Source organism: Strigops habroptila, chromosome 1, assembly GCF_004027225.2.
Source record: "Strigops habroptila isolate Jane chromosome 1, bStrHab1.2.pri, whole genome shotgun sequence".
Lineage (NCBI taxonomy): Eukaryota > Metazoa > Chordata > Aves > Psittaciformes > Psittacidae > Strigops > Strigops habroptila.
In genome coordinates, this window is record NC_044277.2 from 124,499,449 (window position 1) to 124,787,806 (window position 288,358).

The 288,358-nt window shown below is 38.1% G+C and overlaps 1 protein-coding gene across 6 annotated transcripts; it reads left to right on the forward strand.

The window, feature by feature from the left end:
• The first annotated feature begins 38,938 nt into the window (after window positions 1-38,938).
• Window positions 38,939-180,491, forward strand: NXPH1 (neurexophilin 1). Of its 6 annotated transcripts, none has more exons than XM_030505367.1 (3): window positions 38,939-39,626; window positions 40,320-40,481; window positions 176,623-180,491. In XM_030505367.1, exons 2-3 carry the CDS (start codon window positions 40,428-40,430, stop codon window positions 177,382-177,384), a joined length of 816 nt encoding a protein of 271 aa, XP_030361227.1. In that variant the 5' UTR covers window positions 38,939-39,626; window positions 40,320-40,427; the 3' UTR covers window positions 177,385-180,491. The 6 variants fall into 6 exon arrangements, with proteins under 6 accessions (XP_030361227.1, XP_030361233.1, XP_030361242.1 ...); XM_030505373.1 differs by having other exon boundaries at window positions 38,939-39,371; XM_030505382.1 differs by lacking the exon at window positions 38,939-39,626 and adding an exon at window positions 39,765-39,781.
• Window positions 180,492-288,358: the final 107,867 nt, after the last annotated feature.

The window sequence follows — 288,358 nt, forward strand, 5'->3', positions numbered from 1 at the left end:
CTCTGCCCCGGAGCTAATACCCAATGCTAAATCTTCATTAAATAATTAAGAAGAGCTACTGGCTTTTTAAAATTCACAGGTTAAAGTGCTGTGTCTGTAAGATTCAGGTTACTTTTAATAGCTTTCTGGGGAAGATCAAAATTACTTTCCCAGAAAGTGATTGTGACATCCAGGATGCTGTTGGGGAGGATACAGACAAGAAAAACTGCTGAGACGTTTGGTAATGAAGCTCTCTATACCCAAATAATCTCAAATCATCTCGGCAAAACCAAGGACTTTATATTCTGGTCAAGAATGTTGAAAATGTATCTTTTCTTTGTCTTGTTAATCGCACCACTGAAAATATCATAGTGATTTCTTTTTATTTCCCCCAAATTTATTTGTTGTCATTTTTTCTGAACAAAAGAAACATCAAATAATGAACAGCTTTTTTAAAAGCTTATCTGGTACTGCAGGATGCTTAAAAAAATGAGACTACAAACTAGAGATAAAGCCTTTTTGGTGTCAGAACAGTTATGTGAAGTTTAATGGGCATTTGCCAGAGAATATTTTGCTGGCTGTTAGCTAGTTGCCAAGGGGATTCACAGGATGCATGATCTAGAATAAAATGCTCTGTGAATAAACTGGGGTCCGTTAAGGTAACTTGCTGCTTTTGACTGGGGCACTGGGGTCCAGGCTTGCTGTGCATTCAGAGATAAGGACACTGACGTGTGTCCTCTCCTTCCTCACCCTGCATATGAGATACTTCTAGTTTCAGGTCTGCTCTAGACATCTCCCTGGGAAAGCCCAAATCCACTCATTACTTACCCCATGCAACACAGAATTTGTCCTTCTTTGTGCAAGAAACAGAAACACGGTGTCTTATTGATCCAAGCTGGATCACCAAAAAAGTAAAGGGGGCTTTTCACAGTGAGAATCCCTTCCTCCTATCCTCTCAAGTGAGAATAGATAGAAGTAGAAGGATTCTGCTAACTCACATGTTTTCTCATACTTCTTATACTGAAAAGGAGATATTGTCAGCCTTTCTCTAGGGAGGATGTAGCAGGGACATAGATAGTCTGTGAGTCAGTGGGGATCTCCCAACTAAGTTGCTCCTCTTTGACTGAGTGGGGTAGGACAAGTGAGTCCTGTCCTTGGCCTTGCAGTTGTTTGTATTCAAGAGGTCATCTTTTTTCTAGTCCCGTATGGGTCCTTTGGAGTTGAGCTGTAATTTGAAAATAGTATCATAAGAGTAAATACAGGAAAGATTAAAAAGTAACAAAAATCTACTATCAGTATTTAATCTGATTTTTATTAGCAGCATTATTTTCTGTATATTAGATAGAAGAAATGTGATAAATAACTCAAGGTCATTGTGTCTAGATATGGTATACATAAAGGCCAAAAATCTTTGACTTATGGGGCACATTTAAGGTTCCTAACCGCTGGTGAGTAGTGTCATTGAAGATACTGTAGAGTATGTGTACCTGGTAGGTCTGATACAGGGACCACAGTGGATCTACCCCCTCTAGAGTTTTAACTAGTTGATTCACTCTGAATTGTCTTTGACATCTCAGTCTCCTTATACAGAGAAAATATCTGTATATATACTCAGATGAAATCGTATTCCTCAACATCTAAATACTAGCAGAGAGCTGCTTAAGAAAATCTACCATAGCACATTAGCGCAAATGTATGCCACATGCAAACTCTGCTGAACAGAGTAACATGAGGGCTTAATTTGGCCTGCTAATTAGACTTGAGAAGGAGATTGTGGCCAGACAACAGCTGTGGGAGGAAAGAATGAACAAACTCAGACTTTTTGTTCATCTGGTCATGCTTTTCATCCTTGTTTAACTGTCTGGCAATTATTGTGCATATACTTGTGTTGTTCTTTAAAGTTTATCCTGCAAGTAAATGCAGATAGTGAGGAACTGCTGTTTCTCTCCTCCCCCATGGTTTCACCCCCCTGTGAAGGCCAGGCTTAAGGTGATAGGGTACCTGGCCTTGCATTAGTGCCAGATGTTTTCCTTGGGCTTTCTTTGAAGGAGTAATCACATCAATTTATTCGTGGAATGTCACAGCGCTCAGTTCTGAGGAGGAGCATGCACTTGCCTTTTTACCATGCTTCTGTTTTGTGTATTTTTGTGGAATCCATGGGTCTATTATCTGATAGTTAATCCCACTGATAATGTGATTTAATAAGAGGAAAGAATGATATGGCTGCATCCTGCCCATTATGCCCTTAGGAAGAGATTTTTATTTGCTGTCAGATGTCACTGATGGAGCATTTGGCTTCCTTTCATGAAGTGACAATTGCAGTTTTAAGAGTACAGTATAGAGTGCCACTTTAAAGCCAAACATCTCAATTCACAAGTGAGGGAAGGATAAAGTTGTGCAGCTGGAGGATGCTATTTCTTCTCGGCAGCTGTCATTGAAAAGGCATGTGAATGCTCTAGATGTCAGGTGTCATAAATGCTCCATCCAGAGTTTGTCACGTGCCTGGTAATGTCATGTGAAGTGTTGGAAAGAAGTTTCTGTACACATTAAAATTCTTCTCTAGGCAAGCTTGCCCTGGAATTTGCTATACTGAAATTTTAGGAAATAAGGAATTAATGTGAGATCTGCAGCAAGCGCTCCATGTTTTACCAGGGTCACAGAGCCTTTTTATGTCACTCAGATCAAAATGTTTGACTTCAGCAGGAACAATGTTCATGACAAGTCCTCTGCCTTTGCCCCGACTCCCCAAATCCATAGATGTACCTGCAAGGTGACACCTTCACCTTCTAAAGACAGAAGCATGTATGCAGCAGTGGCCATGAATTCAAATGGGGATAATAGAGTATTCTAATATAAGACAAGACTTTATAGTTTAAGACTATAAACTATAAGTTTTCCTTATATGCCTCTTCACCTCTTCTCTCCCTTCTTTACTGGGAGCAGACTTCATCAATGGGATAGAAAAAAAAAGAAGAGCTGAAGCCATGAGGCGCATCCACGTCTTTTCACTTGATTCACACTCCTGTCTTCTTCTAGCAGGTCCTTGCTTGGAGGAGTGCAGTGGTTGAGAGAGCTCATGTATGGAGGTGGCTGTACCAATCTCAAGTGTGTGATTGGTACATTAGGTACCTGAGATTGCCTGTGGATTGCTTCCCGAGTTTGCATATAGTTTGGTCTTCAGAAAGTAGATGGGTGCTGAGTTGCACTCATTTTGCCCCTCTTTTTCTGGAGTGTATTCAGTGTGATCTGTGCTTGACAGCCACTGCACTATCAACGTATAGGAGCACTTATTATGAGTCAGTAAAGGAAAACATGAACTTAGGAATTGTTTAGGTCTGATACATCTGGTGACAGCTGGGGCCAGGAATGGGTGAGATTTGAACCTTTTTTAGTGATCTCTTTGGCCTTGGACTCTGGTGTTAACATAAAGGTTTTCTGTAATGTCCTGTTCCTTTTTTGTTGTCACTGGTTGGTTTTCTCTGTGTGCCAGTTCTGTGAACTACTGAAATCAGAGTGTCTCTTCCTATTCCAGCTGGCAGTTGCCAAAGCTATGTGAAACAGAACTGGGTATACAGAAGAACACATTCCTTTGTTGTTATGTCAGGTGAAGATGTAACACTAGAAACATAGGGATGTTTATTGATGGAGGGGCCACTAGGCACTGACTGCTGGAATTATGCTCAAAGAAGCAAGGCAGATGGGGAGAGAGGAGAAATCCCCACCTGTCAAGCATCACATCATTATAGGTGAGTCAAAGAGTAAGAAGTAGCATCTTCTTCCAGTCCATTAGTGCCTCTGCACAAGGAATCCTTTGATAACACATGCCTGTGTTTCATTTAATTGATTTTTAGATGAAGATTATGAAAAAGTTATTTACAATGTGCCTCACTGCATTAAGTTCATATCAGATTTTATGAGGTAAGGAGTACTGGGCCTCACTATACTGGTCTCCCTTCTGTGCTCATGATCATAGGATATTTTGAGAGTTTAGATCAAGGCCAACAAGGAGAGTGATCTATGGAACTACCAGTAATATCTTACTCATTTTGTGTATTTCCAAATGCAGCTCTATATTTAATAAATCTTTATATAGTTGTAATGATTGATAAAGATTGCATTTAATTTGAGCATAAGATTTGTTTTCCAACTTGTATGAATGGTAAAGAAATACTCTTAACAGCTTGACTGCATATCTGGTCTTACAATTTTCTGTGATACATTTGTATTGTATGTTGAGCAAAATGTGACTTCTAAGATGAAAGCATGGTTTGATTTTCATGCAAAAGTAACAACGGCAGGAAGAAAGGGATACAGAAATATCAATCTTCAGAATATAATGAGAACAAGCTACATTTGTATTATTTCCTGTGCTCAAGTTTCATTACAGTTATTTTCCCAATGAATACATTGCATAGTATGCTATTTCCTCTTCTCATTACCATCTTTGTCATGGAGAGGAGGTTATAGAATCTTAATGATTCAGTTATTTAAACCTTTTTGATAGTCTCTGTATTTTGAATGACCTCTCTGTTTCACCTCTTCCCTAAAGTTACTGAATTTGAGAATAGGAGTTGCTTTCAAATTAAATTAAGAAGAAAAGGGGCAAAGTAGTTCAGATTGCTATTATCACAATTACAGAGATTATAGCAAAGATGAGAAAAATAAAATAAAAAAAAAAGAAAGAAAAAGCACAGTCTAAATCTTCACTAGCTTTTCACTGCGAAGCAGAGGAAACAATAGTAATTATTGTATGTGAGTCTGTGTCAAAGCTCACTGGAAATGACAGATCCCCACATACCAGTGCTAAAGAGATTGTTTAGGCTTCAGACACTATCAAATCAGGGGTAGTTCTGGATTTGAGTTAAGAAATTAAGGTCCAAAGCACTGATAATCACTGACACTGTGGTCTTTAAAAGTTTTGCCATCTTAAAAGATGTATAAATATGACTGGTTACGTGCATTTGAAATATTTCAGGAATGATAATTTATGAGACTTGTTTGTATTCAAAAGAGAGGACAAGAACAGATCCCTCTACAATACGATTCAAGGTGCTGGCCAGTGATATGGGTTGAAATGGACTGCAGACTGCTTGGGATCCATTGTCCCTGGACAAAAAATTGTATGTGAAAAGTAGTTAGTAAAAAACAAACATTTGTATCAAGATACAAAGTATGTTGCCACACAGTGTGACTGAATGTACTCTGCCAGCCAAATAACTCTTACCATTTCAAGGCATGACTGAGTAGTCTGTGATGCTTCACAGACATCTGAGATACTCAACCAAGAGCATTAAAAGGTAAAAGTCAAGATTAAAGATTCAGTACTTTCCAGTATCATTAAGACCCTGAATGTGATCAACTGACCATTCTAAATGGTAAATACACTTCACAGGCATATGCTCTGTACTTTCTATAAAGCTTGTTTTCCTACAGCGGGCAGGGAGATTGTGTGAGAGACTCATGGAAAGTGCACAATGAACAAATACAGGGAAAGATTGCAAAGAATTTTTAGAGTGCGGGGATGCTCTGTTTACTCACATTCTCCAATCTTCATCTAAATAAATAAAGTGCTGTCATGGGATGTGCTGCAATACTGACAATGAGTTTTATACTCATTCACCCTGAGCAGTTTCAACATATATAGTTTACCTGTCAAATGGATTTAAACTTGTATTGTCACTGCCTTGCATTCTGCACCTATTGCTTTTGTATTGCAGTTCCATGCCTCAATAGACACTTTGATTGTCTATATCTGCTACTTTGTTCACATGAATCTCCCTATAATCTGTAGCATGAAACCCTTAATTTTAATACTAAAACTCAACATGTGCTCCTACGATGGTTATTAACTTAGGGATATGGTAGCCAAAATGATATTCTGCTTTCTATTCTCTGTTTTTTTTTTCTGTGTATGTGGCATGGTAGGCAACAATCCACTTAGTTCAAGAGACATTTCCACAGGTTTGATTACCATGCTGCACACAGCTATAATAATAAACCTTGGCTACCCTTGGCTTGGCTATTATTTCAAATTCATAAGATATGAATCCTAACTTTCAGCACTAAGTATGACTGCAAGTTAACAAGTCTTTTAGGCATGTAGTCGATCTTCAACACATTACCTTAAGAATGAATGTTAAATGTTTTGCAGGCCTGAGGTTTTATGACTTGATCTAATATACTATAGTCTGATTTTTATCTGAAGTGAAGAAAACTCTCTACAATTCTTAATGTTTACTCCTCTTTTTCTTCTACTATTTGAAATAATTTCAAACAAGTTCAGCTCAGTTTCCCAAAGAAAGGAGGCTAATGAAATAATTGCTGGATTAATATGTATGTGGATACATGTGTGTTTTACTGTTACCTTCTCTCATCTCCTTATAACCACTGAATTTTTTGGCCTTTTCCAATTAGAGAAAAAATTAGTAATCTCAAAGATGAATTTCCAAACATTTTGTGAAATATATAGCTGGGTGGAGACAGAAAGAAATGTCTTTCTCTTGACCCAAGGAAGACTGCAGTATGAGCACCTGATACCCAAAAATATACCATAGAACTCAACTCTAGGACCCAAATTCATAGCAAATCACCTCTACTGTTACTTTTTTTTCTGTTGTTTAATTAGGTTCTAAGGATGACTGGTTTTGGAAGGTGTTGGGGTGGTGATGGCAGGTGTTTTCCATTTAGAGACTCCTAATAAAAACTAGACTATTTAAAGTTATTTCAGTCAAGTATGAAGAGATATATCAGTGATATTACAATTTCTGGAAATAAATACTTTGCCAAGGATGAGAAGTTATAAGGACAGGGAATACAAAGAGGCAAAGGTACAATTGGGTTAGGAGAGTTAATTCACAGAATGAAGTTTCAGTTTTGTTTCTTGCTGTGTGGGTTTGTTACTTAGTTCTTTTAATTTAAGAATTTCTTATTACTTTATAAAGGTTAATTATACCTTGTAGTGCATGCCCCAGTACTGACTTCCAAGCTGTCTTCTACTCTTTCAGCAAGAATACTAAAGTACAGGGAGTCTAAGTAGATGACTGAAGGCTCTGCTGCAAGTCTCTGGTTATATCTCCAGAGCACAGTGCTCTGAACAAGCCTACTTGGGTACCAGAAGCACCACAGTCATTCTAATAAAATAGTCTTTCTGAGATTAAATTACCCTCAGCAAGTGACTTGAAACTGTAGTACATATTACAGGTATATCGTCAGTCAGGATAACAATCTCTGGTTCCGCTATTTATACTTTTGGTGACACCCTGGAATTTTGTCTCTTTAAAAGAAGACAAAATGTCACTTTTAATCTGACAGAATACACTGGTTTATTGTGCTAGCCCCTGGATATAGGCTTTTAAATATGTACCGTATAAGAAACCTAACATGACCCTCTTTCTTTAAAGAAAGGTGATGTGTAAAGAAAGAATCCCATACACTGAAATGGAAACATAACCCAGAAACCATATATTTCACATTTTAATTCTTTCTGGGATGTGCTAGCACCACAATTTCCTAATACATGTTTTAAAACTAATTAGACCATATTGTTTATTTGTAGGCAGAATAAGAACCATTCACATTTCTTCTTGAGGTCAGTATGTCTTCTGATTTCCATATGCTTTTGAACTTCTAGTGAAACACAGAATCACATTTTAATGTCAGGAAAACATGATCATGTCCAATAAAGCAAAATAGTATACACTAATCCTCTTTATGGGTTCCTTTAAAGTGGGAGCTTCACAAATTCCTAACAAGAAGACAAAAAACCAAGAAGGATATCAAAGAATCACTTAGAAGAAAGATTTTATTTTCCTAATTCATATAAGGAAGTGGCATTTATAACTCTTAATCCTTTATTTCCCCTCCCCCTAACTAAATTCAGTCATCTATTTAACTCACACTTCAGAATTTGCATTTGAGCTTCATGGCAATAATAATCAAGTGAGATAAATCAAATTAATATCCTTGCAGATACAATTAGTTTAATAACTTTGCCATTTCCATTCCTTTTTCATCTACATTATCACAATTTGATAACTACAGTAAACCAATGCCTCAGTGAACTCTTTGTGCCCAGCATGGAGAGATTAGGGTTTCTAATTTTATTGCTTAAATTGTCGTATCTTGCCTTATATAGCACCTTTTATTGCAAAAGGAAGCCAGATGCTTTGATATAAAGGGGAATGACATTTCTCAGAGTTGATATGTATGTACTTTTGGTGTGGAACAGAAATCTTTCTCACAGCCACCAGTAGTATCATACAACCATTTAAACTGAATGCCCACAGAACCTGGATTAGGATGTAATAGTTTTGCTGGGATCTTGGCGCTTCCAGGAAATAGAGGGCATGTGCTTAAATGCAGATACGTGAATACTCATGTATATTCAGGGATTTTGATGTTGATGCTTATAAACCCTTGCTGAGAGCTGCTCTGCTTTTATAGCCTGAGTATTTGGGCTTTAGGTGAATGGAATACGAACAGGCTGCAGAGGACAAATCTGCTTTTTAACCTAGGGCCACTGAGCACGACCATGAAACTCCTATTGCAACCACTGCCAAAAAACTGCAGTCTCCATGCATTCTCTGTGCTGGAGTTCCTGGATTTGAGCAAGGACAACTCCAGCACTCTTCAAGATGATCTGTATTATGTGTCAAGAAGAGCTTTTCTGTGATATTTTTAATATTTAACAGTATGAACCAAACGCCAGTTACATACATATGTATAAGCAGAAACACTGCTTATAGAATCATAGAATCACGGAATGGTTTGGGTTGGAAGTGACCTGAAAGATCATCTAGTTCCTTAAAGATCACCTGCCATGGGCAGGGACATCTCACACTAGACCAGGTTGCTCAAAGCCCCATCCAACCTGGCCTTTGAACACTGCCAGGGATGGGGCAGCCACAGCTTCTCTGGGCAACCTGTGCCAGTGTCTCACCACCCTCACAGTGAAGAACTTCCTCCTAATATCTAACATAAATCTACCTTCAGTCAGTTTAAAGCCATTCCCCCTTGTCCTATCACTACATGCCCTTGTAAAAAGCCCTTCTCCAGCTTTCTTGTTAGCTCTTTAGGTACTGGAAGGCTGCTGTAAGGTCTCCCCTGAGCCTTCTCTTCTCCAGTCTGAACAACCCCAAAGACCTACCCCCTGTAGCATGCCAGCCTCCCAGCAAGTAAGCTGATATGGCTGTAACCCTGGTCATTCCTCACTGCTGTATCTGGTGAGGTTTTCTCTCCTTATCTGATGAGGATATTTTCCTGACAGCTCTGGAAAACTCACTCTCTACTCTCCCCTAGCCTAACAAAGCCCAGCACCAACACTGGTTTCTTTGTTTTTCGTTTTGTTATTTTTTTTTTTTTCACCCTTCATGACTGATATCTTTGTCATCCATTTTCTGCAGGATGTGAGGACCCAACTAGGGTGTCCTTCTCAGCAGAAAGGACAGGTACCTGTGGGAGTTGTGCAGTAGTAATTGTGTTGGGTCAGCAATCTAGTAACACTGGCAGTTTAAAACACCGTGTCCATAATTGTCCTCTGTATGTTTACAGAAAAGATTAATATATACACATACAAACCTTTCAAGCTCATGTGTGGGCTGGTTAATAGTTTACTAAGTGTTATCAGCTAGCTTAGTCCTCCCACTTATCCTTGCTCCTTCTGCTGAGTGTGCCTGGAGCAATTTGTAGTGGAAGGGTTATTCATTATATGAATAGCCAGGGCTTCGGTCCTCAGGGCCATTCCAGATGCCTAAGAAGGGCACAAGCCATTTGAGAGAAAGAATTTCAATCCCTCACTCCATCCCAGACTTGTACATGACCTTGGCCAAATCTTTTATGCTTTGCTTTTCACATACACTCAGTCTCAGATCTGAAACGTGACTGACACTGGGGTGGAGTTGACAGGTTTGGGTTAGGTGCCTAATGTATGGGGAAATTTAAGTCCCTCAGACAGGGATTCCTTTTGTTTATGCCTCCATGTCAACTCATTAGAACAGTTAATTAAATCCTTTTCTTCTTTGAAGGTACAGAGAAAGGATAGGGAGAGAAATAGTGCCCATCTTTTATACAGTGGTTGAGAAGTGAAAGCTTTCCATCAGGCAGTAGAAGACCTGGGTAAACAGATTTTGTAGGTGTTTCCAACTTTCTGTCTTGATAAAGCATAGCAAGGACTCAAAATAAGTGGGAAAGTAAAACTGATATAGAAGGCTGAACACACTGTGGTTTAATTTCAGTATTTTTTACTATGAGCACAATGTCACAATTTATTACTTTTGGTGTAAAAAGGCTTTTTATTTTTTCAGCAGTGAGAGAGAGGGGGCATACAAAAATTACATACAAAAGCATTACTTTTGATACTAATATGATTCCAGAAACACTTGAATGTTGCTGTGCTCATGTACACTGCTGAAATAGTTTTAGTTTCCTCAAGGCCCTCCTGAGGTTGCTCTGACAGGCTATTTAACTCTGCAGATCTTGGTGACAGCTGAAGCTAAACACATTCAGCCTTTGCAAAACAGCTAAAGCACACCAATAATGAAAGAAATGGAAAACAAAGAAGATTTGTAGATATTAAAAAAAAAATAAAAAATCCACCCTTTAGGATTTTTTTAAAGGATCATTAAATTGTGGTTAAGGTTTCTCATGACTTCTGGGTCTTCCTCTGCCATATCCTCTTTCCTGTCTTTGGTTGGGGGGGCAGTTTGCTACTTTTGTTAGTGTTGCTTGTAAAATTCAGTTTTAAATATCTCCTCTTCCTGTCCTTCCTCTGAGTTGCTTCTGTTCTCCATTCCTTCTTTAATTTGATGCTTAAAATTATTAAAAGTTAATGGCTCAGGCAGTGACTTCCATTAGGCTGCTGGGAGAAGACATTCAAGGCCCCGAGGACTCATGTCTGTCTCTCAGGCAGGGTCTCTTTTAACATAAATTTATTCCATTTTTGAAAATAACAGTCATAAACAGAGTTCATAAATTAATGATAATTCATAACTCTATTGAAAAATGTTATCCAGGACATCACACGAGACCAAGAATTAAAATATGAAGAGTTTTCAAAACTCCCTATAAGTTGGTGATAGTAAACTCCAGAAATGTCTATGACTGGCTCCCTTCAAGATCAGATACTACACTTATTTGATAAAATAAGTTCTGTGAATACATCTTGGCTTTGCAACTGTTTCAAAACCTTAAGAAATAAAAATATTTGAGCTTGAGAGAAAAAATAATGTAACAGAATTACACTGGACACTGAATTTCTCTTGCCATGACAGTGTGTGGCTTAGACAAGTTACACTGTCCCCGAAAGGTAATAATATATGTCCACTGCTTCACACTGTGTGATCATTCAACATAATACATGTTCACAAAATGAGGAATGGCTTCGTTAGTAGCTCACGTTTTTCCTGAAGAGGTTTAAACCCATATGCTCTGTATAGCCGCCTTTGAGCCTCAGTGGCCTGAGAACATCAAATGAGTCAATATGAAATTTATTTTTATTAGGATGTCACTCTTTGAGGACTTAGCTAAATGACTTTCCTATGTATTCAACATGGTCTAAGAGGAAGGATATTTGAACACTTAAACTGTGGATCATCTAGCACAAAGTAACTGCTTACAGGTTGTAACTTGATGGTAGACCTGAGCTTTTTGCTTTGGAAACGGTCACTGAAGTTACTGTGTGTGACAATCATTGTCTCGTAAGGTAAATGAGAGCAGTTAGGTGATAGTAGGTATTAGGCAGCAACTGATACAATGGGGTTGCTATTATGAGCACTGGCAGCAGATCTTGGCAGCCGCAATTTTCTGGAAAGCAGTCTCAGAACCTAAGGATCTAATGAATAGAGAAGAGAATAAGCGGCCATGAGAAAAACAAGCAGAAAGGACCAGAAAAAAAGATAGAGAAATACGTGTGGCATGGCTGAAGGAAAGCCAAAGGGGAAAAAAACATCTTTGGGGGCAGAATGATTGTTAAAAAGACAGATTTAGAATGAAGGAAGGGGGGGGGGGGGGGGGAAGAAAAGAAGACATTCTATTGTTTGTTCCTGCCGTATCAGGGATTTATTCTTGTTCCTGGTAAAAAAAATGGGTTGTACCGGAGCAATCACAGAGTGTCTCATCTATTTATCCCCCTAACAAAACAATTGAGAAAACCCCAAATATCTGGTTAACTACGTGGACAAGAAGGATAAGGATATAAAAGAGAGAACAATATTTCCAGCTGTGGAATTTGCTAGGTAGGCAGTGAAATGCGTTGTTCAGCTGAGTTTTGCATAAGAAATACATTTATGTTGCATTTCTAATGCAAATTGCCTGTATTTTACATGGGCAGAATGAATCCTTGCTGGCTTGATCTTCAGCTTTTCAAATCAATAGAAAGACTCTAACGTATTTTCAATAGACTTTGGAGCAGGCCCTTCCTCCCGTGCACTCAAAATGATTTACAATCAATTTATGGCAAGAATCCACTTCAGAAAGCCTGAAATCTACGAATATGCAGTTTCATGGGGAAGCTAGCATCAATTGCCTAAAAATAGACTCAATTTCAATATACTGATCCAGATGCCTGCCTGTGAAGAATTTACTCCCTGTGCATATGCTATCTAGCTTTTAGTGGCTTGAACAAAAGAGGCAGAAGACTATGTTTAAGGAAGAGATGACAAGTGCCTCTTTTTATCAAATGTTCTCTGCACCAAAATGGAAATACTCAAGGAGTTCATTTTGATGACATGTTATTTCTTCCCCGCCGGTAACTTGTCAGGCAACTGATTCCAGAATTGTTATAGAGAAATGGATCAGCCACTTGCATTCATACAGATGGTCTGTAAAGAACCTTTTTACATGCTCTGTTCTAATGCAGTGGCTTGTTTTTTCCCCTGGCTGTATCTGTACCTTAGGACTTGGGATATTTTGCAACTGCTGGCTTCAGAGGCATGCACCAGCAGCGTCCCAGCTCCTTGCTGAGCTAAAACTTAGGAGAAATACCTTCCTCCCTTTGTGCCTCAGTGTCCATGCAAAAAAACCGTAAATGAATAATTCACATGCACTGGCTGGAAGGAGAGACACAGTTTACACTAAGAATTCCACCAATCTGAACAACCAGGGGATGAGGAGAGAAGATGTTTTGCAGAGTTTATGTCCCTAGTAATATAGACTCGTAACACTAATTTGGGGAATAGAGTATATATGCTAAACCCCTCAGTATTCCTGGTATTTATAAAGAGGGGAAGACCTGAAAAAGTCAGTGAGCAGGGTGAACTAGTAAAAAAAGATGGGCTAGCAAATCCAAAAAGGCACAGAATATTTTTAGTTCAAAAGTAGGATAAGACAAGATGATTAGGAAGGAGAATATTTATTGCTCTGAGGAGGCAGATGGGGGAGTAGAGAAAGAACAATAGGCAGTTCAGAGTAGAAAACTACCTGGAGCAGTTTGTGAATAGAAGAGGAGAAAATGGGTGAGGATGAAGGATTGCTATTCTGCCTTAGCAGCTGATAACCTACTGTTTGGCATCTGACTCCTCACAGTATGAAATAAGGGACTTTGGGGAGTCCTGATTGGGGTTGAAAGGGGTCATGGGAGTCTTATGTTCCAGCAGTGCTTTCCTTCGCTATGTCAGTTAAGCATATTGTATAAAATCCATACTATGATGGATTTGATGGGACAGCAGGAAAACTGGTAGAGATACTGATTAAAAGGTCCCTGGCAGATATAACTATTCCATATTTAGTATTGTAAGAAAATTGTAATCAACCTCCTAACATTTTACAGAGATCCCAGCTCAGGGATGAACAGTCAAAAGGACAAAAGTCTTGGTGCACAACTAACAATCTGTGTTAGTCAAACAGTTAATCCTAAAGTAGCCATGAGACAAGGCAATGCTGGGAATCCTAACCCTGCCAAAGCAAGCAGCAAAACTCTGGACAGTCACCCCCACCATGACTGTAAGAGAGAATGATGCATTTCGTTGTGAAATGCCTGCCATGAGGGCTTGGCGCCATGAGTACTTGAGCAGATTCCTTAGTATCAGACCTCTAGGAGGCAACTCTGTCGAGCAAGGAGGATGCCCAAAATGATGATGAGATTGATGTGAAGGTACTGTACATTCAGTTGGGTACCTGACGGTGCAGGCAGCAAGAAAGCTGTGCTCTGGAAGCTGATGCAGTGACCATTTTATCCTTTGCAAATGATAGGAAGATACTCTTCTGCTCCTTTTATTTTGCTGATATAAAACCAGGATTTCTTAACAGTTTCAACCCAACAAAAAAAAAGCTGAAATATACCCAGGCATTTGTATACCACTGCAAAAGCTGCCAGCATCCTACTGCTATAGACAGGGATCTCACTGAGTCAGTGGAGAACAGAGCCAGCACCTGATGTGAATGCACCTGCCAGCTAGGGCTGCCTAGGATGACTTGCTTCTTTTTCTCTCCCTCTGTCTCTGTTTTAAAACACTCCCCACCATCTTCGCCAACTGTTGATTAAGAATTTTCACTGTATACAGCCTCATCCCTCCAGACTGTGGGAGAAGTGCATGAGGAGATTGCTCCCAGCCCACAGGCTGGGTGCTCCCTGGCATTTGCAAACTCCTGCTGTAGAATTGCAACCTGCAAAGAACAGAAAATATTGCACAGGGCTGGGCTTTTGGTGGGGTTACACCAAGGTGGCAGCTTGGTCTGTGAAAGGAATAGAGACAGATACATAAAAAATAAAATGTTGAGGAAATAACTGCGTATTTATACAAAGTGAGGCTTTTCCTGAGTATCCTTTCTTTCACCAGAGTAGAATAATTTTAACAGTGCTGTTCTTAAGTCAGCAAGAACATAACTCCTAGAAAAGAAATACATTGGAAAAGGAGCTTTTTTCCCTATCATTTTTACTCTTTTATATCCCATTTCATCCCTAAATCTGTTGCTTCTAGGCAGTGAATCCTGGCATACACCACCCCACAAATGCATGCTTTGATACTGATAGTTTAGCTCTGGACTTTTCTTTCCTTCCAGACCAGATGTTCTACTTTTCCCTGGTAATGGTTAACATGGCACTACCTCATTATACACCTCTCTCTGGAAATTATGCCAGTGCTGCTTCAGCATCAGCCAAGAGCTGTGCAGAATCAATGAGACAGCTGGTTCCCTCCCCAGGGATGGAGGGCTTTACCTTTTGGATTCAGGCAGTCACTGTGAGCTGAGATCCGGGATGCTGTGAATGATTTTTTTGTACACAGGTGAGAACAAAAGAGCTTTGAAAACCCACTTCAACATAATCTGGAGATGTGGGGCTCAGTTGATTAAAAAAAAAAAAAGTACACATACACAGTCCAGTTGCATTTTCATCTTAATTGATTTTTGTGTGAGATGGAGGAGTGAATTTTGTTGAACAAAAGCGTTCATAGAAATCTTTTCTTTACATACCGTTAAGTAAGTAGATTTTTGCATGCACAACAGCTGTGTTGTGTTTGCAAAAATCAAATAAAGCTCACAAAGTGTAAATTGATCTCTTTGATCTTGACCACAACATATGCTAATCCTCAAATATCCAGGGAAGAAGGGAATGAGATAATGCAAACAAAATAAACACCTGGTTAATAGAAAACATTTGTAAATTAGGGCTCGGGGACAGTCCAGTCTGTAGTTAGTATATTTACTTTTGGGGGGGGTGGGGGGGGGCGGGGAAGAAAAAGAAAGTTAAGACTTTGAAAGGAGAGTTTAAAAAGGAAGAATTTGGGTTTGTTCTGTGAAGTCTCATTAAGCTGCAAGTTGGAAAATTCTCCCGAAAATAAATTAGAGTAGACTTCACTTAATTTTCTTCCTACAGTGTGTATACCTACTTTCACAAGAGGAACTTGACAAAACCTATCAAGAATAAAGCAGTCCGTTTCTACAAACACTGTATAACTAAAATAGACTGTAGGACTCTCAAGGTCATCCCTAGCTTATGAGACTGTCTAGCTGATTTACTCTGTACTTTGTACTACATTCACTTACCTTTGACACTGTATTTAATTTAGGACTATAAGGTTAGGGACTGGTCTTTGTTGCTACTTGAAAGCTTCTCAGTCATGCTGGATGCTGCCAGAAATAAGTATTAATAATAGGCATTGTCCTTCCAAAGCAGTTGATCCTCCAGTGTAATAACTAGAGATGTTTCCAATGTCTCCCTCTGCCAGGACTGTGTGGAATAACATCTAACCATGCCTTGTCTTTGCGAAGTTTGTTGAAATCAGCGTTAACACCTGATTTTACGCACATTTCCTTGCTTCACCTCACGGGTTTAATTTTCTCGGATGGTAAGTCTCCAGACCTGCAAAACTCAATGAAATAGGAAGAAAGTGCAAGGTACCAATGAAAACTAGGCATCTGCCATCGTTTTCATGAGGAGTTGCACTGGCTGTGTGACTGCTGACAGACATCTCTCTGTGATTCTTTTTTTTCTTCCTTTGGTATTCAAAGTAAGCACTAGTTTTGCTGAATAGAAAGAAATACAGCTGAGTAACGTGTCTTCGAAGTGGCCGCAGGAAAAGACCTGAAAACACATTAATACAACAGCCATCCTTCACAATAGTTTTTATATGTCCTGTAGAGATCATGCCTGGCAGAGAGAGCTATTTCCTTTAAAGAAAAGCACTGTAGTTGGTTTTTCTTTCCTGTCTGGATTATATTTCAACTTCTTTTATTTTGCTTAATCAAAACCGACTTTCTCATCTCAAAAAATGAAGGAAACTGAAATGTCAAGAAAAAAATTATTAATTAATTCCAGTCAGGATTTGTCAATTCCTTGTAAATATGCAGGTTGTCTGCATACCCATGGTGCTTTTTTATCACAATCCTCTTTTAAAAAAAAAAAAAAAAGAGAAAAAGGTTTAAACTTCACAACATTCCTGTGAGGCAGGTAAATCTTTTCATAAAAGGATTATTTCACCCTTTACTGAGATACAGTCACCTCCAGGGTGAAACAGTATGGTTGTTTAACTGCCTGTAGCCACACAACACAAGAAGTGAGGGGACAGGAAATGAAAACCATCCCATCCAATTTAATTTTAAGGAGAAAATAGATAGGTGGAATGTAAGGTTCACAGCTGGGATTTCACCAGAGTAGAGGAAATGGCATACAAAGAGAAAAGTGTCACAGACTGCAAATAGGTGTAAAACTCTTGGGCTTGCACCTTTAATGGAAGACAGAACCCTCTACATGTCATTGCTCCTCACATAGTCCTGCAATATCAACCCAAGAATTATCATTAGAGAGGAAGATGCTAACAAATTACCATTTTCCCTTCCTGAGGAATCTAGATATTCCTTAGAGGTTTGCTATGCAAATACCACCTGTGCATCACTGATGAGTTATGATGTGCAAGGTGGCAGGATGCAGCAGATGTTTGAAAGTGCCATAGCAGAAAAATACCAGGGAAAAGGTTGTCTACCAAAAAAGTTTTATTTCCTTTCCCTAGAGTCTCACAACCCATATCTGCTTGTTTATCCATAGTTCTGTAGTGACTGGAAATGTTTAGATGTCTTAGGATCACTTGGACAATTTTCCCCATCTGGGAATGGGCTTTTGCACTCAAGGATGAGGAAATGAGAAATGACACTTTATAGCCCCGAACAGGCCCAAAGATGTAAGTAGCGGCAAAAGTATAAGTAGCAGCAATGTGTACAAGAATATATAGTTTGGTCATGTTTCATTGAAATGGAAGAAGCTGGAAGGATGGAAGATGAAGACAAAGAATAAACACTTGCTGCATTTGAGCTGTGCTTGTCTTTCTTGACAGTTACCATGAAGGTGTGGCTGCAGAGCAATTACTTGGTGTGGCTAAAGAGGGAAATAGGTGCGGCCATGAGCAGGATCTCTCTGATGAGGAAGGCTGGGCTGGTGGCAATGGGATGGGAGAGTGCAGGGGAGCAGAAACAACCAAAGAAACCCTGCCACTATTACAGCCAAAAGTGTTTGATTTAAAGAAAATAAAAATGTGTTCTTGTGAAAGGGAAGTGAGGAGGCAGAATGTTCTATTCTTATTTGTATAATTGTATCCTTTTCTTCCACTGGATGTGTGCGTGGCTTCTTTGTCTTTGAATGGTATAGTCCTTCATAGTAAGTGGTTAATGCAGTGTTTTGGACACATGAAGGATGAAACCCATTTATGGAAACTCTGCTTTGTACCTTTTCCTTATTATGAAATTTGAAAGGAAACCAAATGTCCTTTTTTGTAAATGATTTGTCAGGAGCCACAATAGCAACATTCAGAGCTTGAATGACCTCTTTTTCTGCACACCTCTTCTATAAATCGTGCATTTATTCCTAACTTCTCTGGGTAAACCCAGCAATCTGCTGTGCTGTTTACGGGTGGCCTTCATGCTGCCATGTCAAGTTACAGCTATTTTCAAGCTAACCCAGGACCTTCCCCTTATGTTAGGAAGTCTGTGGGGCTTCAGGGGACCGTGGTGAGAAGGTGTGTGTTGCATCGCACATGCAGTTTCTGTGTGTTCTCAGCGAGAGGAAATGATTTTAAACAGCATTGTCTGCCTTGCTTTGTGTTGCTAGGGCATAAAGCTGTCAAATGTTCTGCAGTTTAAAGAGGACAACAGCACTGGTAACTGTGGAGATTTTGAATAGATATTGATTTCTGAGTAACATTGAGAAGAGGCAGTGTTACTTATTTCCTGGTCAAAAAAAGTGGGAACTGAAGTACCCATTGGGTGGTGAAAGTAAAGACCCCTGAGAATCCAGGCCCAAAGACATTGACCAAGTCAGTCTGTGTGCTGCAGAGGAACATTCAGCTGGAAGCTACGGCAGCAGCACCCAGAGCAGTGCTGCCAACTGCCCTAATCCAAGGTCAATCTTGTGACAATAGAATATGGGGATGGCTACCTCTGACTCCACTTCAGCAAAGCAAGCAGAGCTGGGAGAAGCAATGGCCAACTTGCCTTCCAATAATCAGCAGTGAAGGCCTTCGCCTTGCCTACAAAGTGAGAAGCAGATGGAGATACCAGGAGAAAGGGAAGAAAGGGGATGAATGGTTTCTGCACAGAAAGGAACACAGATGTGGCCTTTAAGCAGAGACAATACTGTGTTTGAAATGGTAGAGAGTCCAAGATGTACAGTTTTCACAGGGCTGTCAAAACATGGAAGCTAAAGATGTAGAAAATTATGTGTATCCGTAATTCAATTTCAGTATTATATACTGGAAATTAGTGATGATACCATAGCTATGGAAAGGTCTCCAGCAACTGGAAGTGTAAAAAAATTAACTTAGCAGTCTTTCCTTTTATTTCATAAATGCCGATGTCTATCATACCATTCTGTATACCATTCAGTAATAGATAAAATACTTGTTTTGAGTCCATGATCTAATGCTCAGAGGGGATTCTCAAAATCCAGTAGCTGAGACAGTGAGAAAGGAGTCAGTTCTCTGCATGAGAAAACTAAAATGATTTCAACGGAGTTTTGCAGAATAGACCAAGCTGGTATCTCTTACAGATTATTCAAGTGATGCCTGGACCCAGTGTGAATCAAATCTTCTCACAATTTCTTTGATGTATATTCCTATCTCCTTCTCTGCTTTCCTACTATGTGAGCTTCTTTATCTTTACTCTGGTATTTTGCTTGCTTTCTCTTTAGAGAGAGAGAGGAAAATGGTCTGAGGACTCATTACTTTATCCCCAAGGCAACACTGGAATGAAGACAAGGGACATCGTTGTTGAAAGACAGTAAAATGATGGGATGTAATGAGAAATACACTCAGGGAATGCCAGCTAAGGCTCACAGCCCTCTCAAGATAGTTGTAGCACAGAGCATCTTGCATTTGTCAGAACCAATCATCCTGAAATCATTATGGTACTTAACAAAGAGTTTATAGCTAGGCATATTTTACTGTATGCTCAAGGAAGAATGCAGAAAGAAGTACGGCAAAGGCAAAAGAAATTTCTGATTAATATGAATAAAAACCTTAAAAAGTTAAATAGGACTGTGGATAACCTGAGTTGTCATTTCATATGAGTGTCACTTACTTGAGATAACCAGGATTCCCTTCTAAAACAGGTCTTCTGAAGCATATTGACCAAATATTACTTTATTTAGGAGTTTTATAGGTCACTTTTTACTACTTAGTTGTTCCTAGGTAATCACACACCTACTCAGGAAAGCTAAACAAGCACTGTCTTCAAAAGGTGTAATATGGAAGGATGCTGTGATTTGGTAGCCTAGACCTAAAGGGAAGAGACTCAGCAGAGGCACACTCAATATGTCCAGGACAGAATGTCTTACATCTATACAAAGATAACCAAGGGGTATTTCAGATCATGTCTAAATTGGAAGCACCACTGGAAGCTAAGGGATGAAAAGAAAAGTACAGAGGTTTCAGTTCTGTGAAGGACAGAGAGAGTCTCATCACCCTTTCAGTACAGCACAGAGGTAGCTGGCTGACACAATTAATACATTTTCTGTAAGGTGCAAATACTAGTGACATTTCTGTGTTTTCTTCCTATTATTATTCAGAGCCACACTACCCAGCAGCTGCATCTTCCAGAGAGTCCAGCTGAGGCTCAGCGCTATGAACTAATCTCACTGTGCCTTCAGGCATAATTTTAGCTAGCGTTGCTCATTCTTTTGGCTTAGCTAAGACAGAAGACTGACTTGCCTGTTTTATGTGGGCAGGAACATGCAGGCAGACTTAGACTCACGAAGAGCTACATGACTAAGTGACAGGATCCGCACACATCGAAGCACCTGCTGTTCTGGCAGCCCCTCCTGCAGGATGAAAAAAGAGAGGGGCTTGTTTCAGTCAGACTTTGCAGCTCTGAGGTTTGAATAGAGGAGGCTAGAGAAGAGGGCAGTCTGCAGGCTGCCCTAGGTTATCTGTATCCCCAGTCAAAATTTTGCATCCTGGCAGTTCTCCCGTGTCCCTTCCCTACTCATCTGCTCACACAGCTGCTTGATTGAGCTTACCTGACAATGCCTCACATTTTTACTATTGAGCTATCCAGAAGGCAATACTACCATTTACAAAACTTTACTTATTCCAAATATATTTACAGTGTATTTCTCTCACTACTTTTTTTACTTTTACTTTCTCACTCTTACTCTCCTGCTGCTTACTACTCTTGCTGTTCTCTTTGATTAGAATTTAAGTGAAATTCAGGCAGACACCACATTTACAGCCCCTGTAGCAAGATTTTGAACTACATCTGAACCCATGTGGTCACCTGCCAGTTTCCTGAGGCTTTCTTTGGTAGCCTGGCATAACTTCTTTCCATGGTTCTGCAGAACTTACGACTCCAAGCCAACGTCTCTCCTCACTACCAGCATCATTGGAGACATACTGCACACAAAGCCACATCTTTTACTAAGCCACCAACACCCTTCCACAGGCTGGCCTACTAGTAGTGGTGGGTTGAATAACTTGGGGTTTTGGGAACATGGAACAAACTCTTGCCCCTTGATTTCTCACAGCTCTTGATTTCTTGCAGCTTTCTTGATGGCTGCTTTTGCAGCGTGCTCTGATGAACAGGCAACATTTTTATAAGGGCATACAGTGGCAGACACTTTCCTACCACTCACTAGTTCTTTAAGCAGTTTGGCAGCAATTCCATACATGTTCTAGTCTTTTCATTCACTCTTTTTTTCCCTGTTTCTCCTTGAGTAATGTCACTTTCATACAGCCTTTCACTAGCAGCTCGTCTAGCATCAGCTGATACACAGTAGTACAATATTTCCAAGAACCCGTTGCTGCACATAATAGGAATCCTTTCATCACACAGCATTCTCTTTCATCTTTGTCAGTCACTGATTCCAGTCCAGTGACCTTTTCACTTCTCTTTACAATGAGCTTGTTTACAATCATAAACCATTCCTTGCTTTCATCTCACCTCATCCATTTCCAATCTCTTCCCTTGCGAGGACAGTGTTACATCACATCACTGTGTTGTTACCTCTTTATTTGGAACTGGTCTTATATCTCTCTTTTCTTTTCCTTTCACACCTGCACAGTGGTACCTACAGTAGGATCATAGAATCATAGAGTGGTTTGGGCTGGAAAGGACCTTAAAGACCCCCTGCCATGGGCAGGGACACCTTCCACTCAACCAAGTTGCTCTAAGAACCATCCTACCTGGCCCTGAACACTTTCAGGGGTGGAGCAGCCACAACTTCTCTGGGCAACCTGTGCCAGTGTCTCACCACCCTCACAGAAAAGAATTTCTTCCTAATGTCTGACCTAAATCTACCCTCCTTCAGTTTAAATCCATTCCCCCTTGTCCTGCCACTAGACAACCTTGTAAAAAGTCCCTCTCCAGATTTCTTGTAGGCCCCCTTTATGTATTGGAAGGCTGCAATTAGGTCTCCCCTGAGCCTTGTCTTCTCCAGGCTGAACAAATCCAATGCTTTCAGCCTGTCTTCATCACAGAGGTGCTCCAGCCCTCTGATCATCTTCATGGCCTCCTCTGGACTCACTCAAGCAGCTCCATGTCCCTCTTGTGTTGGGGGCCCCAGAGCTGAATGCAGTACTCCAGGTGGGGTCTCACGAGAGCAGAGTAGAGGGGGAGAATGACCTTCCTCGACCTGCTGGTTATGCTTCTTTTGATGCAGCCCAGGAAACAGTTGGGTTTCTGGGCTGCAAGCGCACACTGCCAGCTCATGTGGAGCTTCTCATCAACCAACACCTCAAGCCCTTCTCCTCACGTCTGCTCTCAATCTAGTCTCTGCTCAGCCTGTATTTGTGCTTGGGATTGGCCCGACCCACGTGCAGGACCTTGACCTGACTTGGTTGAACTTCATGAGGTTGGTACTGGCCCACCTCTCAAGCCTGTCAAGGTCCCTCTGGATGGCATCCCTTCCCTCCAGCATGTTGACCGCACCACACAGCTTGGTGGTGTTGGCAAGCTTCCCAACTGAGAAATTCAGAATCTCGGCACTTCTCCTCCCGGTGGAAGAAAACACAAAGTTAGGACAAGTGAAGCTCAGCCATCATCATACTACTGCTGCAGATTATTGTTACAGTATTTGGTCCACTGAGATTATTTCAAATTCTTTTGCAATGGTCTCTCAAACATGCCAGTTCAATTTTATCTAAGTGCTAAATACAGCTGTGACTTCTTACTTTTCCTTTCAGTCATAAGCTGTATGTCACACATTTTTGTGTGGCAAAAAGGAGATTTCTGACTGAAGAGCAGCTCAGCATGTTTTTTCTGTAATTAACACAGGAGAAAACTCAAATCTTGGTTCAGAAATGCTTGAATGCTTTCAAACACAGGGATGTTCTGACAGCTGGGTATCCAGTGGGAATTTTGGGTAAGAAATAGATAGAAATGGAGTAATTTTTCTTCAGGCCTTTGCTAATGAGGACAATGGATGAGTGAAGCAGGCAGCATATAACTCAGCCAAGTGGTACACAGGTCTTTTACTTGTAAGTTTGCTTATTAGCAGCGGTAAAACTTGAAAGGAACATTGCCAGCAGAGCTACACAGTGAATATTAACCTATTGATCTATAATTCCTCTTCTGGAGGACAAATGCTACCTAAATTTCAGTTGCTGCTCCACCACACTGATTTTTGCCATGTTCAGGCTGTTTATCATGGCATCCATTTATTTTGGTGCCCACTAGGGCATCTTAGTCTGAGACATACATGAAGGACCTAAGACAGAAATCAAGAAATTAAGGACTTCCAGATACTGGTTTGCCGCACAGTCAAAGGCGACATCTAGAGTAGGTGTATGACTACACTACTCATCCACTTAAATCTTTGTGTTAAACACTGAACAGGAAATTGTTTTGCCCGGAATTATAATGGCAAAGGTGTCCCTGAAGTCTTTGTGTATTAGATTATTAATTTATTTTTAACTGGGTGGCTGAGGTGGGATTTTCAGCAGAGTAGACCAATGTTCCAGGTAGTTTATAAAAAAGCTGCTTGTTTACATAAAGCAGCATGTGAACAGTTCCACTGCTGAAAGCACCTCATCTGTGTTTGAAAATAACTGCTTCTCCCTTACAATAAATGTTCCTGGTTCCTTCCATATATACATGTGGTAATATTATGTTGATGCCTGCATCTGAGCAAGAGCTTTACATTGTCTCTTAGCTGGTGACTGCTTAACATTCATATGGCGAAAAAGCAAAAGGCTTTGAAGTTTGACCTTCAAAAGTGATTTCAGGTTGGTGTCTCAGGGGTTGCCTAGATATAATTCAAATTCCAGCAAGTTAGAGAACACAAGAAATGGGTCTCATTCTAATTTTACTTGTCTGAAACCCAGGATCTAATCTATGTTGTCTCCCATTCTTCAACCAATGGAGAAAGATGGCATCTTCAAAATGCCACATGCTGTGCCTAAAGTAGGTGCCTAATTGGTGCCAAGAAGCTAAATCAAATGTCAAAGTACTCTAAAGCTCTCTGGAGTTTCCTACCCTGATCCTTTGCCTGTGAAGTCTAGACAAGTAGCTAAGTCTACCGACCAAATTTTTGATGGTTACACATAAGTGTGATGAATCCCTATCAACAATGGTAGCTATGAAAATACTGCCCAAACTAGATCTGTTTTGTGTGTTTGGCTGTCTGTACTGATAGCACTAAGAGTGAGGGATCAACTGAGCAGTCCTTGTGAGAGTAAGTGCTCCTGGTTCATGCCCAAAGTGCACAGGGAAACGTGAAGAATGTGAAGCATTTTGCTTTGTATTACAAGCTCAGCAAAACCTTTGGAAATTTCATCCTTAGCAGCATCTGTTGGCATAATGATGTACCGAGTTACTTCTTTCAACAAGGACAAACCATAGTTTAACCTTAAGACTGGAGCTAGTCTTAGCTTTATGTTGAATAAACTAGAGTTCATTTTTCTACTGAGGTTAGAGCATTCAAGCCCTTACATTTTTCAACATGCAATTCCTTTGCATAACCAAGCTTCTCTGCTTCAGCCTTGTTATGAGAATGAGTTTTTTAATATTTGCGAATCTCTGTACATGCTGAATAGTAAAACATATAAACACTTCTCACTGTATTTAAGGTCTGATAAAGTACTGGCATATCACAAACATAAATATGTGGAAAACTGTCAGTTGTGGCTGCAGCTGCATCCTGAAGGCTATACTTTTCCACAAATTACCTCTGTAGAGGATTCCATGTTTTCCATAAATAGGTAAATAAATAAAATCCAGATGATACTATAGTTAATCTGAAGTGTAGATACAATTTTGTTCATAGCACCTTTGCCTAGTCAGCAGGATTCTAGAAGGATGCCCAGCCTTCCGTTGCTAAGAAGCCTTTTGGGCTTACCGAGTGGTCCATGCAGTGTCCTGAAGAGACAAAAGTGCTCACTACAGAAACTACAGCAGCTGGGTAGAGCAAATAGCATGAAATCAATTTTGGTTGGGAATCTTACATTTTACAGCACCTCAAGAAAACATGATGTAATTTGTCCACACATGGACTGTTTTGTAGTGAAGACTTCTTCAGACACCTGGTGTCAGTTATCTTACATAGTTGTACATGCCCATACCTGCCAGACAGCTGGTCACGTACCTGCAGGAATATAAGCTGTGCGTCTGAAAACATTTAAATATGTGCCTAATTTAAAAAGTGCTAATAGTACCATTGATGCATGGAACTGCTTAAGTGAGCAGAATTAAAGCAGGTGCTTAAAGGCCCTAGATTAAAAAAGGATATGGAAAACTTATCTCTTCACACAAAGTTGTACTAAAGAATTACATGTTCTGAGAGAGCCTGCAGAAACATCCCAGAACTGACCATCAGCATTGCACGCAGGGTCACAGCAAACCCCACAGGGACAGCAAGCAATGTTCAGCTACAAATCTTCAAAACCAAAGTGCTACTGTCAGCCTGTCTTCTCCAATAGGTTATTGATAATTTTAAAATACATTATATTACTTTTCCAGCTCTCTGTAAATGGATTGATATGGTTTTGGTTCTGGGACCTGAGCTGTGTGTCTGCTGTGTGCATTACTGCAGACTAATCACTGCACACAAAATTATAACACACAATTAAACTTTGAATGCAGTATTAAAATGATTAGTTGTTTTGATGTTTTATTTTTTTCTGTTTAGGAAAGCTGTTTTATTTTCACAGTGCTCTCCTCTGCTCACATATTTCTTCTTTTTTTCTTTGCAACAGTGGCTTTTGAGATGAGGCCTGAATCCTGCTGTAGTGGATCTTCTCTTATACACTTTGCGTTAGCAATTTCCTGCTTCACTGCTCCTCCACTATGAGACAAGCTTTAAGATTTAGTGATCATATAGCAGAGTTGAATAACAGCACTTCCATTTCCTTTTACAAAAATTGGCATCTCTCTTGCCTTCAGAGAGCCTGAGACAACCAGATGCACCTAAACAAAAATTGCAACAGACGAAGGAAAAAGTGGCATCAGACTTTTTAACAATGGCTCTTAGGCATCTGTGTTTTTAGGGATGTAAGAACAAACAAGTTGATGCATTTGCATTCAAAGGGAATATTTTTCAGCCATAGTAGTCTAGCAAAAGATACTGGGTTTTTTTTTCCTCTCCCCTGTTGGGTAGGTGGTGTCTGCTTTTTGCAATCCTACTTTACTAGAGGAGGGATGTAGGAGAGTGGTGGCGTCCTTCATCTCTCCTGTTCTGGCAATTCACTGCAGCTGTGCATTTTTGCCTTTTACTTAGATTTTAAGCGTTAGAAAACTTTTTATGGCTCCTGGAGACTGCTGGTTCAACAGTCCTTTCTGAGCCAGGCAGCTGCTGTTGGAGGCCTGTCTTTCTGAGGGATGGACTTGGTGATTCAAGTGGTTTCTTCCAGTCATGTTTTGTGCACCTATAGCTACTCTAGTATAAGGATGACTTGACAGATAAAAGGTCTGTTTAGCCTGAAAGTCTGACTCTGACAGTAAATCCCGAAGGAAAGTGTATAAGAACGAAGTTTCTCAGCTTCACTTTCCCAGCAATTTAAACACCGTCTGACCTAGAAGAGTGCAGCTTGGCTATTGTCATTATTTAACAGCACCTGGTGGCTCTATCTTCCATAAAGTTGTCTCTTTTTCAGTCTTTTCAGATGTGCATCCTGCACATCCTTTGGTGAGCTCCAGAATTCACTTACGGCTTGACCTTGACTTGTCTTTAAAAATACTACCTTCTTAGTTCACTGGGTGAGCATTTCTCCTTGTACTGGAGTGCAAAATCATTGCCTACTTACCTTCTCCACATCACTTTGTTCCTTTGCCATTGGTTTAACTATCAGAGGAGGTAGTTTGTACAGGCTTTCCTTACGTAGAAGCTGTAACGCAGTGATGATCTTATCTTTCTCTGCAGCTTTCCTACTTCTATTAAAGCCATTTGCAGATAGGGTGAGCAGGCCTGTGCACAGTCAATGATGGGGGCATAGTAACCATTTGTGAGCAGTGTACTCATGTTTTCTGACTTCTTTATTTTTTAAAAAACACTTAAGTTCTATTTGTCCATATGATTTTCACTGACTGTTAAACTGAACATTCCACACACCTCTTTCTTGAGTTGAAATAGCTAGTTTAGAGTTCATGTTTAAATAAGGGTCTACCTTTTAATTTACTGACACTGAACTCCACTTTACATTTTATTACCACTTTATATTCAAGACACTTTGTAAATGAGATCCCTTTGCAACTCTTTACTGCCATCTTCATTTTTTTCCTATCCTAAATAATTCTGTATCATCATGGTGTGCAAATCTTGGCACATCACTATGATGATCCTTCCAGGCCATTTGCAAATCTGTTGAGCACCGAAAATGCCTGCACAGATCCCTATGAGTCCCATGGCTAAATCACTCCATTGTGAAAATCTGGAATTCATAGCAGGACCTCTACCTTCCTGCAGGCAAGCTTAGTGTTTTTAAAGCCCTCATAGAGAGAGTTCGACAAAACTCTTCTAGAAAGCCGCATACACCCGCTGCACTGCAGTATCCTTGTTTACATATTAATTGACTCTTCTAAGAAACGTAGTAGTTTTATGAAGCATGACTTCCCACCACAAAAGTCATGCTGGCCCTTCTCCAATATATCATATTTATATCTGAGTCTATAGATTCTGTTCTTTAACATAGTTTCTACAAATTTGCCCACAATGCAAAACAGATTTCCTAGGTTCGCGTCAGCAACTATTTAAAAAAAGTGGCATCACGCTTAACATCTCTAGCACTGAGACCAGTGTGTGTTTTAAGTCATGAAATGGAGTTAGCTCTTCAGCAGTTTCAAACATGAATTCCTTTAGGAGTCCCAAGTGAACATTGTTTAGTCCTGGAACCTTATTTGTTACATTTTATTTTATAATTTGTTCTGAAATCTTTTCATCTAACATTTCGGTTTGAGACAGATCATCATATTCTTCCCCCATGTAAAGCACTCTGACGCTTGAGCCTCCCTCAGATCCTCCACCATGAACAGTAGTGGAAAAATTCATTAAACATTTTCAGCCTTATCTTCCATGAGCATTCCTTTTACGTGTTGATCATATATCTGCCTGACTAACTAGGTAGCAGGCTAGTTACTTCTGAGGTGTTTAAGAAGAGTTTTTTATTAAGGATTTTTATGCCCTCAGCAAATTACTCCTAAAAATATTTTGAGCTTCCTTGTGGTTTTCTTTTAACTTACCAGTTTTTATATATGATCTTCTTCTTTTTTCTCTTTTCCTCACTTGGATGAAACTTTTTTTTTTTTTTTTTTACTTTGAAAGTCTTTCTTCACCCTGTTGTTTGCTGTACCTGACTTGTGATTTTGTTCCTTTTAAAGTTTTTTGATATTTGTTACTGCCTTACTAAGAGCCTTTAACATGACATCTTAGAACAATTCCCACATCATACAAAAAAATTTTTACCCTTTTACCTGTTATATTTACATTCCTTTTCCCTAGCTTTCTCTTTTTAGGTAGTTCCCTTTTTGAAGTCAAACACCATTCATTTTTGTGTTTATCATGAAGAATGTCCCAAAGCTTTGGATGCTCCAGCTGCCAGCCCTTTCAGATCAGGCACTCAGCAGTTCGCCCTCAGCTGTCAGTTTTGAAGCTGGGTCTCGTATCATGGACAGAGGTAGCTGCTGCTGTGAAAGGACTTAAGGAAATTACAGGTACTCTGGGTGTTTGAATCACCTTGGCATGTCATCATGGAGCTGAGGCAGCTCTGTCTCCAGAGGTTGTCATGCATATAGTCCTTTCTTAATAAGAATTTATGAGTCCTCTACTCCTTTATGAGTAGAGGAAAGAGTGTTCCTTCAAACAGTATGGCAGTCAGATACCCCATGCAGTGAGAGGCTCAGGTGCCTTGCCAAAGCTGTGAACTAGGTGAAAAGAAATGCTGGGGGTTTTTGATAGAAAGAGAAAGACATAACATTACACAAGGTTGGAAAATGTATGTCTATTTTTCACAAGTATTGACTTTCCTTAAGTTTTATTTTTAAAGAAGTTCTCTGTAACTGTTTAGATGAACCGATGGCTTGGTTCCAGCTTGGTTTTGCTTTCCTTATATAGATTGAAGTTTAAAAAATTAACCTTTTTGCCTTTGCTGTTTTCTCAACCTCGCTTTTAAGTGTATCTTTTCTCTGTCTCTAAGCATGGTAGTGGGGGTATTTCAGAGCACACTTTAGAATCATAGAATCATAGAATAGTTAGGGTTGGAAAGGACCTTAAGATCATCTAGTTCCAACCCCCCTGCCGTGGGCAGGGACACCTCGCACTAAAAAGTCCCAGCCTAAAAGATTACATTTTCTCCCTTTGACACTCATACTGTCTTAGTCCACAGCTACCACATCCTCTTTGAGGTTGTATAAGAGGCTGTCTAGAAGCGTTAAGAAGTCCAACGCTGTTACATGTGGCATACAAACATTGACCAGTTTTTCATGGCATTGGCAACTGGATTATCTTTGTGCTTGACAACCAAATCTTTCTGTTGTGCATTTTCTTTGCATTTTAAGCTAAGTGCCTTGTTTTCTGACTGATATCCTTGGTGCAAAAGAATATACAGACACCCTATGGTTTAGGGAGCTCATTTACTGGAGATTTTCTGTCCTCTTCAGATGGCTGCTGCCCTGTTTAGTAGCAGAGGTGCTGTTAGCTCGCAGTTGAGACTGCACTGTGATGCCTTCATGAGTATTAGTAGTACTCTTCTGTCTCCCCAAGTTCCTTCAATTTGTCATGTTTACCAGGGCCAGGAGCTTGGTTGCTGTAAGTGCACCCCATCTGCTCAAAGGACGGATAATTTTACAGATGATACCTGTGCATTAAGTGAATCAAGTACCTTCCGCTCTCCTTCTGGTCTCATTAGATAGTTTGCTCCAAGCTTCTACAAAGGAGATAGTTAATTAAGGGTAATTAATCTACCATTGCAGTGCCAAGCACTCAAATGGAAAACAAACAGCTACCTATTTATCATTCTCTCAGACTAGCTTTATACTGAATCCAGTTAAACATTGTTAAATCTGTGGATTTAATTCAAACTAGGTGTTTAGCATGCTCAAGGATTTACTAAATTTTAGTCAGCAAGAGCTTAAACTGAACAAGTTCTAAAACTGTAAGTCTGTTTTATCTAAGTACACTCTAACATGCTGGCAATGTTTTAAATTTAGCTGAACTGAGAACCTAATCGAATTATGCAATCCGTGCCTCACCTTAAATTTAAATGTAATGCCCCCTTAAGACTAGCTGATCCCTGGAATTCAAGCTTACTCAATGTATTTTACTGCTGTATTTGAAACTAGTGAGCTCAGAAAAGCAGACTTTATTCTAAACAGTGTGTTGTTTTTGCAGAATATATACTATATACTCTGTATCAGAATCTGGAAATATCCAGACTTGAAAAAAATAGTGTCTATAAGTTCTGATATGTAGATAGATGCCTATTTAGTTAGCATGTGCTTGGCTAAGAAGAGTATCATCATTCATCTTGAGACTGTCCTCTAGATCTGTAAAGACAAAATGAGATCTGCAAGCTTCAATTTACCTGGAGAGCTTGAGTGATCATGGCCACCTTGTTAGATTTAAACACCATAGCTGTTTAAATCAGGCCTCTGTCAGCACCTGATAGTCTCTTTAAATCTGTGTGTGCATATAAAACCATGGACACATCTTATGTCCTCAGAAGGAAGATGAATCTTCTGAAAATGTGCTTCTTACAATTATGTTTTATGATTCTATTACCTTATGAGTGGTACACTACCTAAGCTCAGCACCTTTGAAAACAGCATAATATATACTATCGACAGATGACATGAAACAACAGATTTGTCAGCACAAATCTGTAAGGAGTACAATAAAAGATGGATCTGTCAGTAGGGTGAATGGTTGATTCTCCAAAACAGGAATCCCAGTTTAAGGCCTGATGTATAATGCTTGACTGGCACTGCATGATCATCTGGGACATAATTATCCAGGATTGATTTTGATCTTATTAGTAAATTCTGCCTTAGCAACCTGCAGATTATTTTCATACATGTGTCATTTGCAGGTTTCATGGCTTTTCAGACTCATGGAAATCAAGCCACTTGATTCCCCCCAGTTTGATTTTTTATTTCCTCCAAATGTCTTTGCCATCACTGCAAGTCTTGTATAGCTGAGACTTGCAGTTTCACAGCAGGTTGTGGGGTTAGCCAGCCTGGGGAACTGGACTATCTCATCCACAAATCACAGTTCACAGTACCAGTCTGAGCGTGAGCTGCTCTGCAGCTATTGCTGGTGTCACTACCACTGCCACTGACATCCCTTTGCTTTGTACACTTTTTCTTCCTAAAGGTATGCCTGTCCTATTCATAAATGTTATGTTCTCTGGGATACATGTCAGTGAAATGGATCAGTTTTATTTCTGGATGATGTATATCTCTTAACTTCCAGCTTTAAGAAGTCCACTTATCTGTTGGTGGAAAGCACTTACCACCAAGGTACAATGTGTATGTGTGCAAGGTGTTGTTCTCTGTAGTGATGGGGAAAGGCTCAGCTCAGGAACCATGATCCCACTGCTGTGAGTATGATGTGATAACGCAGTCTCGGATTGCAGCAAGGGAAATCTTGGGAGGCTTAGGAAAACCATCTTCACAGTGAGAATGGTCAGGCACTGGGAGAGATGTCCACATGTGGTGATGCCTGCATATGGTGATGCGCTTCATTACATTGTGAAATAAGAACCGTGGTTTAAACCAAAAAGTATATCCTTAGTGCTAAATTACAAGGTGTAGACACAGAACAGTGCTAAAGTACTTTGACACTGCATGTTGCAAAGCCTCCCGGGAATCTTTCTGGCATTTTGCTTTGGGGCACATCCTTTGGGTAACACCTATCAGGTGTGATGACTGCAACTCTGTACCAGCAAAAGCTGGCATGTTGTTGTGGCAGGGGCAGAAGGTTGTTTACTATATAAGATGAAAAACTCTTTTCCTGCTCTCAGTTTGTTATCTTAACTTTATTGACTGCTGCATGCATAATTGGCTGCGTATGCTTGGCGAATGTCGTTTAATCTTGGATGTCTTTTGCAGTATTATGTTTAGCCACAAGGTGGCACTGGAAGATTGTAATAATCCAGTGTAATTAAGCCCTCCCCCCAATCTTTGACAGAGAAAGCATGAATCTTTACATTAAATGACGTAAACCATTAGAGTTGGCTATTTCTCTTTCTTCTGATTTTTTGGCTTCACTTCCCAGCAATTTTTAGTAAAGTTTTCTCAAGAGTAAAATGGAAATACATCTCTGTGCAGTATAGCTATTACAATAGTGCATCAAAGTAACTCGACAAATCGACACCCCTTTGTTTTTAAACATGGATTCATTAATGCTGGTGATCCTGACAGCTGTCTCTCTTTTTGTAGCTAAGTATTTATACCTTAGCAGCAACTGCATTCAAAAGTAGGAATTTCATTTCCTTTGTAATTTTTTTGATATGTCGTCTGAAGCTTTCTCTTCCCTTGAAAAGCAAAGATGAAAATTCTTCCAAGATTTGTCCATTTCTAACAAAGATCTCACAGTGCTCTGGTCCAAAATGTCTCACTTTGTTTTAATACCAAATGTAGACTTGGGTGAGCAAAAGCTGTTAATTATTGTATTGCTAGTACAGGTGAAATTTGACACATTTTCACATGGGTTTACAAAGTACGTAATTCCTTCCCGTATTCTCACATTTCTTTCTTATCCTCTAAATACTGAAAATATTGGATCTAGTTCATGCTTGAGAAAAGTAGAAAGATGCTGTGCATTTAAGTGGGCTGATGTCTGACTGAAGATTGTCCTTTACACCTATGACTAAGAGAACCACCTCTAGATAATAATAAAAAAAAAAAAAAAAAATCCAAACCAGCAACAAACTCTTTTAGGGCCTTTTTAGCCCTAATTACTGTAGTTTCAGTGTAAAACCCTGACCCTGAACTGCAAACAGCCTTGCATGGTTTTAAAGATACTCCATGCTGGCCTTAACACCTTGCCACATGAAATCGTTTACTACATGAAGGACTTGTCTTTAAAAATTCTTGTCATTGAAAGAGATATCCAAATAAGACTTCTCACAAAGGCTCAGCTCCACCTTGTTTGGAGGAAGGCTCAAAACTTTCATTTATCTGAAGAAGAGACTGACAGCCCAAATTTATAGGTCTAAAAAACAAAAGGCAGAGTTGTTGCTAAGTTGTTTCATGGTAGCTCACTTTGCCTTGTAGGAAAATGATAAGTTGTGTCATTATGAAAAGTAAAATATCCTACGCACTCAGGTTCTGCTACTCACCAGGCTTCTAGCAGAACCACCGTGGTAGGTAGTTTACAAACCTGCCACGAAGTAGAAGCAATCTGAAAGGGTGCAGAGCTCCACATACCACACGGAGGACTTGCCCAGGAGCCCATTTCTGCTTAGCTACAGCCAGTGGGAACAGTATTTGGCATAAAGAGTCCAGTGTCTGAGCTCAGCTCTCAGGCTGTTCTAACCAAGATAATTTATCCCTTTATCAGCTGCTTTCTTAAGAGAGAATAAGCCTTCTTTAGGACAACAGAAATTCCAGTCATTCCCCACCTGTACTTCCTGTCCTGATGTTAGCAGAGCTCTGAGGCTCTTTATTACAGTGCATAAAAGCTGTAGCCCCAGCCTGGCTGCCTGTGAATGGGTGAGTGTGCAGCAAAAGACCCAGAACCACTGCCTGTCAGCTTTGCTCTGGAAATGGTAGAGGGAAAGACACTAGGAGATCTCCCTTCAGTGACAGTAATGCTGTGTCAGGTAGTTTATCCCTGCTTGCAATATGGTGAATGGAGAACAGTTGACTATGCTGCTCCAGAAGGTGCAGCTACATGGTGTCATTTTGGCATGTGTGATGCAGAGCTAGGATGTCCTACTCTGGCAGGTTTTCAGGGAGAAGTTTTGACATTCTTCCTCATTCTCCATGGAGTGGCCTTCTCCCTGAATGCTCAGGGTTTGTACAGCTTTCTGACCCAAGCCTTGAAGAGCAAGGTGCTCCCAGGAGCCCAAGAGCTTTGACAGTGCCCTGGGCTGTGTTAGCATCCCTCCTTCCTCAGGCTGGTCAGGCAGTCAAAAAGCCTGTGGGGACTTTCCTGCTTTCTTCCTTGCCATCATATAGAAAGAAGTGGGAGTCCTTGCAGACTCTCTCCCACATTAATGCCTACTTCAAGACAATTTAACTCTCATATTTTAGCTCTTGTATAAAGCCTTCCCAGTTGACATTATATACATTGTGTTATTTTGCAATTAAAAACCATACACATACGAAAAGAGATTTTAATAAAACTTTTGTTATCAAGTGTTATTATTTCAACAAGTGTTGCTGTCAGCTAATAGACCCTAGAGTGGCCATCATGAAGTATTCCAATAATTGGATTTTAATTAAGAAATTCACTTAGTCCTACACTATTTTTGAAATCTAATTATGTCTTCAGGAAACTCACCCAAGTTGTGGTATTTTCTGGACAATGTACAGACTCAGTACAGACTCCGTCCATTACTTAAAGTTCTTTTTTTCTTTCTTTCTTTTCTTATGGGTATTATTAAAGCTCTTCTATTTCCTGTATTGCCACTGTAGAAAATTGTCAAGGTCTAATGCATGAAATAAACGTGGAATGAAAATACAAATCTGTGTTATACACATTATGTTAGAAAAGAAGCTCCCTATGCAAAGAAGATTAGAAAGCTTTTTTACTTATTATATTAATGATCTTGAGATTCCCCCCCCCCCCCCTTGGATGTAAAGGCATTATTAATGAGAAAATCCTGTAGATAAACTGGCTGTAAATTTTATTCATATAGACAATAATTTGTGTCTCACTCATCTCAAGTATTTTTGAAAAAATCCTGAGTGTATATGTGCTCACTGAGTGCCACCTGGAATAAGCCTAGTGAATCCTGTAGGCTTGCTCATATTTATATCACAGAAGCACCAAGTGATCTAGACACTGGTGTTTTTACATTACCTTTTAGTCCTTTTTGATGCTGAATGTCACATCTCACTCCAACATTGTGAGTCCTCATGACATAGCGACAGGAGGAATGGCAAACATCATGAGTTCAAGGCATTTCTCTTGAAGTGCTTGGAGTATTCCTGTATTTTTCCACATGGAATACAGAGTAACACCACTTCATGGTATGTCTTTGACTGCAAGTAGGCAGAAATCAATGTAATAAAAATAAAAATCTTGAAGAGATATTTTTATATTTAGAAATATGAATGGTACACACAGTCATATTCTGACCTTGAAAGAATGGAAATAAAATGTGACAAGGGAATCTGTTTGTAGTATTTATACTAAGCTGTATAAAAATACACTGTTCAAACATGAAGATTTCCTTGAAACAAAAGAAATCTATTTAAAATGTGAAGAGGGGAAGGGATAAGAAGAGAAGGTCTGATGAATGAATGGTTGGCAATATGAAGAACATTTCAGTAAGATTATTTACATGAGTGATATGAAGCATCTGGCCTGCACACTGTATAATACAAATATAGAAAAGCTGTGGAGACCATAATCTGTCATTGTAGTGCATATGCAACTCCAGTTGAATTCAATAGTACTTCAACATGCATATAGATGGGATACTGGAATTGCATGTGCACTGCATATGGACTGTACAGTGTACAGGCCAGATGCCTCATATCACTCATGTAATAATCTTACTGAAATGTTCTTCATATTACCAACCATTCATTCGTTAGACCTTCTCTTCTTATGCCTTCCCCCCTCTTCACATTTTAAAGATTTCATCGTTCTCGGGCCCACTTTTGCCTTCTTTCTTTTTTCCAAGCAGTATTTCCAAAAATAAGAAACATGGCCTATAAAAACAGTATTGCATGGGATTTAGTTCTGTTTACTATTTTTATTTCACACATAATTGTCCATGTTTAGGCAGGTTAGCTACATTGTGCAGGAAGTTTAGCACAGTCATTTGATATTTATCTTGCAACACCGTATTTTCTTCTAGTGCCTCAAGCAATTAAACCATGCACTCATATTATGTTGGAACCTGTAGCAATTATTAATCACTTGCCATTGCCTCTGGATTTTCTGCTTGTGACCCTTTCAGTTCTGCAAGCCAGGAAGCTATCTTTGCAGTAACAGGGAAGATGTCTAAAGGTTAGGATGTATTTCAAAGCTTTAAAAACAGACCAATTGCATTTTAAAGTCTAATTGGTCTTTTTAAAAGTCCATTAGTAAGCCTGGAATTTGTGATTCTTTAAAATCTCACTAACTGACACTACCTTGCTGGGGACCTTATTGCTAAGATTCCAAACAGTATCCAGATGGTTGAAATTAAAATTCACTTTAAAAAATCAAATATTCCACTTAAGCTGCTGTACTGATATTACAGAATCAGATAAAAGTCAAAAGACTGTGTCCAAGAATCCTAAATGTCAGATTTTCATAATCATTACATCCCCTTTGAAAAAGAACCACATGTTCACAGCTGGAATACTTTTGGAGCCTTAAAAAAGAAAAAAAAAAAAAAAAAGATCAGTGTATATGCTCTTTGCTCCTTTCTTCTGGAGTGACAATGGAGGGAAGGAGCAGTCCAAACAGCATTTCTGAAGGGAAGATCAGTTCCACTGTAGCTGAAGAATTTGTCCTAGTGGCCTTCTGCTGAGGAGGTCAGCTGAAGAGCAAAGGTGCCCTCAGTGAAGCCAATGGGGTCACAACCTAACAGAAAGCAGGTTCATCTGTCCTGAAGAACTCTGCCTCAAGAGCCTGCTCACAACACAAGTAGATATTGTACACACTGGGCTGTTTGTAGAAGACCTTGCTGAATTTACAGGGGGAGGAAATTTTAGTGAGCTAAAGTAAAAAGGAACCATGCTTGTGGTTCCAGTAGAGCTAGAGGTTCCTCCACAGGGCTCCTCTAAATGAGTAAGGATCTGGATGAAAAAAAATGGGAGGACCTTCTTCTATTTGATCGGCTGAAGGAATAATTCTTCTCCAAGGACTACTTCCTTGTCACCTCCAATATGAAGACATTAGCAATCAGACCTTGGAGAAGCTGAATCAAGTTACACAGAAAGTAGAGTTGAATCATTCCTTCTTAAAGAAATTACATCTTCCCCAGGAACGTGACCCACTGAAATCTGGCAGACTTTGCATTTGCTTTTCCTGCTCCATATATTAACCTGGCAATCTCATATCTAAGGTAAGAGTAACCATGCTCCATCTAAACAGCATCTTATTGCAAAGAGCAGCAGTACACTCCATGGAGTTTACGGCAATTTTTTTCTATGCAAAGAGAGAAACATCTATCTATCTATCTATCTATCTCTATCTAGATTGATTACTGAGTGTGGACGTGTGGACCCTGACTTATGGGGAAGTATGAGTGGAATAGATAGGAGGGAGGTAGTTGAAAGGGAAAAGTCAGCTGTAATTTTTTGTCTGTTACCCATTTGAAACAAGAAGTCCCTAGGCAGATTTAGCCTGCACTATAATGCAGAGGCTGTCGGGAGAGGCAGGATGACAATATGATTCCTCGCAGGCTGCACGCTTCAAAGCTGTGACGTGAGCATTCCACATGTCTAGCAGAGCGGTGGTGCTGGAGACATATGGAGGTGTCCATCTTCCAGGTGTTTGGAGCAGAAATGGGCATGAGGGAGGCTCTGGTGCAGCTCTTTCAAAGAGTACTACTCATTACCTCTCCCCTCCTTCCCCCACTCCCCTTCTATTACAGTGTTCCAAACTCAGATCCCCAAATTAAAACAGTGGTTTACAGCTTGGTACTGAAGCCTCAGATTGCAGATATTTATTACCAGGACGTGCTCCGAGGGAAGTAAGGATTTGGCAGGACAACTGAAGTCCTCTCTCTCTCATTTCCCTCTCTGTACATGTTCCCTCTCTGTACAGCATGCTGGCTTGCTTCTTGGTTCCCCTTTGGGAGGTGATAAATCTGGGCTTTGCTACCGAGGCTGGGCATCTGGTAAGGGTACCCTTGCTGTTGTTATCCTCCCCTTCACCCTGTCCCAATGTCACTCTGGTGAGATAGGGTTTGGGGGATGGAATCGGGCAGGAGAACCCTCACAGGACTCCTTGTAAAAAAGAAGGAAAACAAGGTCGATGAGACCTTTGCATGACAGCTGGCGGGATTAGCCGCAGCACCGGGCAGGGATGAGCTTTCCAGCTTCATTCCGAGGGGCTGTCCAGCTACAGGTTCCTGCTTGCGGGGAAGAAGCAACCCTTTAATCCCACAGTTTGGCTCCCGCAGCCACCACGTAGCTCTGCTCCAAGATCCCGCCGCCTGGGTGCCTGGCTGGCGGGCTCGCTGCCCGCACGGGCTGAGCAGCACTGTCGTTGCACGGGACACCCCCGAGGGAGGTGGACAAAAACTAAAATGAAAGGAAGGAGAGAGGAAAGAGCTGCTCTACCCCAGGCTCCTTCTAGGCGCTGGGCAGACCGCTGCCTCCCGCCCGCTGGCGGAGAGGGAAAGGGGCTGTGCCCCAGGTGGCAGCACGGGCAGCGCCAGCACCCCGGCGGAGGCAGGCAGCAGCGCGGGCAGGACAAGCAGCCCGGGCAGGGCAGGCAGCGCAGGCAAGGCAGGCAGAGCGGGCAGGGCAGGCAGTGCGGGCAGCGCAAGGCAGCTCGCGCCGCCCGGGGAGGGCTCTAATTCATCACCCCGTTCAGAGGAGAGGATGGGACGCCGCTAAACTCCCCGTTCTCCCTCCTCCCTTCCCCCCTCGCCAGGCAAGCCCCCCCTCTCCTCCCCCCTCCGCTGCTCTTTCTCCCTCCCCAAGCAGTGAGGCTCGGACAGTGCTCAGCTCCAGTGCTTTATTTTGAGATGATCGGCCAAGGTCTTTGCAGATAGATTTTATCTGAAGTTAAATAGCAGGCGCTCGCCGCTCCCTCACCAATAAGTCATTTTTAATAGAGACAAATTGCCCTGGACGCCCCGGAGCGCCGGTGCCGCCGCTCCTGCCCGCGCCCCCCGCCGAAGCGGAGCGGGCAGCCCGGGCAGCTCCCTCCTCCCGTAAGTGTCCTGCTCGGCGGAGCCGGAGCGCGGCCGTGTGCGGAGAAGGGGAGGCGAGAGGGGGGGAGAGCCTGCCAGCCGCCCCTCCGCCCTGACAGTGCCTGCGCCGGATGCACAGTGGCCGCGGGACACCTTGGTGCGGAGCGCGGCGAGGAGATGCGCAGGGGCGGCGGGCAGCGCCGCGGCGCTCAGCCCCTCTAGGCTCGCCCATGGAGCGCCCCGCGGAGCCCCGGCCGCCGTCGGATCCCCCACGCCGTACGTATCCCCGCCGCGGCCCCCTCGCGGCGGCGGGGCTGTCCGCGGGGCGCGGAGGGGGGCTGAGGCTGGGGGTGGGGGTCCGCGCCCATCGGAGCGCCCCGGGATTCGGTCCCGTCCCGGGCCGAGGCGCGGCTAAGGAGCGGCGGAGGGAGGTGGGCACCTGGGGGGGTAGCAGAGCCCGCTCGGGTGTCCCGGAGGCGAAGCGCTTCGCCTCGGCTGTAAGCGCTCGGGAGCATCCGGAGCCCCGGTCCCAGCGCCTCCTGCTCCTTCTCCCCCGCTCCGGCGCCGCTGCGCTCTCCAGAGCGCGGCCGGGGCTCCGCGGCCAACTGGCGGGTGGCTGCCGCCCTGTCCTCGCCTGGGGCACGCAGGCAGGCAGGGCAGGCAGCGCTGGCTGTGGCACCCCCGGGCCGTCCCAGCCCACACCACGGGTCTCTCCCGCCCGGTAAAAGGACTGAGCGCCGGGGAGCGCTGCCTACAGGCGCTCTGCAGCCAGCCCGGACCGTGCGATCACTTTGCTCTGACGCTGGATTAACTCGATTTTAACCGTTTTTTGTTTCCCCCACCCCCATCCACACACCCCATCTCCTCCTTCTCTCCCGCCCCCCCTTCCCTACACACCTCTCTTCCCCCCTTGTCTCAAGTCTAACCTTGTCTTGTGGTCATGGGGTCTATAATTTCATTTTTGTCTAGGCTGGTGAGAGCTCTGCTTGTTCTGTAAAGTGGATGTCAGGTGGATCTATGTTCTGGAAGGAACAAAGAGGCAGCGAAGGCAGCGCAGGGGAAGTTTGAGCGGCGAGGATGCAGGCTGTGTACTGGTACGCGGTCCTTCTGCTGCAGCCCACCCTCTACCTGGTGAGTGTCCCCGGCCCCTCGCACGGGCCGGGGCGGGGGAACCTCGGCAGGGAGGAGGGCACCAGCCTCGCCGAGAAACAGCAAACTCACGGCAACTGCGGACGCAGCCAGCCCTGCCCCTCCTCCCGGGGTCGGGCCGGGCCCGGGGCAGGGAGGCGCGGGGCTCGGCTGGGACCTGTCGGCGGGACGCGGCGGGGGCAGACCCGTAACTTTTCCTCCGCCGGGAAGGGGCGCGCCACCCGGCCCGGCTTCCCCAGTGCCGCCTCCCGGGCTGGGTCCCCCTGTGCCTGCAGGGGGGCCCGCCCAGGTTGTGGGCTGGAGGCAACTTCTTGCCCTCTGCTCCCTGCTGAGGGTGGCAGCACATTCGGAAGGAGCCCCCCCTTTCATGTGCCACTGCGGTCAGCGCGGCACGGGCGTGCGGCACACGGCGACGGGCACAGCTTAGTGTGCTCCGCGTGAAGTGTCATTGACTTTCGCAACAAATCTCCTTTAAGATTACCGGGGGAACACGAGTAAACAGCGGCGTTATCTCCTTTAACACACACTTCATTCCCTCTACAATCGCAAGTAACAAACCAAGGCGGGCTGCTCCTTTGCAGCCCGCGCCCTCGCTCGCCTACCATGCGTTACGCAGGAGATATCTTGGCGGGGAGGTCGCCCCCATGGCGGCGGGGGTCAGAAAAGCCCGTTTTCCGGGGGCGCTGCCGGGAGAAGCACCCCGGCGCCGTACTGGGGGAGGCGGCGGCTCCGCTTCGGCTCCGCGGCCGCCGGTCCTTGCCTGCGCTGGCGCTACCTCGCCACTTGGAGGCGCTGCGGGGCAGCGCGGCGCGGCGGAGTGCGGAGCAGCCAATCCCGAGCCGGCCCGGGCCGGAACGGGACGGGGCGGGGGGGTGCAGGCGGAGGCGAGATACGCTCCTTCCGCGCCCGCGCAGCGTCCAGCGCGGCCGCGCAGCGCCGGGTCCGCGCCCGTCCCGTCCCACCTGACGTGTGTCCCGCTGGGGGCCCGTGCCCTCGCCGGGCGGTGCCACGTCTGCCGCGGGCGCCTCTCTTCCCCGCGAATTTTATAGCCGGGAGCTGGGGGGGGCTGAGTTGGGGGGTGGAGTGGAGGGAGCGGGGAGAAAAGTGCGAGGCAAATAATCTATCAAAAAGCCGGAGCGAGATCGATACGTCGTGTTAAATTTTAAATGTGTTTGCTGGCAGTTAAACTGCTCTCGACTCATTACAACAACAGTGCTGGATTTATTCTAATGCGCTGCAGTCTGAACAACAAGCGCATTAATTCTCCTTTAATTGTAAACTGGGAGCATTTGAAAACCATTCAGTGTGCAAATTATGCTGATTCAATTACCGTTTAGTTACAGACTTCATTACCTGAATGTTTTTTTGGTGGGGTTTTTTGTTTTGTTTTGTTTTGGGTTTTTTTTGTGTGTTGTTTTTTTTTGGGACTTGGCATTGCAGAGTGAGGAGATGATTTTCCAGTTTCCCTCGAAACAATGCGAAATATGACGAAAAAGACAAAATAGGGAGTAAAAGACAAGCTAGGGGGAGGTGATGCCTTCTTCGGCTGGGCTGTGTCTTCTACCAAAATACTCGGGGGGTATCCAAAGGATTTCCCCTGTCTAACCCACTTCTCCTTTCTAAGTCGATACTTCTACGTTTATGTCAATCTCTCCCCATTCTCTTTATTTCGGGAGTGACTTTGTAAATTTGCATTAGGCCATCGCGTGTAAAGAAACTATTTATTAGCATCGAAGCATGAAGTTTGGATTAAAGCTTTAACACGGTGCCACAAACCAGCACGGCACAGCACTTCGGGGTGCCAACCCCTGTGTACGTGCCACTCTGTGTGTACCAGAGTGGTTTCAATTCGGAATTACATTTTCAGTACCCAACCTGTGAGGAAGGACAAATGAAATGGCACCGCAAAGAGCTTCCCACCGAGTTGATTAAAATAATTCTTTCTGAGAAGGGCTAGTATTATAGGGGAGAGGGACAACAGCCTGTTTCCCCTCCGCCTGAGCTGGGCAGTGTTCAGTTACTCATTTCCAGATGCTTGCTGGCTTGTCATTTCTCTTCACCAAGCAAACCACTGCTCTTTTCTTTTTTATTCATTTTATTTATTTATTTTTCCCACCTATATTCTTCCTAATGAAATTGGGGGGGGGGGGGAGTGCTCCTTCTCTTCTCCCCCCTTTTTAATAGAGTCATATGCTATCCGTCCTTATTGCCACAAATTTATAGCGGTCACGGCCGACCAGAACGGGAAGGAATGTTGCTAGGGTAGATATGGTTCGTCCATAAATATTATGTTTATTAATAAGAATAGTAGTTAGCCTCTGCGAGATGTGTATTTTCTCCTTGTTTCGAGCTGTGCAGTGTATTGAAAATGTTATGTTTGATTTGCAGTGGAAGTGCATTGTCTTTGGCCTAAACGGATAACTTAGTACTTATTTGGCAGAATTAGGAGTTAACCTCTAAAAGCTTGCAGTTATTTTCTTTCTATACATTTAGAGAGCTGCAGAAAGTGTTCAAGCAGCTACACTCGGTCTCACTTACCACGAGACTCCACTTCACCGCTGTTCTTTCAGAAGCATCTTAGTCTTATACTAATGGGTGATGTTTTCTTAACGAACAGGGCTGTGCCGAGGTCAAAATCGTCGTTGAGGAAGCACGTAAATATTAAGAAAGAAAAAGCCTCCCAGAGATAGTAGACTCTTTTAGGTTTGAGCTCTGTCTAAAGACAGCGGGGTTTTACACCATTCCCTTAGTGGAAACCCTCTCGTTTAATTCCTGCTAGTTGCCGGTGGATTTCCAGTCTGACACCACAGGACAATAAAACGCCAGGCTGCTTCTTCCTTTTTTTTTTTTTTTTTTTTTGCTTTTCCTGAGTGGAAGCGACACGCTACAGAAGCGACTAAAAACCCCGCTGATTGCTGGCGAAGACGGCAAGGATCCTAACTAGTTATTTCTCACTAGGACAGGCCAAGCATGGCCCCGAAGAAGGAAGCAGGTCGTTTCCATCCCGGCTGTTAAGGGGACCCTCCTTAGAGCGGAAGGCGGCCGGCGGACAGGGGGCCGGCAACTCCCGGTGCCCACGGGAGCTCGCCCCGTCCTGCCGCCCTCCGGCCCCTGTCTGATCCTGCGCTCCCCTCCGGCCAAGCTAGGGCGTGGGGCTGCAGCGTGCCTTCCGTATTGCGGGATTTCACCCCCCGCATGTCCCTAGGCTCTTCCATCGCGTGCTCTAGGGGTGAACTTCCCGCACTGTTTTCCTGAGATCACACCGGCTTGAAGAGTCTTCGGCATTTTACTTAGGTACTCCTTCCCCGGAGTAGCGGGTACGAGACTAAAACCGGTCGGAGTTTTGCGTTGCATGCTGCTAGGGTAAGGATCCCTCCCTCCCGAGCCTCTCCGCCTTGTTGTCTTTTCCCAGCAAAGTGTTTATTCACCGGTGAGTTTGTAAAATAGGATATACACCAGAGCCGGCTGGCAGAGCAGTTTAACTCTGTGTAGAACTTAAGCAGAGCAAGAGCAAATGGAGGGGTGGTTTTCCTTCCCCGATGAGGGGTGCGAGCAGGCTGTTTCGCTGGGGAAACTGCTCTGCGCGGCGCTTTGCCCGAGCAGGAGAACCGCGGGCGCCCGGCCGGAGCCTTGCTCTGCGGGCCCAGGGCGTCGGTGAGGATCCGGTTCCAGCCCGACAACCACCTCCGGTGCCGGGCTGGGAATTTTAAGGTCTGTTCCACACCGTCCCTGTAGTTTGGAGGCCTTCTGACAGCCGAGCGGAGCTTTCCTGCAAAATGTTGTGAATAAGAGAGGTTTGAAATTGTCCTCAGCGGTGGCACACTTGGCACGGTGTTTGCTGAGGGGGAGGAACGGGGGGTGAAGGGCTCCAGACTTTGTGTACATTTAATTTCGCTCCGTGTCGCACTGTTTGAGGTCATTTCACCCCGGTTAATGAAAGCTATGGGGAACGTGAGGAGGTATCACGTGCCGGCGAAGATAAGTTGATTTTTTATCTTCTTCTTCTTTCTTTTTAAAGATAGTTGCTGCTTGTGTCCTACTTTGTCGTGGGAGGAACAAAACCCTCTGTAGGCAGCGAAGATAAAAGAAAACAAAACAAAAAAACAAAAGAGAAAGAAGGCATTATCCTATCGTAATCATCACCTCCGGTATTTTCTCAGAGGCATTTGATGCTGAAAGCAGTCGGGTACTGCTTTTTTTTTTCCCCAAATAAGCGATTTCTTGCCATTTTCAATTTGACGTCGAAGGCGGGAGTGGGGGGTGGAGGGGGTGGGGGGGGTGGAGGAGTGGTGGTGTTGGGAAGAGAGCGCTTGGCGCGGAGAGGGAGAAGTGGCTTTCTGTGCGGGAGGGTTTAGGCAGCCTTGCGACCATCCCGCTCCCTCTTTCTGGAGGAGTTTGAGAGAGGCTTTCGCGGTGGTGTAGGGGGAGTAATTACTCTTTCGAAAGGCGAGGCACGGGGATGGCAACGGGCTCGGAGCTCCTGTAGGCGAAACAAACTTTTCTGCACTCTAGTTTCTTTTTTGTTTCCTAGTAACTGGAGGATGGTGCATTCTTTTCCGGGCTTCCTTCCTTCTTAACCACCAGGGACCTGTGCGAGGAGTTTAAGAAGGGGTTTCCCGCACAAAAATTTCTTTTTCCTGGTGCTTAGTACACACTATTTTAATTTCTTATATCGCTGGAGAAAGCAGTCTGGAACAGATTTCGTCTTTTGGGGAGGCACCTGAATATAATCCAATATCCCCGCCTCTCTTTGACTAGCCCAATTTTCCAAGTCGGCACCTAGAGGTATCCATTTTAAGCTCTTTAATATTTCCCTGCATCTCTAAACCGCCATTTTAATTAACAAAAGGACAATTTCCCAGCCGTCTTGGAAAGTGTGGTGAAGCAGGTTAAGAAACCAATTGCTCGGAATAGCCAGCACTTGGTTAAAATGAGTGTGTGAGCCATCCTTCCCTCTCTAGGATTGGCTTCTGTTCTCCCGATTAGGTTTGTGTGAAGTTATGCTGTGATTTATCAGATAGTTTAACACCCAGCTCGCTCTTCTTGTAAGTCAGCATTAAACCACCTCCTGGGCGCTTTGTAAATACAGATTTAGCATTTTTTTCATGTAGCAGATTGACATGTTGACGATTCTGTTTTAAGGAATGTGACAATAAAGTGGAAAACCAAAGGCTGGCAAGCACTTCATCAAGGATAAAAAGGTTCTGCTGTAAGGATGTCACTCAATTTATTGTGAAAGTCGAATGAATTACGTTTAATGAAAGTGCTCCCAAGATGAATATTACCAGCAATTTCCTGAGTTGGCTCTGTCAGATTGATATGAGGAAATGCCAACCCGTATCAAAAAAGATCTCCAATCTCAATTACTATGCAAGCTTTCGAAGAGCTCCTTTTTATTGATATGATATATATTGACGGGTTCTCAATGCTGGGAAAACTGCTCTCTGTTCAACAGGACAGCATATTTCCTAGTTTATTGTTTAACCCTACGTGTTTCTGGCTGTTGTCTGAACTTCTGTGAGTGCCCTTCTTTCAGAGGAGTCCCTTTCTGTCACTTAGAGAGACCAAAGTTATGTGTCTGGTAGAGAGCAGGGGCGATGCTCATTGCAGGAAGTTTGTTCAGCCTGGATGGGCAAAGCTGAAGGTCAAGAGAAATAACACGGCTAACACAATGGCGTCGAGTCCCCTCATTTTCTGTGTATTTCTAGGCGACAATCCAGAGCACGGTAATATTTGTTACGACTAGCAATTCCAATATTCCCTCCCTTTCTTCCTCATTCCTCTAGGGCTTCTTTGGGCAAATTAGAAATTCACTAAAACCGCGAAGAGAGAGAAAAGCTCTTTTGTCCCCTCATCTACATAAGAATTGACTTTGTGAGAGGCTTTTCTGTCCCATTTTAACCACTGTGACACCGGTCGTTGTGTAGGAATACAGCTTCTCTTCCCACAATCCATCTTACTGGGCTTGTTTGTGATCAAAGGACGGATTCAGTCAGCTTTCTTCTACCACTTCCCCCTTCTCTTTCAATTTTTCAATCGAAGAAGAGAGAGAGACGGTATTGAAGGACAACCGGGAGGTGCTCAGTACTCTGCTGCAGGACGGGGACATGGGCACCTTCCCAAGTGGAGCTGTGCCCCCTGCGTGGAGCATTAAAGGGAAATCAGAAAGAGCTTGTCCTTATCACATGTCGGGTTAGTTTGGGTTCCCATTTTCCTATTCACTACTGGATGCGCTCCTAAAACTTTCTTCAGTGCACGATTAGTCCACGTGGGGTTTTTTGTGTTTTGGTTTTTTTTTTTTTTCTTTAGTTTTTCTAAAGTGTGTTTTTTCCCCCCCTGTCGGAGATGCTGCCCGTTTCGAGCCGCGGAAGGCCAGTGCAAGCGCTGCTGGGAGAGTGGACAAGGGCTTGCAGACGGGCTGGAACAAGGCTGACTTCGAGGTGCCCCGCTCCGCTCCGCGCTGCTCTGCAGGGCTCCGCGCCTGCCCGGAGCTGGCGCTCCTTATTGGACCGCCGCCGGCAGCGCCGGCCGTGCAGCACCTTGGAGAGGTCCCGAGACGGGGGGGCAGCGGCGCCAGCACCGCGGACAGTGCCCGGCCCTGCTCCTCCCCGGCGGTCACTGTGAGCTGCCGGGGAGCCTGGCGGCCCTCGGGAACCCCTCTGTCACAGGCGCCCTGTCGCGGGCTAGTCAGTGTTTCGGGCCACTACTGCTCAGACCTCGCCCGCAACCCACTCTGGACGTGGGGTTTGGCTTCCTGCGTTACTTTTCCTGAAGGAAGAAGTAGACGGGTTGACCAGCACATCGATTATTTACTGTTGCTGCTGACTGGCTTTCTTTTATAGGCAAAGAAGCTGCTTTATTTTCTGAGGAAAAAACTGACCAGAGGGACAATATGTGAGTCTGTAGGGCAACAGGGATGGGATCTCGGGTAGAATCCTAGCAGGATGAGTCTGGCGATCAGGAACGCTGTTTCCGCATGCTTGTGTTTGTCTCATCCTATCCCAGAATGACAGCATTCTCTCCTTCTGGGGAGAGCCCCAAGACATCCGAGAGCATTGGAGTCAAAACAGCTGTGCAACACAGTTGATACTAAGACATGGGAGCAGGGAGTGATTAATTAATAATGATACTTCCTATCCTGAGGGTCATGGCAGGAGTGGCTCTCAGGCACAGTTGATGTCATTGGTATGGGGTAGTGGTACTTTTGATACACCTGTAAGAGGCAGGCAGATCTTGCTCCCTCCACTTGCCTGTGTCCTGGCATCCAGTTCTCAGGGTATCTCCCAGATCCCTCTTTGCTTTCAAGAAGAAATAATAGCAGGCAAGTGCCTCCATCCCTGTAAATCCCCACGCACTATTGACAGAGCTGTCTTCTAGAGTTCTGCTACCTGAAAAGCACTTGTCAATGAAACACTGACTTTTGGCAAGGCAGGTGTAAGTGGATGACTGATGGAGAGTCCTTCACTAAAGGAATGTGATAGGAATTGACTAGCCTGAGAGGAAAAGTAACCCACAATCCCCACCAACCCTACAGATAAAAGCCATTTATTCCTGATCCATATTCTCCCATGAATATCAGTAGCTACTGTGATGCTTTTTTTCCAGTCCCTTTTGATTACACCATGTCCCGATGCATGGTGCCTGGAAATTGTATTGTCTGCTTCAGAGATACAGCTTTTATCTTCCAAATGCCACCCTCATTAATGTCAGTGTCTCACAGTCCAACTAGTGACAAATGTCTCAGGGACGTTCATCTGCCTTGCACACTACATCCATCTCTCCGGGTGCCTTGTCTTTTACTCTCCAAGGAGTGGTTTAGTAATATTTTCTTTCTTACCCTCTCTGTCTGCTATGAAATAATTTGTCCACTAGCTGGTCTCTGCCCTGTCCATTCACGTGTTGGTTTTGTGTGCCCTCTGAAGTATCACGTCTCTTGTTAATCTGTTTCATCGCTTTGATGACAGGTTGACCAGCACATGGAAAGATAATCTGCTCTTTCCACATCTGCAGATTATGATAGGGAGAAAGTAGGCTTTTTTGCTTACATGATAATGATGATAGTGTCCTATTGTCCTCAAACATCATTTTCTAATACAGACTGGATGCAAAAAACTAAAGAATGAGGAGCCTGGTTGTTTCTTTGTGAGTGTAGCCTTATTATTTCTTATTGCTGAACTTTTGAAAAACTGTGAAGTAAAGTATACCTATGTTATTTCTTTCTATATTTACTTAAACTTGGATGGTAGCTGGACAGGCTCTCTAGGCTCAGCAGACTCAGCAGCAGAGCTGACGGCCAAAACAACACCAGGAAAGAAGTGATCTAGCAGCCTCGGTTCTTGGAAATACCCATAATTAAAATATAATATATATATTAAAATTGTATTGTTTATTTAGAAAAAGAAAGTGAAAAGTCACTTAAAATCTAATCAATACAGTATTCCCAGTTGAAAAACAGGAGACGCTACTTATCTTCCTAGTTAGAACATCTGATACTTTGATCCAGAAATCCCTGGACTCAGTGCTTCTGCCTGATACTACATACTGATGTCAGAATAACATCAGTAACATGATAAATGATTGCTGACTAGCATGTCTTATGTTGTGTTCTCCTCCCTAACTCCCCATGCGTTATCTGGGAGTTAATTTTCAGATGGTGCAGTATTTCAAGGAAAAAGAAAAAAAGAAGACACACTCTAGCCACGTACTGAGAGCACTACTGTAAACCAAAGGCTCCTATACAGCAGATCCTATGGCCTGCTCCTGCAGTGTTATACAAAATAGGATTCCTGTGTAAATCCATGTCTTGTGCAAGGAGGACAGATTCTGTTTCCTGTTGAAGATTATGTAGACCATTTCTATCACTGAGAATTGCTTGCCATTATTCAGATGCCACTTCAAATCGAAAGTGTAATTTGCAGGTCTCAAAAAATTTTAGCTAATGGCATTTCTGTTATGGATAGTTCAGACCACCTCTATCATAATACTTATCTGCACAGTCATTTTTATAAACTATTCTTGATTGAATTTTAGAAAAACAATTCTTCTGCTAGGCTATTTTGTCAAGAAATGTTGTCATAGGCCTTCAGGTGTATAAAACTGCTTATATAAAATGAATGGACTGCTTTTTATATTTACAATTTCATCCATAGCATTTGAGGTCTTGTAAAAGAAGGTATGGACTTAAAATAGGGATAATATAAAACTGTCTCCTGATGGTTGCTGCACTGTCAATAGCAGTATTGTAAAATATTGGTCTATTTAAAATCAGAATGTTAGTGTGTAATTTGACTCTAATTTAGAGTAATTTCTGTTGTCAGTTTATGCAGCTACTCTATTACATACAGAGTTTTTTCTTAATGTTTATGTGGGGAATGCTTTGCGCCTTGAGAGGATTTTGTAAGCAATATTGCTAGGTAAAACATAGCAATAATACTGTAGCTTTATGGGTGACAATTGCTGAGTGAACAGATCTTTAAAGAGCAGGGAAATAAGGAGGAGTACAAACACAGAGATGTGACATAAAAGATGTGCATAATAAATAGTACATCAAAACCTTCATCATTAGAAAAGATGGGCTCCATCCTGCTGCCTTCATCTGTAATGGATATTACTTTAACAAGGCCCACAATTTTTTATTCCTACTTATTTGTTCTCCCTGCTTCCACAAGCAATCCCATTTGCCTAATTGACTTGCTTGTAGTAGATGGTAGCTTAGAACATGTTGGAAACAGAGGTGCAAGAGTACGACCCTTTAGTTACACTGCTTTCTAATATCTGAAATATGAAACATTGGGATTTTGAGTAATTACTTGCACAAAGGATATTCTTAACTTCAGCAGAGCTGCTTCTGTGAGCAGTCACTTGGAGCGAGGAAGGAACATAGTCTGACCCTTGATAAGACAGTGGTCTGTGTGAATCATCTGTGTCTTCAGCTTTCTTTTGCTGAATCAAATGGTATTACCTCTTGCTGTTTACCTCCTTCCTCTGTGAGCAGCTCTGCTGCCTCTATTAGCATTAGTCACTGCAATAAGATACTATCCCATAGAATTATAGATACATCAGTTTGTGTTTGCACCTTAAATGCACAGAATATTTGCTAGCTAGAGCTGAGTGTGAGCCTTAGAAAAGTTATTAGGTGGATTAGCAGATTTTAATGATATGGTTCAGTATTTCAGTGTAATGCAACCCAAATGAATATGGAAATGTGTAACTAAGTACATTGGAGGAGGTGCAAGTGCTGCTTTTATTCTTCGCGATTTATAGAATATTCTGAAATTGTGGGGTCGTAGCAGACACTTCAGAGTAGATGCCAATGATTTGTAACTACTTTTTTGAAACAAAACAAGCTTAACTGAAGTCAAGATATTTGCCCATGTACACTTCATTGCTTTGCTGAACTAGGACCGTAAGAAAGTGAATACAGTATGGTTTTTGCATTTCTGGTTTTAAGATATAAAATTTTCTTCTTCCATGCCAGAAAAGATCACACATCTGTATCTTTATAAATGTTACAAAGTAATAGTTTTGCCAAGAACTTGCTGAATTTACCTCTGGGCTACTTAAAATCTATTACAGTATTATGCTTATAAAGAAGCACCTGCTACCCTGTACCCTAAATGTACTTTCTTCATTATAGTTGGATAATAATTAATTGTATAATAAAAATTATCCATTAATTTATTTTTTTTTTTTTTGTTCTGAATCTTTGTGATCGTAATTTGTGACATTCTGGCTACTGAGTCAGCTTCTGAAGAAATAGTCTGTGAAATGTCATTATCTTTGAAATGAAACTAAAGTTTATTTTTTCAAATAGATTTCTTTTTGTAGATGTATTTTTAAAGTATCAGGCACCACCAGAATTACAAAGAGATGCAAATGGTGGCATATCTGAGAAAGCCATGTGTGGCCTGTGTGCAGTATGATATCTGTGCTCTTCATTTGCAGTCTAACTGCTACCGATGTACATTTTTTGCAGACCACTGCAGATCTTTTATCTTACAGAAGAAAAATGTACCTGAATGGTGACCGTGTAAGGCAAAAAAACCCCACCTTTGTTTATTCGTACAGAAGAAACTTGCATGTTGATTCAAGACCATTCAGACTCAAGAACTTTGCCATTGATTTCTCTGGTCGTAAAATGGTACCCTTAGCTTGATAAATACTTCCACTTTTATAAGGAGGTTGGGAATGCTATTTCATTACATTTTAGCTTGAGTTGCTTTGCGTGAATTGCCTATTCATAGGTAGCACTGGAAGAAAGAAGTAAGCATTTCTAATAAATGTGAAAGAATATGTACGTACGGCTATGTGGTGTTCATAGCCTTTGGTCTGAGCAACTCCTATGAAGTTAAAAAGAACTGAGTGGGCTCTATATGCTTTCATTTCTAACATTTTTTTTTTTTTTTGTCATTGTGGTTTGCTTCAGTATATTTACCCAGAAGAATGTTGTCCTGCCTTTAGTCTGCCATGAGACCCTTCCTTTAGATCCAAGTCCTTTTGTTGTCTGGCAGAATGGCTCAATGGCTGCAGTACTCCTTCACCTAGAGTAATGACTACATGAATTGTCCCTGAAGTTTTATGTTTCGTTTTATCCAAGTGGCACAGTGTTAGTGCCAGTCATATATGTCTGGCAAAAAAAGAGAATCTGTGCTGCCTGATGGTTATAGGCGGATGATTTGCTTTAGCTCAACAGGTGGAGCTGTGACTTTGCTAGCCTGTCGATTCAGACTAAAATTCAGCTAGCTGGGCAGGTCCCTGACTCAATTTTGCTTGTGTGTTTTACATTCCCTAAATTTGCACCTACTTTTCCATTGCATATGGAAAGCTTTTAACCTCCTGACCAGGTGTAAAACACTTCATGTAATGAGAGGCATATGTGCTCATGTGTTCATAGGAAAAGTTGTTCATTGGTGGGAATGTAATCATTCCAGGGCTGCTATGGAACCTATTTTCTACCCCAGCTTTGCAAATTAATGGAGAAATATAGACTGAGTCTAAGACAGTATTTCCACATAGTGCTCTTTAAGTATGGTCCACCTTGCATGACCGATATAAGATTAATCCCCGAATTCTAGGAATTTTCTGTCCCCTGCCTTTTTGTCAGACCTCAAAGGCTGTAGAAATGTTTGGAATAATTCTCTCTTCAGCATGCTTAGAAAAGGCTAATTACACTGAATTTATGTTAATAACTTCGGTAAAAATAGCAAACTCATTGCTTGTAAATCCTGTAATTCTCATTTCATAGATTACCTGCAACTCCTATGGGCCATGGTCCTTGTTGCCCCTTCTTTTCTTGATTTAGCTGCAACTGATCATATGGTGGCTGGATTAACAGAGGAAGGATCTGTGTTGGAATAACTATCACAGAAAAACAGGGGAGTGGCTTGAAATAAGTTGGATTAATAGCATGAGGATCCACCTATAAAAGTTCTTGCTCCTCAGAAGCTTTCAATTCTCCTGTATTCTCATATTTTTATATTAATTTTTCAACAGGCACCTGTGTAAAATTATTTTGTCTGATGAATGTTTATAGAAGGATTGTTTCTATATAGATTTGTGCCTTCCTTGGTAAGTCAGAGCTTCAAACATAATACTAAATGTTCACTAATCACATCGTAAGTGTTCCTGATACTACACTTAGAATGACAAAGTCAACTAGAGGAACAAAGACAGTACTAACTGAAGATTTAAAGTCACACCGTCTCCAGTAAAGAAATAATCATGATTAGATGAAGCAAAGAGCTCCTAAACAAATTCCAGAGTAAAATATGCTTAAAACATTCACTGGATGCATATGAATAAAAAAAGCAGAAGTCAGAATGGGAGAGGATATTTCATGAGCAGAAATGTAGGATAAATTAATCAAATTGTTTGCTATTAATATTGTGACCAGCTACAGTCAGATTCTAACAAATATGCCCACTGGAAATGGAAAATCTACCCAACTGAAATTAAATTGATAAATTTATCCTAGTTTCCAATGCCTTCTGAGCATGTATTTAGGAAACAAAAGCTGTCCTAAAGATAGCCTGACTGAAAATGGGCTCAACTACTTTTCTTAGTCGAGATAGTTCTCTTTGACAATGGGAGTAATTTTCAGGTTACTTAAGCTGTTAAATGTGTCACTACTTCGGTAGAAAATTCTCAGCAGAAATATAAGCATAAAAGTAACCTCCAATGGTAATAAAAATAAACTTGAGTTTATGTTCTTTTGTTTGTTTTCAAGATAAGTAAACATGATATGGGAGCTAACTTTTCTTTTTTTTTTTTAAATCACATGTTTTGACCTGTTTAGTAGCTAAAGAATGTTTTCTATGATTACTTCTACTTTTGCTAGAGGACTCACTGGGAATGGCAGAGAATGCATGTTGTTAGCTCTCATGCATGATGAAACAGGAGGTTCATCTTCAAAAAACCTGTTTGTCCTAAATTATGAATGAGTCACTGAAGTTGCATAGAAATAAGTACAGTAATCAAAAGGCAATCCCAGCACAAATTCCTTCTTAGAAATCAAAACAAAATCTCAAAGAAAATAGAAACTGAATAAAGACTCATTCTGTCCCAATTGCTTTGCTTTCACAGTCTTTTCTCCTTCAATGTCTTACTTCTATAAGAGTCTGTCCCTTCTAAGCCTAGACCTCTATTTCATTCTTGGTTATTTAAGAATCATTTACACAGCATCTGGCATTATTAATGACTGAGTCAGTGTTATCCAAATCCTAAGACTTCAGTCACAAGCTTGCTTCAAGGTGGTACTCTTCACTTAGGGTTGTTTGTTTCTTTTTTTCCCTTGTACAGTATTACTGCCATTGAGCACAGTAAAGAAACTTTGCAAATGTCCAATGAAATGACTGCGCAGAAAGTTTCTCTTACATGCAATATTCTTTAGTCTTCATCTTTGTTGTCTTGTATCACAGCTTCTAGCTTTAATTGGTTAACTACTCCATATTCAATTACTTCATATACTTCATATGCTTCATATATGAGGTAATTACCTCATATCAACCATGCTCTCAAGCTCTGACTTTCTTCAGTGTGGTGATTTCAGTTCACGACAGACTGTATATCATCTTGGGACATTTTTCAGTGTCCTCACTGTATAGTACATTTTCCATGGCTGATATAAGTCAGAACATAGAAATCTTGTTTTGATCATCTTAAGCTCAGCTGTCAGCTTCAGTCACACATTCGAGCATCTTATTAGTCAGTTGTAGAAGCTAACAACATGCAGCTAAGCTCTGATCCCCGATAAATGTCTGGACCTCACATTCAGCTATCATAACAGAATTAGTATCAGCTGCGATAGTTAGACTTTGGGTTGTTTTTGAGCTTAAATGCCACCACTGCAGCCTAAAATAGCATAACATCTCTACTAATCATGCCCTTGATTCACAGAGGCACATGAAAGCGAAAGAAAGGCAGGGCAGAGCTGACTACTAGGAAGTAGTTCCAGCTGGGTCTGTAACACCCTAGACTTACAAAAGAGGTGGTAGGGTCATAGGCCTGTTTCATTCTCTATTTCATTTGTCTCCCATCAATATTTTTTTCATTAGACCAGGGGCTGAAGCCCTTGGTATGAATTTAAGAGGTTTAATTTTTTTCTCTGCTTCAGGGCCGTGAACCCAAAACTCATACTTCTGAGGTAATTGCTTTAACTACTGTCTAGTGGAGTAGCAGGGGGAATTTTCTTGGTTTTGCTTGTTTGTTTTATATCGCTCAGTTTAATGCACTCAGGTAATCCTTCACCCAGGAAACAGGGTCTCCTTATAGGTAAGCTCTGAGGCATTTGTGGTTTTGAGTCTTTCTCTCTTGCTTTTTGGACCTATGTATATGAGTTCATCCATAGTAGAAGCACTTAAGGTTTTGAGAGCCCTTATCAGAAAAAAAACTTTATTATGATGTGAAAGCAATTCTTAAACCAGAAAGTTAAAATTATGTTGCCTTGCCATCTCTACCCACTGGGCATATTAGCAAGAGTAAAATAAGATGCCTAATTCCAGGAGCAATTTACGCGTCAGAAATGTCAGAAAGTGTTAAAAGTAATTCCTTGTCTTCCTTTGGTTGCTTAGTTTGGATAGTTTAGTAGTTTCTGTGAATTATGCTTTCAAAAAATTTCTACCAGGAGGGATATGTGGGTATCTAATTCCAGGTTGCAAACTCTAACAGGTCCTTGGGACAAAGAGAGTGCGTATTTCATTATAGTAATTATAGGAACATTCTGGATCTAGCCTGGAGGGTCTTCCAAAACTGCTAATATTAAGCATAAACAGTCTTTTGCTTTCCTATTTTTAATCTGCTTGGTGGACGTCCTTTATTTTCACTTGGATTCAAGTCCAATTCCTGTCCTTACATTTAAAAAAACCCCTGCCAGTCTGTCATAGCACAGTTAATGAATTACTTCTAAGAAGCAGTTTATGTGCTTAAGATCCTGAAGGCTTTTACTTTTACTTGAGAGCAATACTTATGGTTAGCTGTGGGTGTATATCGTTAGCTTGAAACAAGTTACCAATTTGCAGGCCACTACCTTCACATCCATTATTTTTAAGCTTATAATTGGATTTGTTTAATGATTTGTATCTATCACTCCCCATAAAAATCCATCAACTGACTACTGCATGCTCTCTTTGTCTAGCTGCCTCTTCATCCTCAGTGCACCAGCAGAGACTGGCAGTAAAAGGAGAGGAGAAGTTGGCTCCAGCATTTTACTTTATTGGTTTAGGACATCAGGGATGTTCTAGCTTGGTATGTCTAGCTCTATGGGCCGAAGAAAGCAAATTCTGTTTTGCAGAGCTGAAACATGTATGGTTATTTCAGGCAAGTAGCTCTGAGAGTTGAAGCATGCAAAGAATATTAGTGATTTTTAGCTGTAAAAGCTGAGGTGCTGTTAGGAAAAAGTAGTTAAGATTTGAGATTAAAACCACCCAACAAACTAGACTGGCTTTGAATGGGCAGTTCAGGAATTGTAAAAATTATATACCTGACAAAAAGGCTGTGCCGTACCATATTTCAAAGGTTTTTTTTTTTCTCCAAAAAGGCAACATTAGGACTCCTCAAAGAAGAACTGTTTTTTCCAAAGCAAGGTATATTTTCCTGTAATCTTGTTCTCTAAACCATTTCGTGTTAAACTTTCCACAAAGGCTAAACAAATATTGAGGCAGATACCTTGCAGGGAGAATTTTACTCCAAGTGGTTAGAGTTCAACAAACTCACAAGCAACTAGAAAAAGGGTCTTATTATGGGAAGTTTCAGGCAACCTTAATGATAGCCATTGCTACCAGAATAATCTATAATTTATAGACAGATGTTCCCTCCTAGGTGTTCTTTGTGACAGTACTTTCCAAAATGGTGTTATCCTATAAATACCTTTTGTGATTTCTTTTTTTTTTCTTTTTCTTAAATGTTGTACTTCAGAGAAGCTTGAAGTGTTAAATAAAATGGTTTGAAGAATGCAGTTACTGCTATTTATAATTTCTCTATAACACTGCCTACTGTATAGTGGTTGTAGACCAGTGTTCAAGTAATAACTTTTTCATCATGAGGTGCTTAGAAGGGGCAGAGAAAATGCTGAGATATAATGGATAGATTTTGTTTTATTTTATTTTTGAGAGTGGCAGATAACCACATTTGGTATGCATAGAATGAAAAAAGGCTGTTCTTTAAATACTTGAAAACACAGATTATATAAAATTATGCATAGCTTTAATGATTTTCTAAATATACTGTTCTAGAATTCTAGACATTATAGTTCTGTTGGTCTAGAAGAGTGCAATACATTTCTTTTCAAATCAGGCTTTTTCACTCTGCCATCTCTTCATGGGTAGGTCTTTTTAATCTGTATAGTTGAAACACATAGTTTGTTATAGCACCTCAAACATAATTAGTGATTAGTTTGTGCAGAAACAGCTAACGGGAAAAAATAAATGGTGTCTCATTATTTCTTATTTCTCTATCTTAAAGAGATTTTTCAACTGGTAAATGAAAATAGATCACCAGATCTGTGTGAAATGTACTGGTAGCATGATTAAGAAAGTCTTGCTTCATTTCAGGCTACACGTGACCTTGGGAGAGCTCAGTTATGCTTTGGGACAGAAAAATTTAATGTTTTGTTTTGTAGTGGTACCATTTTTCACCTTTACGTGGATTTAAAAATGTAAAGAAAATTGCTTTCTGTCAACGGTATATGTGAAGGTCGCAGTCATATTCACCACAAGAATTCAAACTGCCATTTGACCCATCATTGGTTCAGTAGATAACAATGCATTCTATTCACTTCCAGTAATCTAATTTGTAAGCATTTATAGCCCAATATTTTATGCCTAGTTGCTAAAAAGCAAGAAATCAGCCTTTAAGCACTTCATTGCAGATTTATTTACAGAATAACTGTGTATCAAGTAGAGAAGCTTTTTAGAATGCCAGGACATCTTGTATTACAGTATTACTTGCAAAAATGGCAAGACTGAGTACAATAAAAGATTGGAGGAATGACTAGAAATAGATTTCAAGGGTCCTCTGATCATTTTACTTTTAAATTCTATGTATTTATCTCAAACAATTCTCCCAGATCAATTTTGTGGCAGCTTAAACCATGACAGTCATAAATAGTATTTTTCTAAAATTGAAAAAAAAAACCAAAACCCCAGAACTCCCCAAACAAAAAGCCACTGTGCCTGATATTTTGAGGTGGAGATGGATTAAACCAGTTTTAATTTAGATGATGTGCTATAAATGGGATTTTTCTAGTTTTGGCAAAGAAAGGCCTGGAAATAAGTGTGAAGTTTGTTTGCCACAATGCACACTTCCTAAGTGCCAGCAGATTTCTCTCTGAATATCTGGAACATTTGCTGGCCAGAGCTTCAGCCGGTATTAAGTCCGGATGGTTCTTTGATCTGGCCATATGTGACTACACATACCTTCTGCTGTTGCTTCCTCTCTTGGCTAGCAGAACAATTGCTCTGAAAGTGTGTAAGTTGTCATGCTTTGAGACAAACCTTAAATGTGAAATGCTAGCATGAGATTTTCCTACCTGCAACTAATTCTGCATTTGCTCAGTACAAAGAATAGATATTGCTTTCACTGGAATGTGAACAATATCTTTATTCTTAAATATTTTTGTGCTGAAGAAGTATTTAGAGCTTCATTAGAAACAACTGATACTGGCCATTGATATGGTAGACAGGTAGAATCAGGACACTAGATTAGGTAAACTGACTTGGCCATTACTGAATACATGTTACCTAAGATTATCTCCACTTATTTGAGAATAACTGGTGAAAGCTAACCACTGTTAGACTACAAATGATTTTTGGCAACAGAGTTGTGATGGAAAACACTTTTCAAAGTCCCCCCAGATATTCATGGATATCTAACAAGATCTGACTTGTAGTATTAAGCGAAGACACTGTGGACTAAATTTTACAAAAATATCAAGTCTTCTGTGGGATTTTGTACAGCTTATTTTAGGAACAGAAGGAGTTATCACTATGGCTGGTAGTGGGGAATTTGGCACTTCTCATAAAAGAGACATCAGTAAAGAGTTACTGTAGAGAATGTACTTGTGGCTCTTTCTTAAAATGCAGCTGCATAGCCAGATGCAGACAACCTTTTGCTTGATTAGCCTATCTTTTGAACTTGGGGGATAGGAAACATCCGTAATCCTGAACATATGTAGTTGAGTTAGGAGTGACAGTATTTGAGCAAAGAAGTCCTGCTTCTTAGGTGGACTAATAGTATAGGTGTAACTGTACACAAATGTAAATAGCTTTAGTTTGGAAATTGCTTACATGCAGGCAAAGTAATGTACTGTATTTGACCACACAGATACATTCTTCGTGAGTTCTGTCCTGAACCTCAGCATAAATGAATAAGATTAATATTGTATCTGAGACACAGGAGTAGAAGATCCTTCTTCCTGAAGTTGTTTCATTCTTCCTCTTCTCAACTACTTTTGTTGATTGCTTACAAAGGTATTTCTAGGTTCAATAAGAAATGTAAGGGCAGTGTTTATTTGTAGTATTCACAGTAAATCTTGGCTTGAAGGAAAACATATGAAAGCAAGCTTATAAGTCTAAAGGAAATTGTTCTTGTGTTTATTAACCAAGAGGGAATATTTTTCAGAATGGATGTGTTTAAATGGAATCTCATGTTAAGCTCAATGAGATCTAAGAATATGCTGACTATAACCAAAATTACTACATGGTTTGGAGAAGTAAAACTTGTTTTAATTTTTTTTTCTTTTGCCTTTTTTTTAAGTCACACTTTGAGGAAAAGCACAGGCAGAAAAGAACCCTAAGGGTTATGAATTGTACTCAAAACATTATAAAAAGCAGTAAATGTGGGAAGAAAAGTCTAGTAGTTACCTATGCTAGACATAGTCTGATCTAAAGACCATTAACGAAATAACTGGGCACTTTTCCCACTATATCTAGACAAGTCGAACAAAGTCTACCACCCAAAGATTTCAGAGCTTCGTAAAAAATAAAAAAGCACTCCTCCCCTCCTTGCCCCCCAAAAAAACCCAACCCCCACAACCCTGAGCAAAACCACCCGCCCTCAAAAAAAAAAACAAACCCAAACCAACCCCAAAACAACCAACAAATCAAATGACAAAATACCCCCATTTGAAATCTCACAACAAACAAACAAACTAACAAATCAGAAGTGCAGAGGAGTAAAAGGTACTACACCTTCTGTCCATCTCTGGTTTTAGGTGTTCAACTCCAAACACCTACATCTTTTGTCTGGCTGAGTAACCAACCACAAGGGCACTGGAAGTTGGAGGTAGAAAGCAGTCGTCTGCAAGCTGCACTCTAACCACAGGCACTCAACACAAGCAGTAATTCTCGATACTGAGTGGGACATCATACTACAGTCACAAAGTCTTTGTGTGAGGCAATTGTCTTATTTGCCATAAATAAGGACATTCGTCTATAACTAGGAATACTTCACCAATTCAGAACAATTAATGGGATGATAGCTCAACACATTTAATCTTTACTTGAAGTTCCAGACCTTACAAAAAAATAAAACAGTGAGGCAGAAATAGCAGAAAAATATATTGATTTGTCAGTAATTGATTTAAGAAAAAACAAAACAGAACCACCCCATGAATACTGCTTTCATTATGCCATCTCAGATTGATGTTTTGGGATATTATGTGCTTTTGCAACTAACTCGTCTGTAATAAAAGCCCCAGAGCAGCGAAACATGACTCGGAAAAGGATTTTAAAGCACCAAACAAAACTGAACTTCTCATGATGCCTTAGAAAGCTATTCATAGCTCATTGTCATTGATAGAGGCCTAGCAGAAGAAGGGTGAACAATCCCCCTTTTCGGTATTAACAGAGCTGTCCCATAATCTTTAGATGCCTGAAGGTTTTGCTGTGTCTGAGCTAGCTTGAATAGCTGGGCTGAGCTCTCTGCAAGTCTTTACACATCACTTATGTGCTTTGTATATTATTTTGAAGATAGTAACAGATAAACCAAAGATCCTTTCTATGTGTCTGTTGTATGGTTACAAATTAACCTAGTCTGAATTTTAGTGTTAATTATTAAACTGTTCACTACTGTGATGAAGAGGAATTGCTTGATGTCACTGGTGTGGAAACCCTGTTAGTGCCAGTCAAACAAAACACCAGAGCATGTGCTGAACTCTGAATATGCAACATGAGTTACAGACAGTGGGACTCTTCACAAGTTTAAACATTTACTCCTATCCTCTGCTGGATTGAGGAATATGTCCTGCAAAAGCTGAGTACTGTAAAAATGGACTTAAGGCTAAATTCTTGTACTACCAGTGAATTAGTAAAAATTAATCAAAAATTTCTATCTGAAAGATTACATTGTAATACATTTATTAATACAATACTGCCTTATTTTTTATTTTCTGTGAATTAAATGCTAGACACCTGAGCAATGCCAAACTTCACGTGACAAATCACTGCCTGAATTGTGTGCAATTCTTGAGGCAATAGTCTCAAGATTCAAAATAAAAAAAAGAAAAAAAAAAAGAACTAACAAAGATAACCGTTTATTATTTTATATTGCATCTTACATCTTTGTTACCTAGCTTACTGGTGGATATCTGTTTGATGAGGGATAATGATGATTTTGTACACTACAGAAGCTGGGGATCTTTGTCCTTTAGCAAGACCTACAGAAGATTTAGGTACTATCCAAAGCAAGGTTTGAATAGGATAAACGAATGGTAAGGGGTTGGCTTTCTGGATAGTCTTCACTTATAGTGGATGCTGAGAAATAATTCAGCCCTCAGGTGCTTAGAAGTAAGTGCTTATTTGGTATCAATAAAACCAGGTGTAATACCATTAGATGGGTCTGGGATTTTGGGTTTAAATAGAAAACATGTCTTTCTGCCTTACATGCTCTTGCTCATGATACTGGCCAAGTGTTGAGAAAAATGCAGCCCAGATTTATGTACCAGCTCTGTTGCAAACCCTAGACATCACACGGTTACAGTGGCTTTTGGTGGTCAGCAGAACACTGACGAGTATGCATGGCATTACTTTGGTTTCCCACAGTTACCACACAGATCTGTGACTGCTTCTGCTTGCTCCTGCCTCTGCTTACCTCATGTGTCAACCAGTGGAGCCAGCCCTAGCTTTATTTATGCACCTACAAGTGTTGTCCATTGCCAGTCTGCACCCACACTGAAGCAAAAATCAGTCAGGACTTTGGTAGCACCTCCCTGCTGTGAAATCTGCCTGGCTCCCTCCACATGGCTCCTCTCCTCCCTTCCTAGGGCTTTCATGAATATATATATAGAGTGGCTTAATTTGGTGCAGTAAAAGATGCTTGCGTAGGAGATTAATATGTTCCATATGTGCATATTTGTCATGTTTGTACAAATTTGATTTGCTTTAGCATAAATTCTCATGCAGAAGAGAAAATGTGAGTGATAGCTGGAGGGATTAAAAAAATCAAGATTGTAATCTGTAAAAGATGATGAAGTATGCACTCTCCTCCCCTGTTCCAGGTTCTGCTCTCTCAGCCTCTCCCCTGCTTGCTCTTCTTTGATAACCATCTGTTGCTACTCTATGTAGCTACTTTCTGTTCTTTGGGATGCCTTAGATTTATCCTCTCTTTCATTGTTGCACGGGAAGGAAAACCCTGCCCACAACTCAAGCCATCCATGTGAATCCTACCAAGTCAGATGATTGCTATCGTGGGAACAGGCACATGAGAAAAGGATGCCTGTGAAGGTAGCTCAAGCACAGGGCCGGTCTTGAAATGGCTCACATGCTGAAGGATGTGGTGGGTGAGTGCACATGCTGGAAATGAAGGTTGTATAGCTTAAAGAATGTGTTTTAATGTGCTGGTTTTTATTGGGGATTTTTCTATTAGAAAATCTTGTATTATTTCTATATCCAGATTACTGTGCACGATTGCTTGGTCAGAGGGTAACCAGTTTTGATTCAGAGCTCTGCCAGGGAGGATAGAGAGTAGCCTTCTGTGAGTAAAGATCAATGTTTCTTTGGATCACAATGAAGTATAAAGAGCACATACATGCACACGTATGAATACATATAAATATAAGTGTGCGTATAAGCGACAACTTGGCCTGCTTTTGTGAAAGTCCATACCAGGAAAGGACCCTTAGCATTGCCTGTCTTTGACAGACCCTTCAGTTACAGCTCAGACAGCTGAGGTGTGGCTCCCCATGAAACTTCATGTTTCAAAATATTACAGGGTGTGCTAAGGACAGGGTCCTTTGTGACAAATGCCATGTTTGCTTTCCAGATGAACCAAGAACACAGAAAAGCTGATCAGGGTGCTGCTCCATGAAGCAGGGCTGTCAGAATTCATTCTTTATGAAGAGAGCAAAGTGTGCAGTGAGGTTAATGAAGGTCTCTTAGAATAAAGGTTTTTTTTAAGAATAAAAATGGTTGACATGTAACTCGTGTCAACTCATGACTTGTTGACATGTAACTCATCTCCTGCCTATGTGACTTGGGAAAAGAAACTTGGCCTTGGTAGTATCTCTGTTCTCCTGCTGCCTCCCTACCTCTTTGTGTGGACCCAAGAAGGTTGCATGCAGTGTTGAGTGCTTTGTCCTCTTTGCTGTTTTTAAATCTTGGTGACTTCTGATGACTTGGGATCTTTTCAGTGCAGGAAGACTGCTCCAGTACATCACAACATCACTTATACTCAGGAAAATGATGTTAAGCAGGTCATAGTGCCTGCTGGAGTGCTCTGGCTTGTATCCTTGGGAAAAGAGGTGCCTGTTTGCTACCTGGCCCTTTTGGACTGTCAGCTACAATGTGCACATATGCCTAATGAAAGGTTGATAGCCAGGTCCAGTTACTGGTCTCCTTTTCCTTTGGTTGTCAGTTAATCAAATGGTGAGACTTGGGCAGGGCCAGTTAAGTTATGAGGTTGGTCCCATGATCCAGTTGTCAAAGGCATGGAGAACTCTAGGCAGGGACTTGTGGCAGGACAGCTGAAGGCCTGAAGGCATATCAGGGCATGTGTAGTGTGAATTCATGCAGGTGGACAGGAATGTGGATAGCTGCCTACAGGGTTGTAGTATGGGTTGCAGTTAGTGGGAGAAACCTAAATGAATGATATAAATGGCATCATGATGTTCAGTTCCAAGGCTGTGGGCTACTGATTTCAGTGGATTTTGTACTGCACAACAGCGAGGGTGCACTACAGAATATGAAGGTAATTACACAAAGGTAATTAATTTGCATGTGATCCCATTGGCTGGAGGAGCCTAATGCCCATTGGAAAGCACATCTCATTACACTTGTTTTAACAGGAACCACATCAATACACTAACTCTTATCTGCTAAATGTTTCTGTGGTTTTTGCTCAGGATTTGGCCTTTGGTTCACCGAAGTCCAATTAATTAGATAATACTAACAACAGAAAACTTCTATTTATGAATAATCATAATTTCAAAATACCTACACTTTAAGCAGAACTTGTGTTTTACATTTCTACAGTTTGAAAGGTTGAAAAGCCCCTATGTCACTCTTTTGAAAAGCGAAGTGAGATTGCCAGTAGGCAGTAAGAATGGTAGATGCATAATTTGCAGTTACATCCATTTTTCTATCAGATCTATTTTTCTCTCTGCTATTTAAGAAGTAAATGAGTGGAGAGATCAGAACTACAGAGGACTTGACACACCAGCCTAAGGTAAAGCTTTATCTGCCTGCTAGGCTGCCATGGCTCACAGTAAAGTGAAGCTTCTCTTCTTATGGAAACAATTTAAAAAATTTGGAAGTCTTTGTAAGCCAAGCTGTACAGGGATGCAGGCATTGCCAGGCAGAAATCTTAATTTCAACCATATGCAAGGCCTACAGTGTTAACATTCATAAGGAGTTTATGAATAGGAATCAAGAGGAAATTATCTACTTCTTATCAATAGTCACTGTTTCCTCCATCTGCTGAGAGGGTTGGGGGAGAATATTTGGTATCTTTATTATTAAAATGTCAAGTTATTTCTTTTGTAGACTTTTGGAGTGCGTGTGTTGTGTTACAGCCTAAAGAGTGCGTGTCCTTTGTGCACAGGGAAGACAAAGTCTATTATGCTTTTTAGTACCACTCTTATGTGGTGTGTGGAGCAGAAATAACCAGCATTCTCGACTTTCTGCATGTAGAAGAATTGCTGTGCTGTGCCTAATCCTGTTGAGGAGGATCAGGCAGTGAAGTACAAGGTCTGCAAAGGAGAGATTTGTAAGAACTCTAGGGCTGCACCTTGGACTCTCCCTGTCCCCTGCAGTGATTACCAAGGCAGGATGGTACCTAGGCCTAATTTGCCTTCAGTAGTAATTTTGGAAAGGTGCATCATGCATGGAGTAATTCATGACTTACACCAGTGGAAAGCAAAGAAACTTTTCTCCCATTATGCCTCCTTGTGATTACGCGTGCTTAGGATTTTCTCACCACTTCTTCCCAAGGCTGGTGAATTTAGGACACCAGTGAACCTGTTCATGATTTTTGTGAAATAAATGTAGCCACTGGTTTTCTATACCTTAAATTGCTTGAGGAGAGGCAATGGGCAGTGTTTTCCAGAAAGAACATATTCTGGCTCAGGAGATCTCTGAGCCACAAATGGTTAGACACTGGAAGGACGTTCTGGGTAAATGTCATTACAGGCTTCCCTTGTTCTTATACTCTTCCCTACGCACCTTTTTTTGCTGGTGTTGAAAGTAGACCTTTGGTCTCACCTATATGTTTCTTCTTGTGTGCTTATGTGGGCGGTGGTGAATTTTCTTCACGTAATATCAGACTAGTGGAGAAAGGAAAACGGTTTTCAGTGCCACATCCTGAGGAGGAGTACAGCTACTGAGTCTGAGTCTTCTGATGTCTGCATCCATCCCTTGAAGCAGTAACAAGCATCTGAGCTGCTGCAAGCTAAGTATAATCAACTCTTTGCAGACAATTCTCTTTTCTGCAGCTAAAATATGTTCATGCAGGTGGATAATCTAATGCAATTTGACTATATTTTCCAACTTAAAGGGAGCAGGTGTCTTAGATAAGAGACATCTGTCTCTGCTCCTGAGATTAAATATTCTGGTTCAGCCGATGATAGAAAATATATTTGGCAAGCTCTAAAAAATTAACATTTTTCTGTGTCAAGCTTGAACTTGAGGTTGGCCACCTGAAAAATGCGAAGCTCATTGGGACTTAATTTTCATTTACCTTATTCTTTTGCTGTTCAGACAGCTTCCTTCCCTTAAAAATATTTAAAAAATGTATATTGCTGAATATTCACTCACAAAATTAAGTAGTCTATTTTCATACTGCTTTTAGTTCTGACATATGTTTGTCTGGCAGACCTGAATGATATTTAAAACCTCTGTTTGTTTCTAAAATCACTGTAGAAAATCTGAAATACACAAAGTTCTACCAAAAAAACCCCAAACAAACATAAGGTAATGTTTGTATTTCAAAGCTTGAATTGAAGTTTCAGCTGACTTTATAAAGAAGTTGAAATGTGTAACTGTATTCAAGACTCTTTCCCTGTTTTCATGTTCAGAGCATGACATATCAGAGGAAACTCAACTAAATAGCAAATACACCTGTGCAAAAAAAAAAAAAAAATTGAATTCATTTTTCCATATAATGCATTACAGGTTTCTTCGAAATGTGTTTTTAACTACATTAAAACAGATGGATCTGATTTTCTGTTTAACACCAATGCTGACATCCCTTTGTTGACCAGAACAATGATCGGAAACCCACCAGTGTATTACACTTACTTTATATGAGCATAAATGACTATCTGAAGCCCAGAATGATAAATCAAGGTCAGTGCTTATCTTGCAAATAGAAAACTAAAGGAGCAGCTGGTCACCATGATTGAGCCTAAAATGAGATTCCTCAGTCTGTGTTTAAACAGTTCAAGTTGTAAGAGGTAGTGAGAATCCAGTATCTCCAATTTCTACAATAGATACACATGGATGTTTAGTGTTTTTGAAATGAAAATAATTTCTCTGAAGTACCTTTTAAAATCTAGGACTCTCTAGGGATATCTAACTTTATACTCTATTTTGGTATTTTAGTACTCCTTGCAAATAAAAGATAGCCCTAGATTCTATTTTTTTTTTTTGTTTTAAAAAAGAAAGAACCCCCACCCCCAGCCCTTGCTTTTCATAGTATGGGCTTCAAATGTTTCTCTATACTGTCATTTTTGAACGCATCAGGAACACAATAAAAACTTTAGGTTTTGAGAATGATCTTGTTTACATGTGGATATGGCACTTCTACATGCAGCATGTATTTGCATTTCTATGCATTCAAAGATCTGCACGGAAATGATGTCGAAAATAATAAAGACAAGGAACACAACCAATGTAAGAGTGAAGAGAATAAAATCTTTGGATATGATTGATTTTGCTGTATTCACATTTTATGAATATAAGTATCAGTTGCAGCTATTTGATCCATTTTTACTTCCTTCACTTCTTATTAAAGGGAGCTTTAAAAACATGAACAGTGTATCTATAAAATGCTTAAGACTTGATATCAGGACATGTTAAGTGACCATAGTATTCATGTGCACAAGAGTATGAAGGTGAAGATAGGACTACACTAATGTGTGTGGGAAACTGACGCACTAAATTCCCTTCCTTCCTCTGTCTCTCTCTCTGTGTAAATGAAAATGTACGAGAAGAAAAATATTGATTTTTACCATGTGTACAAATTATATTTTCACAAACTAAAAACACTTCATGAAAATTATTGAAGATGTGACAGACCTATTTACACTCCATTAATTTAACTCTGTTGGGGTGAATCACAGATCTTGAGTAATAAAACACAGAATTAACTAGATTGTTCAATAGTGTAACTACATCTTTATCAGCAGTGACAAGAAATCACGGTTCTGGTGTTTTCACAGGGTATTGGAAATACAGCTGTGAATCTTGGGGCCAAATCTAGCCATTTCTTATTGCTCACAGTGAGAAGGAGACTGTTTCTTGTTGCAGCGCTAGGAAGGGACAGGGAGATGTAGTTTTAGGCAATCAATGGGATTGTTTATAGTGAGGAAGAGCTCTAGAAGGGAGGAACAAGTGTTTTTTACTTGAATGTGTGGCATCCAGCTGTACATTCTAGACACCTGTAGTGCATGTGACAGACTTTTGAAGGGTGTATTATGGTGGGCGTTGCATCAGAGATGACCTGATTGATGGGCGAAATAATACAAGGATGTGTCAAGGAGGAGCAGAAAATATGTGCAGTAAAGGCCAAAACTATTTCCTGAACAAGGACAAGAGGCCTGAAGTGTTTGTGGAAATGTGTATCATGATTTCCTACTCGTATAGGCTGTATGAAATCTGTGAAACCTAAGAATTACTCCCCATGCATTCATCTTCATGACCTGGCCATTTCTTGAATTGTCTTCGTATTCTTCTCCATTCCTATGCATTCACTTTCCTAGGAGAAAGGGCATATGAGATTTGGGGGAACTTTAATCAGCTTTGAGTAGGTCTCCAAATGACTAATTGTGAACGGAGACTATAACCTGCATCCTGGAATGCATTCATTGCAGTCTGTGTATAGTCTTTGGGTGGCAGCTCTTGCTTTTCGGTTGTCGTTGGGATGAAAAACAGAAGAGGAAAGCACTTCTTATCTCCTGTAGTTTTGGAGGTTGCATATACCCTTGGCTTCCTTGTCCATCTCCCCAAGGTCCACAAAAACTATTGTTTAGTTTAGGGATGACCTTTTATCCTGGTCTTTATCCCATTCATTTCCTTTACCCAGGCTGTGAGGATAAGCTAGATACTTTCTTTGTGTTTCTGCAAGTTCCCCACTTTGAGTCATTGCCACAGGAGAAGACTGTGTTGTCTTTAGGCATGCTTTGCACTGATGGTGTGGCAAATGCTGTTCAAGTACAACTAAGGATTGGGGCCATATGCCAACTGTCAGACATGATTATTTTTCAGAACTATATTCACAGAAGTGAGTCCTTTGATCATATCCCAAAGGCAAGTGCAAGAGGTTTTCTCTGGTCATATTAATGTCATGCTGGTTTTCATTTATTTTCAACCAAGTTTTTCCCTTATATGATGAAAATCCTCATAAATAAATCATGAAGCATTAAATGACTCAGTATGTACTTGTTATTGAAAGTATTTGCCTGTTAATTTTAGAATGCTTTAAAACTTTAGATTTCTCTGTGATGGTATTATATTGAGTGTTCAGTGTCCAACAGCTGTGGCATTTCTGCTGGTTTCTTATTTCCACTGTGGAGATGCTTGAAACAACACTTTCCTGGGGAATTAATTTCCATAAAGAAGGTTGCTTACTCATGAATATGTTCTTCTAAGTCATGGTGTAACTCATCAGTAGATCGGGGGGGAGAACTTGTACTTTAGCTGCCTGAAGTGCTGTTGACACAAAAATAGATGGTGTCTAATTTTGGGTATTACACTCTAAGCCCCCCATGACTGAGAAGTTTCCGCTTCAGAAGTTTCTCTTGTGACAGATACAGAAAGAAAATACTTCTATAAAACATGCTGCTGTAATTAACACTTACATGTCCTGTGATTGCCCCAAAGTCGACATCACTAGCAATTTTGGATTAAAATTATGAAGCTATAAGTAAATTATACCCACTTTGTATGCTTTCTTCATGTCAAATCTGGAAATATGGGAGAACTCTCCGTCTACTATCATAAAGTCTTTACTCTTCTTGGAAGAGAAAAAAGAAATACGTAGTCTGAAAGTAGTCATGAGTAAATAACATACCTATGTGGCTGCTGAGCAAAATAAGCTCTTGGTGTCTGTATTTTGAAATGGCTGCTAGCAAGTTGGTTGGAACAAGTTCAAAATCTATATGCAGATGAAGTACTGTGTTGTGACTGTGTACCTAACTTTGTTGGATAAATAGAGCTGGATGAGATGTTTTCCGTGTAATTCAGAAGAAGACTTCCAGAAGCTGATGAAACTTTGGGGTTGAGTGATGGGTGTCACAGCAATGTAGGCTGGATTGTAGGTGTTGACCTTTCTTTTGTGCTGGGTAAGAAAGGATTAGAACAATTGCATCACCAGAAATGGTGCTTCCACATGAATATGGCCCATCAAATACAAAAGGAGACAGAAACTCTAGCCTTGCAAATATCTATACGTACCTGCACATGCAGAAGTGCTACCAAATCAATGGCATAGAATGTAGAAGGTGTATGCTCATGAATTTCTGTGAAATAAACCAACCACGATGGGTAGCATGATCCTCTAATCTTACAGACTAGAAATCAGTAATACAATGTGTTACTCTTAGGGCTTTGTATTTCTAATTATTTTTTTCCTTTTATTTCATCCATTTTCATTTGAATTTGATTTTTTTTTTTCCCCAAGGATTTTAACCAGTGTTTTATATTGTTAGGTGAATTCATCTTATTTCTTTCTTCTCCAATCTCATTTTCTTCCTCTAAAACTTTCCCAAGACTTTTTCTCCTAATTTTATTCTTTTTGCTACCATTTCTTTCTTCAAGATTTATTTTTGCTCTTTTTTCCCCTGGTGTTCCTGTTTCACATCTGTGTATTTGTCCTGGTTTTCTTCTCCTATTTAACTCTTCCCAGTCTACTTATTTTACTCCCACTTTCTCAATCTTATGCCATTCTATTGTCTATGACTTTTGTCTCAGGTTTCATTACAGGTGTATGGGAAATTGCAGAAAAGCAGCATACAGTAATCACTGAACACAAACACATTTTTTATGAGAGTCCATATAATTCAAGAGTACAAGTAATAGATTTCTTATATTACAGTGATGAGGTAAGAAAAACGGATAGATCTGGTTTGGAATTTTTATTCTTCTTAACAAAATAAGTTTTTCAAAATTAATAGCTGTTAGTCCATAAAAGTGTAGTAATTGTGTACTAAAGCATCCAATAAATAGGATTAACTCAAGCCAATTGCATCAACATAAAGGAGAGTGAAACATTTTTTCAAGCTTAAGGAAGAATTGGTGATGAAAGCCCTTTAATGAGGTTTGAAATATACATTCTTCGGATTTGCTTTACTCTTGCGCATTTTTTTGCAAGGCTGGTTAGATGTGAACTACATCATTAGTCTTTAAGAAGTGGTCAGTTATTGGGAACTGCAAATTAACTCTACCTGTCAGTGCCTCCAAAGGGAAAGCTTTGCTCATCTGCAATATGGGAAACGAGGGGAACCAAGTATCATGGAGAGCTCTAAATCAGCTGTGACAACAAGCAAATCTGCTTTCAAAGAAGATCAAACCAATAGCCCTCCCTGCTAGAGTGAGGAATTTAAAAGGAAAAATGGGAAAGTTCAGAAGCAGCACTGCAGGATAACACTTTAATATTAACAGGTCAAAGGAGACAAAATGGTAGGAAACAGAGGAACTAGAGAAACTAGGAGAACAACCTACCTCATAAACTTAAGCTGAACCACAGGCTGTATTCCTAAACTTATTTTGTCTGACCTTTCACTAGCCAGTCTCCCAAACACCCTTGAAGTGTCCATTGCCCTTGTCTTCCCTACACTGTTGCAGAGTGGCCCATGCAGTACAGCAGCTCTGTCTCATGCTTAGTATCATCTGGAGGCAGAGACAGAAAATACTAGGAAAATCATAGGATCTTCTCTCATTTTGGCAACCTAAAATATTCTAACAACAGAATGGATCTGCATGGGGTAGGAAGTATCAGGGGGTTATTTTCTAGAGTTTTGGTTAAAGCAACTAGACTAACACAAATAATTATAGGTGTCTATTTCAGTTTAGGAAGAATTTCCTGAGGGTCCATTGATCATATATGTTAAATCTCCATCAGCCACAATGAAACCTTAGACACTTGGCTCGTGCACAGACCTACATGTAGCCACATAAAGTTAGCTCAATATCCTCCTCATTCTGAAAGATTTTTGCAAACACTTATGTCACTTACTTTGGCCATTGCTGGTATAGGAAGAATGGTTTCCTTGTTTTGTTACCTGTTAGTGATTTCCTCTAGGCTTTAAAGCAAGGTGAACAACTGGGGAAGTTTTTCTTGGGTGTGACTTCACACCGGAAGAACAAGTTGATGCAATATTTCATGTCCACTTTGCAATTGTGGCAGGCAAAATCAAATAAAGCCAATTTTTCAGCTGTAGCATACTGACTTCATTAGGTTGACTGAGCAATGCCTCTTCGCACTTTCTGAGCAACTGGTACAGGAGAATAGCAAGATTTTCAGCAAGTCTCATCATTATTTTGATTCCAAAATTTTTAAGGATTGGGACCTGGATGATGTACAGCCCATAGCCTGGAACAAATTTTCTCTTAGGGATCCTGAGTTTCCTTGCTGGAAGGGTGCTGGAGTAATAGAAGTTTGTTTATTTGTTTCCCCATTGAAACAAAGGTACTTTTCCCTGACTATGTCTAAAGAGATGCTGTTACTTTGAAAATATTTTAGTGAAATATTTGGCAAATATTCATGTTCTGTCCTTTGAAATTATGCTGAGGAATATAAAGAAGAGTTTTCTTATAAGATTGAAAACAGGATGTGGCTTTTGTAGGACTGTGGAAAACGTCACAGGATGAGTTTAAAAAATAACGACAAAATATGGTGTGCTAGAAAATCAACAAATTTGCACTCTCATTCATTTCATTTCTGGATCTCGCTGGGATGGAGTTAATTTTCTTCAAAGCAGCCTGTATGGTGTTGTGTTTTATATTTGTGATGAAAGCAGTGTTGATAACACATCAGTGTTTTAGCTATTGCTGAACAGTGCTTGCACAGTGTCGAGACCATCTATGTTTCTCACTTTGCACCTCAGCGAGTAGGCTGGAACTGGGAAAAAGTTTGGGAGGAGACACAGCTGGGACAGTGAACCTTATATGAGCAAAGAGATACTCGATACCGTAGAAAGTCATGTTCAGCAATAAAATGAAGGGTAGTTTTTCTAAAGTAGTGCTCAGAGACTAGATGGGCATTGGTCTGGTGGTGAGAAGTGGTGAGTGATTGCCTTTGAGTTGCTTAATTTATCTTTATTTCTTCTCTCTCCCCCCCCCCCCCCCCCCGGCTTAGTAAACTTGTGACCTGTGAGGTTTTTCTTGCTTTTGTCATTCTGATTTTGTCCTCCATCTTTCTGGAGGGAGACTGAGGGACTGACTAGGTGAGGACTTAGGTAACAGGTAGGGTCAACCCGCCACAATTTTTCATCAGGTCATGATTGCTGATCAGTATTGAATGGGGTGTCAGCACTATTATCTTATTTTTTTTTAAAGTGCTTTTTTTTAGCTTGGGAATGCTGCAGCAGATCCACTTCCTCAACCACAAGTAAAGCTGAAGAGAGAAACTAGAAGCCTCAAATGCTGAAAAAACAAGATCCATCAGCCGTAAGATTTTCATTTGCTTATGAGAGGTGTCCAGCAGAGCCTCATTGTAGAATGGACCAGGAAATGTTCCACAGCATAAGCCTTGCAGCATGATGGCTGGAGAAATGCTGAAGTTGTATGCAGCAAACTGCGGGCTAATATAGAGTGTAGTATCTTTTGTGAAAAAAAACCAACCCCAAACCATCCCCAACCTCAAAAAAACCCCCAAAACCATAATTCTACCTTTCCCTTTACAATTTTGATCACGAGAATTTGCAGAGATCGCTGTTATTATGGTAATGGTACTAGCCACCAATTTGAGTTGTTTCTGGAAGCTGGTTTGGCACCTCAGTAGGATTGAAAAGAGAAGGTATCTGAAGAGATGGTCTCTGCTGACAGTTTATGGAGTGAGGCTAGGCTTGGATTCAACTGACAAACATAAGTATCTGGAAAAAACATAAAAAAAGACAAAAGAGATTAATATACTCAATAGTAGTCCTTTTTCTGGAAAGATATCTGAACAGTTTCTCCATACGTGAAGGAATGTTTTTATATAGGAATGTTGGGAAGTTGCTTCTTTATAGCAGCTTGTCATGAATTTCTGAAGTCTTGGGTATTTTTTAGCTCATCATTTTACAGCACCATTTCTACAGGGATCCTATGCCTGCTAACTTGCTGTAGGAATGGAGGGGCTAGATATCATCTTAGGAACCTTGAATTTTCTATGAGGCAAATTTGCACCACTTTTTTGTCCTGTGATACAATGTCTGTTGAATAGACGTGAAAAATGAGGATAGAAAGCTGAATGTCATAGCCAAGGTCAAACAGAAAAGAATGGCAGAGTTGGGATTTAAACCCACTTTTCTCCCAGGTGTCTTAACCATAGATCTAATCTGCCATTCTTTGTCTTTAAGGTAATTTCTTTTGTAAGTCAAATTCTTGGTATATTACTCCTAAGATGTAGCAGGGTAATAAAAATAATTAAGCAGATGTTCGAATCACTAAATGAATGTCATTTTTTGTTTGAAGGCTATCCCAACATGAACTCAGATTTTAGTCTCTTGTGAAAATGTCTGATATGATGTTGGGTTTTAACATATTACCAGAGAGAAGAATACTTAGCTACCTTCAATGAATTCAGCTATTTGATTAATTGAAGGGCTCAGCAGTCAGCGGACATCTCATTAGCCAATTCATGTAGGCATGCTGTGACTATTTTGGATCACATATCCACAATTCAAATTGATGGTAAAAGTCCAATTAAAAAATAAATGTATTTTCATACATTGTAACAGTGGTGTTGCCATGTGGTTTGAGTTTTTCCTTTTATTTAATTCCCAATTACTCATTTTAATGATGTGCTCCTGAATGTGAGAAACTAATGTTCTGATTTTGAGCTCTGCTTAGAAAAGTTGTCAGGCAACCTTCCCCATACTGTTCTGCTCAGCTGCTGCAAAGTTGTGTACTTTGACTACATGTGCAGAGGTTATTGTGCCAGATGGTGTGGTTGTTTCTGGGATGTGAAGAACTGCAGAGAGACCCCTGAAATATATCCCTTATATCATAAAACATCACTTTAACTGGCTTTTCAGAGATGAAACTTATAGGTAAATTAAGGTGCAGAGAGCCAAATTATATTTAACACTGAATGTCAAAAAGGTCAACTGATACATTTCCAAAAGCATTCAATTTATCTCCAGTATTAGAGTACTTTTTAGCAAAAGGTTCTTTACTGACATCAGTTTCTTGCTTTAGTCTATTGTTTAAACAGTGTGTTAATTTATCCACCAAAATAATAGTTTAAACCTCTAAATTATATTGATTATACATAGAGATTATAAAATATATTTGCTAGTACTTCAAACTAGATAGAATTATACAGTTCTACCAAAGTACCACAAATACAGGTTTAGTCTGAATTACATCAGGACCAAAACAAAGAATTAGGGACTTGTGGTTTCCTATCTACAGACACACTCTTGGACAGTCCTCCAAGAAAGCAAATTAAAAATCAGATTTCTTAATGGCTTAGCTCCTTAAACAGCCCTTGAGTTATATGAAGTTATATGTTTGCTGGAACAAAGGAGTGGGCAGGCGAGAGGAGTCTTTCCTATGTAATCATCAGTTCTGTTGACTGAAATCTATTATGAATCTGAGACACCCCCCTCTACCTCCCCAATGAGATCATGCAGAGGAGGATACAGCATACTTCCATGGCCAGTGAACTCTGCTAGCTGGTGTAGTTTGGGGAAATTTAGAATTCTGCAAGTCCCTTTCTGTTTAATCCAAGGGTAGCATCTGAGCTTGCTCACCTGCAGGTCAGTTCTTGGTTATCCTGAAAGGGCTTTGTGGGCCATGCATGAGATCCCTTTTCTCCATGAGTGCCTGTGTTCCACCAGTTAGCAGCTGAGCTTCAGAATACCAGTGAATTCAGCTATGTGTAGGAACCTTCTTGCCCCACTGACCATGAACAATGGTTGTGAATATGCATATACTACTTTTTTTTTTTATATAATACATATGTATAATTCCCTTTTCTCAAAGGCTGTTGGAGCAGTACTTAGCCATGCCTGCTCACTGGGCTTCGAGAATATCCGCAACAGTTGAATGCCAGGGAGGTGGGCAATGAATCTGAGTGGGCTAAATCACAGCCCTATGTGGCATACACATTTGTTAGATTTCAGTGAATAGCAGTAAACTGTAGTTCCCAGAAACTGCTGTAGATCTTTATTTAATCCAACCACTCAGTATGTGAACTTGAGCGTTTACTTCAGCCTGTGTATTACATGAGGACAAAAAAGGAAGAGAAAAGATTTGCCAGCGTCTGTAGACTTATGAGTGCAAGCATTTTCCAATCTGTTCTGGAAATTAAAGCTTTTTTTTTTTTTTTCCCCTTTGACAGTTTGTAAGTGTGTAATTCAAGATCCTCACTTGTAGATGTTGGCAACATGGCTGCTACTTCAGTATTTTTGATGTTTCATGGTCAGTTTCTTTCATCTTCAGCATACTTCAATTACTGTCAAAAATGGCACAGAAGTGCTTTGAATAGTAAAGTTTCATTTGTGAATTCCCACACAATGAGGAGATGAACATGGGTACTGTGACCAGAGTTTGATAAGAAGCAGTAGGCTGATCCACTCACATTGAGGCAGACTTTTGAAGTTCATCATTCAGTGTCTAAAACAAGCATTTTACTAACTTGCTATATAGATTAAACTAAAAGGTTATTTTGATTAACTTTGTCATTTATCATTTTGTCAGGTGAACTATGAAAATATCATTTAAATTCTACAGATGTTTATTAACATCTCAAAACTTACCAGAGGGTGACTTTGTTTTTCTATGCCACAAAATAATATCTTGTTGCTTTGAGGTACATTGACTAGTCAGTCTTTTGTGTCTACCCAGTACTTATTTAAGTATCATTTATTCATTGTGATTAGTAATCAGATCTGGGTAAGAGAGATAAAACAAATGTAAAAATATTCCTCTGTCTCTGAATTATTTCTTGCTTTTAAGGCAGAGGAAAAGTAAAACAGGTCATCAAGAAATTAAATACATGAAGATGAGAGGTGAGATAATGAGCTCATTTGCATTGCATCAGGATTTGTTTTGAACTTCAAAACACAGATCATGAACCAGTCAACATTTAAATACTGCCAGCTATATGAAAGACTAAATCAAAATGGGCTTTTTTTTTCAAGCTATAACAATTATTTTCTCATTGGGTGTTTTCAGTCTTTCATTTTGTGGTCTTTGAATGTGAAGTTCTGTTGTTTATTCTTTGTTTCTTAAAAACAAACAAACCAACCAACCAACCCTCAACATCCCCCCAACAACAAGACAGAACTCCACCCCCCCCAAAAACCCCAAATAAAAAACCCACAAAAAACCTGCAAACAAACAAAAAACCCTCCCAAACCAAACAATCAGAAATCACCCCATAAGTCTACTGTAAATAGCTGTTATTAGAGAGTAGAAGAATAGAAGAGATACTGGGAAGGAAAAAGAATTGCAGATGTTGGGTTGTTCAAGAAGCAGCTGCATAAAAGTGTTTTTCTGACGTTGCAGTTCAGGGCTTGACTTTGGGCAAATGAGGCTTGTGCTATGTCACAGAAAAACAGATCTGAGGTAATTGGCACCAATAAAGTTTTCCTGTTCATTAGAAGATATTCTATAGGCTTTCCACAGTAATGTTTATATCTAGTAATTTTACAGATATAGTATTCAGACCTCTGTGAAGCTGAAGGAAAAGAACCTTATTTTTTTATAGATTGTGTCTTTACAGTCTGCCACAGAATGGTGGGAAATACACAGGACAACTGTACTTGCCTTAATCCTAGAACGGACCAAAGAACAATCTGAGCCTGGGGTGAAGATGGTGGAGTGTATGTTAGCATGTATGTTAGGATGTTGCCAGTAAGATTTCCATCTTTGCCCTTCTAATTCCTTCCCCGTTTAATTTCTCTGTAGAGGATAAGATACCTCACAATGTTTCACTGACCAGATTATTCCTCATATCCTTCTGGTAAGTCTGGAGATGGGTTGTACGGCTCTTAATTCCCCTTTCCCAATTACTTGGATGAAGCCTTCTTGCTCTTTTCACAACAGAGAAATTCGTATTCTGAGCAGAGCCAGACAAGGACCTATGGCTGTGTTAGGACTTTCCTTTTCTCTGTTTCCCTGAACAGTCGGCCGAGGCTGTGACAATTTTAGCCTGCTGTGATAAATGATAGCTCAGCCAGCTCATGACTATAGTGAGGCGGGAGCTTAAAGATATAACAGCATAACCTTTCAGGGATGCACAAATTTGCTCAAATAAATAAAATCAGGAAAGGGCACCATATTTTTCCTTGATTTTTTTTTCAATTTCTGAAACTAACCCCTGCCCTCCCTACCACATTACTGTAAATCCATTTGATTTTCCATTATTTAAGTCATTGGTTCAAATTTGGTCCAAGATGTCACTTGGCCCGGTCTTCTGTATATTAGACACGCTTGAGTATGGATACTGTCAGATACTCAGCAACTGTGAGTGGACCCTCAAAATTATATCTTTGCCTTGCCAGTATAAAAACGGAGACATAGACAAAAACCATAGAATGATATGAGTAAAAAGCAGCTCAGGTGACTTTTTGTAGAAAGCCTGATGGAGTCTCCAGTCAGCCCCATAGATAAAGCTGCTATTCCTTCTTGCAATCTATTTTCTACTGAATATAATCAACCAAACAAACACAAAATAATCTTGTTTGGTGCAGACTGCTGTGTTGGCACCTGAACAGCACCTAATGTGCCAGCTGCTGCTTTGTTTTGTTTGTTTTGTTTATTTTGTTTGTTTGTTTCTTGCTGTATTAATGGATTTTACATCACTTTTATTATCCAGTGAAAATATAATAAAGACCATTCAGGATATGCAGATGCCAAGGTGGTTTTGTGGAGAAATTTGGATGCATAGCATCTATTTTTGGAACAGGTGATCTTTGTACATTTTTACTTGATTACACCTCTACAAAATGTGTGGCCTGTTTACTGCTTTGAGTGGACACTAGGGATCGACTATGGGTTTTCTAAGGTGCCTGTGTGCTATACACCACCTCGGTTCACAGAGGGCACTCTGCTGAATTGCTGCCATCACCCTAAAGAATCATTCTATGCCTCTCTTTATCCTGTGTTCTGTTTCCCAAGAAAGACTGATTTCAAACATGCTAAAATTTTTAGTGGTAAGATGAAAGGAGGAGGGAGTTTTGAGTTTTTAATTGCATCAGCATTTCAGATAATTTCTTTTTTTGTTTGCTTTCATCTTCTCAATGGGCTATCTTGGGTATATTAGTATCTTGCATTCCTGGACAGTGAAAATAGTGTAGGAAAATCAAATATTATATTATTTTGATCCATAAGAGACTCATCAGAAAAATACTCATAAACGTGAAAGCCAAGATATTTACAGTTCTGTTAAATTTAGTTGGACAGACTTAGTTAACTGATCATTTACTTTCCCAGGTAAAATTAGTGCTAATTTCTGAAGCAGTAAGGGGTGAATTTTAGGACTTTTAAGAATTTTTGAATAGTTGCGGAGGGAAATAGCAGAGAAAATCTCAGACACCTAAGCACTAGCTATGGCCTTTGGTGCACAAAATGACTCTTACTTATCAGATAGTTCTCATAACTTTCACATATATAATAAGCATAGATCTTCACATACAGTTCAGCATTTACAATGTCTGTATGGGTTTGAAAAAATCATAGCATAGTAATTTAGATGGGGAAATTTGATTTATTTTGATTTTGTGTATTTCCCAGAGACCTTCCCTCAACTAATAATCAATTTCATATTTCTGATAAAAGTTTCATGCAATATTTATGAGCTTTAGATAGTTTTAGACTGGAAGTGTTTATAAAACACTTTGGAAAAATCCTTGTTTAAAAATGTTGGGATAACAGCTGTCCATAAAAACAGTGACAGTATTAAAACAATGGCATAACATTAAGACTATTTTATGTCTGCTAGTGTAAGTCATAGAACTACAGCTACACCAACCACCTATTTGGGTTTTTTTTTGTGAAATACATTTCAGGAATAAAATAGACAGGTGATTTATGGCATGTGATAACACATGAGCAGTAATACAAATAAATATGTATAGAGCACAAAAATATAGACAATGGTGTGTCAACAGAGGCAAACAAATAGGCATTTGAGTGCATATGCATACATGGCTTTTTGATATATCAGGATATGGAGCTTTTATAATCATTATTACCAGTGTTTACCACTTGCTTGCTTTCCAGCCTGCATGGCTTATTGCATATTATAATTTGAAAAGATTATCTTACTAGGGTAATGAACAATAAAAAATTTGTAATTCATCCTAATAAGCTTGAATGGTAACCCACATGCCTTGGACATTTCTAGCCAGGCATAATTTATCCACATCTTTGGCTGTGAAACAGTGTGGATCTTCTTAACCGAGTCCCTGACAGATGGTTTAAGCTTTTTCAGGACTACGTTTCCAATCATTTTGCCCGTATTGCAAAATTGGCCTTGAAAAAGGGTAAAGAGTTGTTATGCTGCATTACGTCTTTTCTGAATTGCTTGCTGTGAAGGACATGAAAAAAGGATATCATAAGTGGAATGTTTAAAAAAAAAAAAAGCCAACAAAAAACCCCCAAACCCCAAACATCGTTTAAAAGTTACAGATATGATAATGATCTTAAATTATATCCCTCACCTCAATTTGAATGTGAATCTGGTCACATTATGAGTGCTAATGAAAACACAACTTGTTACCTTGTTTCATAAATGACTTGGGTGGCATTCATGGTATAAGAAGTATTAAAAGAGCTGTAATTAGAAAGACTTCCTATAGTCTTAAACCTTGCTGATGGATAACACAAATGACTGTCATTAGATGAACAGGGATTTCTGTTGCTTTTTTCAAGATTTTTTTTTACTCTGAATGGGAAGGCTCAAATATCTGCCTTCATTTCTGCATGAAACATGGATTGATCGCATGTACTGTTCTAAATTTTCATTTTCTTTTGCAGCTTCAGCTGACTGGATTCTTCATATAAAATGCTGTTCTTTTCTTCTTGCCACCTTTTAGTTTATGATAAAAATCAATGAAAGCTGAAGTCTTCCACAGTCATCTATAAAATGCAATTACTGTATACAACACACAGTAAAACTCCTGTGGTGTATACGTTGAGACATAATTTATGCCACTTACCTCCAGAGAGGTATCGATCCTACTCTGTGAATATCTTACAAAAGCGCTGTTGAATGCAAGCTCAAGGAAATAGGTGGTTATTGGGTCTGATCTATAATTTGATTAATAATGACCTATTTCTTGAACTCTGCTCCTTACTGCACTGTTTTCTGTGACTGAACCTTTTATCTTTGAATATTGCCCTTGCCGATCTCCTTCAGTGGCCCACCTTGCCTTGCTGTGCGTCAGGCTCACGGTGGTCTGTCTGATCCACACCAAAGGAGCTGAAGGAGAAATGGCTGAAATGACTGGGCAGATTTAGTTATTATTTTTTAAGTGGCTGGCAATCTGCTAATCCTGAAGGTGGTGGTTGCCTGGCACAGCCTGCACCCATTCTGTGCTGGAATCCATTTCTGAGTTTCCTGCTGCATAAAGGAAAGAAAGGCAATTCTGAAGAAATAATCCAGCAAGAAGTCTCCAAGATACAGAGCAAAAACTCCATCACTTAGTTTAGTTTATGGTTTTGAAAGCTGTAATCTAGCATATAAAATGCCAGGAAAACCCCTTAAGAATGATATAAAACAGAAAGTGTGTGGATTTTATGTGAAACGTTTCAGTGTTCTGGTATCGGGTAATACCTGCACAGTGAAATCATGAGAATAAGCCTTTGTTACTCAGTGTCTCAGCACCTGGTCTCAGGTAAATTCCTCAAACAAAGGATTGTTGAGTGGTGTCTCTGACCTGTCAGTTTCCATTTCAAAGTTCATGTTCCTTGAGATGCTGCAAGAATGTTAGCAATTTGCCATACTATGTGAAAAAAACAATGTGTATTCATAGAAAGAGAGTTCAGGAGAGTTAAATTTGCTTTGAGCAGAGACCTGGGTAGCAGGGTAAGCTTCTCTATTATATGATTACGATAAATAGTTCAACCTTGTTCTGACATAAATGCCCTGTTTTGGGATTTGACAGAAGTTAATTGCCTATTGCGATTGCACTGTAGTTGATGAATGCTATAGTGGGGCATGACAAAATAATATTTATTGAAAATGAGAAAAATAACCTGTTAAAGAATAGTAGCAATATAATTTAGGCTCAAATTGGCCTAAAGTAATTCAAAGTAGAAATACGCATAATAAGGGGCACTTTCCACCTATTTATTGGTGGTGTTTTCAACAAAGGATAAGCTTATTTCATCAGTTCTGGAAATCTGAAAGTGATGCTTGAGTAGAAATGGAATAAAAAACAAATTGTAACACAATAGCCTCGTTATAGGGGGAAAAAACCCCAACAATCGCAAACCCAAAAAACACAAAACCCAAGCTAAGAAAATAAAACCAGGACCTAAATTTGATTTTAAAATGTCTTTTGTTTTACAAATCATATTATTATGAAAACTTAGTCTCAGTGAAGTCCATGCTGGTCTATTGTTGCGTTCCTCAGAGCAAGGATTACAGCTGTGATTTCTGCAGCCTTGTACTGTTACCTGCTTGGGCAAAGTCTCAGTTTTCCCATCTCTGAGATGCTTTATATCTTTGCTTGAAGATAAAATAAAATTGCTTAAAAAAATGTCTCTTGAGACTATAAAGCTTGATTGTGTACTTACTAAGAGATAAAAGAGTCACTGCAGCTGGAAGCAAATCAACTAGGCTAATTTCTTTGCTGATTTAGCATTTTTCTTGCAGTGTATTTTGTAAAGTTTTGTTCACTCAGGAAGAAAAAAAGTTTTTAATATTGAGATGATCTGAGTAAAAGAATTGAGTAAAGTTCCTGGTACACAGCAGTAGTCCAGCCCAAGTATGGAGTGGAAATCCAGTCTGTGCAGGGCTTTCTGGAAAGTTCTTACACCATGAGTGAGCTTGACTTTTCATTTTAAAAACGGAGAGGAAGGATAGTGAAATAAATGTTTTTAGAACTCAGTCCCTGAATTTAGGAACTAATAACAAAAGTTTATTTTATAAGCTGGAGAAATCATATTTTGGAAAATGCTGAGGAAAGAGTGCTTGGTTGAATCAAATGATCACAGATTGACCAACATCTACCACTACAATTTCTGCATGAAATAGGTCAAATGTTCCTAAGGCAAGTCAGCTGAGGTACTTCTACTGAGATAGGAAATGATATTGCTGGTACTTTATCTGGAAAACTATGTGTAATTCTAGTAATTCATATTCAATGAGGAAATAAATGACTCTGGGAAATGGTGACAGTTTCTTCAACTTAACAGCAACATTGCCGTAAGAATGAATACCTGTGATTGCCCGTGAGTAAATCAAGGCCAGAAGTTTTCTAGCCATCAGAAGTGGAGCATCTGGCCACTTGGAAGAGCTGAATGAAGATCTTAATTAGTATTAAGGTGGATTTTGATCAGTTTCTGAAAGACGTGATGGGATGTGGTGCCTGAAGTAGCTCATCAGTATCCTTCTTTTTTAACTATGCCTTTTAACTCATATGACCTAAACCCACCCATTGAAACTGATTTAATGCTGCTAACTTCAGTTTGACTGGATAGCCATATAAGTGTAGCAGCACTTCATTTAAAATGTAAATGATGCTTTGCAGAGAGAACAGGAGATTTAAAAAAAAATAGTTACAGCCAGGGCTTGTGGATTCATCTGAGATCATTTTGCTTGGTGAAGGCCCAAGAGAGGGTGAGGGAGCTATCTGTGATCTTTCTGATGCCAGAAATCCAGCTAGAATATCCTGAAGCTAAAATCTCCCAAGAGAACATTAGATGAACCAGAGCTTGACAAAATATGCAGCCATATTCCTTCAACAGCCTTTTTACTTGCTATGCACACTGCCCAGGAAATGCAGGATAGGGCATACTGAAGACTATGGAGTGCTATCCTGTTTGGAGATTTCCTGTTAATGGAAGAATTAGCAGGCAGCTGGTTGCCTGTGACACCTTTTCAGCCTCTGGAATGAGACCGAACTAACTATACTTGCCTAAGTATATTCTAGTTTCGCAAGTAAAAAAACCCAGAGACTATTGTCACATGGTAACTGATGAACAGCTTTTATTTACCTGACGAGTTTGCTCTGTAAGTTTTTATTCATTTGTATCTGAGTTCTGTGGATATCAGCTGCAGGCAAGGTTACCATGATACCAAAGCATAGTTTGGTCTAGCTTGAGTGTCCCAGAAGGGATCAGACAACCCAAATGGTGTTTATCCTCAATTTGACAAACAGCTTATCAGACTGTGCCTGGTCACTGCACACTGTCTAGTCTGCCACTGAGATTTGATGTGTTTGATCTGGAGGATTATGACACTGGGAGGATGAACCTCCACACTGTTTGGCCAGCAGGGGGTCTTGAGAATGTAATTACAATTCCTGACTGGGAAATGAAGTCTGATGGGAAGTAATGCTCTATCTATAGCATATCAAAACTTCACAGAGCCACGGGATAGATAAATTGTTGCTTTGGACTTTCATTGTCCCTTTACTTTCCCATTCCTGCTTTCTTGACTATCATGTTGTGTTCTGGCAAAGGATTTGTATGGTGGAGCTGGGAACTGCCACAGGAGACAGGGCAGCAGCCTCTGCCAGCCTGGTATCTGTCTTGATTGTCCCCTCTGCAGAGGAAATCTGTAGGCAAAGGGGAATTCTTGGGGAGCTTTGCATACACTTTGCAGCTTGAACATGCCTGAGAGAACATTAAGCTTATGTTAAAAGTTACATACAGATGAGATATACACAGACTCCATACTGCTTGTTTCACTGGTTGAAAGTTCTACCATGTTTCCCTATGCGTGTTTGGGGAGGTAGACTTTGGTGACAAAAGCATACTGAGGCTTATTAATTTGAAATCTTGGTTTCAGAAAGTACTTAGCTTCGTGACCTAGGAACTATCTGGTGCCTGCTTTGAGCATTTATTATTTTTTTTTTATTCCATAGGTTGCATATATGATGTGGAATTTAGCCCTTTACAAGGTTTCTTGGGCTTTCATGTTCTTTGTCTACGAAGTCCTTATTAATTTATGTCCTGTCAGTTTCTACCTCACAGTTCAAGTACAAAATCTGGACTTAGAGAGTTTTCTAGTGGTTTGTAACAATGGGAGGTTGTGATTTTGGTCTGCACTCATGTAATGTTGGTTTAGACTAGTACGTTACCTTGATTCATTTAGGCTTAAGGTACTGACATAATCTGTTTGCTGCTGTGCATCTGCTGATGGGTGATGACTTGCCAGAATCTTATTTTGATTACTTTCAATTTTGTCACTGTATACCAGAAATTTTCTATGGCAACTGTTTCTATGTCAGAAAACAAGGCAGGTATAAAATCTCTGCCTTGCTTCTGAAGAAGAGGCTCAGCAGCAAGAATACAAATGACTTGTACGTCTTCCAGCCACTTTATGGCAGTCAACAGTTTCCAGGTGTGTTTAGAAGAATGTGAGGCTTGTGCTTGCCTTGAGTACAAGATGCAGCCCATTGGGTTTGTTTGCAAGAGTAGCAGCTACTATGAAGCATATTTTCTCTTATCAAGGTTGACTCAAAGGAAAGCAGCCACCAGGGTGCGAAAGGAGTCCAGCAGCAGGCTGGCCCTGCACCAGCCTGAGGGCTGTTGAGCCACTGGGAACAAAGCCAGGGCAGAGGATAGAGAAAGGGCTGGCCACAGATGCAGATGCCAGTACTCAAGAAGTATCATCTGGAACCTGGCAGCTGCCAAACTAGCTGCTAGCCCTCAGAGTGGCCTAGCTAGTTGGCGTTTTTTGGAGGAGATGACAGAAAGTGGCTAAAGGGACCAGTAATGGCAATTCTCCAACTACAGGACTAAACCACAGCCAAGTGAGTATTGTGACTGTTCTGGTGCTTTCAGAAGAAGAGGCACTGTCAGCAGAATTCTAAATCAGACATTTCTTGTTGTTGCATTCACACATCCTAGAGGGCCTGAATTTAAATATAAGAACAAAATAGAAGCTTACCCCCACTTTTCCTAACTCCATCCCAGTCTGAGGCAATAGCAAAGTAAAAAATAGACACACGCCCTTCCTCAAATCTCTTAATCTGTTGAGCAAAATGGTCTTCAAATTAGCAACTCAGCCTGACTGTTAGGCAGCTGGGCACTGGCCAGATGGGTCACCCCCTTTAATGGAGTCCACTTGCTGTTACACAGCATAAGGTAGGAGGTATTTAGAAGCAAACTGTGACAGCTCAGCACCTCCCTGGAGTTCATATTAAGCACTGCTAATTCTTGCTAACCTCCCTTTGGTCTGTTGCTGTGCCTGGTGCCCACAGCTGACCTGGCAGCCTTCCACCCTGTGGCTGCAGACCGACCTCTCTCAACTGTGCTGTGGGAGGCCAGGGGCAGAGGCCTCTGTCCTCAGCCGGAACACCTCTGGTAGCATGCTCAGCTAACACAGCTCCTGAATTGTTGTGTGGCTGTCCCAAGGGGAAGATTGATTCTGCCACCAAAACAAGCCAACATTTCTCAGGTTTAGTCAGATGCCTCTAAAAGCCTTTGACACAGTTAAGGGTGAGATCTCATGCTAGGAGCGAGGACAAAGAGAGAAAGAGAGAGACAGAGAGTTTGAAGTCAGAGATGGTGTTTTTGAAGTAAGGAGGAAAAAAAAATAAACAGTCTGGGGAGCAGACCAGGAGAAAGATTTCATATTTGAGAAACAAATCTAGTGTGAAAGGAGATTGATTTCTGGGGGAAAGGCAATATGAAAGCTGTTACTAGAATTGACTTTTATTCTAGTACATCTGAAGAGATTCTTCGCACTTATACACACAGAATGGACCACACGGCAAATTATAGAATCACATGAGAGTTGGACAGATGATATTCTTATGACTATCTTCATCTATCATACAACCTTTGTCAGGCAGTTCATCTTATTACAATTAAGCCATCATCTTAACATGTTAAAATCAGTGTAGAAAAGACATATTTCCTGCTTCTGTTCTAAATATAGAATTTACTTCATAGTACCTCAACCAAGTACTGAGGATGGAAAAGTTACATCCATACTTTTCTATCACTAAAATGTCACTCATAGTGCTTTATTTCAAATCTTGGATTACAAAGTGAGTGGTCGGAGAGCTCAGATTCCTAACTGGTGGATCATCCACTCCCAGCCCAGGAGACAAAGAAATATAACTTATGTTTTTATACCTTAGCAAACCAGGTGTTTTACTGCCTAAACATACCCGCTTCTCTCCATTGACTACAAAGGGATCCTGCTATGAAAAGTTCAGTTATAGATGTTTACTTTGTAGACATCTGTAGGTAGATTAGGTGAGTCACACTCAATGGAGTCTTTATGGCTTGATGAGAGACTGGAGTTGAGACCCCCAAATTACTAGAACAATCCTTTTCTTAGGGCTTGCCTACAGCTCAGTAAGTGAGAGACTCAACTACTTAGAAGCAGTGTTCTCATTGTTTGAAAAAGTGGAGTGCAAATTTTCCCTGTCTGTGTGCTTTACTTAGAGGGGAGCTGTGCCCTGGGGTTCTTTGTTATAAAACACACGAGAGAAGCATAAGCTGTTATTATTACAACTGTTATCACAGAATCTGATAAAACATGTCTGGAACCTATTCTTAAAAAAATCCAATGGTATGGATTTTACGAGTCTTTCCAGGCAATCTGTTCCGATACTTTGCTCTCCTCATGTTAGAAAGTTTTTCTAATGGCTAAAGTTTCCACATTCCATTATTTCTTGTTCTAATCCCTGTGGATGCAGAGAACAATTGATTCCGATTCATCAGCAGGATACTGTTGAAGTCTCTTATGACATTTCCTCTTAAGTGTTTCATTCTCCAGACTGAACAACTCTGATTTTGTTCTATCTTTACTTGCAAATCGCTTTTTTCAGCCCTCTAATCCACCTTGTTTCTCCCCCCGGACTGCTGCAAGAAGTTCACATCTCTCTTAAAGCACAGTGCCTAAAGGTGCATACAGTGCCTAAAGGTGCATACAGTGCATTAGCTGCTTGCTAATTCTGAAGTACCTACAGAACAGTCAAATGGGTAAGTCAAATCTTACACATGATGCTGTCTGTACAACCTGTGCAATGTTTTTTGCAGGGAGGTGAGATTGTTTATTTTTGTTCAACTTGAAATCCCCCACAGACCACGAACTGTTTCCTACTGACTCATTTTCTACCTTCTATTTGTACAGTTGATTACTTCTACATAAATGTAGCAGTTTCACTTGTCCTTACTGAATTGCATCCTATTGATTTCAGACTACTTCTTCAAATTGTTGGGTTCATTTTTAATAGTGAAAAATGAGGTCTCCTACCTCAGAGCCTGTCTGTGCATAGTTCAGTGTGGTAACATAGGAGGCAGGAAAGAGTCACAGACTTTTTCACTTGTATTGCTGTGGGATGGCCAGGCACAATGACCACATCTCTGCTGGCATGAATTCATGCTTTGGGAGAAGAAGTAGTGATCATCTTTTGTTACAGTAGGGCCTGAAGGCAAGACAAGTTTATCCTATTGTTAGAAAGTGTTTTCTAGTGCTTCACATAAAATTCTTCATTCCATTACTTCTTGTTTTGGAAGAGGAGAGGAGGAAAAATTTACTCTTATTCCTCAGCAGGAAACCGCTTGTTTTAGGTACTGCATTTATGTAAATCTATAAATGATTTCTGCCCTGCTAAGTTTGTAACCTAAAGAAAAGAAACCAGGAATAGAGGCAAGGGCCTTAACAGATAATGGGAAAGTGGCAAATGATATGTTCATTTTTTGGCACTTTTTAGGGCAGGGCTCAGACAGGTGTTGATGATTGAAATGGAATGCAAAAATGTAGGGAAAGGGTTACACTGAAGTGTGGCAAAACGAAGAGGAATGCATGTGCTACAGGCAAGAGAGAGGGAATGAAGATGAAGGGAGGAGACTCCGGGAGGAGACTGTAGGAGAAAGTCAAAGACTAGCCAAGAAAGCCCAACCTGATCCGTGAAACACTGTCAAGAGGTCCCTTTGTCTCTGTCAAGCAATATGTCTCTAGCTGTATTCATTCTAGAATTTCTCTTTAAGGCCATAAAGCCGGAGGTTAACATGCAGAGGAATGGAAAGGATACATACCAGTTAGATGCATTTTGTCTAGAGTCTCTGTGTGGAGGTGAGGGTGTGTGTCTCATGAGCATGGTTTGGGAAAGTGCTAAGAGGTGGCAACTTTAAAACTATGTTCCATACTGAGTGACATGTCTGGCATTGCACAGCAGGCTCTTCCCAAAACACATGCAGTCTGTAGAATGGAAGAGGATGATGACACAACCGTATTTTTTTTTTTCCCTGCTCCAGGGATACTGTCCTCAGGAACCCTTGTGGTATTCTTCCATGCCACCTTTAAAGCATGCTCCTTCTGTGCACCTTTAAAACTCTCTAGCTCAGTGTCTAGAAAATTAAAGTCTATTTTCAGTTGCTAACAGTTCACTGTGGATGAAAATGGGCTATTCAGAAGGGTGGAATCAGACCATTTATAATCCAAGTTCATTCTTTTTCTTTTTTTCACTTCTACCTGCCCCCTTTCCTCCCTGACATAATTGGGGCACATTAGCTTCACTGTCTCAGTTCATTAGGTCAGTTCTGAAAATCAAAAATCACAGTTTTGTGTTTATTGGTGTCTTTTTACGTGTAGGAAATAATTTGCAATGAAACTACTTCTAAATTTCCCACGGTGTAGAAGACTCCAGAGCTGCTTGCTTATACTTCATCAGAAGAACTGCTGGAAATAATAACTCTGAGTTAGGGAATGATGTTGCTCAAGCACTCTAGCCTTGATAATTAAAAATGCCAGTCCCTCATGATGTTGAAAACCCTCAGTTCTTGTGGACTGAAGAGGGTCTTTAGTTCTTTGCAACATCAGGACCTAATTGCAAAGTGATGGAGTAAGCTTTTCAGAACATGCACAAGGGCAAGATTTTTTCTGCTGCAATATCAAAATAGAGTGCAAGAACAGATGAACAACATCTATGGGACATTCAAGGGTAGTATCTTTTAACTAGGTTGTAGTGATAATGTGCCTATGATATTTATTACAGCTTATGATATTTATAACAGCTAAGATCTGTTTCTATTTACATCTGACAGAAAATAAAAGAATCAGAAACTTAAAATTTTAAAGATGACCTGTAAAGAAAAGAACTTATGGTTTGCCTGAGAGATGTTTTTATTGAACCTTTATATGGCCTTTACAGAGCAAGAAAAAATTCAGGATTACCTCTATGAGAGAAACAGTCCAGTGATTTATATGTTAGAAGATTACCGGGAAAGGGGAAATCTGCTCATTTTTGCCTTTCACAGCCTTTTTACCTCAGCTTCACTTCACTCCTTTCTTCTTCAGTCCCCCTCATTGCTTTCCCTGTCAATGGTATCTATTCCGTCATTTTTCCAAATTACAATTTAAAATGTCAGCCTAACCTGTGGGAATAGTAAGCCAATTTAGTCTATTTTTAATGGTGTCTTTGAGTCCAGAATAACTTTTCTTGCTCTTTTTACTGCTTGTTTAAAGATATTCCTAGTCGCTGTGAATATGCATGAGAGGCTGTGAGATGCGATCTTGAGTAGCAAGCCTTTAGCTAGGGCTTGTAACTGGAGAAACTGAAGACTGCTCTGAACTTTCAATGTGCAGAACACTTTTGCAGAATATTTGTTTTGTATTCTGAAGTGTGCCTTTGGCTTACTTCTAAGACTGACCGCAGCCTGAGTAGGAACTCTGATTGCTAGATATGACTTTGAAAGAGAACAGTTTCATTAGGACTTCTGTAACAGACTTGTAAATCTTTTAATCCAGAGTTTTGTTCCTGGAACAATTAGTTGCCTGTGCTCTAGCCTGAGGGAAACTGCCACAAGGGAAAATGATATGAAAAATGGATGTAAATGGAGAACTGTGCTACTACCAGTTAAAATTCAGTTACTTGTCTGTGATGTTTTCAAAGAATACAAAATCATTTAAATATGCAAAAGATTTTAAATGTGCAATCCGTATCAGTCATAATAAATTAGGACTTCGTAAAAGAAAGAAGTTGGAAAGATAATTTGCACATTTTGTTTTCTCATTCATTGTAATTTGTTTTCTCTGAAAAATTTCAACGGTATCAGCAGTTCAAACTAGACCCTCTATAAGTGGTGAAATTTGGAATCGTTACTCTGTACAACTCTATATCCACTAAGAGATGGAGTTGGCAGTAGAAAATTCAGTCATTATTCTGAATAAGTCACTGGGTAGGTGATGGTTGGGAAGGTATGTGCAACTGGTATCAAGATAGGTTATTTCCTGAGATGTCATCAAAGTTCTGGCAAGACCTGAGCGAGTCTTCCTGCCTGAGTCTGAACTTTTACCTATGTATTTGAAAGTGGGAAGGGAAATGAGTCTTTTAGAACTTAAAAATTAAATTACGAGAAAAAAAGATACACCTCTAAGAAACAGTTTCATGACATGTATCCCAGTTTATCAACACATGTAGCATAGGGGAAGTATTCAAAATCTCGGAACTGTGGTGAGAGAAATGATGTAAAGACAAGGGATTTAAATCTACTCAGAATCATAGAAAGTTTTGAAGAACAAAAAACCTCTACAGAAAGTGATGCGTCCACTCTGCCTGACAAGGCTGAAGTGCTACCACAGAGACCTGATGATGTTTAAGGAGATTATATAAAGCAGGAGCAGGAGAAGGCTGACAGGTGCTAAAGAGTATTCAGGTCAGACAAAGACATCTGCCAAAGACATCAATCATATGAGATAAGGAAAATTACAATTGAGCTAGGGGAGGAACAGGTGCTGCTCACAGAGGAGTATCCTGGAAAGTCAATGGTATGTCAGAACTCAAAGTTAAATAAAAGAGCCAAAAAATTAAATAAAATGAATATATCTTTGTGCACAGCTGGGAAGGCTAAGAAGGTGAATTTGATTGCTTGGTCATGTGGTAAGGAGACTCCTGAAACATGGGGAAATGAAAGGTACAAAGAAAATGTTTAAATATTTGGCTTTGACTATTCATAATGAGTAGATTAAGTCATCAAATGGTTGAGTAGTACTACACCTGAATTATTCTATATTCTCCAGGGAGTTATTTCTTTCTAAATACATGCAAACACCTATAGAAATACCTGCTTCATCTCACAGGTTATTACATTTATTAGATTACCAGCATTGTGATCAAGCTATTTTGTATGAAATAAAACCCCCAAAAAACCAAACTGAAGGAGATCGATAAAATATCAACTTACTAAAGATCACAAAAAGAGTGACTTTGGGTATCTGGCTCTAAACTCCAATGAATAAAACATACTCTCTTTGTAACATGTGAGACTTAGTCCAATTGGAAACAGCTGAAATGCCAGATGTGACACTGGTATAATTAAACCTGATTTATTAAGTGACCATGGAGTTGGAAGCATGGTATTGGAGGCTACTTTGGACAGCTGACTATCAATCTCCATAGTAATCAGCAAAAAGATACATGGAAGAAATAGAATGATATAATACCATCGCTTCATTAACTCTATACTCTAGCTGAAGTCCTATAAATATAAACAAGAAGAGGTCAAGAGGTACACTGCAAAAACGGATAGAATCAGGAAACAATTTTAATCTGAGGAAAGAAATGAAGTATTGAATTTTAGTAAAGGAAAAAGGCACAATGAAGGTATACAGGATCCTGAATATAAGAAACTAAATCTGAAGCTTCTGTTTACTTTCTAAAGATTTCATCAAAAAGGGACTTGTGTTTGAAATTGAAAGCCTCTGCAATTAAAACTGATAAAAGGAAATACAATAGGTAATACTTAATCAAGCTGTGGCATTTATGTAGACAATGCAAACATCCACAGTACATTAAATAGGAAACAACAAATAAAAAAATAATCAGAGATTTAAGCCCTCAGATGTCAGCATGTTTGCCAACCTGGGAAAAAATCTCCTCTATGGGCAGGTTGTTTTAAAAATTGCCACTTACAATTTTTGTTTTTTACACTCTCTCATGTGCTGGATGCTATGTTATTGGAGTATCTATGAGTCATTTGTTTTAGAAAAGAAGTGAAAAGTCAGATGCAGAAGTTGCAGTAAGAACTTTGACTTGTCAGATGCTTTTTAAAATCTCAGATTCCAAATCTTATAGACAGAATAATTTTAAAGCCATTCTAAACTCATATGGGAGAGATAGATAGCATATACTTTTGCAGGATTTCCTTTACTTAAAAATAGAAAATAATTTGCTGTCCCAAAGTAAGGGACAGTAACAACAGGTGCTAGGTGGTTTGTATCTGTTTTCATCATTCACATGTGTGGGTGAGGGATGGAATGAAAATAGAAAATCCTATATGTATTTTCTAATTTCTTTGGGAAATGTGCCAACATGAAAAAAAAAAGGAAGTGATGGCCCTGAATAGTCTTCCACAAATCTGAGCATAGTTTCAGGTTTTGAAGTTGCAGCTACTGTTAAGGATGGCTTGCTGGGCTAGTGTCTTTGAAGCATACCAATAAGAGGCAGGAAGGTGATGTGATTAGTATCTTATCTGTCTGTCCTTGAATTCCCCACTCCTGTGACCTTGTCTGCATTCACATAAACTGGCTGTGGAAGTGTATGTTGAGTGAAAGGCAGGAATGATTACAGCAGAAGTTCGTGAGGAAGTCAACTTGTTGCAAACACAATACCAGGACATTCTAACTACTCTGTTTTTATGCCCCATGATGAATTCCCTGGTAATGTCTTTTCAGATTGCCTGCTAGCTACGGCTTATTTGCATATCTCTTAATGACGTTTATGGTTAAGAATGCATTTTTAATGAGTTGGGCTTTTTTCTTTTTTTCCTTTTTTTTTTTTTTTAATTTTCATGTTAATTTTCAACATCCAAAACCAGATTGCCATTTGCATAGATAAAAATATATATATTTTAACAATTGTTCTTTCAGATTTGGTTCACACCCTACAAAATCATTTCAGAGATCACACATAATGCACTTTAAAATCACATCAGTGTTGGTTATCATTTGGCTCTGTGAAGATACTCGGAGGACCTGGGAAGTACAGGAGACCATGCCCACCTCAGGTATAGTGGAATGGCAAGCACTGGGAGCTGCACTTGGTGTGAACAATCTGGAGGTGGGGAAGCCTTAGTTCTTCCTCAGAGAGAATCAGTTTACGTAATGTAGCTGATGAGATGTGTGTGGGGAGGGAGGACAAAGGAGGAAGTAGTCTGCATCTTCTGAGAGCTATCATCCCTGTGATGAAGGATGAATTAGGGAGCTGTGACTCTTAGGCAACACTGTAGTAGAGATATAGTAGCTAAGATTTTCCCATCCAGTTAGTCCTTAGCAGAGTATTTTTTCTAATGAAAACATTTCTTCAGTGCATTCTCTAAATGTTTTCAATACCTATAATTACATGTCCATGCCCTAAGAAGCTAATAATTTACTTTCACACAGGGTACTCTAAGAGGGACAACAAAACAGTGGGATGGGGAACCACTAAGGCTAAGCAGATTATTCATAGATGGCATGGAGATAGCATGGGGGAAGACTTTTTTTATATTTGTATCCATTTTATGACTGCTCTACACTGCTAAGGTAGCATAAAAAGGCCTCATGTAAATGAGTTAAAAATCATTAAATAGGTTTTAGCTGACACACATTCGTGGCAGAGTAGTTTTAAAGAGTGGCTGAAATCAGCCATGGCAGCCTGGTTTGATATTGGCATGGGCAGCCTGCTTGTCAAAAGGATTTCCTCTGAACATATTTGAGACTACCACAATAATTCACAAACAACTCTCAAAGATGGCTGATGGCTGCTTCAAAACCATTAGCCTCATGAGGCTTCTGTTACCTTAGTCATTTTGTGGGAGAATGTAGTAGAAGCCTGCTAAGTGTGGAAGTAGGACATATTTCGAAAACATCTGTTGACATTATATATGCCGAGTAATTTCATTTCAAAATTGTCATGTTTTTCAACATAGGACATCTGTGCTGGTAGGCAGTATCTGTGGAGTGCAAACAAAAATGGAATTAAATGTACAATAAATATGCTCAGACAAATAATACTTTTCAGTGGAGAAGCAAACATGCGGAGTAACCCCTTTATCAGCTATTCCCTTTTCTCAGGGAATGCGCTTTCTCTGTTCAACAGTCTAGCAACAGACCAATACATAAAGCTTTCTAGCTGTGTAAAACAAGTCTGCTATCCAAGCCCTAGCTTCTGCACTCCTTGGTACTTGATCTTTGCTGAGCAAGTTGAATTCGTAACGCCAAAGTCCATCACACACAGAGTGAGGCAGGTTTGGTACTTCATCTGGGAGCCACAAAAATTCATGTGCTAATCACTGGGGTAGTTAAATTACTCAGTAGGTTATGCCAACAAGAGGGTATCATAAGCTACACTCCTCCATCAAGCCAGGAATCAGAGCCTGGAATTGCTATATGCACTTGAATATCTATGTGATGCAAGACGTTGGCCTCTTGTTTGCAGGGTGGTACCTAATAAATATAGTATTTCTCTGCTGTTATGGAGTCAGGAAAGCTCTCACTTGCATAATCTCCGTGGATTTTGCATACTAGATGGTGTCTTCAACACCAACTTTTTGGACAAAAGTACTCTGTGCCTTTTCTGCTGAACTGGGCTCCTGCTTTTGAGGCAACTGCTTCAAATCCTCAGCTGCTCTGTGAGTGTGATCCACTGCCATGGCTTTTCACATGACTCAGAGCAGTCTGAATTAGTTAAGTTTCGTCAGAGTATGGCAAGAAATCTAGGCTCCCCTGAGGTCTCAGACATTAGTGCATCTTTCTGAGTCATTAATGAGAGGTGACTTATCTAGGCAGCCAGCTCAGTAAAAAGAAAGACGCCCGCGAGTTTCCATAGTAACACATCTATAATTACCAGAGAGGCTTTTCCCTGAAACCTAAGTGGGTTAGGTAGGGTTTTCCTCAATTGCTTTCCTGGTTTTAGTAATGTAAATTTTATCTGTGTTTTATTTTGGGTGTGAAGCAAGTCTGCCCGTGTTCTGTCAAAGGCCCATGATCCAACTATCTCAAAGTGTCTCAAGGAAGAGGCATGACTGGTGAATGTGAATAGAGACTTCTCAGGCAAAACTGAGGTTTTGGGATTTTTTTTTTTTTTTTTTTTTCCTCATCAATACTGGAGCTCTGGCTCTGCCCCAGTGTTCTTCAGGAAGGAGAGAAAAGTGAATGGGGGAGAAGGGCCAGTCATTTGTGCTGATTTTTTTAGTAATTTCTTTCCTGTCCTTTAAAAGAGTTACATTTGAGTGGACATGCTTTTGGGTAAGCAGGATAGGTTTTGTGTCCTGTTTCTTGTTAGATTTCTGTAGTTTTCACCTGCAGATGAGTATCAAGTGGCTTAGGACTATCCCTTTTCTATGTCTTCTATAGTTTTCACCTGCAGATGAGTATCAAGTGGCTTAGGACTATCCCTTTTCTATGTCTTCTATCTCCTGACTTTTGCATGTCATTTGCCCATTTTTGTTCCAGTTCAACAAGATTTAGCAGCAACAGTGAGTCAGGTTAGTAATTTTTTTCTTATTTCAGTGCATGTGTCATTTTTTTTCTATTTTACCTGCTCCGACTTTATTGTAATAACAGATACTGTTTACATATTTTTTCCTCTTCAAATGTTTACAATACCACTTTAATATTAAGAATAATTGGTGAGAACTTACTGTTACTTGAGCAAGACAATTGCTTGAAGGTCATTATCTTTGTAATCTTCTGCTTTTAAAACTTAATTTTGTATCATAGATATTGTCCATTTCAAGTAGAAATTTCATTCTCTTTCATCACAGTCTTTATTTGGTCTCCTATAGTAATTTTGAAAATCGATACCCCTGTGTGTTGACAGGTAGGGTTCACAAGGTCACTTTTCTTGTCCTGTGCCTTTGAAATCCTCTCTTCTTCTTTCCCTTCTCTCAGCTTTTCGCTAAATCTGAGAGGTAACACCTCAGTCTCTTAAGGCAATTAAAGCTGTTTTCAGACCTGCATATTTGAGCCCTGGTCCAAATGAACACTAAATACAAAGCTCATACCTGTCTTACCTGAAAGGATCTGTCTGTTAGATCATTTGTGAAGACTGAACGTCACAGATATGTCCTCTTTCCTTCAAAATAAGGCCTTCTTATAGATCATAGAATCATGGAATGGTTTGGGTTGGAAGGGACCTTAAAGCTCACCTAGTTCCAACCCCCTTGCCATGGGCAGGGGCACCTTCCACTAGACCAGGTTGCCCCATCTAACCTTCCTTGAACACTTCCAGGGATGGGGCATCTACAACTTCTCTGAGCAACCTGTTCTAATTTACTGGGTATGGAACTTATGCAGATCATGGGAATCTGGGGTTCAGACATTTGCTTGCTGTTCTTCCTCTAACATGCAACCTTGACCTCTGTGAAAGCATCTGTCGCTGAAGTTTTATCTCCATTGTAGGTTAGGATGCTGTTTTTACACATTGCATTCTGAGGTGCCCAGTTTGCCTTTGCACTGCGTAGGAAGTTTGTGTTTGTTTGGACTGTGGTAGGGGAGCCAAAAAAGTAGGCAGATACTTAGATTCATGGTGGCCATTTCCTTTTGTAGACTTGAAATATTAGCAGAAGTACATGAAACAGAAGTTCTCAACTTGTGGCTTGGTCTACAGTCCCTAGGAATGGAGGCTTCCTCTCCTCCATGAAACTGCTTTTGTTTTCTTTGTTTTCTGGTTTGGTTTTTGGATTTGCTTTTGTTTTCTTAAACTGTTGTCACTAGCTTATTGCTTTGTTGTGAATATAATGTAAACATTCCTCTGAGAGCAGTGAGAAACAGCTGAAAAAATTTAAAGGGAGCTTGTAACATGGAGTGTTTTACGACTTCTTAAGGGGCAGGCATGGTGATTTAGATACAGTATGAATAACTGAGAGAAGTGATGTTTCTTATCTGAAGTACCTGTACAACTATGAGCGTTTTGTTAACTTCTGCTTTAAAGAAGCCTTGCCACTACTAGTCAGGGAAAGTTTGGCAAAAGTTATGTTTATCTTGGATAGACAATGTAAATGTCATAGAGTGTGCTTTAGGTTTGCTGTTGTCAGTGCATAGAAACATTTACATTCAAGATCTGTTCTACTATCTGCAGTTAGGATCATCCTTGAAAATATATTTGTTAGCATAACTCTGTGGTGTGAGGTATGTCAAGTTTATTGATGATGAAGAAAATGCCCTTGATATAGCATTTGTTCTAATTTGTTTAGGTATCAAATCAGCTTGGAACCTTATGTTCCTGATTTGACATAAATATATCTGCAGGTATTATAGAAATGATCCTGAACTTATAGTTCCCAGGAGTTGTTTGTGATGCAATCTATTCTACAAACAATATTTGGCTATGAAGCATAATTTATTTGGTATAACAACAACTACCATGCATCTTTCACTGTGTTATGCTATTCATTGATAGTGTGAAATGTATTATTGATTGCCACAAGGTATTCTGGTAGAGTACTGTGCAAGGATTGAAGTTTACAGATTTATTATAGTATCATGCAGTACATTTATTCTTGGCATAATATCTACTAATCATATATTATTTAGAAGACAAACATTAGTTTATGACTGTGAAACAAGATATTGCTTTAGAAGAATGCATATTAAATCTTTCTATGGAAGATACTAGCTATTGGTATAAAAGGGATTTCTTCTCATGAATTCTGGAGAAATGACATTTATCAAGGTTTATTAAGGTTAAAAAATCAACCTTACAGACTGATGGAAAATACCAGATTGTGTATATACTTCCAAAGATCTTCAATCTTTGTAATATGTTTCAATAAACTGTGGTAGAATATACCGATACATTGTAGATGGTCTTCCGTTTGGAATTCCTTTATTAAGATGGCAAAATAAGACATGTTCAAAGAAAAACAATAATTCAAATTTTGAAATGGACCCACCACATATTAAAATGCTGTTTAGACTGTACATATCCTGGAGTGACCTTCAGTCTTCTCAGTGGTTACATAAGCTGTGCACAGGCCTAGAGACCATGTAAAAATTAATGGTATTAAAAGTTAAAACTTCTATTGCTGACCATTTTTTCACATTTTACCCTTTTTCTTCAACAGAAAAAATGTGAAATGTTCAATGTAGGAAGAGGAAAGCTGCTTTCTTAGGTGTATTGGAAGGAACAAGCCAATTTTGAAAACTGCTGTTGAGGAACTTAGTTTCCCAGCACTCTAGTCCAAAACTGTATCACAGTAAGACTCTTGGCAAATCGAATTCTTTACATTTGTGTTTTTTCACATCTAATGCCATACTGAGACTTGCTCATTTCTTTTCCAAGAATGGATGAATCAAATTTGATCAGAGAAAAAAGACAAGATTTTTGAAACATAAAAAATATTCATGAGAAAGAATTTTCCGACAGTAACTGAAAAAAACAGTGAAGACCAGAACACCTTCTGTGCATGAGTATATGTGTATCTACCTATCTTTACTGTCCACTGGAATAATGAAGCAAATTCACTTCATGTGCTCTCTAGAAATAGTGATTTATGGATAAAGTAGTAAACAAATTTCATATATACAATGATGAGGTGTTTTCCTGTGGTGACATTTCATGGCAAGTTTGAAACTGACTTTTGCAATGATACATTCATGAAGACCATAGCACTCTCTTGCAAATATATCCCCTTTATGTAACTAAAATAGTAAAACTTTCCATCTAGTATTTTAAGGATTTAGCATAAAGTGTTTTGAAGTTTCAGCATATTATTACTGGAAACTATTTTTGGCTTCACAAGTTTTGCTTTAAAGCTTGTTAAGATGAAATCCTCTTTTTCTTCGTGTCTAAAAATAAGTATAGGTAAACTCTGATTTTCTGAAGGTCATGGCGGATGACTGAAATCCTCATAAAACCAGGGTTAGTTAAAAGAAAATTCAGACTTGATACAATTTTTCAGTACAAGGATTGCTATGAATTTTGAACACCAAAGATGTTTAGGGCTTATCCTTCCTTTACATGAATAGTAGTGTTTATTCTCTTTAAGGTGAAATTATTGTGCTTTGTCCAGTGGGCTTTGCTCTGACAATAACTATTATAAAGAAGACCCAGGTATTTCCATCCCCTCAGGAGGCATGCAGTGACTGAATAATAGCAAAACGTATGTGGCTTTGCTGCACGTAGTGGTTAGGGAATAGTCAACAGGAAGCTCATGCAGAGATGGAAGTGAGAGTCCTGTGTACTTAGACTGGTGCTCTTAAGGTCTCCATTTATCATTGCAGTGGGAATGAGGGCTTTAGTGACTGAGAGAAAATGTGGCAAAACGCAGATCTACCAGTTAACCCCTTGACAGTGAGTGAGTGTATAGGGAGCAGTTGCTATGCGAGACTTAATCATAAGCCTCTGAGAGAGTGTAGCAGGCATGCTGAAAGCAGGCTGAAATTTCTGGAAGAATTCACAGTCTAACAGAAGTAGTTACAAAACAATTATAAAAAGAACAACATCTGACATGTTCGCCTGGCTTCTTCAGTGAATTACTGAATCAATAGATAGAGCTGTGGCCATATTTGCTGCTTAATTGCATTTCTGATAAGCACTTGGTGGTGTGTCAGAAATAAGCAGATCTGAAATATCACTGTGTATAGCTTGCATGCTTGAGTCAAAATGAAACATCTTTCATCGAAGAAGTCAGGATGAGAAAGTATAAAAGACAAGAAATTTTGGCACATCTGATTCAGGTTATGGTAGTATCTACATTATTATAAACATCACAGTGTACACATGTAAACACACTTTGAGAAAAATCTGATTTAAATGTTTAAATAGCTGGATAATCAATTTGATATAATGAGTACATGCAGGGTGCCAGTATTAGTATAGTATATATACAATGGTGATCAGGAAAAAAGTGAATACATTTTAGAGCATACATCCAAATTTAATCAATTTCTTTGATTAAGCATCAAATACTGGGTTGTGGGGAAAAACTGTGATCTTAATGAAATCACTAGGTCCAGGACTGAACCTCAGACATAAAATCACCTGCCTGTATTGGCAATGGCGATTGGGAAAGGATGCTTAAAACTTTCCTCTTTCTAAACAACTACTATATATGGGCAAAACCTCCCATTGATCACGCTGGAGCAAGGCAAACTGGTGCCCAGAGTGCAGATGAGATTTCTAGGAAGTGAAATTTTGGATTGTAATATTTCACTGTGTTTGAAAAGAAGCAGCAGAAATTAAAAGTGAGTGAAAGGTAACAAAACACAGGTCAAAAAGAATTAGAATATGACATGTAAGCTTTGTAAAAAGAAGATACAAGGAGCTTAAGCAATGGTAGGGAGGAAGGAATTAGCAATTGATGAAGAATGTCTGGAAGTCAGATTTGAAAATCATCTGGTAGGGAATAAAAACTAGTCTAGAATACCAGAAATGAACCATGTACTGATCTGGAGTATTGTTCCCAATATTGGTACTGTTTTTCAGTACAGATAAAAGACGTAAGTTAAAATGAGTTTAACACAGGGGAGATTTAGAGGTTTCTTGAACATTCAGCATTTTCTGGTTAAGAAAAGAAATTGGGGGGAAAAAAGAAAGAGGATTAAGTAAGACACTATTTGGAAAACTTTTGTTATTTATATTTCTTGTGTTATTACATTTCAAGGGATTCAGCTGAAATTTGAATTGAGAAATTGCCACTTGAGAAATTCTGAAAGTTCTAGGGATCATATAGAGAACATTTTGGTATCACATCTCAAAAGATTTTTTGAGGAGTTGATCAATCAAGAGGAATTATAAGCTTCGGTTCAGTAGTGACACCTTTTATGCTGCTGCAGAATATAGTGCTAGAAAAAATGAGTGGCTTACCCAGCCTTGGTTTTGGCACCTATACCTGTTGTTCATGCCACCTATTTGTGTTACCTAGGGCTCTTTGAAATCCTGCAGAAAGAGGAGCAAGGGATTAATACATGTCCCATTAGAGAATCTAAAGCTGTTGGTGTATTAAGCATAGCCAGAAACAAACACTGATCCCCAGAGAAAAACTGGCAATTAATATTTATTCATACCTGAGTGAAAGATAACAGAACACAGGTCAAAAGAATTAGAACATGACATGCGAGCTTTGTAAAAAGAACATATAAGAAGCCTTTTCACCTTATTTATACTTGAGTGTGTGTTATTAAAATTAGCATCTATGCATAGAAGATAAAGAAACATTTTCACAGTGGATTTTTTTTTTTTAGATTCCCTCTGTGCAGCAGAAAGAATACCTGTTCTTTATGTCCAAGATGTATCATGAGCCCTGGTCGGTATAAATATGCCTAGTGTTCATGATGAGAGAAATGGATACTAAAGTGATGTATGAAATGCCTGAGATACTTGGAAATAAATTAAATTTAGTTCCCAGAACCAATACCCTGTGCAATAATGCAAAAAGTAAAAGAAATCCGTTTCACTAAATATTGGTACTGTGAAGATTGCTTGTGAAGTGCTTTTATAAATGTAATGTAAAATATGAAGGCACATCAACAACTCCTTCTGAAAGGTTCATTCCTGCTAAGGAATAAGTAGAATCAGAATAAGTGGAAGAAGTGGAACAGAAACATTTCACTGCCGATACTTGATTCAGTGTACGTGGACTGTGCAGATAATGCCCTAAATGGCAGAGCAAGATACTGTGTGGGAAGGAGGAGGAGTAATGGAAGTACCTCTTTGATGTTCAAGTCTTAATCTGGAATTGGTTTGATTTGATGCTTGGAGTGGCAAGACTAAGCCTATGATTTGGGGAATTGTAAAATCTATACTATTACTGAACTGTAATAGAAAAAGAAGCCAAACAGGTGGTTCTCCTCTCAGCTGAACATCAAAACAGTTTAATTTACGTTTTGTACTCCTTCTCATTTAAACTAGTGAGAGTTATAGGAAAACTGGGTCCTAGAAGAGGAATTTCTCATTGGACACCCTTTTTTGATTTAGTGCCAGATCAGATACCTAAAAGCAAGTGTCAGCTGGGAGTCTAAGTTCCCAGTATAATAAGCAGGGTTCGATTCAGTTGCTTAAACATAGTTATCTAGTGCCATTTGAAACTGAAGACTTCCCTGTTGCAAGTTGTTGGTCTAGAAGGGCTTGTATTTCCCATGTGTCTTAGGTCACATTTACCACAATTGTGCACCAATTTTGGTCAACTGAACTGAGCCAGCAGTATGTATGTTTACTGGACTCTAAGGATGCATCGAGCCAATTGGCAAGAAGACACCTGGTCTCCACCATCTATTTTTACTGGGTGTCTATTGACTGCAATAGGAGCCTGGACACCTAGTAAGCATGTAGATGCCTGAAAACACACGTTTTCATCTCATGCTAAATCCTACTCTCTGTGACTGGAATGGTGATTAGAAGCTCAGTTCAGTTGCCCACACCAAATGCCTTCTGCCATTAGAGACACTGGAGGCATTTGTGATATCAGCATGGCTTGAGCAGAAATGGCACAAGACCTACAGTATAACCATGCCCTTCTGGAGTGGCAGCTGGATGCAAGGCAAGCAAACTTAGGCTGTCCCACTGACAGTAAATACCTGTTTTGAGGCAAATGGATATTGTTTTATAAGTGAAGAACAAGAGGTTAGCAAGTACACTAAAAATGTTCTGTGTTAGGGAGCTCTACAATTCCACCCCCCTCCCCCTTCACCTGTTCCAGAACAAAGCCATGTTATTAGGGTGCTCCAATTCTCCTTTTTAAAAGAATCAGCTTTGTTGAAAGATTTAACTGGCTTTCAGATCAGAAAGAAAGTTGGTAGAAGAGTACTTTCTAAAGACACAGTTTTTAAGTCCATATGAAAAAGGACGCTGAAGACAACCATTATAATAGGATTCAGCACCAGATGAGGTCTGTAACCAGAATGGTGTAGGTTCAGTCAGCATGAGGTTTAGGGCTGGGTTTGGATCAGTGGCACCCACCTGCTGCAGGACATTCAGATCAGATTTTTTTAAATGGTGGAAGCACTGAGAGAGCAGTTGTTCATATGGGATTTTCTGTTCTCCTGTGCTTAAATCTTGGAAAAAACATGGTTTTACTTTAATGAGGTCCTAAACAGAAGGAAAAATAACTCACCTTCAAGTTGGCACTTGGCTTAGGACCCTAGAGTGGGTTCAGATCTAGGCATCCAAAACTAGTCACCCTGCAATCCACCAAAATGTGGACACACTTAAAATTCTCGAACTAGCCAATTCCTAACTCTATGTCTTTTTGTAATCAATTGGCATTTGTAAGTACATTTTATAACAAAAAAGGGTAATGTTGAATTTTTTAAATTGATGTTGCCGATGCTGAGGTCGTAGCTTATGATTATGAAATTGTTATGTACGGCAGTCAAACTTTACTCTGTGTGATATAAATAGAGGAGAAGTTTGTGTCGTAGTGCCTTAAACTGTGGTCTCATGATTATTTTGTACATGTTGTAAAATTTGCTGCCTTGCTCTAGATCATCAAAGCTGCAAGACGTCTGCTTGAATAACCATCAATACTGTGTTATCTAGAATAATGAAAAAAATCAAAATTAGTTATATACATGCATATATATTGCATGTATTAAAACCCACAGTGTTACATTTGCAATGAAGCTTCTACTGATGCCAAGATACAATATTTTAATGCTATCAAGGAATTAAGAAATGTGCAAAGTACATCCTCTTATCTCGCATTGCTAGGAGAAATGACATTGCTCTAAGATCTCAGAAGGTGATTGCAGGATGTCAAGTATGCAAATTAAAAGGTGCGAGACAGGCCAAGTTGGAAAGTCTTCAGAGGTCTCTGCTGTTAGTAAGCAAATTCCAGATAAAGTTGAGAGAAATTAAATCCAGTGTTTTCTGTGGGTATAAATCCACGTTTCATCTGATGGCAAGTTTCTTTTAACAACTGGCTTTAGCAGCCTTCAGACCTTGGTTCAAGGAGAACTGAAATAATCTGTAAATTATGCTGTAGCTATTATGGCTATTTATTCACATGGTAAAAAGGCAGCATTATTTTGTCAGTAGATCACAGCATTCTAGAACAGATAGAGAAGACCTTGAAGAAGTGAATATATTTTCAGAAGAATATTTCTCTCACTCTCAACAATAATCAATAGGTTAATTAATGGCCTATTTAAAAAAGTAGAAAGATTCCATAATATTGATTGTTTTCATAATTAAAACAAAGCAAATTCTAAATATCAACAATTCTAGTGCAAATGGCTTCATTAAAATCCAGCAGAGAACATACGCCTACATTGTTGATACCATTTTTCTTGTTTAATACATGGCAGCTACCCAAACCGGCAGCACTTAACATGATTATGTCAAGTTCTCACACAAGTTAGCTCACAGGCAAGGGCTGACACGTAGAGTCAATACGTCAGGGCTAATTATGTTGATGTCAAAAAGTTACCTTTCTTTGTGCGTGATGTTTCATGTAGATTAAAACATGTATGTGTACTGAGAATTTTACTCAAAAGATTGCACCAAAAGGTGAGCAATATTTGATGCAATTTAATGACAATATTGTTGATTATGCATATCTTGTGATCTGATACTTTGATCAAAGCCAAGTGTAGGATTTGGAAAAAAAAAGTATGTATTATGACTTCTAATCATTATTTCTGCTGAATGATTATGCCTGGGAGGACTAGTACAGTCTGCATGTTTACCTTTGAAATGAATGCTTCAACTACATCCACTGTACTTTGGTTTTAGTAGTTCACAAATTAAAGGCATTACCATATCCTTTTCTTTGAGATTTTGTGTGGTCCGTGGCATGTACATGTAAGGAGAAACAGAGGTCTCAGAGAGCCTCTTCCAGAATCCAGGTTCAAACTTTTAACATTTTGCTGTAGTAAAAAAATGTCCAGGGCTTCCAGGTCTCCTTTCTGATTTCATAATATTCCGTGCCTGCTAATGGAAAGCATATTGCTTATTTTGCAGTACTTTTAACTCCTCTTTCTTCCTCTGTGCTACTTAATAAATTTAAAATAAGCACAGTTACTTGGTAGTGCAAGTGTATGTCTTAGCTCCTGGGAAAAGCATGAATACAAAAGCACTGGAGGATAAACTCCTGACTTTGTCTGGTTTGTTTCAACCTTCCTCAACTTATACAGTTTTTTAGCTTACCTTCCCAGAGGAGCAGTCTCTGGGCAAGATATTCTACAACCTTTTCCTCCTCCTCCATTTCCAGGTTGTTTGCTAGTTTATGCAAATTATAATGGTAAGGAAAATTGATATGAAAAGACATTGAATGTCCCACAAGTACCCTTCAACTCTTTCGTGATCGTATTTTCATTGTGAGGTGAAAATGCAGTTTCTGCACGTTCGGGTAGTGCAAAATTGCTGATTTGTCCACTTTTTCTTTCTGTTTTCTCCTAATGCAGTCACAGTACTAATTTCTTCTAGGAAAACATCTGTCTGAGGTTGGCGATATGCATGTTGCCCATATCTTGTGTTTGTATTTTTTGTATATGTGGTGGAAAGGGGTGCATATAAGTGTCAGTTGGCATGCACATCTTGGATATATGCAGGATAATTGGTATTCTGGAAATAGAAATGTCTTTTTATCCCAGATAAGATTATCAAAACATATTAATGAACTATTTTTTTCTTTCCATGACTGAAAGACCAACTTTTTATGCTCTTTTGATGGATAAATATGTTGTGGCACAGCTGAATTCTTTAATCCCTCTTTCCTTTCCTCTCTCTCCAAGTACATTTCTTCAGTAATGACAGTTCACAGAAAAACTCTCCAGAGGGATATAAAATCCTGGCATCTGTATTTCTTTTTTGGAAGCAAGTATTCTGAAGAGCTATCCTTGTTGCCTAATGGACCAAAACCCCAAACCTTGGATTTCATTATGGTTATGATTCCTTAACCCACTAGAGTCTCTTATCAAAATGTGGTCTCATTAAGTGAAAGAGACACTGTGCACCACTCCATTAAAGTGTGCTAAGCTAATTTGTTGTCTGATGTGAGATGAAATGAAATGTAATTATTTCAAGTCTGTTCCTGGTGGACTGTAGCATACATCATAAACTGGAAAAATGTAGAAGAGAGTTTGGTATTCTTAGTTCTGGAGGCCCAAATCTGAGTGCATATGTAAATTAATGAGTCCAGAGAGATATAGTCTTCTTTTGGGTGACGAAACTGGAAAGTCTATGTTGCAGTCCAGATTCAGCCAGTGACTTCTGTTGCTTTGGGGAAAAAAAAAAAAAATCGCTGCAGCTTGCCTTTTTCTTTTTTTTTTTTTTCCTGGTATTTGCACATGTATCCAGGAGGTGAGGGACCAAGGAACCTTTCTTCACATACATGCCTCTCTTTACAGACCCTGAACATGAGTGTAGGCTCTAATTTCTTCCACATGAAGGGATTGTTCCTTGCTAGTGACAACTGGGAGATGTACAGAATGATTCTTGTGCTTTTGCAAATAGAAAGATCAGGTGAGCCACAACATGCTTTGAGATAGTAAACAATGTATTTGCCCTAAGGAAGCTGTGATGAAAGTCAAACATTGGGAAGGGGGGAGAAAATACTTGCAATAGAGTGGCTAAGGTGCTTTGGGAATCTGTTATTGAGGGAAAATTCAATAAAGATCAGATTTACAAACAGAAACTGAAGGATTTGGGTGAGCAATTAAGTACCTAATTTCAATGCAGAATTTCTGTAAGTGGGGCATGTAAGCTTAACTCGTAAGTGGGTGTTCAGCTTGCTATCTACATATAAGCTATATGAACATATATTTATGATACCTGCGTGTGCAAATAAAACTTATTGTTCCAGACCCTTATTTCATGCAAAGCAAATATGGCTTTGGATTTCTATAATATTCCTCCATTTATTTTAACAGTTCTTGGAAAAGAAATCTTGCAAATTACTTTGTGGATTTCTAGATGCAGCAAAGATAATGATCGAAAGGGCGTAATAGGATGAGATCTTTATTCTCAACTGTTTTCCTACCTCATCTAGGAAGGTGATGTCTGAGCATCACAACAATTATTAAAATTTTCAATTGAAGTAATCTGTAGTTGTGAATTAGTAAGTTTCTTCTATTGTCCTGTGTTATGCTGTGCATCTTATCAGTATGGTAGGGAAGATCAGAAGACAGTGTGTGAGGAAAAAATGAGATTTAGTGAGGTGAATGATATAAAACCATCTCCTTTGGGCTGCTGCTTGTCAGAAGTCAGGAAAACATGCTGGACCTCTCTGGCAAGAGTGTTGATGTTGACTCAGGCATTGTATGGGTCACTGAATACTTGAATAATTCTTGAATATTTCAGTGCATTTAATTCCTCAAATGCCACTTTAAACATTACGTACAATCTTGATTCAGCTACGTAGTGAGTTCTCTTCCTTTTTCCTTTTTTTATTTTTTTTTTCCACAGTCCAGGAATGAATTTGACCCTTCCGTGACTGAGAACAGTACTTCCATTTGGCATAAATGTGAAGATTTTCAGGAAAAAGAGCAAACTGGAGAAAGAGTAACAATTTGTATAATGCTGCAGGAGGTCTGAGTCCCAAATCCAAATGTGATATTGCTTACAATTACATAAATAGTGTTCCCATGCATTTATCCCAGCTATAACCGATAGTTAATAACAAATTATGGAGGCCCAATGTGGTTTATGCACAGAGGTTTCTATACAGGACTGTGTGTGAATAAAAATGACTATTATTTCTTTTTTTATCCAAAGAAATGAATCAATCAAATTCTTGTGGAGAATATAATTTTCTTCCATTCAGTTTTAAATAGCATTAGCACAACAATGAGATTGTCAGGTGAAAGATAAATATTTCTGGACCGGGGTCTGAAAATGTACAAAACACTAGACAGTAAAGACAACTCCCTTACCTTTGTGTTTCAAAGGGCATTAGCATTTTGCTGTATAGGTGGATAGCTCCTCAAACTGTCTTGCCTCTAAGTAACCTACTCTATAATTTTTAGACTGTGTTAAATGACCCTGATGGTTTAGAATGTTTAGAAATGTTTAGAAAATGTTTAGAAAAAAATGAAAAAGATTTAAACATTAGGATTTTATCATTATTTTAAAGACACTTTGATATCACAGTATAATAACACTACTAATTGATGATTGCTTCTGACGGTGCTGTACCTTCCACAGCTGAAATTTCAGAGATTATTGTAAATGTATAACAGTTTGGAGAAAACAGTCGATCTCTGTGGGAAGAGAAGGATATGTAACGACATCAATCCTTAAACTACATTTGAAAATACACAGGGAGACCAGTGTCCTGTAATTACAAAAGGCAGCAGCAATGATGTGATGAAGACAACCCCATGCGGTCATCTCCATCACTTAGTAAAAAGGGAACCGAATAAATAAGGGCAACAATCTGGTTCTCAGCAGTGGAGGAAACCTCTGCTTGTGTGTAGGTAGGCAGGGGAGGGGGTGGCAAGGGCAGGTGGGGAGAGCACCGAGGGGCACTGCAGGTACGCAAGTGGGAAAGATGGGTAGCAAAAGGAGTGCTATAGCTGAACCCAGGACAATGGGTAACAAAGGGAGAGGATGGGAAGGTCTGGGTACACGGAATGGTGGCTTCACACTGCATGGCTGTAAGTTTCGGACTCTGAATGATGCTTTGTAGACTTCATTCATCTTGTTTTGTAGACAGAAGAAAGATCTCCTTTTTAATCGAGGCATGCTGCAGAAGCCAAGATGAGATCATGGCTTCTTGTTTACGATTCTTATTTTCTAACAGAGAAGGTTGTCTTGTTTGTTTCTCATACTAGGTCGGATCATGTATTCAGCACCTCACATGTCAAGTTGGCTTTAATTATCCTTCTAAAAGAGAGTGATTAAAGATAAAACAGGTAGGGTTAAATCTTTGGGCTGCTGCTCAGGTTTTCCCTGTCTTTCATTGGATAGATTCCTCTGACTGGAGTAGGAATTTGCCTGAGTGAAAAATGGATAAGAGACTTTGGTTATAGCTTTAATTACAGAATAGAGCTACAGGAGAAATCAATGTCACATTCATTTTAATTTGCCATGTTGGAGCATGCCATTTCCCTCACTAAACCCTGCCTTTGTTATCTGTGCAGATCTGAGATGATTTTGCTGATTTTTTCACTGTTTCCTTACAAGTGGATTGCTACAGTTCCAAGCAACTGTAAGATGTGGCAGCAGCTGCTGCTGTTATTGATAAATGATGCAACTAGTTTTACTAGGATACACGCAGGTGCCTTTCAGGTAGTGAAATAAGAGGATTTAAAGGCAAAGCCTTAGATAGAGCGATGTATGAAGTACTCAGCCTGCCTGGTTGTGAATGGTTGTGTTAGGTTGATAGCTGTGCTATAAGGCATTCATATAATGCATTACTGAAGGTAACACTGCATACTTCGAAATGTCTGAGTAAACACTGTACAGCTGCACCCCTCTTCAAGCAGACCTTAGGGCAATATTTCACCTGCTTTCCTCTCATTTTGAGGAAATGATGAGCTCTTTTCTGGGGACAGCTTGTTCCCAGCAATGTGCCTGCTTTGGTTTGGTCTCCCCTCTTTCTTTCTGGGTCTTTGCTTATTGGGAAAACCTGGTTTTGCTGGCCTTGCTCTTCCTCCTATCAGTGCGGTTAAATACAAGGTAAGCTTTCTCCTCTTTACTGCCTCACATGCAGAGAGCTGTAACACATCATCTCACTGGGATCCTTCCTCCAGCTTTCAGACTTTGTCATGGGCTTTTGCTGCTCTTTACCTTTCCTGTCACTTGCAAATAGATGTTTTTTCCTCTGTATTTATGGTTTTGGATCTGAGGGGGGGAAAAAAGATCAATAAAACATTCAAATAAAAATGGAGTGAAAAGGAAAGGAACCACACAGAGAGCCCAAGGATGTGCACTCTTTTGGTTGTAATACACTTGAAAGGCCTTTATATTTCATGCGAGAGGGAATGATTGCTTTTGAAGGTATATTCAAAGATATTTACAAAAAACGTTTTGTGAATATCAGTGGATGAAGACATATTTACAGTAGTCAATGACAAAAAAAGCTTGACATAGAAAAACATTTTCAGCTTACACAAGTTACAAAAATGCAGTAGAGTATAAAAATATACTGTTACTATGATTCAGAAGACAAGCAGAGGGGAAGCAAATAGCTGCATTGAAAAGGCAAACATTAGGATTAATGATTAGAAAAGAAGACCATGCCATTTTGCTAGAATACCCAACATGCTAGTTTGTTTGCACTCGGTAAAGCAAAACCTTCTGCTGATATTGTCACATTGTTTTTAGCTGACATTTTGAAATATGCATCCATGACAAACATGTAGGGGAAATAACCTGTATTGAAATGACAGGAGATATGATTTTTACATGAGAAATCGAGATCCCTCAGCAGAGAGATGATATTCAGAACAGACTGAGATGCAACTAGACAGGCTGTGAGGAGATTAAGGTTTGCATGACACAAAGCTGTGAGCTGGTTGCACAGCATGACACAGGCTTATAAAACAGGCTTTCCTCCCTCCTTCCAGGAACCTTCAAATCACTCACCCTGAAAGGAGATGATTGCTGAGAATTTAGGCAGGGTGCCTCATATGCCTACGAGGTTGTGGCTGACAAGTGACAGAGCAGAGCAGTGATGTTGCAGCATGTGGTGGTAGACTGAGACCTGGTGGGCTGGAGAAAAGGAAATTACAGTGGGCTACCTAAAAGCTATAAATGCTCAGAATATTCTATTCTGTTGGTTGAAATTGATCTGGCTCGTACACTGATTTACAGAGAGTTTGCCTCGGAGGCATGACAAAATGTACTGAATCCCTGCCTTTTGCACACAGAACATCGATGTTCTGCTGAAATGCTGGGACTGTAGCCTTCACCATGACCCATTTGTCAGCTTTTCTTTGTCATCCTAAATTAAGGCTTCATTTCCCTGCTTTGTTTCAATTACGCTGCATGGACTCTATATAAGAGATTAAAAATAATCATTGATATTTTATTTTGGAGAAAAAAAGCCATAAACCAAACAGTTCTACAGTCTGTACATATAAGTTTTGTAGCCCATCTTTACTTGACTGAAATTTCAAATTGCTGTAAAATTTGTGCCAAAGCAGTTTGATAGAGACTTGCAATTTTTATTTATTTGTTTCTCAAGTGGTAGAAGTGTTTTCAACAACAACAACAAAAAAAGTCCTGAGTTTCCATCACTATTTAAATCTTATTACTCAAATCCAAAATGTCTGCAAGAGAAAAGATATTGCATTCAGTTGAATTAAACATACTCCAGGTTGTGAGAACCAGTAGATTATGAGATGATATGTATATAATCATAGCAATTTCTTATCTCAGAAATTATTAGGTCAAATTGAATTTTAAATTTAGGGTCCTTTGTTATATTTTGGTTGTCAGACTCTTCACTGCAATCTCCAGATGTCTCAATAATTGGAAATAGAGTAGGGATTTCACATCGTTCCTACAGGGGACACAGATGAAAGGTTCAAGGCTGAAGGGATAACACATGAAAAGAAGCAGAAGGAATTATTATTGCCAAGTCCAACAGGCATTCAGAGCAGGGTGTCAGGATGGATTGACTTCAATAAAAAAAAATTGCCCTAGTAACAGCTGGGTTAAATGTATGAGTAAGGACCTCAGGAACCGGACTATTGTTTGATATTTCCCCAATCACTTTGCATGTCAGTCAGCATTACTGGCTGTCTGGGAAGCTGACACTGTCTGAATTAGTTTGGTTGTTAAGTGTTAGTAATGGTCTGATTAGCCTTGGTTTGAAGGAGCATTTGTGGTGTAGATTACTGTCTTTATCCTTGGCTTGTTGACTGATACATTCTTATATTTCTCACACTTGTTACAATCCATTTTGAAGTTCGCTTTGAATATGAATACTCTGTGGTAGTGCTGCTTCCCTAACAGCTCTTCACCATACTCCATCCTCATTCATAACTTATTTGATGATGAATGGAAAACATCAATAGTACTGGATGTAGTGTGTTAACATATATTTGTAGGTCTAACAGCATGTTGGGGCTTCTACTGTAATTGATAGAGTCGGAAATGATTGAAAATCGCTGTTGAATATTACGAGTTTCTTAACCCAAGTTAATTCTTTATGAGCTGAAAGAGCAGGCAAGTCAGTAAGTGGCATGGAAAATTTAGCATTTTATTAGTGTCAATATGTATCTATAGGGTCTCTATTCTATTGCAGTTGTGTTCTGATATATGACAATGCAAAAATATTGCTTTCATAAGCACAGTCCCACTCTGCATAAGCTATAGATTTATTTATAATAATGACATTAAAAAAAGGAAATCTTTCCTAATGGAAAAAGGGAGGGTTTGAAATAGGATGAGTGATATATAATTCCCTGTCACTGGGGTTTCCCTAAGCTTGAATCAGGTTTGCCAAAGTGTTAGTAGCTTAATAAGTTTCTGAAACTTGGCTGCATGTGATTTCAATCCCTTTCTCACCCCAGCACTGCAGCAACCTTTCTTTGCATCAGAGGCCACACAGGATCTTGGCTTTCCAACCTACTCTGGGTCAAGGGGTGGACCCAGGGTGCAGAGAGATAACCATATCCTCCCACTACCAGTCTTTGCAGCAGCATTTGTTGACCTCTTCTGGCTTTACACACAGCTGTTCTGTGGAGACAGCATCCACCCTTGACTTTATCATTAGATGTAAATAATTGAATAACCTCTCTGATTTGTAGGAGCTCGTGTGCCAACCCTCTGGCAAAGAGCCATGTCTGGAGAGAAGGGATATGGCTGAAGCCCAGATAATGGGTGGGTGCTACAGCTGGTGCTTCAGTCTGGTAGCGGTGAGGAGTGCTATAGCAAGACCAGACCTTTTACTTCAGGCTCCCAGATCAAAGAACTGCAAAGAGAATTTAGCTGCACTTTTGTTGTCATATCACAATTTTTCATGGCGCTCACCATGATGGAGTACTTAAGATGCCATCATGAAACAGAGTACTGTGAGTAAACGCCAAATCAGTGCATTAGTTGTGGAAATGAGAGAGCTCTGCTGCCAAAGATCGGTGCTGTTGAACTTTGAAGAAGCAACAGGCAACATAGTGTCCAGCTACCTAGTAATTTAACTCTGAATCATAGTACATCTGTCAGCAGCTGACTCCTATTACAAGCAGGAATCAAGAAAAAATAAACCCACTGCCAATCATCAAAACACACTGTTCAGTAGACCTTCTTGTGAATCTAGCCGTAAGCACCATTCCCTCCCTCGTAGGAGACTTAATTACATGGGACAAAAGGTACAGTTGGATAATTAGGCAGACCATAAAATAAAGTGTTGTGTGTGCCTTCCTGTTCTTGTTTTCATGCCAGGTGGGTCAGTTCACAAATGTGAAATGTCCCTTCAGAAGTTACTTATAATCTATTTCCTTTCATTTTCTGGACATCATCAAATTCTTGTTTTAATTGATGTTATTTGAACTGTAGACAGTCATTAATTAGGCAATGATATGAAACCTAAAGCACTTAGGTGCCCAAATACAAACCTGTGTCATACAGAATGTCTCTCTTCCAGGTGGACTTAATATATCAGAGCTCATGTTCCACCACTGCATTGAAGAATATTTTCTGGGTAATTGATAGATGGCGAAAGAAGAGAAGGATAGCTGGAGTACTGGACAATATGTCCATGGAGACATTTTGTGGTTTAGGTAAAGAAGCATAAATCATACCTGCTATGATTCAGATTGCACAGGCGCTCAAGCATGCAAGTTGCCAGCTTTGACACATAAGGTGAGGTACATATATGTAAATTGTAGTGTATTTTATATAGGAGCTTTATTTCAAAATAAGTCTGATTTATTTTATAAGAATTAAGAACTTTGACAGGCTCCCTCGCATCCTTTTTTTTACTCTAGCCATATTTTCCTGCTGATATTGCAACACTTGCACTGAATTTCTCAGCTCTTCAACATAGCTTGAAAAAAAGCTTGTAAAGAATACTGAAAGAAACAGTAGCATGGACTCTTCTGGTTTTCCCTTTTCTCTGTATTTTTATATCTGTCTATTCTATTAACACTTTTTAATTTTTTTTTAAATTTAATTTAATATTTTATTTTTTTTTTAATTCTGGAGGAAGTGAAAGGACTTGAAATGTTCTACAGAAGCCCTGGCTCAACTAAATGGACTGTAGTGAAATAGGGACACCTATTGGGAGTCTCATGTCCTCATCACGTTTTGTATGTTACATCCGTACAAGGTCAGAGCAGAAAAGCTGTTACCTTTTCAAAGGTTCCCATACCATTTCAGACGTTGTCAGATACCACTTTGGTTTAGCTCACATAGAAGATAGTGTCTCAATAAGGCTGCAACTTCGGAACTTTGGATGTAATTGGTGGAGACAAAATTTCAATAGATTTCAATTGCCTAGCATGTTGACAAAAACAGTCTCTATTCTGGCATGATGAAAGCATCCTTATTTTATCTTTGAAAGCTCAGACAAAATCTGAGGTGGGTGTCCTTGAGTAAAGCAGTATGAGAATTAAGAGGAAGCTTAGTTGCTTTAGCAAATGGGTTGGAATTTGCTTTTTGAATTTTCCTGGCATTTCACAATTTCACCCCAGAATGAGTGCGGATGGACCTAGGTTTCTTAGGCTCACTTTAAGGAGATGCTTTAGAAAAGAAAAGACACTAAAGCACCTAGGTTTCAGTACATTATCTCCTTCCTTTCCCTGATAAATCTACCACTGTTATGAAAGTCACACACCTACATTTAAGATGTTATTCCAGTGTTACCTATTTTCTTACAGGAGATCAACTCTTCCTTCATGTTTGCAACCTGCCAAATGCAGCTTGGAATCAAAAGTGACCGTGTTTTCATTGATATTTATGGTGAAGGTTTGGAGGCTGCAAATAACGTAGAAAAAAAGATAGTGAAAAATTATTGTGCCTTTAACAGTAATTATTTTTTTCATAGTACAGGATGTGTTAGGATGTGTTTAGTAAATAGCGTATGTGAAGTTGTGACTCGTTTTTTAAAATCTAGAACTCGGATAATTTGCTACAGTTGTAGGCGGTGACAGACAAATGCTGTCTGGAGCAGCACCGAGTGTACTGGTGTATTTACAGAATGGAGTTGTTCTGAGGATACTGCTGCAAGGCAAGCTTTATGTACACTTGTCACAGAAAATCACAGTTCAGTACCTGTGATTGCTGGTTAAGTATAATGGGATAGAAAAAAAAGGGGGGAGGGGGGGAATAATAGAATGCGATTGTCTGGAAGCATCATTTCTGGCTAATGGATTGCAGTCACTGAGGAAAGGTGAGCACAAGAGCTTCCTACTCCAAGGGCCCTGCAAGACTGGGCTGGAGGGAAAGGTAGGGCAGAGCCTAGGTACTGTGTGAGCTCTCTGCGCATGAGCAAGCAGCCCTGGAAAAAGGGTTGGGGCAACAAGGCATTCCCCAGTGAGCATCACAGGATGCTGGGCAGCTGGCCTTTTCAGTTCCTCTCCTGGGCTGGGCCACCCTCTGTGAGAAACTAGGCTAAAATGGCTGAAATGGTTGAAATGAGGTTAATCTCTCATTTTCTACATGCTTCAGTTCTACCTGGGAGTTTACTTAGTTATTTTAGCTACATCTCCAAGAGAGAGGGAGGGTACACTCTCACTGCTTGAACATGGGAGGTAAGAAAGGGGCAGAACACCTCTCCCCTCCATAACTTTCTGGGCACATTTCTTAACCCCACAACCCTTGCTTTATTTCACCAACCCATTTGACACAGACCTATTGCTTATGGAGAGACAGCTTTTGATCTGCAAAAGCATTCACTGCTGCTCTGATAAACAGATTGCATTTCAAATGAACTTGAAACATGAGAAGATGACAGTTTGGGAAATGTAAAATTGAAATATGAATGGGTTATATGCTACTGTATGTGTGGGGGAGGGAAACATGATAACTGAACAGTTTAAATAGCAGGGTTCCCCTCCATTTCTTTTCTTCCTAGTGCTTGTGGTAAATTATGGGCTTAGTACTCAGACTCCAGTGCATATTTTACCACCTTGTTTCATAAGTCTGAATACAGCATTTAGTGGGAGGACAGCCTGTAATTATGTTGTAAGTTATCAAACAAACTGCAGATGTATAAATGTGAGGGTAGGCTTAACTACTTTGTTTTGAAAGGGAACTTTAATATTAAACAAATGTGTACTTATTGGAAATGGCAGTGTTGAAAGCCTGAATTGTGAGTCTGACTTAATAAACCTAATCTTTCCCGAAAGTTCTGTATATTATGGAGAAGTAATAAGATATCTTGACTAACTAAAATATTTCCTTTCATCTTGGAAAAAGGACCCCACTCCTAGAAGTAATTAATTTTCTGATGTAAAGCATACCATGTACATGACCAGATTTTTGATATTACCTGTACAGATATGATTGGTTGCAATAGGGAGGCATGTGCATGCACAGTAGCTAGTTAGAACATGCAAATTAAATGCTTGTGTGCATTTACAGAAAGAAAAAGTAAAATTTTCTTGCATCTATTTTTAGAAATTTTCCCTGTAAGAATCAAGCTTTGGCAAACAGAGCTAGATATGAACCAAGCTCCACAAAAAACTACAACTGAACCTAGGGCAAATATTTAATATTTCTCAAGAGCTGTGCTTTGCATTTCTTCACTTTTTGCTGCCTTCTCTTTTCCTTTTTTTTCACATAGGACAGAGAAGGAATGCGGATATAACACATGAAATGCACAATTTTAAAAGTAATTATAATCTGTCTTAAAGGATGATGTGCCCTGAACCTCAATTTTTAGTCCACTGTTGTAGACGTGGTAGGCTTAGATCACTCATACTCACACCAGTTGAGCATGTGGATAATGAGCACTTCTGTGAACCAATATGAACAACTCTCAAATATTTTCAAAGTTTTCCTGCTTTTTAATGCTAAAAATAAATGGAGGACTGGTATAGGTACTGTACAGGAAATGTGCTATGAGTATAAAGGTTGTGTCAGTTGTCTCACAATATAGTTTAAGTGGATGAGGATGAACATTTAAACAAAGTTGATCTCTTCCGATTACCTGAATGATAATAATAAAAAGTCCAGGCATTTAAAACTTCTTTGGTATGGAGAAATACGCAGTTATCGACAGCAGGGACAAACTGGAATCAGCATGAATTATCCTGAGTTGGTGATTTGGCTTTGAAACCAACGTTATTACTGTTCCAATAGATTTGTTTATTGTTGTCTATGCATATTTAAAGAGCAAGGAAGCAGAAGATCATTGTGAACATAAGTTATGAAGAAGCAGCTTATTGTTCACAGTCCTGAGAAGAGAAGAAAGGAATGAGAGAGGACAGGAAGGAAGCAGAGAAATGGGAGTATTGTAATTCACATGGCTCTCAGTGGGGATACTGTCTGGGATGGTGGCAGATGGGCACAGGGAGTCCATTCACGGCTTGTACTTGAGGTATTTGCTTTCTGCTGCAGTTTGACCTTTCATCTGAATATGTCAACTCACCTGCTGTGGAACCAGAATCCAGAGCTTGCATTGTCCATAAGGCTATGTATATTTTTTGCTGGATCAGGCACTTTATACGTTGTCAAATACATGAGGCATGTAAATTGTCACTGTGGCCATCTGCATTTTTTCGCAAAGGTTAATGCGTTTAATGAAATTTTCTTTTCTTTTTTTTTTTTTTTTATTTTAATGAACCCATCCTACTGCAAATAATGTGACTACAATTTCTTGATGGAACATTTCCAATGCTGCTAAAGGGCTGCGATAAGCCAGGATAAAGTGTTCTCATATTTTCTTCTTTTTCTATTAGATAATAAAGATTTACAAAGAACCCAGTGAAGTAGAGAACAAGTCCATGACTATCTTCATTGTTTTCAAAAGCAAAGAGTTAAGGACTTGCCACAGCAGCAACAAGTTATAGGGAGGAACAATTGCATTGCTCAGCACTGACTGAAAAGTAGCAATCTGAGAACTGGCTGTTTCTCAAGAGACCAAACAGCTGCTCGCAGGAGATCAGGTGACTACTTTATTAGTGCTGAATTCAGCAAAAAAGTGTGTTTTATAGACGTACCTGTTTGCTTTACTGGTTAGACCCAGTTTCACCTTTAGCGCCTGCAGCTATGGGAGAACACATTAGATTTGCCAACAACACTAGGAGAACTTTTCTATGAAGGTCTCAAGCCTTCTTAAAATCATTTGAAAATTCTAATATGCGTGAAATCTGAGAGAACATACTTGAAGGCATGGTATAATGGAGAAGAAAGAACACCTGGCCCTGTGCTGTGTGAGTGTTAAAGACAGAGTGTGCAGCAAGGCAAGATGTATCAGGAATCTCAGCATGTAAGATCTGGTTCTGGTGTAGTGTAATTTGTGCGTCAGATGCACACTATGAATCTTTTAGGTCTCAGGCTGAATTTGAGGAGCTAAAAGGTTGGGAGAGAAAAAGCATTACATTTCTGTTAATAGACGCAGCTGGTGAGCTTTTCATATAGCAAAAGAACCAGACAGCAGAAATATTTTCATTTGAAAAACTATGTCATATTAATTTTGTATTTAGTTATGCATATTCAGTTAGGTCTTATGTAAGTTAATAGTAAAGCTCCAACAGTTATCTACAGGATTTGTATTGAGTCCTGGGGACCTGGTCCTGATCCTGCTATGTGCTTTAGTGATCAAAAGTCATAAAAGTCATCTGATCAACAGGCACATTGGGCATGTATGTTCTTAATCTACCCCAATTGCGAAATAATGGTATTTACATTAAAACTCAAAAGAAAGTCTAAGCATCCATTATGCTGGATTTGAGGTAATCTCAGGTGTGCACATTGAGTGTTATGATAAGTCGGGTGACAGTTGTCAACTTTATAGAGATATTGTAGCTTTTAGATCTTAGGTCTGAGCCCTCCGCTTCAGAAGGGTTTTGTAATTGACTCAAAGGTAGATATCAAACTTATTTGGAATCCTGTGTGAGAGTAGATAAAGTCTGCTGCTTGTGAAAATGTGCTTGAAAACTGGAACATATCTCTAAATATGTTACTGCTGCAAAGACCTGTTGTGCATTAATATTTGTATTTTGACAGGAACTAGAGACCTCAGCCCTAGAAACCTTTGTGTTAAGAGCTGTTCGTGAACATGACATGAGACAAATTTTGTTCCAAGCTACATTGTGATCAAAACATCTGGTTTAGTAGGAAAACTGTTCATTACTTTTAAAGGGATGCGGTAAGATCAGATATACTACAAATTTTCATGATAGGGAACATTTTAATAACTTCCCTCTTTAGCACATGAAAAGTGAAAATATCTCTTGAAGCAGCCTTCTTATTTTAATTGCAGCTGTGCAATAATTTGGAAGAAGTTAGAAGTACTACTGTATCCTTTGTTTCACTAATAGTATGCATTTATTGTATTTTTATGTTTTTACTTTTGAAGATATGATGAAAAGAGGAACAGGACAAGAGAAAGTAGGAATTAGTTTTTTGTCCAAAGTATAAATTGGGGACCAAAATGTATTGCAGACATGAATCCATCCATGACTATCTAATTGGACCAGGATGTCTCCAAATATGTGACTGGTGACATCTGCTCTGTTAACATATATTTCTAGCTATGTGGAGACTGAGACCCAAAAAAGGTCGTTTATAATCTCTGAATCCATCAATGGAGACAACAAAATTGCACTGATGTCTTTAACCTCTTTCACAGTAATCACGGAGATATTACCCATATGGCAAACTTTCAGTATGAAACTTCTAGTAGTAAAAGATATCCATGTATGCCAACAATTTCTATAAGTAGTAGGCCAATAACATGCAGATGCTATCATAGCCACCAACAGAGTCAAGGTCCACTGCTGCTAGTGTAATGAAGAAGAAAACTTGATGGACGTATCAAATTGTTCTTCAGAAGACACATTCCTTCCTGAGAGGAAGGGAGGAAGTGAGAAGGCTAACTGAATGAAGAGTTTTGGAGAGCTATTTATACTACATCATTAAGAGGCATTATTTATTATTGCTGTATGCCATTATATCTGCAAGTAGCAGCGAAGAGAGCTGTAAGCATGAAAGTTCAATGGAATCTGTGTTTTGTAGCATCCACCCTACTATTCTGGAAGAGGCAGGGAGAGCCAATATTGCAGAAATAATAATTGGAGAATCTGCCTCTGTGGGCCAGGAGAGTCTAATTCCACTCAGAGGTCTGCAGGGCACAGTAACCAGTGTATTGAAAACTGCTACTGATGCACCAAATATGCATTTTTTAAAGTCAAAAGTATACAGGGAAAGGAAAAAGATGTCAGTCACTGTGATGACTCGGCAGCTGCCCAACATCAGTAACTAGAAATGTGTGAATCAGCATTTGAGAGAAGTTGGCAAAATCAAGTTTTATTGGCTCTGCAGAGCCAATAAAAATAATCTTGCCGAAATAGTTTTCTATTTACTTCTCTTGAGAAACTCAGTAGTTTGTCTGTATCAGATACAAGAAAAATTGAACCCACCATCTTCCATAGCTGAATGGCAGTGGCTTTGAAAATCATAATGTCTCTCAGATACAGTCCTGCTCCTGTTGTAAGTGGTTGCTAGAAACAACTTTCTAGTAAGAATGTTTTTGTTGCTTCTCAGATACACAATATTTTTCCACAGAGACAGACTTAATTTTGTAATAATTCCAAGTAAAATTTAATTGGAATTGATAGGAAATTTGTTCTTGGTTCTACCTCTCCAAAGTCACTGAAAGCTTTGCTATCCTTTTAGTAACTTCAGGTGACAGAGATCTTCAGATTTTAGATTGAAGCAATTTTACCATCTGTATGTACAGAATCTTAAAGAAGCTTCTGGGAGCTTTATGAAAATCTACTAGAAAGAACCTAGTGTTCTGTGTTTTTTTGTCTGTTGTGTTTGTTTTTTTTGTTTGTTTGTTTGGGGGGAGGGGGTTGGTTTTTCTGTTTTTTTGCAATTATGCAATATGAATTTGTAAATTATAAAGTTCTGTTTCAAAGGAATTAGGCAAAGATCTGGGCAAGAAACTTGCACAGGTGGTAAGTTGCCCATCCTACTGCTTTCTATGTACAGTCTGTGTTCTTTCTTCTCCAAGACTGCATTAAGTTCTAAAGTTTGTAAACAATTCACAACTAATAATCATAATGAACAGAGTGAACATATTCTTCCATTTATGAAATGTTCAATAAAATGCTGTCCCATACTTATATTTCCTTCATATCCTAGAATAATTAATTAAACATATAATCTTTACATTCTGAAAATTGTCTCTTGAAGTTTGATATTGGTTGTGAGCCCATTACATCTGACCAATTAGGCAATCGTGATTGATTTTGAAATTGGCATTCTGCACACATTTTTTTTTTTCTGTACAACTTTGGTTCATGATAACTTGCAGAAGTAAAGCACAAAATACTAGAAGCAAAATTTTAAAATTTTTGATTTAAAAAATCATCAAATACTAATTTCCTATCTGTTTTTAGTTTTGTCCAATAACATCTAGATGATTTGTATGATTTTCACTGAGATTTGCTTTTCCGGCTCTTTTGATTCTTTTTAAAATTCCACCTTACACATAACATTTTACATGTCAACACATGCCGTAGGTTCAGTTCTGTAGAATGCTTTCAAACCATACAAAGCCTATATTATCCCCAGCATCATTCCTGAAGTCATCAGCACCTTGACATATTAGGTGCTTGTGGTCTGACAGGCAAGTTGTGTTTTAAAAGAAAAGTGCTTCATAAAAACAAACATGTTTGATCTTTTCAACTATTTTTAGTTTGTGTCAATCTTCCATGGCCCTGGGAAACATAGGCAAAATGCCAACGCTGGCAATCTTTTCAGACACTCTAATATGCCAAGTTCTGGCAGCAGCACATTTTTATCAGAATTATTTTCCAGCCTCAGTAAACTGCTTCAAATCCTGGTGTGCCTGTTACAGAGATGACATCCGTGGAGACCACAATGATTGCAATCAAAAAACAATGGAGGAAATAGAAAGAGTTAGTGTCAGTTCTGATTCTCACTATCCCCTTTATCATGACAATAAATTAATACAGCTCAGCTTCTGCTCTGGCAAGCCTTTTCCATAAGAACAAGCTATTAGAATCCCAGTGCTTAACATTCACAGTGAAATTCTGGTGTTACAAATGTAGCGGAGTGTAGTGCAAAATGCAAAAAAGTATGTCTGTGTAATGTCATGACAAGAATGTACATGCACAGAGGAGTCAAGGAATTCAAAGTGATGATTCTCACAGGAATTTTAACTTAGTCTCCTTTTATCTTGCATTCCTTGGCAGCTATTTTTAAGCCTAGGTGTAGTGTGGATGTTGCATTTGCCACAGGATTCATAATTTTGAATTGCTTGATGTTTTGGTGAGTGTGAATTTCTTAACCTAATGTCACAAAAATATTATTTTAAAGGGTTTTTTTTGTTTGGTTGGTGTTTTTTGGGAGTTTTTTTGTTTTTGTTTGTTTTTTGTTTTTTAAGAGTGCTCTTCTTCCTTTAAAAATGTAAACATGTAAAATACAAAAATAGTAAATTGTGATGTGTAGTACAATATTTTTAAAAAATGGCATGGTGTTGGTGTTTTTCAAATGACTAGTTGACTGTGTAATCAGTAATATAACTACATCTGTGTTTGCATAATGGTAAGGTTTGATCAGAAGTGCTGAAAAGACAAGAAAATTCTTTTGATTATGTTACATGCGTTTCAGCACTTCCCAGGATGCCAGGATGTATTTTCTAAATGCTTAGTACTTAATGAAATACCCAGAGACTTCTTGTTGACTTCGCAGAACTGGATAAATACCCAAAACCTTGACGTTCTAGTACCTTAAGCATACTTGTAATCCTTTTGCATTGGATCATTAAATAAGGATTGTTATAAATGTCATGTTCCACATAGGGCCATAGATGTGACCATGACTTATCTTCTAGAATATGTTGTTTTTATGTGTTAATGCATTCTTATCTGCTACTTCCAAACTCAGTCAAGTATGAAATCTTCCCCTTTGACTATACATATACAGCATTTGCAGCTTGCCAAGTAACTCTTTTTGGACTAATCAGTATGCAAAAAATGACAAGGACGTTTTCTTTAGAGTACAAAAGGCAGTTTATCCTGAAAAATAGCCACATTTTACTTTATTCATCATGAAAGGTTGTAAACTGTGGACTGAGCACAAAACTGGGAAAAAAAAGCACCTCAGATGATATTTTTGCTTCAGAAAAACAAAAAAGAAGCACTCAAAATAGGATTTGGCACAAAATTGCCTCTATGCTTATATTTGCTCTTCAGTTTGCTATAAAAATATGACCTTTTCAATGTTTTCTCCTTGGGAGGAGGCTCTTATCTCCTGTTTCCTTTCCAAAGGAGATTAGTGCATTAATACTAATGGATCCTTCCCCTAAAATAAGCCAGCAGGCGGACCAAATATGATTTCTTCCTTCACTGATCAATATGGTGGTACCATGCTATCAGCTGGACTTGGAGAGAAACAAGTCTGTTCTTTGCTCCCTAGGACAACAGTCTCAATGAGGAATCTGAAAGATAAAAGTAAACTACAGAGCCTATGTTAATACGCTGCAAGGCACAAATGTCTAATTTCTCAAGTGAGGCTTGGCCACCAAATTTTTGGGAACTCTTTTTCTAGAACTCAGAAGATGAGAAATAACATTCTGTACTCTTAGTTCCAAGTATTGGTTGTTATTGGACACTCTTGTTTGTCAAGGGACTTCAACAGTGCAAGATGAATAAGCCATCCAGTAATATTCTGCTTTAATGAGCTGGCTTCTCCTTCCCTGAAGGAGGATGTCTGGATGCTGTACAATCATGCAGAGTGAAAGAACAGTACATCTGGAGCTGTATAATACAGGGCAAAGCCATGCAGGTTCCTCTCCCTCCACCTGAATGAAGCCCAAAAGATAGTGAAATACTAATAATGCATAGCAATATACCTCTACTAAAGCTGCTGAATATTGTAAGTAGGTGGGGAGGTTGCTGTTCTCATATCCTGTACTGTGGGAAGGATAGAAAATTGTCTTTATTCTTTGCTGGTAATCTTTTGTACATTCTCAGATGTTGCTGACTGGTAGGTGACCTAATTTACGCAAACACAACTCTCATGACAATGTAGTTATACTCATTGTATACTCAGTATCTACCCTTGAAAATTAATGCTTGAGTAAATTACTGAAAACAACTGAAATGCTTTGTGCAAAGGTGTGTTCTCTTGGCTTTGTGGTTAGAACTGGAATAATTTGGCATTTCTCAAATCTGCTTTTAAGATGCAGATACGACTCTTGTAGTCATAATCCTTTGTCACATATATCAACTTCAAAAATTCTGTTTGACTTAAAGACAGAATTATGGCTTGACTAATATTCTGTATATACTTTTCACATTTACAAAATCAGGAACGTAAGAAAATCTTGAAATAGAGTTTTCATAAGAAAATCTTGCAGCAAATAAAAACAGACCATAAAGGAAATAAATGCTTTGTCTGTCAGAAACTTCTCGCTTATAAAACACCTCTGGAGTCAACTAATAGTGAACAGAAATAAAAATAAGTTTCAGTTATCCCAATGTAAAGCATAAGAACAAAGGCTTTATGGAGAAATTCTTTGTAGTAGGTCAGAGTGGGGGCATGGGAGAGCCTTCCCCTTACAAACCAGTAAATTTTAACATAGCTTCTCCATGGGTGCTATTTTCTCTCTTAAGATGCTGTTCCTGCAGTACTTCTCCATTGTTGTTTAGACCAATTTTTACTGCTAAGTCGGGCTATAGCTGACCTAACGTCTGTCCCTACTAATCTACCTGGAGGTTTACACATACCTTTGAGCCTGAACTCTCCAGTTTCTGCTCTGCAATTGCACTATTGCCTCATAGCTCCACAACAGAAAGACAAACTAATATGTAGTTTTCATAATTAAATATATTCCACTTCTGAAAGTAAAGCATTCAGTTGTTTACTGTAAGTGTGGTGAGATGACACTGGTGTAAGCTGAGAAACAACTTTGCCTAAAAATTCCTTATCTTATGGTAATGTCATACTTGAGTGAGAAAAAGTCAAGATTAACTGTTGATGTGGCATTTGGGGTAGGGTAAGGACATTAAACCAGTGTATCTGTACTGACGGTTACTACCACAGGTCAGCTGCTCTTGGGGCTCTTAATGAATTTTCTTCTACTACTGAAATAGGTCTGTTTGTGATCTTTGAGTTTTGGTGCAGTTCAGGTTGGTGCAGAGGGCAGATATTAGTCTGAATCATAAGATGTTCAGTCTGTGTCATACTGTGTCAAATCTAAAGCTACACCTGGGTCTGTAGCATCTACCCATATAGACAGTGACCAGATGCCCAGAAATATCTAAAACATGTGTACAGTGATTCCTCCCCAGAACACATCTTCACACTCCAGAAACTTGGAGCTCAAGGACTGCCTCTGCCAGAGGATTCAGAATGGTAGTTGTATGGGGCAGAGCTAGGACAAGCAAGGTGACTGGATATTCCTGACGGATGATGGAAATGATGACCATTGATCAAAAAGGTCTGACTCAAAGCAAATAATTTCTTCTGCAATGAGATTTAATATACTGAAAATCCTGAATTTCACACTGTCACTGTTGTTATATATGTTAAAGATAAATACTAACAGCAGTGTATGCAGCCCTTCCTTAAGCACATTTTTAAAGATAAAAGTTAGTGGGAAAAAAGAAAAAAACAACCAATCATTTTAATATTTAACCAATGAGTAAATTCACTAAATACAACACTCCAAAATTACTTGCTTATGTTTCTTTCCGTTGGTTGTCTCTAACATATCAAGCTTACTCCCCTTTTGTATTCCATGTTGATGATAACACTACAGCTAGACTGTCATTCTGTCAACACAGCATAGATAGGAGAAATCTGGAACATGGAAATATCAGCTGCTGTCTTGGTTAGAAAAAAACCACCCTCCTCTCTAGTAAGTCATTGCAGACTGCTTTGTAGACTAAAATCAACACCTTCACAGTGTAATACTCTATTTAAATATTAATTAAGGTCAATCTTTACCAAAATTCTCATCTGAGGTGATATTGGCAAGTGTTATAATACAGGTCTCTAAAGTTTCTGGGAAATGAGATGTGAAAAACCTTAGCACTTAAAAGGGTTTTGCTGATGAGTACCTTTGAAGGATTACCTTACACGCCCATGAAAAAGGAGTTGAGCAAGTGAGAAGCAAGGAAATATATGGGAATAGAGAAAACATAAAATGTTTTCTAGTTAATTTCAATATTCTACCTTTTAATTGCTAGGATAATTACAGGAAGGGAATGTTTTCATGTTCTTTGCAAGAAGAAGGAGAGTTTACTTTGGAAGATGCTGATGTTTTGCATAAACAAGAAAATCCCAACACTAATGCACTGAAAGCTTTCTTGGCACTGGCTTGGTGGTGTGTAAGTGGGGGTGTACTGGCATTCACTGATTTTGGATATTTTGTCTGACTTCCTCCCTGACTTAGTTCCAGCAATCTTTTCCATAGTTAAGAATTGGGATATTGATATCTTCAATGAAACATGCAAAGATCTTATCACCACACCTGTGATCCTTAAGGGTTTCGTCCTCCCATTGCAGAGGTGATATATGGCCCACAGGCTTCCCCTGCCAGAAAGAGCAATAATCTCTAGCTTACAGAATACTCTTGATTGCTCTGAATGCTGTTACTGCAGGCCATCTAAGTTTTTCTATAAGATGTCACTGACTGCTGAAACATCAACGAGACTTCACATGCAAACAGCTAGCATCTTTTGCCAGAACTATTCAGATGGAAAATCACTGATGTTCCAAAGCCTACAAGAGCAGTCAACTTTCCTCTTTCTGAGTCCTCGTCCCTGGAAAGTAGAGCTATTCTTGTCTGGTGGAAGAACCCTTACTTGAACCATTCTGAAGTTGTAAGGCCCTTTTGGGCTTCTTTGAACCTGTGTGATCTGGGTGTTTGGCAGCAGTTCAGTTCCTCAATTTTGGGGAATGAGAATCAGTTCTAATCATTGGCTGATGTAAATATGCACTTGGTCCTGGAGAATCTGAGCTTCTGCCAGAAATTACAAGCATTTAGTAGTCCCCTGGCTAGTATGAAGACTTGCAGCGACTAATTAACAGTAGCTTTTCACTTCCCTGCTCTGGAGAGAACTGAACTGCTTCTAAATAACAGTGCTTCTTGTAAAGCAGCAGTGCTATGTTCAGCTCCTGCTAATCTATGACCAGCATGAAGAAAAGGGTGGTCCTGCCCCTTCCCTCCAGCCTTGCCTGCTTGTTGTGCTGGCACTAGTGAGCATGTGATTGCATGATGGCTTACACTGAAACTAACCCTGCAAAAAAAAAAGTTGTCCTTTGGGTCAGTAAACTGATGGACCTGTTGCTTGGCTCCATTTAGTGTTAGAGCCAACGAAAGGGAGGAAACCACAGTCTGAGGCCATGGGAAGTAAACCATTTTATTTGACAGCAGGGCAATCTTTGGACTGGCTTTAAACCATCGTGAGATGACCCCTTCAGACATTGTGATCCCCTCTGAATCATTTCTTTGCTTTCAAGTGAACACAACCCACAGTTTTAGAGCATAGTAGGGGAAGAGAATGGAGCAAATGTGGTGTGATGAAAAGGAACAATGTAAGAGAGGTTCAGCAGGTATGGGTGATTCAATGTCTCTTTGAGAATCACTTGTAGAATTAGCATGAACCTGAGACTGCTTCTACAAACTTACTTCCAGCAACCTTTTAAATTAAGCTAGTAGATAAAGTGATGCATGTTCCTTGCTCTTTCCAGCCGCTTCTGGTGGTGTCATGGCTCTTGTGCTTGAATACATTCCTCTTTAACTAAAGAGTGACTTGTAGTAAGTAACAACTACAAGGTTTGCTGCTGGTAAAAAGTAACTTCTTTTATAGTCTATTTGTGGCAAGGCAGTTTTCAATTTGTGGCAAGGCTCAGGGCAGTTTGTCAGAGCAGACTAGCACATTGTAAGATCAGGATATTTTTTTTTTTTTTCCCTAGGGGAATAATATTTCTATAATCATGGAGTTTTGCCTTGATGTTTTTTCACTTATTACTGGAAAGAGTTAAAGTGTCTTATCTCTTGCATTCCTCTACAATGGCTGACTTTGTATAGAACATCTATCATTTGCTCAGTCTTTATTGACATTCATATTGATGGCAATGATGAATTGCTGTTTCAATGTCTTCATCAGATTGTGCAGATATTTTCTTTGAGCATCTACTCATTTATCCTCAAAGGACTATCTGGATGGTTTAATTGATCTAATATAGGATAATGGCATGTGCCAATCAACTAGCCTTTCTTAATATCTCACTCCTGTTCTCTTAATTTGGCTTTAGAGAATGCTGCATCATAATGAATGAATAATAACTATCATACCTCCTGATTGTATACATGTATTATTGATTCATTGTGTCTGTTAGCGCCTCAAGATCTTTCAACAGAGTTAAGAAAGCAACATGCTTCTCTTTTTTTTTTTAAGTAACTCAGCACTTAAGTAATTCAGGATAATTTTTACCACCGGTTGCTGCAGGCTTGTCTGGTTTCGTGTCACCTTTTATGGCCATTGAATTTATGCTAATATGGTTTTCAGACTTTTATGTGTCACATAGTCCTACTGTATGGCATATTTGTTAGATGCAGCTTAGTTTATAGGCTTTTGCCTAACTTTTATCAGAGAGGGATCACAGTAATTCTTTTGATAAAAGCTTTGATTCTGTCTAAAGAATGTAATAGTGAAGTTAGTATTTAATCTTTTTTATGTTTGCAAAACTGATTTTGGTGTGAAATGAAGAAACGTGTATTTCGGTATCAGATCAGAATAAGGTTCTGAATGTCAATCTTCATATAGTCTGTGTCTGTAACAGGGGATTAATCTTATGGCTAGTAGCCAGCTGAAAGAGTTGAAACAAACAGTAAGCTAAGTTTTGGATATATGTTTATATACTTCTCAAAATACAGAGTACATAACTCTTCAGAGTAGCAGTATAAATAGCCCTTTTTTTCCCCTCATTTATTCCGCAGACAGGCTTCCCTCTAGTTGGCTTCTGCTATCTTCTTTGTAGCTTCTATCACATTTCCACTTCACCTCACATGCTCTCTGTACTTAGAGTTACAGATGATATAGCCTAGTGTCCTTCCACATGACGTAAAGGCTTTTGTCTCCAGGTGACTCCCAGATGGATGAGGGAAATAGGGAAGCGTAAAGCAGCTTCAAAATCTAATGAAACTATTAGACTTTTTGTGTAATCCAGTACTTTGCATTTTGACTCCACAGATGGCTAAATAGTCTGGATTTATAATTTCCTCTAATTTGGTCCAATTTTGTATCCTTAGAAATCACAGCAGATTGCCCATTACAGATTTATGGGGCCATTTCTCCAATCTTTGCACTCCCATGCTCTAGTGGAGATCTCAGTGAAGGTTCTCAATGCAGCTGAGCTTCTATCAGTGAAGATGGCCTGTAGCGTTATTTTGCTTGGCAGCATTTCGAATTGTCCATGGCTTTGTATTTGAAAATGAAGAATTTGTGTGCTGAATGTTAGGTTTTTTTTTACCCTACCCAATAAAAGCAACAACAAAAACCCAAACAACCTGAGCAAGACAACCTTGACAAACATTACACTAAAATGCTCTTAGTTTAACAGAGTGACCTCTAATTCTTCATCCTCAATTTTGATTCAAGAAATAACTGTATCTGGAAGTTTTTAATCTACAAATAATTGCAGCTACATTTTACAGTACTTAACCTGATTACAGTACCCACAGAGCTATGCTGAAGTGTGAGTTGCATGTAGCTCTGCTTCCATTATGTGGTCTGAATTTATCCTACATTTTTTCTGATCCAGCTGATTCTGAAGAATTACACTGCTCAGACGCTTGATGAAATGGTATGTCTCAAAAACATACTAATTTATTGAAGCCAAGTTTTTTCATACTAATTTAAATGTTTCAGTAAGCCTAATTTAGTAGATTTCTTTCCTCTAGGGTTGGACTTCTAGTGAAAACAGTGGGATAGATGGGAAAGAGAGCTGAAACCCAAGAGAGCTATTATTGCACAGTGCATTAATGTGGGGAGGGTATGAAAATGAGCTGAAAATGAGCCTTCACCATATTGGTGGCTGGCCACTTTACTCCTCAAGAGATCATGCTCAGTTGTTTTCTTTTATAAGCTCCCCAACAGAGGAATCACCTCCCATAATTGGGAAAATCAGGTGTTCCAAAAATGGTGGACCTGAAAGAAGCAAGCTACTCTTGCCCATTTTCTTCACTTTCATCTATTTTAAAAATTAAAAACTTGGATAATGATAATAGGGAAAATACCAATGATAGGTGAGAACATATTGGCAAGCTGAGAAGGAACTGGGAGGAAAATCAGAAGAAAATCCTGGTAGTGGTTCCACACATGTTTTAATGCATCTTTTCTCTGCTGCTCAGTTTATAAAATTTAAGAACTCAGGGTTATAAAGATGACATGAGAGTCATCTAGAGTCTTGAATTAAGAAAACTGAATTAGATTTACAGAAGCTGATTTCTGTTGTTCTAAACCTCTTTTCTCTCTGAGCAGTCAATATGCTGCTAGGTCAGCAGTCTTCGAAAACAGGGACAGCAGTTACAGTTTATAGTAACTGCTGTCCCTGATAACTGTAGTCCTAATAGTAAGCTTTGGTTTGCTTTGGTTTGTTCTGAAAAAACAATCCAAAGTGTTTAATGGTTAGAGTGTTTGCTGGAGTACCGTATTCTTTTGTTTTTTGGAAGTTCAAGTAATAATAGGTTCTTGATAAGGTTATGAATTCTAAGCTACTACAATTTCAATTGAACACTATCAACCCTGTTAGTTGAGTATGGATGCAGTTTGTCAGGAAATATCAGGCTGTATTTTGTGTCCTGTGGTCTGCCTGGAGGTTGTGGAGTTGTGTTTGTTTTATTTAGTATTGTTTGTGGTTGTAGGTGGTACTTTTTTTACTATACATGTTCATGGCTTACCTGACTTTTCAGAAGTGAGAAAGGAGAGCTTTTGCTATTGAAAATTTTGTAAGGACCTCCTTCACACTTGGCTGTGTTTGATCTTCAGTCAAACTCACAACTGTGACATCTCTACTTAAGATGGCTTCCTGGGCTGAAGACAATGGATGGAGACATTATCCTCCATTCAGCTTTTTTTTTAATGGGCTGGAGAATGAAACCATAGTGTCACAACTTTTCCAAAATAATAACCTCTGAAAATGAATGTAACACAGATGATGCATTCCAGGCATAAAATTGTGCAGGAAATTATTAGTATGAATGTTCCCAAAGATCTTTTAATCTTCATAGAACAGTCTTTATCTGTTGCCTTCCCTTCCTAGTCAATTCAGCCTAGGCAATGAATGCTCACAAGGTCTTTAGTGGTTGATTTGTTATATCTGATAGGGTTCTTCTCTGCTCACTGGATATCCTGTTGAAATTATTCAATGCAGTACTTTTTCTTGACTTTTTTTTTTTTCAACTGATGGTTAAATACAGCCTTTGAAGTAGTCACCATTAAAACCTAGCATTTGCCAGCAAGTACCATGTGAATTTTACAAAATCATCTTAATCATCTGTGATGTAGCAAGAGATAATGCCTAAATGAGGATTTTGCTTAGAATGATCACTTGCATGGCAGGTGCAGTGGGAATGTACATATTGCTATGTATAATACAGCCTGCTCCATCAGTCTTGTGACTGATGAGATCTCTAAGCTCAGGGAACTTCTGATATCAGAATATTTTTATCCCTTTTTATCTTCAAAGGGACTTAAGTCTTCAGAAAACAAGAGAAATTTTTATGGCCTGAGGTCTGGGCAGTCATTTCTGGCATTCAGATGCTGGAACGCTTCTGATAGTTTGTTGTATATGAGGACAAATATTGATATATTTTATAAGGATAGTGTTATGAATACACTATTTAATTGTCCTGCCTGCAAGACATTATTCTAGTGTGCTACATTACCTTGCACCTAAGACTCTTTATAGATGTTTTTACATTTACATTGCAAAGTAAAATATCTGTTAGGATCTGGGTTTGAGACTATCATATCTTAACATAGCATTAGCTTTCCATGTGTGCATATCTTGCAATGGTGAATATTGCCTGCAGTCCCCAGCTCTACACTGCATGGTGTCTGGGTATCAGTGCTCGAACTACGTTTATTCTGCCTGACCTGTTTTCTTGGTTATTACTGGCTCTATTTACACGGTTTTGTGGAATTCCTTGGGATATGTGGGAAAAAAAGAGCTATGTAAATGTATACAAGAGTAATATGGCGACACTGCTTATGTGTCAATTTTGGCACAACGGCATGCCAGTTGGGGAAGGCAAAGGCTAATATTCAACAGATGGCAAAGTCCTAAACCCTATAATAATGGCTGCAGTTATTTTCATTACTGTTATTTGATGGCACATACAATAGTCGGAAAAGACTTGAACTGGGTAATCACAGCAAATATACTCCAAAGGACCAGATGCACTTCAAACTATCAAAATGGTGATGGATGTTCAGGCTGAATGCCACTTCTGTCCATATTCCAGGTATATTTACTGCTGAGTACTAGAAGCCACATTGCCTGCTGTCATACACAGGGCTGGCATTTCCCCTTCTGTAGTAGCTGGGAACAGAACATAAAAATTGTCATCTGTTGTATACAGGGAAATTATTCTATATTGCTGATATGTTTGTGTACTTCTATCACATATATAGTGACATCTATTATTTTGCAAATTTTTCAACATGAAGATCAAAACACTAAAAACCAGAAAAGGTTTGCTGTGGAAGCCTAAAAAATTTAAAAAATAGATCATAAGCTTCTTTGAATGGTCCTGATAAAAATCGTAAAAGTTTATGGGAAAAAAGCATCAGACGATTATACCTCAATGTTTTACAAGGTTAAAAGTATTTTTATCCCTCTACCTTAAGAAGCCTGTGAACTCTTTATTATTATCCTTGTATGGGATTTCCATTTCATAATTTGGAGGGGTTTTTAGTGATTTAGATTTTTATGATTGTTCTTTCCCAAATTTGAAGGCTAAAGTGATGATAATCTGTGCTCTGGCAGAAAAAGACATTGGCTTTTAGAAAATTAATTAGATCATATTTGAATATTTATGTTATTACTTTGCATTGGTGTAAAAATAGTTCTTGTTGGTTGCCTGGAGATTTAGGAGTGACCTACTCTGACCCAATTTAAAAAAAAGTCCAACAAAGCAGGCCTTTCTCTGAGCTACTCATTACAACATCAACCATCATGATACATTCAGAGGCTTTGACTCAGTTTGTGTTAACAAGGGCATGCAGTGATCCCTTCATGTTTATTTTATATTTCTAAAAAAGGAAAAAGAAAGTAAAATCATGTTGCTTTATTTAACAATTCTGAACAAGCCTTCAAACACTACAACAAAACTGGAATATTTCACATCTGCCATTTGTGATCTAACACTTAATGTTAAGACAGCTCCTACTGTGACATGTTTTAAACTGTTTCTTCCCTCTGCTGGGCTAACAACATAATAGCGATCAGGAAAACATGGCATTGATAAAATCTCTGAAAAGAAATTCTAGGTTAAGCCTTGTTTCTGACCCTGCCTTCTGTAATTGGTGCAAAGCAGACTGAGAAAACCTGCAGAAAAAAATCTTGTTAAATCATACTGTTGTTTTGTCAGCTGATGTTGAGCTACTTATATAAGGTCCTTGGTGCAAGTCTTGATGTATTCATGGTTTCTATAAAGTGGAGCATTAAAAAAGCCATAAACAAGGGGGAAAAATCTATAAATCAACCTGAATGGGAAATTCAAATTATAACAAGACTTTTACAAATCTCCTAATAAAATGAGAGAGGTTGTTGGTTGTGGTGGTGTTTTGTTTTATTTTTTTTTTTTGACTGTATAGCCTTGAAAGTTATGTGGAGCATATGCATTTGGAAAGGATTTTTTTATTTTTGTAAGCAGGCTGTGTGTGCATACTTGCTCTGGTCACAAATATTGGTAGGAATTCATTCCCTAGTGTTTCAGCACATCTTAAATCAGGCTCCTTTAATTCTAAGCCTTCAGCAGAATTAAACTGGACATCATAGAGGGCTGGGGCACTTCTCTGAAGACAAGCTGAGAGAGTTGGGCTTGTTCAACCCAGAGAAGAGAAGGCTCTGGGGAGGCCTTATAACAGTCTTCCAACAACAAGAAAGCTGGAGAGGAACTTTTCACAAGGGCATGTAGTGATAGGACAAGGGAGAATGGCTTTAAGCTGAAAGAGGGTAGATTTAGATTAAACATTAGGAAGAAATTCTTTGCTATGAGGGTGGTGACACTAGCACAGGTTGCCAGAGAAGCTGTGGCTGTCCCATCCCTGGCAGTGTTCAAGTTCAGGTTGGACAGGGTTTTGAGCAACCTGGTCTAGTGGATGGTGTCCCTGCCCATGTCAGGGTGGGTTGGAAATAATGATCTTTAAGTTCCCTTCCAACACAAGCCATTCTACGTGTTCTATGATCTGAGACTAGCCTTTCAAACTGATTTAGAGCCAATCAGGAAAAATGACATCACAGACAAAGGTCTCAGGAATTTAGGATCAGATCTCAGGAATTTTGGACTTGTTTCTGTGGTGTCCCATGCACACTGGGGAAAGTCACTTTAGATTATAGTTTTAAGTACCTGCATCAATCCAGTAGCTAGAGATGCTGTGCATTGAAAGCAGAGACAGGCTTCTCACAGTCTCTGTCCAACATCCTACCTACACCAGGAGTGGAGAAGGAAATTTTTTGCTGATGAGAAAATTAGGATACCTGTTGCAGAACAGAGGTACAAAGACCCAACTAGCCCAGGTTTGAAAAGGTATTAGTGAGTGGGCTTTACCTGCTTATTTGAAGCAGCTTATTCAAGGTTATGAGGAAGATTCCTTCTTCCTTTAAAGCCCTGCAGAACTCTACATTTTAAGTTTCAATCTTAATAAATCTGGATGCAGTTCTGACACCTTTACTCAGTCTGGGTGGTCTCAGTGATGATGCTTTGTGATTCTGCACTCAATGACAGAAACTAAATCAGAAGTCTGTACTGAATACAAGTCAGTTGAGTCAAGTGTGTTTCCATCCTCCAGCTGTGCAATAGGATAAATGATGCTCCCTTAATTTTAAAATATTCTGAAGACAAACAAATGATTGCAAACTGCTTGACTGCTAAGGCACTGTGGTCTGTGTTAAACAAACAGTCAGCCAGCCAACCTGACACAGAGTAGCACAATCACAAAAACACCAGCCAATGATTCAAATAAGCCCTTCTCCCAATTTATCTGAATAGGTCTGAACCTCAGAAGTGTTATGGGCAAAGGTCATTTACAGATTTCATCTGAACTTTTTTTTTCCCTGGACTTAATGAGTACCTTTGAGCATTGCAGTCAAGAAAACATTCCATCTGGTGACAGCTTTTGTACAAATGAGAAAAAAGGGTATTTTAAGCAAACTTCATGCTCAAATGGTACATTTTTTGTTTGTTTATTTGTTTCTTTGTTTCATACTCTGCTTGTCTTGCATCACTTTAGAAGCACCATTTGATATTGTACAGTGCCAATGCAAACTAAAAATCATAATTAAACCATTAATAATATGTCTACTGCTATCAGTTATTGTCTTTGTTAAACTGAATGTTTTTGTACTAGGAAAGATCCATAAGAGTTGTGAATCTATGCAAACTTTAATAATGCTGTTGTCATGGAAAACCTGCTGACCTTTGATTGTAGTTTTTAATAGATTGACATAATTGCAGATTCACTTACTGTAATAGCAGGCACAAAATTAAAAGCACAAGTAATTATCATGCTGATACTAGAAACCAATGGCTGAAAGTGCAAACCTGTCTCTATCCTTTTAATTTGTATTGTTGAAAAGGATAAAAATCAGATTTATGAGCAGAGGGTACGTGGGAACTATACTAAACTGATCCAGAGGAATCAGCTTAGATTCTCAAAGGTAATTAGAAGCTCCAAGTCCTGTTTTGATGCTTGCAGACTCACTGCGATCAACAGGAGTCCAGGAGATTGGAGCACTGTTGTGGAACTGGTTAATTTGATGCAATTTGATTCTGAGCTTACTTCAAAAACTGATCGACTGAAAACAAACTAATACTGAGGCTCTGCATAAGAACATCATGTCTCTAAGGCATGATTAAAGTGTAAAAGTCTGGGCCTTCAGACTTCTTACGTGGCCAAAGAAAGCGTTGCCTGAGCAGTACTATGGCTCTACTATTTTGTGGTAGTACTGCTTGAACTTGTTTACCAAGAACAATTCTGTACCACTTTTCTAGTGCCCATAGTCCTGGATACTGAAAGACCTTCACCGACCTGTCTTCCCAGCCTCCATGTTAATTTTCTTTCTTTTTCTATCTCCTTTTTTCTCCCTTTAATCTTCTTCATGTGGACGTCAGTGGTGACAGAAAGTTGTGACTGAACCATATGCTTCTTCCAGTGGCTGGATGGGGTTTCACTACATTTATGGCCTTTTATCTCCATATGAACTTGGGAAGCAAATGAGGTCCCCAGGTCTGGGTGTGTGTATCCTGCCTCTGGAACTATCATGAGTTGCTTTGATGGAGCTACCGATTCTTTATGACTTTAGTTTTACAAGTACCCAGGTGCTTCAAATGAGATTGAGGCCACATTGTACTAGGAGTTCTGTACATAAAGAGACAGTACCCGCCACAGGGAGCTTGAATCTAGTCAGCATAAGGCCAAGAGGGAAAAGTTGGTCATACATTGGAATGATGAAGGTTACACATCTCAGAGTAGACAAGTTGGAATTAGTTTCCTATTCCCTGAAATTCAATCCACAGGTACACTGTGTAGCAGCCTTGAACACTTACGTAGAATAAAAGGATGTAGCTTTAGGGACCATCAGATGCTTGATAGTCCAGGGACTGAAACAATCAGGGAAACCACATATCTTATCACCTTACCTGTGGTTATTGCTTGTGTGCTCATGCTCACCACAGTATATGACAGGTAATATGGGTTTCTTAGTCCTCTGTCATTAGATTAGTAACCATTTATGGTCCCTGAGACTAATGATACCTGTGGAATACGGTAAATGAAGAACTAATACAATTATATTATCAATATCTTTCTCATTTTAGCATCCGCCGTAGGTTGATCTGGTTTGCCATCTGGGACTATAACAGAACTGTCTATAAACGATAACTTTTTAGAAGTCCAACTTGAATTACCAACCACCTTTGTTACACTAAGACATTTTTCTTAAACCCTTACCCTAAGTGAATTTCTAATTATGAAAATCAGGTAAAAAATTCCAGTTACAGCAGGTATATCAGCACCTTAATATCAGAATAATATGTTTCAAATTGTTGCATATAGACAGAATGGGATTTCAAACCTCAAAAAAAAAAAATCAATAATGAAAGAATTTATTTGTAGCATTTCCTTTTCACTCACATCACATGACATTACATTTCTAGAACTGAAACTTAAAATTGGTTTGCATGTGTTTGTATTGATGCTTCCCATGTTTGATGTATGTAGACAAAAGAGAAAGCTTTTTTCCTTCTTCTCTTAGGCTATTATTTCTACTAGAAGGGAGAATTTCTACTTTTTAGCCATCTGCCTGTGGTAAGTACTGATGAAATTCATGGGAATCTTTCCAGTGATATTAACTAAAGCAAGGCCTTCCTAACTACCTGAAGTAAACAGTGCCTAGGCAGGCAAACCTCTCATGCAGGGTGCCAAACTCTGAAATTTCTGGCTCTTTCTTGAGAGTAGACTGTGAGGTCTCATTTATATCTGGAAAACAAATCCTTGAATATCTGAATTTAGGCTCTTAAACTGATCCACTTGAAATAAGAAACTAGTCCTAAAAATACACATTTGCCTACCAAAAGAGTAGATAAACTGTACGGTACACTACTAAAAGACAGATTAGGTAGAAATGGATTACATAGAATTACTGGACTGTAATCACGGAGTTAAGAAATAGAAAAATATTACTGTTAATATATCACTGTCAAATTAGGTGACTATATAGTTATATCCTGCATAGTTCGGCTCTTTTATTAATGACTTATGAGTGGAATGTAGACTTTGCATGTATGCAAAGTCTTCAGAAATAGGTATCTCTCTGCTTCTTTATATTGTGCAGAATCTGAACCTGCTCAACACTTGTTTAGTTCACACTATTTAGAGAGTTTAGATTTGTCCCACAAGGAAGCAAACAATTTGCATAAAGCAATAGGAAAGAAATAAGAACAAATTATTTATCTGAATAGATAGATTTAAAATCCATTGTTTGAAAAGCTCTTTTATCATCAGCAGAGTGATGGATTATTTCTTTAAGGGAAAATGGCAGTAATTAGTTATAATACCTGAGAGAACTCAATAAATATTTGCTAAATTTAGAGACCTTATTATTTGTATTCTAGGAGTGCTAGAAGACTCCTGTGAGATCAGAACCCCATTGTTCTAGGAAATATATAAGAACAGCTGCTATCCTAAGCAGGATGCAGCCCAGAATAAATGGCAGGGAAGACAGGAAGGGAAACAGAATAGCAGAGAAAGAAAATTAAATGCCTGATGGCACAAAGTTAGCAGCAGAGCTAGGACTGTGGTCAGGCTGGTCTCCTCAAAGCTAACCTGGAGCTTTACCTATTGGAGTAGGTACCTCCCCTTCTTTTCCGGTTCTTTTTGACTTCCAACCCATCCCTCACTGCAACAACCAAATTCTGATAACTGCCATCAAGGCCTTACTCAGCTCCTCGTCTTGCGGATACCTCAAGCCAAGTCTCTTACAGAACATTTCTGTTCTCTGAGTATGATGTGAGAATAATCTTAATTTCCTGTGAAATGGTTCATCTATCCAAACTCGCAACGCATCCATTACACTTAGATAGGACAGTAAGTTTGCTTTAGATTTCTTGATATTTCTCACTTCTTTTGATCACTCTTTACACCTCCTCTCTTCTGCTAAGTTTGCCACTGTAAGTTGCAGGCACCCTATTCTTCTGCAGTCTGTTATCATTATCCATCTACCCTGCCGTTCTTGATCCTATATAAGTGTATGGTGGATTGTGAGTCAGGTGAGTTCTTTGCTGATGTTTTCCAGATAATTCACTACATTATAAGAGTAAATTACATTTTCTGTCCTTTTTTATTGTGGATTTTCTTCACCTTCTGAGCAGAAATGGACATGGAGTAGCCATCAAGTTAATATATCTAATAAGGAGGCAAACCCATGTGGACATCCATGTCCTGGATAGTGTCCTCCACATTCTGTTTCTTATGTATGACCCAGTTTAATAGGAATTTCACAAATTACTGCTACAGGCAGCTGAAATAATGAAGTGGTTTGGGGCAAAAGCAAGTGGGTGCAGAAAGTCTGCATGGGCAACTCAAGTGAGCTTACTCAGGTGAGAGTAATGCCCTGCATGGAGTCCCTTCATCTTGTGCCAATGTCCCTTAGAACGCAGTAAAGCAGGATAGGAGAGAAGAGTTTTGGTGACAATGATTCTGTCACAACATGAATCTTCTGCAGTTCCTCCACCATTTCCTCTTAGTTTATACATCTATGTGAAATTTTTCTCTATGTTTACTTCAGTTATTGCTCTGACAATTGACTTTCCCTTCTGCGCAGGCTGTAATTCTAAATCCTGAGATCCTTTAGTTCAGGTACTGCTTTTGTTCAGCAAAGGTCTCCTGAGACCCAAGATAGGCTGTGCTATTGGGTAATTCTTTCTGGGAGCACCCATTGACCAAGATCTTCTTTAATCTAGATAGCAATTGAAACACCCTCTTTCCCTGTTTCATTAAAAGAGTATTCTTTCTCTTCATCTTATGTGTAAGAATAGGTTTATGGAGGTTACTTCCTTATAGCTATTCACTGATTGAGTTATGCAGTTGGTACCTTTATGTTAGCCTTTTCTGTGCTTCTGCAGGGTGAATTAAAAAGCTAAGTGATGGTAACATTAAACCCAAGGTTTGAGGGTTTTGTTTATGTTACAGTGGTGCACTGTCTCTGTAAAAAACCAAATAGCACTACAGATATTCCTAGAGGCTGAAATAATTAAAAATTATTTCTGTGATGAATGTTTCCCACAGCTGGCCTGTTGGGAAGTCTGGCTAGGAAAGGCATTCAGCATAAATTTCTAGGATTTACTCCAGTTTCATATCACCACTGTGATTCACCTTTAGCTGTCATATGTTCTGTGTTAGAGTTTGATCTTGATATCATCTAGAGAAAAGCTTTTGCAAGTTCATAGTATAGATGCATTGGCATATATATGTTCAGACTTTTGCTGACAGGTCAGGCTATTTTTTTTATTTTTTTTTTTTGGCCTTAAGTGTGTGATACTGTTTCTACCAGGTGAACTGTGCAGTTGCAAGTTGAAGAGTACACTGCTGTCTGGTGCCACAAACTGATAGGGATCTATTTACAATTGAGGCAGCATCCAGGAGATTATGAAATTAATTTCTCCAGCTGAAATAACAATAAAAGCTAGTACTGAATGTATTTCTAAGAGAAATTTATCCTTTTTAGAGATCAAATTCTCAAAAAGAATGATAGGTTTTGCTTTGGCTAAAAACTCACAGTGACTTTAGAACTGTTGATTTGCTATGTATTAAATCTAAAGACCTATAACTGTCATCTGTTCCTGACCCAAAATAACCTATAGCTGGTCCTGAGAATATCAGGTCTGTGACTGAATCCCGAGACTAGTGCATAGCTGCTGCAATTCTATATAGGAATGCAAATACAGTCTTTCATAGTTAATTGCAAGATAAAAACCCATATTAGGATAATTAGCATTTAAACAGACAAAAATCACAGGAAATAGGATGGGAAATCTTATAAGCACACAGTCTTTTGGGATAGTTTTCAAAATGTCTGTTTTAGCTGAAACTCACAGCCCAGATAGTTTTAGTTAGATGAAGTGTATCAGCAGGACAGTGTGGGATAAATTGTTCTGCAGGTAGTCACCCTGAGACAGATTCATGTATCTAAATCTAGTTGCATAGAGTAATTTTTGTTGCCTTAGGTTATCTGATATCTTGGATAACTTAGGGTATCTCAAATGATACTAGATGGCTATGTTTAAACACATAATGTGTGTCTGACGCTTTTGCAATATTTCAGAGACATTTGTCAATCTTCAGCTAGCTCCATATTCCTGGTTACATAGTTCTTGAGTAAGCGTGCCTTTCTGCAGGCAAAGTCTACATTTCCGGATTCTATGAGAGACAGGTATCTCAGCAAAAGGACAAAAATCAGACGTACAAGATATCCCATATTTATCTTTTGTTTAGTGAGCATTTCTGTCCATGAAGTCTTGAATGAATTACTTTGAACTTGGTGTATTTATTCTTGGTGTATTTTTGGGTGTATTTATTTGACATCAGGTACAATATTGTTTCAGAAATAATACTATTGTGCATTATACTTGTTTGGTTTGCATGTGCGTAGGTGTGTGAACACTTCTATGCAAGTATATTTATGAGATATCTTCTGTTTCTGTCTCTCTGGGGAAGTCATAACTCCAGGTGATCAGATCTTATGATGTGGAAATATAAGGAAATAATAGGTGTAAAGAAAGAATAAAGACGACAATGAAGACAGTCAGAATCTAAATGTGAAGTATATAGGAGGATCTCAAAAAACAAACTCCAACAAAGAACTAGTTACTCTTCCTTAGGCACAATTATAGTTAATAGCCAAGAATAAATATTTGTCAAGGTAGTGAAATTACATATTTACACCATAGAAACAATAGCAGGTGGTCTCATAAAGGTACATGTAAGAATTCTACGTATATTATAGCATCAGTGTGTTTTTTTTAAATTCAAGTGTTCAGCATTGCCAGATGCTGTGAAAACTAGGTAGTCTTTCCTAAAATTCAGATTAGACTAATAGTGCAGTGGTGGTGTTATTTGTTTAGATGATCTAACAATACATCCACATAATTTATATTGTGTTTGTTTATAGATTTGGATTACACCTTTGAATTTCTTGGCTTTGGGTAGACAGAAACTTTTGCTCTTTAAATCAAAACAAACAAAAAAACTCTTCAGGTGAACATAGGGATTTTGTTTAAAACATTGAACTCCTATCTTGGTATCATATACTCTGGCATTTTGAACAGGCACCCTGTAAGCCACACTTCCTTTTTTGACTTATTCAGGAATGCCTCATTTAAACAGAGTTTCTTGTTTCCACTGAGTTTGTTCTCTCAAGAAATACATTTACTGTTTTTTCATAAATAGCACTGTTCACTTGCAGGTACAGTTGATTTTTGGTTTCAGATGTGCATTTAAAACAATATTTCTGAAAATGTATAATTTTAAACAATGAGATTTAATTCAGCAATTTCCAATTTGAATCCCAAAGGGTTAGAAAAGTCTTACTAATACGCAGTTGGGTTCTGGTTTGTTTTTTGTTTTTTTTCCTCTTGGCTCAACAAAGACTAAATTTGTTGAACTTTATGGCATTCTGTAAGTTGATCTATACATGGGTATTTTTTCTAAGAAAAGACTAGCAGGAGCTGAATTTTATTCTTATTTCAAAAGACATCTCAATTCTTTTCTCAGCTGTAATATTCGGTTATAATTTTCATAACACAGTAGCCAGACATTAGGTAGGCAGAAATGGCAAATAAATGAAAGAACGGGCACATAGATCTTTTAGTTATTCAGGAAACATAAAGATCATTATATAGCCCTAGATAAATGATGTTATCTTCAGCTAATTTTTCTTGATTAAAAAGCTATTGATGATCTGTGAAAGGAAGCAGGGGCAAACTTTGTCTTTTGAAGAATATCTCATAATAATGAAATGCTACATGATAGCTTTGATTTCTACATATGATTCTTTTCCAAGGTCAATGACCTGTTTATCCTTCTTTTGGCTCAGAGATGCCCGTTTACAGCTTTCTTCCTATTAGAAGTTGTTTATTAAAAAGGAACAAGAATAAGAAATTATCTGTGACAAGATATGCTACTTTCCAATAAGAATATCAGGCGCCTCTTCTGCTGATTTTGAAATAACTATATGACTCACCAGACCAAAACTAGTAACAAAAGAACTCAATCTAACTGGATCCAACAATTGCCTAGAGTGATAATCACTAGATAAAAAAGAGGGGCATTAAATGCTCATTTAAAGTAAAAAAGGAAGGCAAAAATGATTCAGACAGGTAACTTTAATTAAATCAAAACAGAATAAAGACAAAGTACAGTTGCATCTTGCATAAGAATATTAAAATCAGCCATCAGCAAAATTTTAGTGTAATGAAGTACAGTATCCATTCAAGTGTGACAATAATTCTGAAACATACCTCAGACAAGGTATGACTCCAAGGGCAGGCCATAAATGACAACCATAACAAAGGAAGGTCTACCTCAATGAATAAACACAATTCACTACTGAGTTTATACTCACCCTGACTCACTATTGAAATTATACTCACGAAACTATCAATTTCAATGAAGGCCAGCTGTTATAAAACTGGAATATCACTGTGATGAATCGAGCTCACACTCTCATTTCTGCTTTTTCACCACCTTGACATTAAAGATTCTTAGCAGCATTTGCCATATTTTTCTGCCTTCTCCTTGGTCAGCATTTTATGTGGTTATGCAGTAACAGTATAAGAAATACCAAGAGATTTGTGACTGGAATGTCTTCACAGAATTCTGGCTGTATGGTTTGCTGCAGAATTTGCTTGGGACCTAGCTTTTATTTTTCTACCCTACGTTTTTCATAAACTTCCTACAGGTTCTTACCAGACCTCTTCTAAAGACACATAGTTTTGCCTTCATAATCCCATATAGCTGGCAAACTGCATAGGAATTTCCCATGCCATAGTCTACTTCTCAATCATATACACACAATTTTACTGCCCTAATGATGTTATCAGGCAGCTCTTTCACTGCAGTACGAAGACCGTGTTGGAAAACTCTATCACACAGTTCTTAAAATCTATTTAAAATATGTATGCTGATCATATCACAATTTTTCTTTGTCACTGAGGCATTGAAAATGTCTGATACATAAAGATGAAATTTATGAAATGTTATACATGCCTGGAAACACTTCCATTCTCCTATTGTTTGTTGGGTGTAAGGGCAAAATCTGTATAAAATTCTTAAAGCTAGGATTCTATGAGTCATAATAAGTAGAGAAAGCAGACTGTCTCTTTACATTTCATCTTCCTGTTCGAAATTAGAAATATGCCTGTTTTCTTCAGTTTCTTTAGCATTTTCACAGACTTCCATATAAAACAAATTACTGGATGAAGTCTCCAAGATTACAGCTTCTTGTTTTTAACATTTCAGTGACAACACTGTCGACATCGACACCTGGTGCTTGTTATTCCTAAGAGTTCTGATTGCCTCTCGAATCTCTTCAAAATTTGGCTCAGCTGCCTGGAAAGTGGCCATTTGTTGTTAGCCTTTTCTTTCTCTTTATGGAGTTTGTCTAAGTACTCCTAACATATTTCTGTAGTTGCGTTCCTTGTAATAAAAGGATTTCCATTTTTATCTTTTATCAGACTTTCTCATAATTGATATTCCTTCCTTCATGCATTGATACCCATGTAAAATTCTTGCACAGTCTCAGACTCCCTAAACTCAGTCATCAAAAGCAAATTCTCTACAAACTATAGTCCTCTGAATAGACCCCTTCCCACCTGAGGAGCAAATGTACAATTTGCAAATGCTCACCATCATACCATAGTAAGTATCTCCTCCAAAGGAACCACTGAAAGCCCTGAATCTTGTATTTGAATTTCCCAGAATATAATATATTTCACCTAGCACACCAAATGCCTTTATGGAAACTGGGAAGGGAAATTGGTAAAATTGAACAAATCTACACTTCAGTGAGCTCCTACAGAAAATCAATGATGGATATAAACATCCACTTTCCAGTGGAAGAACACTTCTCTCAAAATAATCGTTCCCTCTCTGACCATTTAGGCTTGATGTTCAAAGGAAAAGTACGAAATAGCTTCATGAGAAAATTTTGGTAAGCAAAATTTCTAGTGCCGTTAGATACTAAAAATCTAGACCTTATAGCTACAGATTTCATGGAACAGTAATGGTCATCCTTTTTACACTAACTTCCTATATTTCTTAGCTAATAATCATGATAATATTTGCCTCTGCCTCCCACTTTATCACCTAAAGTCTTACCAAAATTCTACTTCTCAGTATAAATCAACTCTTCTTTCTTAGATTTTGTAGCCAGTTTTTAATATATCTAATTGTTTTCAAAACATGGTCAGGATTTTTTTTCTCATGTTCCACAGGAATTTCTCTGTGATTGTTGCTTATTGTCTGTACACATATTTCCTAGGAAAGCCCGTCTCCATCCTCTCTCTATAGCTCCCTCTTAGGTAGCAGAAATCTGGCAATTAAGTTATTCAATTTGTTAACATCTCTCCTGTACCATGGCGTCCAAGAGTGGACATAGTGTTCTACACGCAGTTAACTATGTCCTGAAGGCACAAAGACTACTCATGTTTTTAGCAAATCTATTCTGATTCACTCTCTCCCTGAAGTTTGTATTGTCTTGGTAGACTTGCACCTTATCCTTCAGCCTTTTCATATTCCTCAGTATCATACTGATTACACCAGCACACTGTCCATGTTGCATATTAGCTCAAAGTTACTCATTTAGAGTCCTTAGTATGTGAATATATTTCTGGAAGCTGTGACTTTGTACTGCCCTTTCCTAATCTTCTGTGAAAGTATTGAGCTCTTGGAATATTTAGTTATAAACAGATCGTTTGGTCTGCTAAACATGCTCAAGGCTCTTCTGTGAACTGAGTGCAATTTATCAACATTTCTTAGGAAATCCCAACACCAGATTGGGACGGTATGTTCTTGCAGTACTTTGGCCATTCCCAAATATACAGGATAATATTATTACACTTTTTCTTGAAATTTCTTTTTCCTTGAAAATTCCTGAAGATGGCATGATATTGGGATCTTTCAGCTGATTTGGTCTCCTCTCTACAAAGTGGTTCCAGGTACAGCAGCACATGGGGTGATGTCAGATTCTGACAAATTTTATTCATAAAATTTATATTTTTGCTTGGGCTTTAGAAAATCTTTTCAGTTGCTTTTGCCCACTGGATTTGTATTGTCTAGTTATCTGTAAGTTTGCTACCTATTACTTCCTTCAAAAACTGAGTTATCGAAGCCTTTATAAGTAATGATTTATGTTACCTTGCAAGTTAGTGATAGATGTTTGTAAACCATGTGGGGCCACAAGCCCTGCAAATTGCATGCCTTAGGTTTAGCATTAATATCTTGTCTTGAGCAATTTCTTTAAGTGGTTACGTTTCTTCCTTTTCCTCGTAATCCTTTATTTCTATTGCAGCAAAGCTCAGAATAAAACCCTCAAAGGTAATGAACATTTATTTTAAGGATACATTGAGCAGTTTGACATTTTATACCCATTTTACTTTTCCCCAAATAAATGAGCACTCTTAACGCATATATTTTGTGTACTGGAACAGGTCATGTCTCTTTCTGTCATAGTCCACCTTGTTTTGTGATTGTGCACCCTTGAATGCATAATGGAGATAAGGCCACTTGTGCATAAAGAAACATAGCTTAAATGAACTGTAAAGCTTTGTGCTTTATTGGACAGAACTTTTTTAACTTTTTACCTGAGTGAATTATTCAAAAGATCATAGAATCATAGAATGGTTAGGGCTGGAAAGGACTGGAAAGGACCTTAAGATCATCTAATTCCAACCCCCCTGCCACGGGCAGGAACACCTCACACTACACCATGTCACCCAAGTCCCTGTCCAACCTGGCCTTGAACACTGCCAGGGATGGAGCATTTACCACTTCTTTGGACAACCTGTTCCAGTGCCTCACCACCCTCACACTAAAGAACTTCTTCCTTATACCTAACCTGAACTTCCCCTGTTTAAGTTGAACCTGTTACCCCTTGTCCTACCGCTACAGTACCTGATGAAGAGTCTCTCTCCGGCATAGGCTTCCTGCTTCCGATACTGGAAGGCTGCTATGAGGTCTCCACGCAGCCTTCTCTTCTCCAAGCTGAACAGCCCCAACTCTCTCAGCCTGTCTTCATACGGGAGGTGCTCCAGCCCCCTTACCATCCTTGTGGCCCTCCTCTGGACTTGCTCCAACAGCTCAATGTTCTTCTTATGTTGAGGACACCAGAACTGTACACAGTGCTCCAAGTGGGGTCTCACAAGAGCAGAGTAGAGGGGCAGGATCACCTCCTTCGACCTGCTGGTCATGCTTCTTTTGATGCAGCCCAGGATATGGTTGATTTCTGGGCTGCAAGCACACACTGAAGCTGGCTCACGTTAAGTTTCTCATCGACCAACACCCCCAACCCCTTCTCCGTAGGGCTGCTCTGAATCTCTTCTTCACCCAACCTGTAGCTGTGCCTGGGATTGCCCCGACCTAGGTGTAGGACCTTGCACATGGCCTTATTGAACTTCATGAGGTTGGTATTGTCCCACCTCTCAAGCGTGTCAAGATCCCTCTGGATGGCATCCCTTCCCTTCAGCGTATCAACCGAACCACGTAACTTAGTGTCATTGGCAAACTTGCTGAGGGTGCACTCTATCCCACTGTCCATGGTACACAACTTTAAATTGGGTCCATAGGCTGTAGATCAGGTAATTGATTATCCTCCCTAATTCCATTTTTACATGATGACAATATTGCTTTTCTTTTCTTGATAAAGTTTTGTGGGGTTTGTGTTTTGTTGTTTGGTTTTTTTTCTTTTGTTGTTGTTGTTGTTGTTGTTTTGGGGTTTTTTTTAGTTTTGTTTGTTTGTTGGTTTTTTTCTTTATTTGTATTATTACACAAATAATCTCAACCAAGGTGTAATATCTTAATCTGTTGTTACTTTACATTTTTTCAGCTCACTTACATTACCCTTCATGCTGTCTTGCAAGATCATTTCTTGCTAAATCAGAACACAATTTCAGGTGAAGATGTCTGTGGAATTTGGGGAGAGATTGAAATTGATATTGACATAAGATACATTGAAAGTTATATTAGGAAAGTGATCAAAACCCAATGGAGAAAATCAGGAAAAGTTAAAGAGAAATTATGGTTTATTAATGGTTTTGATTTGTTGGGGTTTTTTTGGTCTTTTTCCTTTTTTGCCTTTCCCTTTTCCTTCCTTCCTCCAAGAACATTTGAGTTTCTTCTTAAGGTGCCTCAGCATTTTAAGATTTGGGTAGCTCTCTAAAACCACATGGACTAAGTTAAAGAAGTTTGCTAGCAATATTTGTGTGAGTAGAAAGTTCTTACTGTGAGTTGTCAAAGCTGACCTTCTGCTATGTTTGTAGCACATGAACCTTTTTGCATACATTGTATGCAGCGAAAGTCTATTCTTTTATAACATGTATCCATCAGTTGCATACCTACCACTAGCAGGTTCTGACTATAGGAAACAGAGCTTTGATAGCCTGCATTATTCTTTTTTTTTTTCCCAATAGGTTTCTGATGTGAAAGTTGTAAAGAGTTGAATTTATCTTGGGATGATAATTTACAATTAAATGGAGACTGGTTGATCAGGCTTAACACAATGTTGTCAACATGGGATCAAAGGGGGGACAGTACGTTTGCATTTGGTGTCTTTATAGAGTGCGATTATGCTAACAGTATGGAGCTGCCTCATTCCCCTAGTAGCACAAAGAAACTCCACAGCTGCAATTCTGAAATGCTTTTTGAAGAGGTGAAGATTACACCTGCTCCATGTTGACTCCAAACTGCTTCTGTGCTAGAATAGCTTCTGGCTCTGCCTAGTGCTTGAGCTGCAAGTGCAGGCTTACCTTCCATGGATGTACTGTGGGATTAATGAACTACTAAATCTCTATGACTGCTTAAATTCTCATAATTAAACCATTTTTTCATAACTCTGATTAAAAGGATAGGACGCAGAGTTTAGTCTTTCATGAGCATAACTGATATAACTTGTCAGCTTACACTATTAGTATTCTTTGTTTACAAAATGAAAACGGAGTATCAAGTTTTTGCAAAGTCCTATCTCACTTGAGCAACACGAAGTCAGTGACTTCATGTGTTTTTGTCTACACAGAACACACAGATGGCAAAACAGTCGGCTTATATACAAAAATGAGTAACTGCTGTATAACTTATTGATATCCATGGATAATCTGGCAGGTGTTTAAATTTATACATTTTTCTCAGAGCTGTATCTTGTTAGAAAGGTGCTGAAGTTCTTCTCCAGGTGATAGATAATTATCAGCTGAACACGTTAATGAATTGTACTTCTATCTAAAGTAATTTCTACATCTCTGTGTAGTATCCACAGTGATAATGTGTCAGATGATTGGAACAATAACTACCCTTCTTGTGAACAAGGGTCGTTCCTTGAGCAGTGCATGACTGTTAGATTAATCTAGCAAAAACGACAGAAAGAGCCAAAGTGTAAAAGGAAAGATACAGTGGCTAAGGACATATTATATATGTAGAGGACTTAAAAGCCAAACTGGGAGCATCAGCCCTCATTGTCACTCTGAGATCCATGAAAAGGAAGCTCATTCATAGGAAGGGCTCCTTTTATTGCAGGTGCAGGGCTCCTTTGGGTGTGTGTATTATGGAGGATTACATATAAATTTAAGACCAGAGCATGGAAATAATGTTGAGCTGTGAAATGTGTGATCAGAATAACATCTGCTTTTCATTCTGTTCTCCATCATCAGTGGAACAAAAAATTCTTTCCCTTCCTGAAGAAAAAGACTTGCCTTACCAATGGGAAGTGCCAGAGCAGGAGTGTGTGCCTTCAAAAGCAACAGGATTTGGATGCTACTCAGCAAGTAGTGGCAGTCAGGAAAGGAAGAAAGGAAATTGGTAATCCACAAGAAAGTCCTCATCCTTTCCTTGAAGAGAATCCTATTTGTTCTGTCCTAAGGGGCAGGAACAGGGTGGAGAGAAAATGGTATTAAACTTCTCTGTGCTCTATGGAAAATGTGCTGAAACATGAGCTTTTCCCTCTTACCCATAGTTCTCCTTTTCAAATGTTTTTTTCTGAATAGAGGATGAATTAGTCCTTCACTTGTGTTTTCCCTTCTGAAAAGGGAGAGAGGACTTTGAGATTATATTATAGTGCTTTCTATAATTACTTGCTAGAAACTAACACAAAAGGGAAGTGTGAACATGTGTTTAGGAGCTAGGAAAGTATAATGAGAAGGAAAAGCCTTTTCTTCTGATTATTATTTATATTATAAGCACCAAAGAGCTCTAAGTCATAAACCAGGACAACATGGGGAGGCTGCGATTCAAATATAAGATAAGAGACAACACATGGATCCAGACAGCTAAAGGAGCACAAGGAAACAATGAGGCAATGTTGGTCAGTATGAAAGGAAGTGTCTCAGTGCATTATTAGCTTAAACATTTTCTCATGTTTTTTTGTAGGCATCACAGCAAGAGAGTTTTAATGAGGGATTCGAAGGAAGATAATGAGGTTGTGTGGCAGATGTTTGGAAAAAAATCACAGAGGAGCTTGTTTAAAAATATCTGACAAATGTGTGATGGACGCCAACATTATGGCCTAACTGGAGAGAGAGCTCACTGGAGATGACAGGCAGGATAAAAATGAGAGGGAATTTGAAGATGAAGGCAAATATATCTGATTCTTCAGAAAATCATCAACAGGCACTGGTCAAAGAGGCTGATGCTTTTGTTCTAGTGGATTCTGTGTGAGGGGATAAGAGTTCATCAGAGGAACAAATGTTATGATGGTGGAAATTTGTGGTGGATTATGACAGACTCGACAAGACCTCTAGTTTTGTGGATGAATATAAATGGGCAGTCATTAAAGATGTTATGCAGAAACATCTACAAAATTTAGGCTGAAGTGTATCACATATGACATTGACTTGTTTACAAAGAAGATTATATGATCTCAATTTCTGGAGGCATGTAAGACAAGTTTTTATAGATATGAAGGGAAGCACTGGCTGATGTCGAAAGGAAGTTGTGTCAGTGGTGCTTTCTAATGTGGAAAACTAAGAATCTTATGTCTAAATGAGGGCAACAGAAGAAGTTAAAAAATATTACACATGCATACAAATGTATGTGCTTGTATACAAAAACACAATGTGAGTAGTCATAGTGACAAAAACTCACTTCTGTCCATTTTTTTTGGACAGATACTTTTGCCATCTCATTAGATTTTTTCAAAAGCTTTAGCTGGTTGCTTTGAATTTTAAGTAATCCTTAACATTAAAAGTTCTATTGCAAGACTGGCTATATCAAAATGCTTGCAAAAAAAAGGTTAGGCTCCCTAAAAATCAGGGGTTTAATACAGATGATCAAGGCAATTACTACATGCCACTGTTGAGAACAGGTAGTTAATGGGAGATTTGGAAAAAAAACTAGTGCACACAGTAGATTTCTTTTTTAGCTTTTATAGAAGAAGAACGCAAATACGAGTTCTCTGTGGGAACTCTCAGCTTATAGAAAGTCAACATGGGAGAAGACATGCTGATCTGTTTTGTGAAGTGATTTTAAAGTACTTTGCAGAAGTCCATAAGGTTAGCAGGAGTAAGAAACTAGTATAATTAATGGACAGAACTTCTATACGTTAAATTGTTGATTTGCCTTAACTTTCACAAAAGAGTGGATGACAGATGCTAGAAATGGATGTAGATTTCCTATGAGAGGAAAAAGAAATACTGAGGGAAATCAAGACCATACCTGAACAGATGATAAGGATATTAAAATGTCTAAAGACTAGCAAAGCTCCACGGGCCAACGCAGTCTGTCCAAACATGAGAAACACAAGAACCTGAGTGTGTATAGGTAAAATCATATTGTAATAGAGGGAGGTTGTAGGTGGACTTAAAAGTGGTGGCTAGAAAGTGGGACACAGGAAATTACTGATATTTAAGCATTGTTTCTACGTTTGGGGATAGTGACAGCTAAATATTCACTTTCAGAAAGGTGTCATTTGGTTACAGGCAGAATTCACTCAAGAAAGGAATACATTTAGTTATTGTAAGTAGTGGTCTACCTCAATTAGATTAAAAGTTGACTAAGGAAAGGGAGACATGGATGTAAGTGCTTTTGAATTTAAGAAGCTTAATCTACAGTACAGTCTAAAAGACAGACCAGGCCTTTAAAAGCTTTTCTAGCCAGCCAACATCTCTTTGAATCTACACACGCCTAGGTCTTCCTTTTCAAAGGTGGTGATTCCTTGCAATATTCTAGAGGTCCAGCGGTACCAAGAAGACCCTGCAATCATCAGATGTGCAGTACAGTTGGTGTCAGTTTGGTCAATGTCAACTGCAGCAATCACTGAAAAGTTCATCTTATTTGTGTAAGAGAAGATGATTAATTTCAGGAGATGAGGGAATCCTGGAGTTACCAGCTAATGACAAACACAACTGAAGGCAAATGAATTCAGCCATTTTGTGAGGATCAGCATAATGATAATTCTCATTTACCAGAGCAACACAGAGAAGCATAGGTGAGTAAAATGTTGAGAAGTAATGATTTGCAGCTGTGAAGAATTTGGCATTGCAATACAAGTAAACAAAATGATTCACACTTGCCTGGGATAGCTCAGGAAGATGGCTTAGTGAACTGGCCTGTACATACCAGGTGGAAAAATGTAGGAGAATTGTGGTAGGATCAAGAGAAAAAAATAGAAAAAGTATTAATCCCCCATAGTGACATGCAAATCAACATTGATCAGGAGGATGATCTAAGTGAAAAAATGGTAGACATGTAATTAATTTTTCCATGTAATATGTAGTAGCAACAAAGCAAACAACATCAAGGATACATAAATACAGCTATTAAATATAAATTATGTTAGTATACTATAAAATCACAAAATCTGTGATGTAAAAATCTCCATTGTCTCTGTAATTTTAAATTTTCTAGTAATATCTTGATACATAGAGAAGGTCTATACAAAAATACATGGGCTAATAATTCGTCAAGGGAAAACATGGATATCTGTTTATCAGAACCACAGCATTTATTTCTAAAATGAAAATAAAAATATGTTTGCTGCCACTTAGGACAACGACTCAAAGAACTTGCTGATGAACAAAATGCCATTAGTTCCATACATAATTTGTTATCAACCTGCTCTATTGAAATATAAAACTGGTTATTATAAGCTAGCAACTGTGGTGTGGCTGTTGTAGTACATCCCTGAGCTTTTCTTGTCTTGTGGAAATGTCAGGATTGTATTTTTTTGTCTCTATTTTTATACTGCAAAATTCTCTACAAGACCCACAGTTCTGAACAGTGCTGACTAATGAATTAAGACCTGTCCTCTGGCATTTTGGACTTTTGGGTTTTCCATTCAGTAAGAAATTATTTCAGTTGTTTCCTCTTTACAAAGCAAGGGTGATTTACTTTTAATCAGACTTTAACAGTGAAAAATTTGTCTCTGAAGACACAAACCCAGTTTTCAGAGTCAAAGATTTTGAGGAGTCTGGGTGAAGAGGAGGAAAGATCTCGCTAGATGCTTCAGGGAACTTTTGAGAGAGCAAGCTGAAAGATCTTGCTTCATATTTAGTTTCATGGTTCTGGAATTTGAAAGACTAAACTGGTAGGCTGTAGACTTGCCTAGGGAGGATTGATCATATATCACAAAATCTGAAAGCCAGGGAATCAGTGGGAACCGTTGGAGAGATTACTTTGTATTGTTTCATAGTTATGAATCATAGGCTGGAAATGCTGTGGTGGGTTGGTGGTGAGAGCGCAGAAAATCCCCCCATTCATGAAGAAGAGCATTCTTCCCAGAGAAAAAGCTGGTAAAAGTCTGTTCCCCTGCCATCCTTTAATGTTTCTGGTGTAAAATTTTATTCTCCTGCTACTAAATAGTTGCAGTATCTTCCTAGACTAAACAGATAGATACTTTTTGCCATCCCATTGTAATTGCAAACATCAACTGATTGCTAATGTCAGATCTGCACCCTTTAAATCTTCCTAGTCAGCCCTGCTTAGTTTGCTGACAAAAAGAAATTTTCCCATTCAGTACTGTGGAGTCAATAAAAATGTAGCTGTGGGAGAGCAAGGTGCATTCTCTTCTCCCTGATGTACCATAATTGTCAAATTGTAAGCTAAGGTACAATTTCAGAAATAACGTTACACATAATAGCTGATGTATGAAGCAGAAAGAACAAAGTTAATTTGCAGACGTGAGTTTGAGCTTTCATGTCCATCAGACAGGAAAATCTGGTTTTGACTGAAGACTGAGAACAATTTAAATGGTAGCTACTGATGGAAATATATATGGAATGCAAAAAAGAGTTTGTATTGTCCATTTTCTCTCCAGATAAACTTTCTTATTTCTTCCTGTCAATTTTACTGGGACTTTTTATTAATTTTCTTGCTGGTCTTCTTTGTACGTTCCCCTGACTGTAAATTTTCTCATGTTTGTTTTTACAGACATATTCTACTTCTTGCTGTACAAGAAATAGCACCTATTTAATGACTTAATAAAAGAAAAAAGAATGTAACACTTTCATTGTGATATTACATTTCTAATCCTATCTCTAGTTGGTGTTACAATATGGGTCCCTACTCACAGTAACAACTATTCAGGACAGCATTTAAACACCAAATTTAGTCTTTGGTTTTAAGCTATCTTCAGGAACCGTACCTTAAGCTGCATCCCTAACAGCTAGTGTTATTTTGGGATGCAGGAATCTTATTGCAGTGGGAGTTAAGGTGTGATCCTGAGCATTCTGTAATAAAAATCTATGATCTTGCTTTATCTCAGTGGTAATTTTTGTTGTTGTTTGAGCACAAGTGTTCTTGGCCTACCTTGAATTTACTACATGCTAAGGACAGGCATGTGAGCTCTAACTCTGAAGTGGCTGACAGACGGTATCTGAATCCTTTATGATGACTACTTTAAGCATCAGTGTGATCACAGTAGATAGACAGCTGGGAGTGCACCTCACGTATGGCCACATTTCTTTGCAACTGAGATATTTGTACCAAGACATGCCATAGTATCTTCAGCTGGTGCTTTGCTCTTAGCAGATGGCAGGGCTGAGCCCTGGGTGACTGGCTTTGCTATCTTGATACCAACTTCCTTCACATGTTTCAGAAAAGGCTATTCTTGAGGTTAAAGAGGGCATTTTTAAATGCTGTTATCCAGTGGCAGTAAATTTCAAACTGGAGTAGGCTGCGAATTTTTTGACAAAGTTCCTCTTTGTCAAGACTGAGGGTATTCACAGGAATTGCAACTTTAAAATCTTCTGAAACACACTTGTTTGGTTCAGAAGGAGCTTCTTTTTCACAAACAAATGAAAGAGGAAAACTTCTGGGTGCAGGGGCAGGTGAAACAGTAGTATGCCCATCTCCACTTCCACAGTTGGTTATTTTTTGTTCTTCCAGTACAAATCTACTTAAATGTTGGCTATAAACCTTGGCTGTATTTTAATATTGGCTGTGTACTTGCGATCTTTCTCTACTGATGCTTAAAAAGGGCACTGACTCTTCCTTTTATTTGATTTCTGTCTGCAGTTATAAAATTAATCTCCCAGCCTCATGCTGCAATGAGCTGTGTCAGTGGAAGAGAGATAACTTTCTTTTTTTTTTTTCCTTAAAACTTCTCCCAAAGTTACAAGGAGTTTAGCACATTTACTTTCTCTTTTCAGTTTTAACAAAGCCCTTGTCTTTTTTTTTGCATTTCTATTTTATCTGTGTCATTTTGATTCTTTTGTTTTATACTTCACATTTTTTTTCCACACTCTTTTTTTTTTTCCCTTCAAGCCTAGTTTATAGTCTCTGACAGGATTCTTTCTATGCTATCTGCCAAAACATCTGTTCCTTTTCTGAATAAAAAGCTTACTTCTCCAGAAAGTGTCACACAGGTCCACACCAACTATAAACCTTCATTTCTCTCTGCGACTTTGCCGATGATGGGCCAGCACTGGGAAGCTTTGTATTCTTGCCTGTCTTGTCTCATTTTTCACTATGCCCAATGCAGGTAGTCTATTGGGGGGAAAAAAATTGCATCATTTGGATTTCAGTGTACACATTTCCTAACCAAATATGCTATTAGTTATTTCTGCTTTCTATTTTTAATCTTGCAATTATTTCCTGAATTTCTGATCAAAGCAGATATTTATTAGCTTAAAATTGATTCCAGTTAAATAGATTCTATTGCCTGCTCTTTTCCACTAGGAGCACATTTACATTAATACTCTCACCAAAAATGCAACATAACTGTCCTTGATTTTTCTTGGATTGATTTTTGGTGATGCTACAATTTTGCACTCAAAGTGGCATTCAAAGCAATTTTGGGTTCCCTTGAGGAAGTTGTGTATCTTTCAGTACTTTGGTTTTCCCATTTATAATTCTTTCTTATGTAGTAGACAGACTTGATTCTATTGTAAAGTTCTTTAATGTCTTGCCATAGTTTAACCCCACTAGGCAGCTCAGCCCCACACAGCTGTTTGCTCACTCCCCCATGGTGGGGAGGGAGTGAGAATCAAAAGAGTAAAACTGAGAAAACTCACGAGTTGAGATAAAGACAGCTTAAAAAGTAAAGCAAAAGCCATGCACACAAGCAAAACAAAACAAGGAATTCATTCACCACTTCCCATTGGCAGGCAGGTGTTCAGCCATCCCCAGGAAAGCAGGGCTCCATCACCTGCGGTAGGTGGGAAGACAAAACGCCATCACTCTGGATGTCACCCTCCTTCTTTTTCTCCCAGCTTTATATGCTGAGCATGATGCCATATGGTATGGGATATCCCTTGGGTCAGTTGGGGTCAGATGTCCCAGCTGTGTCCCCTCCCAACTTCTTGTGCAGCCCCAGCCTCCTCACTGGTGGGGTGGTGTGAGGAGCCGAAAAGGCCTTGACTCTGTGTAAGTACTGCTCAGCAATAGCTAAAACATCCTGTGTTATCAACATTGTTTCCAGCACAAATCCAAAACATATCCCCATACTAGCTACTACAAAGAAAATGAACTCTATCCCAGTCACAACAAACACACATCTTTAAGAAAAAGTGGTGTATCTGAACAAGATACGATTTTTATGTTGTGTTCAATATAAAAAAAATCAAAATTCATGTCAATATATATTTTCCATGTTACATTTTATAATGGTCAACACTAGCAATTAATCATTTAAATATTTCTCCCAAATACAGAAAGAAATTTGTATTATTTTCTATGTTGCAAAGTAAAGAAAGTGGTTTTCATATATTTGTCTATAGCATAATTTGCTGTTTAATATGTAGCTGAGATCATTGTCTTTTGGCTGTATTAATAACTAAAGAGAACAGGGTTTGCTGGTGAACAGTTTTAAGTTCTTGCAAACATCTGAGTGTGCTAAATAATATGAGACAACAATGGATAGAAACTTCCCCCTGGAGACCCTAAAGTTTTAATTAATTTTCACAAAAATGAATGAGGAAAAGTTTGTTTGTTTAGTTGTTTTTTTTTAATCTGCCAGAAGTTTCTTCATCTTCTTCCCAGGAAAACTGTGTATTTCTATTGTAAGATCTGTAGCAGTTACTTAGGGGGTTCCAGTGTCAGTCTGGTATGGGGATGGGGAGATACACATTCTGTTCCGTTGTTTCCTCTCTCTGATAGACACAAAGAGAGTTTCTCCAGGTGGCAGAGATTTGATAAATGCAGGGAAGTAGCATGAAAAAAGAATTGCTAAGGAAATTGAATTCAACCCCTCTTCATGGCTTGATCCCCCCTAGAACAGGTGGCTTGGCATACTGGCCACAAGTTCCTGTTGACTGAGTCCATGCAATACCTCAGTCCCCTTGTGCAGAGGACTTATTTTTGGAAGCTGGCAAGCTGCCTTTCTGGAGGAGCTGCAGCAACAGCAAGAGGGCTAGGAATGGTTCAAAAGTCCTGAATCTTTTCATGGCTCTTGCTGTGTTTTGCTGGTTCTTTGAAGTGCTTAAGAGAGATTGTTGTGTGATTTGTTATGCGAAAGTTTGAAAATTTCTAGTTAAGGAAATATTTCCATCACAATACAAAACACTTTTTCAGTCAGCTTTCTCTGGGGACCCATATGTGTCTCTTGCTGAGATCTTAGGGCAATTTGCAGGAGGTTTTTTTTCATTTCTTGGCTTAACTTGCCCAAAATATTAATTTAAAAACAAATTTTGTTAATTGTGTAGGCCTGCCCCAGTATGACCAAGACAGCAGGGAAGGGAAAATGTTCTCAGTCCTGACAAACATTAATTACTCATTTCAGTAAATTGATATTGACTGGGCTATTCAGTAACTGTGTGGAGTAGATTAGAACTTCCTTCATTCCAGTGTAGTTCTGGAGCAACTCCACTAAAGTGCAGTCAACTCTTATTATAAACTTTATTTGTATACCAGAAAAGCAGTGCTCTCTTATTGCCCCTTGAGGTGCAACCTGAGTGGCGAGTAGCCCATCAAACTGCACAAGCTGTATCCTGAACCAGAAAGCACAGAGCTGCATCAGCTCAGCACGATGCCAAATACAATAAGCTTCCAGTTTGCAATGATGATGTGCTATAAATATTGCAGAAAAATAAATGTAACCCATATAGAGAAGTCTTCAACAGGCAGGTTTAAAGCAGAAATGTGGTTTTAAGCTTAGTTACAAGTATGATCTTAAATCTTGAAAAAAGGCAATATATATTGACATACACATGTAAAAAGCATGAAACTATGACAGACTGCAACAGTACTAGGCACTGACATTTACAGGAAAGTTGATATCAATTTAATGACATTTTAATTTGGCAGACAATGTGCAGGTAGAACCCCATGTTCTTTCAGTTTTAAGCTTTGCAATAGGACTCGAGTGCATGGTAGACTTTTACTTCTAGGTTTCTTCTCAGTTAGTAAATGTTAGTCTAAAATATAATTGAATATAAATTTGAAAATAACGAAGGAAAAAGATTAGATCTAGAGACAAGAAAGTTAGAATAAGCTAATCATATTCAGAAAAAACCTCAAAGAATAAGCTCTTCATGATGTAGCTTGAAATTTGAGGAGGGGAAAACCTTTTGTTCATCTCTGCTGTATGATCCTTTTTTGCAATTAAATTCAACACAAAATGAATCTCAGCTGGTTTGGAATTATATTACCATCTGGGGAAGATTTTGAAACAAGCCAAAACTAACAGATTTTCACTCGACCCCTTAAGAATTTTAATTGCCAAGAGTTGTGCATTTCTTAGGAGCAAACTGACAGTGCAGTAGCGTGAGTCTGTAGGATCTTCTTGGCTGCAAGATCTTCTTGGCTAGAGGCACTTTTTGATTCATGTAGAATCATCTAGAGCTCAGCAGATATTTTTAATATTTCTAGTTAAACATCTAGCTAAATATCTATTTCATCTATACTTCCTCTGGAAACTATGGCTAAAGGTGTAATTAACATTATCAAGTCTGAGCATATTCTTGATGATGTTGTTGGTTAAAACCAGTGTCAAACACAGGGGGTTCAAGCTGCATGCCTCAGGGGCTCTATAGTGTACTTCAGAGTCCCCCAGTAGGGATTAGCAATTAAGTTACTAGTTCAAATCCAGGAAAGGTCAAGAGTGATTAACACTCTTTTGTTCCATTGGTTAGTGGGAAAGAGATGTAAAATGAAGTGATGATCAAAACCCAATTCCTGGTAGATATTTTACATCATAAACACCAAGCTCCTAATGATCCCTTGCTAGCAATCTGATTAGAATGGGCAGTAATTGAACAGGCACAGACGCTGCCATGCAACCATTACTGCCATTCCCCATAACAAAAAGTACTGCCATTTTTGGACTGAAGGACAAGCTGGAAAATTGCAGTCTCTCTGCATGGGCTTTTCGTGTTCTCTTAATATATTTGGAAATCTTTCATCTTGAGTGATATCAAATCATATTTTGGACAACAAATGCAGTCAAAGATTATTGTAAGTGCTTGGAATGCAGGAAAACCTGCAATTTAAAACTGACAGTTTTTTGATAATTTTAAATATATGTGGTTGCTTCTCAGATGGATTAATCTGTCATAGATCTGCTGAAAAATTAGTAAAGTGGTAGTCAGTGAAGCTGGCAAAGGATCTGAATCTGCTTTACTCAAAGTACATGATCATACTTGAAAATGCACGAGTAGTTTTAGAGAAAGTGTATTGTATCTGAGTTCTGTGCATTACGTATACAACCCCTGCCCTTCTTCTCCTTCTTGGGCACCAAACAAGTTCGAGTTGGGGTTAGGTGAAAGATTGAATGTCAGGGGCTTAGAATGAGGAGTTAGGGTTTTGATTTGGGGCTTAGGCTTCAGGCATTTGGTTAGGGTTACTACCATGATATAGCAAAACTGTAAATTCTGGCTTGATATTCTCATACTATCTTGCAACTGGTGAGTGATAGAATGTCTTTCTTGTAAACATGATATCTTTTAGACCAAATCTGTGTATATATTGTGCTCCATCAGAAACCTGAATTTATTAGAAAATCTGCTCCATTAATTTATCCAGGATGTTACTATATTCCACAAGATGAAAATGTTTCCATATTTTAGCAACAATCCGTAAGATGAATGCACACAAATTTTTCAGTGTGTGGATAAATGCTTAAAGGATCTATAACAGGTACCGACTGGACTTTTCTTGCTGCTCTACAGTCCCTTGTCTTAGCTATCTATACAGCAAATCAAGAAAGAAAACGCTCTAAAAGGCTAATAGCTTGAATAAGGTAAGATGTTGCCGTTTTCCAGTAACTTTATAAAAATGATATCATTGGTATTTTAATAAGTAAATTTACAACTATGGAAAACATTCTTGTTATTCCCTAGGTAACTTATGGACTACCCAGAGCTGCTGTTGACTGACAACAGAAGTATAAGATGGGGGATTCACATTTTGGAAGACAGATTATGTTTGTATGATTACTTTCACTATCATTTTTGTTGGAGGAACAAGTCAAACATTCGTTATTACTGGGGGCGGATGTCCATGATCCTAGAGGAAACTGGGACCTCTCAATGCTCTGTGAGTGGGTTTCAGGCTTCTTGATGACATGGACATAGTGGGTTCAATAACACAACTTACTTCTGAGCTGACTTTGTTTCCTTGAGCTTGCATCCTTTGTAAAACAGCTAGTGGCATTGTGTATCTCAACCAGTTATTGGAATCAATCTTTTTTGGGACATCCTGGATATGATGTTGCAAAGAAAAGTCCAGAGATTTGTACTAACTCTTAGCTCTGCAACAGAGTAAAGTCATCACCAATATTTCTTTTTTTTAAGTTTTGCTTTTGCGAATTCTGTTTCATTGAGGAAACTCTCTAGGGCAGTGGCTATAAAAGTTGAGTTTCTAGTACACCCTAACCCTGACCACAGGGGGGTCTGTGAGCATTGCAGTAATAGTAATAATATATAACACTAGCTGTGGATTTTGAAAGGATCTCTATTCTGCAAATGCATTTAAAAGAAACAAAAGTGTCATTTACTCCCTGAAAAATGGAACTGCTAAGCATTTATATTTAAATTAAATGCTTTTATGAGTTCATTGAATGTTATTTAGCAAGTGTATTATAGCGAAGGCATGTTACTTACTGCCGTAGAATGAGGATTTTATTGCTTTTTCATAGTTATCTTTTGTATCAGCATTTGGCAGGTAACAAATGAAATTTGCTTGCTAAGGTTAAATTGTTTTGTACTGCTGCTCAGCCACATAGATATAGAGGATGAGACAATGGAAAGAAGTTATTTGCTTTTTTTGGGCACACATAGGAATATATTAATATACAGTGATCTTGACCTGCCTTAGAAGAAATGTTTATTCTCTGAAAGGCAAATAACTTAATTCCTGCCTGAATCACTCCCCTGAAATCCTTCGCATGCAGGAGGCTGTGAAAATGCAACTGCAGAAAGAATTGGCACAAATAATTCTGTGCAGTCAAAGTGGTGGCACTCAAAACAGCCTAAGGTCAGAGCAGAATGGACACCAAGTATCAAAAGATGAAGGCTCTCTGGAACTTGGTATGGAAAGTTCCTGTTTCTCTGTCCATTTTCAGTAGCACTACACTTCCTAAATCATGCAGGTGTGGGACAAATAATGCCTGATTCTCCCTGAACCCTAAATTTTTTATACTTTAAGAATATGAAAACATGCTGTTGAGTAAAGCCCAAACTTCTAAGTATTCCATCCTAATTTTTCAGACTCCAGTGTTTTCTTTAAATTTCAAAAAACTTCTGGAAACCACACTTTGCAGGTATCATTATAGTCTAAGTCAAGTCCATTTTGATAGGCCAGTTGGCTTTTTTTACATACCTGAGAAGTCCTTGTGATACAAGGTCAGAACAATAAATTTTATGTTTTTATTCTTTATGTAAGAAAAGTAATATAATGCCATGACTATTTTATTACTCTGCAGTCATTCTGTTACTGTGCAACTTAAAATATTTCAGCCATCAGCACTTGGAGAAAAGAAAGTTCATAGGTGTACAGCAGCCCATTATAATTTGCCTGTAAAGACTACATTTCTTCTAGTCACCCGCCTAGAAATGTAGTTATAGATCAAGATACTGGAGCATGCTCTGAGGTGACCTGAAGAAATGGCAAACTGAGAATGCACTGCATTTGCACTAGTATAACCAGTGCTATAGGCCTCCAGTATTTCTGTTCATAAGATGAGTTAATATTTCTTGCTAATTAGAAATGTTTGGACCTTTTCTGAAGTCTGGAAGGGTTTATGAAACCGATGCTCAAGTCTTAGTTTAAAAAAAGTCTTTCTGTAATTTGAAGGTGCTTGGCAGAAGTCAGCATAGTATAATCCCAAAGATGTCAGTTTGCTAGACCTTGAACTGTCTCGTGTTCAACTTGCTTCAGTACATTGTAATATGAATTTAAAGCATCAGAACTACTATATGTTACAGGAAATGACTCCTCGTCTACAAGCTCAAGCACTGCTTATTATCCTGGAAATTGGTATGCTGAAGCAATGTTCAAGTATTTTCTTCCTAAGTTTTTCATTTCACTGTGAAAAATTTAGCAATGAATAACCTCCTTCAACTTATGTGTCAATGCCCAAAGGACTCGTAACTCATCTCAATTTAAATTAATGACCTTAGTGATAGTACTAGCAATTGGACCATGGCTCTCTTGAGCCAGATATTTGCATGTGAAATTTGATTAATCCTGCTGGCTATTAATTTTCACTTTTAATTAGGTGTGATACTATTGCAGGAAGAAAATACAAGACTACTATCAGGCACAGACAATGTTGATTTTCTATTGGGTATTCTACTCTGGTTTGGCTGTGCTAGTTGTCTCAAATGAGTGTCTGGATCAGTTCAGCATGGTACTATAGACCTAAAAACTGGTCTGTGCAAGTTCAGGAATAATCATTACAAAGAATTACTATATTGAATGAATATTACTGGTTTACAAGAGGTAGAGAAATTGGTGTACGGTATCACCTTCTAGTACTAAGTAAATGTATTCTTCTTAATGACATAATAGGTCTCTTGTGATATCTCTATCCGGAGTCACAGAAAGACCAACTATGTAAGAAAATGAGGGTAGTACTTTTTCTGAGGCTACTTGGTCTGCCTGCATGCTGACTTAGCAAATGTACAGTAACAGTTGAGTCATGTTCAGCTTTGGATCAAGAATAAATTTTGCCTGGATCTTATAAATACAGAGCATGTGATGTCTCCTAGTTTCCAATAGGACAATCCATATTTCTTTGACATTTTTCCACTTTAGGAGCATTGCAATATATTTGCGTACATCATAGCCAGGAAAACAATGTGCAGCACTTGGCTTGCCCAGCAAGCTGGTGACCACATATTGCTTACTGCTGAGCAGACCCCTGTAAGAATTAGCAGACCTTGAGAAAATCACCAAAAGAATCTCAATAAAAATGGTCTACTCTTGCAATAGAATGGCTATTTAAACTTTCCCTTCCTTACCAGAACAACATCAAAGAAACACTCCTCTTTCTTTAGAGATGGATTTTAATAGATTTTGATATCAATTGACTGATTGACTGAATCATCAATGCCTATTAAATCCCCTGCACACGCACTTAGAAAGGGAATATATTGCTGTTTCTGGCTGAAATTCAAAGAGAGGGAAACCTTCTTTATGATCACAGAAGACTTCTGAAGAGAATGTATGCACATCTGACAAGGGCAGGAGGTGAAGATGAAGGCATAAAAGTTAGGATTGTTATGCCAAACTCCATTTGAACCTTAGAATGGCCTCCTCTGTGCTTTTAAAATGCCTTTCCTGAAGTATTTAGCTGTTTGTAATTAATGAATAACTGACAGTGAACAACAGGCAATTTTAATGAAAGGAATCTATACTTCTGCAATAGAATTTCTTATACTTGTGCAAACTCTTTTTTGTATTTCATGTGCATCTCATACAAATATACAATTTCTTGTGTGGAAGTGTACACTCTGCCAACATCAGTGGGAGTTAAATCTCCTCAAAAGACATCTTCGTTTAAATTCAGGTTTCTAGAATGCACCCATGAATAGCTATGTAGAAAGTGACTCAATGAAATGAAATCAATGAAAATGAAATCAATATTCTAACTCTTTTCTTTGGAAAAATATGGTATCAGACACACAAGCAACAAACTATTTGGGTAAAATGTGGGAATATTTTAATATTACTAGACTTTTACATTAGCTGTGGATGATTTGAAACTGTATGTAGAAAATGAGTAATAGTAAAAAGCATGTCAAAAGTGCATGGTGGCTTTGTCCATTATGCAGTACCAGGATATCACACATGATAGTCTTTTTCACCCTCTTCAGAAGGTATGTCTACCTGTATGAAAATGGACATTTTCTTCCATGTGTTATATATAAAGCAAACTGCAGTGCAAATTTTGATTAAAATGTTGCTCTGTGGCCTTTCATATAAAATTTAATTTTATTTAATATTACTTTCTACATGTATGCAGAAAATGGCAAACTAAAATTAATAAAAGGAGGCTTATAGGAATATGGAATGAGAACAATAGATCCTTGACAAAATTTATTTACCTAGCTAGACTTTCATTTCAAAGTTAGCAGCACTCTGTGCTACTGGCATAATATAGGGGGTCTTAAAACTGTTAGACATTTTTAGCCCACTTTAGTTTATTGCATGGAAGTTTAATCCCCACTGAACAGAGATGGGGTGAATTTTCAAAAGTCGTAATCCACTGAAGTAAAAAATTTTTAATGACAACATAGGCAGCAGGCTTCAAGAGTTTAGTTTAAATTCTTTGTAAAAATGTAAAACGTAGGGCAAGAGTTAATAGCATATTTCATACAGTTATATTTCAATCCTTTTCCAAATCTTTATAAATTCACTTGCATCTCCACCATTAGAAATATTTGGGCTGAATACCTTCACTTTTAAGGCAAAAAGCAGAAAACTGTGAAATTGTAATGTGAAGATTTTCACAGTGTATTGTCAGTCATTTCGTCTTTCAGTTCACAGACTATTATATGGGATAGTATAATGTTTTCTAAATTGAAGAGAAGTTATGTTTTACAAATCAAACACCTTCTGTTCTGCCTTAACTAGGCAAGAAAATGAAAACAAGCTACATAATAGCACACCACATTCATCCTTCTGCTTCTCTAAGATTTTCATAATTGACTTGAGTGGTGGGTCAGGATTTGGCCATAGATTGAGATGAGAGTGTCCATGCATTTTGTATGCATTCCAAACCCACAGTTTTAAGCTGCCCATTGACCGCTTAATTCTCAAAGTACCTATAATTCAGACAACATTGCCTTTTTTTGACCTGGAAGCTCCTCCAGTGCCAGCCATAGAGTTAAGCTTTGCCTGGCCTAAGTATCCAGGCTTCTGACTGAACCCCACAGGAAAAATGCTGCTGCCTTACTAAATTTTGTTGTGGCCTGCTGGACCAGAATGTCAGTGGCATCAAACGAAGCTAGGAGGTGATTGTTCAAAAGAAACAGAAGGAGAAGGTTCCTCAGACAATCTGAATTTAAGAAGTGGAATGGCTGGTTGCAGAGTATTTCATTTGCTGAAAGAGAAAGCCAGGCAAGTTCTACCAAGTGATATTTGTTGAAAATTATTAAATTTATAGCCACAAAACCACTTTAAGAAGTCCTTCCTCTGCAAAAGCTTGAAGATGGGAAAGATTTTCTGGCAGACATAGTATATTCTTTCCCTGATTTTGGATTCCTTGTCAAAACCCAACTTTTGGCCATTGTTGTATACATGGCAGAAGACTAGATGGACTTTTGGTTTCACTTGCTAGTGTTCTCAAGCTCTTAAATTAAATGGACGATAACAATCACTTCCTTTTTACTCTAGGAGCTACATCTTTGAAGGAAAAACAATGAGATTCCTTCTTTGGAAAGCAAGAGTGACAGCAGTGCCTGTCTTCACCCCTGCTTTCCAGGGAAAGGGTGGAACATTTCTTAGAGCTGGCGTTTCATCACTTCCTGTGTTGGATCTTTGGTTTTGATTTCTGGTTCAAAATTTCAAGTCTTCTCCAGGCATTTAGAGGAGCCTGGATGTTTAATTCTGGGTCTGATACTCACTCTGGAAGTTCATGAAAGGAAAAAGACAGTCATGGGTTCTTAAAAGCAGTTGTACTGGCACAGCTGAGAGGGCAGCACTGGCAAAGTGAAGCAGAATGAAACAAGATAAAAATATAAGTTAGGGCACTACTACCAGAAGAAATGTCTCCATAATTACAGTCTAAGACTGACTGATTTCAAGTGCCTATCTATCTTTAGATGACTAAACACTTTAAAAGCCTGCTTACTAAACATTTTTGTAGCTGCAAGTGAAGAAAACAAGCTCAAGAAGCCTAGTCTTTCAGACTCTAAATACCTGTGAAAATGATTTGTGTGACTTAATCAAACCCCAAAGACAACAGAACAGTACAAATCTACACTGTTTCTGAAAGGAAAACTTCAGGTGGGAAATTTTGTATATCTAAAAAGAGGAACAATACTAGGAAGTCTGCACACCTTGCTGAATGAGTAACACAGCACTAGCTTGAGCATGCTTACAGATATATGGGGAGCAGTGGACTTGAACATGACCAGAACATCTCCCCATGGTTTCCTCTCCAGGGCAAACTATGCACTATAGGTCAGATTTTTCTTGCTGACCGTTAGGCATCTGGATGAAGAACCAATCTGCATGATTTATTCAATCCTTGAAGGTTCATCAATACCTCATGGAGACAGAGGGGGTCATTCTGTTTCTCTCTTCATTATGGAATAAGCCTAGACAAATAGTTTAGACCCAAGACCTGAATTTCAGGTGAATGAATCGATCTGTGGGTGGCACAGAACATGCTCTAACTCTTTCCTAACATGTGGTGGCAGACCGCCACTTTCCTTCATGAGTCTGTTAACATTCCCAGGAGTTGTGGCACTGTCACAGCTTAGCCCACAGCCAACATGAATGCAAGCAAGAGGAAATAAGACCCTACATTAAAATTTGACATGGTAATTCTTCTGTATTCTCACCAGAAATCAAACATTGAAGGTGTTTTATAACCTTTGCATTTCCTGAAAATTATTTGAGACTTGCTAGTTTTCAGACTTATTTATAACAGGCAACTTATATTGTATAGAAGAGCACTGTAAAACTATAACTTTTGCTAGTTATTTTTCTCTTGCAGAACAGCCTGCTGCAGTATCTTAATATTTTATAATCAACACCTGTTAAGAATTATAATGTTCCTAAACAAAGCAGTATATCTACTATTTTATTAGTGTCCTCATCTTTCCGTGAGTAAAAATTTTCTAGTTAGTCTTTGATTCTTAGTCAGATCTCAAAAAGATACCAACTGATATAGGCACTCTAATTTCAATGATGTTCATGTTTCACTGAATTTATGTAAGCTGTCATCAGCTGAATTTCTATCAGCTTCTGGTCTTGCATGACCTCTGTTGTGTGAATGACGAAAAAAGCTCAGATAGCCACATTTTCTTTCTAACAAGGGCCATTCAAAACAAGCATGATAGCTCATAGATTAAAACAAGAAAAATAAATAATTCAAAGCTGAGCTGAACACAGATGATAGTTTTAAGCTGATTCTATGAATCTTCAGTGTCTTAGTTTCAGCTGGGATATAGTTAATTTTCTTCCTTCCTTCCTTCCACAGCTGGTGCACTGCTGTGTTTTGGCTTTAGTCTGAGAACAATGCTGATAATACACCGATGTTTTAGTTGTTGTTAAGTAGCACTTAACCTGATCAAGGGCTTTTCAGTCTCTCATGTTTTTCCAGTGAGGAGGGGCACAAGAAGCTGGGAGGGAGCAGAGACAGGATGCCTGACTCAAACCAGCCAAAGGGATATTTCATACCACAGAACTTCATGCTTAGTATATAAACTGGGAGGACTTGGCTGGGAGGTGCTATTGATAGCTGCTCAGGGATGGTCTAGGTATTGGTCAGCAAATGGTGAGCAATTGTAATGAGCATGACTTTTTTTTCCCCCTTGAGTTTTATTCCTCTCTCTTTCCTACTATCATTTATTATTATTGTTGTTGTTGTTATTGGGCAGGCTGAGAGAGTTGGGCTTGTTCACCTTGGAAAAGAAAAGGCTCAGGGGAGACCTTACAGTAGCCTTCCAATACCTAAAGGGGGCCTACAAGAAAGCTGGGGAGGGACTTGTTTTACAAGGGCATATAGTGACAGAACAAGGTGGAATGGCTTTAAACTGAAAGAAGGTAAATTTAGATTAGATATTAGGAAAAAATTCTTTACTATGAGGGTGATAAGACACTGGCACAGGCTGCCCAGAGAAGTAGAAGATGCCCCATCACCGGAAGTGTTCAGTGCTAGGTTGGACACGTCTTTGAGCAACCTGGACTAGTGGAAGGTGTCCCTGCCCATAGCAGGGGGGTTGGAATCAGATGATCTTTCAGGTCCCTTCCAACACAAACCATTCTGTGATTCTATAATTTTTTTTTTAATTTTCTTTTTTAATTACTTAACTCTTCTTATCTCAACCCAAGGGCTTTATCTTCTCATGATTCTCCTCCTTATCCCACTGGGGGTGAGGGGTAGAGTGAGCAAGTGGCTGTGTGGTACTTAGTTGCCAAGTGGGGTAAACCACGATGCTAAAGTAGATTTACACAAAAATTGCTGTAACAGTGTGTATTAAGTTCAATTTCCTAGCTTTAAGATAGCAAAAAAACCGCAAACCAAACCTTCCCTTTGGTTTTGTGTGACAAAAATTTTTATTTTTTTTTGTGCTTGAAAGTGATTAGCTTACAAAATATTGTTGAAAACTAAAGGTGCTGCTTTTTTTATGGTCAGTCATTAAAGGAGGTCACCATACAGGTTCTGCAGGGTCTGTGGAAGGACCTCTGCTGTTCAAGGTATTTGCAAATGACCCGAGAAAGGTGAGTGAGAAAGTTTGTTGATGATAAAATATTTCAGAGTAGAGAAGATAAGAGCCAACAGCAAGGAATGGCAGAAAGATCTTACCAGGATTAGTAAATAGGCAGTAAATTAAGGAATTAAATTCTGTAGTAGTAAATGTAATGTGAAATACATGGGGAAAAAAAAATCCCAGCTTCATTATATAAATGCGATTGAGATTCTGGGCTTATGACAGTTCTCTGCAAGCATCAGTTCAGTGCTCATTAGTGATGTAAACCAAATAAAATATTATGAATTAGTCAAGAAAAAAGAGCAAACAAATAATAGGAAGCCACTTGCCACCATATAAGACCGTTGTTCTGCCACATCTTGATTTCTGTGTGCCATTCTGGTCTCCCCATCCTAAAGATAGAACTGGGAGTAGAATCAAGGAGGCTTCAGAGAAGGACAAAAAGAAAATCCAAAGGAATAGGTATAGAATAGCTTCTATGCAACAGATTGTGTGACCAAGGAGGCTGGTACTCAAGGCTGGAAAAGTGATCAATATTTGCTTACTACTATGAATAGATATAGCTGAGGCATATTCTGGTAGGCTAAAAGTAGGCTAGAAATCATCAAATTTTGCACTCACTGATATTTGTAGAAAAAATATGTAAAGTATAGCAGCAAATGAAAGCAAGAAGGAGCATGTGAAATTTGTATAGAGAGAATTTTCCGTCTGGAGAACAAAGAGTTCTCCAAAGAAGGTGACAGGAGCCAGGTTCAAAACAATGAGAGGGAATATAGCTGTGGAAATCATTGCTGAAGGAAATTATGGAGGTTAAAAATTTACAAAAGGTCAGACTGGACAAACACACAGAAGAGCAGTCTACTGAGAAACAGAAAACATATGCAGAAACAATACCTAGAAGAGGAAACCAGAAATATTTGACAACTGAGAAGAAATTAGGGGACTATCATATGCTTGCCATGCTCTTCTCCAGGCACCTCTTATAAGTGCTATTGGAGACAGGATGTTTTTCTAAATGTCTTTGGTTTGACCTTGCATAGCTCCTTTTGTGTTCTTTGACACAGTAAGTCAGGATTTATTGTTCCATTTATCAGATTCATCTGCGTTTGCATTTTTTGAATAACCAACCTACATCCTTATTCTTTTCATGTCATGTAGCAAAAAGGCTTTTAAGTTAAAACCAGAGGGGTCTGTTTCTACGAAATATCAATCCATGTCGTTTTCCATGTTATCCTCCCTTTCTGAAGTGTCAGTTTGTAACAGGTACAAATCCTTCACTGTGTTTTATTGTTATAATCCTATCTCCATTAACTTTAATTCTCATTTTTTTAGTTTGTGGTCAGATTTCTATAGAATATTGGCTTTGACTTGTCTGGAAATTATTCACTGAATAGAATATTTCCATGTCACTAGTAACTTTGTACAGTGTGTAGACAGGTATAGAAGAAAATTAAGACAAGTATAGAAGAAAATTAGATCAAAAGTAGAACTGTAAAGTATGTCCAGATTTTCATCCAATCATTGCATTAACAGGATTAATATGAAGAAACACAATCCAGCTAAAATTTTCTGAGTGCTGTCCTACCTTGATATTGGTCCAGCTTATAGTTATGTCCATCAGTACTCTCCTACCCATGCTGTATCTATCTGACAGAGGAAAGAAAATTCTGAATTCTTTTATGCAAAACATGTGCAAACACAGTGCTGCCAAATTCTGATAGTGCTATGCCAGCAAAGCCAATCTTGGTTTTGATTAGTTATTTACCTGAAGAGAGAGATTTTCTACCTTGAGTGTTAGATTGTTTGTTTACATTTTCATTTGCCCTCAAGTAGTCATACATTCAGAGGAATAAATATATAATTTCTAAACCAATACTGTAATTATAGGTAATGAACTGTAATAGAGCTAGAATAAAAGAAAAAGAGTGAGAAATCAAGAGGCATTCTGTACCTCTTTGAATGACTATTTTTTGAAATCTCAAATTAATCAGTCTTAAATTAATGTCAAATAACTATGGTTGATTTTACACTGAGAAGGGGGTCTAAATCACCACTTGAGGCCTTCATGGCTTCCCAAGATGCTTTTCCAACTTTTCTCTGCTCCAAATGTTCAGGTTTGACCTGACAAAGGATTCAGCATCTTGAAAAAGAACTCAAAAATTTCTGAGACAAATAAACTGCCTATCCTTTAGTCCTAAATGAACTGCATATATTCATAAAAATACATTTAATGATGTTAAGCATCATCGTAAAAAATTCTTCACTGTCAAAAAAGAATATACACGACAATGTAAAAATGATGGAGTAAAAACTGAATTACAAATCAATTCCTATGTCTTTTTTAATGATGCTTTGGGGTATTGTGCCCAGTGAAACCACTGTCTTTGCTCCATCCTAGAAGCAAAAGAAGAAATAGAATAATAATTTATCATTATTCACTGGAAATGAGTTACCAGGCAGTCAGCTCCTGGTACCTTTACGGTATCAGTAAACTTTACAAGGTAGTGGAAATTCGTACTTTCCATTAAAAGCACAAGACTGGAACCAAAGGTCAGTCTGCTGGGCTTACTGAGTGCTGTTCCACTGGCATTTGTAGCATTGGATAAGCGTTTCTAAATCTTTTTGCTCCCTACTATTGTTCTATATGGACACTTCTGACATCATAATAATTCAAAACCACTTTTCTAGCTATGCAGTAATGGAGGAAATCCCCCTTCTCAGCCCTTTTGCAGTACAGTAATATTGTCCTGTAGTGGTGTTGTGGGTTAACCCTGGTCGGCAGCTAAGCACCACACAGCTCCCTTCTCCCCCTTCCCCAGTGCGGCAAGGGAAGAGGAAAGGAAAAATAGAAGCAAGCAAAATTGGGGTTCAAGATAAAAAAATGTCTAATAAAAGAAGGGTAAACGGGAGAAGAGGAGAGAAGAGAAGTAATGCAAAGGCAACACTCACTGCTTCCCATGGGTAAAGTGATGCTCAGTCAGTTCCTGAGCAAAAGATGGCTAATCCCACTAAACCCCTCTTTTTATCTTTTGTTTGCTAAGCATGATGTTATATGGTAAGGAATCTCCCTTTGGTTAGTTCAGGTCATCTGCTCAGTTGTGTCCCCTACTAACCTCTTGTGCACCCCCCAATCTATTCACTTGAGGGGCCAAGAGAGGAACAGAGAAGCCCTTGATGCTGTGCAAACACTATTCAGCTAGAGATACAACATTAGTATGCTACCAGTGTTTGAGTCAAAAATCTAAACCACAGCACCTTAGGAGCTGCTATGAAGAAACGTACAAGTACAGTGCTAATTGGTAAGGTACAGTACCTCCATACAGTACCAACTGGTAAAATACAGTACAGAAAATCTACTTAAGACAGGACAAAAAATGTCACCATAGAATTTGGGCTGCCATTTTAAATTGACTTTGTTTTCATGCACAACTAAAATAGATCTATGTTTCAGTAAGCTAGTTTTCACACCACTAAGTGCAAAATCTCATGGATTTGCATGATCTCTCCTGTATTATTGCAGCCTTGTGGTTGGAAAGAAGAGAGATGGAAGAATGTTGTGGATTAGTTCATGTGAAAATAACTGCTGCATTTGCAGAAATTCTATTACACAGCAACGCTATGTATTATTTGGTGTGCGAGTCTCTGAGGATACATATAGCTACTTTCTATAGCACATAGTATACTAGCAGTATATGAAAAAGCAGTTGGCTGGGAAACGTTAGTGAAGAGGAATGAATTCTGGAGCTTTTTTATTAACCCTTGTGGGCTGTTTTTTCTAGTGCTTACACAGACGTTTGACTGGGGTGGGGCGGGGAGGGGGCCTTTAATCAGGAATGCAGCCTGTTACCCACAATGAAAATCACAGAGGTCTTGGGGCTAACTGCATGACCAGAGGTCTTTCAGGTTTTTCAAAATCAATGATAGTAACAATCAATTGTATTTGTTAGATCAGGTATGAAGCAGGATAGCATGCATGGAATCTGAATCATCCATTTTCAGGAAATATACTGGCTTTCAAAAAAACACTTGTATTGGATCAGTCAGCAACTATTTAAGAAAATACCTCCTTCCTTTCCTGGGTGTTCAGTTTTATACATCTGAAACCTTCTTTTTAAAAGGTTTTTATACCATTACATCTTGTTACATGGAATTTGTACTGTAATCCTATGAAATGTAAATCACTGGATACAGAAAGGAGAACAAAGGAGAAACAGCTGTGAACAAAGAAAAATATAGTGGTAAGCAATCTGTATCCTACCTACAGATTACAGGTATACTAGCTCTGCTAGCTAACTACTTAGATTCATACCAGGCCGACAGATTCATGCTAGCCAGGCACATTTTTCCTTTTATCCACATTTCTTATTCTGTACTCCTTCCTCATATGCCACAGCAAAACTATATTCTGAGTCTCTTTCTTTCTCACTGTGACCTCTTCATTGCTGCTTCATTAACCAGTGCACCATCAGTGCATTTCATTACAGCTTCTCTCCTGGCTCACTGTGCTGATGCTAAAATGCAGCTATAAACTGGCTATCAAAATACTAGTCTGCATTTTAATCCTTACTTCCTTTCAAAAGAGGAGGAAATAATCTCTGGCAAAATCCCAAATAAACCCTGTATTTTACCTATTACCCTTACTGGTCCACCAACCTGAAATGCACTGGAGAGGTATAGTGTGGGATGTGACAGGTTTGTTTACCTATTTGTTTACTATAAAAGGCTGGGGACATACCTCCTATCTGATCAGAGTATTAAGACAATTTAGACTGATTTTATGTATGTACCTTCAACTGACCTTGAAAAAGTACTAAAGTTAATGAAAGCATGCTTCTATTTCATGATTTTTAGGAAATGAAAAGGTCATGCTGTGATAGATATCCTCTGTGACATAAAACTCCAGTTGTACCAGTAGGGAGGGGACATGATTTAAATACTAGCTGGTTTCCAATGGGTTTCGTGGGTTGGGAATATACTCAATTCATTTTTACGTGAAGAGGAAAATATAACTGCAAGTGAGATAGAAGCATGTAAATCAGAGCCAGAACACAGAGGAATAAACCAGGCATATTCAGAATCTCCTTTGTAGGAATGAAAAGAAAAATAAGAAACTTCATGGCCTCTTCAGAGGAGTCAAATGTTAAAAGATGCGGCGGTGTGTCTGGTGTGAATTTTTAGGGGAATGGGACTAAGGATGTTGTCAGTCCCTTTCGATCCACTGCTGTCTCTGTCAATTCCAGCCCTCTCTGCTACGCTCTGTCAGAGCTCTCTAGCAGTGCTGCATGTCAGACAGCTGTGAGGCTGCATCTGTTCTCTGTTTTCCACACAATTAAAGCAAAGAGAAAAAATATAAATAAGACAAATTACTCTCACACTAAATTATGTGGAAAAGCTGTCTGAAGTTTAGGATTTTGTAGGAACATGGTGCAAGATCTTGTCTTTTTAAAAATGTAGTTTTGCAGAATTTTTTAATTACCACTTTTAAATTGGTGGCCCTATTTTTCTTCTAAGTAAGTACATAAATGGCTTTCTGTCTTCTACATATCACTTTTTGGTTTGGGAAGGAAGATGCGAAAAAAGAAGTAAAGCGTGGAAGGAAAAATGCATGTCATACTAGCTACAGAAAAGGCAAATTTATAAGTGACTATAAGAAAAGACTGATTCCTCTTGCATTAAGTGAGGTGCAGCACACTGTATGTTGAGTTGCCAACGCAAAACTCATTAAAGTTTTCATTATTCTATTATCTATATTGTAGTTGTGACTGAAGGTCCTAGTCATGGACACAGACCAATATGTACTCATAAAAGGAGTAGGGAAATTATATTGCTATTATTAGATTTATAATGACACGGACTCTGAGCATGGCCTGGCTGGCACCACCAAGGCAGCACCCTCACAGTGGGCTCTAGAGGCAGCAAAAATAAATGAATGTGACTCTCATGGAGGAAGATACAGTCATTTTCCAGAGCGAATATTCATGTAAGAGTACTTCACTTGGAAATGAGAAATGTCCAATGAAAGCCACATACAGGCTGTTTTTGCAGTAATTCATTACATACTTATCACTTGCAGGCATTGCAACAGAACTAACTTACAGGCTGAAGAATAATGTGAATGGCTGGGATTAAATTTGAAGGCCAGTGTAAAAGACTGGCAAACGAGAATTAAGAAATAACTACGTGGAAAGAAGAGGAAAAGAGACATTTATGTTCTGTTTTACCGAGTGCAGAGATATAATTTAATTAAATAAAAAAAAATCCACTATGATTTTGAAATCTGATCATTTTGGTCTCAGGTGGGAATGATGGGGTTTGTGTTGCATATCTCAATATATCCTTTCTTTCTTCTTCCTTTCTTTCTTTTTCAGGTTACCTGTGCAAATTTAACAAATGGAGGAAAAACAGAACTTCTAAAATCAGGAAGCTCCAAATCCACACTAAAGCACATATGGACAGAAAGTAGCAAAGACTTGTCCATCAGCCGACTGCTGTCACAGACTTTTCGTGGAAAGGAAAATGATACAGATTTGGACCTGCGATACGATGCCCCAGAAACTTATTCTGAGCAAGATCTCTGGGACTGGCTGAGGAACTCCACAGACCTGCAAGAGCCTCGGCCCAGAGCAAAGAGACGGCCCATCGTCAAGACTGGGAAATTTAAGAAAATGTTTGGCTGGGGAGATTTTCATTCCAACATCAAGACTGTGAAGCTAAATCTGTTAATAACCGGGAAAATTGTTGACCATGGCAATGGGACGTTTAGCGTTTACTTCAGGCATAACTCCACTGGTCAAGGGAATGTATCTGTGAGCCTAGTGCCCCCTACAAAAATAGTGGAATTTGACTTGGCACAACAGACGGTGATTGATGCCAAAGATTCCAAGTCCTTTAACTGTCGAATTGAGTATGAAAAGGTTGACAAGGCTACCAAGAACACACTCTGCAACTATGACCCTTCAAAAACCTGTTATCAGGAGCAGACCCAGAGCCACGTGTCATGGCTTTGCTCCAAGCCCTTTAAAGTAATCTGTATTTACATTTCCTTTTATAGTACAGATTATAAACTAGTACAGAAGGTGTGTCCTGATTACAACTACCACAGTGACACACCCTACTTCCCATCAGGGTGAGGACCAACATGTGTCTGAGACTGAAGCTTGGGGAATAAAAGAGGTCGTTTGACAGGGCTGTAACCTCGAGGAGGAAGGCCACATCTATTGCCTGGAATGTGTCTACCTACTGCTGCTGATGTCTGCAAATGGCTGCAAATATGTTAGTGGAAAACAATCTAATGTAATTTTTGCCCAGTCAGCTCCATGTATCAATCTAGTTGTAAATCACTATGGATTTGAAATAAAACCATACACATACACAGAGACACACACTCTTTTCATCTCACATCTATTGAGATTCCTGTTAAGAGAGCTTTCATTTTCTGACATGTAAGGTTTCAGGATAACCTGTCATCAAGCAAAATGGATTAACTAGATAGAGAATGGTTTCTAACGCAGACTGTTTTGGAAATCTCTTTGAAAGTCCTTTGGGTACACGCTGATCAATAACCCCCACTCATGCATTCTATTGCTTGGAATAGCTGTGCTGGTAAACACTACTGTAGGAGTAAATACTTGTTAAAATGGGAAAAATGTGTGTCTAGAGTTCAGTATTCCTTATTATATGAACACAGCAAAGCATTGTGACTTTTTTCCAGCATACAGTAGGCACATTCGAGGTGGTATTAGGTGGCTTTTTTTCCATGGAACAAGCCTGTGATTGGTAAAGATGGGCAAACATTTGGAATTTACATGTGAGCAGACATTCTGGTTTCATGTTTATATCTGACACTTTAATCTCTGATTCTCTAAACCTGGTTGAGTTTAGGCCAGCTAAGGTACTTAAACATTCTGCAACTAATCACTAAGGAGGAAAATGCCTGCTGGAGAACATGTAAGTTAGAAGTGGCTGTCTTATCTTTATTACAAAATATTGTAACAAATTCAATATCCTAGTCTTCATTTGTATGAATGGTTTGTATTGTACATAATTTAACCAGTGTTATTTGAGCTGCTTATTAATATTAACTTGTAATTGTCTCTCTGCTTGTTATTGGTTAAAAACAATCAAGGAAATGAGGAATCCATTTTATCAATGTAGCTGTAAACTCCATTAAAAGACAAAACTATGTACAAAGCATTTATTCAGCTAAAGTCTTGTTGAAAGCTATACATATACAACATTACGGTATGTCTGTATTTAGATATTTTATTTCCAGAGAAAAAAAAATGAACTGTACATAAAAATAAAAAATCTTGAAGTTGAGTTTCAATATGACTGTGTAGATAGTAGTTTAAATGGTTCTGACAAGTGGATAGCACTCCAAGTCTGACATGGTTTTCAATCTTGTTTCTTTGCATATGTACATATATATGCATATATTTATAAATTTGTGTGTGTGCATGTATGTACGTGTATATGTGTGTGTGTGCGTGCGCACAAATACATATAGGCATATATGTAGAATATATAAAAATTTCTCAGGCCCTATTCCTAGCAAGCAGATCTTATTATTGAAGGATCTTGATAACCTGAGTGGCAGCCTCCATGCAGTTAAGAAATTACAGGATCAGGGCTTTGTTTAAAATGATTCATTATCATTTAAAAGTGTGGAAACAAGGAGACATTCTCTGTAAACACAGGCCTGTCTTTGCCTTAATTCTAGCCTTCTCTGAGGCACTGATCTCTATGGAATAAAGAGATCCCTTTTTATGGTTCAAGGGTATTTCATTCCTATAAACACAAAGCTCATAGCTTTTGTTGTTTTTATTTTGGTTTGGCTTGGGTTGTTTTTGTGCATAGTGGCATACTTTACCCCCAGCATGCAGGTAACTAGCAACTATAACAAGTTCATGCCTAAAAGAAGGCTGCCCAAAGAAGAACTCAGTATTTCATCTTGTGTCTTTCAGAATTATCGTTCCTAGTAATGTTTTCTTCCCTCTTCCACCCTCACACCCCAGGTTCCATGCTTTTGTGTCAAAACTGTGAATGCAGATATGGGTCAGCTTCCAAATATGCACAACATCATGAACAGCTTCTTCAAAGTCCCAATAAACGCTCCACTAATGTTTCAAGAAGTGAGAAGTTTGAAACAACTTCCAGTTGTGGACCTGTCTTGCTGAAATGTGCAAAACCTAAGTAAGAATGAAACAAATGGATAATTTTCACATTGATGTATGGGTAGCAGAGGAGACTTCCACATTATTATTGCTTTGGCATCTTTATGTGAGAATGTTTGTGGGAATTTCTTTATAGAGATATATATACATTTCCCAGGACAAACCTGTGACCCTGGACCCTGTGTACATTTGGAGAAAGAAATGGTCCAAGCCATACAGTCCAGATTCTGATCTCATTCAGGAATATGCTGAGATGCAATTTTTCTTTTCTTTGACAGGAATTGTGATCGTACTGGTAGTGTTTACTCTTTTGTGCTCTATGGAAAGTAACTGTTCTGAATATAAACCATGAAGTAATTTGTGCTATGACCAAGAGTTAAATCTTGTCTCTATTAAAGTAAATGGGAATTTTGCTATTGAGTTCTGTACAAATTTCCATTTAATAGTATGTAGAATTCCAGTGTTAAATATGATTAGGAAGCTTAGCAATCCGTATTACAATTGAGCATTACATGCTTTGTGTTCTTATTTATATTTCTGAAAAATTGATGTAAAATGCTATTACTGGTAGTTTCATTATTTTTCTTTCCTTCTTAAAACTTCCTATAAATATATGAAGTATATGCATTCTGTTCACATATGTACATATTTATCCACTTTTCAAGTAACATAAATACAAATCTGCCTTTGTCACAATCAGTCATAGTATGCTGTTCTTCATAACCATTCTTGAGTTTGAACTTGGAAGAGTTCTTTTGTTGATCTGGTCATGAAATAGTTATCTAATATGGAAATATATAATGTGTTCTTATGTGCTAGTTCATGGCATTTCTCTTTGGGAAATATTTCATGTTTGCTAATTTTGTTAAAGAATGTTTCTGGTTTTACCATTTGAAAAAGGAATTTAATGAACATGAATGTGTTAATTCAGTTAAACAATGTATGTATGAGTATCTGGGTCTTGCACATGAATAATGCCTTAATGGAGTGCCAGGCCAGGCAAATATTGCCTCAATATAACTCACCAATTCTAGACTTAATAAAGATGTATATCTCTAAAGGTATATTTTTAGGATTAAAGAAGGTCAAGTTATTTATTTTTAAGAAATGAAGAGACTGGTTCTGTTCACTAAAAGAAAAAAAACCCCAAAACATTTAAAGCATACTTTGTGTCTTATTTTCACCATATAGAGAAGTCACAAATAGGGGTATTTTAATGAAACCAACTGCTACTGTTGCAGAAATACGTGGATCATGCACTTGAGCAAAAATCAATATATTAAACTTGCATTGGATGGGTCAGTGATAGAACTTACATGTCAGCTTAAGTGCTTTTGAGTAAAGAAACCCAGGATATGATTCTATGATTCTATGATTCTATGATTCTATGATTCTATGATTCTATGATTCTATGATCCTATGATAGAAGAACGGTTCTATTATAGAAGAAGATGGTTTTACATGGCAAAAATCACCAGTCAAAATTCTAAACAGTGATGAAAAGCTGAAAGACTCTCACTTGTTATGTTTATCAAAATACTTCAGCATGGGACAGAAAAAATACTTTCTTCCCTCTTTATGAAATCACTTGTTAAATTTTATACCTTTCTCTCCCTCTCCCAAGTTTGCATGCATAGTAAGCAAACTAATAAATTCATCTTTACAAAGACTTTGTCTTTCAAAGTTTCCCTTAATTAATAAGTATGATGTCAGAAACTGTTGAAATTTACTGTCCTAATTTACAATGAACCAAGAAATGTTTGAACTCCATTCACAGAAAAGCAGAATGGAAGTCTTATAGCAGTCTGGTGCTTGATAGCCTATTGATTTAAGTAATACTACTCAAGGGGTTTAGACAGAGGGCAGTTTTTACGGTGATTATCATTACATCCTCATGCATTCTGAATCCTATGCTTTAAAGTGGAATCCTGTAGTAATATCCTAAACTACTCTGAAACTGATGTGTTACAGAACTGTGGAGAAAAACAGGGATTACAAAATATCTGCTACTTTTACAGCAAAATCAGCCTAAACTTAGGCATCTGATCTGAACAACCGTCCTTTATGAGAAGATACTGATCATTGCACGGGTCCTCTTTGTCCTTCTATGACAGAGGTGGTCAAGTTGTATCCAACTGAATCCAGAAATGGAAGAGAATCTCATCTCTAGTTAACTGCACTTAACTGTGTGTCTAACATTGAAGAGACTGCAGATAGCTGCATCAAAAATCTGTTGTGCTAGGAGCTGCATAACGCAGCTCCTATACAATACCTACAGAAATGTATAAATTGTGTATGTATTGTATACAATACCTATTTAGAAACAGTTTTGACACCAGTAAGTCCCAATTTTCAAAATAGTGTACTACAGAGTTCTTTTAAATCATGTGTTTATAAATTTGAGGCATACTGTTTATGAAATCAGCTTAAAAAAACATATGCACAGTTCTCAAAAAAGTACTGTTTTTAGAAACTCATATATTCGTCAGTGAAATACAAACATTCCTGATCCTTTGCAAAACTTCTGATTCCACTATATCAGTCTGGAATTCATGAGAAGTGAAGCAACTAATTCAGTTTGTGCATGCATTAAAAAATTGAAACATTGATTGTCATTTGTACTAAAGTCCTTTTATGAGTTACCCTGTTATCACTTTAATGTATGAGTATGAATACTATTTCCAAAAACATTTTGACAGTGGAAGCACAGTCTAATAGAAGTATTTTTCTTTTTCTTCTTCTTTTTCGTCCCCCCCCCCCCTTTTTTTTTTAAAGAATTATTAACTTTCTAGATAAAGTTTAGAAAGTCAGTGTCTGTGGATAAGGTTAACACTTTTTGCTGATTGTGAAAGGAGCACTCATTAAAATAAAACTGTCATTTGTAAAGAAGCAAAAAATTGCAGGGTCATAGGAATATTGTGTATTCTTGCATAGTACACTCCAGACAATATGATCTAATGCATGTGGCATGATCCCATCAAAAGAGTTGTTGCATCCTATGGTTAAAGATAAAATCTTATTGTTTTCTATATTTCCTGCTAATTTGTTAAACTACTATCATTACCCAAACTAACAAGTAGATCACTTCATTTTGTGCTGAAGTTTATTTTCTCATTGGAATATAGCTATACAATTTTTTTATTCTGCTTGAAGGGCATAGCTGGGGAGCTCTACTTCAGTTTGGACTAATGTCCTATGCATGATATACATAATTTTAAATCCTTTATCTTAATTTGCTTTTGGGATAAAGAAATAAATGTAGCTTTTTGTAGGTGCTTTAGATCATGATAAAACCAATAAATCACATGAATTTTAATTCTAAGAGAGATACAGTCCTATTGTCAAAGGTGGTAGGATTTGAGAAGATGCAGCATGCGTGAGATTTATTCTTAGTTCAAAGTGTACCTCAGCCATGTAGCAAGTAGAGATATTGCTATGAGGGAAAGTTTTAGTGATCTGTGAAATGAACTTCTGCCTGTTATTAACAGGAAATTAGAGGGACCAAAAAGAATTTATAAAGTTGAAACAGTTTATACACATCAGTGAAGATGTGGAAATTAACCATTTCAAAAAGTAAAGCTGATACTTTGTCCAGTATTTTATGAATGAGCTACTGAGTTCCTGGGAAAAGCCCAGTGTACCTACATCTGTTCATCATAGAAAATAAGTAAAACCAGAGTTGGCAGAGACATAAATAACATGAGCCCTTTAGTTCCTCATCTAGGTCACAGTGAATCTATAATGAGATGTAAAAGCCTACTTGGAAACAGGCAACCTGTGGAAAAATGCGGCCACTTATGTAGCCCAGTTAATAATGTGGGCACTCAGCAGCAACACAGCTTGTGTATCAATGAGACTTTAACAAGGAGATCCCCAAATGAATCTTCCATAATTTAAGAACAATTAATGAAAACTTTTAGCTGATGAGCTTTGGTAAGTTAGCTGTAGCCCTTTGGAAAACAGGAGTAATAATCACTTTTGGATATTTGATGAAAATTTTGGACTGTGTTTTTCTCAAATACTGCTCAGCACTATTTTCCAATACCATCTCACATTATGGGATGATAATATCTCCTCTGTGTATCAGAGAATTTCCTATTGGTCACCAATTCTTTTATCAAAACTATTACATTGAGAAACATTTTATTGAGTAATATCTCCCTCATCCAATAAAGTATGATTTTCTCAAACCTTTTCTACCATTGTTCTACAAGCATTGAGGAAGTGTTTCTACCTTTTTTCTCTGCAGGCTATACATTTACTGAATTTAGACCCGTGGAAGAAGGTATTCCTTCCTATTGAGGTAAAAGATTCCTTTTCATTTATTCATGGGAATCTTAGATTTCTTCTCCATTTGGACAACTTTGTTAGTTGCACAAGTGTTACCTGTAAAGTTGCCTTTCATTAACCACTCCAGAAATCTGCTGGTCTTTTCAGAACAACTCACATTTCCTGTGTACTACAGTTAAACACTATAAATGAATGCAATATTTCAGATGGAATCCCAATAATAAAGGATCTCGTCACCTTTCTCTAATGAAATTCCTCCACATTCAAAGTTAAAAGGGTCTCTCTTGGATCTCAAACTGCAAAAAATTTACTTCTAATGAGCTATCTGCTATTACTTCTCATAGAAATGACAAGCCTTGATTATACTGCTTTCCAGTGTTCTTTCTCATTTACCATTTGAGTTTTGAAGTGACAGTTTTCAGATATCTTAGCAGCTTCTTTCCTACACCACTATTTTCTGCAACTCTACCTCTTTAGGCCCATTTTTAATACACTTCTTGACTTCACAGATGTAAGAATCACCTGTGAACCTTATTAGCAAATTACTTAAACCTACTTCTAGATCACTGTTGTGATGTCATATATAAGAAATAGTTTATTCTTTTCTGATTGATTTCTGGTGTGCCTTCTTCCCTGTTTGATATGTTTTTTCTTACTCTAGCTCTTATTTGAAGTAATTTTGCCTGTTTCAGATCACATGCAAATAGTGCTCCACACTAATGTGTTTTGCACATAGAAGTGGATGAATAATTGTGTATTTTACTAAAACTGAGCTAATGAGATGACTGCATTAAGTAATTTAGAAATACTAAGTAACAAGTGGTAGTGGTACTCATAATTATTCCTCGGGTAAAAGTTTAAGTATGCCATAAAGTAGGTACTTTATTCATAGGGCTGGGAACTGATGTAAAGAAAGTCATTGCCTGTAAGTGTCTGAATATCATTAAAAGGTAAAGTGATTTGCTTGGTGGTAAAACAAATCAATAATAGAATTTCACACTATTGCTAGTAAATACACACTATTTCCCTTTAGTTTCCAGCTATTTCTTGTATGCTTCCAGGTAGCAGGCTAATACACAGTTTTCTATTCCTTCCACTTCCTCTCAGTCTCCCCAGATATTATTAACATTCTGTTTTAAAAGGCTTTATGTTATGCTCCCTTTGCTTCTTTTATATAGCTTAGAACATCTGATGGCTGGTTTCCAAGAGAAGGCAAATAAACTTCCATTATCATAATTTTTTCTCTCACATTTTGAATTTGTAAATTTCCAGAACTTTTAGATTATCCAGTTGGCATGCTTAAATTTACTCTCCACCCTGCACTGATTTTTCATTTCCCAGTTTTAGATCTTTTCCATTTGCAGTCTTTGTGGAAGAAAAATGCAGTCAACACTAAGACTTCTTTTTTTAGGTTAGGTGGATCCCAATGTAAGAATCCACTATAACATGCAGACTGTAAATTAAATATAGAACCTGTTCAGTGCTGCAGATTATATATGGATAAGCAGGAGGCACACAGAACGCCAATTAATTAATCAAATGCAAATGAATAATGAAACAACACATCCAAAAATAAGCATAATTTTATGCATAATTGTAAACATATTTATTTATTAATCTTTTCAATGATAAGAAGTATGACATTATAGTCTCTCTTTACATATAGAGAAGAGAAGACTAGGAAGATAAGTTTGATGAGACACTGATAACCTGCTGGTAAATGATCAGACATAAACTTAGAGTCCCTGTAACCTGCTCTCAGGTTTCAATCAGTAGATTTTGCTGCCCTGCAACTAGTTGGAAACAGTATGTTTGAGCCAAGTACAGACCACTAGAAGGTCTACATTTTAGCATGACTGCTATAGATTTAAAGAGATAAATGAAAGGGAGTTGCAAAGCTGTCTAATTCTGAGCTCCTGACCAGAAAAAGATTCAAGAGTGCTTAGACCACACTTAAAGATATTTGTTTAAACTATAAATTGTTTTTAGGACTCTCTAGTGTGCTCAATTCCTTGTTCTCTCAAGTTAATTGGCCCCAAAACTCAGCCAGTTTTTCTCAAGTATTCTTGTGTCTTTTTGCCACGGGAAGCTACTCTTGAGGTTTCTCACTTTCTCACTCCTGCTTTCGCTCTCAATCTCATTCTTGCTCCTAGAACTGGCATGTCTTGATGTTAGAAATGAAGGTAATAAACCCATTTCTCCATGCTCTCACTGCACTTATACCCCTCAGGATGGTACACCTCAGTGTTTCCGATCTGGTAGTATTAAAAATCACCATTGCAAATGAAGTAATTATTTCCTTCCAAATCTTCTTGGACTGAAAAAATAAACAGGAGTTTCTTTTATAGCATTCTTTTACAGCATTCTTTTACATCTTTGAAGGCTGTTACCAGACTCAGCCATCAGTCATAGTTTTTCTATACAAAGCAGTCAGTTTTTATAGCACATATGACTGTATTCCTATGACTATTCTAAAACTTATCTACCCTTTCAAGTGTGGAACCCCAAAGAAAAACAAACTATTCTGGCTGATGTCTTACCAAGGGCAAGCAAAGCAGAATAATTCTCTTCTGTTTCTTTCTATGCACTAGTAACAGTGTTGTATGTAATACCAATATCGTAGTTATTTTTCATCGTGTATCATTGACTATACTGGTTATACTGACTACAGTTTGCTTATGCAGTAATGCTGTCTAACCTGTAATTCCACATTTTCTATTTGTGCATTTGATTTTTTCTGCCTAAGGGAGTATTTAAACTGGTAAATTGCAGTAAAATAGGTTACAAATTTTACAGCACACTAGCTTCTCTATGCCAGCTTCCCCTGTGGATTCTTGTAGCCTGCACTAATACTGGCTTTGTGCACACATGGAGTAGACGACATCACACAGAGCTATACTTACTGCTTAGCAAGAGCATCAGCATGAAAAGTTAGTATGCGGCATGAAATGTTCATGCTTTAGTTTACTGTTCTAACTTGCTTGCGTAGACAAGCCCTAAGTACTCTGCACGTCTTTCTGTTGAATTTCCCGTTATTGATTTCAGACCAATCCCCACATTTATCAAGATGATTTTGGTATTAAATAATGTATCTCTCTCCTCCCCTTTTCCCTTTCAAAGTTACAACATCAGCTCTTCATAGTCTTTAATGACATTGTAGATCACTGCAAGATGGCACAGGTGGGGTCTTAACATTGGCAGAATAACCGAGACGGCATTTTTATAGTTACAATTTTTTAGACTACGATCACAAAATTTTAAAAAATGATTAAGTGGGGACTAAAAAGAACACCCACAAGATTAATCACCAGAAGAGATAACTTTCATGTGTTGAAGGAATAAGACACTTTCATCATCTATCTGCTTTTAGGAGAAAGGAAGCTCATAAATTTTAAACCTAAAGTAGATTTTTGTGTGTAAAAAGGCAGAGAAGTGTTTCTCTTGGAACTAGCACCTAATTCCTTCTCATATTAATGAGAGAAATAATTCTCCAGAGGAGGATATCTGTAGTTTCTTTGGTATTTATGCTGACAGTTCCTAATGGATTAGAAGTAGCTGTTACTTCTGGCCTGTTAGTAGGTATGTGTTACAAATACAATCTTTGCCTGGATCAGAGGTTCCAGTTTGCAGAAAGTTTTTTTGCATAATTCTAAAACAAGCTTCTACTTTTTAATGGGTTACGCATGCTTGGAGAAGGTATGCAAGGCTGCATTATATGTTAATACCGTCTTCTCATCAAAACAAGGATTTTAACCTTTATAAAAACTATTTCTTTTTGATAATCATTAAATTTTGGTCATTTAGTTTTGAACTGAATTTGGCCCTTCTTTATAAAATTTTAACTACAAACATTTGGAAAACAAAACTCACCTACAACTACTCTTTATACTGTTTTACCTTTAGCTGTCAGCTCTCTTGTTTACCTCTGGTTCTAATGTGGCTATCATAACATGTGGACTAGCTTCATGTGAAAACAAAGGTACAGTTCTACTTGGTTACTTGCAGCAGAGGCAGGCTTTACCAGTGCTCTGATTGGAATGGATATAAGGAGGAAGCCATATAGCTGCATTAACGCACTCTCCTGTTCTAATAAAACTCTGTGATGCTTTTAAATGTGAGAACATCACTGAGGTGATACAGTTGCACAGCTTTCAGGCTAGAGGGAGGTAAGCTCACAGAATAAATGAAGTGAGTTCAAGTCTGGCTTTAAGAAAATACATGAACAAATTTGTGGAGCCTGGACTGGAATCAAGGCAGTGATTTCATTTAACACTTGTGTCATTTCTGCAGATTGTAGGTAAAAGGAGTTTTCTCTTTCTTCTTCTCCTGGCCTGCTGTCCCCAAACACTCAGTCTTATCTTTCTCTATCAATCAGATGTAATGACAGCTGCAGTATAAGTTTAATCTGTCCTCAGTCCTTTCTTTCCTTCCAACAATTGAACAAAGATTTCCCTTTTAAAATATACAGGGTTCATACTCACCATTCCTATGAAAACTATGTGGTTACACTTGCCTTGAAAATGTAAGACACAGATTCAGTCCTCTATTCTGTCAACTTCCCCATTGTAGCTACATTTTCTAAGGCTATGCTTCCTCTTCTGTTCTGTGTGCTCTAAAAAAGCCTACCAGATATAAAGCCTCCAAGAACTCAAGAAAAATGTCTCAGGCTTAGGCGTGTTAGGTATTCAAATGTTCATCGCATTCAGTACTTTACTGTTAAAATTTTGTGTTCAGTGTCGTAAGGACAAGCTTGATGGGCTTCAAGGTGCATTGTCCTTCTGCGAACCTCTCTACAGCTTAATTAAACAGAGGAAAGACCATTTACGTCGCAATGGAGGGCGATGGCTCTCTATTTATTTGTTCACTGATTAGTCAATATACTCAGAGTTTATTTGCAGTGTTGTTCACTGTTAGAACTAAAATACCTATTATTCTCAGTTGCCTCACAGCCTGATGAGCATAAATTGCCTCATTTCTGCAGAAATTCTGACAGAGGTGAGTCCTTCCACTCTTCAATTATTTATATTTCTGTTGTTATAAGTCCTGTTAACCATCAGCGTAAGTAGGAGACAGTGTGGAACCTTGCCTTTCCAAAGCCTATGCTGCTGGGAAGAGACAGCAACTTCTGAGCAGCACTTCTGTGTGGCACCACATCAGCTCTTGCATCCATGCAGTCTCTTCTTGCTGCTTCCTGTTGTTCAAGGAAGGAGGATAGATATTCCTCCTTTTCCTTCCCATGGCTCTTTCTGCATGCCCTGTGTGAAGACCCTCACACTTCCCTCTGTAACCTTCACCACTACTCTAGACAGTTATGTAAGGACCTTTACTGCACATACTTAACTTGAACAAAAGCTATTCTGAGGAGAGATGACAACATTTCTTCATCTGCAATTACAGAGCATTGTTTTGAAGTCTCTGAAAAAAGCTATTGAAGAACATCATTATTGCCAAAATTTTCTTTGTAAGTCTGAACTTTCAAATGCCCTTAGTGTATTGAAAAAATCATATACGGACAATCTGAATCACAAAGAGTAATTTGGAAGGTCTGTGGACCGAAAATAAATGGTTGGTTATAAGAGATCTGACTGTAAACTCTGTCTACCTGCCAATCATTTGAAGTAACCTAACTGGACATTACCTGCACATGCATGTGGTGTGTTTGATTTAAGAGTTGATATTTTCTTTTGTGTGTATTTTCAACTATGGAATGAGCTATCATGCTTTAGCGTTTCACTGTTCAGGCAAGTCACATTGCATCATTTTCACAGAGGTCACAGTTACAAGGTCAAATTTACACTCTGAGTTATTCAAGTCTTCTAATTGGACTAGTTTTTGGTCTATATTTGCTGTCATTCTTTGCTTAAATAAAAACACTGACATAATTTAAAGCACCCAGTTTTGAAGTAGTCTCAAATGAATATCTAACTGTTCATGTGATACCTAACTTCAAGCCTACTGAAATCTGTGACAAGATTCCCACTGGAGTCACTGGGTTTTCTGTCACAACCCAAAGTGAGTACTATCACAACCCAAAGACATCAAAGGCTACATAAAGGTATAACTGTCTCATAGATTAACATTACTGAATTTTCTCAATGAGATGGACGAGATAGCCGAATTGGACTTTCTCGGTTTTTGAGAGGCAAGATCTGAAGTGGATATGTTATTCATTTTCATAACTAAACACCTCTTCATCCTGTTCTCAAGGAATACAAATAGTTGGGGTAAATATCTGGGATCCATTATATCAGCCATTGTGTAGCAATAAATACAGCCATTTCCTGTCCCAAAAACTAGCTAAACTGAGATGGGAGCTTGGAGGTATTATGGATGAAAAAAAGGAAGGCTAGGGAGGAAGAGGAGGAAAAGTAGATATGGAGATACTGCCAAGTAGCTCAAAACTATCTAAGTGGTGCTGTATCCTATTTCTAGAACAAAATAAGTATCTCATAAGTATAATCTGAACCGGTCTCATCAAACACCTGATACCTTGAAGGCTTGTAAAATGAAAGCCTCAAGGACAAGCATAGGGGTATACAGTAAAACAACACTCAAGAGAAGAGCAATAGAATAATCGTGAAAAAGAAATCCAGGATGAGAGCAACATAGAAAAATAGATAATAAAACCTGCCATCCTGTTCCAGTAGCTACAGCCGGGATTACTGTTCTGTGTTGCATTATATAGTGCAGATAGACCCTTAGTTTTGAGCATTTTTGATTTTTTGCTTTGCATGTCTATTTTCTGTGCCCCTTCACCTGACAAGTCTTCCTGTCCCAAGAGAAAGACACATCTGAGTGCGTTCTTTTTTTTTTTTTTTTTCCCTAACAGTTTTGCTGCAATAAGGGATGCTTCAGAACACTACTGCCCATGCTCCAGGTTCAGCCTTGTTCTCTCTGCCATGGTATATGGCAGTCCTCTGAAATCCTTTTCTGAGATGTTTAACCATATCTTTGCACCTGGCTAACATAGGGCTTCTTGCCACCAAAGACTCCTAAAGACCTCCTAAGGGTTATATATTTGCTTTGTTGAGCACAACAGAACCTCAGGAATTGCCTAAATGGTCAGAGGCTGCCACTTGTATGTTACCCTTCTCAGTGCTGTGGGCTGGTCAGAGTGGCTCATAGCAATAAATCCATCTGAGAAGCAAGGATTGTTAGCAGGGACACAGTCACACATGTCTAAGTGGCTCTGGAGTCTCAGTTAGCTTTGACAACTCTGGCTTGGAGCTGGTGTGTAACAGTCATGGCCTGTCCATGGAGACTGGCCAAAAATCTTAAACAGCTGGCCCTAAGGTTTCATGCTAGAAGAGCAGAATTTTCGAAATTATCTTCCAGAGCACCTTTTATCAACTTCCAGCAATGTGTCATTATCCAGGTGAGATACTGAATGGTCTCATTGCCTTAAATTCCATGGGATTACATTTATCCTATAGGTAGTAAAAAATGATCTACTACATGAAAGGACTTATGGATTTTTAATTTTTTTTTTTTAAAACCTGTTACCAGACCTGCTCTCTTTACTGATAGACAGAAGCTGCATGAATTGATAAGCAACTTTTATATCTATGAACAGCTGGATATTGTGGTTCACTGACTACTTGGGTTATACTGGGGTAATTTGACACATATCGTGTAGAAAACACAGTAAACTGCTCACTCATAGCTTTGCTGGGTTGTTGGGGTTTTTTTAGAGAAATGTAATTTTCTTTTCTGAATTCATTCTATTTACACTAACTTGCTGTCTATTATCCACTGCGGTCCTTGTGATTAGTTGAATTTTTAGTACAATTTGTAGCAGAAACCATTACAAAGCCTGAAAACATTTCCATCATGTATGTATATCCAGATAACTTCAAGTGATTTTCTTCTAATGCAAGTTTTCTCTTTCATAGCCCTAAAGAATGTTTGATTTGCTTTTGACAAGATACTAATTTAAATGTGTAGAAGAACTGCTGTAAGTGAGCACACTGCCAGTTTTGTAAAAATATTCAGTACAGCCCACATTTGGATCTGTATTTTTGATACACAGTGTCTAAATACTCCATTTCCATTGAAAATCATGCTTAGAAAATATATTTCAGTTCATTTCACACTGTGTTAATTGTGTAACACACTGTAACCATTACCTTTTACCAGCCACAGTTGCTCATCTAATGGGAAATGATGACTTTAACAAGGAATTATTAGATCTGTTTGATCTGAGAATGCACGTGTGGACAATGGGAGCTGCTGGCTGGAACATGCACCATTTTCTCCCCCTGTGAGTACATAATTGAATTACAAGTCTCATTTTAGGGAGGAAAAAAGTGTCAGTAAGCCTTATGTTTTGTAGCTAGCCCTGCTAAGTGGCAAATTTTATTTAACATTACTGAATAAATATGAGGCATCTAGTGTTACCTTAAGGCCAGTTTAAAATATGTCAGATTTTCTAACCGGAAAGCAGATAGGTAAAACTGGTTTTATGGTAGGTTATAAAAATTTTGGACTTTTTTTTCATTAAATAACATTGCAACTTTAAAATTTGACATGGGGGTCATCATCTCGGAGTTTTACTACAAACAGGAGGAACACATGCAAGTATCAGAAGATAATGATATTCAACACTATCTTATCTATTATTAGAAAACTGTTTTTTCAAGAGTGTTGCTTTGAATGACGTGTTTCTGGATTTGCTTGGGGAAGTGAGAAACTTACAGTCTTGCTGTGAGACAGATGTCTTATGGGAACATAAGCCCTGAATGTACCATATTTAATGCTGCTATTGACATTTATTCTTTATTGGAGGTATAATAGGTATTTTTGTTGTAGAAATTGAGAAAGAGTGAAATGCCACTCTAAAATTACTTGGGAACCTGAAGTCCAGTTTTCATAAGTCACTGAGAGACAGAAGTTTTGGAATATCTACCCTGCCTTGCTGCGAGCAGAAGAGATAGCTCTCTTTCCTAATTGAAGTTTCTCCCATTCAGCAGTTATGCCAGTCTCAGTAGGGTTCTTAGTTCAAGCAACCATCCCATTCTGAGTGGGTAAATACACTTATTGGAGTGGACCTGAATTGATGTGAGTACTCATCCTCAGGACCTGAGATAGTACCTCTGTGAAACATCCTATCGCAGGCTATAGCTGTCACCCTAAGTGTCCGTGACAGTCATTTGCTAGGGCTTTCAAAATAATTCAGAGTCCCCAAGCAACAGATTGGTGCTTAGATTCATCGTATTGGCACTGCTGCTGTTTTCACAGCTATAACTACCGCCTAACCTCCCAGGCGTCCAATTCAGTTATGTGTATAGTCTCTTGCAACTGGCGGCTTCAAAGCAACGAAAGCACTGCTGCAACCTTCCCTACTGATTAGCTGCTCAGAGCACTAGCTTCAGCCTTGAAGCCTTGAAGATGGACTATTACAGAAGCTGGGAACATCTAGTTTTCAAATGATATATAATTCACATAAAGTGCCTAATGCTTTCTATCCTGTAAACTCTGTAGCAGAAGGGCCAGATTGAAGTCCCTAACAGCTGGAACGTCTGCATAAACAACAGCCAAGTGGCACCAGTTGTGTCTGAAAGAGGTACTGTAAATGGGAAGAGAGACTGAGAAGCCTAATTTCATGTGAGATTCACAATGGGTCGAGTTATCTGTCTTGTGCTATCAAATCCAGAACCATAGTCCTTCCGCTCCCTGCTCCTGCTCTTCCCATGACCTGTCTGTGGTGGATCCTGGATACCTGCGTAACAGCTTAGTCAAATCTAGGACCACTAGGAGTGTCTTTGATCAGCTAAAAGACCCTTGAATCCCTCTAAAAATGGGACCCAAAGACTTGTATAAAAGATTGTGCTGCCACAGATGAGCATGTTCTTAGGTGGCCCTGTGGATGTCTTTTGGGACAGCTCACAGAAGTGGTGCTCAGTGGATGCAGACCTTGTAGCATCAAGAAGCCCAAGAAGCCAGATTACACCTCTGAGGTGGGATGTAGCTGAACTTGGGCATTGCAGGCCCACCAAAGGATGGTATTGCTGAACTGTGAGCCCAGTTCCTTGTGACTCCTGTTTTGTCATTCGTCCCACTCCCCTGGTTTCATGAGCCCACATTTGCCAAACTAGTCTAGAAAGCCCTTATAAACTTCAAATACTTTTCAAAAGAATGTGAAATACCTGAGTCACTGAATCAAAATCACCAAATCAGAGTCACCAAATCAGAATCACCAAATGGTCGAGGTTCAAGGGACCTCTGAAAGTCATCTTTTCTAACCCTGCTCAAGCAGGGTCACCTAAAGTAGTTTGTGTAAGACCAGCTTCAGATGGCTTTTGAATATCTTGAAGTATGTAGAGTACAGAGCTTCTCTGAGCAACCCTCACAGTAAGAGTGTTTCTTGATGTTCAGATAGTACATTTTGTTTTGCTGATATCCTCTTGTTTTGTCACTAGGCATCAGTGAAAAAAGCCTGGCTCCATCTTCCTTTACAGTCTCCAATTCAGGTTTTTATGCATTTTGATGCAATTCCCCCTGAGCCTTCTTCAGGCTCAATAGTCCCAGCTCTACTTGTATGAGGAATGCTCCAGTCCCTTAATCACCTCTATGGCCCTTCAGTGGACTGCCTCTAGGATGTCCGTATGCCTCTTGTACTGGGGAAACCAGCACTGTATCCAGTACTCCCAGCGTGGCCTCACTAGTGCTAACCAGAGGCGAAGGATCACACTCCTTGGCTTGCTTGCAACACTCCTCCTAAGGAAGCCCAGGACGCTTAGCCTTCTTTGCTGAAAGGTCAAAGTCGCTTACATTCTTACAAAAATGTAACTAAAGGTGCACAAAATGCCATGTTTTTTCACTCCTTGCCTAATCTTCTAAACCCAAATAATTAAACATTATTGTGCATAATTTTATTTTTTAAGTTCAAACCAGATGAACTAGTTCTTGCACTCAGTAAAGAACAAGCAGAAATCAAAAGTTATGTTGAACCTCAGGCAGTAATTTACTCTGGTGCACCTTTACATGTCAACGTGGTTCCTTCAACTTCGGTGGGACTGGCCTTGTATGGATAAGGCCTCCAGAATACAAGAAATGACTCCATCCTCTTTTAGCCCTCTTTAGACTTTAGTGTAAATAATGACTAGCAATGCATTTTTGAAAGTTGATATATGATAATCTGAATCCTATTTAATCCCCAATATGTTAGTTTTTACAGCAGAATTTGACTCATCTCAGCAGATCTAAAATGCCTCCATCTATTCAATAGCAGACACTTTGGATTTTCAGTGCCCCAAGGTATGTATGCAAAATGAAAGCTTGACAGAAATATAATCTATGTATCTCAACAGTTTATTTACAAAAGTCTCAAGTTAGATATCAAAAATTATACATTCTGATATCAAGTCTGATTTTCAATAAGGTAACGGCCTCACAACCACCCTGTAACCAGTATTGGAGGTTACCGATATTAACCGTTCATGAAATGCTGTGCAAAACGAAAGTACCTGATATTTCTACACTCAGTGAAGGCAGCAGTTAGTGGAGTCAAGCTACCTCACTGTTCTTTTTCAAAGCTGCCAAGCTGTTTTTTGAATGTAAAGACAATATAAAGTCATTCTGAATACAGTAAGATATTTTATTTCTCTCTGAAATTGGTATTATTTTGATTTGTCTCTCACTCTCTGCATTGACTTTGAGATTCTCTGCCTCTTAGAATGTGTTATCAGAAATGTCACTGCGTTTCTGGGCAGCTTAATGGAAATATTTTTTTTTAGCTTTAATTTTTCTTCATAACAATGTTATTTATTTTGTTTATATGATAGAACACTGATAAATTGGACTTTGCTCATATTCTATATCACATTGGTTTGAATTACAATGCTCAAACCTCCCAGTAAACAAATGCAAAACTGGAGATTACATCTTTGTTAAGATTACAATCCCCTCTTGTAAGTAATATTAAAATTGACTCTCTGAATACAATCAAGAGTTTGTCCAGTTATCTTTAGTTGATCTCCCTAGAAAGATAGTACAGGTTGCAAATGAAATTGCAGTACATTAGAAATCAAAGCAATAATATAAAATCAGAAAAAACAAAATGGCAATTTTTGCATATCTTGGGCCTTAAAAGTTATGACTTTTATCTAACTGACAGGAGAGGTCAACTCCTGTTTATGGAAACGGTAAGTAAAGTGAGACAGCTAGGACAAGACAAAATAACATATTTAATGTCAAGATGTTGAAAAGAATTTTCCTTCTTTGTGAGTGTGGCTAGGCTTAACAAATCTGTGAAGAAAATCTGGAACAAAAGTAACATTTCCATAAATGTTGTCTGAGGCATTACCAATCACAGTGGATTAAGATATTTAAGTTTCATTACTGCCTTTACTTGAGATCATTCCAGTACTCTAATTTTAGCCTCCTGCTGCATTTTCTTCAACACAGTAGGCTGGAACCCTGGACTCCAGCTATTTAAAAAGTTTTAAACCTGTCAGACCAGTGATTTACAGGTAGGTGTTTGGAAAGTCCCTTAAGATCCTTTCTTTAGAAAGTATGTGCACAGTCCTGTAGTATTCGCAGTCATCACATTTCTGGATGTGATTCAAGAAGCACAGTCCAATCTTGATACCAGCATACCAGCATGTGCTGGTAGCCTTGTACATATTTGGCCAAATCTTGGAGTTCTCAGTTCTTAATTTCTTTTAGGTTCAACAGGATGTCTGGTCACTGAAGCATATAATTTCTTGGGAGACTGTCACATGCTACAACTCAGCATGCCCTTTTAATCTCTTCAGCCTGTTATTATCCAGTTATTATTTCTTCTGCACCCATACATACCTACAGCAATTATTCACACCGACTCACATAGAAGGGGTGATACTTTTTTCTTCACTAAAACTTTTGCTACTTGGGTAAGTGCATATAAGGAAGATGGTGAAGAGGTTTTCCTCTGCAGCCTGCCAAGAAGTGATAACCAGGTTTATGAAATAACCTTCAACAGTACTGACGTTTTCTGCAGATGTTGTTTATGCTGGTTCTCCAGCAAAGTCACTGACAGGTTGAAATATATATTTATAAGTAACTCTAGCTGTATCTTTATGTTGATATTCCTGTGACTGCATTTAGGCAAGTCACTATTCTTTAGGTTATGAAATGGTTGCTTCAATTATTTTATGTCTTTCTTTGTCATATGCTGTGTGTTGGTATATGTGCAGGTATATAAGAACATAAAGAAATACATGTAAATACATTGTGAAATTCTCTTTGATTACTAGTACATCTACAATGATTAAATGTCCTGTCTTATTGCAAGTAAGTCAAAATTCTTAAATACTTGGTGTGGTATGCTTAATATCATTATTCATGACCTGTGGTACTTGAGCCTCCCCCAGCCTGGTCCGCTACCATATCAGGTATTGTGCAAACCATTAAATCTGCTGAATAAGATCTTTCTTCTTTTGCCTATATTCTGTCAGTGATGTTTCTCCATGGATAAAAAGAGGAATATTGTGTTCTCTGTATCTACATACAATTATAAGTGCAACACAACTACACAAATAGCTCAATATCATATTGCATATTTCTGTTAGATATAGAATTAAAAGATAATTGGAAAATTCAGGATGGAAGGAGCCTCCTGCTCATAGTTAATTATGGGAAAACGTGGTAGTTAGTTAGTTAGAAATTATGTAGAAGTTTTGACTTGTTTTATGTGCCTGGCTAGAAGATTTATTTCATGTCAGTATGTAAAAAAGCTGACACAGGTAAAAGTGTTTTACATGTCAATCCAGAGATTCTGGGTTTCAGCTGTGAGAAAGGTGTTTCCTTACATGCACTGTGCAGCTAAAATTGTTTTTTCATTCACTAGGTTGTTAAAGCATCTGACTAAATGAAGCCCTGCAAAGTTTCTGAGTTTTAACATCCAGTACAAATTACAGAATTTACTTACTGCTGTAAAAGTACTGGCATTTTTCTCTTTTTCCATCTGCATTATTCTAGTCATCTGTTACACTGGACAAATTTAATGTTGTCAATATCACACTGTATAAACCACAGCTCAATGCACTTCTTGTGGTTTTCTCTGTTCTTGTATCTAAAATTTGCTAGGGTTTATTCTTTAAGATCTATATAGTGAAAGAGACTTTTCCATTCAAGATATATTAAATTAGTTTTGTATCTTTTGTCTGTCAATACATTTAAAAAAAATATTACACTTTTGCTTCTGCATTTCAATGAAATGTCTGTAGAACTGTTTGTGGCCTTAGGAAGCTTTCAAAATGAGTGATGATATTTTTGTTTTGCATGTTAATCTCACACTTTATCAGAAAGCTGAAGGTGTATATTCAGTTACTGAAAATGAAAGACCCTACAATGTACACTCCAAACTCCTAATGGCAGTTGCTATTAAACTGCTCCACAGTTTAACTCAAAAAGTAACATAAAAGTCCTATTAAAATATGCTTGCCAAAACCTGTGTGCATGGAAGACAACAACATTCAAGGTTTCTGACAAACGGCTGGGATCGAATTAGGTTGAAGGTAAAACCTTCAATGGGAACATTAGGAAACTTTAACTTCCCGGTTGTAGATTGGAGAATAAGTATTGCTAAAGATATTAGGACACGTATAGTTTTGCAAGTGATGTGAACAGATTTCTTAACCAAATTATCATAAAAACAACAAAAGATCATGCCATATTTTCTTTTGATAAGTAATAAAGAACTTTTAGGAGAGTTGGTCAAAGGAGTTGACTCAATAATAATGGAAAGATAAACAAAAGCAGGTTTATGATTCATACTTTTAAAGGAGGACATGGAAGTCTGGAAGATATCTGGATAGAAAAATCTCAGAAGAGCCTTAGCATCTGCAAGTCAAAAATGCAAAAACTGTCTTGTATTGATAGATTAAATAAGGAAAAAAACCTGTAGGAAAAAGCTGAATTCAGGTCTATATGGCTGAATATCATCTCCAAAATGGAGTAAATGCATAATGTACAAAAGAAAAATTTCATTTGCAAGCAGAAAATAAATCCTTAAAAATCAACGGGAGAATTGCAAATATTTACCACATGTAGCACTATAGTTATGAAAAAAACCTACTGACTTGCTGAAATGATTTCAATAGTATGTTGTATAAAAGATTTGGGGAATATTTTTAAAGAAATGAAAACGAAGGAATGCAGAAAAATGGATAATACATTGAAATTAACTTTGAAGATGACTAAGTTTCTGAATACAGAGGAAGACTGGATGAACTTGGGAAGCCGTTGCTTCTATAGGTTGAATTTTGAGCAATTAAGAATACTAGTTAGTGAAGTCACCAAAGACAAAAAACCTCCTGGAACAATCAGAATCTCTAAATCAAAGAACACTACTTAAGTTAATCATGTTCATGAAAGGTAAAATTATACTGTAAAACATACAGAGAAGGCTACTAGGATGAGCAAATTTCATTCATTCATTCGTAAATCTTCCTTATTGCAGATTATAAATTGGTCTATTTGGTATAGAAAATGAAGCCTGAGATGCACATAAATGTCTTCTATATTTATTTTGGGGGAATAAAATTAGAGAGAGATTATAAAAAAAATTATATAAACAAAATGAAAACTTTGACCAAAAATCCTTAAATAAACCCTTGCTGCAAGGGGTCATTGTAACAGGTCCAGGGAACATAAACAGAGCTGTATAGTTTCTATACAAGCGCTAGCCTGTTGAGTATGCAGTGCAGGTAGATCAAAGAAGAGATCAGGAAAGGGGTTATGTTTCACTGCACCTGTAAGGTGTTTGAATGGTAAGAAACTATGCAAGAGAAAGAGGAGACATAAAGGATTAGTGCAACATTTAGGACTGATTTCAGTTTTGACTTGAATACATGGCTATACTTAAGGATGCAATGGTATTTCAGATGGAGCTTTTACTGTCTTCCCTGAAAAGATCTTCCAGGTATTGGGTCATCCTTCTTAGTCTTTGGGATACATTTGGGTGGATAAAGAAGCTCTTCTGTTTAACTGTGTTAGTACATATGATTTTAGTTACTGTCATTGCAGAGCTGGGCTAATGTATCTGAAGTTACGTTAATTGACCATGTTGTCATGTCCCTACCCCCAGTGTTTTTTCCTGAGGCTAACAGAGCCTGAAATGCAGTAGCCTATTTTGTCAGTGTTTTTTAATTGGGTTAAAGTCTCCTGAGCAAGCAGCACTGGGAGTTTCATTTGTAGCCTGAACAGAGGGCATAAATAACGAATGCAGAACTTTTACAAACCTTTTGGTACTGGATGAATTTCCACTTCCAAAATCTTCTCAGCTAAAAAAATCAAACATATAAATTAGTCTTCTGCTGATTAATTGTATTTTAGAATAGCTAGTAAGATGTAAATTGGTTTCAAAAATTAGGCTTCTGAGGGGAAACTTTGATTAAATCCCTAGAAACAATAAATCAGCTACAAAAATAAGCTAAGACAGGGGTTTCTTTTCCTTACGGATGCCCTCTTGTGTGGGAAGTAACAGATGTAATATTGGCATAAAACAGAGAAATAACATTTAAAAATTACAGCAGTACTATATGAATGCATATTAAAATAAATCAGTTGTTTGTTGCACTCTGAAAATGACAACATTAAGAAAAACTCTTCCTTTAATTTCAAGCAGCATTATCTTAGAAGAAGTACAATGATTTTGTTCTTTTTTCTTAAATGGCCAAAGCACATGGTAAATGATTGATAATGCAGATAATGGAACGATATTACAAAGTGATGTTTTTATTTTCTGTGATAAAGTAGTTTAGAGGAAATGCACTTTTGGAAGGTATTTAGTAGTTGGCAGCCATTTTCAATTGTATCTAAATTAAACCTTGTGTCTTCATTAATTTTGCTGTTAACCATTTGAAATTTAACCTGTATTTTCTGCAAAAACACCAAAATCTGAAATCACCTGTGAATTATTATGACATTCATATACATTTCATTAAAATCAGAATAGTTTTCTGCATAGTTGACAAAGATGACAACTATGGATAAGGTAACTTACAAAAGGCATAAAAAATGTATCTTGCATTTTTGGTTCCTTAAAAGTACTTTTTATTCCCAGTGTTTATTAGGGTGTTAAACGTTCTTTACTTGCATTGGAAATATACACAATGTTGGGTGTAATGAAGAAAATAGTTTATTTCAGACGTCAGGCTCAGTATTTTTTTTTCTGTGCTGGAACAAGACGAGTACCACATGGTCTAGGTCATGAACAGAAACCTCGGGTACTCCTTTAGCACATATTTTAGATAATAACAGTGATTATTTGTGAAATAATTGAAAGGCTCTGGGAAAAGTACTGGTAAACCCATACTAATCATTTCTAGATGGGGAATGATTTAAGACATATAAAGCAAACTAAATTTTCCATCACATGATGCAATCAAGATAAATCTAAATAGTCATATTTAAGTAGGCATATTTTTTCATGCTTTTTGGTATTTGAGACTAGTATTGTTGTTTGTACAATTTTTTTTTTTTTTTTTTCCCTGGAATCTTGCCTATACTTGCCTAAAGTGCTATTATTCTAGTCAAACAGATTTGTGTCTAAGTAAATTGGAATTTTCTGGGAAAAAAGTTCCTGTCATCTTTGTGCCAAATGTATTTGTATTACCTGTAGCTAGGTCTGTCACATCAGCTGAAAATAGTAAGGGTACCGTAAAAAGTGATCTCACCAAAACTGACATGCTCAGTGAAATTCATTTACATAAGTGGAATTGAGGGAAAATTTTCATCTACTAAGAAATGGAGAACAAAGATCTAGAGTGGACTGGAAACAAGGACAGAGTAGAGATAAAAGAATGAGATCATTAGGTCAAGTCCTTCAATCAGCTAGCCTATTTTTCAGACCCAGGCTAACTCACTGACGAAAGTACATTATTACTCTTCAATCACACCTCAAGTCTGCAAGTCTCTTGATGTCTAGAAACTTTGAATTTTTTTGCATGATTTATGCAGTCACATTTCAATTTAAGAACTTTAGTCTGCTCAGCAGCCATTAGTTTACAGAACGAGTAGATGCTAGGGTTAAAGCCAGAGCAACATCATCCTATTTTTCACATAGATTTTAATTTTAATTTCTGAAGTCTAATCTCTTTGTAAAAGAGGTAGTATTAAAAATGCTATGTGAAAAAATTATGTAGACAGAACCAAATCTGCATAACCAAATTGAATTAATTAGAAAGAGCCTTTATATCCTACACAAGGATTTAATATGACTTTGAGGATATGTAATCTCTGACAGATCACAGTTTTGAAAATAGGAGGATTATTTTCTAGTCTGAATGTGTAAAAATGTTATAAATAACTCCTGCCACCCCCACAAAATGACAATCAACTAAATGGTGATATGTCTGCACATGCATGGGGTACAATGAGACAAAAAGGTCCATCTGCAGATCCACTGTCCACTCCCATTAGTCACATCATTTGGCAAACTGAATGTGAGTCATTTGTGTCTGGCAGCTTTTATGCAGAAAAGATCACAGCAATAATACAATATGTTGAAATGCTAGAAAATCATCCTCCCAGGAGAGTTTTGCCAATTAGGAGAGGACTGAGAAGTGTGTGTTACAAGAGGTAGCTCAGTATGGTTCAGGATCAGAAGAGGGAAAGGCGGGAGGAGGAACAAGGGAAAAAAAGCAAAAATATGTAAGAGGAATTTGACTCCTCCCCAAAATCTAAAAGGCTTTCAACACTGGTCTAGCTGGTTGTATGAACTGCAATGTGGAAGCTGGTTCTAAAGATCTTGATTATTGGGTGGCTACACTTTGTACAGCTGTAAGGTATGGGGATTGGGCTGATGTATATGAAAAGCTACAAGTAAAGGCATTGAAGAGAGGAGCCACTAACAGGAATACGGAGTTGAGCCTCAATTGAATGCTCTTTCCTAGACTAGTGTTGGTAGCCTTGTATTCAAATGCTTCAGTCTCACGTGGATTATCTGTTAAATATTATGAGATAGGAAAATAACATTTTTAACCCTTAAGGGAAGACCAACATGGAAAAGAAAAAAAGCTAATTGATATGTCAAAGGACATAAACACAGTGGCAGAGCAAGGAACTGACTTCCAAGTCTCCTGCCTGCTTCACCAGACATGGTTCATTTTCTATTTCTGGATTTTCTGTCTTGTATCTTGTGACAGTCCTCTTTAGAAAGGAAGATAATAACCTGGTACAGACAATAACATAATGGCTATTGAATTGTAGACAGATTTTTAATAAATCATGGAAAGAACAGCTACTCAAAGCTTTACTGTCTTCAGTAATCAATCATGTCAGAACAGTGGCTGAGCCCAGAACAAACCAGATCCTGGCAGCTTTAGTCACCTAGTATGAGTTTATCATAGCACTGACATCTATGTGGGTATGTACATTAAATTTATTTAACTACAGAATTCTTAACTAGTTGCAAATTTGATCAACCTCTTAACCATCTGCTTTCAAAAACTGGAGCATTAAAGTCATGCCTCCTTTTAACATCCAGTGTTTTTTTCATCTTGTTCCGAAAAAGGAAAATTATTTCTTCAAGGACTCAGTTGTGCTGAAGTACAAAGTATACAGGTTGTTTACAACTGCTGGAAATACCCTAAATTCACTTGTTTAATAAAAGATACTATTCTCTGAGAGATAACTGAAAGTTGTGAAATAGATCATTCTCTTTGTTTCAAAAATGGTTTGGTATATTTTTGTGAATGACCGTGGTAAGTCTATATCACCTTATTGTGTTTGTTATGTATTAGTATTTTAAAAGTTATTGTTTTCTAAAAGCTAGAGATTAATTTTGTTAGGGATATTCCCTTTTATATCTGAGGAATATTAGTCTATTCTGTTTTTCATTTGTAAGTCCTCTGCCTAAACTCTTCTGTTGTCCATTCAAGGAGCAAGAACTATACAGGGAATCGTGGATGAAGAATAATCATGTAGCAGAAAAGATGATATAGTTCAGATATTACCATTTTTTTAAATGGTCTTGAATAGCAAAAATGCTCTGTGAGACCAGGATAGGCTTATATGCAGTTCATAAAACTCTGTCTAGGCAACAGCCACACTTGTGGATTACGTTACCTAAGCCTATTGCTGTTCTTGCTGTAAGCTGCCCTCCTTATCTAGTAGTAGAAGCTGCAGTCCTTCTGTGGTGCTTAGACAGTGTGTTAAGCAGGCAGGAAATTATTTGGGAAAGTCAGATGCCAGCATTTGCTTCAAGTGCTGTAAGACAGGGAGTTTACATGTGGCCAATACACAAGTACTGTTTCCTTTGTTGTGCACACACAAGCACAATGTGCACTGCTGCTTGTGTGATATAAGCTCATCCTGCTACGTGGTCGCAGAATCATAGAATTGTAGAATGGTTTGGGTTGGAAAGGACCTTAAGATCATCTAGTGTCAAGCCCCCTGCCATGGGCAGGGGTAACTCACTCTAGACCATGTCGCCCAAGGCTATGTCCAACCTGGCCTTGAACACTGCCAGGGATGGAGTATTCACAACTTCCTTGGGCAGCCTATTCCAGTGCCTCACCATCGTCACAGTAAAGAACTTCTTTATATCTAACCTAAATGTCCCCTGTTTAAGTTTAAGCCCATTACCCCTTGTCCTATCACTACAGTCCCCGATCAAGAGTCCCTCTCCAGCATCCCTGTAGGCCCCTTTCAGATACTTGAAGGCTGCTATGAGGTCTCCACGCAGCCTTCTCTTTTCCAGGCTGAACAACCCCATCTTTCTCAGCCTGTCTTCATACGGGAGGTGCTCCAGCCCGCTTATCATCCTCGTGGCCCTCCTCTGGACTTGCTCCAACAGCTCTCTGTCCTTCTTATGTTGAGGACACCAGAACTCCAAGTGGGGTCTCATGAAAGCAGAGTAGAGGAGTAGAATCACCCCTTAGTATTGTGCTACTAAGTTGTATGTCTTCCAAGTGATATGATAAAACCATGTTTTCTCATTGTATGACCTAAGTGAGTATACAGTTACATCCAATGGATGTGCAAAGGAAGGTTTTAGCCATTACACGGACTCTGTGTTTCTGTGCTTCTGCTGGACATAGACATTTGAACTCTGTGATTCAGCACTACCTTCCTTAAGCAAATCTGGCACAGCTTTGCACATTACCCATGTAGTCCAGAGGCTTGTTTACACGGCTCTCTTACAGACAAAAAACCTGATGAAGACAGAGCAGATGAAACTCTGAGCTTGGCATGCCCAGTTCTTGTTTTCTTAGTTTGAAATAAATCTGTCCCAGCATTTTTTAATATTTGAAAATAAAAAGAAAATAGTCAGGCATTTAAGATATATATTCCATCAAGCTAGTGATCTCTGAACTAAAAACTCTCCTAGCAGTATCGTTCTGATGAATTCCAGTGGCTCCCATGGGGCTACGAGAGGATCAGCTCATAACACTGCAGACTCCTAGTTCTCCTAATATGCCTTGGAACAATTCACTGTTGTAGTCTCCAAAGAAACCATAAAGTTGTTATTTCTTGTATCAGATAAAAACAAGTGCATTGTCAAGCATGATCAATATTACATTTATTTGTATTGCATAACGTAAGTGATACAACATGATAAAAATAGTATATATTTAGTCCTGGTTCTGCTGTTTGAAAATGGAGGCTGTTGAAATCATGCAAAATTGGATTTTAGGGAAAAATTCCTCACCTTTTTATCTCAAAGGAAGTGAAATAGAATATTTATAGAAAAATGTTCAAATGAACTACATTGATGGCAAAAAAATATATTTGCATAAAGTTTAGATGTCTAAAAGCTGGATATTGAAGTCAGAATTAAACATGTGAGACTCCCTTTATAGCAAATATAAACGAAAATAGGTACTCACAATTAATCTGGTCCATCTGTGTCCATTTTAGGGACATAAATGATTGTCTAGAGGTGTCTTTTTTATCTCCACTGGCTGTAACAGGACCTTGGGGTGACTAGCTTAACCTCAGAAATGAAGGTTTGGGTTTTTTAGTAGGGGAGATAAATCCTCCCCATTGATGAGTCATCTAGCAAATACCCTGAATAAAGAACAGCTTCATAACCCTCTCTAGGCTCACTTGTTCCTGTTAGTGTAGAACTGAACTCAAGTGAATTCCATAATGCTGAAGCACTATATTTAATCTTGTTGAAAGTTTGGTTTTGTTTTGGGTTTTTTTTATATATTTTTTGCAACAGTAAAATGTTACTTTGAAAATAAAGTTATAGCAGGATGATTTTCTTTATATAGATCTGATCTAATTAACTTCAAATGGCAGGAGCTTATTCTTTTGGAGTGCAAAATATGATGTCCAATCCCTCTTTTACTGGAAAATAATGAATACCCTAACTGTGCAGCATAGTGGTAGCTGTGAAGATCTACTTTATTTTTTTTAAAAATCCAGATTTCAATCTTTCTGAGAGGATAACTGCAGAAGGAGATTAATCTCTGGTCCCTCTGGAGTGTTACTAAACCTGAAGAACTACATAGGAATGTGTCTTTTTCTTACCTATTACTCAAAATTATCAAGAAATACCTCTCTACTTTAAATTTGGCAGCAAAATAGAATGAAAAAATCATGTGTAACCGTCTTTCATATTCGTCATTCTGTCATAAATTATTTTGCTTTTTCAATAGAATTTGGTTATTCCTAGTTAAATGTTTACTGGCAACTGAATTTGTAGCTGCACTCTGCTTTTTAAGCAAAACTTACAGTGCAACAATCCTTGTCATATTCAGGGAACATACAAGCTAGTTGGCCAGATCCTGCCACTTGGTCTTTGCTTTGTTGTTCCTTAGGTGCCAGTTACGGTCAATCCATTGTGTTTAAATTGTTGACCATCTCTGTCTCCCTCTTTTTCAATTGACAGCACACAGCAGGAGAGAATTTCAAAATGTCTGGCAAACTCATTATTCCTCATAACTACTGCTGTGCTCAGCTAGCTGGAGATGTGGCAGCATAAGACTTAAATGGCTGACTAAACATCATAGCATACTAAACATCATATTCGTTAGCTTTCATTTCCTTTTTTTCAGACTTTTTTTTTTTATTTATTAAAAACTGCTCTCAGAAGACACTTTCAGTCTCTTGAATGAACAGCACATGAAAATGTAAGGTAGTTTAAAATGAAAATTTAGGTCACAAAATTTTCTTACATAAAAGTTTCTCTACAGAACATGTTACATACTGTAGGAATATATTCTTACGCTGCCAGCTTATTTCTTCACAAATGCTATACAGCATGTAAGATTAACAAAAACACATATACATCTAATTTTGCAATAATAGTAAAGAAGAGACACAACCTCTCCCTATTGCGATTGCTTTATGAAGTGCTGTACAGCTGATACGTGTCCTACAGATAAATTCCAAGATGTATTAGTATCCCTGTCCTGCCCATAGACCAAACCTCATTGCATTAGTTAGATGCTTATTCTGTTGTTTGGTTGGTTGGTTGTTTTTATCCCGGAGAGGGCTGACTATACCAAGAAGACATCGGGAGTGCACTGCATATATTTTCTATGGAATACTTTCTACTGAGTCCAAATCCAGAGACTTTTTGATCACTGGAGATTGTACCCTGCCTCCTGCCTCAGACTTTGAACATGGGATGCAGAAAAACATGATCAGAAACTGCCAATGGGATCATGGAAATCGAAGGTGGATTGGTGGGATCAAAGAATTTTCTGTCACAACCAGCTTTTGAAGACCCTTGTCAAGGAGCCCTCTGAAAATGAGCCCTTCAGTTAGCAGCAGAGAGATCTGAATGGACTAATTCTGATAACCATGACTTTGTCACACAAATCTTCCTAGAAGAGATTTCCTGTTGCCTGCCTTATGCCTCAGACTTTTCATGCTTTGTGGTTTTATATGAAATTCTGTACATCTGAGTTATCTTTTCTCCTCTCCAAGATACATTGGTTCTCCCAGTACAGAAGGAACACTGAGAGGACTGGATATCTCTACTTTCTGTTCTACTGGGGGGATCAGGATTTGGTAGTGCAGGTGATAGCACCATGTTAGGGTAAAGAGAGCAAAAACTCATCTGTTAAGTTCCTTTTGCTGGCTTTGCTGACTTTGTAAATTCCTTAGCTTGAGGGGTGCTCTCAGAAAGGGGGTTAAGGAGACATTTTTGAAGTAATGTTGGTTTTTCTTCTTCCCTATACTTCAGCAGACTTGTTATGAGGTTGTGCAGTGGTGCTTAGGTGATTCTTTGGCATTTTTGGATGACAAAATTTTAACACTTTTGTGTTAAAAAATGCTAATGCAAAAATTCCATGAAGTTTATTACCAGTGAAGATACCTACAAGATATAGATATAATTTATATATAGATATGGATATTGTGCTTAGAAGTGCTTAGGATACTGAGAAAACAGAACAGTTCTGGGCTTTAAAACAAAACATTACCAAATTCATCCATTAAACCCCTCACGCATTATTTGTTATCATCACTGTATCTATACAATTCCTAGTCTTTAACAACAGTTTTATAAATTAGCTGTGAGTATCCCTGTTGTTTATTTGGCATTATATCCTGCTTAAGCTTTTGTTCTTTACTTACTTACAATTTCTTGTTACATGGATCCCTCCTACATTCAACCTCATGTATCTTTGCCCCTTTGCTCACATACTGCTCACATACTTATGTAAAATGAATGTACAGATTGTCTGTCTATGACACTGCAGTTTTGCAGCCAATTGTTTTGACTGCAAATTGAATGAAGTGGTCTTAGTTTACCAACATGTTAAAAATGAATCAAATTTCTTCTGACACTTCTATTTATGGTTGATTTGACCCTTTGTCACCTCATCCATCCAGTAACATTGCTTCAATTTTCATTAACAGCAAGAAGTGATGCTTCCTGTCCCATGTTTGTGCAAAAACATTAGGGGAAATAAATCTTGATAGAGATGCAAAAATGCCTATCAATGAAAATAATAAAGAGTATTTTGGGGGGAATTTGTGTTATTAAACTCTTGCTTGTGTACCTAATGCCTTGAAAAGACACTCAGTTTTACACATGATGTTTAAAGTATATGGATATCATGGCATATAAGTGTGATTCGTCAGTCTTTGACTGCAATTTATTGAGATCTGCAGCCTAAATAATGGAATGCTAAAAGACTCATGCTTTCTGTCATCTGTGAAGAAAAGAAAATTGTAGGGAAGAAACTACTTTGCTACTCAAGAATGTTTTTACTAAATATGCATATATTTCTATAGATTTTAAACACGTGTTAAATTTCCTTTGCTGATTTTCTAAATAATTTAGCTCTGTTTTAGGAAAATGTATGTGAACTTTGATTATTATGATTTTTACTTTGCATAAAATACTTATCAGAAATATCTGATTGTAGGTGGTGTCATTTCAGGGATGGCCTCTGTGGGAACAGGCCAGAGATTGACCCATGCTGGACACAGCCAGTTCCAGCCAGCTCTTCAATGGATCTACCAGTAGACATAGTCAAGCCTATCAGCAAAGCTAGTGGAGTCTTTGTGAAAATGTATTTAAAGGAAGGGCAAAAATGCCAGACAAATAAGAATGAGGAAAAACAGTGAGAAGCAGCAGTATGAACACCAGGATCAAAGAAGGAAGGGGAGGAGATGCTCCAGGGCCAGAGCAGAGAGTCCTCTTCAGCCTGTGGAAGCGGCCATGGTTTAGCAGGTATTTTCCTGCAGCCCATGAGAGGACCACGCTGAAGCACAGGCATACATTGCATAGAGGAATCCACACTGAAGCATGTGGATATTTCCCGAAGGAAGCATGGTCCAAGGGGAGCCTTTGCTGGAGCATGTTTACTGTGAAGGACTGCAGCCCATGGAGAGGACCCACACTGCAGCAGTGGAAAAGGAAGGAGCCACGGAGAGGAACTGTTATGAGACAGTAATATAACATGGCACTCCCCACATCTCCATCCTTTCTCAGCCCCCTGCACTGCTTGGAGCAGGAAGGAGTAGAGAAGTCAGGAATGAAGGAGTGAAGTTGAGCCTGGGAAAAAGGAGAGATGGAAGGATGGAAGGAAGGTGAATTTTTACTTTTGTCTTTATTTCCCACCTTCCAAGTCTGTTTCAATTGTTGACAAATTGAATTAGTTTTGCCAAAGTCAAGACTGTTTTGCCCATGACAGTAAGTGATGTCACTGCTTTTATCTCAACCTGCAAGCTTATTTAATCTTTTCTCCCCCAGCCTGTGAGAGGAAAGGGATTGAGAGAGTACCTAGGTAGATACCTGGCATCTGGCCAAAGTCAAACCACCATAGTTGGAGATGACAGGTTATATACCTGCTTATCGCTTTGGTCAAAAGACAACAAATCATAAGCTCATACCAAAGAAAATAATTCATCTCTTAAGATACCAGTTGATCTTATAGATAAGCATACCAACAAAATGAAAATGACTCAACAGACTAAACAAGAAAAAATGCATTACTTAGAGTAATTCAAGGAGGACATTCAGAATAAGTACTATTATGGGATACTAAATCCAACTCAGTTGCCAGGCTTTTTTTTCTTACATTTGTCTTTCTTTAATGATAAAACCTTGTTTTACAACATAATAAAATTCTTATTTCAATCAATTTTTATAAGAATGCCAAAGGATTTAAATTTTAGACAACACTGATTGTTGGAATATGTTTTGCAGAAACTCATTATTTTTAACTTATTCATGTTCTTTCTCTGATGGAAACTTCAATTGTTCCTCAACTATTTCAGATAAGGCTCTTTTGAAATTTGTAGTTAAAAATACCATTTGCCTAAATGTAAACCACTGCACAGTACCTCCTTGATTCCATTGTTGTGTGAATATTAAAAAAAATGCCTACAATATAATAAGGCCATCCAATGCTATAATTGGATGACAAAGTGAAAATCCATTTAAACATATACATGTATAGAAGTACTCCAAACAACACTATCGTTTGGGGAATTAATCAGGAATCAGGCAACACTCAAGCAACTTCCTTACCAATCTAAAAAAAAGACAAAAGTCCACCTTTCGAAGATGAAAGATAAAAAAGAAAAAAGAATGACTTCTCAATTGTCCATTTAAACGTGTAAAACCCCCTTAGGAATCATTTAATTTAAAAAACCCCACCTCTATTTAGAGAACAGAGAAATAAGGGTGTTTGTATTTATTTGAAACAGAAATTCAACTCCTTATGGGCTCTGGGGAAAATAAAGGGAAATATCAGAAAATACACTAAATAAAGGGGTAAGATCTCTAACTTTAAAAAGATTGTCAGAACTTCCTCCCAGATAAGCAAAGGCAAAATGAGTGTGATGGTGAAACAAATATATAATCCTAAAATACAGATCATCTGTTCATGAACCTAGGTTAACAATCTTAAACTCTTAACAAGGCAATCTAAAAAAGTGTTAAATGAATGAAAGTATGACAGCATTTTATTCTTTCCTTCTTCCCTGAACTTAGGGAGAGAAAGGGATATAAAGCTCCCTGAATTTAATACAGAACACAGTTTTCTTCCATCTATAGCTTCACAATGTTCATCACAACTACTTGTTGCTGCTAGGTCTGACTCACAAATACCGAAAAATGGGTTTATAACAAAGCATTGTTAAACACCATGAAAAGCTGGGATAATAATATGACTGTACTTATATGGTTTTGATGATATGTACTTTGGCTGAAAATACAGCGAAGTCTTCAGCATGAATTGGTAAAATTAATTTGAAAGACAAGTTCGGGGAATTAAGTTGAAATACACTGGAAATATTTTTCATTTAAAGTTGTTCACACTAAATACTGTAAGTAATCTGTTTATTGCCATTCTAACTATATTTTGTTTTCATTTTCTCTCCTGTCTTAAGCATAGACTTACCAAACTGAAAAAACAGAAGTGCTACTATTCATCTTCCAGCTGGTGCAAGGGGAACTGTTTGTATAGCTATTTTGATGGCCTGAGAAATGCTGCTGTGACACACTATGTCAGCAAGTAAATTTTGATCACTGGTCATAGCCAAGATTTGAATTTGACCATTGGTCATAATCAAGACTGGTCATTGTCTTTATTGTAGTGTCCTCAACACCCAATAAGTGACCTCTTTGTGACTGAAAAAACAGTTTTTAAAAGGACATCAGAAAATTGAAATATAATTTCTTGTTTCTTTAGACTTCAGTTTCTTTTTACAGAAAAGAACTTGGCACTCTGCAAACTGCAATTGTCCTTGTTTGATTCTACTTTATTGTCTCTAGGTGCTCACCAGAAACTAAATTCTTGGTGTTTCAAAAGGATGGGGCCTGTTTTTGAAGTGTCTTTCAAGGTAACTAGATTAAATTATTAACTACTGAAAGAAAATGCATTATATTCTTCAAACTGAGTTTAAAATCCAGAATTCTGAAGCCCTTTCCTAACGATACTCATAGGTATCTTTAAAGATATCTTTATATAGATGCTTATGTCCTACCCTTTTTTTCACACTTCCTGTTATATCTTCTTCATTCCCTTCTTCCTTACCTCCGTCAAGTATTTTAGAGAGCTCTACTTTTGAATTCAGATGTACACAGAGACTGGAGTTACATATGTAAATTGCCGTATGTCCTGCTTAGGTGTTAACATTTCCTTTAAAACCTGGAATCTGCCAAATTGCCTTAATAAGCAACAGCTGAAATCCAGAAACTAAAGCTGCCAGAGAAAACTCTTCCTAAATTTCTGTGAAACCCAGATTTCACCTGGGTGTATCCATGCGTGAGTCCTGTGGTTCTGGATTATGTTGACAGAATCTAGATTTTTTTAGAGCTGAAGCAAACCCTTTGTTTTTAAAATTTAAAGTAAAACATCACCATTAGCTTTAATTTTCTCTTGAAGAATTTCCAGATGACTTTGCAGAAGAAAATAAAAGACTGCTTGCCATTTTCCTCTATCTGTACAAACTATGGATTTTACCACTTTTATTTAAAAACAGAGGCCTGATATTGCTCCTGCCTTATGCTTTTTTCCCCAGGGTAATTTAATTGCTTTTAGATGGTTCGTGTTCACTAGAATAACTCATTGTTGACTGAAGCCTCAAAAGTTAAAAAGAAGCTATTCAGATTATTATATTTGGACAGACTGTAAAATAGCTTTAGTACTGAAAACATGTTATTTGGAATTATATTACAGATTAAGAACATCATACCACATCTTCTGAAGACCAAATGCGATGTCATGTCCTTAACTGATGTAGATCTTCATATCTTCAAGATATATGAGTAGTACTATTCTGCTTCACACCAGCTGAGAATCCAGCTGCTGTTTTCTTATGATCACATAAGACTTTCTTATCTGACCAAAACACTTGTCTAATTCCTATTCAAAAACAAATATGCAGTACTTTAGAGATGAACTGGGACTGGATTATACTTCAGGCACCTGGAGTTGTCTTTGCTTGCTAGTAAAGACTGTCTTTACTCACTAACACTACAAACACTGTGGATCTGTCATGTTTTTTTACCTAGCTGCTACAAAGTTTTCATTGTAGGAGGGATAGTACAGCAACACAGATGTCACAGAGTATGCTAATCAGTAGAGAGCCATTTCATTATTTCTTTTCCACAAATCTGTTTTATAGGACAATACATATCAACTAGGTAATTCAAGATGCTAAGAGCTATTGGTTCTGCAATTGATTTGATGTTTAAATGAAAATTTCATTTACTCAAAATTTTTATGTACTCAAATCACAGTTTGTGGGAACAGGTTTAGATGTTTTACTCAGTCATTCTTTTTCGAAGGAAATGTAACTCCCATGTCAACTTTCCACATGGAGACACATGTAGTCCTGGAATTAAGCAGCCAAAGAAATTAAGATCTGTTCTATTCTCACCTGATAATTTTGAGCCTCAAGTTCCAGATCTTATACAACAGAATAGAAGCAGAAGTGTTTGGGAGTGGAGACTTTGACTTCTGAGCTAAATAGGCCAACTGTATCCCAAGTTTATGTTTACATCTGTATTACTTTGGAAAAGTATTAGTTTCAGTTCTCCAAGGCCCATTTGTACACGTATGCTGTAGGGTATATATTATATTAGAAATTCTTTCCTTGCCTAATCCTCAAAAATGGTATAAAATTACTTAAAAATTAGTGACCTTAATTTTGCCCCTCCAATTGCATTCTTTATGACATTTTAGTCTAGTACTATATTTATATCCTTTTTTGGTTTTAAGTTTTTTTGCTGTATAATATTTTAAGTTTAATCAAAAGTCAACTTAGGAAGGCCACTCTGCCTAAGGGATATTTTTCCATTAAGCATTTGACATACTGGTGGCCTTGAGGGATTATTTGGTTTTGAAGAAATATTAACAGCTGGAAATTTGCATTTTAATACAGTTCTCCTCAACTACTCAAGCAATTTTATTTTTAAGACCTGTGACAGGCTTCAAAGCCTTAGTTCTAAAGCAATCTTGCCAAGTGGTAGCTAACATACATAATTTTACTACAAATGATTGAGTTTCCTAGTAGGTTTCCCTTTTCAAAATCTTGTTTGAGGTGTCTGTGAAACCAATACCAAGACTTTGTGATTTGTACTAGAACTAGCATTGCTAATCTGGCTGAACTAGGGCGAACTGAAAAAAGAACTTTCCTCAAATTTTGCAAACCCAAAGAAAAAGCAAAGAGAAAACTAAACACAAACATCACAGTTGTATCATAATTATGTTCTCTAAATTTAAGGAGGATAAGAACGTCTGTAAATTGGTATCCTTGATGAGTTTGTTAAAATTATGTTTATACAAATAGGTTATAATGAACGTTTGTGTTTTTTACTGATATCTGAGGCGTTTAGGTGAATCAGATGTAGGAAGAGGTATTTACAGTAAAATTGGAACAGACTGCACACTATGGAACTGTTGATACCTTCACTATGCATGCAGGTCTGCCCCAGCTGCTATTGACTTCATGAATTTTGTGTCAACCTAACAAAGTTGGGTTGGACTGAGTTAATTTTTCCTGAGATGTTAGCATTGCTGATTGAAATTAAACATATCCAGTTTGATCACATAATCATACATTAAAGTATGAAAAATTTGTTTTGATAATGAAAGTTTAGAGAAATCTTTAAATTTTAGAATATAGTTAAACCACAACTGGCTGCAGTTGCAGAATGGAGAATAAAAGACCCCAGTGGGGATAAAAAATTGACAAAGCTTTCAGTAAATCAAGTGTAGGGTAACTATTATCTTCAGTGAACTCATTTAAAAGAAAAATATCACGTAATTTCTCTTACAGAAGAAAAAAAGCATGTAAACCTGATCAAGAGCTTACCCTACCTGTTGAGAGCTTTTCCATTGACCTTAGCAGATCTCAGATCGGGTCTGAAATTTGTTATTAGAAAGCAAAGTATTTTAAACAAAGAAAGTAAGCTTTCTGCTTATTTTACTGGTTTCCATAGTGAGAAAGATGTTTATTCGTAACAGTGTGGATAACACAGTCATGGTCTCATTGTAACTGGGAGTTTCATTGCAACTGAGAGTCTATCAACTGATTGTTCTGTTGTTCGGCAGTTCGCGTATGAACATGGAAGGGCTTCACTGAATATCACCATGGAAATTCTATTGACAATTTGAAAATAAAAAGACCTAAACCAGACTACATTTCCAAACCAGAGATTCAAGAGTCAGTTATCTTTTGAGTTCAGTTCCAAAATAATTAAAGTGTTTGTTTTTAATGAATGCATTTTTTGTGTGTTTGCCTTTTGGTTTCTGAATTTTAACTTTCCATTCCTACTAAGAAATACTTAACATTGTTTACTCTCCACAACTCTCAAAACTGCCAAATCAGTTCTGGACCCAAAGGGCCCACAGTAAATTTGAATTCAACCCCCATATCTGCCCATACTATCAAACCAGCATTCAGTTTCTTATTCTGCCCCAGACCTCCTCGTTGATTTTTTCATTGCCTCTTCCACACTAAAAGGTCTGCACGGCCTTTCACAAGGGTGTGCAAGCCTACAGATTAATGTTGTATTGATTGTATCTTGCCAGTCTCCTGGTCACCATCTTCTAATTCATATATTGACTAAATGTCTGAAGTGAGGTGGAGAAACAAACATGGAAGCAAGCCTGAGAAGGGTTAAGATGCTTAATCCTGTTGGTCCTGTATAACGATATTCCCTGGTAGAAGCAAAGGAACAGCTACTTTACAGCCTGTCTCAGATCCTGGCTGGAATTGGATGGGCAAGGAAGACTGTAGAAATAATCTGGATTAATCTGCTCAACACGTCTTTTCTGTTAGATATCTTCAAAAGTTGTTTTCTGTCTAAACAAAAAGGTATCTATTTGTTTTATACATGTGTTTCTATGTCAACATCAATTTTTTCAAACTGTAACAGCTAAAACTGTGATGAAACTGGTTTATTCTTAGGTTTCACTAATGCATTTTGGATTCCATAAGATAATTTAGAACTGTTAAATTATAGGAATTACAGGAAGTGTTTCTTTGACTTGGTTTTAAGTGAATTTTCTCCTCTCACTGCATTTTAATTTCAAATCCAATTGCACTATCATTATTCGGAGCAAGGTCAGAAAAAACTCCACCCTTTTAATTACACAGTCAAAAATTGTTCTGAAAAATGGAGATGAGAAATTTTAGGATATTTCGCAAACTTTCACCTATTTAGAGAAAAAGAAAATCTAATTCAAATAGGTAGAGGTGAATCCATTTGATGTAATGACCCATAAAATACTGTTTAAAATGAAATATGACTGTCTACACTTCCCTGAGCTCAGTAAAAAGTCCTCATTGATGTAACCTGAGTTTACATGTGGGGACTGCAGTTATACTTTGAAAGTTGTGTACATATCTCTTTGGTACACTTCCAAAAAATGAGTAATTTTCAATGTACCAGTACCTGAATACATCCCCAACCCCAAACAGTTCTTTTTTAACTGGTAATTGTGTGACAAAATATGTATTTTGACAGACTTGATAAGACCAGTGTGTTGATTCAAACACCTCGGGCTAATAAGATACACACATAAAAATATGATTACAGCTAGAGGCTGTAACTTTATTAACTTAATTAACATAATGATAACTGGAGGGATGCAAAACAGCTATTTCACCCAATATCACTACTTAACAGGAGTGCTCCAGAGTGCTTTTACCTAGGATATATCAGTCAAATTAACAATAAGCCAGCAAACTTCATTTACATTCCTCAGCAGCTGACAGCCAAACCCTTTCCCATTTACTTCTTGTGTCAAAGATCTAGGTGAAGGGTGTTTCCGCCTATGTTTAAAACTTTCCTGTATACCACACAGGTTGGCCACTAACTTGGAAAACACTTGAGACTGTCTGAAAACTTTTTCCTTGGGCTTGGACCCTGAATTGTAAGGTCTTATATTTCAAATTGGCAAAAAATACAAGAAAAACATATTCTAAACCAGTTGCCACTATAAGATGCTCTAAGCTGGCTACATTTCTTGGATGTGTGAAACATGAGAAGAAAAACAATTTCCATCTACAATAGAGGACAAACAATATACAGAACAAGACTGTCACAAAACTGAGGAATCAAAGACTCTCTGTAACCTAGAAATGCAGAAAGAAGTAGAGACCAGACTAATTTGCTTAGTAAAAGCTAAAAGTTAATGGTAACATTGAGCCCATCTAATGGTCGAGTTTGTAGATGCAGGAAAACTGGAGTCAGGATGACTGGAGTCATTACTTTTACCTAATAAGCTGTAGTTGAAGTATCTTTTATCACTAACTCTAGTCTTTTTTGTGTTGAAGATATTCTTATTAAAGAAGACCTTTACAATGTACTATGACAAATTTTATTGGTCTGAAAACCCCAGGAGTTAAGTAACAGAGCATATAAAAATTGTACCAGGAAATGAGAAGTCTTCAGTAGAGCATGCTGAGGCATTGGAAGGGAATGTTTCACAGGAATGTGACTGTTTTTATTTGTTTGGTTAGTTTTGGTTTTGTTTATTTACCAACAGATAACCATGCACTGGCAATAGGAAAAAACAGACCTCATATCTTTGCTGTGATTCTTTCTGAAAGTAGGACTTGAACTTGCAGCTCTTGTATGCCAGGGGAGCAGCACTTAACTACTGCCTCTTATGAGGACAGGCTCTATTTTTTCCGTAAAAACCTTTCAGAAGTCTCAGATTTGACCTGATGTGGAATCACCATAGATTAAGATAATAATTTCCTACCCAGTTCTTCAGTGCTCATGCCTTTGAGTTTTCCTTAAAAACTACCTACTATATACAAACTTTTTTCATAACAAGTCTAAACTCCCAGAGCCAGTTGAAGTATTCTTGCATTTAAGACCCAATACCACAGGCCCAAGAGGCTAAGCAAGTCCTGAAAACATAGGTGAGGATTTGTTTTTCCATACACAGTTAGATGAAGTGGTTGTCTCTAGGAGAGTTTCAGCCATTCTGTCACAATGCTCCATATTTCTGTCCTCTTTGCCCATGGCCACGGTAGCCATGTTCTCATCTGTCTTGTTTGTGTTGGGACTGATGCTTATATGAAACTGCTGAAGAATCTAAACAAGGTCAGTTAAGAAAATCAAACAAGCAGTCAAAAAATGTATTGTTTAGATGTAACTGTTTGTCTCTTTTCTTTAGATTAAAAGATTTAACAGGAAATTTAAGAGGAAAAAAAATATAACAGGAAATTTAGTGCGAGGTGTCCCTGCCCATGGCAGAGGAGTTAGAACTAAATGATCTTCAGGTCCTTTCCAACCCTAACTATTTTATGATTCTATGATTCTATGATCTTTGCATTGTGTTAGTATGGCAAGGTTTTGGTAATAGGGGGCCTACAGTTGTGATTTCTGTGAGAAGCTGCTAGAACCTTCTCCTATATCTGATTGAACAAGTGCCAGCTGTGAGAAGATGTGAGTGAAACACACTGTGCTAACACCAAGGTCATTGAAGAAGGATGGAGGAGGAGGTGCTCCAGGCACCAGAGCAGAGATTGCCCTGCAGCCTGTGGTGCAGACCATGGTGAAGCAGGCTGTCCCTCTGCAGCTCATGGAGGTCTATGGTGGAGCAGATATCCACCTGCAGCCCATGGAGGTTAACAGTGGAGCAGATATCCATCTGCAGCCTGTGGAGGACCCTGTGCCGGAGCAGGGGAATACCCAAAGGAAGCTGTGACTCTGTGGGAAGCCCGTGCTGGAGCAGGATCCTGGCAGGATCTGTGGCCCTGTAGGGAGGAGTTTGTGCTGGAACAGGTTTGCTGCAGGACTTGTGACCCCACGGAGGACCCATGCTGTAGCAGTTCATGAAGAACTGCAGTTTGCGGGAAGGACTCAATGGGAGAAGTTAGAGGTTTGTGGAGGACTGTCTCCATAAGAAGAACCCCAGGCTGGAAGAGGGGAAGAGTGTAAGGAGTCCTCTCCTGATGAGGAAGGAGTGGCAGACATAATGTGTGACGAACTGACCACAGTTCCCATTCCTCCTCTCCCTGCACTGCGGGATAGGGAAGGAGGCAGAGAATTCAGGAGTAAAGTGAAGCCAAGGAAGAAGGGAGGGGTGGGGAAAGATATTTTAAGATTTGCTTTCATTTCTCATTACCCTACTCTGATTTTGACTGCTAATAAATCAAATTTCCCCAAGTCAAGCCTGTTTTGCCTGTGACAGTAACTGGTGAGTGATCTCTCCCTGCCCTTATCTTGACCTATGAGCCTTTTGTTAGGTTTCCTTTCCCATGTCCATCTGAAGAGGGGGAGTGATAGAGTGACTTATGTAGCCATCTGGCATCCAGCCAGGGTCAACCTATCACAGCCCTACACTGGAATCGTCTAGCTAATCTACATAGTAGGGTTATGAATTTTCTTAACAAGTTTAAAAAAAAATTGCCTTCTAAAATAGGAGTAATTTTCCTAAGCTATCTTCTTTGTCTTCTGTTGTCTTGTCCAACATTTAGTATAGTTTACTGGACTTGCTTTATGACTGAAATGAATAATTTGGTTCAAATAAGCTTTTAGATTTGTCCAGCTTTTTATGCCTTGTCATGAGTTTGAGGACAATATAGGCTTGTAAGTATGATGTAAAAAATGTGTTTTTCCATAAATGATTAAGTCTTTGATAATTTAAGTAAGTATGCCATTTTTCTTACTATAAGTTTTTGTCACAGTTTTTAGAGTGTCAGGCTGGAGACTCATCACCTTCGATATAACAATCTACATCCATCAAAAATACCTCCATCTTCAGTCTCCTCATTGTCTCAGTGTATAAAATGCAATCAGTTTAAAAATACAAGACTTACTGAAAGACATATCTGTGATTCATGCAAGACCCTTATTTTAAATTCCAATAATTTACAGTTCCTTTTGAACCTGCTTAGTTTGATTCTGTGTACATGATAACACTGTTTGGTAAATAATTTGTCATTCTGTAAACTGAAAGATGTGAAGTTATCCAGAAATTTTACTAGAGGTCTGTGATATCCCTAAGTTAGTTCTGACAACCACAAATGAGAGTGACTGAGCAAGTGGCAGCAACTGATGCTTTACTTTATGACCAAGATGGCCAAAATAAAAATAGTTACACTTCTTTTTCCACGGAGTTTACTAGAATTATTCTCTGTGAAAGGAATCCAATCCAATCCAAAGAAAAGTTACGGTTTTGACTTTCAAAATTTCACAGTGAAGATTTTAAAAATACCCAAAGAAGTTAGAAGTACAAATTCTGAAAACTTAGAACTCATTCTTAAGTACTTCAGTTGCTTACAAAATGTCTGTAATTCGCTTGGTGAGAAGGAAGAAGGAATGGAATTTCTACCATGTCCATAAACAATTATTAGACATCAGCAATCCTTACATGTGATTAAAAGTTGGCTACTTTAGAGAGAGTGCTTATAATGAAATAATACATATTATGGATGTTAGCTTATAGTAAAAAAAAAAAAAAAAGTATTTTTTAATGAACATATTTTCTTATATTATTATGCACATATATATTTTCTTATGAACAATACTCTATTTAAAAGCATTACAGGAAAGAACACAGGTGGAAAAAAGGGGTGTCTTCGGTAGACATTTGTAAGACCTTCTGTGAATAAAAGAAGGTGCATAATCTACAGCAGCCTCAGGGTAGCTATAAATTGTATTCAGACAAATCACTATTTGTTCTCTTATTGCAGTGAAAAATTCTCCTAGCAACTACTGTCTCATACTGTATCTCTTAATTAATACAGAGAACATGCTTTCTTAGAAGAATATATACAAATAGATGACAAAGATCTTTATGTTTTCTGGCAAAGCCCACAAAGTAAAACGATTACTTTTCAGTTGAAAGAAGAAAGAAATCTTAGTTGCTCTAGACCAGTTAGATGAAACAGTAGAAAACTAAGATGTAACACGTATCAAGAAAGAAAAAGGCAAGAAAAGTGCTAAAACAACAATAGAGGAGAAAACATAAACCAAATGTTACTAGGTGAGAATTAAAACATAAAACAATGGAATGAAAGAAGTGATAATAAAGCCTGAAATAAATTATTTGAATCTTTTTATAGAAAAAAAAAAAAAGAAAACAAACCCATACCAGCTAGTGGTACTGTATGCTTTCGAAAAAGAAATTGGTATGATGAAGAAATTATTAGATAGATTTGTTATGGGAGTTCTGACTTGGAATGGAAAAATTCCTACATCAACTCTTGAAGTGTTAAAACCAGAAGCTACTATATTCATGAGGGACTTAACAAAAACTGTTTTGAAACCCATTAGGTAATGAAGACAGTAAAACATGAAAGTAGTTCCTAGAATACAGAGAAGACAGCTTTATGATCCAGAAAGTAGAAAATCCATCCAGAGGAGAAACTGTCCTGGATCTGCTTCTTCAATAGGGAGGAATTAAGTGAGAATGTGAGTGCAATACAGAGCTACTTCCATTACTCACCATATGTATCTGATTGTAAGAAAGCAAATCCTGTTGAATAAGGAAACTGAAAAAACATGGCACAGAAGAGAAAGAATATGAGACAGACTAGAATATGTTTGTCCCAAACTATTAATCTTGCCTTGCAGTCCTACGGAAAAATTTACGAGTTCTAGGAACATGCAGAAAGTTGTCCTGCACAGCAGTGACGCTCGACACGCCACTGATGAACCAATACTAGAGGTCACCAATTATCTACGGAGTTGTTTCTCTCCTGCAGTTTGCAGCATTGTGTCTCTATGGTAAAGTTAGCTGGTTGCAAGTTAAGTGGAAGAAGAATAGGCACAGCAGAATGGAGCATAATGCAAGCTGATTTCTCTTGTTTTGTAATTTAAGCTAACTTGTTTTAAAATAATATAAGATATATAAATCTATACTACAAGGAGCGCAACATAGAAATGTTTTCTGCTGTTGTTTGACCCTCAGGAGGGTGTAGATGGGAACAGAATGACATAGGAGAGTAGAGTCTGGAGCACTCAAGCTCCTTTTGAGTAGTGTTTTCTCCAAGAAGGTCTCTAGCACTGTTTCATAGTTCATTGATTATTTGATTGGCTAGTCTCTATCCTAACCTGTCTTTTTCATCTGCACAGAACTCAGCAGAATCAGATAGGACAATGAAGTTCTAGGGCCTGTTTATAACCTTGCATTACCAATAATTAACATAACAACAATGACCTTTGATGGAGTGAAAATTCTCCAAACGAAGATGTAAACTAGTTTGTCTAATGTATTTGTGGAGGATGACAGCCCAGCTATTGCAAGCATTAAGATGTAGTCTGGTACTAGTTACTTTTCATTCATTCAGTGTAACTCTTATGCTCTCACCAATAGCATAGACAGTTCTCATCAGCTGCTGATCTGTGGAGACAATCAGGCAGGAAAGAGACGATGAATTCAGTGACTTGAGAGGGAGCAAAGGTCTAGTTGTGGGCTCAAGAGGTAGATTAACTTCTCAATTTAATTTTTTAACTGATCCTCACAGGAAAATTCAATTCGGAAGGGACCTCATGGCATCTCTAGTCCAACCTCCAGCTCAAAGGGGAGTCATCTCTGAGGTCAGACCTGGTTGCTTAGGGTCAGGTCAGGTCTTGAAAACCTCCAGGGATGGTGACTGCACAGCCTATCTTCAAAACCAGCTGGTCTGACCTTATGGTGAGAAAGCTTATCAGTGCATCCTGGTTGAACCCTACCTGTTTCTAATTATGCCAGTTCTTATTTCAGCCACCATGCACTGCTGTGAAAAGCATGTCTCTGCCTTCTTGGTTATTGCTCTGTAGGCCCTGCAGGCTGCTGTTAGGTCTTCTCAATCTATCTCTTCTCTAGGATGAACACGTGCTGTTTCCTCAGTTTCTCCTCACAGGACAAATGTTGTAGTCCTTGGTGGCTGTCCTGTAAACTTGCTCCTGTTTATCAATGTCTTGTACTAGAGGGACCAAACTGGACACAGCATCCAGATGTGGTGTAACAAAAGCAGAGTAGAGGGAAATAAGCATTCCGCTTGAGCTACAAGCTGTGCTCCTGTCCATTCGGTGCCGGACACTGCTAGCCCGCTTTGCTGCAAGGGCTCATTGTGGGCTCATGCTCAGCTCACTGTCTGCAAACCCCTCCAGGTCCTTCAGAATAGCTGCTCCCCAGCGTGTAGCATTACAGCGTGGTCCTTTTTCCCAAGCATTTCTCCTTGATGAATTTCATAACGTCCTTGTGACCCATTCCTCCATCTTGTACAGATTCCTTTGAATGGCAGCCCTGCCCTCGAGCATGTTGACTGTCTCCTCCAATTTGGTGTCATCTGCAAGCCTAGCATCAGTTTTTCTCGTCCTGCAATCTTCTTTTTGAGTAAATTCATTCAGGGAAGGGCTGTGTCTTGCATGTCACTGTGTGAGTGGCCTGGCTGAGGGATCTTAGACAGCCATCTTAGAAACCTCAGGGCTTTCCTGTTATATAAAGAATGACTGTATTTTCTGGAGCACCTATCACTCACTTGTGTGCTTAAATCCCTGACTGAAGAGTCTGTGGACGAATAATGGGAAAGTTATTCAGTTCGCAGCCCAAGTAGTGATATGAAACTCTGTGTGACTGGACTAAGGAAAGGATGCATATTCTGAGGAATGAGATAAAATGAAATATTAAGAACAGATATTATTTACTGCAGCCGTGCAACAGAAAATTTCCATAAACTCTATCATGGTTTCTTATTTTTAAAAAATCTTCAATAATTTCTTGATCATTAAGGCCATGCTGTCTTCTTATTTAAATAATTTATTTTTTATTACCCCTAACCCATGATGTTTTAACCCTGTCAAAAATCTGACCTCATTATTCAGCCGGTTTGACTAGCTAATTTGGAAGAGCAAATCTGGCTGAAAAAAGTGAAAAAAACCCAGCCATTTTTCACATTTTGCCTCAAGCATGTAACTATGAATGATTCATAACACTTCTTGGTCTGTGACAGATTCATTATTAAAAGTTTATTTAATTATCAATACTGTGCCCTACTCTATTAGGAAAATCATATCTTATATTGACTACTACTTGTGAATGAAGTTATCAGTGTCTTTCAATCCACTCAGAATCCTGAACATCTGTTTCATTAAGCTCATAATGTTTGTTATCGACATGTTTAATGCAATATATTTTTCAAGGGCATATTGGCGGTTTCTCTGTGTGTTAGGAGAACTCTCTGGTGTAAGCTAGTTTATATGATATTGTGTGACCTGTTTGCTGTTGTCTGGTTGTTTGGGATATTTTTTTAACGTCTAATCCACTGAGAGAATGTACTGCAGTGCCCACTTCAGAAGTGCCAGATTAGTTTATTTCATTGCGATTTTCATTGCAAATGTGTGACAAGGAACACAATGATCTCTGCATGTAAATCATATCTAGATGTACATAATAAAGGGATATATTATCTGCTGTTACTGTCAGTTGTTTCCAGTTTGCCTAAATACATTAAAAACATATTTTAATATTATGGATATTATGCAAACACTACCATTAACATATTTTAATACATGCATCTATTTTTTCTTCATTCCATTTCAGATTAATATCCATTACCATTATCAATGTTTTATCTCTTTTTGTCCTGGAAATTGAATTCTACATTAGAGAGGGTAGATAATGTTTAATAGAAAAATTAGAAATATTCCAAAATAGAAAATGTTTAATTTTTTTCTATTTAAGATTGTTTTCATGCTCAAGTGATATTTTCTGCTTGTTTTCACTGTTCTCAATACTTTTTATATTGGAAAATTCCTGGGTGAATAATTGACTTTTTCTAAACAGAGGTTCCAAATTTAATCCAGTAGCTTTCTTTAAAAACATGTGGTACAACTACAAAAGAATGTCTTGGTTTTTTTTTATTATTTTTATTTTTTAGTAGTCTGCAAAGGATTAGTCTAGTAACTGGCAATAAGGCAAGTTGCTTAATTTTCTGTGCGTAAGTAAGTCTTATGATGAATCAAGTAACTGTCTTTAAAGTATTAAGCCATGTTTACAAATAGTGGTTAATATGTTAATATTCAGTTAGAAACACATACAACTTTCTTTCTTGATCAGCTCAAGTAAAAAACTCAGTAAAAAATCCAGCAACAGTTCTTACAAGACCTGTTAATATTTTTGACCGTTCCCTGAACTTCTATCTTTCATTCTCTGGTTCTGCTGAAGAAGGCAAATATCACTAGAAGATACATTTTTTTTCATTAGAATCTTCAAAAATCTCCATTTTAAGATACTCACCCAACCTTAGCAGATGAGACAACTCTTCTCCTTGATGACTGTTTACTATATCCCTGACCAGATATATGGTAAGAAAAATTACCCTCTAGAAATTAACTGCTTTGTGAGACTGTAGCAGTATGGGAGATATTTTCAGAAATGTGCAGAAGGATTCTTTGGATCTAAATACAATATTAAATCAAAATTAAAGACAGTCAAGCCACAATAGCAAATAGCATAGAAAAAGGGAAGAATAGGACTTGGGAACTTGATTCCAGGTCTTCTATAAGTTAAATGAATATTATAATTCATGTCTATACACACAATCCTTATTCTTGCATTGGGACAGTGACTGTTTATAGGCCAGTCTCGCATCTTCCAGCTAAAATTTTTGATGAATTCTCATTTGAGCTATTATTCAGACCAAAAGGTTTCAGTTTGGTATCTGCCTCCAGACAGTCTTCTGTAAATACATGTGATTGTGTGCATAAAAAGAGATTCAAAATTACCATATATTTTCAAAATAGTCTGAGATCAAGCAGTTCAGGATTTCATCATAAAACAAAGCACCACGCTAGCTAGCAACTTTAATGTATGTATTTTCCAATTACTCGATGCCTTAATACCATATACAAATTTAAAGAGGAAAATAGAAGCCAAAGTTCCTAAAACACCGAAAACTCTGTATTTCTAGTTCTCACATGGTATAACATAAACTAATCTATATGAAAATCATTAAACACAGTAATTTAAATACATTCCTCCATTTCTCCCTCTCAAAAAGAAAATTTTGTTAATTTTTGTACCAGCTTGAGCATGAAACTCAAGACCCAAACTCATCACAAGACCCAAACATCCACCAGACTAATATCATACAGAACAAGACCATATCAGAGCAACAGTAGGCAAACCTGTCCATCAAAGCCAGCAGAGTCAATCTCTTCCCCCACTATCCCAAAGGTAACATCAAAATTCATGAATACAACATATGCTTACCTCCAGGGGTAATTCTGTGCCCAGTGCCACATTGGACGTATGCAGGGGAAGCAAAGCAATCACCTTATGTCAAAATGGATTCGCTTGGTCAACTAACACTCAGTGGGAGAAAATTTTCAACAAAATAGCTATTTCCTGATCTATTTGTTCTGATGCTCAACAGAGAACTAAAAAAAAAGGCAAAAATAAGTCTTTAAATTAAAATTATAACTCTGATATATACTGCCGTTTATGGACTTAATTGTGATACTGGTTTCGAGACACATTCCAGTCTCTTGTCTTTTCTGGTTCATACTTCATTATTTTTTTTTAACTGTTAACTGGCTTGTCCTTGCAGATCATTCAGTATAATGGTTTAACTTTAATCTGTTGTTTCAAACTGTGATTTATTTTGAGTTTGCAGCTATATTGTTAAACATTAGGAAATAATTGAGTTTTAAAGTTGGTCTGCTATTTCCAGCTACTTCAGCTGATGCACTAGATGATATTACCTATAAAATTCTTACCTGCCATGTACTTACTATGCAGAGTTCTTACAGTACTGGAAATTATTTTGTACCACTAACAATTCAAAACTGAGAAACAGAGATCAAGAAATATGTGTTAGAGACTAGTCAGTAGGCAACTTGTCAGAGTACTGTTTTGTAACATGAAAAAAGTTATCCAAATTCCTGGTCTGAATACAGAAATGGCTTGAATTTGGGTCTCCCAGTATTCAAATGTTTGTTTCAATAAGTAAACTTTTGACTTTATTTGCATAATTTGTCTTTGAAACATTTTGAAAATTTTAATACAAGTTTAGCATGGAAAAGAAAGGGAGAAAAGAAATAAACTCTTTGTGATATTACTACCTGAGTCAATAGCTCTTTTTTTCCACACAGGTGCAGCCACTGGGAGAGACAGTCTCTTTTCCAGCTGTTCAAAGTGCATGGGTAGATATGAGATTTTCTGTACCAGAAGTTTCATCTCACAGCAGAAGCAGCCTCCACAATGATACCCTGTAGCTGGTGGGATGGCTGGATAGTTGCAAGTGGGAGGTGGCCAAAGAATCATCTGAGGATTAGATATTCTCACCTCACCGCAATACATTGCTTTGGGATGGTGTATGCTTAAAAGTTCTCCTAGTTGCTAGTTCAGAAGTCTAGAAGATGGAGAAGCTATGCCCCTTTCCTCCACAGCGCAGACTCTGCATGGCTGCCTGGTTCCTTAAATTTCCCTGGACAGAATAGTAACAGTCCAGACCCAATGTCCAGCCTCAGTAGGTTGTTTTTATTTATTATCCATATTTACGTGTCCTTGCAGATACTTTCATAACCCTAATCCTTACATTTATTCTACTATAGGTTTTTTTAAGAAAAAAATGTGCATACAGACTGGATTGCATAGACTTTATCAAGTTTATATATTGAAGGAGATATTATTAAGCTTCAATTTATATTATCGCTTTGTATCACAAGGGGGAAAACCCCAGCATTTTTCCCCATCATACCGTACTTTTTCTTGATATTGGAATTTAGTTTAAATGCAACCAAAAGGGAGAAAAAGAAAAAAAAAAATAAAAGGCTCGCTCAATTAGTGATGTATGTCTTGAAGTAAAATACATTCCAAACTGACTTATTTTCCAGAAGTTGATTTTTTTTCTTCCCTGTATGAACTTTTTGTCCTCCAGATTGGACTTTGCACAGTGGAACTCAAATACAGCCCACTGGGAGCATTAACTGTGTTTCAAAATAACTAGAATGTTTTGAAATGTTCTTTAGAACTCTCTTGGAAAAAAAGCATGAGAAGCCTGAATCAGTATAAAATAAACACGTTAAAATATGGCCAATTGTTTTTATACTTTTGGGCAACATTTACCTAGAAGCCATGTTTTAGTCAGATTTTAAGAAAAAAATATAAGATTTTCCTGAAACAATCTGAATTTATTCCTCAGATAACATTATTTTCAATTGGACTTAGCATAAGTGAGATTTATTTTTTTTTTAATCTGCTGCAAATGAACCAGAAATATCCTTCTTTCTTGCTCATTTTCCATACTAAAATAATCTTTACAATGGAAATAAATAAATCATTGGCACCACAGGAACTGATTTGTTCAATTATACGTATATGCTTTACTAGAATAACCTATGGCATAACCTACTAATTCAGCAGAGCATGTAGGGTTAACTAAATGTTTTCCTTCAGTACATTTATACTTATTAAACCTTTACTTATTGCAGTAAGCCATTTTTGATTAATGTTGCTATTTCTGATGGCTTTGCCGCAAGGTTCTCACTATTTTATGAAATATATTGCTGCTTAAGTTTGTTTGATCAATCGACTCCCAAATCAGATAGTTATGAGAATTTACAATGAACTTTTATTTTGGACCTTTAAATATAGCTGATGTGTTCTTTGCAATGGCTGTTTAATCTATTAATTTATTGCCACTTATTTTCTAAATATTGACTTGCTCATGTTATATTTTTGGTAGAAATTAGGAATACAGTATGGTACTAGAAAAATAACACAGTGGCCAGTCATTTTAATTTTGAGAAACTTAATTAAAGTTTGTGCTGTGCTTTGTATGGAGAAGTACCACATATTGCACTTGCATTATTATAATGAATTAATAATTAATCTTTGTGATGGACTGGTGAGATGTGAATTCTAATATATATTTCTGGGGAAGGTAAATAACAGATATAATCCAGCAAACAACAGAGAAATAATTTACTAATCTATCTTACATATAATAGAAAATTTGCTGAAAATTTCAAAGTGACTGCAAGGCAGGTGCTCAGGAGCTAACGGCTGTAGTGAGCTATACTAGCCAACTCCCAGAGTGAAGTTAGCCTAATAACACCGTATGTCTAATATACTTGTGAATCTGATAATTTTAAAAGATCTCATCAATATATTTGCAGAAGTAACTGAATCACTTTCACTATTTTCAGATTCGCTAACTGTATCATAGACAAGAGAAACGTTATAAAGCTTTCTTGCTGCAACATTCAAAGCCTAGTTCAGCAGCATCCAAATTACAAATTGACAACCTGCAGAGTTAAAAATTAATTAACTCACAGAAAGTAAAGGTAATCTAATTTTTGACTTTAAAAAAGTGTGGAGACTATTACTACTTCTAATGGAAATAAATAATGATTTCTTGAGAGCAATTAAAAATGGTTTAAAAGTGTTTGATAAAAAAAAAAGACATTAAGAGGAAAATAAATCTGTGTGAATTTGCTTCAGCAAACCCCAGAGAAAACAGGACGTCAGTTATACATAAATGCAGCAGTTAACTATAAACTATTACAAATATCTTAGAAATAATGTCGAAATAGACTAATAGTGATAATTGGCATCATTAAGTCAAAATTTAAAGTGAAAGGAATAATTTCTTCGCCCTTCTCATTCCCTCCAAAACTTAAAACTTAGTTGCCTTTATTTGTTTCTTTCAAAGGCAATACATTAAGCAAATGAGCTCATAAGAATTTGCATGTTAATAATGCACAACATAAATGGTTTGGTCAGGATCTCAGGAATATGAAATAATAAAAAATAACCAACTCCTACATGTATTTCCTCAGATGGTTTTCAGTTTTGCATTCAGTCCATAAATCTTATGGGCCTTTCATATCCTGCCCCTCAGCCTACATGTTTTATAACACTGTCCTAACTTGGTTCTTAACCCTCTTAATGTCTGTTTTAATGGTTTCCTGTTTGTGCTTAGTCAAGCAAATGTTAACTAAAGTATCAACTGAGTAATGATGATGTCTTGCATAGCCATAGCTACTTGTGGGTTTCTTTTTTTGGGGTTGCTTTTTTTTGTGTGTGGGGGGTTTTTTTGGTTAGGGTTTTTTTTTTTTTTTTGGTTTTTTTTTTTGTTTTGCTTGTTTGGTTGGGGTTTTTTTGTTTTTGTTTTTTTTTTTTTTTTTTTTTTTTATTTGTTTTTTGTTTTTTTTTTTGTTTTTTTTTTTTGGTTTTTATTTTAAATTTGGTGAGTGTCTGCTAATACTGGTCAAAGGAAATTTACCCAAAATTTACACAACTCTCTTCTTTTAAGATGATACGGTGAGTGAGAGACTCTCTTGCATTCTGTGGTGTTCATACTCCTAAAGGAAAAAATGGTTTTGGCTGGTAAAGCTATTAGCAGACTAATGAACACATTTATGTTAATAGCATGTATTGCCAAGGTTTGAATAATCTATTGATTTCCCTTAGTTGAACTACTTATTTTTTTACTTATATCTTTTACTAACTCTGTGTCTTTGCTGAGTCGCACCTAATTCAGATATTCCTTGGAATGACAATGAGGTTACTGGAAATGTGAAGGGTTACTCAGAATGAGTAGCTGGGTTGTTGTGCAACCCCAGGTGAATTTTCAATCTCCAATTCTGGCTTATCAAGTCTCTTTAAGCAACATATACCTCATTTCTAGGTGATTCCTGTAGTGTGGGAACTGTTTCAGAGGGGTTGCATAGTTAGTTGCTCCTGGCCTCTTAGTTGTGTGAAATGCTGTCTAGGTCTTTGCTGTAGGACACAGATCCTCTGAGGTAGGTCCCGAATTCCTGATGCTGTGAAGAGACAGACTGAATTTCTCAGTCTCTATGATTTTCTTTGTAAGGATATTCAGATGAATGTGCAGAGAGAAAAGAAGGGTGCTCTACGGAAATCCTTACTGAGGGATTGAGCAGAGTGTCCAAGGAAAGCAATTGCCTTATAGAAAAGCCAAAATGAAAGTGAGTGCCACTGCTTGCCAGAGAGGATTATTCTTCCCAGAGATTTTTGTGAGACCAGTAATTTGTCCAGAAAACACGTACATATTGAGTAATGTGCAACCACTGCTGCATTGTTTTATCTATGTTATGACCCCCAAAAATCACCAATTTAGTAGGTTTTAAAACATTGTCCTGAATCATACATGTGACTCTTGCTTATGAGCAGAGTGCCTGTAGCCGTTATATTGGATAATCAAGTAGCATTCCAATTACACAACCTTAATGAAGTATTTCAGAGACAATATGCATACATCCTAATTTTCTCTGGTGTTTAGGAAGACCAGATAACCAGTTGCACAATATTGTGTAATATAGGCTGGCTATTTCAAGTATAAGTTGTTGTGAATCTATATTCATATATAAATATGTAAGACTTGGTAAGGCTAAGAAAGTAATCAGTACTCTTATTGTCACATTACTTGTCTAAAGTTATGCTTTATGGGACAGATTTAGTATTTTGAAACAGATTTAAAAGAGAAAGCTCAGGTAGCTGAAGGTTACTATTCAGCTGAGGCTTTGATCTCTAGTTTTCTGCCAATGAGAAGCATATGTATTCTGCTGATCACTCAGCAGCTGAGACATTACAACATCCTTTGTATTCTTTAATTTTTAAAAGTTAGTAACAAAATGCTAATTAGCAGTACAAAGCAAATGAAGGCAGTAAGATGTGAATATACCAGAGATACAGTTTAGAAAACACAGATTCTGTTCTTGATGCTCTTATTTCTTGGGAAGGCTGACAGAATAACACGTGACAATTGGTTTGAGTGATTTCTTGAGAGGGCAGGCTATTATTTTTCTTGTGGCATCATGAAGGGTAAGTGATTTCTCTTGTAACTGCAGGGCAGGTTTAGTGGAGATACATGACCCAAACCATAATAAGACTCAGTGAAGGGCAACAGTATAGGGAATAGGAGCCTTTATTTACCAAGTTGCATTGGATTACAGATGGCTGGATTACAAACTTTTTCTAACACAGTACTTACTGTGTTTTACTTGCTGTACAATACACGGAGTGCATTTACTTTTAGATGTGTTTTACTTGCTGTGTAATGCATGGAGTGAAAAGATTTGTTTTTTAGTGTGGGACACTAAAAGTGATTACATCAGTCTCAACAGTTGTGAATTGTTTCAAACTCCTAGAGGAGAAGTCAATGCAAAGCTTACTGTTCCTGCATTTGCTGCAAGAAAGAATGACAAGGAGTCAAGACTGAAGAACTGTGGCAGACGATAGTAAAGTGTCTTTACTATTGTCATGCTTCGTTAATTTCTTTCTCTACAAAATTATAATACTGTTAAATATGCTTTCCCAAAAGTGTATTTTAAGCTCTAGCAAGTTGTCATTGTTTTTAGAGTCTTTTTAGATCCTCAGGTTAAATTCTAATTATACAAGATAGCATTATTATTTGTTATTCCTATTTTTCAAAACATCATTGTTTACCTTGCTAATTTTATTTTCAGTCTAGTCAAGCAATGTAATGCTTATTAGTATATTAAAACCATAGCACTGAAGCACGAAATAAGTCATTCCCCTCCCCCCCAAAAAAAATGAACACAGCTGAAAACAATATGATAAAGCTTGTAATCAAAATAAATTATACCTTGGAAAAAAATGTAATTTTCACAATTAGGTGGTACAATAGAATGTTCCATAATTAGGTGCAATACAAGTGTAACCATCCTTAGTATCGGTAGTATGCAATCCTTTCAGACTTCATTAAAGAGTTGCATTGGAACATGTGAATAATAGGATTAATACAGCCATGGGCACTGCTGGGTCAGCTGGCAATAGATCAATCCAAAACGTAGAGCATATTAAAAGGATTATAGATTAACAATTAGATGGCTTTTTCATGAGCAAGGAATATTTCCTCAAGCTTTGCCAAAGGTTAACAGAGATAGGATGTCGATTTTTCCAGTTTATAATCCAGTAAGAGCTTTAAGGTGAGGGAAATTATGGCATTTTCAGGATGGTAAGAATGATATGAACAAAGCATAACAAACCTTTCAGGATCAGTGGCTTGGCTTCACAGGGAAACGATTCTTACGCAAAATGTATGGTATAAATATGTACTGTTAATAACTGCATCTCTAAGAAATAAGATTTCAGGTAAACTATCTGAGAGGTCAGAGTCAGTTTTTAAGCCCTTATCTATAGTATTCAGTTTGAAAACATTTGTTGCATTTCAGAGAACACATAAAACTTCTCTAATTCAGAATCTACAAATCAATGTTGAGTATTACTAACACTATACACCAGTGGAATTATAGTTTGACACTTTTAGTTTGTCAATAACACAGATATCTAAGAATTTTTTTATGGCTTCCTGACGAAATACTGGATGGCAATATTGGTCTGTTTTCAACTGTATAAAGAGAATGTAGTATGTGGAATCAATATATATTGATCACACTGGGAGCTGAGTCTAAACATTTCTAAAAATCAGGTCACTTATTTGGATGCCTCAGTGTGTTTTTACCTCAGATGTCTAGCTCTGAAAATACAGGCTTTTGTACAAAAGGAGACAGTAAATGTATTAAAAAAGATGAAATAGACATTCAAATAAGAAACAAATCAAGGATACCTGGAAATAAAAGAATGATTAACAGTGAATAATTTATTCAACAAATGTAAACGTTTATGTCTGCTCATATATAAGTTTGATTCCTTTGTTATCCAACTGCCTTGTTATGTTTCTGCAGAAATTTTGGGACAGAAGTGTGACTGTTTTGCTGTATCTATTTGTTACTCTAAAAAATGCGTTCGTGAGTTTTTGGGATTAGAGGTAAGCAAATTGCAATAAGAAGTTTTCTGAATAACTTCTCTGCTAAAGAATGAAATGAAAGGTTTAAGAAGATTTTTTGAGATGCAGAAATATTTGCAAAGTTTTTGTAAAAAAAGTCTAAGAATTTACTGAAAAATGTTTTGGTTTTGAAGGATTAATTTTCATTGTTGTCCAGGTTACATGACACTTAGACTAATTAAAAAACCCCTCTTAATAAAAGAATCAAGCCAGTTGCAGCGACAAATCTTTTCTTAAATTGTTTAATATCACACGAATTTGTACTGCCTTCACTATAACAGCCCTTGTAGAGATTTGTGGATGAAAGGTTTAAAACTAATTCTCCCTCGTTATTCTGCCCAATAACAAGAACTTTCTGGTGGCACCTTCTCCCTGTGGATCTGAAAAACTGTGATGCAAACTCAGTCTCTGATTCTGAATGCCTTTTTACCTTGCCCAGTACATTTTATTGGTTCTATGGTAAATACCTCAACTTTCTACATAGGAAAGACTTAAAGGATAGAGAGTTACACGTCATAAACACAGGATTTAGAAAAAAATAATACACTTTCTGATTACTAATTACAAACTACTTTCTAAAAATATTGCTTTCTAATACTGGAGATATACAGTAGTACTTCAATCTCAGCTAACCTCAATTTTTCATAATCACACCTTGCATTCCTAGAAGCAGAAAAGGCAATATTTTCTACTAAAAAAGTTTGAAGACTCAATTTCTAACTGAAATCTATATAATTATTACTTTGACTTTAGTTAAAATATGCTGGGAATTTTATAAAGTAGAGATTTCTAATTACAATTCCTTTCAATTTAGTTGAATTGTGACAGCTGCTTTGATTTTGACAGACAAGAAATGAAGTGTTTGTGATGCAGTGACAGAAACGTCCATGACACTAATTGCAACTTATGTGGGAAAATGTCATGAATTACATTTCAAATAGGATCCAGACATAAGGATGCTCTTCACTCATTTTACTTTGCAACAGAACTCTGGGAGATTAACATTATTTTTGCCTTAGTTAGACTAATAATTAGTTACAGCAACTACAGACACTGATACAGGTAGCAGTCATAAATGAACACTGAAACAGTCCAGTCAACTCACTGGCTTTATTAAATGTTTTTTGACAGCCACTGCTCCTGGGTGACCAGAAGAATGGTGTTATATGCCTAACTATTTTCTTTTTTAATACAGCAAAATAAGTGGAAACAAGCAAAAATGTCTGTGTGATCTTTTAAGACTATTTAAAACATGAGGTGAGGTTGCAATTATTTCTAGAAGTGGGACATTTATATTTTTGTCAAAATCAAAGTGACAGTTGCTAAAGATGGAATTTTCTTAAGCTCATAAATAAGAACAGAAGAGCCACTGATTTTTCCGGGTGGTGTGTGTTTCTGAATCCACTTTTGTTTAGACTTTTCAGTGTTTAAATACCTTGAGAATTTAATTTTCACATTTTGTGCTTTTCAGGTTAAGTTTTAGTATTTTTATCCACCATTAAATGAGATGCTTTTATAAACCTCACTATGAATCTTACTCTTTCTTAGGTGCCCACATACCTATATAAATATGGCCCTCATCTTGCCTGGAATATGCTGAGGTCTACCCCAAGGGAATTAAAATTGGCAAGGAAACATACCTTCCCAAGCCAAACATTACTACTTTGGGGATAATTGACAATTCCCTTTAGAGCAAGTGTATTGTCCCATGTTTATATCATTTGTAAGCGTATATATACTATATGCTTGCAAGAGAACAAGGTCGAAAAAACGCTCAGGACATGAAAACCTGGAATTTTAGATTTTTTTCAGAAACTGGTTTAGAAATGGAATTGAATTTACAGGACATTGTCTTCTTGGGAAAGATGAAGGTTGGGAAAAAGAGACAAAGTTAAGTTTCTGAAACTGCTACAGATAGGCAGAGGTAACTTTTCACCTTGGCTCAATAATCAGTGCTTTCTTCTGAGTGCTTTGGCAGGACTTCCTTCTGTACACCCCAGTACTTGAGAGCATTTGCCAAACTTGTCTTCACTTCCCATTGCATCCAAGTAAAATTCACGATAAGCCCCATGTTCTTTACCTTAAAATAATTCTGACATTATGACATGTCACAGTATTATTATTTTTCCTGTTCTACATGTCATCTCCATATGTCCTGGCTGAATCAGGTCTTTCTGTTTTATGTCTCCTGTAATTAACTTATATTTCCATAGCTGCTTATTGCTTATCTATCAATGCATTATTTTCCAAGTCCTCTGTCTGGTTTAATAATTTTCTTCCTTGCCAGCTCACACAAATGTCTTTTTAATGTCACCTTCTCACATTGTTCAGACCTATGGAGGTGAGCATTGGAAACTCCCTTTTGTCCCCTTCTGTATCCTATCAGCTGAAATGAAATTGCCTTTTCCCTCTCCCTTTTCAAAGGGAAACTTGGAAAATATTTTCCCAGTACTATTTTTATCTAAACCATCTTTGCAAGGATAGCATACCTGTGAAAAATATGTATTTCTGTATTGTGCACTCTACTGTTTGACTGTTGCAGGAGTGTAATAGGAATCATATACAATCTATAATATGTAAGTCTATAATATCATGGTGTAAAATTATCTCAATATTTCATGGCCTGTTCAGCTACTGAAAGGTTAATATTCAGATTTCTGATGATGACGAGAAACTGCCACTGACCAGCCTTCCTGGTCAGTCTTGTGAAACAAACAAGGTATATAAGTTAATGGTCACAAAACTTTTCATAGATCCTGTTGTGGAATACTGATATATTTGTACCTGTTCACCCTCCTTTCATAATAGATCTCCTTTATGAATTATTTCAATTTACTCACAGCATGAAAGAAGAACCCCACCACCTGCCAAGTCTCAAAAAAAAAAAAAAAAAAGAAAAATCCCAAACAGATAAATACAAACCAGAAGAGAAAACTGTCAGGGTATCAGTGGAGGAAGTCTAATAGTAGTTGTTTTTCTTTAAAGACTTTACCTAAATGTTTCCACTTTTCTCTGTATTTCTAGGCTGACTGCAATGTGCTGTCTGTATGGTGCCCTTCTCTGTTTCATTGGTAACTTGCATTTATTTGCTCAAGTGTTACAGCAAAAATCAGCTACATGAGTGGAAGTAACAAAGGAAAATAAAGATCTGGACAGGGAAGAGGCCAAAGAAATAGCAAAGTGCTGTACAGCAAAAAAATCTGAGAGTGGGCATTATTATTAGCAGTACAAAATGTATACGATGGTGGCAGGTAATCATAGCTCCTACTTGCTACTCTAATATAGGATTTAAAAGGGGGGATTGTATGATTGTTGAGGATATGCCTGGAAGAAGACAGAAGTTGCATGAAGGAATTCTCTTTAGTAGTTGGATAGACATGAACAGAAGAATGGAGTATTGCCGTGGGAGCTTTGCAGCCTGCCTGAGCCGCTCTGCAGCTCCTCTGGTGTGTGCGAGGCTGAAGTGCCCGGAGTAGAGCAGGGCTGCACATGTGTGTGTGGTGTTTTCTGTTGTCATTACAAAGAACTGTGCTTTTCATCCTTCAGTCTTAACTGCCTTTGCTTCTCACCTGCTTGCTGGCCTTGTTAATAACCAATCACATTTTACTCAGCCTTTGTTTACCTGCCCCCTGCCTCATGCTTCCTCATGTCACACGAGATGGCACAACTTTAGCTGTTTGTTGATTAACAAATGCACACTGTATGTGCTGCAGCCATTTTAATTTCTTCACTGAGCATTGTGCTGTAGCCATTTTAGCTGCGCCTTTGCATATTGATTGAACACTAGTCGCATTGAGTATTGACTGCCACAATGTTCCTCACTTACCATTATTGCCCTTGTTTCTTTCTCATCACCATTCCCGTAAACATTGATGTTCATCCAGTTTCTCCTGCCTTGTATTTCTTCACCATCTGCATCTTTGTTTCATTATCATACTTGTAAATTAACCACATACAATCATTTCTTTTCTTTTTGCTATTGCCTCTGAGGAACATTTCTTCTAATCATCAGTATGGCCAATCTCAGGAGTTCAGCATTCAGAAATCATGAGTCAGCCTCCCCTTTCTCTCACATCAGGATACTGATCTAATACTGAAAAAAAACCCCTTTTTTATTTTTCATTTGTTTCCTAGGAAAATAAATATAGTCATCTAGCCTTTTAATCTGTGAAAAAACCTAGATAGTAACATGAAGGTATTGTTTACAACTCTCAGGAAAATAATAATGTCTTCATAAAATTAAAAATAAAAGCAGCAGTTATCACTCAATAGCAAGAGTCTAGGATCTGAAGATAAACATCAGCTAAGATAAGCACAGGATGCAGCAGAGAGGAATACAGAAACTGCCTGATGTGGAAGATGATGCTGAAGATTCCAACCAATGGTCATTTAATGAAATGACGCCTTGGCAGAAGGTTAAAAACCAGTTTTAGAGATAAAAAGGGAATAAAAAACAAATATTCAGAATATCTCTGTCACTCTGGGTATCATAAGCTTGCATGTAATATGGAGGTGAAAATCACTGGAGAATGAGCACAACGTGAAAACATGTTGGAAAATGTTGAGACAGTCCCAAGTGGAGGAGAGGACTCCTGGCAAAGAGGAAGAAACTCTACCACCAATATTACTTGCTTTGCTTTGAATGAGAGGTTGGGCTAAATGACCTGCATGAGTCTCTCTAAGCAACATGTATTTGACTCAAAGAAATTTTTAATAAAATTGTGAAAACAGACATTTAAACTTCTTTTTCATCTGTATTGTTCTTCTGTTTTGGTTTGCTTTGTTGGGTTTTTTTTTCCACAGACTTTTTTATTTTTATCCTCATAGGAAGGACTTATTGGCAGTTCTCTGTCAAAATACTTTATGGCATATGGTTGCTACAAGGAAAGATATTTTCAGTGTGAAGATAGGGGACTAGTAGAGCATTTTTTCCATTTAGAAATGTCAGAAGAAAAGGTGTCCTTAATTGAGATATCTTCAGTTTATATGCAGTGAAGAAATTTTATTTTGTGACAACAATTGCTACATTACTCTAACTGAGTTTTGGAGCTTACTATTTCTGCTCTCCCTGGTGGCTCAAATTCTTTGTATGGGCCACATTTCTCTTAATGTATCCCGGCTTCATCTTTGTCTTGTTTCCAGGAATGTACTGGAAACCTTATAAACTTGGTCTATTAGGAGAGGCGTAGTTCGGCAAAAAGCCAGGCTCATAAAAGAAAATACAATTAGGCATCCAAACGAAAATGCCTAGTAGGGTTTTGTCAAGCAGGTCTTAAGATGGAACATGAAAAAGGTGGGAAAAGTGCTAAAGATCGGGCAGGAAAGAAGAGATCCAGCTCAGAAAAGAAAGAAGAGGTTCCCCACTCATATATGTCAGGGCCAGGGAACAAATTTGCTTGCTATATCAAGCACAGGTAGTGAAGTGATAGGGCAGCAGGGTTTACTGAAGGCAAGTGAGATACAGCCAGCTGTACTGGGCAAATGTACCAAATTAAACCCTGTGCTACAACAGTCCCACGTAGGACAATAACAATGCCAAGGGGCAGACAGATACTGCTCACTGTCATTTTCAACAAACTTTCCCTGCCCAGCACAGACTTTATTTTGTTGTGTGGAATTTTTACTCCTAACTCATTTACGCATGTATTTCTTCCCCATGTTTTCTATTTTTGTTAAAAGTGAAAATGCTGGCATGTTCCTTTACATTCCTGTAAAAACTTGAGCATTTCAACTTTCATTTCTGAAAAGTCTCTCTTGTGCATCAAGGTTGTGAAATATAGCAGAAATATTTGACTCGAACATATTCTATGTACAGTAAATTAAGTAGGGGGAAAAATTGTTTATTTTAGTCAATAATCTGAACTTTGAAGGCCTGAATAATCATTTTTGAACACTATAAAAAATACTTCTATATTAAATGTTACATTTTGTATTTCTAGCTCAGGTTTTTTGCTAAATTTTACCTTGAACTTTTAGGTACTCCGTGATAGACTTCTTGCACTTAGACATTTTAAGTCTCTTCCCATTTCAGGTGCTTTCTTAACTCTGAGTGTCTTTGAGCTCACTTTGCTAATTCTTGGACTTCACTGTTCTTTCCAGCCAATGTTATAAATTACACTTCTTTTTCTGATTTTCCCACTATCTTTTGCTGTTATATTCTCCATGGTCACTCCATCTTGCCCTGTTCCTCATTCTCTGACTCCTTTGGGATGCTATTATTTTGCTAATCACTCTGTATTTTCTAGTGCTTGAGTATAGTACCCTACTCCTGAAAGTCCAACCCTCTTATTTGCTCTCAAATTTTGAGGCAACTGAAATTCTTTACAATGAATTTCAGTTGACTCAAAATTAGGTTCATGCAAGAAGACTTAATGCTATCCAATACATTGTTTAAATGATCATAATGTAGAAAGTGGAGTGATATAAGAGGCATACAAAGAGAGTATCTGATGTTTAGATTTACTCTATTGTGGATGCCTGTAAACCCGAAGATGATGAGTCTTAGTGAGTGAGATTTAAATATATGAGTGAAAGTTTCTTGGTTCTTGGCCTTTGGCAATAATACTGTAGGAATACACTTAAGCAACTTTAACTATAATTATGTAATAACTTTTTCTGTGTGGTATGTGTTAAACTACTATACTGGCAATTTTATATTCTCTTTCCCATGTACTTCTTTTGGAAATGTTCCACAGTGGCACTGAATTTTCTTATTTAATTTCATTTTGCTCAATCCTAACTGCTTTTCAGAAAGTAACTGCAGTTTTGATAAATGTTCTTTCTAGACCAGTTAATTTCTTAGGTTGATAAAAGCAATTTCAATAAAAGAAATGTAGCTTCCAGCTAGAGCCCAGATTTCAAAAGATAACAACATCTACTTTTTCTTCTTTTTTTTTCCTGAATTAGTTACTTTAATTTAAAGACTTTTTTCTAGACTGATTAAGAAGGAAGACTGACAAATTGAACTTCAGATTTACTCTTTCACCAGAGTAAACTGATACAAAAAGCAGGTAATGAGATCAACTCCTTAGTCACAAAGAGGTTTCTTTGAAGTGAAACTTGTCAGACATACTTATCTCTTTAACAGCCACAGAGACTGATACAAACAAAAGCAGGACACTACAGTTTCTTCCACAGATGTTAAAGCAACAAATGTGTACAAAGCTGCCACTAATTTGATACCTATTTCTATTCTTAAAACTGCATTTCTTACTAGTCGTTTGCCAACAGTATACTGTATTTTTTTGTAAAGCTTCTATTTGGTGGTGTGGAACTTTCATCTCTCTCCTCCCAAGTAAGTTAAACCTCAGCTTTCATTTTTCCAGAAGACTGATTGTTTTCTTATGTATTAAAGGTAGGATTAGCAAAGAAACAAAATAGCAGGGTTCAGTAGGCCCCAGTACTCAAACTGATGAGCCAATTGGCTTTTCCTGTGAGCAGACAAAATGTAGCCATGTGCTACAAAATGGAATGTGCTCATTTACAGACGAAATTTGTCCCTTCAGCACTGGCCTGATGGATTATAAGATTATATCCCAAGGTGAGGTGTTGAGTTACACTATATGATTTTCTCAGGTTCCCACCTCAGTAATACCCACCAGTCTGGGTATGGGAGGAAAATGAGTGAGTAAGAATACTACACGTAAAATAGAAAGCAAATCATGAGCTAAGAGGATGGAGTGGGAAGAACTGGTCGCCTGGTGATAGTCACTACTGATATGGACAGTTAAGAAATGCTTTTTTCTGCTATATACCATTCAGTGCTATAGGAAAGAGACAGAAAGCGGCCAGTAGCTAATGGAAAGAAAGAGGAGCGGTTATACAAATTTTTTTACTATGAATCAATGTAGATAGAATCCACACTCCTCCTCAACCTCTCTCTTCCACACATGAAAGAGGATGTTCACAGCTTGAAGGAAAATTCCAATAAAAACACAAAGAAGATTCTATCTACCTGTGAAGGACAGTAAATATAAATTTTGCATGCAAAATGTCTTATTTTCTTAGCTTTTATTGGTTTTACTCTACCAAAGAACCTATTCTCTCCATCCACTAAGAATTCCTTTCTCACCTAAAGGAAATTCCTCTTAAAAATAAAATAAAATAAATCTGTTTTCCCAATTTCTGTCTCTCACTTACTGAGAAAACTCACCTACGTTTGTTCTCCACAGTACTCAAGGACTCATACTTCTACTTTTCAGCATAGGAAACCACACGTCCCTTTTGGATTTTATCAAACTCCCACTAAAAGACAGTTCAAGTTCCTCCTCTTTTCCAGAAGGAGTAAAAATAAGAGGATCAACTCCAGCATGTCTGAGGAGACCTCAGAAAAGCAGACATCTTCTTTACAAGGTGCATATTTTAAATACCCTTCTAAAAATGAATTTGGTTTTAATAGTTGACAAGAATGTGCTGACCATGAAGAATTTGAGGAGCAAAGGTCTGACGACATAATCAGTTGTGGGGTTTTGGGGGTGTCCTTTTGAGGGTGAAAGGTTGTTATTCAGCAAGTCATCTTTACAATAATGAATTAATAAGTCCATCTCATTCCAGTCATAAGAGAAAATATGACTTGACATCAATAAAAATACCGTTTCCCCCCCCTCTTTTTTTAAAACAAAAAACAAGTAGTGTGTACCTTTGTTTCCATTTTAGCATGAAATAGTCTTTGTTTCCTGTCTCTGAGATCAGCTGATTTCTCTTTCCTGCATTCTTTGTTACCTATCTCTAAGAGTCCCTTCTCCTCAAGAACTTTTTGTTATATAGCATTTGGAACAGAAAGGCAGTTGCAATGCAACATTTCTAAGTTTGTTTTATGGTGAGTCAGTATTTTCACTCAAAATAACATTTCCCAGACAATTTCTTAAAGGGCTATAGTCTTGGTTAGACTACTTGGTTAGACTACTTGGTAGATGCAATGAAATACATGTTTCTCAGTATGGCACTGCCTTTTAATTTCAACCCACACATTAGCCCTCGGTGTTATGCAGGTTTAGATGTAGAATTAGTGACTTAGAAGATATTTTGATGGGAGTTTCCTTGCAGGTTTTGAATATATCCTATTTTCAGCACTCTGATTGTGGGACCTTGTTTCCCTAAAAATAAAACTGTCACTACCCAGGTCTACACAGATGTGGGTCAGTCAGAGGAGTTCAGTGGGACAGTGGGATAATACAGATTGTTGAGGTAGACAATGGTCTCCACACTGTAGCAATCTAATGGTTGTCAAGCTTTTGCAGTCATTTCAGTAAAGGAGGTGTTTGAGAGGGGATAGTGTCATAAGCATTAGGCACAGGTTGTCCAAGAAAGCTGTGGTCTTCATCTTTGGAGATATTGAAAAGCTTGACTCTAGGTGGTCCTGCTTGAGCAGGGGGCTGGACATGATGACATCTGGAGACCCTTTCTAACCTCAGCCATTCTGTGATTCTGTGATACTATGGAGGAAATGAAAGGTGGACTAATCAGTGGGCTGGGGTTGAATTTGTGGTCTTTTTGTAAGATGTTGCCACAAATGAAATTTTTTATTTTAAATATTGTAGAGAAGGGGGAGTCAATGGTGGGATTGAAAAACAGAGGTGATTGATATAGATAAAGTGATGGCCTGAGGAAGTCATCTTAATGTAGCAGAGGGGATAGGGAACAGATTGCAGGGGGAGCTGCATTGCCTCGATTACAGAAATAACTATGGCAATATACCCTTTCACTGTACATCAGGCCAGTAATGGAGAAAATATTTAAAATATTCAAATTAAAAGAAGAATTTTCTGTACACACATTACAATGACATTTGTAACCCAAGCAGATTTATTAATTAGTTACAACCCTATTGTCTGTTTTTAATATCTCTGTACAGTAACACTGTGTATATGAAGTTGCCTTCTCTCCAATGTATTTTGAAGTTTTGCTCTTTTTAACATACATAAATAATTGAATAGAGTGGGGTAATACACCCACAGATGTTATTCTGTGACAGAGATACACCTTTTTATTCAACTCAGTAGCCATAACTGTGACTATGTGTTTAAAACAATAATATAAGAATTTAAGTAATAACAAAAAATCAATTTGTTCATTTTTAACACCAGAATGTTAGTAATGACACAAAACTATCATGCTGTGTCACCCCTTTGTGCTGGAGGCCTGATATGATGCCATGATGAGCTTGCTCTTTTAAGCCTAAGGGCTTAACTTTAGCAGCGTACGACAATTTTCTTATCAGAGCCAGCTTTGCAAAGCACAAAGGGAGGAAGAAGTGGACTGGACACTGTCATGTATGGGATGGTTTGGTAATTAAGCAACACTGTTCAAGCATGAAGAGAGCAAAAACCAAGGGTTTCACTGTTAGGCTTCTTACACAATTGCAAAACACACCAGTGTAAAGCTTTTTGCCTTGCAATAAAGAACTCTTTATTTTTTGGGGAAAAAAAAAAAAAAAATGCAGTTATTAAACTCAGCATGGAGACAATCTGAAACAGGATCTTCATCAATCAGATTAACTACTTTCCAAGATGAAAGTAGACGAGGCACAGTGTGAGCCTGAGAAGATATTTATCAAAACCCATATTAATAACCACTTTCAGCCTTCTCCTGACAGTTTCATCTTAGCTCCCATGTTTAACATTTGAGTATCATATGTTTTTGTCAGACTGAGGCTGCTAAGAGCATCAATTAATTAATTCCTCTGAAGTATGGTTTGGAAAGGTAATAAAGTAACACTCCCTAAGGCTAGGACCAGTAATGGTAAGCAGCATTCTAGTGCTGTGCAATTTGTTACTTCAGAAAGAAATTAAAAGCACAGAATCATTTCCACTTTTAAAAGCAGAATTTATTCAACTTTATTTTAATAAAATTTCTCAGACTGATCCATTTTTAAAAATAATATTTCCAAAGTAGGTAAAGAATGCTGCTGCTTTTTATTTGTCTTATTTTAATAGGAAAAAGTAGAATGCCTCTGGTAAAATAGAAGGCAAAAAAGATTACTGGAATATGTCTCAACCTTGTTATTTATTTGTTATCATTATTATGATTTGCCTTGTTATTTGGGTCTTACTGTTCTGTTCTGGAATTTTCTCTGTGGGGTGAGGGAAGCCTATCGACAGCACAGAGAAATTAACCCTCTCCCCCTCTCCTTGTTTCTAAGCCTGCCACCTTTACACAGGGAACTTTTAAGGTTCCATAAGTTCCTCATCCTTTCCTCTAGTTAACATCAGTGTCATTCTTGTCTCTTTTAATCTGTAAGAAAAGAGGTTTTTTGTGTTGTAAGTGGTAGGAGAAAAACAAGGATAAAGAGCTGTTTGGTGACATAAGAAAACATCAAGATAATATTTTTTGGTATTTTTAAAATCATAAACAGATAGTGGTTGAATTTGGACAGCTTGCTTTAATCTTGCAAAATATGTCCACCATTTTACTTCCACATCCTTTTAGTCCCACCACCACAAACAAAGCAATATTTCTATGCAAAAAGGCATCTTATATGTATGTTGACAATGGTACCTCTTTTCTTGATGCCTATGGGCAATGTCAGCCTATAAAATTAGTGTGCCCTAATGACTGCATAAGCTAGATCAAAATACTCTGCTCACCAGTCACTAAATAAATGTCTCCACTCGTTTTCTATGAAGGTATTTCAGTCTGGTCTTGTCAAAAAATGAGATCGTGGTGGCCATACTCTACACCTGTATATGAAGTGTGTAAATATGTGTCTGTAATACCTTTGCCTATCAGTTCTCTTACATAACTTTCGAGTATTTTGACTATGCTCAGCCAGTTTGGGATAGTTCTAAAGACATTCAGATTCATGGGAACTAACTACTTTGCCCTGCAAGAAAGCTGGAGAGGCAGTCAGTCACTGCAGAACCAGCAGACAGTAATAAACTTGGTGAACTTTCTTTGATAAAGATCAACAAGGCAGGGAATTTTTTTCCTCCCCTCACAGTAAAAGTTCATAAAATCATTCCCAAACTGAAAGGCTCTTGATGCCTTATAAGAACTGTTGATTCATATTCCTATTCTACATGTTGGGACTTCATCTGGACACCATTATTCAGGGACAACAGACCAAGGGAGCCCTGTGTAGCATCATCTCCTTTCCCAGAGAGTGGAGGCCAGAAGTCTGCAAGCTACATTTCCTAACAGACTTTCACAATCTCCAAAATAAACTTGTTTCTAAGGAAAATGGATTTTTTTTTTTTTAATTTATTAAGTAGTCAAATAACCATCAAACAAGTTGCATTTTGCATGGTGAAGGTATGATGTTGACCTCTAACTTTCAAGAAAATCACGTTTTCCCTCTTTCCAGGGAGGAACCTCTATCTGCTTCATTGTTTGCACTGGGAGTGAAAAGGACTCAACCATCCCCTTCCTCAGATGGAAAACCAAATTCTCAGCTCTTCTAGAATCTGGAAGGAAAAAACACATGATGTCTGTATTCAGCTGTAATTTTTTCACTTGTAGTCTAACAGTGCATGTGAACAGTCATCAGTAATTACTGGAAATCCATTCTGCAGAGATCTTATAACCCCATCTAGATAAGCTCAAAATATATTACAGGGTCTGCAAAGAACTTGCTAAGTTCCAACTCTAGCAAACAGCTAGGCAAAGCATTCAGCATTTGCAGCAGGAAACTCAGACTGGAACAGGCCACCTCTGGCCACGAGGGCTCTGTGTCAACTTTCCTGAGCATGGTCAATCTTGTGACGTGATGCAGATGTTGCTTGTTCCTAGTCTTCTGAGAGTTGTTCCCAAATGGCCTGCGGGTCAAGTTCGTCAGCCTTTTTTGTTGCCCTTCGGGTGGTACTCATGAGTAAATTCAACAAAGGGGACAGAAAAGATGGAAAGCAAGTTTAACTGAATGCAGAATTTTCTTATGGAAAAAGTTTGGCCTACAGTGTAGACAAATTCCATTAACTGTGTTATCACCTGTTGAATGTTGTTTTTATTTGGGTCTTTTTCATTATAAACTGCTGTTGCTGAGGATTTATGCCTGTTTTGTGAAAATGAAGCAAATCTAAATTTTTTCAGGTAAAATAAAGAAATAGCCTCCAAAATTACAGCTGGGCTACACTCGTATCCAAGGTCAGAAGTGAGGGATAGGCATGAAGGTGTTCTCTGGCCCATTAGATGAACTGGTATGAGCCAGATTCAAAGTACTCTGGAATTCCTCTTGGCTTGGAGCCAGGATCTTCTCTACATAAAATTGTTATGTGCGTATTCAATCCTAAACATCTTTTAAAAAATATACATGTCTGAAGGTGTTTTGTTCAAAGTCTTTGCATCATGCTCTTTCCTAAGGTTTAAGGTAGCTATAAGTGAATAATGGAGCATTTTCTGTGTAATGTGAAAGGACTTCAACAGGAGTGTGAGAAGATTATTTAACAGCAAGCCAGAATCACAAGCTGAGGTCCCTTGATTTGCATTCAGAGGTTACAGAACATACAGCAAGAAGGAAGATTATGGAACTGAAAGGTCTTAGGCACAAGCAGGCTGAGTTTATAAGTGCTATAAAGGAAAAATCTCAGGAAGCTGAGAGTTGAAACAAAACTAGTTTGTCTTATGTTCTAATTTGGCTTCAGAGAATTAAGGGTTGATCTCTTTGCTAAAACTCAGAGATTGTGGCTGAACTCTGTCAAGATCAGAAGATCTACTATTACTGTCTTCCCTACTAGGGTGATTGTTATTGCTGGATAATGAAGGTGTACATCAAAGCAGAAGGATTACCGTGATTTGATATCACTATTCTAATCTGCATTTCTGCAAATGGAATTGATTATTCTGGTGTTTACAACTACAGAAAGTTAACATTTAGAAAGGCACAACACTGCTTGCTAAGTTAGGTAGTGTTAAAGACATCATCAAACTAAGTGTATGCCTACATGCTAAGCTGACCGAAAGCCGTGTGATCATGTTGAAAACTAAATTTTGCTAGGTAGGATCTGTGAGGCACTAAAATTAATATAATGCTTGAGATCAGTAGAAAGCACTGGTGCAGACCAAGAATAGGCTCTACACCCTGAATACGGTTAACACCTTAAATGGTTTGTTGTTAAAAAAACAGCGTAGAATTTTTGCTACAGCATCCCAGGAATCAGAGACCTTTTTAAACAAACATTTTCCTTCATAAAGTTTTGTGCTGTGCTCCACAGGGTCACTGGGACAGGTCAAAAACATGATCAAAAATGATCCTTGTCTCTAAATTGGAGAGGCATCAATTTGATAGATGGACCACTCGGTGGATAAAAAACTGGCTCGATGGCCGCATGCAAACAGTTGTGGTAAATGGCTCGATGTCCAGTTGGAAACCTGTAACGAGCGGTGTCCCTCAGGGATCGGTGTTGGGACCGGTCCTGTTCAACATCTTTGTCGGCGACATGGACAGTGGGATTGAGTGCGCCCTCAGCAAGTTTGCTGATGACACCAAGCTGTGTGGTTCGGTTGATACGCTGGAGGGAAGGGATGCCATCCAGAGGGACCTTGACACGCTTGTGAGGTGGGCCGATGCCAACCTTATGAAGTTTAACCAAGCCAAGTGTAAGCTCCTACACCTGGGTCGGGGCAATCCCAGGCACTGCTACAGGCTGGGCAGAGAAGAGATTCAGAGCAGCCCTGCAGAAAAGGACTTGGGGGTGTTGGTTGACGAGAAGCTTAACATGAGCCGACAGTGTGCACTTGCAGCCCAGAAAGCCAACCGTATCCTGGGCTGCATCAAAAGAAGCGTGACCAGCAGGTCGAAGGAGGTGATTCTGTCCCTCTACTCTGCTCTTGTGAGACCTCATTTGGAGTGCTGTGTACAGTTCTGGTGTCCTCAACATAAAAAGGACATGGAGCTGTTGGAGCAAGTCCAGAGGAGGGCCACGAGGATGATAAGAGGGCTGGAGCACCTCCTGTATGAAGACAGGCTGAGAGAGTTGGGGCTGTTCAGCCTGGAGAAGAGAAGGCTGCGTGGAGACCTCATAGCAGCCTTCCAGTATCTGAAGGGGGCCTACAAGGATGCTGGGGAGGGACTCTTCCTTAGGGACTGTAGTGGTAGGACAAGGGGTAATGGGTTCAAGCTTAAACAGGGTAAGTTTAGACTAGATATAAGGAAGAAGTTCTTTACAGTGAGGGTGGTGAAGCACTGGAATGGGTTGCCCAGGGAGGTTGTGGATGCTCCATCCCTGGCGGTGTTCAAGGCCAGGTTGGACAGAGCCTTGGACCACGTGGTTTAGGGCAAGGTGTCCCTGCCCATGGCAGGGGGGTTGGAACTAGATGATCTTAAGGTCCTTTCCAACCCTTACGATTCTATGATTCTATTCTATTCTATTCTATTCTAAAAATATCTTCTCTGTTCCTTCTGCTTTGAAAACATTTCCCTGCCGTTTGTTGACTATCAGTTCTGGTTACTTTGTTTTACTCCTAAGACTGCAGAATGAAACTGAAGATCAGCACAGTGCTATTAAACACACAAAGACAGACAACTGAAAAAAAGAAGAAAATAAAGCATTTCTGCAAGTCTCTTTTACTGTTACTGAGATGTTGAGGTTGTATGTATATTACATGAATACATATGTGGGTAGCAGCACAGTATTATCTAGTGGAGCTGCAATACTTAAGACACTGATGTGCCTTTATAAGTAAATCATTACTGTCAGATAAGTCATAATTGCTGAACATAATAATGTAGACTATAATTCTTTAAAAGATCTGAATAGAATTATTATGGTTAGTTTTTCATCCTGTGGAGGTCCACTGATATTCGGGATTATTTGGGTAACACTGTTTGTATACACTCTTAGCAGTTACATTTCATTTGTGGTGTGTTCAGTCCAGGTCAAATTACAGGGCCTCTCTGTTTGGGATTAAAAGGAGGGAATCTGTGAAGCTCCTCTCTGAGCATTATCTTTCTGTCTGAGAACCTGATAATTGACAAAAAGGGTAATTTTGATGCATCAAAATAGATGCTTTCTGGTAAACAGCTTTTTCCAAATACTCTTTGAAAGCCCAAATCTCGAGTGAGACACTCAGGGTGGCCGTACTTTCAATAAATATTCTGCTTACCTATTGTCATACTGAACTGCATACTTTTTACAGACAAGGTTTTGATAACTTCTGGTTATAGCCTAGCATATCTGGCCCATTGGCCTGGCTCCCAGATGACAGTCAGAAAAAGTCTTTTTACTATATTTGCATGGAGTTGTTTTCAATGTTCATGTCCTTGGGCAGACTCTTAAGGTGGAGAAGTATGGCTGGGATAACAGGACTGTAGCTGTGGATCATGTGGGGCTTTTGGAAAGCTCTTCTTTCCTCCTTGACTGTCAAACTCCCATTTCTGCCTGTTATTTTTTTCTGTTTACTTTTTCATATAATTCCACAGCTCAGGCTAGTCTAGTGTGAGGCGTCCCTGCCCATGGCAGGGGGGTTGGAACTAGGTGATCTTAAGGTACTTTCCAACCCTAACTGTTCTATGATTCTATGAAAACCACTTGGCCCCACTGCAGTTCTGTATCATGACTCAAAGAGGAAGAAATTTATGAGGTCTGTATTTATATATCATGCTTATTTTTAATAGCTTGATGTGACTTTTTTACCTTTCTATGGTTTTGAAAGCTCAGATGGAGTTTCTTTATCCTTTTGTTGCTTGCTTGCATACTGACTGAAGGCAGTTGTGCTTGTTGATAACTACATGCTCAGAATAACATACATTCCTTTTCAAAATGAGATAGCTAATGCTCTGCATATTCAGGTTTCATACATTCAGCTGTAAACTGCAAAGAATCCACTTGCTGTCACCTCATACAAGAACTGAAGATTGTCCTATGGATTTGGAGAAACATGTCCTGCTGCTTACTTTCACTGGTAAATAATGTATGCCCAGGGAGGAACAGAATTTTTTAAGATCAGGAACTTCGAGAAATATTTTCAATAATGAAAGAAAAATAATTTAATTGCAATGCCAAATCTAAACCATCCATGAAACCTATAATTCTCTAGAAAACAATTATTCCATATCACTGATTCTTTGAGAAAAACCCACTGGTTATTTCTTGTTATTGATTCTGATAGGGGGGGATAAATTGGAATGTCCCAGGTGGTCATTAGAAATTGTATTCCTATCAGTTAAAGTATTGGAATTACACTGAACTGTATAACTGTATTTTTAGACAAAACTATTGGTCTCTGTTAAACAAATTAAAGGTAACAGGACATCACTACTGATATTCCTATCTATCTCGACACATTTCACCTGGAGGAATTAGTCCATGCTCCTTGGACCCAGAATTATAACACCATCTGGTAGATATTATCTCAGCACCAAGTTCTTAATGAGATAAGGTTGTTGAGCCAAACATGGATTCAGGGTAAAAAAGAGTTTAATAATCTTTTATTCATCATAGTGGACATTTGCATATACTTTATGAGAATAGTTCTTGCAAGAATCTTTTCCCTTTCTAACATTCTTTAAAATATTGTGGCATATAGCTCTTTCTGAAACATCCATAGTATTTTTATTTCTGTTTATTTATTTATTTTTTTCTATATTTAGATTTTTGTCCTCATTGACTGGAATTCAAATTTATGTAAAATAATTACATTATATCACACATAAATAAACACATTTGAAGATCTAAGGCAAATAATAGTGGAATACTGAAGATACGATGTTCTCCTTTCCAATTAGTTTAAGGTAGGACAGTCACACATTTGAAAATTTGAACTTTCAAGTCCAGCTACCCCATGAATTACTGAATTGGTAAATTGTTATAAACAGACAAGGGCATAGTTTGATTTCCAGGGATGCATATATATGTATGTTCACACACACACCAAAGTCAGTAATCTGCTCAAACTTAGATGGACTGCCAGTGTAGCATTGCGAAGATATAGCAGTTCTTTTATGCCATGTCACGCACGGAACAGTACTATTAGCAACATGTCTGATTGCTCTCAACTTCTTAGCCATGACGGCTGAGACCAGTCTTCAGTTCAATTTCACATGAAACACACAGATTTAAACAAAAAGATCTCATGCAGGCATATCATGTACACTGTCTAATGTAGATGTGGGCATTCTCATTACCCACATGATGGAAAAGATCTGGTTAAGATTCATCTTGCCTTGGTTATATGTAATGCATCTGTCTATATTTGAATTAATTGTGTAAGTCCCATTACAGTCAATGAAGATATAGCCAATACAGTCAATGGTGTCTAGAGAGAAGTTCATCTTGTCCTAAATTTGGTCAGATGAATTGTTCTTTAAACTCCATTAATTGTATTGATTAGCTCTCCAAGACTATAACAGAGTCCAGGGAGTAAGTCTATTGTAGATAGGCTACATGGTAGACATCTAGAGTAAGAATTTCATGCCCTCTGCTTTCTTCACTAGTATGAAATCTGGTTGAAATACTGGTGACTCTGGTGACTCAAAGACAATTCAACACAAGAATAATGTTCAGGTTAAAAGAAACTTCATAGAGGTGTACTACATTAACATTGCAGCTCTGTCTGCCTAAATATCAAAGAGCATTGGAAGAAAAGAACTGATTACTGCTTGCTTTTATGGATTCATGGAAAGGCCCACAAGATCCTTTCCAGTTTGTAATCTCGTAATCTCATATGGTTGTTCAGGCTAGCATATTTATCCTCAAACTTGAAGGAACTTTTTCTGTTGTCTGAATGTTTTCTCTGTGTCTTGTTCAGACCAAAGAGCATAACAATGCTATGAGCTCAGTAGGTCACTCACACAAAGCTGAAGACAAATCCTTTATTGTCCTTCACAGCTAACTTGCCTTTTCATACTGTGTCGTCTTCTTAAATTCTGAGTTTACAGAGCCCAGAGAAATTACTGCAATCACTTAATCAGCCCTCCTGACAGATTTGGCAGTGAGATTTCCCCAAATGATAACTGCTTGAACCTGGATCACACCTTGATTAAAAAAATAGCCATTGGTGAAAGCTTCATTATTGTCATCAATAAATAGTTCTAGCTAAAAGTTTCTCCCTTATTTCCCATATGAATTTTTCTAGGCTTTATAGTGATCAAAAAGTAGTGTGCTAGAACAGAAAGCTTTCTATTATCATCTTTGTCTTCCTTTTGCATATAGTTATACATGGAGCAAGAGAAGCAAGGGCTCTCCTGCCAACTAGATACTTGCAGTAGCTGCCAGTATGTAGTGTCTTTTTCCAAGCTGTCTTATTGGAGATGTTTCACATCAGATAACTGATTAAATGTTTATCACAGTGGTGACTTGGGTCGCTGTTTCTTGCTTCTCGAGGGAATACAATGAACACTAGGTCAACCTTTAAGTAGCTGCCCCAATGGATTAGTTATACAGAATGTCACAGTGCTAAAGAAAGGGTATGATAGATCCTCCCTCTTTAGCCAGGATACTCAGTTGGGGTGTAAAAAATGTCTGAGTTGGTAAAAACGACACATAAAGGGCTAAGTTTTTAGTGGTGGTGGTAACCTCTGGGACGGAATTAGTGTCAAGATTGAGCCTAAACAGAGGAAAAAACCAGTACAGAATTAAAAACACCTAAACCCTTGCAGCACATATTGATCACAAGAAGAACTTTTGTGCTATGTGACTTTCCAATATTTTATCTGAATTAATAAATAGTGGAGGAAGGACATGAAAAGATGCTTTGACATGATGTTTCCTATTCTTGTGCTAGGAGACAAAAAAGGAGTTGTATAACCATGTGAAAGACTGGAGAAGAGTTCCAGAGTAAATCAGAGAGAGGATAAAGAAAAACAAAGAAACAGAAGAAGCTTTTGGGAATTAAAATGAAAATACTTGGTGAAAGAGAAAGCAAACAATGAGAGATCATTAGTATGTGGTGAAAGACCCTGTCAGAGTACACTGTACAGTTAACCTTTCTGAACCACTGGAGATCTATTCTAGTTGGATAAATTCAAATCATGTAGCAAAGCTTAGAGATTAAATAACTAACATTACCACTGAATACTATTTATAAGCATCACACTCGAGAAGACTTTAAAGTCTTTTCATATTTATGACATTTTGCTCTTTTATCACTTCTTTCAAATGTGGGAACATACCCATTTGTATTAGCTGAATCTTATCTAGTAGGTATTTCTTTTCTGGGTATGCTTTACAAATTCTGTTTCTGTTGATTTTACCTTCATTAGTACTTTTGCAGTCTCTGCTGTCTTAATCTGAGCAAATCTGGGGCATTATCTGCTTAGTCATTTATATACCTCAAACTTGAATACCAAAGTTTCGTATTAGCATATTTTAACAATAACTAACCAGTCCCCTGAAACATGGTAATGTTAATAGGCACATTTTAGTTATGTAAATTGAATATTTTTTTGCTTTTCATCATCTTATCTGTGACCTGCTAGAACTTCAGACCAATTTGCAGCCCTTTCACCACTGGTTCATGAAGACAGTATTTTAAGGAGTAAATGTAGTTATTTCATCATATTTTAAAATACGTATGTACAATGTACATATATGTATGTATAACCTTTTATACATGCAATAAATTTCAAAACCATTATTTAAAATTTTGATAGAAGAAGAATCTATAACTTTACATCTCTGCAGATTCTGACATGAAATTACTGTGGCCATACAGAGCAGCAATAGTGGAATATCAATACTATCAAATATGGTCATAGGCAGTGTTAAAGTGTTGTAACGATGTCTTCATGTGGTTTGTTGACTTTCAGTTCTCCAGCCAATGAAGCAGACATTATGCATTCAAGCAGGATTATACATCTGAAGGTCTAGGTAATATTTACAAGAGATCAGACTTATTTTCTTATAGCAACTGTAACTGAGAAGATTACTAAGCACTGAGTTGGTGTCAGAAAACCAGGATTTATTCCTCACCTGTATCACTTTGGGCAATTTATTAATCTCCTGGTGCTTCAATTCCCTGTTCAGAAATGGGGACAATACTGCTTCTTACCTTCCAGGTATTTCAGGAGGATATATCAATTGGGGTCCAGTCCTCCAGACACAATAAATGTATACAAGAAAGAGATCACCTATGTTTAGACATTCATCTCCTTCCAGCTTTTAGCTTGTTCATATAACATTTTCTAAGTTGCTGTTAAAAGATCCATGTAAGTAATTTCCAGTCGTGCCTTTTTGCACACTCATGTACTCAAATTCCGCATCCCCATGTCGTACTGCAGAGCAACATTGAGTAGAGGACAGACCACTGCTCCTAGCTGACTCCAGTCACTTGGTCTGATTCCTGCCTTAGGTGTAAAGTGTTACAACCAGCTCCTGAACACCACTTATTATCACAAAGACATGTCCACAGCCCCATCAGCCATCAGTAACTGTATTGTCTTATTTGAATTCAGACTCTTAAGAGAACTTTATCTCTCTGCATTAGAGTAATTTTTACCTTCTTGATTGCTGAAAGAGGAAGCGCAAAATCAGGTTTCTCTCAAGACTACAGCTAAGACATCTTGGACAGGGGTTCTTTAGACAAATGAGGATCAAATAGCACATTGTTGCCAAAACCAAACCATTCTTTCTGATTCATCCGTCTTTAAAGAGAAGAGCTAAAAATCTCTTGAAGTTTACACAGCCCAATTAACAGTAGGAAAGACTTCTACATTTATGTCTGAGAGAATTTTTGTCAGAAGTGTCTTTTGAATGATTGCAGTATACTTTGTGTCTAAACCCTAATAAATTTCTCTCCTTTTTTCTTCACATGCTCCATAGTTTGTTTTTTTAGGTAATGCAGTGGGCATACCAAAACGCCCTCAAATTACTGTATTGAAAAAAAATATTCTTGTTAGTTGTTATTATTTCTTCTCTTTAAAATATTTATTTATATATAAACATGGCAAAATTAAAAACACCACTCAGTCACTGAGGCAGGCAGCTGCAACAACAGTAAGTTCTGTGGCTGAAGGCTAGATTGAGCTGTATAGGGGGGTTGCCACAGCCAGGGACTCCCGAGGAAGAATAGACATCTCCATCAGAAGCTGTCAGCTTTTCTGCTGCTAGGGGGTACTGAGGCACCCATCTACTGGACTGATAGGGAGTCATGAGAGGTATGTTGCCTTCCGCAAGCTAAGGTCCAAGATATTGGCAAGGGGGTGCCACAACTAGTCAAGAGCACAGACTGCTCTCCATTGCTACCCTTTCATGTGAGCACAAATGACATTGCAAGATGGAACCTGTACAGAATCAAAGAAGACTACAAAGCCCTGGGAGTGCAAGAGAAAAATATTGTTGCTCAAGTTATCTTCTCTTCAGTTTTACTTTTTAGAGGATATGGTGCAGCCAGAAATATGTGCATAATGCAAATTAACTTATATCTATCTTTGTGGCTGGTGCTGTCCTGAGGTTTTTTGCTTTTTTCAAGGTAGGATAGTCTTTGATTACTATAGCCTGTGTCGTGGTTTGTTAGGGAGGGATGGGATCCATCTGTCTAGAAGAGGCAAGTGAATCTTTGGCAGCAGACTGGCCAACTTGTGTGTGGGGGGTGTTAACCTCAAGGACTAGGAGACCAGGGTCCAAAGTGGCAATGCTCGCACCATTGCAACCAACTGGGGAATAAGCTTGTCCAACTAGAGCAGCAAAAAAGCCCCATCCAACCTGGCCTTGAACGCTTCCAGGAATAGGGCATTCACAGCTTCTCTGGGCAAGCTGGCTGATGTCCTTGTGAGGCCACTCTCCATAATCTTTGAGAAGCCATGGAGACTGGGGAAATGTATCAGAAGACTGGAAGAAAACTAATACCACTCCCATGGCTTAAAAGGCTTACAGGAAGATCCAGGATATTACAGGCTGATCAGTCTTACTCCAGTCCCAGGGAAAGTTATGAAACAAATCCTCCTGAGGGCTACCATAAGTCAGATGAAGCACATGACTGGGAAAAGCCAGCATGGATTTGCCAAGGACAAATCGTGCTTGACAAGCCTAATTGCCTTCTACAACCAAGTAACCTGCGTGCTTGATGTGGGGAGAAGAGTGGACATTGTCTGGATTTCTGCAAGGCTTTCAATACAGTTTCCCACAGCCTTCTCCTAGAGGAACTCCTAGAGCTCATGATCTAGACAAGTGGTCTGTGTGGTGGGTGGGTAACAGGCTGACAGGCTACACCCAGAAGATGGTGGTGAATAGGTCCTCTTCAAACTGGTAACCTGTCGCTAGTGGGGATTGATATTGGGACAATGCTGTTTAATTTCCTCAGAAGTGGTCTGGAAGATGGGATCAAGTGTACCCTGACTAAGTTTGCTGACAATACCAAACTGAATGGGAAAGTGGACACTTTGAAAATGAGAGCCATCCCACACAGTGTGGGATTTACATGGCTGTGGAGCAGCTCTGTGAAAAGGGGCCTGGGGGCCCTGGTGGACAGCAAGTTCAATATGAGTGAACTGTGTGCAGCTGCAGCAAAGAAAGCCAACAGGATGTTGGGTTGCATCAACAAGGACAGCACCATCAGAGATAAAGAAGTCATTATCCCACTCAGTGCTTGTCAGGCCACACCTGGAATACTGTGTTCAGTTTTGGTCCCCTCTGTGCAAAAAAAGACATGGACAGGCTGGAAATGGTCCAGGAAAGGGCCACAAAGATGGTAAAAGGACTTGGTAGCCTGCTGTGTATGGAAAAGCTGAGGGAACAGGGTTTGTTCAGCCTTGAGAAAAGAAGGCTCAGGGGAGACCTTCTTACCATGTCCCAGTATTTAAAGGGTGGCTACAAAGAAGGCAGAGACTCCCTTTTTGTAAGAAGTCACATGGAAAAGACAGGGGACACAAGTTACTCTTGGGGAGATTCCAATTTGACATGAGAGGAAAATTTTTCACAATGAGAACAATTAACAATTAGAAGAAACTCCCCAGGGAAGTGGTGGATTCTCCAACACTGGACATTTTTAAGATTCAGCTGGACGGGGCCATCTTGTCTAGACTGTGCTTTTGCCAAGAAAGATTGGACCAGATGATCTTTGAGGTCCCTTCTAAACTGGTATTTTGTGAGTCTATATACCTCAATACATCCTTTGTTTCATCTTGAACTAGGCCTGCATTGATATTTTTCAGGGCTGGCATGCACAGATGCACAGATATTTTGCAATTGGACATCCTAACAGTAATTTCTTTGGGCATTTTCTATTTCTTGTATATCCTACTATATTTGTGAGTCAAGAGACACTGGACCAATTAAGCACTCAATCAAAACTCCTACCGAAGTCAGTGGGAGTTTTACTTAAGATCATAATGATGGGAGTTTTAATTGGAGCTTGTGTTGGTTATGCTTCCTTTAAAAAAATTCACTTTGCATTGTTTTGCTCATTTTCCACTCTACATGAATGATGATCTAGAGGGATGGGAATATGAAGGAATGTATATTAGGGAGACATTGACCCTACAGAAGAAATCCGCAACCTCAGTATCGTACACATTAAGAAGGTCAAAGTGTTGTCTCACTTTAGCAAGTGGTTCTGGGATGCTCCTGCACTACCAGGCACATCAATAGGTACATTCTACCTGCTTGGATGTTCGCAGATAATGGATAGTTGTGAACATGGATATTTGTTAACTGTCTTCTCTAGATCTTTCAACTTACCTTTAACTTGAAGGGTGAGATGTCATACTTTGGGCTACCTGTTGAGCGTAAGAGCCTAACAACAATACAGGAGTTACTGCACTTGCAATGTACACTTTTATTGTATCCTTGATATGAAGGCAGAAGACCATTTTGAATTACTGTGTCTCATTTTCTTGGTGAATCATAGGCCGGCACAGAGGAGGGAAAGGGGCAACAGCTGAGAAAGACAGAAGGTGAGAGCACGTAAAAAAGGATCATGCTCTGAGATCTGAGAAATCTTAAGTTCTAAGAGTTAACCTGCTGCTCTACTCTGCTCTACTCTGCTCTTGTGAGACTCCACTTGGAGTACTGTGTGCAGTTCTGGTGTCCTCAACATAAAAAGGACATGGAGCTGTTGGAGCAAGTCCAGAGGAGGGCCATGAGGATGATAAGCGGGCTGGAGCACCTGCGGTATGAAGACAGGCTGAGAGAGTTGGGGCTGTTCAGCCTGGAGAAGAGAAGGCTGCATGGAGACCTCATAGAAGCCTTCCAGTATCTGAAGGGGGCCTACAGGGATGCTGGAGAGGGACTCTTGATCAGTAGTCATAGGACAAGGGGTAACGGGCGGAAACTTAAACAAGAAAAGTTCAGGTTAGATATAAGGAAGAAGTTCTTTACTGTGAGGATGATGAGGCACTGGAACAGGCTGCCCAAAGAAGTGGTAAATGCCCCATCCCTGGCAGTGTTCAAGGCCAGGTTGGACAGAGCCTTGGGCCACATGGTATAGTGTGAGACTTCCCTGCCCGTGGCAGGAGGCTTGGCACTAGATGATCTTAAGGTCCTTTCCAACCCTAACCATTCTGTGATTCCATGATTGTGAAACATGTCAGTTTATGGAAAGAAACTCTGTGTCTTTGCCTCCCTATAATGTGACACTTCAGCTTTTCTCAGACAAACCCAGTTCCTATAAATTATGTAAATAAACACGGAAATTAACCATAAAAAACCCCCAAAAACTGGAGACGTAAAATTGTGTTTACAGTTATAGTTAAAGTCTGGTTGAACAAGTAGGCCCAGTCAGCAAAATCCTATTTTTCCGTACATATTTTTAAATGAACTTTTTGTTTAGTTACAAAAATTTCATAATGTGTCTTCTTTGATTATGGGGTAAGTATACCTGAAATATTTATTAAAATATTTAGCTTACATCACACCAAGCATTGATACTTCTTAAAGATTAGTAGATACTGACATTTATGGCGTATGGTGGTTGATGTCACTTTGTTTATTTTGAAGGACAGTATTTTAAGTGGGAGGATGTGTGGCTTTGAAATTACCATCATTCCAGTTACCCAGCTCAGAAAAAAGTTAGATTAGAAAGAAAGCACTGAAATGATATATTTCCTCCTTATCACCTCCTCCTTTTATTTTTTGAGTCTCTAAAGTCAGCTTCAGGGTATGTTTCTAGTTTTAAAATAGTTTGGTATTTTGGTTAAGTAACTTGATTCTATCATTAATGAAGGTATTCTATTTTAAATTTATTATTTTCTATCTAACTGATCTAATGTTACAAAGAAAGGAGGTCTTAGAAAATTGCCTCGTCTATACAGCATTGTATATTGGTGAAAATGATCGACTTTTCCCCAGAATAGTGGGTTAGAGGAAGATAGCTGGTTTCAGAACTTTATGTTCCTTCTCACTGCTGTCTTTATGTCTCATACCTCGACAAAAAAAAAAGAAAAAGATTTTTAGAGTTAGTAGTTCAGCTTAAAGCTGGGTGACTGGCTAATAGACATGTAGAGAGCATGCTCAAGAGGAATTTTTGATAGGTTTTGGGGTTTATTGGTTAACAGTGTAAGAAACGTTATTTCTAATGCTTCTTATTTTACTTTTTATTCAGAATTCACATCTATTAGACATATAAAATTACAGTTGAAATATGTTCTTGCTTTGAATGAAATAGGTGATGTAGGAAAAATATTTTCACCCATGCTTTCTACTTAATTTATGAAATGAAACCTACAGTAAGTGAAATCTAATTGGCAGAACATGTACATATAATAGGATTTTCAACAGGAGCCCTGAAGAATACAGATATTCATATTTCTTTCTTTCCTTTGTATATCCTAGTACATTTCTGCTGCATTTATGGAGCAATAGCTCATATCAAAGACTGGTATATTTAGTCTTGTACTAGTGCTTAAAGTTAAAGAGCTCAAATCCAATTAAACTGTAATGGAGCATGCTCATTGCATGTAACTTATAGAAATCAGAAATAAAATTTTGCATTTATGACATATTTTTGTCATTGGGGTCAAATGAATGAACCTTCTGGGATAAGACAAAGCTTTTAATATTAATATATTATAGAATATAGATTAGATACTACATGTATTATGTACACAAATACTATATATTCATACGTATTATAGTATAATATAATTTTCATATATTATGGAATACAGGATGTTCAGCATTAAATCCAGACAACTGAATATACTTAGATATGTAGTAGTAAACACCTGCAGAACACTGAGAGCTAGGCTGGTCTTAAGAGTAAGAAGCATTACATTTTTATCTACCATCTCTTCTCTTTCTATGGTAGCTGTAAGGCACATGACTTACCGCTCTAAGGATCTGAGGAGAACCATGGTGCTGCTGCACAAGGATGCTTGAAGACAGTGGGAAATTCCTTAGTTCCCTTGGACCTCTACACATCTCATGTGGAGTTGGCTGGAAGAGTGGTGTATGCTGGAGTGCCTAGAGGAGTACTGAGAACTAATAGCAATACCATGATATTTCCTGGAAGCAATTTAATTCCAGTGCTGTCCCTGACATTTACCTGTTTAGCACACCTTCCAGTGTGGGACAGCACTTTCTGTACCTTAAGATTTAAGTATCAATCAATTCTCTGAGCTGAGAGACCTCTAAAGAGGTAAGTGTCACAAGGGGAAAGAAGAAAGATTAGCTCCTGAATACATCAAAAGACTCCTGCCCATATATCTGCTTTACTTTTCTTCATATAAACTGAAGAGGCTGAGCTTAAATGTTCATTTAGTTTTCTAACCAGTAGTTTACATGTCCAAATACTCAGTGCACAGAATGCAAGTATGGAAAACATATTCTTTTGAGCAAGGCCCAGGGAGCTCAATGAAACATAACCAAATAGAAGTGCCACTAGCCACAGAAGCTGCAAAGCTAGTCTAAAGGTTTTGAGAACTGTGGATGGTAGGTAATTAGCTTTTGCATCTGAAAGAGTAGACTATAACATGTACATGGGAAGACAACTGCAGACTGAATATCCACTTATAATTACTGTCCACATAACTTATTTAGCGGTAAAATATTGCTAGAAGTGAATTTTTAGCCCTGTAGTTTCTCAGGTCATTTAAAACAAAGTAATGAAGCAGATGTAACAAAATTATAAACCCAGTTAAGCTGGCACACAGGCAAGAAGAAGACTCATTTATTTGATATGCAATTATTGTTTTGTGACTAAAGCAAGACTGAGACAGTGTAATAAATATGTACATTATTATAACAGTAGAAAAACTTTCTTACTTTTGACACCAGCCTTTTTCCCTTTATTGCTTTGTTTTTCTTCTGCTGCTAATGTACTTTATCTCTCATATCAGTTGGGCTCCAGCTCCCTGTTATAATATGTCTTGCTCCCAGACACTGTGCTGCTAGATGCCCTAGAATTTCAAGAGTAAAAAGGCAGATTTATCTCTGAAAAACTCAGAGATAGTTGCTAGGGTGAGGGTAAAGGAGAACTTCTAGAATAAATTTCATAGCAGAGTATGATATTATGAACAGATGTATGCATGTTTAAGTTGCTTGCAGCTGTTTTACAATTTTGGCTGGCAAGCAAGTGTAAACTGCAGAAGGTGATAAATGCTTTCTTTTCGACTCTAAGATGCCTGCCCTTTGAGGCCACCAGGAAGCTAGGTCTGAAGACAGAACAGAACAGAAGATGAACAGAACAGTATACAATCTCAGGAAATGATGAACAGCTTCATTTCTAGTCGCCATCTGGTGGTTTCCCGTGCAACGGCAAGTAATTTGGGAAAGAATCTCTTAATGATGTTTATGATGTCATGAGATTATTTCTGAGGATTGCACCAAGTGTAATAGACATGGATGCAAACATTTTACTGACTTCGTAAGGTGGTGTTTGTGTCACTAGACACATAAAAGTAGCATCTACTAGCTGATCTTAAAGTACAGATTTGGAAGTATTTATTACAAGGATGCAGCCGTCACTGGTTGAGAATTTCTCTCCTTGCTCACTCTGTTAAGTACTTAGTAGTAACAGCGAAATTGCAGCATATTTACTACTGAGAAAACGTACTTTTCTGCCACTCCCTACTTTTTTAATCACCCTGTAGTATTTTTCCATGTACTGCTTACTTATTTTTTGCTTCCTTTCATGGAGATCTTGTCTTTTAAGTGACTGATTTTTCCAGGTGTTGACATGATTGCTTAAATCACTTACATTATATTTGTATTTACCTGTGTGAATAAGTGTGAATGATGTTTCACAGCCCTTCATCTTTTATCAGAAAATGTCTTGGAAGCAGAAAGGACATACTCTGTTGATGGAGAATAGGGCAGCCATGTTTCTAGTGTTTAAGAACATGATGAAACCAAAAGGCCACTGAAAGTCCTCTTTTTATATAGTCAGGTTGACAGGCTGAGCTATTCAATAAACAAATCAAAGCATAATTGCCAGTTGAAATTTTACCAGACTTTCAGTCCCTCAGGAAAGATCAAGATCTCAGTATTGAAAAGGATGTGCCATCACTAGTCTGTAAGTAGAGGAAGATACTGGTGAGCCATAGCTAGTTTATTGATTTACAGTCAATATAAGTAGAACAGGCATTCTTTGTGTACTGGAGAAGTTGTGGGAAACCTGGAGAGTGGCAAGGAGCTAAGCATCAGGGTTAGGGATGTGGAATAACAGTAAGACAGATGTGATAGGTCTGTGTGGCTATCACTCCCCAAACTGGAAGAGTTTAGATAAAGCCTGGATGCAAGGCAAAAGCTAAGCAGTGAGAAAATAAGAGGATGATGCTAAACGACTTAACCACTCCCAGGTAAGAAGTAACAGCAAACATGCAGAAAGCAAAAATACCCAACTGCAACCTGCAAAAGAGCGTAATTTCTTCAGATATTGTCATTTATGATTTTAGACTGCAAAAAGCTTTTTGAACATACTGTTCTGCCTCCAGTTTCTGTACAAACTGTACAAACAAAACTTGGTATTGGTACTCTTATGCAGTAAGAATGAATGAGCACAGTATCAAAATGTGTACATGAAGGGAATTTTATGGTGTTTTGAGAAAGAATTTGGTGTTTGTAAACAAAAACCCCTGACTGTGTTTATTGTCGATATATTTTTGCATATCATTACTACAAGACTTTACCAGTTTAAGAAGTGGAGCAAATAGGAAAAAAATACATACACATAATAGAACTGTGTGTTTCTTGACATCTCTTATAACAAATAGCAAGAAGCCTTTGAGAACAGAAATATTTATATTATATTTATAATATTTATAGTATAATCAGTTTTTCCCTAAGCTGACATTTTGTATACTGTCAATATACATCAGGCTTGGTATGGTTTCAGTGGGACGAAGGCATACTATTCAATGATTTTTATGATTGCTTCTTTTGCATCCTAGCATAATTTTCCCTTGAAAAAATTTTCAGTTATAATTTATTGAGAGTCCTAATAATCTTTTGCTCTTTCACACTGATTCTAACAAGGTTCTGACCTGAATCCTCATGTGTTCTGCATCATTTCCTTCTGGAGATTACCAGGCCAAGCCGAAGAGTAAATGACATTGTAAGGTCAAGAGATTCTCACTGTGAGACAACTCCTGAAATCCTGGTAACTATGATTGCATCTTTCTATTACACCTTAATCACTATTTGACAAATTTCAGTCAGAGATTCATAAATTAATGTGACTTATTTTAATTAAGGCAATATGTTGTTTCACTACAGGAATATTAAAAATTCATAGACCATGAAAACAGCAAATATGTCTTAAAAGGATGATAAAATAATCGAGCTTTAATCATGGGTGACTTCTACAGGTATAATCTCTGATTTAAAAAAGTGGGTAAAATCATCACCTAATAGTTATAGGAGAGTGAAAGTAGGTTGGAAATTTATATTATTTTTTTTAATCTCAAATATTTTGAAGTCTTTAGAAAGAAAATTACAGAAATCACAGAGGTAAATTTAATGACTTTACAAATTTTAATATAGAATATATTCAAAAAGCAATTACTTGTGGTTTTTTTACTCATATTATTACATTGTTAACAGTTGAATGTAGTTTATGTAAATAATTATGTTCCCTCCAGAATAATCTCTTTTGGTGCTGAAGAGTCTAGAAACCAAAGAATCAGATTCAGAACCCTCTACTATACATGTTATTTCTGGCATTTTTACTAACCAGAATTAATGACATCACCTCTTTGGTAGCAGAATTTATCCTAAAAATAGCAGTACAGTTTTTGTCTTTGGATTGGCTGGAAATATTCTTTGTACATAAGGAAACACAAGGAACAACGTATTTTAACCTGCAGAGCTTCAGTGAGGTTAAGACACACCAAGTTCCACAGCAACAGCAGTGGAAAGGAAAGGGACAAGTCTAATACTCACAAGCCACTCTAAATGATTAGGCATTCATTTAGCATTCAGATTTGGCAGTGAAAACAGAACAAGTCTCTGACTTCTGCCTCTGCATCATTAGGATGAGAGTATAATCACTCTTTCATCACACTCACTGTAGGAAACGTACCTTAAAATATTTACATTTAATTTGCCCATCAAAACCATGCTTTACATTATGACCTCAGAGATAGCTGAATCCTTAATTGTTTTGCAAACCTGATGATCATGTGGGAAAAATTTTTTCTTGCTTCCATCTTGTAGATACAGAAGGTAAAATACAATCTCTACCCAAATTCACATGACCATGTGTAGGAATATAAGGAATACAAGGAATGTGTTGCCCAGTAATGCTTCATTTTCCTAGCAGGATAAACACAAAATTTTCTAGATATTAATGCGAAGCAAACACCTTCATGAAAACTACTTGTATAATAAATGGAGTTGATTCATGGCATAGAAAAATAAAAAGATTTTACCTCAGTTTATTATTTCACTTAGACAAAGGGCTATAAATATTAATTTCGAAGATAAAATTCTGTTGACTTTACATCAAGACAAACAAGGGATGTGTTTAATGCTCTTAGACTTCTTGAAAATCCAATGAGCTGGTGAAATAGTTCCACTGACAATATACACTATAATATCAATTTTCATTCAAGCTTGCTGTAATCCATGTTTGCTTTAAAGATTATAGACATAGTTGATGTGGGAATCAAAACCCAAGTATAGGTCAGATGATGATTTAAGTTACTAAACCTTTGTATCTCTCTGTCTATCAAATCCTTCAGTAATATGTGAACTCAAACATCTATAGATTCTAGTACGGCAGTTGAAATTTAATCCTTAAAACAGGTGGGCCTAAGATTGACTTGGATTTAAATTTAAAAGCAGAGTTTGCACACAGATATGAATATGATTTCAGTGATTAAAATTCACAGGACATCTCACTCAAGACTGATCTGGAAACCAAGCATGTAGGGCACAGTTAGAGGAAGATAGTTATTGAAATAAATACATTGCACAAAATGACTAAAATTTGCTGATGACAGAAATGATAGAGGAGGGAGATAAAGAACAGAGAAATGTGGTGCCTTAGCTACACTAAATTCATAAGAAGATGACTGATACAGAAGACTTCAATTCCAAAGGTAAAAATATATGTACCCAGGAATTATTTTAGGGTTTGCAAATAAAGACCAACAAATACATACGTCCTATGATCCCTATTATCTGAAAGAAAATCTCCATTCACATTTTCACCCAGGATTCAAACCAAACCCAAAATATCCTTTTCAGATCTCAAGAAAGGCCAGTTGAATCCATTAAATGATTAAACCCAAACCATTTCTCCTACCTGTATGTTAATGATAGATATATGTTTTCCTAGGTTCTGCATATACTATCTCTATCATAAAAGTTTGCCAGCCAAGTTGCAGTTATCATGTCTATGTCATAAAAAAAATCATGTCTAGCACAGTACACAGTGAAATCTTACTGAGAAGGGTTCAGTACTGCAGTGTTTGGAGCAGCGTGGTATCTCACTGTTTGCTACTCTGGGATATGCTTAAATTGCATATGTAATTTGGATCAGAGCTCTAGGCATTTCCCTGCTGAAATGGCCTTGTAAGCATGGGTCTCCTTGAAACAGAGAATGCAGAGAGAAAACCAGTGGCAGGTATTTTTAGAATGATTTGCAAGTACCTGATAGATGGTATTAGTGCTCTGCTATCGTCACTCTGTGTTTGCCATATTTGCTGTCTTATGTGGTTCAGCTAACAAAGTGCTGAGAGATTCTGCAGTCAGCAAAGGAAGGATAGTCATTCAGAAGAAAATGGGAAGAGATGGGAGGCTGAGAGGAGGATTTTGGGGTTACACAACATAGCATTGCTTTCTTAGGGAATACTAATGATTCTGCGTTCAGTGCTGTCAGCTTTTTTTAGCAAAGTGTTAAACCTCATTGCCTTGTGCATACCGAAAAGGCTAGCTTTCTGCTACATGAGAATAAATTCTTTAAAACTCTACATAAACTGTGCTTACTGTTTAAAACTGACCAGTCAAAGTGACATTTAGTGATGAGGAGGGCTGAGTAGTGGTGAGGTACTGGAGAAATCTTGTTTTTCAAAGGTCAATACAGGTGGTAACACTGTGAAATAATAGGAAATAGGCAGGAGAACTAATCCAAATATACTGTGGAATCCATATTGTGCATCTAAAAGTAATATTTCAACAAAGTCAATTGTCATTTAGACAACTGAATGCAGTCTGAGCCAGCCATTTCCCATATATGGCTTGGAAGGAGATGCTTCACTGGTTGGAGTATAAGATACAATCACTTTTCCTCGTGTAAGGTGCACAATAGAAATATCCTTAAATTCTTGAGTTACTTTTCCTTTTTCCAAACGATAGAGTGCTGCACTATGTCATGATATCAATGCATAGACACACTGAAATTGCATTGGCTTGCTTTTACTGTTGTATTTCATACTGCTGTCTAAATTGCTTTCCACTATCACTCCTGTCTTGACTGTCTAGGTTTCTTTTGGCCTGCAAAATTTATGATGTATGTTATTTTGTCCCCATCTAATTGTATCAGCCTGAATTCTTTTTTTTTTTATTTCTTTTTTTTTTCCATTGAGTCCTGCCCACATTTCTATGTCTTTTACACTTTTTTTTTTCCTGCCATCTTGTCCTTTCCAGTTCTTTTTTCCCGTCATAGGCTCAAATCTTCTACGGAGACAGGTAGCTAATTCTTCTACAAAATCATGGAAAAAAGGCTGAGAATGACCAATCCAGAGCTGCTTCAGTACTTCTTACAGTGTAAATTGTAGAAAAGTTGATGTGTGGGAAAGAAAAAAGCCTGAGAAATAGAAGAAACTTGTCCATGTCATTTATTGAGGAAAAGACCCAAAGAATTTGAACATGGAGAATGCCCGGAATTTACTTTACTTTAAGTGAATGAAAATATTTTCTAGAGTTTGTTATTTTCTTTGGGTGCTGGGGGTTTTATAAACTCTGTTTAATATTTTCATTAATGAGCCTGGTGATGTAGAAAAGGAGAGGTGATACCAATCCAAGCCTTAGTAACAATTTGGAGAATGACAAGACTATTATATCGTATACGTTCAAGGGTAATAGCAATGAGATAGACCACACTGAATCCAAGGTCCTATATGTTGGAATGGATAGTATAACATTTGTTTTCAGCAGAAGTGGTTCATCAATTTAATGTGATGGAAGAAGAACAAACCTAAATGAACAAAATGATGGTTAAATATTAGCCATGGAAAAAAGGTGGCAGTTTTGCAGTACATAATATATTTTCAGAAGAAACGTTATTGCAGGCACCATACAGCTGCTTTACAAGGCTGTTAGTAGGAGCATAGTTAGAATACAGTAATACTGTGTTAAGCAATCTGTGTTTAAAACAAAGAAAATCCTTTGAGACTGGAACAGGAGCAAAGGAGGACTCCTTGGATAACTAGAGGAAATGGAGGACTTATCGAATATAAAGAGATTAAAGGGAATTGGTTTGTTCAGCCTAGCAAAATAAAAGTTGAGAAGGATATGATTATTTTTCATAAATACATTCAGGAAATAAATGCAAAGGCATAAATATTGAAGAATAGTACTTACAGAAAATTAAATGGGTAAAAATGTATAAATTTAAACTAGAAATTACAAATAGATTTCTAATCAACAAAGGAAGATTTGGAAGAGCTTACATAGCAATGGAGGAATCTAAATTGCTTCCAAACTTGATGAAGCTGAGAAGTTCATAGAAGGTATTTGTAATATGACAGGAATAATTCTGACGTAAAAACACTTCTTTGTGTTGATTTTTTTCATTAGTCTTGCTTGACTGAAAATGGTTTTTCAATACAGTAGTTGTTTTGACAAAACCCAGATAAAATTATGTGGAGTAATTTCTTGTTCCTCATTCAAAGTTGTCCTAAAAAGTGATTCCATCATGTCATCTCCAAATAGTTAATTACAATTCTAACCAACAATTCCATTAAGATATAGATGTGTCTGAATATCTCCACGCATTGTCTTTTTTTTTTTTAATAATGCCTTTATTCCTTGTTTACTCTTCTGTTTTTATGCCTCCCCTCAGTCCTCATCTGTTATAGGCATAATATTCTTCACTGGTAATCAGATATATAGGTTAATAAACCTTCGAAAGAGAGAGTAGCATGGTCTGGTACTTACATGTGAAGGAAAATTGAAGGATTTGGGGAACTATTTCAATGATGCCAGGCAACTATGAAAAAGTGCTAGTATCTATTCCTGTCCTGAATTGTGTTTGTAATTGACAGGTACTGGTAATTTATAAGTGCCAGAGATTGAAAGAACTATTTTTAGATCCACAAACTGGAAAGAAATTTAAAAGGTAACGTGGTAAGTAAGCTATTGCCCATGGAGGGGGGTTTGAACTAGATGATCTTAAGGTCCTTTCCAACCTCAACCATTCTATGATTCTATGATTCTCTATAGGACAAAGTTGAGATGACCATGCAATGAACAAGATACTCAGATGTACATATACATTAGAGGAGATAGGTTAAGAATGCCTAGGTTGTCAACACCGTTGAGGAATCATTTTGTGTCCTGCACCTTAACAGTTCCAAAGCATTTTGACCATTGGAGAAATATTAGTGTGGGAGTAACATTCAGACGTAACTGGAGTTTTTTGCGTATGCAAATTTTGAATATTAACATCTAAGGTCACCTAAGTCCCGCTGATGAAAACCAGACATTAGATGATTTATATCTTGATTGTTTTGGCAAAATTTGCAGTTTTTATTGTAATAGGTATACTTTGACAATATACAAATAAAAGACCAAATAGATACAAAGTCAATATTTTTAGATATTCAGCTATGATGAATGTTTTCTTGAGGAAAAACAGAGGGAAGGGAGCAGACATTGTATTTTAGCTAAGAATAAAATTGTCCCCAACCCAGAAAGGAAGAAACAATAGTTGCCTGTTAAACTACTGATTGAGCCATGAATTCTGATCAGGGGATTCATGAGGACATAATTGAAATAAGATTGGTTCACCTTTGCTAAACTCATTCCAGGTCTGGGACCTTAATTTGTGTCATGGTGTCTTGCTGTGCATGTACTTGGAATGTGAAAACAATATAAGCTTAATACTTCTGTTTAGACATACAAGTTTGACTAGACTTGCATAATCATGGTGAGTTCTTATTTGCAATTCAATGCATAAGGGAAAGGGTTGTCACAGTGTTTGAACCTGACACTTTGGTACAACGCAATTTCGAAGAAGAGACTTCTGTCAGATGTACTGAATAGTCATTTCCCATATTAGAGCTGACAGTGTTAAATAAAAGGCTTTTATACAAATCTTACGCATGACAAAAAACCTTGCAATAATACATAAGGCTATTTACTGTCAATAAAGAAAACAGTTTTTGAGTGGGAAGCAGTAGATTAGATACCCACAATATTGCCTATCATACTTGCACTGAGAATCAGTGCAGCGTTTGCTAACAGAAGGAGCCTTGTTTTATTTTTACTGATGCAAATGGGAGTTTTGCTGTTGGTACCACAGTGGCACTGAGATCTGGAGCATCACTGGCAAAAAATATATAGAAACACAAACAGGTTCATATAGGCTTCTCTGTTGGGCCTTTGTGTTTTCTTCTCCTGCCCCTTAGAATACATTTTCTTTCATCTGTTAGAAACAGCATAATTTTGCCATTATTAGTATAAATTAGCCTTCCATGTCCTTTGAAAGTGTAAAGCTATTTGAAGAGAATGAATATATCTTTGAACTTATGGTAATATGGGCTTTGGAAATCTGAAAGTATTAACTGTGGTTGTCTTCACAGCAAACTGTATTGCCTTGAAGTAATGTGAAGCTTGGCAGTTTTACTTTGCAAGGGTCCATACAAACATTTTATTTGGCTTTGATACACTCAGAATAACATCTCCTAATTTAAATTTGAGTTTTCTATTGTCTTGGTAAGATTCTGTCAGAACTCCTGGATTTCTTTCAGGTTTACATGCCATCCATGAAAAACTGCAAATTTGGTATCTTACAAATGCACCACATATTTTCTCATGCTCAGAGATTTGTGAGCTCCAAAGAATGTTTTGCTTAAAAGGAGGAGTTTTACACTTCACAAATTGACTAGAAGTTGAAAGACATTTTAGTTTATCTTGCAAATGTTATGTAGATTTTTGTTGTGAGAAGGAAAGGCCAAACTGGTAGAAAACATGGACATGAAATGATTTCAAGCTAAGGTTAGAGTTAACACAGATTTTCAAGAGTCTGGGTAAGATTAGGGACGAAAAGTCTTAGAAGGATAAAGTGAATACCCACATATGAACTATCAGAAACAAAATTAGGCAAGACAAGATAGTTATATGTGTTGGACATCTCTAATTAAGGATGTCCAGCCTACAGCATCATTGTCCTCATTAGTGTATTGTCACCATCATCATCATCTCCATCGTACCTAACACCAAAGCCTGAGGGATTTGCCATCACACCACTGGGCATCCCATTTCCTTAATTCTTAGATTGCTTTGAGACACAGTGAATCTCAGCTGCTATTCCCCAAGGAGCCTATTTAAAAAGCAGAGCACAGGAGGGGTACTCTGTTGTTGGCAGCTCTTGCGGCTTACACAGATGGTCTATTGCATTCAGAGCCTACTGTGTCTTTCCAAAGTTGGTTTCATTCCTACATGCAGAAGATTAAAGTAAGAAAGTGTCATTCACAGATGTGCAGATTGCCAAGTCTGACTGGCTTTTCTGCTCCTGGGTAGCAACTACTGAGGTATTGAAAATCAAAGGAAAACTAATTGGTAGAGGATGTATCTACACCATGAACATGCAGACCCCAAAAAAAGAATTCTGATGAGTGAAGACCAGAAGAAGAAGACCCTTGCTTTGGAAATGAGATGCCAGCCAGCCCAGGACCCACAAGCAGCGATCCTGTGCTCAAGTTAATAATCATCTCAGAGGGTTTTTTTCGCTGAGATGTGTCAGTGTTAAAACACATCTTGGTTGTGCAAACTTATTGGTTCTTTTGAATAATGCGTTAGGGATGCAGAACTTTGTGTGAGCAGTGTTGATCTTTATGCTCTCCAGCCATCCAGTGTTTCCAGTGTTCAGGGAGTTTATCTGTGTTTATTGTTATTGATACAGAAAAGCAAATGCAAATATATATGCCGCAGAGCTGCTGGGTTACACATTGTAAGATTGTCAGTTCTAAGGAATTATTTTCATTTTAACCTGTGATAAGTGAAGACCATATCACCAGGATTTGAAATACAACCCTCAGCCTGGATTAGGAGTAGCTACACAGCTAGCGGTACTTTTGTTTCCAGGGAGCTGGTTTTTAACAACTTAGAGAAAGTTCTCTACTGAAACAATTTTACGCAGAGAAAAGGTTCATGCAATCAATAAAATCAACACCCTCTGTATCAACTTCAATGCCCTTTTTCCAGAAATTAGTTAAAATGTTTTGTTTTGATGTGGCTAGAGCAATTATTTTGGTTTATTAGATGACACTTCTACTGTGAATTCTTTTCTAATGTCAAGTACAGTATAACAGAAAATGAAAAGGTGAACTTGAAGAGAATATTGGAGCCTTACTGAAGCAGCATTTGTTTGAAGTGAACATATTTTGAAGTATATATAGGGGGATGAATTTACCATTTTTATTTATTCTATCCAAATTTGGGGAAACAACTAGACCAAACTGTTTATGAAAAATTCTGTTTGACCTGCTCTGCTACTCAAGGAGTAAATTAATGCTTTAAGGAAACACTGACTGTGGAGCCAGTTCTTTCCCTCCTGTCTTTGTAATTTGTACTTAGCCATGTGTAACCCCACACATTATGGGCAACATGCGATGTCATCAAAAGCAGCTCTCTGATTACGTGCTACCCACTGGCAAAACTGGGTCCTGGGCTATGATTTGTGGGGCAATAGTCAACATAGTGAGATAACTACAGTGCTTTACTGTAACTTGGAGGGCATACATAACATTTTTAAAGGCAAGGAGAGGAGGAATATATACCTCATTAGTATCTACTTGGTAAATTCTCAGAATATATATCCATATACATATTAGACATATCTCATCCTGTTATCTTCAGAATGCTCCTAGTTTGGATAAAGCTCCAACTTCACTCTGGCTTAATAGGGTAAAGCTATATTTCAAAACTACAGTGTCATCAGAGAGATATTTATTTCACTTGAACTGATATAAAACCTCTCCAGTGTCATCTGAGATATAAAAAATGGCTGGAGTGCCACGTATTAAAAAAAAAAAGTACACAGAAACAACTTTTACCTCAGAAACTAACATTTTGGGTGCTGTTGCTTTAAATATGTGATGCACTTCTGGTTTTTCTCAGTAGAAATGGTGACTGAGAATTAAGGCACAAGATGGTGGCACTTACAGTTTGCACGTGGGAATTGAATAACTTTCATCATACTGTTTCAGCCTAACTCCCTGGAGCAGGCAATTAGACCCACTGAGCCAAGCAGTGCTGTTGCTTCTCTGCCTCCCCAGGTGTCCTTCAGCGAACCTCCAGGGACAGGAAACATGGTTAAACCAGAGCCTGATCATTCATTGCCCTCCTTCAGTTTTTTGGTTTGTAAGAGGCCAGTGAGGAGGCAGTACAAGACACATAGAGCCTCCTGATAGTGTGCTGCTTTATAGTAGACTCAGGGAGACCGTGGTCATCTGGAGTTGATTCCCAGCTACCTAGGGAGTTGTACTTTCAGAAAATGTGGTTCCATTCCATGTGAAAAATGCTGGCTAAGCCAAAGCTCAGGCCCTTGTGTACAGTCATGACAGATGGAGACACACAACTCGGCTTCATACACTCTCCTGAAGACTCCCTGGCGCTGTTAATAGGGAAAGCAAGTAGATCAAGATGGCACAGAGATGAGTTAAGGCATCCATTTACACTTGCACCATGATGCAGCAGGACAAATGCCTGGGTCTCATGGTTCTGCTTATGTCTTTGCAGATTGATCTGACACAAGGGCCCAGAGGGCCTTTTTTTGCTCTTATGAGGTCTACAATAAAACTCATTGATTTCAGCTGGGAATTTTGTTTGCATATGGCTTCCGCCAGCCATCAAAGAAATTAGGATATCAAAGACATTTCCTGTCGGACAGTCTGAGTGTTGTCCGTAATGCAAATACTGGCCTTCAGCCTCACAATATTTTCCCACTTGATTTGGAGGTTTTACATACACAGTTTTTAAAAGCATAGTTTTTAAAAGAACCGTAAGAATTTATCTTCTGTTTGTGTATTCAATCAGCCTTCTGTCTGTGAAAATCTACTTGCCTTGAGAAAAAATGTTTAATAGTTTTGTATGGAATATGAAATTTCTCTCATAAACGTGATATGATCTAATAATTAATGAATGCCAGAAGACAAGCTAGAAAGCTTAAAGTCTAACAACTTTTGTCTAAGTTCTTCTATCTTCTCACTTTCCATCATCTCAAACTTCCAAATAGGTCTAGGGCTTATAACTAGGTAGATATTAAAAGTCCAAATCTCTTTATATTGAAGTCCTATTTCTCCCTTTGCGTGTCTCTGCTCATATAACCTAGCATCAAAATGAGATGAATGTAATGTAATTTATTTCCACTTTAATGTTCCTTAACAGTGTAAAAGTATGGCATGCAGTGGTATGCGTATTACTTCGGAATCTTACTATATATAAATGAAAGTTAGGCTAATAGCAGTAGTAACAGTAATAATAATAGTGATAGTAATATATTCATTTACATATGCCTTTATATATATTTTTTGCTGACATTTTTTGGGGAAGTAAATTGTAGGTACTATCAAGAGAGTAACCTTTTTTTCTGGGCAATAAAAAATGGAAAGGGTCATTTTAGGTTTAATCAAATAGGGGTTTTTTTGACAAAAATAGGATTTTTTCTTTTGATTTTAATTTACATTTTTAATTAGGTTAATAAAATGATTTATGTAAAAATGTTAAAATTCAGATTTAAAATATACTGAGTGGATGCCTGACAAGACTTTAAAGTGTGTAAAATGGTGCTACTGCACCTAGTAGCAACTGCATAGAGGATTGTGAATATTGGCACAATATGGGGTATGTTTTGTGTTTATATACTTGATAGGTAGATAATTATTGCTTTTTACTAGAATTAATCTTTCTGTCTCACATGTATCAGCTTCTCTGCTACTGCATATTTTACCTTTGTTTTCTTTCTTGGAACATCTATATATTTTGTTTGTTTTTCCTTTTCCTTCTCAGCCCTTTTTTATCTATTCTTTCCTATATGGAAAGGAAATGTCATGCTACATCTGCTGAGTAGACAATGTATTGTAAAATAATTCACTCAGGTGAAGGTTGGAAAAATTGCCAATAACAGTGTCCCTGGACAAAAATATAAACCAGCAATATTCAGGCAGACTTGCAATTGGCCACATAGGTTTGACTTTTCAAGACTATATATAATGCAGCAGTCAATTGCTAACTCGTTTCTTGTATAAGAATAGGACAATGGAAAACACAAAATCATTGAAAGAGTAGATAAAAAGGCTGAAGAAATAACTTCTGAATCCAATAAACAAATGCAAGTAATTACAAATGCAGTAGAGAAAAAAATGAAACTGATTTTGTAGCCTGATTTCACTAATGTGATGTCATCAACACAATTCTGTTTACTAAGTTTAAGTATTTTTCTCCTGAAGAGATTGGATTACCTGCAAATTGTTATTCTCTTTGGAAAATGCAATCCAAATCTTCCCTTTTGTGTAAATTCAAAGCCAAGAAAAACATTTTTATATCATTTTATGAGAGGATATTTATTGTAATTTTGAAATGAAAATAACTAACTACATAGGTGTTATAACTTTAGTAACACTGGATTATAAAATGTATAGCCATACTTAGCAAATCAATGGTTTAACAGACAAATTTCTTTCTTTTTGTTCTCTCAGGACTCAAAGAGAAATATTCAGGATCCATTTGGTTGTCTTCCTTTTGAATCATAAATCAGTACTGGAAACAGGAAAAGAGCTGTAGTTCTGTAGTTCTTGCAACAAAAGTACTGTTCAGATAAATTTAGCATCATTGGTTTTATTTTTAAAATACTATCTAAAGTTTGGTGTGGATATATTTATACCAAGTAATGTGAACACAAACCTAAGATCAAAAAAACCTAAAACGATGCATACAAACTATGTTTAGAATAATCCTAATGTAATTCTCAGTTGCTGAATTGATTTGATCTCCTTATCATGGGGAGAAATTGGACTCTGAGATATTATCAACAGCTTCTAACTCCAATTTGATTATTGCTATAATCCTGACAGTGATTGATTCTGAGTAATTATCTCAGGCCCAGAATTAGATTAAAAAACAATATTCCAGATTATAGAAGACTCCAGTCCATTCTTGTAATTAGTTCTGTCTTAGAATGTATGATGCTATCACATTTGAATAATTTAGAGGGAATTATTTTCAAGCAGCCTGTTTGACTACACTTTAATAGGAAATCATAAAACCCCCTAATATTTTAAGAAATGTTACATTGTAAATTAGCAGCCTCATTGCAGTAAAGTTTACTTTGCCAATGTTTTCAGTTTACCATGTCAGTCCTAAAATATTACTGGGTACTAAGCAAAAGCCCAGTGCTACAATAATCAGTGATCATGCATTCATAATGATGATTTATGATTACTGATGGTGTCATTATCATCTTAATTATAGGCTATGAATTATTTTTTCACAATTGGCAACTAAATAATTTTCATCTGTAAGCTTTTCCTTTGTGAGAATTCCTTGCAGATAATGGCCATAAAGAATGGACTTGTGAGAATAAACACAAATAAAAAGAATATAGATATTTGAAGTTCTTGAGCAATTTTTATTTATTAATTTCATTAATTCTGTTCATAGCAGTGATGGACTGGACCAAAAAAGGATGAAACTTTTGACATTCTCTCCCATAACGTTCTCATAGGCAAGCTCAGGAAGTGTGTGTTACATGAGTGGACAGTGAGGTGGATTGAGAACTGACTGAATGGCAAAGCTCAGAGGGTTGTGATAATTGGTGCATAGTTTAGTTGGAGGTCTGTAGCTAGTGGTATACCCCAGGGGTCAGTATGGGATCCAGTCTTGTTCAACTTATTCATCACCTGGATGAAGGGACAGAGTGTGCCTTCAACAAATTTGCTGATGATACAAAACAGGCAGGAGCGGCTGTTACACCTGAAGGCTGTGCTGCCGTTCACTGAGACCTGGACAGGCTAAAAATGTTGGGTGGAGAGGAACTAGTAAAGTTCAACAAAGGCAAGTGTAAGGTCCTGCACCTAGGGAGGAATAACCTCATGCACCCGTACAGATTAGGAGATGACCTGCTGGAAGGCAGCTCTACAGAGAAGGACCTGGGAGTCCTGGTGGAGAAGTTACCCAACAGCCAGCAATGTGCCCTTGTGGTCAAGAAGGCCGATGGTATCCTGGGGTGCATAAGGAAGACTGACCAGCAGGTCAAGGTAGTTGATCCTCCCTCTTTACTCTGCCCTGGTGAGGCCACATCTGGAGTACTGTGTCCAGTTCTGGGCTTCCCAGTTTAAGAAAGACAAGGAACTACAGGACAGGGTCCAGTGGAGTTCTACAAACATGATAAGGGGACTGGGCCACCTCTCTTATGAGGAAAAGCACAAAGAAAACTGTGCCTGTTTATCCTGCAGAAGAGATGGCTGAGAGGGGATCTTATTAATGCATACAAATATCTCAAGGGCAGGTGTCAAGACAATGGGGCCAGACCCTTTTCAGTGGTGCCCAGCAACAGGGTAAGGGGCAACAGGTACAAAGTGAAACACAGGAAGTTCAATCTCACTATGAGGAAAAACTTTGTTACTGTGAAGGTAACTGGAAGAGACTGCCCAGAGAGTTTGTAGAATCTCTTCTGGAGATGCTCAAAACCTGCCTGGACACGTTCCTATGTAACTTGCTCTAGGTGAATCTGCTTTAGCACGAGGGTTGGACAGATGATCTCCAGAGGTCCCTTCCAACCCCAACTATTTTGTGATTCTGTGATATAAAACCTGTGTTCACTGTGCTTTCTATCACTGGTAAACAACACGTAACAAATTATGAAAACAGTAATCTGTTATAAAACATGGGTAGAAATTGGCACTTTTCTTGTACTTCTGATTTTCCCACAGGGATTTTATATACTTTGCCCTTTACTAAGAATGCTGATCTGTTCTTGTTTCTTGAAAATTCTTTGGAACAAAAATACACTGATGGATTTAGGATAGGCACTTGAAAGCAGTGGATAAGGTTACTAGAATAGCTTTTTCATGACATTCCATTTTTATATCTCTAGAATAGTAGAGTACATAGAGAGTATGTACTCTCTATGTAGTAAAGTACATAGAGAGTAGAGTACAATAGAATAGTAGAGTAGCTGTACATTTGAGCCTTCCCTTCTATTTTTGTTATGCATTTTAAAAATTTTGTTTCTAATTATGGTGACATATTTTCTTTTTCTACAGCACTTCAAAATTAACAAGTTCTTTATAGTACAAACATTGGCTCCACACTAGTATTATTCTGAATGCAAAAAAGATTGCTGTAGGTCTCATGTAACTTCTCCTATCTTCTTTGGTAGTGTTGCATGACAAAATCCAGGAGCTGAAAGTTTGCACTTTTTTAATCACTTCCATCCTGATGACCTTCAAAATTTACAAATTTGTATTACTCCCTTCACTGTCACATTATTTTTGTCACTCTGTTTTAATCAACAGTATTAAACCTATCAGTTATTTTGATTATAACTATATTAAGAACAATTTTTATATTAATAATATTGATTAGATACAAACGTAGAAGGGGTAGAGAATACCAGTCCTTAGAATAGCTGAACTTTAAGGCTTTAGCCTAAAAGGATATTTCTAGTTGAAAGTTTACACCTAATTGATTTATATTGTTCTTAACATTGGTTTTGACAGTGTTGGTTATGTCAGGCTCCGCTTAAACACTGCCTGTGGCTAAACAGAATTTATTACATTTGGTATTTTTATATAAGACTTACTAGGTTATTGAAGACTTCAGCAGTGAAAATACTGCAGAAACTTACAAACAGTAACTGAGGACACAGGTGAGTGTTGACCCACCAGTAAGTGCAGCTTCAGAAGCTATTTAGTGATTGCATAGATCAGCCATGTCTGCCATTCTAAGGTATTTAAGGTATTCTGCTGATGATTATGGACTTCCAATCTAATTAAGCTGCTTATTTTATTTTAGAAAAGCACAAGATTTAACAAATAAAGGAAAGAAGAGTTGGGGCTGTGCTTTAGAAACCATCATTATAATTGTCCAGAGTCAATCTGTAACTGCTACAGCATGATTCAGAACTTACTTTTGGACTATAGGAGACTTATTTTTTTTACACTGAGAACCACATAAACAAAGGCTAGATTGGTGGCCTTCCAATCTGATAACATCAAGCATGATTTGTTTTTATACTTTCAATGGGATTTGGTTCAGTTTTGATCTCACCTATAGATGTGAGCTTCAATGGTTACACAGGGAGAACTAACCATAGCTATTTCTGATTTGAATGAACTAACTAGCAATGACAGGGTCCAGCGAGCATGTGTATCATCTAGCAGTGCAGAGGCTGGGGCACATGGCTCAAATGGACAATGCCTAAATGTTCAAACTATATGCTGAACTAGAGTGTGGAAAGAGCCTGGTTGTCCATAATAATTTATCGAAGACATCCTAAAAGTTTGAATTATTTGCAAACTTTTAAAATCTTTTATCTGCAAACTGACAGCAATGTGAGGGAAGCCTTGTGACAAAAAAATCCTTACCACAGTTTGATCTGAAAAGTTACCTGTTCACCTAGCATAGCCTATATTAAAACCTCATCTACTAAGATATTTTCTTCCTAGTTTTGAAGGTCACTGACAAAAAACAACCACTTACGTAAAAATCAGAACCATCAGTTACCTGTGAACTGGATTGCTCCTCTGAATCCTTTGAAAGTTACCCTGAGTGCCACGCTATTGTTTGTGTGACATTCTCATACACTAAGTAAGTTTCATGCTTCTGTTCTATGCCTTTGGCCTTGGTACAGAGCATTTGGCCTAGGTTCAGCAGTGAATATATGCACAACCTCATCACTGACTGGGTGATGAAAGAGTTTTTAATATGTATTAAAAACCCCTTCTTTCATCCTCTTTACATGACAGCATCAGCAGCTGAGCTGTGTGTATGCTGGAGCCCACCTATTGCTAACACCGACCACCAGCAAAGTATAAGTAATTCCCTGGAGGAAAGCGACTGACAGGGAATGACTTATGGCATACAGATGTGTTTGTGCCAGAGTGACGTCCAGTGTTTCTCCTGAGGTGATGCCTTTACTCTAGTTTTCTTAGCTGTATGCACTGTCACTAGCTCAAGGATGTTCCTGGAGGTGCAGACCAACCCCTGTTAATCTGTTTCTCATGTGCAGGGCTCAACTGCAGCAGATACCTTTATTCAAGGAAGAATGCCACCTCATTTTCTCCAACTATGAATGACACACTAGCAGTTTGACAGCGAATTTCCAGGAGATAAATGCTTCTCAGATTTTAAGTTGCTTTTAAAAAATGCTATTCTTCTGGTGTTTGAGTGTAACAATCTAACTCTCATTCCCTGTTATTTAAGAGCATAGCAATCGATATAACTCCTGTATTTTCTATATTTACTCTTGTGCTTTTTGTAAGTGGAAGGTTTATTTACATCATTAAGGCAAATAAACAAATCTGATAAGCCTCCTTCTACTGTTGTGAAAGACTTTGAAATGGTTAAGCTCCCACTCTTTTTCAAATTTGTTGTTCCCTGATAAAAATGCAAGCCTGTTCGGGATGTTATTTTAGTGAATATCAAACTAAACACCTGTAAGAAGTGCCAAATTGCCTTGTCTTTTATGCTGTTGAGTGTATAGAAACAGCACTGGGGTAACTCTTTCAATATTAAAGCAGTATATTTTGTTTTCTCCAAAGGACAAAAAGACATGATTTTCCTATATTGATTACTTTTTCCTATCTCTTATAACAGCACATACACCTTGACCATCGATGTCACTAAAACCTCTGCCTGAATCTTTTTTGCAAGTAAATCTTTATTCCTTTATAAAATAGTTTTCTTATAATCAAAACCTAGATATTATATTAATATTGTATTGTCTATATTATAATCCACCTTGATGGAATAGATATCTTTCTGTAGTGTATATCAATTACTTATAAATAAAGCTTTCTAAAATTGTTTTCTGTATTACTTTATATGTATATGTGAAATTTAGCAACAAAAATCTGTTCTGAAGAAATATGTCAGGTACGTGTGTGTAGAAACCATCAGCATTAAACATGTTGAGGTATTTGGTTTAATTAAAGATTCATTTTTAAGACAATTTGTTTGCAGTCTCATTGCCATTATTGTAATTGATTATAGTTTCATCCCTGGATACTTGACATGGCTAAAGAGAACAACCAGCAAAGAAGCAATAAAATAAGATTAATTTCAAGAAAAGGTGTACTACTCTTTGACACATAGATTTGGAATTACTATTTATTTCCAAACCCAGAGCTTCTTGCAATGCATTTGTGTTGTTTTTCTGCCATATCTAATTTTCCTAAAACTAAGCTTAATTCTCCTACACCTGTTTTATTCTTTGCATGAGAGCTCTTATTACTTCTTATATTTTGAGGAAGTATCTTCTGCTTTTTTTATTTTGGGCACTGGAGTAGAAAATGGCTTTCAGTTTTGATCTCTACTCTGTTGCATCATTTCTAGAGTCAGTCTCGCATAGGTTTCTAGTGCATTTTGTATAATTTCTGGTTTCTATTCCTAATCTGTGGTAATAGACTGTGTATTTTGCTAGGGGAAAACATCTACATATAACAAAAGTTGCTATACGAAATTTGCCTGCAGATTTCTCTTCACTCTCACAATACAGGCTTTTAATGAAGCAAGCAGAATGTATATGAAAACTGTTGCGTTTCTGTCTGTTGTTTGGTTGCATAGCTCATATCAAATTAATCTCATGAATACACATGAAGTTTAAACATGGCAAGGTTTTACCAACACTCTTTTCTTCAGTTTGCTTAAATGTCTAATTAGAATTCACATCAGGAAAGATGTATGATTTGTTCTTTTTTAGGATGCTCATTTAGCATAAGTACAAGACCATCTCAAGTGACTGTGTATGTCCATTTTTATTCAACAAAGTGATTTTGCATATTGCTACTGGTATACTGCTCCTAAGGAATACAGTACAGAGATAGCTCTAGTGAGCCATTTTTAAGTTAATTAGCATGGCACTGGGAGCTGTCTAGGCATGGTAGCAGAGAGCACTACAGAGGCTAAATTACCCTTCTTCCCAGGCAGTTTTTCAGTAGATTAGGCTTCACTTCAACTGAACTTTGTGTTGTTGCATCTAGTCTGCTCCTGCACGTTTCACTGAGCCCGTGAAAATCTAGTTCAGATTTCTGTAGTTTGCGATGTAGAGGTGCTGAAAATGCCTCTGTCTAGCTCTTGGTCATTCAGAAGACAAGTTGTTTGTAGTCCCACACAAGTTTTATTTTGAAAATTCAGATAAAGAAATGAACAAAAGGAAATATATCCACTAAATTAGTATTAAACACCTTATAATTTGCATTCTTCTTGTGAAAACTCTCTTGTTGATTAACTTCAAACATCTCAGGACCAGGTGATATCTGGTAGTTTGAAAGGAACAGATTCTTTTAGTAAACAAGAAGTCAAGAATTGTTCCTGTACAGGTACATTCCCTTTTGATGTAAAGCTCCTATGACACAGTGTCCTGCTCTGCTTTCTCTATCTTCACTTAAACCATGCCACAGATGTGAAGGAAGACTATGGGACAGCATACTTAAGCCAATGAATTTGTGCAGTTCTGTGTTTCTTACACTGCTGACTTAGTAAAATCTAACTCCTTGGTTACTTGATTACTACTGATGCAGTAATGTTAGCTCAAGTGGCTAATTTACACCAGAACCAGTGCTAGCTTAACAGGAATCAGCAGTTGTCAATTTCTCCCTAACAGCTCTTCCTAAACCTTTCCTTGAGGAATGCATGGAAAACAGTGAGAACCAAGCCTAACTTTATAGTACTAAGAATGATTTGACGCATATCAGCAAGAAGTGCCTTGCTGAAGAAGACCCTTTCTCTTGTTTCTAGCTTACTGAATACTTACAATACTTTTAGAATTTCATAAGAAATGAAATTACATAAACTAAAGTAATTTTATGTGATCTATTACGACAAATTTGACTAGGGCTAAGGCATATGAAAATTCCTAGGGTACTACTGCTCTTCTGTAAGTAATGATGTTGGCCATGTTCCAGCCTTTAATGTTTTCTCTTGAGCTTAATAAACTCATTAAAATATCCACTAAATTACTCTGATTTCTTTTCTAACTCTTTTTAGTGATCTTGGACTTGAATGTATACACACTAATCTTACAGTGTTAGCATTGTGCAAGTTTCAAACCTTTTAATAATCATTAACTGTTATCAAGATACTTTCTAATTTCTCCTCTTTTGTCCTGGTAAATCTAATTTCTGATGTAGGTAAGTGTTCATTGATTTCATTTGTACAGGCTGTGCTTAAGTAATTGTTTAACATCCTTTCTATTTTCTTATCCTGTCTCTCTCTAATTCTGGGCTAATCACTCTTCCAAAGATGACTTTTCCTCTTTTATCAATTCACAGAAGTGGGCAGGATATTCTTAGTCCTTTATGTGAGAAAGTTTTCCCAGAACCATCCTTTATTATACCTCCTTTTATGGGAGATGTCTTTATTTTTATATGTGACTTTCTGTTCCCACGCAATTGTCTGAAATTACCCCACTAAAAAATTCAGATATGAATATTAATTATGTGTTTTTCAAGCAAAGAGAAGCTTTAATTCAAATCATAATTAGAAATGTTTCTGAAACTATCCTGGAGAGTATGAAGAAAGCCTTATGGCCTCCTACATGATTCCTGGATTCTGGGTTAATCTTTTCCAGCACCTTAATATTTGTTGATAACTTCTTTTCAGATTGGATGGCTCTGAAGAATTAAATATGAAAATATACAATAGGATAGCCCTGCTGCATTTATTTTATAGCAATCAATTAACTTGACTCTGTGACTACCTTTCAAGTTTTCCATATTTCAGACATTTTTGTATTAGGGCTAGAAAACCTTAACCTCAAAACTGTGAAGGCCAGAGCTGACTCCACATTCCAATAGACATTCCCTATTGTGGGAGCAACGGTTGGGGTATTTGGCAAGAAAGAGAAGTGGCACACAAAATATAGTTATGAAGTGATAACATTGCCAGTAATATTAGTGTGAAGCAGCTGGAACTATGGAACAATTAACACCACTGGTATTTAGATATTTTCCTCAAGGTTTCAGTGTTAATTCTTTCCTGCAGTGAACGGGACATTTCATATTACTCAACTTTGTTTTGTTATGCTACTTGATAACTTTTTACACTCTGTTCTTTGAAAAGATTCCTTTCCAGTCCTAAAGGACTTAAATAATTTTAAACAGAAATAAAAACAGATACCCCCAAACAAGTTTTGAATTATGATGTCATAATTCTAGATTAGCTTTATGATGAACTTCATGGTGGTCACAAGATGAAAAGTATATATTTCCTTTACCCTTTACTTTTACTTTTTATTATTCATCTAAAAGAAGTTATTTTAATTTTTCCTTTATAAATAGTTTTGACCTGTTTTATTAGTGGATGTTTGCTTTTATAACAGAAATTGCTATTGTAATGAATGCTGATGAACCTTTGTTTCATTCTCACTAAAAAGTCTAATAAACTACTGAGGTTTTTCATAGGCACATTGTTGTGGGAAAAGATAAAACAGTAGGGAGCAGAGTTTGTGTTGTCCTTTCCCAGGCCTCTGTGTTTTACATCTCAGTAAACTCAGTATCCAGAAAACCACTTTAAGAAATACCAGTTTTCCATTCTGTTCTGTTACATACATCTGCCTGATGCAATTGCTCACATGTGTTGTTTTTAAAGATTCTTTTGATGTGTGTGTTTTTCAGTAAGTGACAAGACTTCACATCATAAGGTGCAAGAAGTCGAATCACAGGCTGAGACTGGTGGGAGGTGGATCAAAACCAGAGCACTGGAGATAGCTACAGAAGGTAGTCTTAAGTAAAAAATATAAAAGATGTTTAGGAACTCAGAGTCCCTCTCTTCTGATTTCAGAAATTCTGGAAATACTGTTTCCTTATTAATCCTTTAAGAATAATAAAATAACAGTGTAACAAGGGTAGGATAAATACAGAAATCATATTTTACTCTGAAGTGTTTCTTAGATGAGGAGGCTGCCTACATAAGATATTGAGACCTAAGGATCCAGTACTGTAAGAGTAATAAATGCTATTAGACATTAACTTTGCTAAAAAATGGTCCCATCCATGATTTCTTCTAAATAGATTGGATCAAGGTAGGTTTCTGGTGAATACATTACTGTGCCATTAGTGATATGTTGTGCTCACTGTAATTTTTTCTATTGAAACGTTAAAAAACACATATATTTTATGAAGCCAAAGTACCTCATAGAAACCTTTTGGTGAACTCTCAGTGAGCCATAGGCCAATATTTGCCTATGATGGTTTTCCTGGTCCCTATGGCATCCAGTACCAGGGTCTGGAGTGGCCTTATTATGTGGACTGCCTTTGGTCTAAGTGCATATACAAAAAGAACCCGAGACTTGCTGAAGGAAGGATTGGGAAGTTTTGGCAGTTTCAAGAAGGGATGGTTTGTGCTTCTAGGTTCTCTGCCTTTTGCTTTGTAGCCACTGAGTCCCAGAGTAACTATGGTTTGAGTTGCTTCCCAGCACTTTGTCCTAATATTGAGGGCCTGGCATATCTTTCTGAGTGAGCGTGCTGTTTGCTGCTGCTACGTCCCATGACTGCCCAGTGAAGGATTACCACAACACAGAGACACTACTTTAGCTCCTTGGATGTCAGGGACGATGGCAAATTTAGTGGTCCAGGCTTGTTTGGTTTTTTTTTTTTGAGAAAAAAAAGAATCTATTTCTCTGAATTAAAAAAAAAAAAAAAAAGAATCTGTTCACTTTGAACAGAAAACTATCAAACGAAGTTTTCATTCTCAGTTGAAGTGAAAGACTTGTTTGAAAAGTTGGAAACCTTTACAAAAATGAAAATGTAATACTCTGATCAACTCTGTGTGTGGCTATAGCTGTTTTGGTTTTCCTTTGGTACTGTCCCAAGTCATACTATTGCTGAAGCAATTATCTGTCTTCGGTGGAAACAACTCAGCCTGGGAATAACCCTATAAAGCACAGTGGTATACTTCTGTGAACTGCAGTCTGTTTCCTTACTCCCTTTTGTAGGTGCAGTTTGGTTTTTTGGGTAAATGTAGGAGAAGAATGGCTTAGTAGCTACTCCAGGTGCACTGTACTAGCACTTTGCTGTTAGTGTGAACCACTTGAGCTAACCCTGCTATGCCTTCTTCATATTTTGGTGAATTAATACAGCTTTTCACCTCTTCTATGATAACAGCCATTGATAAAAGCCACATAAGAGTTGTGAGTCATGTAAGAGGCACACACTAGTAAAAACAAAAAAGATTTTATAATATCTCAAGTGACTGACACTAGTTCCTTTCCTGATGAGTCCCTAATCTCATACAAAGGCTGGTTCCTGCTTTGTATGTAGGTGAAACATAACCACATAAAATCTTACAGAAGATCTTTAAGAGCAGAACTGGGTGCAAAAAGATGTATCCAACTAAAACTGCAATGAAAGAAAAAGACAAGATGTAACAGAAGGAGGATTTTTCCTTGACTTTAGGTTTAATGTTTTTCCTATTGTAAGGAAAAAAAAAAGGCACTTTGAAGAATTTGTTGGTTTTTATCGGTTTTGTTTTGGCTTGGGTTTTTTGTTTGGTTGGTTGGTTTTGGTTTGTTTTGGGGTTTTTTTATTTTTTAGAAATTGGTTGATAATTAATTGGGTTTTTTCTGGCATTGGTTAGACCCTAATTCACATGACTCCGAAATGAAAAGGAGACCTGAAGCTGACTGTCAGCTAGGTCTGGATGTCTTAGACCTAGTACAGAGTAAGTTGAATGTGCTTGGCAGCTCTGACATAGCAGATTAACAGAATCTTTGGAGTCCAGACTCACTGCACATGCAATACCGAGTCTTCTGACTGTACATGGTGACATACCATGCACGTAACTTTAAGGTTCTGCTCATATAAATTAGCTTTCTACATTGTTTGCTTCCTGGAGCTGGATGGGAAGCTCAGAATATCCTAGGCCTGTTAAAATTATTCTAATACTACCCATGTATGTTTTCATAAATAGTATTAGCAAATGCTAGCATACATCCAAAAGATGGCATAAAAGCTGTCCATGGAAGAGTTAAAAACATAAAGCAGGCAGCTTTCAGAAACTATTAGGTACTAGAGTTTTATCTTCAGGATACCCATAAGAAATCAGAAAGGTTCTGTTTTGTTTTGTTTTCTGGTAGCAAAATGTTTGATTTGTGCTATTGTGTTTTGGGTAGGTAGTGAAGCTATTTCCCAAGCAGGAATCACTTCCAGTTTATTGTAGGCATTTCAATTAAACCTAAGTTGAATTGAGTTGTCAGCAAAATTGGATGTTACTTTTTTTAAATTGTTAATTTTTTTAAATGTTTTTCAAATGTTAATTTTTTTAAATATCTACTAGAGCCTTATACTTCTGTGGATCAGATGGCCTGGCACATCAGTCCCACAGAAGTATAAGGCTCTAGTAGATACCGGTGCACAGTGTACTCTGATGCCATCAAGGTATCAAGGGGTGAAACCCATTTCTATTTCTGGAGTGACAGGAGGATCCCAAGCGTTAACAATGCTGGAAGCTGAAATCAGCCTGACTGGGAGGAAGTGGCAAAAGCACCCCATTGTAACTGGTCCAGGGGCTCCATGCATCCTTGGCATAGACTATCTCAGGAGAGGGTATTTCAAAGACCCAAAAGGGTATAGATGGGCTTTTGGTATCGCTGCCTTGGAGACAGAGGAAATTAAGCAGCTGTCCACCTTACCCGGTCTCTCAGAGGATCCTTCGGTTGTGGGGTTGCTGAAGGTCGAAGAACAACAAGTGCCAATTGCGACCACAACAGTGCACCGACGGCAATATCGCACCAACCGAGACTCCTTGATTCCCATCCATAAGCTGATCCGCAGACTGGAGAGCCAAGGAGTGATCAGCAGGACCCGCTCACC

Bases quoted from the DNA above. Each gene is read 5' to 3' on its own strand.
- NXPH1 (XM_030505367.1), top strand. From the start codon at position 40,428: ATGCAGGCTGTGTACTGGTACGCGGTCCTTCTGCTGCAGCCCACCCTC. The intron at 40,482-176,622 runs GTGAGTGTCCCC...TTTCTTTTTCAG, and splicing joins TGCAGCCCACCCTCTACCTG to GTTACCTGTGCAAATTTAAC.